The 288,358-nt window shown below is 35.5% G+C and overlaps 5 protein-coding genes and 1 long non-coding RNA gene across 12 annotated transcripts; 2 read left to right on the forward strand and 4 right to left on the reverse strand.

The window, feature by feature from the left end:
* Positions 1–10,467: 10,467 nt before the first annotated feature.
* LOC100377818 (protein unc-13 homolog B-like) lies at positions 10,468–172,064 on the reverse strand. The gene is made up of 33 exons (XM_085507221.1): positions 171,893–172,064; positions 171,730–171,759; positions 171,202–171,301; positions 113,734–113,851; positions 113,503–113,626; positions 111,440–111,556; positions 105,562–105,743; positions 103,496–104,340; positions 101,941–102,130; positions 52,552–52,634; positions 50,459–50,534; positions 47,855–47,932; positions 47,183–47,402; positions 35,844–35,964; positions 35,357–35,647; positions 34,994–35,240; positions 34,685–34,845; positions 34,309–34,459; positions 34,099–34,167; positions 31,125–31,489; positions 30,887–30,972; positions 27,985–28,111; positions 26,810–27,050; positions 26,582–26,659; positions 25,532–25,698; positions 25,005–25,166; positions 24,690–24,813; positions 19,222–19,365; positions 18,588–18,665; positions 17,975–18,122; positions 17,671–17,766; positions 16,728–16,887; positions 10,468–16,142 (listed from the first exon to the last, which is right to left on the reverse strand). The coding sequence occupies exons 1-33, from the start codon at positions 171,912–171,914 to the stop codon at positions 15,857–15,859; spliced, it is 5,487 nt and encodes a 1,828-aa protein (XP_085363347.1). The 5' UTR covers positions 171,915–172,064; the 3' UTR covers positions 10,468–15,856.
* LOC144348208 (uncharacterized) lies at positions 47,714–49,959 on the forward strand. Its single transcript, XR_013419801.1, has 2 exons — positions 47,714–47,809; positions 49,694–49,959. It is a non-coding gene; the product is annotated as an uncharacterized LOC144348208 (long non-coding RNA).
* Positions 172,065–189,982: 17,918 nt separating the features above from the next.
* On the reverse strand, positions 189,983–208,063 carry LOC100374633 (E3 ubiquitin-protein ligase RNF115-like). Of its 2 annotated transcripts, XM_006818809.2 has the most exons (10): positions 207,960–208,063; positions 205,489–205,538; positions 204,960–205,020; positions 203,178–203,443; positions 202,854–202,925; positions 202,489–202,503; positions 202,106–202,181; positions 192,976–193,069; positions 190,502–190,617; positions 189,983–190,157 (listed from the first exon to the last, which is right to left on the reverse strand). In XM_006818809.2, the coding sequence occupies exons 1-10, from the start codon at positions 208,038–208,040 to the stop codon at positions 189,999–190,001; spliced, it is 990 nt and encodes a 329-aa protein (XP_006818872.1). In that variant the 5' UTR covers positions 208,041–208,063; the 3' UTR covers positions 189,983–189,998. The 2 variants fall into 2 exon arrangements, with proteins under 2 accessions (XP_006818872.1, XP_085363348.1); XM_085507222.1 differs by lacking the exon at positions 202,489–202,503.
* A 262-nt stretch (positions 208,064–208,325) lies between these two features.
* On the forward strand, positions 208,326–217,008 carry LOC100373724 (ADP-ribosylation factor-like protein 15). Its single transcript, XM_002736633.3, has 5 exons — positions 208,326–208,476; positions 214,175–214,319; positions 214,605–214,664; positions 215,753–215,961; positions 216,538–217,008. Exons 1-5 carry the CDS (start codon positions 208,414–208,416, stop codon positions 216,694–216,696), a joined length of 636 nt encoding a protein of 211 aa, XP_002736679.1. The 5' UTR covers positions 208,326–208,413; the 3' UTR covers positions 216,697–217,008.
* A 4,679-nt stretch (positions 217,009–221,687) lies between these two features.
* Positions 221,688–225,843, reverse strand: LOC100374479 (NADH dehydrogenase [ubiquinone] iron-sulfur protein 4, mitochondrial-like). Its single transcript, XM_002736638.4, has 5 exons — positions 225,760–225,843; positions 224,253–224,334; positions 223,557–223,741; positions 222,808–222,881; positions 221,688–222,058 (listed from the first exon to the last, which is right to left on the reverse strand). Exons 1-5 carry the CDS (start codon positions 225,825–225,827, stop codon positions 221,955–221,957), a joined length of 513 nt encoding a protein of 170 aa, XP_002736684.2. The 5' UTR covers positions 225,828–225,843; the 3' UTR covers positions 221,688–221,954.
* Positions 225,844–233,720: 7,877 nt separating this feature from the next.
* On the reverse strand, positions 233,721–285,731 carry LOC100374325 (follistatin-A-like). 6 transcript variants are annotated; one of them, XM_085506794.1, is made up of 8 exons: positions 285,687–285,729; positions 246,842–246,947; positions 238,138–238,344; positions 237,113–237,331; positions 236,594–236,815; positions 236,071–236,319; positions 235,653–235,740; positions 235,051–235,190 (listed from the first exon to the last, which is right to left on the reverse strand). In XM_085506794.1, the coding sequence occupies exons 2-7, from the start codon at positions 246,918–246,920 to the stop codon at positions 235,670–235,672; spliced, it is 1,047 nt and encodes a 348-aa protein (XP_085362920.1). In that variant the 5' UTR covers positions 246,921–246,947; positions 285,687–285,729; the 3' UTR covers positions 235,051–235,190; positions 235,653–235,669. The 6 variants fall into 6 exon arrangements, with proteins under 6 accessions (XP_085362917.1, XP_085362915.1, XP_085362916.1 ...); XM_085506791.1 differs by lacking the exon at positions 235,653–235,740 and having other exon boundaries at positions 233,721–235,190; positions 238,153–238,344; XM_085506789.1 differs by lacking the exon at positions 235,653–235,740 and having other exon boundaries at positions 233,721–235,190.
* Positions 285,732–288,358: the final 2,627 nt, after the last annotated feature.

The following is a 288,358-nucleotide window of genomic DNA, read 5'->3' on the forward strand; positions in this document are numbered from 1 at the left end:
TACATCTAGTCAATAATGGAACAATCAGAAAGCACTCACAGAAAGGCAAAGATGGGTCTGTCAGAAGGCAGTTACATGTAGTCAATGATGGACCAATCAGAAGGCACTTACAGGAAGGCAAATATGAGTCTGTCTGAAAGCAGTTACATGTAGTCAATGATGAACCAATCAGAAGGCATTTACAGTAAGGCAAAGATGGGTCTGTTAGAAGGCAGATACATGTAGTCAATGATGGACCAATCAGAAGGCACTTACAGGAAGGCAAATATGAGTCTGTCTGAAAGCAGTTACATGTAGTCAATGATGAACCAATCAGAAGGCATTTACACGAAAGCAAAGATGGGTCTGTCTGAAGGCAGTTACATGTAGTCAATGATGGATCAATCAGAAGGCACTTACACGAAAGCAAAGATGGGTCTGTCTGAAAGCATTTACATGTAGTCAATGATGGACCAATCAGAAGGCACTTACACGAAAGCAAAGATGGGCCTGTCTGAAGGCAGTAACATGTAGTCAATGATGGACCAATGAAAAGGCACTTACAGGAAAGCAAAGATGGGTCTGTCTGAAAGCACTTACATGTAGTCAATGATGGACCAATCAGAAGGCACTTACAGGAAGGCAAAGATGGGTCTGTCTGAAGGCAGTTACATGTAGTCAATGATGGACCAATCAGAAGGCACTTACAGGAAAGCAAAGATGGGTCTGTCTTAAGGCAGTTACATGTAGTCAATGATGAACCAATGAAAAGGCACTTACTGGAAGGCAAATATGAGTCTGTCTGAGAGCAGTTACATGTAGTCAATGATGGGCCAATCAGAGGGCACTTACAGGAAGGCAAAGATGGATATGTCAGAAGGCAGTTACATCTAGTCAATAATGGAACAATCAGAAAGCACTCACAGAAAGGCAAAGATGGGTCTGTCAGAAGGCAGTTACATGTAGTCAATGATGGACCAATCAGAAGGCACTTGGAAGGCAAAGATGGGTCAGTGTAAAGGCAGTTACATTTAGTCAATGATGGACCAATCAGAAGACATTTGGAAGGCAAAGATGGGCATGTCTGAAAGCAGTTACATGTAGTCAATGATGGACCAATCAGAAGGCACTTACATGAAAGCAAAGATGGGTCTGTCTGAAAGCAGTTACATGTAGTCAATGGTGGACCAATCAGAAGGCACTTACACGAAAGCAAAGATGGATCTGTCTGAAAGCAGTTACATCTAGTCAATGATGGACCAATCAGAAGGCACTTACAGGAAGGTAAAGATGGGTCTGTCTGAAAGCACTTACATGTAGTCAATGATGGACCAATCAGAATGCACTTACACGAAAGCAAAGATGGGTCTGTCAGAAGGCAGTTACATGTAGTCAATGATGGACCAATCAGAAGGCACTTGCAAGGCAAAGATGGGTATGTCTTAGGGCAGTTACATGTAGTCAATGATTGGCCAATCAGAAGGCACTTACAGGAAGGCAAAGATGAGTCTGTCTGAAAGCAGTTACATGTAGTCAATGATGAACCAATCAGAAGGCATTTACACGAAAGCAAAGATGGGTCTGTCTGAAAGCATTTACATGTAGTCAATGGTGGACCAATCAGAAGGCACTTACACGAAAGCAAAGATGGATCTGTCTGAAAGCACTTACATGTAGTCAATGATGGACCAATCAGAAGGCACTTACAGGAAGGCAAAGATGGGTCTGTCTGAAGGCAGTTACATGTAGTCAATGATGAACCAATCAGAAGGCACTTACAGGAAGGCAAAGATGGGTCTGTTAGAAGGCAGATACATGTAGTCAATGATGGACCAATCAGAAGGCACTTGGAATGCAAAGATGGGTCTGTTTGAAGGCAGTTACATCTAGTCAATGATGGACCAATCAAAAGGCACTTACAGGAAAGCAAAGATGGCTCTGTCAGAAGGCAGTTACATGTAGTCAATGATAAACCAATCAGAAGGCACTTACAGGAAGGCAAAGATGGGTCTGTTAGAAGGCAGATACATGTAGTCAATGATGGCCCAATCAAAAGGCACTTACAGGAAAGCAAAGATGGCTTTGTCAGAAGGCAGTTACATGTAGTCAATGATGAACCAATCAGAAGGCACTTACAGGAAATCAAAGATGGGTCTGTTAGAAGGCAGATACATGTAGTCAATGATGGACCAATCAGAAGGCACTTGGAATGCAAAGATGGGTCTGTTTGAAGGCAGTTACATCTAGTCAATGATGGACCAATCAAAAGGCACTTACAGGAAAGCAAAGATGGCTCTGTCAGAAGGCAGTTACATGTAGTCAATGATAAACCAATCAGAAGGCACTTACAGGAAGGCAAAGATGGGTCTGTTAGAAGGCAGATACATGTAGTCAATGATGGCCCAATCAAAAGGCACTTACAGGAAAGCAAAGATGGCTTTGTCAGAAGGCAGTTACATGTAGTCAATGATGAACCAATCAGAAGGCACTTACAGGAAATCAAAGATGGGTCTGTTAGAAGGCAGATACATGTAGTCAATGATGGACCAATCAGAAGGCACTTACAGGAAGGCAAATATGAGTCTGTCTGAAAGCAGTTACATGTAGTCAATGATGAACCAATCAGAAGGCATTTACAGGAAGGCAAAGATGGGTCTGTTAGAAGGCAGATACATGTAGTCAATGATGGACCAATCAGAAGGCACTTACAGGAAGGCAAATATGAGTCTGTCTGAAAGCAGTTACATGTAGTCAATGATGAACCAATCAGAAGGCATTTACACGAAAGCAAAGATGGGTCTGTCTGAAGGCAGTTACATGTAGTCAATGATGGATCAATCAGAAGGCACTTACACGAAAGCAAAGATGGGTCTGTCTGAAAGCATTTACATGTAGTCAATGAAGGACCAATCAGAAGGCACTTACACGAAAGCAAAGTTGGGCCTGTCTGAAGGCAGTAACATGTAGTCAATGATGGACCAATGAGAAGGCACTTACAGGAAAGCAAAGATGGGTCTGTCTGAAAGCACTTACATGTAGTCAATGATGGACCAATCAGAAGGCACTTACAGGAAGGCAAAGATGGGTCTGTCTGAAGGCAGTTACATGTAGTCAATGATGGACCAATCAGAAGGCACTTACAGGAAAGCAAAGATGGGTCTGTCTTAAGGCAGTTACATGTAGTCAATGATGAACCAATGAAAAGGCACTTACAGGAAAGCAAAGATGGGTCTGTCTGAAAGCACTTACATGTAGTCAATGATGGACCAATCAGAAGGCACTTACAGGAAGGCAAAGATGGGTCTGTCTGAAGGCAGTTACATGTAGTCAATGATGGACCAATCAGAAGGCACTTACAGGAAAGCAAAGATGGGTCTGTCTTAAGGCAGTTACATGTAGTCAATGATGAACCAATGAAAAGGCACTTACTGGAAGGCAAATATGAGTCTGTCTGAGAGGAGTTACATGTAGTCAATGATGGGCCAATCAGAGGGCACTTACAGGAAGGCAAAGATGGATATGTCAGAAGGCAGTTACATCTAGTCAATAATGGAACAATCAGAAAGCACTCACAGAAAGGCAAAGATGGGTCTGTCAGAAGGCAGTTACATGTAGTCAATGATGGACCAATCAGAAGGCACTTGGAAGGCAAAGATGGGTCAGTGTAAAGGCAGTTACATTTAGTCAATGATGGACCAATCAGAAGACATTTGGAAGGCAAAGATGGGTCTGTCTGAAAGCATTTACATGTAGTCAATGGTGGACCAATCAGAAGGCACTTACACGAAAGCAAAGATGGATCTGTCTGAAAGCACTTACATGTAGTCAATGATGGACCAATCAGAAGGCACTTACAGGAAGGCAAAGATGGGTCTGTCTGAAGGCAGTTACATGTAGTCAATGATGAACCAATCAGAAGGCACTTACAGGAAGGCAAAGATGGGTCTGTTAGAAGGCAGATACATGTAGTCAATGATGGACCAATCAGAAGGCACTTGGAATGCAAAGATGGGTCTGTTTGAAGGCAGTTACATCTAGTCAATGATGGACCAATCAAAAGGCACTTACAGGAAAGCAAAGATGGCTCTGTCAGAAGGCAGTTACATGTAGTCAATGATAAACCAATCAGAAGGCACTTACAGGAAGGCAAAGATGGGTCTGTTAGAAGGCAGATACATGTAGTCAATGATGGCCCAATCAAAAGGCACTTACAGGAAAGCAAAGATGGCTTTGTCAGAAGGCAGTTACATGTAGTCAATGATGAACCAATCAGAAGGCACTTACAGGAAATCAAAGATGGGTCTGTTAGAAGGCAGATACATGTAGTCAATGATGGACCAATCAGAAGGCACTTACAGGAAGGCAAATATGAGTCTGTCTGAAAGCAGTTACATGTAGTCAATGATGAACCAATCAGAAGGCATTTACAGGAAGGCAAAGATGGGTCTGTTAGAAGGCAGATACATGTAGTCAATGATGGACCAATCAGAAGGCACTTACAGGAAGGCAAATATGAGTCTGTCTGAAAGCAGTTACATGTAGTCAGTGATGAACCAATCAGAAGGCATTTACACGAAAGCAAAGATGGGTCTGTCTGAAGGCAGTTACATGTAGTCAATGATGGATCAATCAGAAGGCACTTACACGAAAGCAAAGATGGGTCTGTCTGAAAGCATTTACATGTAGTCAATGAAGGACCAATCAGAAGGCACTTACACGAAAGCAAAGTTGGGCCTGTCTGAAGGCAGTAACATGTAGTCAATGATGGACCAATGAGAAGGCACTTACAGGAAAGCAAAGATGGGTCTGTCTGAAAGCACTTACATGTAGTCAATGATGGACCAATCAGAAGGCACTTACAGGAAGGCAAAGATGGGTCTGTCTGAAGGCAGTTACATGTAGTCAATGATGGACCAATCAGAAGGCACTTACAGGAAAGCAAAGATGGGTCTGTCTTAAGGCAGTTACATGTAGTCAATGATGAACCAATGAAAAGGCACTTACAGGAAAGCAAAGATGGGTCTGTCTGAAAGCACTTACATGTAGTCAATGATGGACCAATCAGAAGGCACTTACAGGAAGGCAAAGATGGGTCTGTCTGAAGGCAGTTACATGTAGTCAATGATGGACCAATCAGAAGGCACTTACAGGAAAGCAAAGATGGGTCTGTCTTAAGGCAGTTACATGTAGTCAATGATGAACCAATGAAAAGGCACTTACTGGAAGGCAAATATGAGTCTGTCTTAAGGCAGTTACATGTAGTCAATGATGGGCCAATCAGAGGGCACTTACAGGAAGGCAAAGATGGATATGTCAGAAGGCAGTTACATCTAGTCAATAATGGAACAATCAGAAAGCACTCACAGAAAGGCAAAGATGGGTCTGTCAGAAGGCAGTTACATCTAGTCAATAATGGAACAATCAGAAGGCACTTGGAAGGCAAAGATGGGTTAGTGTAAAGGCAGTTACATTTAGTCAATGATGGACCAATCAGAAGGCACTTGGAAGGCAAAGATGGGTTAGTGTAAAGGCAGTTACATTTAGTCAATGATGGACCAATCAGAAGGCACTTACATGAAAGCAAAGATGGGTCTGTCTGAAAGCAGTTACATGTAGTCAATGGTGGACCAATCAGAAGGCACTTACACGAAAGCAAAGATGGATCTGTCTGAAAGCAGTTACATCTAGTCAATGATGGACCAATCAGAAGGCACTTACAGGAAGGTAAAGATGGGTCTGTCTGAAAGCACTTACATGTAGTCAATGATGGACCAATCAGAATGCACTTACACGAAAGCAAAGATGGGTCTGTCAGAAGGCAGTTACATGTAGTCAATGATGGACCAATCAGAAGGCACTTGCAAGGCAAAGATGGGTATGTCTTAGGGCAGTTACATGTAGTCAATGATTGGCCAATCAGAAGGCACTTACAGGAAGGCAAAGATGAGTCTGTCTGAAAGCAGTTACATGTAGTCAATGATGAACCAATCAGAAGGCATTTACACGAAAGCAAAGATGGGTCTGTCTGAAAGCATTTACATGTAGTCAATGGTAGACCAATCAGAAGGCACTTACACGAAAGCAAAGATGGATCTGTCTGAAAGCACTTACATGTAGTCAATGATGGACCAATCAGAAGGCACTTACAGGAAGGCAAAGATGGGTCTGTCTGAAGGCAGTTACATGTAGTCAATGATGAACCAATCAGAAGGCACTTACAGGAAGGCAAAGATGGGTGTGTTAGAAGGCAGATACATGTAGTCAATGATGGACCAATCAGAAGGCACTTGGAATGCAAAGATGGGTCTGTTTGAAGGCAGTTACATCTAGTCAATGATGGACCAATCAAAAGGCACTTACAGGAAAGCAAAGATGGCTCTGTCAGAAGGCAGTTACATGTAGTCAATGATAAACCAATCAGAAGGCACTTACAGGAAGGCAAAGATGGGTCTGTTAGAAGGCAGATACATGTAGTCAATGATGGCCCAATCTAAAGGCACTTACAGGAAAGCAAAGATGGCTTTGTCAGAAGGCAGTTACATGTAGTCAATGATGAACCAATCAGAAGGCATTTACAGGAAGGCAAACATGGGTCTGTTAGAAGGCAGATACATGTAGTCAATGATGGACCAATCAGAAGGCACTTACAGGAAGGCAAATATGAGTCTGTCTGAAAGCAGTTACATGTAGTCAATGATGAACCAATCAGAAGGCATTTACACGAAAGCAAAGATGGGTCTGTCTGAAGGCAGTTACATGTAGTCAATGATGGATCAATCAGAAGGCACTTACACGAAAGCAAAGTTGGGCCTGTCTGAAGGCAGTAACATGTAGTCAATGATGGACCAATGAGAAGGCACTTACAGGAAAGCAAAGATGGGTCTGTCTGAAAGCACTTACATGTAGTCAATGATGGACCAATCAGAAGGCACTTACAGGAAGGCAAAGATGGGTCTGTCTGAAGGCAGTTACATGTAGTCAATGATGGACCAATCAGAAGGCACTTACAGGAATGCAAAGATGGGTCTGTCTTAAGGCAGTTACATGTAGTCAATGATGAACCAATGAAAAGGCACTTACTGGAAGGCAAATATAAGTCTGTCTGAGAGCAGTTACATGTAGTCAATGATGGGCTAATCAGAGGGCACTTACAGGAAGGCAAAGATGGATATGTCTGAAAGCATTTACATGTAGTCAATGGTGGACCAATCAGAAGGCACTTACACGAAAGCAAAGATGGATCTGTCTGAAAGCAGTTACATCTAGTCAATGATGGACCAATCAGAAGGCACTTACAGGAAGGTAAAGATGGGTCTGTCTGAAAGCACTTACATGTAGTCAATGATGGACCAATCAGAAGGCATTTACACGAAAGCAAAGATGGGTCTGTCTGAAAGCATTTACATGTAGTCATTGATGGACCAATCAGAAGGCACTTACACGAAAGCAAAGATGGGCCTGTCTGAAGGCAGTAACATGTAGTCAATGATGGACCAATCAGAAGGCACTTACAGGAAGGCAAAGATGGGTCTGTCTGAAGGCAGTTACATGTAGTCAATGATGGACCAATCAGAAGGCACTTACAGGAAGGCAAAGATGAGTCTGTCTGAAAGCAGTTACATGTAGTCAATGATGAACCAATCAGAAGGCATTTACACGAAAGCAAAGATGGGTCTGTCTGAAAGCATTTACATGTAGTCATTGATGGACCAATCAGAAGGCACTTACACGAAAGCAAAGATGGGCCTGTCTGAAGGCAGTAACATGTAGTCAATGATGGACCAATCAGAAGGCACTTACAGGAAGGCAAAGATGGGTCTGTCTGAAGGCAGTTACATGTAGTCAATGATGGACCAATCAGAAGGCACTTGGAATGCAAAGATGGGTCTGTTTGAAGGCAGTTACATGTAGTCAATGATGGACCAATCAGAAGGCACTTACAGAAAGGCAAAGATGGGTCTGTCAGAAGGCAATCAGAAAGCACTTACAGGAAGGCAAAGATGGGTCTGTTAGAAGGCAGTTACATCTAGTCAATGATGGGCCAATCAGAAGGCACTTACAGGAACGCAAAGATGGGTCTGTCAGTGGGCAGTTACATCTAGTCAATGATGAACCAATCAGAAGGCACTTACAGGAAGGCAAAGATGGGTCTGTTAGAAGGCAGTTACATCTAGTCAATGATGGACCAATCAAAAGGCACTTACAGGAAAGCAAAGATGGCTTTGTCAGAAGGCAGTTACATGTAGTCAATGATGAACCAATCAGAAGGCACTTACAGGAAGGCAAAGATGGGTCTGTTAGAAGGCAGATACATGTAGTCAATGATGGACCAATCAGAAGGCACTTACAGGAAGGCAAATATGAGTCTGTCTGAAAGCAGTTACATGTAGTCAATGATGAACCAATCAGAAGGCATTTACACGAAAGCAAAGATGGGTCTGTCTGAAGGCAGTGACATGTAGTCAATGATGGATCAATCAGAAGGCACTTACACGAAAGCAAAGATGGGTCTGTCTGAAAGCATTTACATGTAGTCAATGATGGACCAATCAGAAGGCACTTACACGAAAGCAAAGATGGGCCTGTCTGAAGGCAGTAACATGTAGTCAATGATGGACCAATGAGAAGGCACTTACAGGAAAGCAAAGATGGGTCTGTCTGAAAGCACTTACATGTAGTCAATGATGGACCAATCAGAAGGCACTTACAGGAAGGCAAAGATGGGTCTGTCTGAAGGCAATTACATGTAGTCAATGATGGACCAATCAGAAGGCACTTACAGGAAAGCAAAGATGGGTCTGTCTTAAGGCAGTTACATGTAGTCAATGATGAACCAATGAAAAGGCACTTACTGGAAGGCAAATATGAGTCTGTCTGAGAGCAGTTACATGTAGTCAATGATGGACCAATCAGAGGACACTTACAGGAAGGCAAAGATGGATATGTCAGAAGGCAGTTACATCTAGTCAATGATGGACCAATCAGAAGGCACTTACAGGAAGGTAAAGATGGGTCTGTCTGAAAGCACTTACATGTAGTCAATGATGGACCAATCAGAATGCACTTACACGAAAGCAAAGATGGGTCTGTCTGAAGGCAGTTATATGTAGTCAATGATGGACCAATCAGAAGGCACTTACAGGAAAGCAAAGATGGGTCTGTCTGAAAGCAGTTACATGTAGTCAATGATGGACCAATCAGAATGCACGTACAGGAAAGCAAAGATGGGTCAGTCAGATGAAAGTTATGTGTAGTCAATGACGAGTCTATCAGTAGGTAGATACATGCAAAGGTAATAGCGGGTTTGTCAGAAGACAATGATAGTTTTCTTAGACATGCACAACAACACATACACCAGAAATGGACATATCTGAAATGTTATGCCCCCTAGAATTAAAAAACTAGCAACCTTGTGGTCGGCAGAGCTCCGCTGTGATTGACAAGTGCAGAGAGGCACCAGTTACTATGTGGATAAGAGAAGTGGAATCTATGACAGTTTGGTAATTGTGGCAATGGTCACTGGAAGGGCAAATCCCATAAGGGGAAACGTATTTGTGTTTGTACCCAGGTAATGCATAAATATGTATAATCGATGAAATTGAAACCGAAACATGAAGTTGTTGTCACTATTACCAAATATATTTTTGCATTATTTTGTTACTGTACATGTGACTGAATTGAACATGACAAAGTGACATGTGATCTTGAGATGACCTTGATCTTTCCTTGAGAGATCTTGATGGAGGGGTGACCTTCTGACCCTCAATACACATGCAATTAACATTTGTATTCGACCTTGACTGGCCTTGAAGATTTCAGGGAGGTATTTTTATGTTCAGTATCACCCATATAAAAGCAGCAAACTTATAAACCTTGAAATGACCTTGAGCATTTCTGGCAACATTGGCACATTCAGTTCATTTTCCGAGACAATGTGTACTGAGAAAGCCTAGCTTCCAAATGATACGTACATGTACTGGAGTGAAAAAAATGGAGATATATTCACCAAATGAACAAACTTGTCTACATAATGAATTTCAAAGCAATGTGTTAAGCAGTTTCGAAGTCAAAAATGCGCAGGAAAAAAAAAACACATCAAAAATAGGCACTTGTCTTAGTGTAATCCATGTCAACAACATTCATGCAAAATTTCAATGCAATCTGACCATAAATGACAAAAATATTACCAAAAAATAGAGTTTTACATGTGATATAATAAAATGAACAAATCTGACAGAGGACCATTCCAGGTAGATTTGGTATGAATAGCAAGGCAATCCAGCTGACGGTTTTGGAGAAAAGGTCGTTTGAATGAAAAAAGTACAACATACAACTAATGGACAACGACAGGTGTGGTCAACCCATGAGCTCTGCTCAGTCATCTTTGATGACAGCGGAACCAATAAAGTGGAACCGGATATTTATTTACTACTTTTATAGCAAGGTGGCATCCATTTGACGGTTGAATAACAAATGCAAAATTATAGGTTTTGTTGCAGTGTTATGATATTTATTAGATTTCGTATAAATGGAAAATAAAATAAAATCATTCAGTGTGAAAAAATGAAACCCTCTCCATAAATATCCCCTGAATTTTACAAGAGTATAAAGTAATGATATAAGTACATCTACACTTAATTGATAATAAACTATCCTTAAATTAATACTACTTCTAATAATAGGAAAAATTCAATCATTTCAATAAATTACCATAACTTGTTATATACAAAATATTTGTTATTCTCTTGTTGGAGAATTGATTGAAACATGTTCTCAAGCCAGTGCATAAAGGTTGCGCTAAGCATCTAGAGGAAGTAAATTTAAAGATTGTAATTTGAAAATTGGTGTATTTATGGTGCATAAAGACAAAAACAACCAATATGAAAGTGACTTCTTTCATTAAAAATTGCTGTATCACAATTCTTTCTTTGAATTGTCCCAGCATATTCAGCATGATCTCAACATCAGCAGTGTTCTTAGTCAACATGATGGGTATCTTTGTCTACTATAATAATTGTTGAACTTGCAGCAAATGTTATCTACAATGATGACTAGCAACAAGTGTTATCAATGGTAATGAATAGGATGAAGTGTTAGCTCTGTGGTGATGACTAGGAGCAAGTGTTATTTATAGTGATGACTAGCAGAAAATGCATTATGTGGTGTTTACTAGCAACAAGTGTTAGATATGCGACGATGACTAGAAACTAGTGCTATCTATGGACAGGACTAGGAGCAAGTGTTATCTATGTTGTGCTAACTAGCAACAAGTGTTACCTATGCGATGGTGACTAGCAGCAGCTGGTGGTGATGATGGGTTTGAATGATGCATAAGTGGGGAAATATATTGGTACATTCTCATAAAATTTGTCATAGAAATTATCACAAAAAGGTAAAGATGAAAAATTAGTTAAATTCAGGGAATTATTGAAAAAAGGCACATGTAAAAAAAGTCCCTGGTAAAACTATCACTGGCTACAAATATTGCCATGAAAATAACCTTTGTTCTGTCTTAAAGGTCACCAGTGATTACAATTCTGATTGGATAAGCCAAACTGTGGTGGTTGTCATGATGCTAATCATCGAACTGCATAGTGGTGAACTTTGACACAAAAAGTCAAAGGTCATCAATTTGCTATTTTCCCCTCACCCATGAAATTACTGAACAGTTATATATCATACATTTATAAAGCAACGAAATCAAGTTAATATTGCTCTGTAAGTTATAAGTATCAAATGATTCAACTTTATTTACAATAAGGTCCTTTCTGATTTTGAAATTACCGAGTAATCACAATGATATTTAGTTTTACTTTTGTGAGAGTTTGCTGATTGACTACATCAATTTCATACATTGAGAATAAATTACTAAATTTGGGTTAAAACCCAAGTCACAAAAATGCACTGAGAGAACATAGTAGTATAACAAGATTATATGTTGCTGATTCTCCATCACCCAAAAACATTTTTTTAACATAGCTATATTTGGTAACAGACATCAGTTAGTCCTTGACTTGCATATAGTCCCTTGTTTATTTTTGATGTTTTTTTCAATAAAATCATGGGAGCGTGTAAATGACCAAACCTGTGTTACTGCGATAACCTGGCTTTCACCATTTATACACTCCCATATTTTATTTTATTAAAAAAAAAAAAAAAAATAATAATCAAGTCTATGGGTTGTCCTCGTTACAAAGAATTCACCCAAGACATACCTTTACACATATGTACAAACAAGACACATATATACAAACAAATTCAACATTTTCAACTGTTGTATTTGCTGTAAGATGTATTCATCTAAACAATATAACCTGCAAATATAGACTATACATTTGGAAGATGTAGTCTTCACCAATAAATAGGGGAATACATAAGTTCAGTATACCATGTTATATCACAAAGTACCCTATAAGACGGTCTTGCCGAGTTGTTACACTTTGAGAAAAACAGTACACCATTTTTTATTTGAAGGATGAATCAATTTGAGAAACTTTAAAATAGTCTGGGTCCAAAGTAATCTTTTCAAAAAGCCTGTAAATATGGTACTCACAGCTTTATAAAAAGCATGAAAATATAATGTTTATTCTCTATGCAAACGTATGTCACATATCACAGCATGACCCAACAATACTTTGGATTTATACATACATTCATACAAATCAAGTGATTTATTGCACTGTATTCTGCCAATTTGGTCTTTGTAAATTATCAAGTTGAAAACGAAAAACATAAATTAACTTATTATGTAAAATAATTATTAAACAGAAAAATGACCAACCATTATGCCTTTATACAAACCCCTCCTTAATTTGATAAGTACAATATATCATGAAAAAATAATGTTTTAACAAAAGAACTGTTGACATACCAGATGTCAGTCACTCTTATCTACGGTACATATGTTTTAAAGGTTCTTTTAGATGGGAGTATTTTATATCTGTGACTCAATTATTGTGACCTTTCGCCTTCCTCGTTATGTACATGAATTAAAAGTCCTGGTCCTTTTTAAGATTCAGTCCAGGTTTTCAGATTCAATTTTCAATCTATGATTTTCAATCTATCAACAACTACTGTCATATTGTAAAAGAATGAATAGAGTTCAGAGACATTTTTACAAACATAATGAATAAAATAATACATGCTATATATAAGTACACTTACTATCAAAATGAAACAGGAATTACTGGCATGCTATAAATGTTCTGCTAATATGGATGAAATAGAAACCCTTGCCCTTGACAATGGAATGATGTAATAAAACCCTAAACACGGTGGATATTAAAGCTAAAGGAGATAAATTACATTTAATCCCTTATACAATAAATATGTCTCAGAAATTTGTTCAATTTAATGTTTGAATGAAGAAATCTTACAGATTTCATATTTGTTAAACTTCTTTGTTGAACACATGATTATATACACATGCCAATCCCTGAATGCATGTCTGTCCTCTGATTATCCTGGATAATCCTCTCACTGCAATAGCTGTGTCCTTTGATAATCCTGGATAATCCTCTCACTGCAATAGCTGTGTCCTTTGATAATCCTGGATAATCCTCTCACTGCAATAGGCGTGTCCTTTGATAATCCTGGATAATCCTCTCACTGCAATAGACGTGTCCTTTGATAATCCTGGATAATCCTCTCACTGCAATAGGTTTAATTCTTGCCCTACCTCTCAGTATATTGACTCCCTATCTCTCTGTATATTGACTCCCTATCTCTCTGTATATTGGCCCCTATAGGACTTTGAAATCAGACATAATTGTGACATTATCAAAACGTCACATTACTTGCATAAATGAAAAAGAAAAAAATAACCTTTTATTGCAATTTCTCTGTTTGAAGTTCACACACTTTACATCATATAATAATGTAATAATGAAGGTACTTTAAAGTTCTCACTCCAGTAATGTTGTGTAATGATTGAGAGACTGTACTTTGGTTGTAAAAATGTGTGAAAACAGTCAACGGAATGTACAAGAGCTAAACACACAAAAAAGCTAATATACTAGTCTGAAGTCAAACATTTCTAGTACTTACATTCATCTGCTGCCACTGGCTGCTAAGGAAATAGTTGTCAAACTGATTTGCTATCAGTGGAAAGCTCATTACATAGTCACAAACACATGAATTACTTTCAACAATCATTACTTCCAAATAAGACAAATTCTACATATTCCGAGGCGGTTCAACTTAAAACTAAATCAGTAATATACTATTAGTAGCTATATGCTCAGCATAGAAACCATTCTTGATTCAGTCTGAAGTGTAACAATTCCCAGAAGCAAAGCAATTCACTGTTAAACTTGAATTTAAATTTAAGTAAATATGGTATAACGTAACATGACCTAGTTAGATTTATAAATAAATATGATATAATGTAACATGACCTAGTTAGATCTATAAATAAATATGATATAATGTAACATGACCTAGTTAGATCTAAAAATAAACATGGTATAATGTAACACGACCTAGTTAGATCTATAAATAAACATGGTATAATGTAACATGACGTAGTTAGATCTATAAATAAATATGGTATAATGTAACATGACCTAGTTAGATCTATAAATAAATATGGTATAATGTAACATAACCTAGTTAGATGTACAAGTAAATAAAATGACTGATTTAAATTGATAAATAAATATGGTATAACGTAACATGACTGATTTAAATCTATAAATAAATATGGTATGACATAATAAACATGACCTAGTTAGATGTATAAGTAAATATGGCTTAACGTAAAATGACCTATAATTAAATACGATTTAACATGACATGACCTATTTAGATATATAAGTATATATAATTTAATTTAACATGACCCATTTGACCCATAACTGATTATGGTATAACAGAACATAACTCATTTACACCTGTAAGTAGATATGGTATAACAAAACATGATTCAGACCAATATAATTATCGTATAAAAAATTAACTAGTGACAATTACTGATGACCCATCAACAACAGCGGTCACTTATAAATACTGATGCCTGATCCACCAAATATTAGAATAAGGCAAAAGCCTAGAGATTCTTTTTTTTGCTTTCTTTTTCAAAAAATGGAAAACAGCAGCGAAGGAATTATAAAAAGTAACATTGAAAGCATATTTATGTTGCCGTATTTACATTTATTTTATGTTACATTTATGTGGTCAACATTTTAGGCAAAGACACAAAGAGGTGATTTTAAGTTATTTAAAGTATCAATTTAAAAAAAGCAAAACAAGAAACAATGTCACCTTTCCCAATAAATTTTGAATAATTTCCTAATATTTACAATATACAAAGTCTTCCACCAGGGTGATAATCTGGTACACCAGGGCGATAATCTGGTACACCAGGGCGATAATCTGGTACACCAGGGCGATAATCTGGTATAGTAGGGCGATAATCTGGTATAGTAGGGCAATAATCTGGTACACCAGGGCGATAATCTGGTATAGTAGGGCAATAATCTGGTACACCAGGGCAATAATCTGGTTCACTCAGGGGTGATAATCTGGCACACTAGAACAATAAACTGGTACACCAGGGCAATAATCTGGTACACAAGGTTGATAATCTGGTACACTAGGGTGATAATCTGGTACACCAGGGTGATAATCTGGTAATCCCAGTGGCGGTGACAAAGATACATCTTTCTGTAAATCATCAGCTACATAATTTGATTTAGTATTAAACACAGTTGGCAATTTGAAAAGAATGGTCACCTTGTGAATATCACAGAGGTAATCATGTTCTTGACATTCAGTGGCAAGTCCATCCCTCATGTAGGGTAACGTGATAATACTGGCTACTGGCTATTACTGACATTCGCACCAAGGTCAAAGCAACCTCGTTGATATTAGTAATCTTCTACGCATCTCCACTCTCAGTCCTACTTTCAGATTTCAACCGAACGAATTCACTGGCAACTGCATCATTGGTACGCTGAGACAAAATACGCAGAATAGTCCAACCAGTATCATCAAGATTAACAGTTCGTCCCAAGGCACACCAGCATGCACAACTGCCACATTCCACAATGTCACGTAACTGCATGACTGCTACACCAATCAAATGATCGTCCCTTGCAAAACAATAGTCTTTAACACATATATGCAATTCATAGGCATCGGGATCATCTTCATTACCCAGAATACTGCAATAAAAATATTCATTACTCAAAAACAATTCAAATATTTCTACAAAACATATTACATGAACTTGCAGTAGACTACAACAAACAAACAAACAAATGAACAAACCAGCCAAGGCAATAGTAAACAAAACTCAGCCATTTTGTATCAGAACTTTAAACAAAGAGATGTTAATCTGTTAACATGATGTAAATGTAGGTAGTTGTAAAGTTTGATTGCAATCAGTCAATGCATGTCAGAGATTATGTCTCTGGAACAGAATCCATTAATACAAAATGCATGTTTTTAAATTTGATCTGAAAAACAAACTGATAAGCATCAAGATTGGTTCCATAATGTCCAATGTATGTACTAACGAAATTCATCTATACACAACCAAGATCAAGTTCTGGAATAGCAGAAATGCTTGACTTCGGTGAATTTTGAACATTAAAATGGCCACCATTCATTCATCCTGCATCCTATTATGTATGATGTATGTATAAAGTTTCAAAGCATGATATAAATATGTCTAAATGACCACCAGTTGGTTGAGCTGTGACTCAAGAGGTGATCATCAGTAGTCAGGAAGCAAATAATGTACTTACAAATGAAAAGTTTCGTTATATTTTGGTGACCAGTTGTTGCTTTTAGATTTGGTGGAATGTTTTCGTCGTTTATCGCTAAGGTGTGGACCAATGAGATTTACTTCTACAAAAGGTCTAAACATGCTAGTTGTATTCCATTTAAGATCATTGGCTGCTACAACTGAAAAAAAGAACAAAAAAATAATTTAAGCCAAACTTAAACTGTGCTGTTGTCTTTCAAAATAAATCAGAGAATAATAAAAAACAAGTTAGTTTTCTACCAGAATGTGAAATGTAAAATTAACATCACTGTGATGAAATTAGTACTTAAAGGCCGACATTTACCACCCATGGGTTGGGCGGATCTTAGTGATTATTCAACAACGCAATCATTTATTAAATGCAGATAGTCAACGTCTGCGCTAATCTTTTGTTTATGTTTATAGTTACTGATCTGAGAACAAGGAGCCCAGGAACTATAATCAACTGTACGCACTCCCTATGAGCGAGGGGGGGGGGGGGTATCGGCTAGTATCTAGTGTAAGAAATAGACAAGGAATGAAGGCTCCAGCCAACTCATATATTTTAAACAGGAAAAAACAGAGAAACAGAATGAAAAATAAAATCTATATAAAAAACCCAGTTTGAAGAATATTAGTTGTTCTTTCAAATTTCGCCAAAACCTTACCTATATTTTACCTACTGGTATATCTGCAGATTAAATCAAAAAAACTACACAAATTGACTCCATTTATGAATATATAACGAACGACACAGTTGGAGGCATGGCCTGTTTGTCAACAACCAATCATAAGACTGGTTACGAACCACACGTAACCAGTCTTGAGATTGGTTCTTGACAAATTCTGTTTATATACCAAGTTGGTCTTTAAGGCCAGTTAAATCTATTTTTAAGTCTAGATGGAACCAGTTTATACCAGATCAAATCAGAAAGTGTAGATACCTTTAACTGTTACTTTGTGCTCGCCTGTACCAGGATGTGTAAATAAATCAACCTGTATTGAAACTTCACCTACAGCATCATCTACACTAGGTTGATCTACAAAGCATAACATTAAACAAGTCAGTCAACTATGGCATACAATTGCAATAAAGAAACCAATAATTGCCTATGAACAAACATTGTAAAACTATTAAAAATTTGCCACACTAAGAAAATATAACAATGCTGAAGTTTGCCCCAGAATGCAAATCATGATGACAATGCAATATATATTTGACTCTTAAAGCTTCATTAAACATCTTACCTTGTGAAGTCTGTGTTTGTACAAAAGTTTTGATCAGTGTGTCTGTTGTTTGTGTATACAAAGATAAAGCATAACGTAAGGACTGTAAATCAGGACTTTTCTCTAAGAATGTCTTCTTTAACCCACTACCTGATGCATGGAAATATTGCTGCACAGGAAAAGAAATACAAATCGATTTGAATTCAGTGAAAAGTAGATACACAATAATAACATGATAATGTTTATAGGCAGTTTACAGGTCCGGACGCACACACGCACGCACACATGGAAGCACGGACACACAGAGGTCAAAACATAAGTTCCCGTTTTCGGACTGCGTTTGAACGGGGACTAATAATAGTAAGGCAATCCAGGTGACGGTTTTGGAGAAGAAGTCGCTTGAGTGAAAAAAGTTGATGGACAACGCTTGACATGCAGAGGACGACAGATGTGGTCAACACAGGAGCTCCGCTTGGTCATCCTCGATGACAGTGGAGCTAATAAAGGTGTGCAACTTGGTGTGATCTTAGTTGTGTCAGTGTTCATATGATCTTCCAGTGTGTGCAGTTATTTGTATGTTCATGAAGGTAGTTGCAGTAAATAGAATAGACAAAAATTTACTATTATATCTCACCTTGATTAAATCAAGTGCCATATCTAAAACAGCACATTGCTTTGGTGTCAAATTTTTACTGCTCTCCTGTCCAACATCCTGTCAGTAAAAGACACATAGAAAGTTTACATTTTCCATATTAAGCAATATATTGGTATGTACAGAAATTTGCAATTCCATCTGCAATCATTTACCAGTAAGTGTTAATTGGTGTTTGCTGTAGATATTAAAATATTGCTTTCTGGTGATCGAGAGTTGTTACTAGTGCAACTCAATAAGTTGATTTTATTCCTACCATGTGTGCCTGTAACAAAGACTGTTGTGAGTACTTATGAATTACATAGATGGTCAGAAGGTAGTACAGGGATAGCGTACACAACAACACACGTTGTACTACCAAATAACACACAATAACTATATTTTAGCATGCAAAGTTATTGATAAAATAAAAGGATTTCAACACAAACTATAGAGGGTGATGTTTACACCATAAACACTTGGGATTTACAAACAGCAAAATAGAGGGAAATGTTTAAACTACAAGCACTTGGGAACTACCAAGAAGCATGCATTTCTATTGTACACTACACACTGATGAACACACTTATGCAGGGAAATTTCAAACAGCCATCTATTTTAGGTGTTAACATTTTACCTTATCTGAAGTGACGAAACTCATAAGGCCACCACCAGCACTGACCTGACTTGCCACCCCTTGCACTGCACCTTGCAAAGATGCTGGGAAAGACATGGGCATCTTGACCAAGGCAGGATTCAGGTTGGCCAAGATAGAATTTTTCTACATTGACAGACACCGGACAATGACAGAAAGACGCAAGGTAAAAAAACAAGAATACAGAATCCTATAAGTTACACAAAGATGGAATGAGATAAACTGATTTCACAATGAAATGATTTGAATTTGTTGTGGTATGTTGTGGAATAGTTGTGAGAGATGAACACCTCTATCAAAGTCAATCCTAGGGCTGAACTGAAACTTACTCAGCCAGTCTGCAATATGATACTATATATTAACACAATGAATTGTTACCATTATCATCACAACAACATAAGACTGAATAACACAATGCATTGTTACCATTATCATCACAGCAACATAAGACTGGATAACACAATGCATAGTTACTATTATCATCACAACAACATAAGACTGGATAACACAATGCATTGTTACTATTATCATCACAGCAACATAAGACTGGATAACACAATGTATTGTTACTATTATCATCACAGCAACATAAGACTGGATAACACAATGCATTGTTACCATTATCATCACAGCAACATAAGACTGGATAACACAATGCATTGTTACTATTATCATCACAGCAACATAAGACTGGATAACACAATGCATTGTTACTATTATCATCACAGCAACATAAGACTGGATAACACAATGCATTGTTACCATTATCATCACAGCAACATAAGACTGGATAACACAATGCATTGTTACTATTATCATCACAGCAACATAAGACTGGACAACACAATGCATTGTTACTATTATCATCACAGCAACATAAGACTGGATAACACAATGCATTGTTACCATTATCATCACAGCAACATGAGACTGGATAACACAATGCATTGTTACTATTATCATCACAGCAACATAAGACTGGATAACACAATGCATTGTTACTATTATCATCACAGCAACATAAGACTGGATAACACAATGCATTGTTACTATTATCATCACAACAACATAAGACTGGATAACACAATGCATTGTTACTATTATCATCACAGCAACATAAGACTGGATAACACAATGCATTGTTACTATTATCATCACAGCAACATAAGACTGGATAACACAATGCATTGTTACTATTATCATCACAACAACATAAGACTGGATAACACAATGCATTGTTACCATTATCATCACAGCAACATAAGACTGGATAACACAATGCATTGTTACTATTATCATCACAGCAACATAAGACTGGATAACACAATGCATTGTTACCATTATCATCACAACAACATAAGACTGGATAACACAATGCATTGTTACTATTATCATCACAGCAACATAAGACTGGATAACACAATGCATTGTTACTATTATCATCACAGCAACATGAGACTGGATAACACAATGCATTGTTACTATTATCATCACAGCAACATGAGACTGGATAACACAATGCATTGTTACTATTATCATCACAGCAACATAAGACTGGATAACACAATGCATTGTTACTATTATCATCACAGCAACATGAGACTGGATAACACAATGCATTGTTACTATTATCATCACAGCAACATAAGACTGGATAACACAATGCATTGTTACTATTATCATCACAGCAACATGAGACTGGATAACACAATGCATTGTTACTATTATCATCACAGCAACATAAGACTGGTTAACACAATGCATTGTTACTATTATCATCACAGCAACATGAGACTGGATAACACAATGCATTGTTACTATTATCATCACAGCAACATAAGACTGGTTAACACAATGCATTGTTACCATTATCATCACAGCAACATGAGACTGGATAACACAATGCACTGTTACTATTATCATCACAGCAACATAAGACTGGATAACACAATGCATTGTTACTATTATCATCACAGCAACATAAGACTGGATAACACAATGCATTGTTACTATTATCATCACAGCAACATAAGACTGGTTAACACAATGCATTGTTACTATTATCATCACAGCAACATGAGACTGGATAACACAATGCATTGTTACTATTATCATCACAGCAACATGAGACTGGATAACACAATGCATTGTTACTATTATCATCACAGCAACATGAGACTGGATAACACAATGCATTGTTACTATTATCATCACAGCAACATAAGACTGGATAACACAATGCATTGTTACTATTATCATCACAGCAACATGAGACTGGATAACACAATGCATTGTTACCATTATCAAATTATGTAAATTTGTAAATAGTACAAAACAAACAGAATTCTGGGTATAGTGGTATGAAATGACATAATAAATAGCAATGAATCACTTATATTTCAATAACAAACTAATGTGTGAATTAAACACCCAGCAACAAGTATGTTAACAACCCAGTAGGCTGATTGGCAATCAGCTTTACTCAAAAATTTGTTTTGGTGTTGCTATGTTCCTGGTAGGACAGACTCAAAAGTTTAGACACACAGTCAAGCAAATTAGAATGAGATATCTCCAAGATTTTTACTCAAAGATTTGTACAGAGATTTTTACATATTTGGTGCAAAGGTATTATGTGAAAACACCACAGACAGACAGACAGACAGACAGACAGACAGACAGACAGACAGACAGACAGACAGACAGACAGACAGACAGACAGACAGACACACACACACACACACACACACACACACACACACACACACACAAGATTATAAAAGCATTCATAGTAGAGCGGATCACCAATAAACATACTATGGTTATGTATAAGCAAGCCAATGACATCAATAGTTTGACTACCCCCCCCCCCCCTCCCCAGTGTCTGTTAACCTGAAAGTACACTGGAATTACATATTTATCACATATATCCTACTACTTGACTGAATGAGGTATATACCCAATAAAACAAGTCTCTGTTGCTTAATAGTAAAACATAGCATAATTATAACAACCTTGCCCATTGAGAATATAGATATTAAATAATGAAAAAGAAATTAGAATGAATACATTTTTCAAAACAATTGGACTACTATGGAAATTTACAAAAAAACAATACAATTTGATTTTACATAAACCCTTGTCTTTAAATCTAAGGGTGTCTTCCACAAAATGAGATAAACAACATTCATTCGTTTATTTATACATTAAACAAATGTTTTATTGTAACTCAAATTTTTACCAAAATCTGGAAAACCAGAAATGCTAGTCGTGGCAAAATTGAACTTGGTTTATAGTGAATGATAAGTTTGAAAATGTAACCTATTGTAACCTCAAAAAGAACATTTTGAAAAATATCTTTAAAAATTAATAAGCAAATCATATCACGACTGAGCTTGGGCAAGATTGCATACTGATTAATATAATATCCAAGTTTGAAGACGATCGAATAAAAATTTCTTTTATTGCAATGACAAGAAACAGAGGTAACAATGATAAAAGCTATGATGATGATGCTAACATGCAACTACAATGACGATAGCGACAACAAAACACATACCCCCCCCCTTACATGTACATGTACTTTTCACTTCATTAACATTATGGACTACAGACTAACAAAAGTGACATGATGTATAATGTAGGTATAAAATCTGATATGGATTCATTAGGTTCACCAGTCACCATTAAATCCAGTTCTGGAATGGCAGAAATGTTTGATGTTTAAGCATTTTAAACACTAATATGGCCATCATTCAACCTTCTTGAATAGGATTGTGAAACAAATGAACATCTAATCCATAGATCTCCCAAGATGTATGATGTACGTGTGAAATTTGAAGTGATCCGCACTGGCATGTCAGAGATATAGGTGGAGACGGGTAGAAAGAGGTTAATACAATTAGTCCCTGTTGTCAAACTGCGTCTGCACAAGACTAAAAATGTCTTCAATTTCGTATTAAAATCCAGTGCCATTTACTTCATCCATTCACATATTTGCGGCAATTCATACATGTAGTGATTAAACTGAACAGGTGATCAACTACGTCTGACATCACAATACACAAGAGCAATGAATTACAAAATGAAAACTTCAACTCAAAATATGTTTTTTATATTAAAGATCAATGTACAAAAATCTCTTTGAAACAAATTACCCGGTAGTTTTTTAAAGAGATTCAAATCAGAGAACATACATAGCTTGTCAACATTGATACCCTGGATAACACCATAGTAACAGTGACATGGCAACCAATCAAGAATTTCACACAAAATAGTAAACTATCAACACCAATAGTTATATTATTTAATATATTTTTTTCAAAAATATGCATTATTATAATACAAAAATTACAATTGCTTGTAATTTGCATGTTTTTGTTTAAAGTTTGAAATGGAACACCTATGCTAAAATTTCATCTTTCTGGTTTACCATTGGTCAAAACGTTATATACCATTATTGGTCAATGTAGTTACTACTTTATGAAAATTCCATGATTGTTTAAAACTTCAAGAGGGAGGTAAAACTGACCATGTTTGGGACTACCTCTCTGAATGGACCATGCTAAAAATCAGGATCGGGAAAAAAAGAATAATCCAGAAAAGGCCATGAGGACTACGTTAGAATATGTGATACTGAGCTGGGGTGACAAACAAGCATTAAAATGAAATGATCCCTAAGTCCACAATATAAAGACCAAACAAATTCAACTTTAAAGCGAGGGAGTCGTCACCTGCGCAAGCGTCAGATAGCCATAGCGTGTCATTGTTTACAAAGTGTCTTTGTGTTGTTATCACTGCTTGGGACATGCGCAGGTGACGACCCCCCCGATTTAATATCAATTATATTAAAATGTCACAGTCATCACAGTGCATTGAGGGGTACCACTTGGGTAAAATACAATCATTTTATACAAAACTGATCCGCATAATGGAGGACGACTGCGGCACTTTAAGTGCTAGGATCTAAGAACATAGATTAATTCACAAATTTTTTCTTCAAGTTCTAAATTTTAAATTGGTGAAAATTGGTTTTCTGTGGCTTGACTGCCATCTTGTTTGTTTTTTATATGCATGAATACTTTTCCCAATATAAATGGTTCAAGAACTGTCAAAATGAAAAAGGGGAAAGTTGAAACCTTATGTTCTAGGATCAGCTGGATTCCATTAAAGAGTAACCTGTGTGTTCCTGAGATAACATCATTCAGGAATGTACACAAGTTCCTCATTATATGATTGAGACACACACACACACACACATACATAAAAACACAGTAAAACCAACATTCCAAAAAGTTACATAATGATAAAAAGTCTGAAGTTTTTAATGAAGCAAAATGTCTGCAATGCTCAAGCAGCATTCAAATGGAAAAAAGTTTGCCAGCCAGGAGTCTATTAAACACCATATGGATTAATGGCGGAGCTAGGTGAGCTATTATGGATGATATTCTTACCGATATGTCTGTCATAGGTGGGAGCACTACAGTCTTCTCCATCGTGTTAACAACTATCTTCCATAATTCTTTTAATAATCTTTTTAAAACTGTCTTTTCACATGTTTGTGCAAACATTGTTAAACTATAGAGAGAATAGCAACATATGTGATGAGAACATAGCTACATGTATACCTTGATATTAGTACTTAGAATGTCCATATATCAACACTGTACTGGTTCAAATCCTAGACTCAATATTGACACCTTTCATCATGATCTTCAAAGACAACTTCATACTTTATCACCATGTGATATGGAATACGAGTACCTTACCTGCCATCAAGAAGATCCATCAATGGTCGAAGTACTACATCAGATTCTGCTTGAACACTGTTACGTTGACTAGGTTGACTCAACGCCACGTTACCAGCACCCTTCACTTTACTTAATAAGCCACTTAGTTGTTGTACACTCTCTTGTATTCGTGGCTCCAAACTTGCAAGAAAAAATAGATATTTATTTTGAAAAAAAATTTCTAAAACTTTGTGAAATTATTTTTTTTGATTGACTTTTAAAAATTCTGAAGAAATAACTGAACTAGTTCTAGAAATATGAACCTGTTGTATACATATCGTTTATTTTCCAATTCAAAAAGCCAGATAAAATAATTATATACCCGGTACCAATAAGTCATCATTTACAAGAATAACAGATTTTTTTTTGCTTTTTTCGTCACTTATTAGAAGGAACCTTCAACGTGCATTTAAAATTTCAACATTCAGCCTTAATGCGAGGTGGCAATAACAAAATGCAGACTGTACAAGTGTACATTGCTTAGTGATTGATGTAAGTGAACATACCTGGTTGCAAATACCTGGCTAAGCTGATCTAATACTGTATTTAGTTTAGCTTGTAATTCCTTCAGTATATCAGCTGCATCAGGATCGAGTTTGTCTCCTCCCATGGCTTCAAACATTTTCTCTAACTGAACCCTTAATTGCTGTATATTATTCATTAATGTGCATGACTGAAAACATGAAGACATGCATGTCAATTTTAGTGTTCACACTTTGCTTATATTAATCTGACTACGATGAATAGAATCTATCATATTTTATTGAAACTGTAAAGAAAATGTTGCATTTCTTTTTTGTAATAAAAACAACAAATATAGTAATAAACAAAAGACATGGAATAGCTGATTCACTTTTGAACTGTATATTGTTTACTGTTTCAATAATATACTTAAACTGTTCCTTCTTATTTGTGTTTTGAAAGTCTTGGTTGATTTGGAGAGGCTCTGTTTGTTTGTAATTTCCCTTTCCACAATCATCCTTTTTTTTCTTTATGTAGAATGGTAGTTCATAATTGTGTGCTGTACTGCAAACTGTTTTTTGTTTTAAAAACTGCATATTTGACTTATTAAATGATATAAATTGACAATTGACACGTTATTACAGTAAAAACATTAAATAAACCCCTTTAATTTCGTGAGAGACAAAATTTCACAAATTTGTGAGTCAGTAAAAGTTGTGAAATATTGTTGCAGTTAAAATTCTTCTTGGGTCCTTTGACACAATGCTTCAGTTACTTTCACAAAAATCAGACAGCTTTTCTGAAAAATTGGCAGCTAATTAGGACATGCCTCATAAAGTACCCTGTAAAACAAGTTCTGACTAATGCCAATTGACACAAAACACATGGTGACAGATACATGTAGTAGTGTATGGACTGTAAAATGTAATAGTACACTAAATGTATCCAGACACCCACAAAACATAGACAAATTATTGAAGACTTACCTTCATTCAAGAACACAGAAAATTTCTCTACACAAGCAATCAATGACGAGTGTTAAATATAGAAGATATTAAATGTAAAATTAGTGATTTCAAAATTTAAGTACTTACTATTTTTTCTCTGCTACAGTATTTATCAAAATCTCTAGACACTATACCAGCGTAAGCCAACAGCACCTTATTTATTGTCTGAAATGTAACATATCAGAATAATTAGGGGCATGGTCAAATCAATGATTGGTTAAAAATAACCATGTGACCTTAGCAATATTTATGTAAATCAATAAGACATGGACAAATATAATTATGCATTTTAAACAAAAATGTTAGGTAGCATACCTTGGCAAATCGTTTCATATAGCGCCTCATAATATCAGGATCGGGACATTCTAATTTCTTGATAATTTCAAAACTTTGATTAAGTTGAGTAAAAACATCTACTACGGAACATGAAAATAATGTGTGTTCTGAGCTCTTTTGAAACCCGTCTTTTTTGTCTCGATCCAAAGCACCATGGAGAAATTCTATTGACACTTCTTCGTTTTCATTTAACCATTGCATTACAAATGGCTCAAACCAGCTGCAATGAAAATTAGATGAGTTATCATCAGTATTTGCTATGAAACCCTACTTTATATTAACATATTCTACGTGTACAGTTTGTGTGTTGACCAGAATATGTTACTGCATAGTATTTTATTGAGTTTTGTTTTCATTACTTACTAGTAATGTTCTATAATCCAATGAATATTTAAATTTAACCACAGAATGTATTGTTTCCTTGTTTGAATTTAATATCTAGTAAATATACCTGAAACATCAAATATGTTAAAACATACACTGGGATAAAATAAAAGAACCAACAAATACACTTTAAATTTAAAAATAAATCATAAAACTATTTAAAACTGGCAAATTCTAAAAACATATTAAAAAATGTTCAAACAAATTGCAGTTACAGATCATATTAAGTGAGCAGAGCAACAGTGTGTAAACTAATTCCAAAAAACCCACTCAAATAAGTAGTTTATTATATTATTTAAATGGCCAATACCAATGGTACGTAAAAGTTTCTGAACATAATTGGGCAACAAAATGTCTCCAATTCGCTGTTTCACACAAATTTTGTTTTCGTCAAAATTTTCATCCAATTTAATTTTTTACAAAAATTGTTTTTAGCAACAAACCCAAATGCAATGAGCATACCTTTATGTACTTTTTTTTATATTTTATTTTATTTTTACATTAATCACATATATAAATACATAAAATCCCATCAAAAGAATACATTTTTTACACAAAACCATGGTAACAAAATAATTATAACAATACGAAAATAAAGTAAAGTAAAAAGAAAATAAAAGAAAAGAGGATATGTCAACATCACAGCATATTTAATGATTCAATTTTTCAGTGTGCTTCACTAATTTGCCTCCCCCTATCGCTATCTCTATCACTATGTTACCTTTATGTACTTTATATATTTCCAAATATCAATAGAAATAAAGACTTACGCAGGATATTCTGCAACAGTTCCTTTATATGGTGATATTTCACCAATATATTCATTATATAACCACTTGACTTTAAAATGAAGATTCATATATTCTGCACTGGTACATAGTCTTTGCTGTTCATGCTCTAGAGATAAAATAACAAGTTATTACAACATCTGACTACTGCCTGTTATCAACAGATTGACATGTGCACACTGTTCCCACATGCTGATATTGTGGAACCTTGTTATGCAAGCTACGACTAGGAGTGATACCTTCTGATACAAAGATGTGCATTTTGATAAACATTTTATCACATATCTTTAAAACATGGATGCTACCAAAACACAATGGCTGATTTTCTTAATAGGAATCACTAAATCCATTTTACATTTAAGATCTAGTTTTCTAATGGCAGTATTGGAAAATGACCAAACTGTTGTTTCCATGGATACTAGCATGAGTACTCTCTCTTTCTATTTGCATTTCATAATTTTTTTATTGTAGCCTGTGAGTCAGCATTACCACTGTTTAGACTACTGTACATGAGACAGCCAATGAGCAATGCAAATAGAATAGTTAGAACATCTCTTTGTGATGGCCTGCCTAGCTCTACAGAAGCAGTGTGCAATCACGTATCACAGGGTCAAGGGTCAAACACATCACCATAGCAACTCAACCACAAGGACCTGGAAAACAATTCTTGCTCAATGGAAATATTAATTTTCTTCAACTACTTTTTTGTGATTACTCATACATTAAGACAACTTTTTATCTTGATACCAACTAATTTGTTCTGAGCAAGGCGTGTGGAAGGGCAGCTGGCAGTTGTCACCTCTATATTCTCCACAAACCAATGAGTATCTCCATGTATAACTGAGCAGACATTCAAAAACATATTTGAACTACGAGTGTGTACTGATATTATCTATAAAATGCTTCACCATAAAATATTGCTGTAATATGCTACTGAACTACTAGAGATTAAATAAAATTATAACAAAAATAACATCCATGGAACAAGAATTTTCTTCTTTGTGTGGGCAGAGAACAACAACATTCAATATGATGACATCGTGTGAGACAAAACACTTATGTGAAGACAGGTGAAAAATGTTATGAAGCAACTGCTAAGTTAGAAAACAAATGAATAGACAAAGAAAACTGACATGCAAATAGTGAGGCACTGCACTTGAGAACTGGAAATACAGAAACTACATAACTAATAATAAACATCTGGTTCCCAGCAAGTCAAAATGTATATTTTTCGAACCTTCTTTTTTGTACTAATTGGTTTTGCCCCCAAATTTGGTCTTAATCTATGACATACACACTGTACATGGATACATCAATGATTGGCGATGCAAGCCCAATAACTTACTCTCCAAATCTTTTGCTAAATCTTGAGAAAGAGGGAAATAGGATATAAAGGTAAAATATGAGTTGACAAGTCCAGAAAAAGAGAAAAATAAACATCAAAAAGGCGGATTTTCAGAAAAAGATGACTAACAGTAAGAAGGAAGAACAACTGGGTAGAGAATAGTGTAAAGGGAAGTCTATTTGAAACTAGTATTCATCATTCAATGGAATTAATTATAATAGTTCAAATTCTTTTCATTTTATCTTGCCAAAAAATATCATTTGACTAAAATATATTAGCTAACAATGCAATGGAAACACAAAAATGAAATGGGAATTTTAAAGAAATCAGATACTCAACCACAAAAAGCTAGGCAGCCTCATCGCTCATTCAAAACAAGCTAGACAGCCTTTAGCTTGCTACTCATTCACAGCAAACTAAGCAGCCTTGTTTTAATCACATGCTGCCATGCAAATTATATGAAGTACATGATTGCTATCATTGAGGGCCCACATTCAGTAGAATCACATGTCTGACAACACAAAATACAGGGATAAGACAGAACTGTCATGAAAATAACAAAATACCATTTTTGTGTTTGTAATGATAAACAAGATAAATAATATACTTAATACGGGAAAGACCTTAATCGACTGTAACTATGTCCAAACTCACAATCTATGCATATCAAAAACAAACCCAATAAATCCCCCCCTCTATATTTAGCAAGTATGGTTTAAACAAAGTAACCTAGAAACCTGGTTTTTATCTGGATGCTATTTTGTAAATCCAAGTGTCAAAGATTAAATCTGTATAAAGGTAAGAATTCTAACTCGTATCAAAAAACGGGTCAAGCAATGGGTTTAAATCAACACAGGAAGTACATGTACAGCTCATTACTGTAACATCAACTCTACTGTAAATTTGGCAGAATGCATAGTACAATAAACACATTCAAACAATTATTTCATTTTCATTTGACTTTGATTAAATTATTAATTCAAATTTTTGTTGTAAACTAACAACAGTTCCACTCATGCCAAAATGAAGAAAGCAGTTTCTATAATTTTTTGTCAGAAATTACTAGTACTGGTAATTGTCACATGTTAACAATCTTTTGAAATGGCCTTGAGATACCCACTCAAAGTTATGCATGTACTGCAAGGATATTTACTCATTTAACAAATTACTACTAAACAATCAGAAACATAATGACAGGGAAAAACAATGCTAAAAATAATACAGATGATAAGTGTGATTCTGAGATTATTTTCATCTGTCACAGGATTACAGTTGTATTTTAAAATACTGTTATACATATACTGGTATAAATACTTCCATTTGATTGTGTTCAAATTTTCTCCAACACACACAGAGTTGCTTCTGTTACAAACTAATGTGGGTTACAGAAATACAAAACAAGTCTGAATTCTAATTATTTACCCACAATACATTGCATTACATAATAATTCGATAGCTCTTAACTAAGTAAGTAAAACCCAGACTGTCCACTTGACATCAAAATAATCAATAGCAAGAATCAAGAAAATAAAGACATACCTTCAAGAGCATACTTCATATCCTGAGCAAACATGCTCCACATGGAAACAGCACTCAGCTGCCCGACATTAAGCTCATTTGGAAATCTAGAAAACCAATTGACAGTTAATATTAATTCATGATAAATGTCAGCTCCATGTTTCACCTTAAACCTGATCACCCTGTAATTTAATATAATCTCAAACAGTTCATGTATCAACACTAGAATGAGGTAAACAGATAGAAATTGTATACTTACTGGTTTAACACAGGTGTGTAACTATTCTTATCCTCTTCAATAACGGAAACAATTAAGGAAATCAACTTGGGCCAGAAATCCAGACTCTTGGCACTTGGACCATTAGCTGCATCAGCTTCACTTACTTCGGGCTGATCACTTTGATCGGTTTGAAATTCTCGCTGGTAAAGTTCATAGCAGTTATCAAAGATATATTGATACGTAGATTTTAAACAGGCTTTGACACAGTCTTTAACAACAGTGGCAGCACGCGGTGGGCTGGACAATTCTAGCACCTTCATTCTGAAGAATGTGATGCTGGTTAGCAGGTCTACGGTGGATTTTAAATCAGCTAATTTCTCCGGGCTGGATGCAGGAAAATTATTCTGTATATGAAGAGATGAACAATTACAATGTATGTGTACAGGCTGGTATAAATATGATCAGTACATAAGTTATATGGATATTCTAAAAACATTATTATGATCAATAGTATCTGTCAGAATTATCTGGGGTATTTAGGATCTAGCCTGTATGTTCAATATCACTCATGATGTTTAAACAATAATGAACGAGCTACAGGTCGTTCATTATTTGTTATTATTTGTCAGTGTTGTCAATACAGGTGAATTTGCTGACACTAAAAAACAGAAAATATAAAAGTCTACAGTGAACAGAAGAGTTTTATAGTCCCTTGAATCTGCATAATTTAAAATGTTATTCTTGAAGCAAAATGACAAAATAAAATAAAAAGTTTTAAACCATCGAATATTATAATTGTATTTTAATTACTTTACATTGTCATGTGTGGTGTGGAGTAAAGTGTACATAGTGACTATCCATAACCTTGCACTATGTTATGCTGGCGTGTGTGTGCATAAGTCTCTGACAGATCCTAGCTGCAGATCAACTTTCTATCATAATGCGTAGGTACATGTAATAATAATTGATGAAGTCTTTACAAAACTTATATCTTATTTTAATATTAAAAATCTGTTGTTATTGCTGACAATGGACCATTTTATTTGATGCCAAATTTCATTATTAAATACTTGCTATTAAAGTCATAATTTCATTCTTTTTAAATAACTTCTCCTTTATTCATTTTCAAAAACAACATTGAAGACACTGGTTGTGCCAATCTGTGCAATGGAAGAGACTGGTTACTTTAAATTGACACTGGTTGGGCCAATCTGTGCCATAAGAAGAGACTGGTTACTTCAAATTGACACTGGTTGGGCCACTCTGTGCCATAAGAAAAGACTGGTTACTTTAAATTGACACTGGTTGGGCCAATCTGTGCCATAAGAAAAGACTGGTTACTTCAAATTGACAATGGTTGGGCCAATCTGTGCCATATGAAACAACTGGTTACTTTAAATTGACTCTGGCTGGGGCAATCCGTGCCATAAGAAGAGATTAGTTACTTTAAATTGACACTGGTTGGGCCACTCTGTGCCATAAGAAGAGACTGGTTACTTCAAATTGACTCTGGTTGGGCCAATCTGTGCCATAAGAAGAGACTAGTTACTACAAATTGACACTGGTTGGGCCACTCTGTGCCATAAGAAGAGACTGGTTACTTCAAATTGACTCTGGTTGGGCCAATCTGTGCCATAAGAAGAGACTGGTTACTTCAAATTGACACTGGTTGGGCCACTCTGTGCCATAAGAAGAGACTGGTTACTTCAAATTGACTCTGGTTGGGCCAATCTGTGCCATAAGAAGAGACTGGCTACTTCAAATTGACACTGGTTGGGCCACTCTGTGCCATAAGAAAAGACTGGTTACTTTAAATTGACACTGGTTGGGCCAATCTGTGCCATATGAAAAGACTGGTTACTTTAAATTGACACTGGTTGGGCCAATCTGTGCCATATGAAACAACTGGTTACTTTAAATTGACTCTGGCTGGGGCAATCCGTGCCATAAGAAGAGATTAGTTACTTTAAATTGACACTGGTTGGGCCACTCTGTGCCATAAGAAAAGACTGGTTACTTTAAATTGACACTGGTTGGGCCACTCTGTGCCATAAGAAAAGACTGGTTACTTCAAATTGACAATGGTTGGGCCAATCTGTGCCATATGAAACGACTGGTTACTTTAAATTGACTCTGGCTGGGGCAATCTGTGCCATAAGAAGAGATTAGTTACTTTAAATTGACACTGGTTGGGCCACTCTGTGCCATATGAAACGACTGGTTACTTTAAATTGACTCTGGCTGGGGCAATCCGTGCCATAAGAAGAGACTGGTTACTTTAAATTGACTCTGGCTGGGGCAATCCGTGCCATAAGAAGAGATTAGTTACTTTAAATTGACACTGGTTGGGCCACTCTGTGCCATAAGAAAAGACTGGTTACTTTAAATTGACACTGGTTGGGCCACTCTGTGCCATAAGAAAAGACTGGTTACTTCAAATTGACAATGGTTGGGCCAATCTGTGCCATATGAAACGACTGGTTACTTTAAATTGACTCTGGCTGGGCCAATCTGTGCCATAAGAAGAGATTAGTTACTTTAAATTGACACTGGTTGGGCCACTCTGTGCCATATGAAACGACTGATTACTTTAAATTGACTCTGGCTGGGGCAATCCGTGCCATAAGAAGAGACTGGTTACTTTAAATTGACACTGGTTGTGCCAATCTGTGCCATAAGAAGAGACTGGTTACTTCAAATTGACACTGGTTGGGCCAATCTGTGCCATATGAAACGACTGGTTACTTTAAATTGACTCTGGCTGGGGCAATCCGTGCCATAAGAAGAGACTGGTTACTTTAAATTGACACTGGTTGTGCCAATCTGTGCCATAAGAAGAGATTGGTTACTTCAAATTGACACTGGTTGGACCAATCTGTGCTATAAGAAGAGACTGGTTACTTTAAATTGACACTGGTTGGGCCACTCTGTGCCATATGAAACGACTGGTTACTTTAAATTGACACTGGTTGGACCAATCTGTGCCATAAGAAGAGATAAAATGTTTACTTACTCTGTACATTGATAAGTCTATTCTCAGAGAGTTGTGAAGTTGATCAAGCAGTTTTACAAATTTCTCTTTCTGTTATAACAAATAAGATTAACAAAGTTATAATGAGTAATTTTAGTGTGAAGTTTATATCATAGCATTGCATTCAGGTTCCATATTGCAAGCAAAAAAGTCAACCTCATAAAGCATATATAGAATGTAGACTTTACTCACCCCAAAGTTAGTTGCTGCAAATCGATCACTTGCAGATACGGCACTTGAGGCTGTTGTATGGGCATAGAAAGCATTAATATTGGCCAGCAGAGTACTCATAACAGCAGGAACACCAGGACTCATGTACTTAGATGACAAACATGAAAAATGTCTATAATATATAAGCAAAAGAATAACCCTAGTTAAGGTAAAATGTCAATTTGCAGAATATTTTAACGAAGCGAAGCTTCTACTGAGCAATTTGTTTACACCCAGGAACTGTTAAACATGTAGATGTCAAACATTCAAATTTTTTTTTTTATTGTACTGTGTAGAGTCTTTCTTTCTTCTTCTTGGATGACATATAACAGACTTATTTATTTGTCTGATTGCTTACGTCATAGCTTGGTATATTGATTCAATTCCAAATCTCATTGCAAATTCATCTACTATTTCTTGTGATGGTTCATCAAAGTAGACTTTCCATGCATCATCTCCTCGTGCTGTTGGAATTTTTACCATCCCATTCTGCGTCTCACAAAGATGGTGAAAAAGATTCTGAGAATAAAAACAGAATGTACATGGTAAGAGACGATGACTCTGTCTCAGTTTGTGTGAATAGGTGTACTGTACGTGGTATTAAATGATGGCTCTGTCTCAGTTTGTATAAATAGGTGTACTGTACATAGTGACGGTTATGTCTCACCTCATGCAAGCAGGTGTACTGTACATGGTATGGAGCAACTGCTTTCTCTTCACCTTTAACCTCTATGCTTATATGTAAACGAATTGCACCAGAAACAGCTGATTTGTCTGTACGTTTTTCTAAATTATACCAGACATCCATTTCACCACTGAGTGTCCTAACTTCTATAATAGTCTGCCCCAGAAAGTCATCAGATTCCCTAGTTAACTTCTGCATTAATTTGGATTTTAAATCATCATCTTCATCCCTAAAAATAAATGAACAAAATAATGAATGAAAATAATCTCAGAGAAGAATGTTTTGAAAAATTGGAAATCACATCTCAATTACTTGTATACCTCAAAATAAATCACTGGTACATACCATACTCTAACTTTGATTCTGTCTGAAGAATTGTGACATTCAAAATAAAATTTTTCATTCCACTCTGGATTCAAGTCCTGTTGCACTGTGCGTGTTCGTTTTTTCACTTTTCCAACTTGAACTGTTACATAAGGATCACTGGTGCCAGACTTGTCTTTGGCTATCAGTCCCTGGGCACAGACCACTGTGATCGCTAACTTGGCTGACCATTTTGACGTACCATCCAATACACTCTGCTTAACTGCTTTCATATGCCCTGAATGTGCAGTACTAGGCACGCTAAACACCTCTCTAAAAATGAAAATGACAGTTTATGTTAATTGAAAGGCAGTAATGCCGACATTTAAGAAATTTCAAAACTACGCTCAGAATAGATATGCAGGTTATATCTAATTATGCCTGCTAGTATTTTTAATATCTGTACATCAATTTTGAAAGAAAGAATGAGACAAAAATCACAAAAAAAAAAAATTAATTCTTCACCCACCTAATAAGATCAAAAATTTCAGGTTTATTCCTTTCCCTTATTTTCATTCTATCTTTCATGGCCATTATAATGTTTTGTGTTTTATCTTCTGCTCCATGTTTAGAACTCTTCTCGGCAGCCCCTATGTACAGAGAATAGACAGTTATTTGACGTGCATATCATTAAAGCAACATATCTGTTTCACTAACTGATTCATGGGTAATATTTCATAGAGGTTTTTCAAATACATCCATGGAAATACTCCAACATAAAACCAATATGTATTGTAGCAAAAACTGCATTTAACAGGATTGACTATGTTTTCACTTTCAATATTACCCAGAACAGGGGGCTTAAAGCAATTATGTATTATTGATGAGACCATGGTACACTGCCGTGGTGCCATTTGGTTGCAGTTTGAGCCATTACATGTACATGTCCAGTGGTACCACCTGGTTGCAGTCAGAATCATCCCATGTACATATCCAGTGGTACCACCTGGTTGCAGTCTGAACCAACCCATGTACATATCCAGTGGTACCACCTGGTTGCAGTCAGAATCATCCCATGTACATATCCAGTGGTACCACCTGGTTGCAGTCAGAATCATCCCATGTACATATCCAGTGGTACTACCTGGTTGCAGTCAGAATCATCCCATGTGCATATCCAGTGGTACCACCTGGTTGCAGTCAGAATCATCCCATGTACATATCCAGTGGTACCACCTGGTTTCAGTCAGAATCATCCCATGTGCATATCTAGTGGTACCACCTGGTTGCAGTCTGAATCATTCCATGTGCATATCCAGTGGTACCACCTGGTTGCAGTCTGAACCAACCCATGTACATATCCAGTGGTACCACCTGGTTGCAGTCTGAACCAACCCATGTACATATCCAGTGGTACCACCTGGTTGCAGTCTGAACCAACCCATGTACATATCCAGTGGTACCACCTGGTTGCAGTCAGAATCATCCCATGTACATATCCAGTGGTACCACCTGGTTGCAGTCTGAATCATCCCATGTACATATCCAGTGGTACCACCTGGTTGCAGTCTGAATCATCCCATGTGCATATCCAGTGGTACCACCTGGTTGCAGTCTGAACCAACCCATGTGCATATCCAGTGGTATCACTTGGTTGCAGTCAGAATCATCCATGTACATATCCAGTGATACCACCTGGTTGCAGTCTGAATCATCCCATGTACATATCCAGTGGTACCACTTGGTTGCAGTCAGAATCATCCCATGTACATATCCAGTGGTACCACCTGGTTGCAGTCTGAACCAACCCATGTGCATATCCAGTGGTACCACCTGGTTGCAGTCTGAATCATCCCATGTACATATCCAGTGGTACCACCTGGTTGCAGTCTGAATCATCCCACGTACATATCCAGGGGTACCACCTGGTTGCAGTCAGAATCATCCCATGTGCATATCCAGTGGTACCACCTGGTTTCAGTCATAATCATCCATGTACATATCCAGTGGTACCACCTGGTTGCAGTCCGAATCATCCCATGTACATATCCAGTGGTACTACCTGGTTGCAGTCAGAATCATCGCATGTACATATCCAGTGGTACCACCTGGTTGCAGTCTGAATCATCCCATGTGCATATCCAGTGGCACCACCTGGTTGCAGTCTGAATCATCCCATGTACATATCCAGTGGTACCACCTGGTTGCAGTCTGAATCATCCCATGTACATATCCAGGGGTACCACCTGGTTGCAGTCAGAATCATCCCATGTGCATATCCAGTGGTACCACCTGGTTTCAGTCAGAATCATCCATGTACATATCCAGTGGTACCACCTGGTTGCAGTCAGAATCATCCCATGTACATATCCAGTGGTACTACCTGGTTGCAGTCAGAATCATCCCATGTACATATCCAGTGGTACCATCTGGTTGCAGTCTGAATCATCCATGTACATATCCAGTGGTACTACCTGGTTGCAGTCAGAATCATCCCATGTGCATATCCAGTGGTACCACCTGGTTGAAGTCAGAATCATCCCACGTACATATCCAGGGGTACCACCTGGTTTCAGTCAGAATCATCCCATGTACATATCCAGTGGTACAACCTGGTTGCAGTCAGAATCATCCCACGTACATATCCAGGGGTACCACCTGGTTGCAGTCTGAATCATCCCATGTGCATATCCAGTGGTACCACCTGGTTGCAGTCAGAATCATCCCATGTGCATATCCAGTGGTACCACCTGGTTGCAGTCCGAATCATCCATGTACATATCCAGTGGTACAACCTGGTTGCAGTCCGAATCATCCCATGTACATATCCAGTGGTACCACCTGGTTTCAGTCAGAATCATCCCATGTACATATCCAGTGGTACCACCTGGTTGCAGTCAGAATCATCCCATGTACATATCCAGTGGTACCACCTGGTTGCAGTCTGAATCATCCCATGTGCATATCCAGTGGTACCACCTGGTTTCAGTCAGAATCATCCCATGTGCATATCCAGTGGTACCACCTGGTTGCAGTCTGAATCATCCCATGTACATATCCAGTGGTACCACCTGGTTGCAGTCTGAATTATCCCATGTACATATCCAGTGGTACCACCTGGTTGCAGTCTGAATCATCCCATGTGCATATCCAGTGGTACCACCTGGTTTCAGTCAGAATCATCCCATGTGCATACCCAGTGGTACCACCTGGTTGCAGTCTGAATCATCCCATGTACATATCCAGTGGTACCACCTGGTTGCAGTCTGAATCATCCCATGTGCATATCCAGTGGTACCACCTGGTTGAAGTCAGAATCATCCCATGTACATATCCAGGGGTACCACCTGGTTTCAGTCAGAATCATCCCATGTACATATCCAGTGGTACAACCTGGTTGCAGTCAGAATCATCCCATGTACATATCCAGGGGTACCACCTGGTTGCAGTCTGAATCATCCCATGTGCATATCCAGTGGTACCACCTGGTTGCAGTCAGAATCATCCCATGTGCATATCCAGTGGTACCACCTGGTTGCAGTCCGAATCATCCATGTACATATCCAGTGGTACAACCTGGTTGCAGTCCGAATCATCCCATGTACATATCCAGTGGTACCACCTGGTTTCAGTCAGAATCATCCCATGTACATATCCAGTGGTACCACCTGGTTGCAGTCAGAATCATCCCATGTACATATCCAGTGGTACCACCTGGTTGCAGTCAGAATCATCCCATGTACATATCCAGTGGTACCACCTGGTTGCAGTCTGAATCATCCCATGTGCATATCCAGTGGTACCACCTGGTTGCAGTCAGAATCATCCATGTACATATCCAGTGGTACCACCTGGTTGCAGTCTGAATCATCCCATGTGCATATCCAGTGGTACCACCTGGTTTCAGTCAGAATCATCCCATGTGCATATCCAGTGGTACCACCTGGTTGCAGTCTGAATCATCCCATGTACATATCCAGTGGTACCACCTGGTTGCAGTCTGAATCATCCCATGTGCATATCCAGTGGTACCACCTGGTTGCAGTCAGAATCATCCATGTACATATCCAGTGGTACCACCTGGTTGCAGTCTGAATCATCCCATGTGCATATCCAGTGGTACCACCTGGTTTCAGTCAGAATCATCCCATGTGCATATCCAGTGGTACCACCTGGTTGCAGTCAGAATCATCCCATGTACATATCCAGTGGTACCACCTGGTTGCAGTCTGAATCATCCCATGTGCATATCCAGTGGTACCACCTGGTTGCAGTCAGAATCATCCATGTACATATCCAGTGGTACCATCTGGTTGCAGTCTGAATCATCCCATGTGCATATCCAGTGGTACCACCTGGTTTCAGTCAGAATCATCCCATGTGCATATCCAGTGGTACCACCTGGTTGCAGTCTGAATCATCCCATGTACATATCCAGTGGTACCACCTGGTTGCAGTCTGAATCATCCCATGTACATATCCAGTGGTACCACCTGGTTGCAGTCTGAATCATCCCATGTACATATCCAGTGGTACGCACCACCTGGTTGCAGTCTGAATCATCCCATGTGCATATCCAGTGGTACCACCTGGTTGCAGTCAGAATCATCCATGTACATATCCAGTGGTACCACCTGGTTGCAGTCTGAATCATCCCATGTGCATATCCAGTGGTACCACCTGGTTTCAGTCAGAATCATCCCATGTGCATATCCAGTGGTACCACCTGGTTGCAGTCAGAATCATCCCATGTACATATCCAGTGGTACCACCTGGTTGCAGTCTGAATCATCCCATGTGCATATCCAGTGGTACCACCTGGTTGCAGTCAGAATCATCCATGTACATATCCAGTGGTACCATCTGGTTGCAGTCTGAATCATCCCATGTGCATATCCAGTGGTACCACCTGGTTTCAGTCAGAATCATCCCATGTGCATATCCAGTGGTACCACCTGGTTGCAGTCTGAATCATCCCATGCCATGTACATATCCAGTGGTACCACCTGGTTGCAGTCTGAATCATCCCATGTACATATCCAGTGGTACCACCTGGTTGCAGTCTGAATCATCCCATGTACATATCCAGTGGTACGTACCACCTGGTTGCAGTCTGAATCATCCCATGTACAATTTCAGTAGTACCACCTATAAACTTTTAGTATAGTTGAGCAAATGATGGAGATAAATGCTTCCCAACTGGTTCGCAGTGAGATAATTTGACCTCCTGTGAGGTATACTGAGAATGTGTGGACAAAACCAGTACATGATAATAAAGAACTGTAGTTCTCAAAGTGAGTATTTTCCTAATAGTGTGACGCATGCAACTAAACTAAATTATGTATAAATTCAATAATCATCTTTTTCTTAACTTTTTTCTGGTATGACCACATATACCTACCTGTATGCCAAGTCACAATCACTGGCATATTTGTGCCATGGTACACTGAGAATATATTGCTGCTCACATGTCAAAGTCTCCCAATGTTTTATGTATATTTAGGATACTATGGACGGCAATGAAACATACACCTGAATGGCCCCCTTAGGCTAATGATTCATAAAACAAGTCAGAACATTGAATGGCCCCCTTAGGCTAATGATTCATAAAACAAGTCAGAACATTGAATGCAAATAAGTGCAAGAAATTGATTATACCAAGTTCATATGTGAGAATTTTAGCATTTTAAAGAAAAGGTAATCTAATAACTACTGGAGCATTAATTTTACTGATTAAGAGATATTCTGGAAAGTTGTCACCCTGGTTATGAATTCTTATCTTGGACCACAGTACCGGTACATGTAGGAAAAGATATATAGTGCTTCTGAAGACAAATACAGAAATCGTAGACCTGAGTACCAAGAAAATTATCTGAAGGTCAAGTGACACTGGGATTATTTCAATGAATTAAAGAAGTCGTGACACTGTGGGATTATTTCAACCAGTCTAGGGATTTAAGTGACACTGTGGGGTTATTTCAATGAGTTTTAAGGAGTCATAATATTGGGATTATTTCAACCAGTCTAGGGATTCATGTGACACTGTGGGATTATTTCAACCAATCTAGGGATTTATGTGACACTGTGGGATTATTTCAACCAGTCTAGGGATTTAAGTGACACTGTGGGATCATTTCAACCAGTCTAGGGATTTAAGTGACACTGTGGGATCATTTCAACCAGTCTAGGGATTCATGTGACACTGTGGGATTATTTCAACCAGTCTAGGGATTTAAGTGACACTGTGGGATTATTTCAACCAGTCTAGGGAAATATTTGACACTGTGGGATTATTTCAACCAGTCTAGGGATTCATGTGACACTGTGGGATTATTTCAACCAGTCTAGGGATTTAAGTGACACTGTGGGATTATTTCAACCAGTCTAGGGATTCATTTGACACTGTGGGATTATATCAGTGAGTTTTAAGGAGTCATCAAACTGGAAATATTTATAATTTTAGACAATGTTTGATTAAGTCAAAAGAAAAATGCATTTTGCCATACCACAATTGGTGCAATACAGTAAGTGAATGTTTGTTGAATGCAAATCATTAATGTTGAATGTATTATAATTTCAGACAATATTTACTATTATTATTGTACATGTATTTACAATTTAGTTCTGACCACATTCTAATAAGATGTTTTTCTTTTGTGTTTAGGAATGAGGCAAACTTTATATTATCAAAATTCAATAATATGTGCAAATGCTGCAATTCTCCTGACAATTTGTACCAATGTTAATCGGAAGGGGTTTTCCCAACAATATAATGAACAAAGGCTACAAGGCTCTTGATATACCCACCAGAAGGAGGAGGGGAGTCTTAATACTATAATAAACCAAGGCTGTATATCTCCTGCATGGTGATACACAGCAAGAAATTAGATGGGGGAGGGGGCTTATCAACACAACGAGTCAAGGCTGTATATCTTCTGGCAATATGCACCGAGGAAGACGGGAGAGGGGTTTATATTATATCAATATAATGAAACACAAAGATCATTACCAAAGCCTTTGATGCAGTTAAATGCTGGCGGAGATTTATGTGTATGATCTGAAATCAAGGCAAAAAAAAAACAGCAACAAGGTGCAAACATGTGTTAAATAAAACATGAAATGAGAATAGAAACTAGAGGCATAATACAAGGTGTAGCATGCTGGGAAGGTTGAATTTTGGTGGTGAATTGTCATTACCCAGTGGCTGTGTGTCAGCTGAGCCATTAGACCGAAATACGTTCTGTAACTCCTGGAAGAAGATGGCTATGTTGTCTTTCCAGTTGACGGAGTCTCCGTTGTCACATAATTATAAGAAAGAGACGAACACAACAATAATAAACACCCACATGTACCCCAGAATGAATCACGATTTGAACCTTCAATCTACCATTTAGATTATTTTTAATTTGTCATTTTTTATTAATACAGATTTGCACTCTATAGTGACTAATTTTTTCTACATCATTTTCGTAAATCAGTAAAATATAGGTGACTCAAATGCATTTATAAATCATCTGTATTTGTTATTGTATCATCTTTTAACAATTAACCCAGAGTTTTAAGTTCTAACGTATATGTATATCTATAATGAACCAGCACTATATTTAACTTTCTGATCTGTGAAAACTATTGGTACACTCAAAGGTTCAAATAGTGATTCTCACACACACACACACACTCACTCACACTCACACACAGCAGCACTCAATCAATCAATGCTCAAGATAATACAATAATATAAAGACAAAACAGCTACTAAAAACTAAAAGTCTAAAAATAGCGATTCCCCAAATGAAAGTTGTGATGGCACAACTTGTGCACAATATTTGATGCATATGTAATATCTAGCATTTTAAAATGATTGGATAATTGAGACATTGATAACAAATTGGTGATTGAAGCATGATCAAATGGAGAAGATGAAAAAAAAGATGAATATTCAAAAGTTAAAGATGTAAATGTCCGCTACATCATGTAATGTACCATCACATCTCTTCCTTTCATTGGGCATATACAGCTACACTTCATTGTAAGCATATCCACTACTTATAAAGCAATAAGCCTTTGCTTGGCATGTGATTTGGCATAGAAGCACAAAATACACGAACAAGTTATGCAAGCCTGTTTGTATACCAGTACTTCTATACAAAATCAAGTTTATCGCTATTATATTATACCAGTATTATATTTCTCTGTGACAAATCAAATAACATCATACATACAATTATATTCATATATTCACACAGACACAAAGAGTAAGTTGAGGGCAGTACAACATGCAGAAGCCAAAATAGTAAACAGTTATATTTCCATTTTACTCAGGTCTGTCTAAATAATATTATGTCCCTGATTTTTAGTTGGTTTTCTCATCTGAAAACAAAATTTAAGAGTGTTTTTGGAATGCTGTTATTTTAGGTTCATATAACATAAATTTGAACCCAATATCTATAGATTTGTAAATAGGTTATGTTAATAGCACGGCTGAAGTACATCAAATGGGGGGGAGGGGGTCAACATACTGGTAAAATATAAAACATAATAAATAGGTAATTAAAAGAATTTAAATACTATCATGCAAATTTGATAGCCAGAAGAGTTTTTTTTATGTATAGTATTATCATAAATTTAAGATATAAGCAATATTATTTCATCTGAAATCAATAAACTAATTTAAGCTTAGGATGTAGTTATTATTTTGATGTAAAATTCGAATGAACCTGTTAAAATAAATACTCGTGTTATTCAAATGGTAACTAACTGCTTTCAGCGAAACAAGGGTATATATTTGAAAATTTAAATATAAATATTATTTACAATACTTTATGAAGAAAGCATTAAACAATTCCATTTGAAAAGGTGAGTCAGTTTCTCCTTTAAGTTTTTTATTTACCACATCAATGTCCATGACCTACACACTGTACATGTATATACACTGACTCTACATGCCATTCTGTTAATACACCGTATTTCTAGAGAAAATTACATTCCTCTCAAGAAACAAGATTTGGATACCAGCAAGTATTACTTAAGAATTGATATCACACATCATGAAATATCTGAATGTGTTGACAATGTCACAAAAGCAATTCAATTGCATCAGATGAATGTCTAGATTCCTGTGTATTTTACATGCAGTATCGCTATGACTGCCGTACTGTGTACTTTCCTATGAAAGGAATGATTGATTTTCTGGAACAATCTCTGCTTGTATTGATTCACATCTTCTGTCAACTGAATCATAATCAGATTTGTATGTGCTATAGTGATATCTCTAAGACTGCATACAGCCCAATATTGAACTCAAGTGAAGAGATAATCGAAAGAACAAACCTATATCAAACGTTTTAGTGGTTGCCAAGATCATTCTCAATTCATTTTACTAAAAATGAAACTTGCGTAACCAAAGAACATTTTTCAGTGCATAAAACAGATAAAATGTGGACAACATGTGTTGAGGATAATGACATTGTTTTGTAACTGCGTAACTGCACTGTGGCTTTCAGTGTGGGACGTTTATTACCTGAACAAACCCCTGCTAAAATATTTTAACATCATCGCAGTATAAATGTCACTGTTGTATTCGTTACTTTGTTTGTCAATCTGAATGTGGCACTTTCCCAGACCAATGTACAAGTGTTAGCAAACCTAGCAAATTTTACAGCAAACTCAACACGGCAGGACAATTCAGAGCAGGCACAGAGACACGTCTTCACTCTATAGAACCACATGCAGAACTGAAGACAATAGCCTGCCTGGCCCAGAGTTCACCACAGGTCAAACAGGTGAAACAAAGGAATCCAACTATGTAGTCAATAACCAATCAGAGGGGAGGTTTGCACAACTTACAGTGCATATGAAAAACAAGTGGAAACAATGTTGTAAACAGGTCAATATTCAAATGTGTATTCATCAATCAATCAATCGAATAATTATTCAATCAATCAATACAATGCAGTCAGTACTTTCATGGATATTAATGTGGTAAAACAAGTTATAACCCAAATAATGGATAAAGCAGCCCTGCTTTTAGTCTTATTTATAGGATGTTTAGGTGACTTGATGAAAAGGCTGGACTATACATTGACATCACCCAATCTATTCAATAAAACATTCACTCATGCCAGAAACTCCAGTTATACATTGCTACATGGGAAAGCAGAAAGAAAAGTTTCAGCAATGAACATGCTATGATTTATCCACCACCACCAAGAAAGATTTTTCTATGAGGATGCTTAGGGCATTTAACCACCAAAAAACGTTGTTGACTGACTTACTGTTGGTTTTAGTCATAGACACTGTGAAAAACAGAAAAGCAAAGTGCATGATTAGGAATGCCAGACAAATAAAGATAAGGATGAATGGATGAAGCAAAATAATAGTGACAAGAATGCCATGATATGTGATATGATATGATATGATAGAAATCAGTGCTAATACATGTATGTATCGGTATACAGCCCAATACAGTAAAAAAAAAATGAAAACTATCGAACAAAGTCAAATGTCATGTGAATATACACTCAATTTCACTTTTTATAAATTAAAGATTTTTTATAAATTTCAAATGATGTTAGAAAACAATTTGATTAATCACAGTGCATTTAATAGCTAATGAATACTTCCTGTATAGAATTCCACAATGATTAGTATAGCCTTTGATTCATCGTGACTATTTCCCTGCTATCTGTGATGATTATGTTTGAAATTTTGAAAATTTGATATCTAAATGTAGTGTTGATACTAATGTAATATTGAAAATATATATCTGCACAAAAGTTTTTTTTTACTTAATTTTCCACACGAGACTCACAGCAATAGGTATTACTAAATGCAAGGATTGTCTGAAATAAATGTTTTATAAATTTCCATAAAAAAACGATCAAGATAAAGTGATATTCAGTGTACTGCATAACACACTATTACTTTTAATCAGACTCTAGAACTGAACATTACTTTTAAATATAAACGGGAACTTAACATAATTCGTTGTTTATAGACTGTAAATTCCTTAGAATTAGTTGGAATATTTACTTGGTATGATGTCATTTTTACTTTAAAATACGCTATGGATAAAAGGATGAAAGGGCAGCGGACCAGGTGCTGATTAAGTATTTTAATTTCCTGTTCATGAACAGAACTTGCTGTGTACCTTCACCCTGAAACACACACTGTTGAAGGAATGAGCCGAGACATCCTCAGTGTAAGACACTATGGGTATCATACTAGAATAGCTCAGCACAAGAAGACCCACTGCATCTATGCTGCAGTATGTGTATTTATATATGGATGGTAAGAATATACAGAAATTACATGCTGGTATTCACCCTGAAACTTGAATCACTGATAGCTTCAGTAAATTACAATCAATATTGCATCCATATGCTGGTATTGTCAAACTTTGACAATTGATCAAAAACTGTCATTGATATCCCATAATACTCCTCCTTACTGTGCAACATTCAAACTGGCTAAAATCTCCCTTTAGGTGCATTTTTTGCTTTTGTATTTATAACTGATATTTCTTGTATATTAGATTGAGAAAAGGCTGTTCAGGGGAAGGTCATAAAAGAAGAAATTAATGCATGAAGAGTATTCCAATCATACTGCATCATGATGCATATAAACTCTACATCAGTGATAGCTAACCTGGAGATCTGAATGGCAGCTAGACACATGATGTGTACATTTGCTGGTATGATTACCTTGGTAACAGTACACCAACCTAAATTACAAAATTACTTTACAAAAGTTGATGCTGCTTATCATGGAAAAAGTTTACTGCATTACCATGGCAACACAACATTGGCAAATTATTATGGAGATACAGGAGATCAATCAGCACAAATTACCATGAAATGGTGTACTTACGTTGTAAACAATCTGCATTTAAAAGATCTTTGCACTTCTCATGACATTTGACACCACATTCTGAGCACCTGACACCCTGGCGTGCGATACCCCAAAGTAAGCCTTCACATTCATAGCAGTAGGTAGGGGTTGTTGCTGACCACACTTCAAAGTTATGTGGAGTGGTACTTGATATGGGGTAAATTAAGGCCTGTAGAGTCTTCTTATAAACATGCATTTTCTGTTAGAAGTAAATATTTGTTTAGTTACTGGTGTACATTGATCTCTTTTCATCAATGGCCATTGTTATTTTGGCCTATTTCTCATTAGAAAGAAGTGAGATAATTGAATTATCTTTAGGAAGGCACAGTAAGGTAAGAAAGTGAACACAAAGAAAGGAAAACACCTGTACCAGTCCCTTGGCTACAACTATGAACAAGTCATAAATATTCATTATAAAACACACCTGTGTTCATTTAAATAACAACAGTTTCAATGCCTGAATAGTACAAGCTTCTTAAAAACAGCAAGGAAGAAAGATACATCATTGCAGTCAGTAATACAGAAATGGTATTTCTAAGTGAAAGCATTGAAGCACATTGAAGTCTAGTGTCATTGGTTTTGAATTGATTGAATTAGAGGTGTAAGGTATGTGCATAATGTTCTCATCATATGGTTACCATAGCAACTTACCAGTTCTTCATCATTCAGTGATTGTCTGGTCACAATGGCTGAACTGAGACCAGCTTGTCTTTTCATCGCAGCCAAAGACTAAAGAAAGAACGACACATAACACACAATATACAATTAGTCTCATCTAATATGAAGGGTTTCATGAAAGAAAACTTAACAGTCAGAATGTTCATGAGTAGATGCAATGTTATGGCTGAACATGGAACATGTTGTCATAACGACGACAATAGAAGTGATAAATCTGAGTCAAGTACATGATAATGAACATAGGTTTGATCTAAAAATTGTTTTTGCCAAGAATTATTGTGATTTGGTACCAACTCTTTTCATCATCACTGTCTATTGGTGCTAAACAGAATTGGGAGTGGTGAGTATTATAGCCTTGTTGGGGTGATAGGAAGGAATAGCATAAAGTCATATCAAAAATTTAATTACAATTCTATAAAACAACTATGATGTTTCCAAAAAGAAACAAATAAAAAAAAATATATACAAAAATAAAAATTCTCAAAATCATTATATATTAAAAAGGTGAAAAACATATCTTAAAAAAATATAAAAACCAACCACAAAATTAGTTATGACCTACTACAGTACAACTACAAGAAATTTACAAAAGAATAAAAAAATTCTATATCAACAAATATTAATATTAATTAAAAATGTTGACTACTCTGAATAATCTGAGATTAAATTATGCAAATGAAGTGTATCCAGCATGCCCATATATGGATTTGATGATACGTACTCGAGGGAGCAGACTTATTCCCTTTATAAGCAGAGAAAAGAAATAAAAAGAACGTGCAATGTAGATTGTTACATGAATTAAACATTCAAAACACAAATGATCTTTATTTCATATTTTCAAATATGTTTTATTCCAATGATATTTCCACACATATATGTAATATTCAGATTTGCATAGATTTTCATAATTATTTAAGCAATCTCTGTAAATAATGCACTTTAGAAACAAATTTAGAATTTTGTTTTTAATTAAATCACAGTTAAACTTAATTGTTCATGATAATCCTGAAAAAAAGATTTCAAGTGTAGAACATGTGTTATCTGAGTAGAAATAAGTTGTCCAACTTCCAAAGGACCAACATAATTCAACTGAATACTGTTAGTGCTTCACATGATTTGTGTCAATAGTATATTTATTTTCATTTGTTGTTTTTGTTTTGTTTCTTAGAATAGTATTTGACTATGTTCTATTCAAAATGAATGATGTTGATAAAGTTATTATTATTATTATTATGAAAAACATAGATTATACTTCCATTGTTGCACAATACAAAAACTATCACTGTCGCATGTAAGAGGCGAGGTTTAGCATGAAAATAGAACATCAGTATGGATACAGTTTTCTACAAAGTGGGCAGATAGAGCTAAAATATTATATTTCATGATAATGCAATTTGCTTCGCTATTTACATAATATTTACAAATGAATAATTTAAAAATAAACTACACTATCTAATTAAATCAGATTCAAGTTATTTAGTTTAAATGACAGCACAGTGAAACATTTAAAACACAAGTGAAACATGGCCGAAAGTTTCTATGCCACATGTTGTCCTATCCACATGCATCTTTACTAAATCAACAGAATGCATCTTATTTTAACAATCATGAAAATATATTGAACATATCAGATCATGAAGGTGATCACCCGTCATTTTTACCAGTGTTCCCCTACATAATGCATGTTTCCCTCTTACACAAGCAACCCACCCCCATCCCTAATCGGATAATCCATTTACTATTGACCAATCACAGTTAAACCTTACCCATAGACTCCTTATTCCCACTTCCTGATATATGCATGTTTGGCAGGCAGAGGAAGAAAGACAGATGTGAATACTTATGGAAACCACACCACTCACACAGAGAAAGATGAAAAGGGAAAGAAGGCAAGCAAGCAATTGATGAATGATTCACAGCCATTGGTTAATAGATGTCATGTGATGAATGCTGAGGCAAAGCAAGCAAAGCATAAAAGACAAAGCATGCAGTTTTTAGTCCTAAACTATGTGACTACATCTATTGTCTCATTTCTACTATAGTTAATAAATAAAAATAAGTCTAATATTCCGGAATAAGTTGCAAAATCTAAGATATTTGTTTTCAAGAATGTGTGTGGAATATGGTGTCAATTGTACAGCACATACAAATAAAGTTCAAAAATGAACACAGTTCTAAGAATCATGTAGTAAAGACCTGCTCCTGTTGAACAGTTAGTAAGTGTGAAGAAGTAAATGACTACACTACACTACACTACACTACACTACACTACACTACACTACACTACACTACACTACACTACACTACACTACACATATTTTCTGAATCAATACATACAGCTAAATTGAAGCTCTTTCTAGTGGTGTCAGAAAAGGTTTCAAAACTCAATTTCTAAGTTTATAAATACAGTAAGAACTGAGTAATATGAATATTCATATCTCTTTTTTGAACATTCTGACATTGTGATAAAAACTTTTGTGGAACCACTTATTCAAGTTAGTACATAAAGAGCAAAAAATAGCATTTCAAACATGCAAGGTTAGTAATGGTAGATTCACAAGTTACCAGGTCGCTAACCAGGGGTATAGATTTCTTCCTCGGTCGAATTTGAGGCATTGAATCAATATCACTGTAGAAGGTCTCATGCCTTGGTCTGGTGAAGAGAAAGCGAAAATTGTTAATGCTGTGACATTCATTCATGCAACTACTATTTGTGATAATTTGTGATAATTACCAATGAGTGTCCTTCATTGGAGAACAAGTATTATTCAGCTTGTGACCAATGAGGCACACTCACATTCAAGTTAGTCCACATATTGATACCAATTTATTTGTAAAGCGATAATCTATGAGCAAATTAAACAGTACATACTCAATAGTAGCAGTGGGCAATGCTACCCAGAACAAGCCCTCATTGGCAATGCTACCCAGACCCACCCTTCATTGGCAATGCTACCCAGACCCACCCTTCATTGGCAATTATACCCTGGCGCACCCTTCATTGACAATGACACCCAGACCCACTCTTTATTGGCAATGCCACCCAATTCTACGCTTCATTGGTACTGTCACCCAGATTCACTTTCCATTGGCAATACCACCCAGCAGACCCACTCAACAATGCAACCCAACCCACAGACCCAGCCTACACTGCCACCCAACCCACAGACCAACCCTCCATTGGCAATACCACCCAACAGACCCATCCTACCAATACATTGCCACCCAACCCACAGACTTACCCTCCATTGGCAATACCACCCAACAGACCCATCCTACCGATACATTGCCACCCAACCCACAGACTTACCCTCCATTGGCAATACCACCCAAGAGACCCATCCTACCGATACACTGCCACCCAACCCACAGACCAACCCTCCATTGGCAATACCACCCAACAGACCCATCCTACCGATACATTGCCACCCAACCCACAGACCAACCCTCCATTGGCAATACCACCCAACAGACCCATCCTACCGATACATTGCCACCCAACCCACAGACTTACCCTCCATTGGCAATACCACCCAACAGACCCATCCTACCGATACATTGCCACCCAACCCACAGACCAACCCTCCATTGGCAATACCACCCAACAGACCCATCCTACCGATACATTGCCACCCAACCCACAGACCAACCCTCCATTGGCAATACCACCCAACAGACCCATCCTACCGATACATTGCCACCCAACCCACAGACTTACCCTCCATCGGCAATACCATCCAACAGACCCATCCTACCGATACATTGCCACCCAACCCACAGACTTACCCTCCATTGGCAATACCACCCAAGAGACCCATCCTACCGATACATTGCCACCCAACCCACAGACCAACCCTCCATTGGCAATACCACCCCAACAGACCCATCCTACCGATACATTGCTACCCAACCCACAAACTTACCCTCCATTCGCAATACCACCCAACAGACCCATCCTACCGATACACTGCCACCCAACCCACAGACCAACCCTCCATTGGCAATACCACCCAACAGACCCATCCTACCGATACATTGCCACCCAATCCACAAACTTACCCTCCATTCGCAATACCACCCAACAGACCCATCCTACTGATACACTGCCACCCAACCCACAGACCAACCCTCCATTGGCAATACCACCCAACAGACCCATCCTACCGATACATTGCCACCCAACCCACAGACTTACCCTCCATTGGCAATACCACCCAACAGACCCATCCTACCGATACATTGCCACCCAACCCACAGACTTACCCTCCATTGGCAATACCACCCAACAGACCCATCCTACCGATACATTGCCACCCAACCCACAAACTTACCCTCCATTGGCAATACCACCCAACAGACCCATTCTACCGATACATTGCCAGCCAACCCCAGACTTACCCTCCATTGGCAATACCACCCAACAGACCCATCCTACCGATACATTGCCACCCAACCCACAGACTTACCCTCCATTGGCAATACCACCCAACAGACCCATCCTACCGATACACTGCCACCCAACCCACAGACTTACCCTCCATTGGCAATACCACCCAACAGACCCATCCTACCGATACATTGCCACCCAACCCACAGACTTACCCTCCATCGGCAATACCACCCAACAGACCTATCCTACCGATACATTGCCACCCAACCCACAGACTTACCCTCCATTGGCAATACCACACCAAGGATATTTTCCATTTCGAGAGCCATGAATATCAGGCAGATCTCCAGCAATGTCCCCATTCTACAGAGAGAAACAGAGTTTTATGTGAGACTAATAAAAATAAAAACAACATCATTACTATAAGACAAGACAAGATTTTATGTCTTTCAAAATATAATTGTAAAAACTATAAAACTATCATGTGTATTGTTTAAAAACAAACTGAATTAGCATAAATTTAATTTCAACAAATAACAGTGAAATAATACCAGTAAACAATACAAAGCAAGTAACAAAGGTACCGTTTTGGTATAAATACACACAAACTATTATACAACTCATGTGAAATTCACAATGTATATACTGCATAATACATCTCTCATATTCACACCCAATACAGAAGGTCATATTCACTTTATATATAAATTACTTATATTCAAAAATCACACAAAACACACACAATTAAATAAATGCAATGTACGCACACTCACAGAAGCCCCCTCCAATGTTCAACTGTCTGATAGCTGTTGTAACTGCCCTCTTGTGGGGTAATAAATAAATCTTTTGTTTTTATCACCTAAAAGTGTCAGTACAGGCTGCAACACAGATATATAGCAGTAGTTCATAAATAATAGGATCGGTGGTTGATTACATATCAAATCATTTTGCAACACTTGGAATTCAATTTAAAATCACAGTTTGTTGCAAAGCCTTACCTTAACAGCTGTGCTCGGATTCCTCACTTAGTACTTTACAATGCATATTAACATTATATTAAATAAATCATAAAACTTACCTTGCCTTGACTAGTGGATTTAAGCATGTATTTCTTAGGTGTCCAATGAAGTTGCAAATGGTGGCAAAATTAAAATATGTTCAACAGAAGCAGAAAGTGTATTCCTTTTTTGGTGTATGATTTTATTATTTTTCCCCCCTAATTTTAATTTCTTGTAATTTTCATGAAATCCAAAGATCTGAACAATCTCCATAGAAGAACTTGTAAAACGTTCACAAACTTGAATAACTAATAAGAGAAGGTTTTATATAAAGCTATGGTTAGAGTCAGACACATACTTGCCCATAAATGACATAGTCACAATGTATACAAAACATTCTCTGATTGGCTGACTAATCTGGTTATTTGAAATATTATTATTATTTGATCAGATCTGTGGGCTTTCGCAGTAAACTCAAAGAATAAAAAAGAAAATATAGCTAAATAAGATCTGATTTTATTCAGTTTGAAACACAGAATGAAACACACAAACATAGACATTCAAAAGATCCATTGCTGGCAATCAACTTTGACAGCAGCACCAAATCTTGAGTTAACTCTGAGAATAGGATATAAACAACAGTGATGTGTCTACAAAATGCTAAAAAAAATGATTCAAATAAAAAAAAGACGAAGAAAAATTACTTATTTCCATATTGGGTTAATGACTAACTATGATTAATACTATGATTTACCATTTAAGAAATCATATGATTATGTTCACCAAATCACAATATTTTTACACATTGAATGATCACATGTTCATGTTCATCCAATCAAAAGTATTTTTACACATTGAGTGATCACATGGTTATGTTCATCCAATCAAAAGTATTTTTACACATTGAGTGATCACATTGTTATGTTCATCCAATCAAAAGTATTTTTACACATTGAGTGATCACATGGTTATGTTCATCCAATCAAAAGTATTTTTACACATTGAGTGATCACATGGTTATGTTCATCCAATCAAAAGTATTTTTACACATTGAGTGATCACATGGTTATGTTCATCCAATCAAAAGTATTTTTACACATTGAGTGATCACATGGTTATGTTCATCCAATCAAAAGTCGTTTTACACATTGAGTGATCACATGGTTATGTTCATCCAATCAAAAGTATCAAGGTTATTTTTCTTATGAATATTAAATGATTTATGCAATCATATTAGATCTGCTGAAAAGAGCTAACAATAATTGCTTTAAGGTTAAACATAGACAAACTTTAACATTTTGTTATGAAATGGTTCAGCACTGATTTATGTCATATCAGATTCGGCCTAATGCCATAATTAGGAGAACTAATATTACCATGGTAACTGATGAATGGAAAACAAATATTGACCTAATTAGAACCAAACGTCACATTTTCCTGCAAATGGTTGTCATGCTATAGAAAGATGAAAATCTCCCATAAATCTCTGTTCAATATTACACACACAGACATACAAATGTGTCTATTGAAGTATGTTGCATAATTATCCCACAATGCATCATGTTCATTAAAACGATCAAGAAGAATCCAATGCATATATATACCAGGGAATTATGAAACCAATTTGTTCTACTGCGAAATTTTCGCTTGGAATTAATTTTCGCTATTTTCACTTATAGAATGATTTAGTGAAAATAAAATCCAGCAAATATACCTTTTTTCCAATATTTTACATTCAACTTGTCAAAAATTAGTGAAAAAAATTCCATACAAAAGTATTTTCAGCAAAAATTATTTCCGGCTAAGATAAAGTATTTGACTGTACTAGAAGCACATCTCTAAGAGCAGTGCACATAAACCAAACATCTCATTTATTGTATACTCAACAATTAAAATACGACTTATTTTGACATCTGTAATGTCTCTGTTTGTAAGCGTATGCTCTACTTACACAGCAGACACAGTAGCTGGTTTGTGAGAAGCAAAAGTGACCAATGTCACACTATAAAGAGGTTTGAGATTGGCAAATTATTAAAAAGCATTCTTTGGCAGCAGTAAAAATAATAAATCATAACTATACCAAATTACAAAGGTGAGAATATGCAATAAACAGATCAGTATTTTATACTGATAGTTAAAAATGCATACAAAGCTGCCATAGAGTTTAACAACTATATTGTTTTTATGTATAATATATTAAATTTGTACCATATTTACAGTATAAGTCACACAATGTTATACATATACTACACCCAATTAAATAACAGTTTGTAGGAAAATAATTTTCAATTCATCATACTAATTAGGGTTCATATGTCATTACTTGGCATTACAACTTGCATGTGAATACAGTCGTAATTAGTACCGTAAAATCTGTATTAGAAGCCGCATCCCTAATAGAAGTCGCACCCATTTTTTTTGAATAATTGAGAACCAAAAATTCATCATTTCTCATATGTGTAGATGCTCTATTAGAAGCCGCATCCCCTCTGTTGCATTGTACCATTTTAATAGAAGCCGCGGTTTCTAATACAGATTTTACAGTAGTATGTGTTCGTTTTTTTCTCTGTAAAAACACCTCTACCATTGTATTTCTAAATATTGTACGATGGGTAGAGGCCCAGCGCTGAATAACGATTGATTGACAGTATAATTTATATAATTTAATATATTAATATAATTTTCAATGGATTTTTTGCTACAATAATGTTGCTATATGCAATAGATATGATCAATTCATTCTGATGTTTCACTTCATTGATGAGTAATAAAACCATTTACACATACTACATTCCATGTTTAACAATTTTTTAGACACCTTTAATTCTACAATTATGTGACTACATCTCACTGATGATTCAATCGCTCAAAAATATATAATGTACCTGCCTAGTTACATCAATTAATATACTCTCTTCCTATAATGCTGTGTAAAATGCCTAGTTACATCAATTTAATTAATCATTACTTATTACTTTCATTGCTATACCAACAGGAATGTTTCACATTTTCCTGGATATCTAAACTCATTGGCTCGATCTTATGCAGCTTTTAAATAAAAGAGAATACTAACGTTACAACGACTTGATTCCAGGAAATTAATTAAAAAGCCTGCCAAGATTGTTGACAGAATCATAAATGGAGTTGTATAACAGATCAATTGCACATCATCTCCTAGAACAGCTGCATGGATTCCTTTCAGTCACCAAGCTGATTTAAAGATGCAGAATAAAGAAAAAACCCACCAGGGACTCCTCACAGATTAGTAAAGTTCCTCAAAAAGAACAATATTATTGATTTCTTTATTCTTGCACCTGCTATACACATATCCAAGTCACTTTGGGGATGAATATTTACAGATATTGTGATTATGTAACAGCACAAGGTCTGAATAAACCAAGTACTTATACAGCAGGCTTACAGTAATTAACATTGTGTAGCTCCAAATACTCATCCTGCAGTTCTCGCATACTACACATTTAGACCAAACACAATTAATGTTACAAACAGGTTCCAACTGAAGTCTCAACAAAATCCATACAATTTCATGGTTCCAGAATGGAAGAAACACATGATTTTAGGCCTATACCTGGCCTGGCTGTACTGCAGCAAAGCCAATAAGTGGCAATGTTTGCATCTAATTGGCTCATATAGGAGCCACTAGAAGATGACTTCCTAACTGTGGCTATACTGCAGTGAAACCAATGAGCAGCAATGTTTGCATCTAATTGGCTCATGTAGGAGCCACCAGAAGATGACTTCCTAACTGTGGCTATACTGCAGTGAAACCAATGAGCAGCAATGTTTGCATCTAATTGGCTCATGTAGGAGCCACTAGAAGATGACTTCCTAACTGTGGCTATACTGCAGTGAAACCAATGAGCAGCAATGTTTGCATCTAATTGGCTCATGTAGGAGCCACTAGAAGATGACTTCCTAACTGTGGCTATACTGCAGTGAAACCAATGAGCAGCAATGTTTGCATCTAATTGGCTCATGTAGGAGCCATTAAAAGATGACTTCCTAACTGTGGCTATACTGCAGTGAAACCAATGAGCAGCAATGTTTGCATCTAATTGGCTCATGTAGGAGCCACTAGAAGATGACTTCCTAACTGTGGCTATACTGCAGTGAAACCAATGAGCAGCAATGTTTGCATCTAAATGGCTCACATAAGGAGCCGCAGGTACAAGATTCCTAATGCAGATCACTTTACATTATTAAGGGGGTAGATAATTGGTGAAAGATTTCTAGATTATTGTTCTACTTATACTGTCTTAGCTGGCTTACACAGCTAGAATCACCAACATTCAGTAAAAGTAAAGAGAAACTTTAAGTATCCAGGAAAATTTCTACTCATTATAAAAAGCATTAATTAAAAGCAAATATGATGGAAAATATGTGGTCAACAGTTGGGGAGAAAGTTTAAAATATACCGGTAGTTTTGTTAGCTGCTTTCGAGAGAAAATCAGTTCCAGCTAAAATGAAGTATTTTACAGTAACTCATGAATCTGTGAAAATTAAAATTCCATTTCAACTTTGTAGCAACTACTAGTATCTTATATTGGTTAAGATATTACATTATACATGTAGTGACTGTAAAATTGAATTAGAGGACAATGTTCAGCAGGTGTTATTCACTCCATAACAACTTGAAATTAATCTACATTATTAAATCTACATTTAATAGTTGAAAAACAAATCAATATATTACGGTGGTAAAAACACCATAACATTATCATTGTGACCATTTGTGATGACACAGTACTATGCAGGTGTTAGTCACACTAATAGGGAAAGAGGTCATGCACAAGACATTAGTACATGTAAAGGCGCACAGCCATGGGCAATTTAGATACATGTATGTATTCAGCTGTGAATTCAACTTGAATTTCCGTTCTAAGAATGAGAATCTGACAGCTGCAGGGAGATCCCTTGAGAAGCATGGATAATGATGGGATCACAAGTTAATAATGGATGTTCACAGGATAGTTAGTATCCTAACTATCTTTATCTTGAATCATTTTACACATCATTTCTAGGTCATAACACTGATTTTCAATGTTGTCAGAAATCAATAAATAAATAACAGTGGGTAATCAGATTAAAGTCACAGATTTTGAGACTTAGCTGTGAAAACATAACTACAGTCATCGCTGAGTCATAATAATGAAGTTTGTCCTCAATAACATTTTTGCAAACATGCAAATTATCTCTTTGTGGATTGAAAATTTCCATTTCAATGTTTATAAGATTGATAAATATACTCACAATGAAATTACAGTTCTAATAATATATTTATCATCTTTGACTAATCAGTATAAATAAAATTAAATTAAAATACTTGTTTTCCATGGTTTACATATCACTTATGAATACATGTATGACAAAACAATGCAAATAGTGTGAAAATCCAAAACAGTAATAAAAATACTTTTAAATTATTTTAGCTGGAATCAATTTTTGTACGTTTTATATGAAGTTTATTTTCACTTCAGGAAAAATATTGAAAATAAATTCCAAGTATAAATAAAATAGTTTACAGCATAATATTTTGGGTTATAAAAGAAACCCACTCAACAAAATCTACCTATGTGATCAATATGATGTGGAAAAACTGTGCTACATGGCGGATATATGTGAAGTGAAATTACATGTTTTCTCACGAGTAAATTCCAGTTAAAATTCAGAGCACCCATCATAACATTGAGTACTAGAGTACTCTAGTGTTTCTGTTTCTTATGACTCACTTGTAATAGAGCTGCCAGTGGTCTGAAAGGCATAGCATAAAATGACAGCATTGATTTATCCACGTACACTGTAGCATAAACTCTTGTTGTCATGAATTCGTAATTTTAAAATAAAAACGCATGTACCAGTAGGGATTAATTTTGAAGTTTTTTTTAATGACAAGTAAATCCAATTTCCTGGAAAAATAAAAAAAATTATAGAAGTTTTATAAAGAATTCCAGTGTCTAGAGGGTATTTAAATCATAACATGGATATAGGAAATATTTAAAATTCATTAAAAATGTATAATGTCCGATTAAAGAAGAAGCCTTTTGGCTAATATAGCTTTCTTACTTGAAAAGCACTATGTGAAAGCAAGCTGATCCACAGAATTAAAATTGGTAATTAACTAGATACACTATATACACAAGTAATTGCATTACATAGCTCCCATGAGTTATTAGTAGCTGTATAACAAATTTCTTCTACTTTTACTGGTGTGATCTCAAATGAAACGAGCTTCAAAGCATGGTTAATATGGAAGCTTACATTAGTTATAAATAAAGACAAGAACTGCTTGACATTTATACTGCAGGTGATACAGCACATTTATTTAGCTGTGCTGAAAAAGGCAATGCTTTCTCTTGGGGGGATTTTATTCATAAGGTGCACTACTGTCATACTGTTGCATACTAAAACTTGGATAAGAGCAGAGCTTAAAAAAAATCATGCTTAACATGTTGCTATGGGTGTGGTCATACAAGTAACTAGCACCAAACATCACTAATGTTAACATTAATATTTTGATTTGTTATTACGTGTATAACTATATGTTAGCTTGTACCACCACTATCACATGTGCACACACACTCCAAGCAAAACAGTATGGCAAACTGTTGTGGACTAGAACAAATATTTTATGATAGGAGAGTTAATAAATGTTGCTATGGGTGTGGTTATATATATATATACTATCTGTACTTGCTTACATTTCTGTATATTAATAAGGATACATAGTAAGTTTTATAGTACCCCGGTAACAATCAATGTGCGCTAATTATGCCAAGTTTCTTAATATTCATTTCTCTAGCGCCTGTTTTGGGCTCGCTCAACAACAGAAAGACTGCAAAACTCCTCAAAACACAAAATTGTTTTCACTCAGATAGAAATTTAATTTTGTTATGAAATTACTACAAACTGATAAATTTATCAAGTCTATCAATAATACTTAAATCTTTCATAATTGAATTTTAAACTAAAAACATTTTTTCCTATAAAACTAATTATTATTGAGGTTATAAACAAATTGATCTATAATATAAAAAAGGTCTTTTTAGTGCATTAGAAGTGGTGATATATGCAAAGCAATAAATCACAAACTTTCATTAATAGTAGTGGTAATCTCAAATTCGTGATCACTCAAGTCTACAAAGCAGGTAAGAAAATAAATTGTCTGTGAAGCCTTATTGAAATCTGTTATGAGTAACACCACTTCTTGCCAATTGCATGACATAAAGGTTAAACTCCCACAAGACATTAAATAGATCCTTTAAATACCTTCAAATCCTCACTTTAATTACCTTTTTTAATTAGCAGGGCCAATTATTCATGTTCTTAACCTTTTGTGACAGGTTGTAAATGTTCATGTTGCCCCTCAACTTAAAATGTCAGCCATGTCATGCATGTACTGCTAGTGTACTGACAGTTGTCACAGTCACAACTCCCAAGACAAGGTGTACAATCTAAAATGCAGATTAGGGTAGATTACTGACAATTACTATCAACTAAGTCGTAATTTAATGAATATTATCTTCAGATAATGCATGAATAATTTTAATTCATCCTGCCCAGTCCACTCAGGGATGCCACTTGATTAACAAATTTATTACTTAAATTCTTATCATCCCTCCAATCTTTAACTTGCTAAATATCCCACAGTTATGTATGGTATTTTTGCATAGGCTAAGCACATAAAGATGAAATATTGCAGATTTATTCATTGTATCATATTTATTTAACAATTATTTGAGGCTCTGACATGCTATTTTGTCATTTTGGTCATATAATGTATAGTTGATTTCATATCATATAGCAGATATTTCCCATGATGGAAGCTTAGTAATCATCATTTGATTCCACAATGTTTGATTGGATAATTTCAATCAATCAGTGTTCATATACACTTTGAAAAGTATCTCAATTCAAACACTGTACTTTTAAAGTAACCTTCAAATACATGAATAAACATGGAAATGAATTTAAAAACACTTAAAAGAACTAGAAATAGGAAATGACTTCCTGCTGATCAATCAATTTGCAATCTGTCAAAAATGACATGAGTGAATACAAACATCATATACTTAGCCTGAACATACCACTAAGTATGAATAATTATTCAATGAGCCACAGTGTAAATAAATCTGACAGCAATATTTAAGCTTTCATGCACACACAAAGTAGGTAATCTCATCTGAAATAGACAAGCAATTCTGCACCTTACACTGTAACAAGAATACATAAGCAGGCTAGCATAATAAGAGATCACATATTGTATATACATTTAATATTACTAGCACGTGCCACAGTATCCTTCAATTATTTCCAGTTTTTATTTTATTATAGTAATGTATATTTATACCATTATAGCTAGTACGTGCAGTTGGAAAGGCACTTACATTGTATGTTATTGCAAGCAGATCTGTACTAAAGTGCTGATTACCACAAAAAAAGTGGTGATTACTACAAATAATTTACAGGTAATTTACGGAGTTATAACATATGTTCTTCACTCAGTATTACTGTAAACAAAAAAGCAACCAAACCAGAAGCATTGCAAAATACCTCATTGTTTTGTAAACAAAATAAATATTGATAGTTTAAATATAACAGTTTATTATGCATGGTCACCTGATATCACTATTGATACTTTGTTAGCAAACACCATATTTTCCAATTAGAAGAGCATCTTTAATACAAGTAAACAAAAACTAATAATTTCATTTATATTGAACGTTGGATCTATTTTGACTATAGATCTATTACTAAGAGTATATAAAAGAAATACTTAGAATAACAATGAACATTTTTTAGAACAAAATTATTGGTATTTCACTTTTAATTTGGTTCAACAGGACATTGTTTGCTATACAAATCATTAAAAAGTTTGTGAATGCCATAAAGAATTTTTGAAATGCAACACAAGTTCAAGATAGTGATCACTATAGTCTACTTTATTGGCAACATATAAGCTTTGAAAATTAAAAATATACACCTGTTACTATTAGTAAGAAGGTGTCCTCAAAAGTAAATCATTGGTTCAATATGAGAGTTGTCCCTTTTGAATGAATTTGGTAGTTTATTTGTGTTTTCCAAAGTTACAACCATTAGTTCTCGCGTTAAACCATCCTTTCGTCATCATCATTATCAACTTCCCACCCTAAAAAAATTCATAGAAAATAATTACAGAACTATTTAATCAGAATTTTGGCATTAACAAAACGTGGTGGTGGTGGAGGGATATATTTAATTTTGTAAGATGTGAATAGGCTCCTCATATTTGATGATAGTGATGTATACATACACCCAGTATAATATATGCATTGAGGTCGCCAGTTGTGGCATTTGGCCAAAAAAAGTAATTTTTTATCTTGTCAGATTAAAAGCTGATTTACATGTAGGTATAAGTCTTGCTTAATCTTTCATTTCCAGTCATTGTAAATACTATTTGATTTAATTCTTAATAATATTCTCCTTGGATCAGTATCTTCATGTGGTAGCAATGAATACATAGTCAGTAACTCATCTCTCTGGAGTCTTTCCAATTCTATTACATAAAATAACCTTCATTATTTCCAGACCCTTAAATTCATGTGTGCTATTAAACAGCATGGGTTAGAGTTTTATAGGTGATACAACACTGTGTTTTCTCTACGTTATTTTTGAACCCTGACACTCCAGAATCAAGAGGATGCAATTCGTACATTCCGCATAGAAATTACAAATGACATTAACTCCTTAGATGCCATGATTTGAACAAGCAGCCTCTTGGCTGAGATAGCTCCGCTTTTACCAATGCACATTTCAATTAAGAGAATTGAAGATATCATTAGAAAATGAACAAATTTGAGAGGTCTACCTGAGTTACCTATATGTATAAAATATCAAATCAATCAGACTTGAGGTTTTTATTAACAAGAAGTCAAAAATATCACTTTTTACCAAAATTGACAAAATTATTCATCAAAATGAGAGAATTGAAGATATCATTACAAAATGAACAAATCTGAGAGAGGTCTACCTGAGGTACCTATATGTATAATATCATACCAATCAGATTTGCGTTTTTTAACAAGAAGTCGAAAATATAATTTTTTTATAAAAAAAGAAAGCAAAAACATTCATCCAAAATTAGAGAATTGAAGACATCATCACAAAATGAAGAAATGTAGTTTCTATATGTATTGTATCAAAGCAATCATACTTCTGATTTTCAACAAGAAGTTTAAAATATCATATCAGAAGATATCATTAGAAAATGAACAATATGTATAGTATCAAGCAATGAGACTTGCTGTTTTCAACAAGAATTCAAAAATATCATTTTTTACAAAAAATTACAAAAATATTCACCAAAATTAGAGAATTAAAGATATCATTACAAAATGAACTAGTCTGAGAGAAGTACACATGTAGTACCTATAAATGTAATATAAATGCAATCGGACTTGCGGTTTTTAACAAGAAGTCGAAAATATCACTTTTATCAAAAATTACAAAAATATTCACCAAAATTAGAGAATTAAAGATATCATTACAAAATGAACAAATCTAAGAGAGGTCCACATGTAGTACCTATATATGTAATATAAAAGCAATTGGACTTGTGGTTGTTAACAAGAAGTCGAAAATATCACTTTTTACCAAAAACGACAAAAATATTCACCAAAATTAGAGAATTGAAGATATCAACATGAAACGAACAAATCTAAGAGAGGTCAACCTAAGGTACATATACACCAAGTATCAAAGCATTCAGGCTTGTAGTTTTCAAGAAGAAGTCGAAAAAGTAAAACATTGACACGGACGACGGAAGACAATCATCATATGATAAGACCCGCTCGACAAAGTCGACAGCGGAGCTAAAAATGAAAAAAAAAATGAAAAATTGGAGAATTGAAGATACCACCATTAAATGAACAAATTTAAGAGTGGTTTACCCAAGGTACATATACATCAAGTATAAAAGAAAACAGACTTGTAGTTAAAAAGAAGTTGAAAAAATAAAAAGTTGACAACAGCAGGGCTGAGAAACTCTTTTGGTGGTCAATCAACTAATACACTTTGACCACCAAAAAAACAAACTTAGAGGCAGGTTGTCCTTCAAATTTAATTTGAACACACAGATGATGTCAATTATGAACAAAAAATATTATTTTGAATAATGTAGTAATTGCTTGTCTCATGAGAAAAAGGCGGAAATGTCTGTTTAAAATAATTCATTCATCATTTTATGAAGTTCACAATTTTATATATTATCACTAATAAGGTGACACTATCATAGTTAAATTATTCATTTACATATTAGTAATTTAAATAATATATATATTGAGCTTTTTTCAAAACTCCCATAATCAACGTTTAAAATACCGTTTTGAATAAATCAAGTTATATTTCCTTTCCATATAAAATATGTATACAATTAATTGACCATTTGCTCTTGTTGCTGAAAATACCCTTGACCTCAAACATGATTCTTTTCATAGATATTTGATGAGCTTTCATAATTGAAGCCATTCATCATGATGTTATGATAAAGATTAATAGATTACTATAGATGATAATTAGTTTACATATTGATAATGTACACGTGTAACAAGATACAAAGAATTGTTGCTGTTTACAGTGGGAGATGCTGTTGGCAACATTTACTCATTTTTATTAAGCACAATGACAGTTAGTAAAATAATTGGTGCATGAATTACCAGTTATTATCATAAATACATGTCATGTGACATGAGAGTATTACATGGACAAAGCTTAGATATCTATCAACTTTTGACTAGTCACACCACTGATAAGATATACCTACCGTACATTACGTCAATGTTTTTGTTTGGTACTACATTAATATAAAATTAACATGACTTACAGTTTTGGTGCTATGCACATCACCATCATTCTTCATTTTTGCCCATACAACACCTGAAAAACGAGATGTGGCTGTTGTATCTGGGATTGGAGTCACCATCCTCTCAGACTCAAACTTTTGTTCCTTTGAATGCGACTTAAGTGCCGTCCACCAATTTCTGCGTGCTTCTTTACGAGCCTGTGTCATAAATGAATCCTTGGTATTAGTCGTAGAATCACTTTTTACATCCTCTACCTTATCTTCAATATGTGATTGCTCAATTTCATCTGAAGGCACAATTTGGCTATGCTCACAGGACTCATCACTCGAATCTCTCAAGTCAGAATCAGAACTGTCAGAATCTTCTATCTTCCTTTCCATTTTTTTTGCCTTTTTCATCAGTGTAAAAAGTCCAGTTTCACTTTGATCTGTTGCCATGGAATCCTCAGTGGGTTCAGTGCTAGTATCACTATCTCCATCATCCTCAGTCATTGCAGTCTCCACAACAATTGCACCTAACTCCACAGGTTGGCTGTCAACATAATCCATCTCATCAGATTGCATAAGCTGATCCAGTTTACTATCACCTTCAAATAATACATGTTTTTCTTGTTCGCTATTATCAGGCACTTTTATCAGTTTTATATCTCCCTCAAGATGACTGCATTCCATTTTATGGGCTTTATCAGATATTTTATCCATTTCCATTTCAAGAATTTCACCTGTCTCTGCACCTGCCTCCTCCTCCTCCTCCTGCTGTTCCTCCTGTATACTCTGAGTGTCGCTCTTAACACTGATATCCAAGCTAGAGGAGTCAGCAATTGAAGCTGCTTCAGTTGGTACTGGCATCATTGCTGCTTGCAGGGGACATATCAAACCCTGTAAGGCACTGACAGTTGCCTCATCCTCGTCATCTTCACTATCTCTACTAGTAAAAAAATCCATTCTTCACAATGTAATTAAAAAGGCACTATGTCAATCAGCATGCAAAAATACTATTGACACAACAGACACAACTGTACATTTAAATTCAGCCATTTGCAGAATGAGCAGATAATGATGTGGACAGTACTTTGAACACATGACATCTAACCAAAGATGATACTCCTCCTACTCATATTTCATATGTAGAATTCTCCACCCTCATTAAATATGTTAATGAAAACACATCTCATTCAGCTATGCCAATGAACCTCTTTTCTAGATGTATTCATCTCCTATCAGAACAAGCACTGTAGAAAGAAGGAACATAATTAGTCGATAATTTTTAACACAGACCAACAAACTAGGTCAAGCAAGAATAATCAGCATATGCAAATAAAAAGCCTACTACAGGGAGCCATATGGAGGTCTCTCCTACTTCATTCTTAAAGCATTGATGTAATATAAAATATACCAGCTACACACAAAATAATAATTATATCTATATTATTCCTGAAAATCTTTTGATATTATTATAAGCTTTGGCAACAGAACAGAATTATCACAACACTGAGGAACGTAATCTATAGTACTATGCAGAATGTTTACAAAAGGGAAAGCTTACACAGGTATTAAATACAAGATTTCTGGAGAACAAAGAAGGGGAAAATCCATGAACAAATATGAAACGGAAGAGATATATATCAAAATACTGACAAGCTAATTTCCTGAGTGGGAAAATTATGGAAAATATAAATTAATTTTTATGAAGCTCTTCCCTTTAAAGTTTTTCGCTTAGATAAATACATAGTTTAGATAAAAATGATGAAGAATTCAATGATTTGAATTACTGTTGTTGATATCAATGGATAAAAACTTGAGTTCTGAGATCAAAAATTACACGTACATTGTGGTGGTTACACTGCTGATGTGAACAATAATCAACGTTAAACTGATCATGCTACTAATCAAATCAATTTGTAATCTGAAGGACGAACCTTAACAATAGTATTTTGCAAAGTCATACATGAATCTTCAGTAATACAGGCAGTTAAAAAGGGTTATTAACAGAACATATAGAAGGCATGTGATCAACTAGAGCTACCTCACACAAACCTCAATTACAAAAACATATTGATTGGCACAGACAAAATGTCAATAGCTTAGTGACAAATATTGGATAATAAGGCAGTAATAACATCGCACATTGTAAGTCTCCTTTTAGTTAAGTATAACTAAAGTCGTCATGGAAATACAAATTCATTTAGGGAAAATGATAATCAATTATTTTGCGCTCTATCAAATTTGATGGTCAATATCATCAATAGCTGAATATCCAAAGGACGGTCATGTTCATTTCATGACAAAATTTTTAAATGTTAGGTAGAGGGGGTGTAAGCTATGTTAGAGGACTAATCATTATATGTATTTTAATGAAAATAATTCAGAGACTAATATTAATTTTTAATAATGTTCCTTATTATAATTAATCATATAGTGATGGTTTTTTCTTCATAGCGATACACTGACAGGATAACATATTCATTGTGAGTAATTTCCCAAGTTGTTACAATTCAATCAACAGATTAGAAGTCAAAAACAATCCTTCAATCATATCATATCACAGTACCCTTAATTGTCACATTCTCAGACAAAAATTAGAGCAATCTAAGAATTTATTTAACCTTGTTATAAGGTGGTTCAAGCTGAATTTAAATTCTATGAACTTCAGAATATACTGCACATATATGCAATGCATTATGGGAGACAACTACCCTTTGTATATAACAGACAACTATTTGAAATGTTTTAATAACATTAGGGTTCAATATTAATATTATTATTAATAATAATAATAATAATAATAATAATAATAATAATAATAATAATAATAATAATAATAATAATAATAATAATACATGACTTTGTCTATCCCATGTCAAAATTAAAAACAAAACAATTTCTATGGTATGGGAGTACACAATGATAGTAACATGAATGTTCAACAGCAACTAATGCAATAACAGATACATGAAGGTTTACCTGCATCTAATGTGATGCAATGACAGATACATGAAGGTTTGCCTGCATCTAATGTGATGCAATGACAGATACATGAAGGTTTGCCTGCATCTAATGTGATGCAATGACAGATACATGAAGGTTTGCCTGCATCTAATGTGATGCAATGACAGACACATGAAGGTTTGCCTGCATCTAATGTGATGCAATGACAGACACATGAAGGTTTACCTGCATCTAATGTGATGCAATGACAGATACATGAAGGTTTGCCTGCATCTAATGTGATGCAATGACAGATACATGAAGGTTTGCCTGCATCTAATGTGATGCAATGACAGATACATGAAGGTTTGCCTGCATCTAATGTGATGCAATGACAGACACATGAAGGTTTGCCTGCATCTAATGTGATGCAATGACAGACACATGAAGGTTTACCTGCATCTAATGTGATGCAATGACAGATACATGAAGGTTTGCCTGCATCTAATGTGATGCAATGACAGACACATGAAGGTTTGCCTGCATCTAATGTGATGCAATGACAGACACATGAAGGTTTACCTGCATCTAATGTGATGCAATGACATATACATGAAGGTTTGCCTGCATGTAGGGTGATGCAATGACAGATACATGAAGGTTTACCTGCATCTAATGTGATGCAATGACATATACATGAAGGTTTACCTGCATCTAATGTGATGCAATGACGGATACATGAAGGTTTGCCTGCATGTGATGTGATGCAATGACATATACATGAAGGTTTGCCTGCATGTAATGTGATGCAATGACATATACATGAAGGTTTACCTGCATGTGATGCGATGCAATGACATATACATGAAGGTTTGCCTGCATCTAATGTGATGCAATGACATATACATGAAGGTTTGCCTGCGTCTAATGTGATGCAATGACATATACATGAAGGTTCGCCTGCATCTAATGTGATGCAATGACATATACATGAAGGTTTGCCTGCATCTAATGTGATGCAATGACATATACATGAAGGTTTACCTGCATCTAATGTGATGCAATGACAGACACACTGAGGTTCACCAACATGTGTTGCAATGATCGACACAGATCACTAGCATGTGATGCAATGGCAGATGCATGGTGGGTCGCCAGTAAATGATGCAATGACAAATGTAATATGTGCAAATTTAAATTTCAATTATGATATATTAATAATTTTAAACTTCATCTATTCATATAAATATTATAAACCAACAAATCTAATATAGCAGATTTTTACACACAATATTGAACAAGATGCAGTCTGTGGATTTAGGATAAGAACACCCAAGGCCACCAAAATATACATCAAGAATATCATCTCTTGCATTTTGGTTTGATTGATGTGCTTAGCTGAGGGAAGAGAGATGATTCAGTTTGTAGATATATACATTAGTTATTACAGGAAGCATCTCCCTAGAGAAGATATACTTATTCAAAATGTCAACACAGGATTCTTAAGTCGATAAGTGCATGATAAACGCTTGATTCATTTGCTGACAAAGACCCAGGCTGTACCATGACTCGAACTCTCATCTCTCTGATGCATGGTCACATCTCTGTGTTGTCATAGCACCAAATTATGCATATATTTTTAAATCATTTATGTCCTAAATTTTGGTAGAATGCCAAGCTGTAATACGTATATGTTTTATTGTAATTTGATGGGCTGTGTGTGTTATCTGATGAAACTATCAAATATAAATAACTCATTGTTGGAAATGCTGAAAATTGTTTTTAATATTGAATCTAAACTTGGTTGAGAAGGTCAACATGTACAATTGGGAAAGATTCAAACAGTTTACATGACTGTGTTTTATTATTATTATCATTAGGATGCCAATCTACCTGCCACTACTACAAAACGATTCTCACTGACTCAAAAAATGGGCAAAAAATTGTCTTAACAAAATCAAAATGAATTTATTGTTTTTATTGAAAGGACAACCCTAGGATATCACACAATATTAAGAAATACTAGTATGAACCACGATGAAGATGCACAAAAAAAGAAATTAACAGGACATCCCCCCTCTCCTGTTGAATTCCAAGAGAACCATGTGTGTCTGGCTGTCAGCATGAGATCAAACAGTTTTTATATCAAATGTTGTCATGTCTGAATGAAATGTTGGACATAGTGTTGACAATATACAAGTATCCGTTGTCATCTTCTTAAGGGGTCTTGAAGTCATGCTTATAGTTACCTTGTATATTAATTCACTGCTATGGTAAAAGAAGCAAGCACTTAAAGCTAAAAATATACACTATAAAAGTGTTCACACATGTATTGCAAGTACTCATACAAAGATCCAATCGATATGATTCTGTGTTCAACCAAATCTGGTTGACGCAGAGGTAGCATAAATTGCTTCGTCAAAAGAAAGCAGATGCTTTTTTATGACAAAGCTTTGGAATATGGTTTCTCTGAAAAAATGTACTGTATGTACTTAAAGTCCTTGCAATAACCTGGTATTATATCGAATTGCGATGTTGAGGAACCAAACTCAGTATATATCAATAAATAATGAAACAGACTTTAATAAATTATTTATATCCAGCCCATATATGTGTGTGAATGAATGGATGATAAATATAACATGCAGTCTAACTGTCTGGCAATATCCAGGAGTCTTCACAGGTGCAACTTTTTAAATCAACAACGGTTCATATATATGACAAAATGAATTATCTGTAGTGAATAACTCCCATATGGATATGACAATTGCACAACTTGGATTGTATATGTGTACAAAAATGAAATATCTGTAGTGAATAACTCCCATATGGATATGACAATTGCACAACTTAGTTTGTATATGTGTACAAAAATGAAATATCTGTAGTGGACAACTCCCATATGGACATGACAATTGCACAACTTGGTTTGTATATGTGTACAAAAATGAACTACATGCAGTAGACGAGTGTATTTTGATCACTGTTACTGTGTAAGACATATTAGTGTTTGAACATGACATAAATAATGTTGGACATTATTAATTTAAGTGTTTTTGGTGCTGGGTGCTGTACACTGGTAGTTATACCACTAGTTCATCTTATTTTTGTCGATGTTTTAATACAGTGAGGGTTATTTGCACCATGTACAAGCACTTACATTTAGCATTACCGGTATTGTCCAATGTGTGCACCAAGTTTGAGATCCAGTTCCAGATTGATGGAAATGCTTGAATTTCATGATATTTGAGCTTTGAAATTTATGTCATTTGGTTCTCTTGGATTGTGGAATAATTACATTTGAATATGTTTGCATGTGTGAAGTTTAAATATGATCAGCATTAAATAGAACAGCATTCATTAAAACAAAATGGCCACCAGTCTGCCATTTTAAATCTATTCTGCATAAAGGTTCTGATCAATAATATTCAATGTATCCATCAAACTTTATTATATATTCAAAATGGCCACCAAACAACGTCTTTTTTTTCTCCACACACACTTTGTAAACAACAAAAAAACAAACAAAAACATACTGACATGATAGATACACTTTATTGAAAAGTAAATTACCAGTAACACAAACAAAATAAACGTATTCATTGTGGTCAATATTTCAATGAAAATAAATTAATGAAGTCATACTGATATATTATTACGGAAATAAAACAAAAGGTCAATGTTGTGGATGTAACGGAGCAACAATACCCACTTTTTTAAATCCCTGTTGAATCAGTTTTGTATAATCTCGAATAGAATCCAATTAAACTTGACAGTTTTTCTTTGTTTTTATGGAGGAGATCCCTGCACATTGGTTTTGGTGTACGACAGACAAGTATTGTGAAAACAGGAAATCAACAATGACAAGAGAGATTCGCTAAATCAAAATTTCGCTATTACGTCATTTTACCACAATTCGCTAAAATTGCATGTGGCTTTTTCAACATGTTTTACAGTATATGTGCATGTGAGATGTACGTGTAGTATGAACATGATTGGTCCAGGCATGTCTAAGATGCAAGTGTGGACAGACTCAAGAATGCATGCGGAGGTGGAATTAATAAACGTAAATTTTGGTTTATGTGTGTTTCTAATAGTACAAATACAGTATACACGTATAACAAGCCATGCATGGCACAGTCCCCGTTAGTTATCAAATTTAAGATATATGGTTTTGTTTATAGTAATATAGCTGGAATATAACCATGTCAGGAATATGATTTTTTAACATTAAAATGATTGAAATTTGTATCTGATCATCAAAAAAGTACTTGTCCATATTGAGGGATATTGCTCTGGAACAGCATTCAAAATCAGCCATTTTAAATACATGTATATATACAACATGATGTATAACTAATATATAAAATTTGAATATAATCAGTCAAGGCATTTAAGAGATATACCTCTAGAAGCCCAATCATTAAAACAAAATGGCCACCAGACAGCCATTCGAATCCGATCTGAAAAATAAATGATGTGCATCAGGAACCTGTAATGTCTAACATATGTACCAAGTTTGAACGAAATCCATATATAAATGCTTGATATTTGATGATTTTTTAGCACAAAAATGGCCACCATTTGGCCATTTTGAATAGGATCATCAAACCAATATATGTCTATCTATGACATGATGTATAATGAATATTTAAAATTTGAACATAATCAGTGAAAGCAAGTCAGAGATATGGCACGAGAACCACATTCATTAAAACAAAATGGCCGCCAGTCGGCCATTTTGAATCTTATCTAAAAAACAAAATTATTTGCATCAAGGTCCCATAATGTCTAATGTATATACCAAGTTTGAACAAAATCCATCTGTAAACAGCCGAGAAATGCTTGATTTTGATGATTTTTTTAGCACAAAAATGGCCGCCATTCGGCCATCTTGAATCAGATCGTAAAACAAAATAATGTGCATCAAGGTCCTATAATGTCTAATGTATATATCAAGTTTGAACAAAATCCATCTGTTAACAGCTGAGAAATGCTTGAAATGCTTGCCGCCATTTGGCCATCTTGAATCAGATCGTGAAACAAATTGACCTGCATATGTATACTATCATGTATGATGTATGTGTGAAGTTTGATTGTGATTGGTCCAGGCATTTCTAAGATACAGGTCCGGACGCACACACAGACGCACGCACGCACGCATGCACGCACGCACTGACACACGGAGGTCAAAACATAAGTCCTCGTTTTCGGACTGCGTCCGAACGGGGACTAATAAACTGATCACATTTTTAGTGGAGAGTTGTTATGAATTGTATTGTCCAGCATCACTCAATAAATTTTCTCGCCAAAATTTGTTATGTATTTTTTTGTTAATTTTGGACAAAGAGTGGTTCTAGAGAGGAATGATAAATGTGTGTAACCATCATCAACAGAGACCACTGAGTGGTTTCAGATTAGAAAAACAAGAAATGTAAGTTGCTTCGATCCATCAAGAGAAGTACTGATCTGTTCTACACATGGGTTATGCAGACAACCATGAATAGTGGCAGTCAAGCAAACACTGCCAACATCAATAATTTACAATATAACATCAAGGTGAAAAAAATATTAACCATTTTATCTCATACTGACATAAATGAAAGCTCTACTTTCAAATTAAATTTCTTTACTGACCCATTACAATGATAGAGTCTGCAGGCAACACAAACACATTCAATACTTTCAAATTACCAGCCCTTTCAATTGTAAGCCGGCAAATTGATTTTTAACAATTTTGCTCAAAACTTGACACAGGAAGATGACGCTTATTTTTTTGAAATTTTCCAGACATTGAATGTCTCTCGACTATTTTTTTAATTATGTAATTTGCAAGTGCTGATATATTCATGTTTGTGACAACATGACAGGGCTGTGCATCTATCTGTCTATCAAATTTAATGCACTATCTTGGCATCAATCAAGCCTGGTCAACCACAAGCACCTGTGGACTTGTGGACTTGTGGATGAATCTCGGCCAGTGGAACTGGCCTTCCCATTTCCCTTCCCCATTTCACTGACAATTTACTGTGTGTTAACGTTTTAGATTTACTTATAAGACTGTCTTTGATTGGCTACATACATGTAGACCTATTTAACAACTGACTGGCAAGCCATGCAATCAGGAGCTAATTTGATATTTGATAACGTCATCAAATTTACAGAAATTTAACCCTTTTAACGCTAAAGCCAATTTTTCTCACTAGTCACACACAAATAACATGCATAATGTTTTTCAAAAAGACTGACAAAGACATTAAGGGAAAGTATGTCACTATTTTGTGCAATATTAACAATGAAATTGTACATAAAATGTGCAAAATGTTGATTACAATGTTCATAAAGAAAATGTTGGCATTAAAGAATTGTGTCCTGCTTCCATTGTTATTACAGGGATGTGAATATAAAGATGCACCATCTGAACATGTATTACATAAATTTGTGACACATGCAGACAAATATTTCAGTTATTGAGTAAAAAAGATAATCAATCTAGCAAATGATCCTGTTTTTTCAGAACCAAGCATGGATCTAAGTCATTAAATAGTCACGACTCAGAAGGTAAAATTGTTATTCATATATGTTATTTATAATGAGAATGCATTGACAAGCAATAATGATTAATTCTAGCCGAGTATCAAATAGAGAAGATTGGTAGTCAATTTTAATGAGCCATAACACACTGTTTATTTTATGTGAATTTGGTAATAAAATGTTTTGAAAGTCTCTTTGTAACAACACAAATTGAGATATTGATACAAACAGCGTAGGTTTACATGGCAGCACTTGAACAATTGCTCCTCCTACCAATTAACTATTCTGTGTTTATACAATTGCAGCAAAACATGGTCTGAAGTTTGACCAGGTTCATTTTGAGTATATATAACTGGAACAGCAGCTGAGAGTTCTATTGAAATTCAACCTAAAACTTTATTGGCTAAAATACTGTGGTAAAATGCGTCTTGTTTCATGAGAAAAAATAGTACACATAATATAAGACTAGTCAGATCAGCACAATAAATTATACCTTAATTGATTTATTAATCATTTAATTATTTATTGTAATCGGGCTGCTGAGACCGGAGCAAGTACATAGTTTACAATCAGTCATCCCAAAACTATTTTTCTTTGAGTCCCATTGGAACTTTTCTTTTAATTTGTTATAATTAATATGTTAGTAAATGATGTGAATACAGTATTGTAATTATACTGAACTATTACAAGATACCCTGAAACAGAGATGTATACAAATATGCATAATAATATTTATAAACCATGAGTTAAATGTTACAATGATTGGCAATGTATACAAGATTAAAAACAATGAAGCCATGCTTAACATAACTAAGAGGTTGACATAGTTATAACCTACAGCTTGGAAAAGGTGAGAACATTCACAGAATATGTCATACAAATATTGAGTATCAAATGAAGTGAAAGATGAGAAATGTTTTGCCAAAGCATGAAAGATAAATTTATAATAAAGTTGAGAGGTTATGCTGCAGTTTGAATACTTAGTTTATATTATAAACCACTGACAACACAAACTACTCTCTATAGACTGTTTCACAGCATATAAAGTCGGTATACTCAGTGGAGATGAAGCCAAGTAAAACTACATGTATGCGTGTCTGTTTGTATATTAACTGCAAAATAAAAATCAAATGTTTGAAAGTAAACTCATGCATGGCAATTATAATGAATGAATTATTTCATTTACACATTGCCTGGTGTTCAATTAAACACTCTAATATATTCAATTGGATATGCCGATTGAACATCACACTAGTTGTGTTCAATTAAACACATACTAGATATGCAGACTGAACATCACACTAGTTGTGTTCAATTAAACACGTACTAGATATGCAGACTGAACATCACACTAGTTGTGTTCAATTAAACACATACTAGATATGCAGACTGAACATCACACTAGTTGTGTTCAATTAAACACATACTAGATATGCAGACTGAACATCATACTAGTTGTGTTCAATTAAACACATACTAGATATGCAGATTGAACATCACACTAGTTGTGTTCAATTAAACACATACTAGATATGCAGATTGAACATCATACTAGTTGTGTTCAATTAAACACATACTAGATATGCAGACTGAACATCCCACTAGTTGTGTTCAATTAAACACATACTAGATATGCAGACTGAACATCACACTAGTTGTGTTCAATTAAACACATACTAGATATGCAGACTGAACATCACACTAGTTGTGTTCAATTAAACACATACTAGATATGCAGACTGAACATCCCACTAGTTGTGTTCAATTAAACACATACTAGATATGCAGATTGAACATCACACTAGTTGTGTTCAATTAAACACATACTAGATATGCAGACTGAACATCACACTAGTTGTGTTCAATTAAACACATACTAGATATGCAGACTGAACATCCCACTAGTTGTGTTTAATTAAACACATACTAAATATGCAGATTCAACATCCACCTAGCTGTGTTCAATTAAACACATACTAGATATGCAGATTGAACATCCCACTAGTTGTGTTCAATTAAACACATACTAGATATGCAGATTGAACATCCACCTAGCTGTGTTCAATTAAACACATACAAGATATGCAGACTGAACATCACACTAGTTGTGTTCAATTAAACACATACTAGATATGCAGATTGAACATCCACCTAGCTGTGTTCAATTAAACACATACAAGATATGCAGACTGAACATCACACTAGTTGTGTTCCATTAAACACATACTAGATATGCAGACTGAACATCACACTAGTTGTGTTCAATTAAACACATACTAGATATGCAGACTGAACATCACACTAGTTGTGTTCCATTAAACACATACTAGATATGCAGACTGAACATCACACTAGTTGTGTTCAATTAAACACATACTAGATATGCAGACTGAACATCACACTAGTTGTGTTCAATTAAACACATACTAGATATGCAGACTGAACATCACACTAGTTGTGTTCAATTAAACACATACTAGATATGCAGACTGAACATCATACTAGTTGTGTTCAATTAAACATATACTAGATATGCAGACTGAACATCATACTAGTTGTGTTCAATTAAACACATACTAGATATGCAGACTGAACATCACACTAGTTGTGTTCAATTAAACACATACTAGATATGCAGACTGAACATCACACTAGTTGTGTTCAATTAAACACATACTTGATATGCAGACTGAACATCATACTAGTTGTGTTCAATTAAACACATACTAGATATGCAGACTGAACATCATACTAGTTGTGTTCAATTAAACACATACTAGATATGCAGACTGAACATCACACTAGTTGTGTTCAATTAAACACATACTAGATATGCAGATTGAACATCCCACTAGTTGTGTTCAATTAAACACATACTAGATATGCAGACTGAACATCATACTAGTTGTGTTCAATTAAACACATACTAGATATGCAGATTGAACATCACTCTAGTTGTGTTCAATTAAACACATACTAGATATGCAGATTGAACATCCCACTAGTTGTGTTCAATTAAACACATACTAGATATGCAGACTGAACATGCCACGATATGCAGACTGAACATCACACTAGTTGTGTTCAATTAAACACATACTAGATATGCAGATTGAACATCCCACTAGTTGTGTTCAATTAAACACATACTAGATATGCAGACTGAACATGCCACTAGTTGTGTTCAATTAAACACATACTAGATATGCAGACTGAACATCACACTAGTTGTGTTTAATTAAACACATACTAGATATGCAGATTGAACATCCCACTAGTTGTGTTCAATTAAACACATAATAGATATGCAGACTGAACATCACACTAGTTGTGTTCAATTAAACACATACTAGATATGCAGACTGAACATCATACTAGTTGTGTTCAATTAAACACATACTAGACATGCAGACTGAACATCCCACTAGTTGTGTTCAATTAAACACATAATAGATATGCAGACTGAACATCACACTAGTTGTGTTCAATTAAACACATACTAGATATGCAGATTGAACATCCACCTAGTTGTGTTCAATTAAACACATACTAGATATGCAGACTGAACATCACACTAGTTGTGTTCAAATAAACACATACTTGATATGCAAACTGAACATCACACTAGTTGTGTTCAATTAAACACATACTAGATATGCAGATTGAACATCACTCTAGTTGTGTTCAATTAAACACATACTAGATATGCAGACTGAACATCACACTAGTTGTGTTCAAATAAACACATACTTGATATGCAGACTGAACATCACACTAGTTGTGTTCAATTAAACACATACTAGATATGCAGACTGAACATCACACTAGTTGTGTTCAATTAAACACACACTAGATAGGCAGACTGAACATCACACTAGTTGTGTTCAATTAAACACATACCGGATATGCAAAATGAACATTACACTAGTTGTGTTCAATTAAACACATACTAGATATGCAGACTGAACATCACACTAGTTGTGTTCAAATAAACACATACTTGATATGCAGACTGAACATCACACTAGTTGTGTTCAATTAAAGACATACTAGATATGCAGACTGAACATCACACTAGTTGTGTTCAATTAAACACACACTAGATAGGCAGACTGAACATCACACTAGTTGTGTTCAATTAAACACATACCGGATATGCAAAATGAACATTACACTAGTTGTGTTCAATTAAACACACACTAGATATGCAGACTGAACATCACACTAGTTGTGTTCAATTAAACACATACTTGATATGCAGACTGAACATCACACTAGTTGTGTTCAATTAAACACATACTGGATATGCAGACTGAACATCATACTAGGTGTTCAATTAAACAGATACTGGATATGCAAAATGAACATTACACTGGCTGTGTTCAATTAAACACACACTAAATATGCAGACTGAACATCACACTAGTTGTGTTCAATTAAACACATACTAGATATGCAGACTGAACATCACACTAGTTGTGTTCAATTAAACACATACAAGATATGCAGATTGAAAATCATACTAGTTGTGTTCAAATAAACACATACTTGATATGCAGACTGAACATCACACTAGTTGTGTTCAATTAAACACATACTAGATATGCAGACTGAACATCACACTAGTTGTGTTCAATTAAACACACACTAGATAGGCAGACTGAACATCACACTAGTTGTGTTCAATTAAACACATACCGGATATGCAAAATGAACATTACACTAGTTGTGTTCAATTAAACACACACTAGATATGCAGACTGAACATCACACTAGTTGTGTTCAATTAAACACATACTTGATATGCAGACTGAACATCACACTAGTTGTGTTCAATTAAACACATACTGGATATGCAGACTGAACATCATACTAGGTGTTCAATTAAACAGATACTGGATATGCAAAATGAACATTACACTGGCTGTGTTCAATTAAACACACACTAAATATGCAGACTGAACATCACACTAGTTGTGTTCAATTAAACACATACTAGATATGCAGACTGAACATCACACTAGTTGTGTTCAATTAAACACATACTTGATATGCAGACTGAACATCACACTAGTTGTGTTCAATTAAACACATACTTGATATGCAGACTGAACATCACACTAGTTGTGTTCAATTAAACACATACTGGATATGCAGACTGAACATCACACTAGGTATTCAATTAAACAGATACTGGATATGCAAAATGAACATTACACTGGCTGTGTTCAATTAAACACACACTAAATATGCAGACTGAACATCACACTAGTTGTGTTCAATTAAAGACATACTTGATATGCAGACTAAACATCACACTAGTTGTGTTCAATTAAACACATACTAGATATGCAGACTGAACATCACACTAGTTGTGTTCAATTAAACACATACTTGATACGCAGACTGAACATCACACTAGTTGTGTTCAATTAAACACATACTTCATATGCAGACTGAACATCATACTAGTTGTGTTCAAATAAACACATACTAGATATGCAGACTGAACATCACACTAGTTGTGTTCAATTAAACACATACTTGATATGCAGACTGAACATCACACTAGTTGTGTTCAATTAAACACATACTTGATATGCAGACTGAACATCACACTAGTTGTGTTCAATTAAACACATACTTGATATGCAGACTGAACATCACACTAGTTGTGTTCAATTAAACACATACTTGATATGCAGACTGAACATCACACTAGTTGTGTTCAATTAAACACATACTGGATATGCAGACTGAACAATACACTAGTTGTGTTCAATTTAACACACACTGAGTCTAATAATTAGAATTGAATCACAAATGTGCTTACAATAATTAAATTTTATGTGGCTTTGTAACAGAATATTCAGATTTGATTAAAATCCCAACAGGTGGGTACAACATGATCGTTTTAGCAGACGTCGTTTTCAATAATATCAGATCCCATTATGAGAGCAATGACAATTCTCATCATATGTTGCCATGGTAACATTTCTCCACCAGTTGAGCCTTTGTCAAATAAAATAGCTAGCCACTGAGTAGTATGATTGGAATGAAATTAGACAAAGCATGCAAATGAGTTCAGATTACACCACTATATTTAGCTAACATATGGTGGATAAAATGAGAAAAATATCGACTACAAACAAGGAGATTCAAATCACGAAAAAGGGATGTTTAAATCATGAAATACTAAGTTTTATTAAAATTAAAAATCATAAAATACTAAAATCAACATTAACAATCACATTTCCAGTTGGTAACTAAGCAACATATACTTTGAAATACAGTTGATAATACAACGATCACCAATATCAATATCCTTTAATACCAAGTTTCTTTATATCTGAAATCATGGTTGTTAGCTAGATATGAAAATATTTGTTTATTGTTTGAATGACAATAAAAGACAACAATATATATTACCGGTATAAGAATGAAAATCTATTACAGTCAAATTACAGAACGTGCTAATTATGAAAAATATGCATATGCAACATTGAGAGAAAAAAATTAAAAATAATATTCAAATTTCAGAATCATTTTTTTTCTTCAAAAAAAACAATATCAGAAATGGGAAGAATTATCGTCTTGTAAAGGGAAGGTTTCCGAATAGTTCACTAGTAGGAAGTAGTCTGATATACAATTCATTTAAAATATTAGAAAACTAGAACCACAGGCAGCTGTAGAGAGAATTGTAAGTTATTCTGCCGAGTACCTCATCTGTCATGAGTATCATTAAAATACATTAGCAAGTGATTCCATCTATCCCTTAACTGGTACATACAAATGAATATTCACATGACGTCAAACAAGATCCAGGCACCAGAAAATATAACCAAAATATAATGCACAAAGGAATATGTTGAACCATTTTTCAACTTTGACATTTGACTAGAAAAGATTGATGACCAGATGTTGGATCTAATGAAAAGGATGGAGTGAGCATCAGTTTGCCATGGGTAGTATTAGTAACATGTAGTGTCTCTTACTAATAATACAACAATAATTATTGACACAAGGCTTCTAGGAATATGTTATTAGAGGGGAAACACTTAGCAGATATTTGTATAGTAATTTAATATGATGACTAGTGTGGAATGAGTGCAATATATAAACACCAACATGTTCACATGTAAAAATAAGACATGAACTGATGTTAAGCACCAAACATAAAACCTGAACGTGTTCATATGTATAAACATTAAAGATGAACAGAACAGATGTATTAAACACCAGACATGAACTCTCGCTAGGTGTGCTGTAGAGATGAATGGGCGATGCAGACCAGGCTTCAATCAGGTTTTGTCATGACCATATACCAGCAACTTTAATTTCTGTATTAAACTTGATGATATGATCAATCATGACAGCACTTGGTGTCAATAAGTCAGATGTTTAGATGAGAATTAAACATGCTGGCTTTGCATGTGAATAGGTAAAAACACAGTGAACCAAGGTATTCCATATTCCATAGCATACACTACAATGTATATATAATAGTGAGTATTGTAATCTATTTGGACATATCTAACATAAAGATATGACAGTTACATTGGTTTCTTCAACACCAATTCTTTCAATCAGTAACCCTTGCTATATTAGAAGAAAATAAAACCAGTATGAACTTACAATCAATGAAATCAAGATATAATTTTGGTGTCAATTCTGACAAAATACTTAAAGACACTTACTAAACGTGTCTGTGGTATTGTCCTGTCTTCCCCTCTCTCTCTCTTTCTCTGACTGTTTTCATGTATTACAACTGTCAGTGTGTCCTCTAAGCTGATATGACGTGCTACTGATGCACACAGATGTGTTGTGATGCAACTATTTAAATATACTACTTATGGTAAATATGGTAATTCACTGGGGTGTCATTGATGCAACAGAAAATCATACATTGGTATAACAGTGACCTTAAAAAACATTTTATATAGTTACAGAATTTGTGATTTGGTAGAACATAATTCACATATAAGCAATGTGCCTCAAGTCACCTAAACTGGCACATACAATTTTATTTTTTTGTTCTTGAAGACCTACTTCCCAGCAGTCATCAAACTGACTCAACTTGATTTAGGGAATTCTTATTTTACTCAGGATTCCTACAAAACCCATATTATTAGAGGTGTAACACTGATAACTGCAATGTCTGCTTTTCACTGGCTATGCCTCATGACAAGGATAAATATGTTGGAATAACATATCCATGGTTAATTAAACTTGAACTTTTATGAACCACAATTATTATCACTAGTTATCTAATTACCTAATTACCGGGTGTATTAGGAATTAATATAGAGACAAGGTAAAAGATGGGTTAATGAGCCTGAAACGAACACAGGAACAATAGATTATCAACTCATCAACACGATACATGTAAATACTTGTAATTGGATCGAAATGAACATTAAATTTAATTTAGAGATAATTATGTATGAACAATTATATATGAAGGATTAGATATTTAATATTCAGAGTTGTAATATGATGAAGATAATAGCTGTGTTTTGGGTTTTTAATAAAATAATAATTAAAATTCCTGAACCTGAATGAGTCATTAATGGAGCTAGATTTCTGGAATCATAAAATGTAGGTTTTATCTTATCATCCTCTTCCTATGATTGCAAAGCACACTCAATGCTTTCTATGGTAAACCAGTTACTCTCTGGAGAAACTGTACTTTAATTAACAAGGCTATGCTAAATTATAAGCCCACAGAATATGTACAATAAGGTGAAAGCTAATGAAATTCAGAGAAAGTATATTATTAATTATCTTAACACTCTAAAATATTGTTTTCAATCAAGATGGAATTTCTTGCAAAAATGATTATTTATTAAGATTACATAATTTTAAATATTGTCAACACATTTGCTGGGTTTGGGGGCATAATCTATTTTGGTTCCATAAATATTAGTCTAAGGTTTCATAAAAAAATTAGGCAAGTTTCAACTGTACTTGCAGACAAAACAAAGATTGACATTGCCTCAAAGAAGATATCAAGACTTGTTCAACACCATCAAATATTGTCATCCCCATATCACTGAATAGATTGAAAAGTGGTACACAAATACTATGAACTCCATGAGAACTAATTATTTGTAAGACAAATCATGCAATAGTAATTAGGTTTGTTGCTAATAATTAAATAGATTTAGCATTATATATGTGTTGTTGTTTCTAATTAATCTGTAAAAATTAATTAGCTAACTTACATACAAGTTAACAATAGTTTGTTCAATGGATTTTAATTTTTTTTATAAATCTATTAAAACTTGGTAAAATCAGCAAAGTTAAAAATCTAACTCGTTTGGAATTTAGACATGCATATCAAATAACTACTTAGCATACTAAGGCCACACCAATTTAATTTTATGGATGACATCCGCATGCACATTAGTTTTTGCCTGTTTTTTCGCCTGTTTCACAGATCGGCTTTCTGTCCGGAACTTTCCGACTCATATTGTCGCAAAGTGCCGGCTTGTCGTAAAACTCGTTTTGGACTACCTCCAAACGTGCCAATTTTGTCGTAAATGATCGTCTGCACATGCGTATTGCGTTGCCGGGAATTCCAACATGGCGACTACGCCACCAAAATACGTGAGCATAAAAGTTCAGAGAAAAAACAGAGGGATTGTTGTTGACTGGTACGCAATTGACGTTGGCCAGGGAGAGTCCTGTGGATTTAGGAGGATTTTTTTTTTTTGGCAGGATTTTTTTTTTTTCGCCCTCTCGCATTAGTTTTGGGGTCTCCAGAGAATGTCATCCATAAAATTTAATCAGTGTGGCCTAAATAAATATTTTCAGCTCATCTATTTTGTCCAAATAGAATGAGACATAATTAATTATGTTTGCCTCTCACTTCATTTCCGCTGCAATTAATAATTTTGCAATTATTGACTCATATCTTATCATAGTCCATAGTTAATATAAATAATTGAGGGATATTTGATGAAAGAGATGACTAGTTTTATACAGTTAGTGTTCAATCAAACTTCACCACCATACTTTATTGCCCAATTTTTTCTTTAATATATCTGGAAATGAACTCTAATTTTGGAGCCAACAGACAATTGGGGCTGTCTTTCCAATGCTGAGTCAATAAACCAGGCAACAAACGTAACGCTGATAGTCACTAGGGATGTCTTTCCAATGACGAGTTAATACAATCATCCCAAGGCATTGTTTATAGTTTTTCAAACATGCAAATAGAATGTGCACACAACACGTAACCATTGGATTATTTCACATTATGGATATTTTCAGGGCCTTTTTCTTCTTTTATACATTTTGTTATTTTCCAACATTGTAAAACCCCAGCCTTTGTGTCATCAGCCAGTTACCACTGAAAAGTCATGGAAAAATATGCAGACATTGTAGGCCGTACAGAGTAAACCTTGATTGAGTACATGCCATTGCTGCACAAGGGCCGTACAGAGTAAACCTTGATTGAGTACATGCCATTGCTGCACAAGGGCCGTACAGAGTAAGCCTCGATTGAGTACATGCCATTGCTGCACAAGGGCCGTACAGAGTAAACCTTGATTGAGTACATGCCATTGCTGCACAAGGGCCGTACAGAGTAAACCTTGATTGAGTACATGCCATTGCTGCACAAGGGCCGTACAGAGTAAACCTTGATTGAGTACATGCCATTGCTGCACAAGGGCCGTACAGAGTAAACCTTGATTGAGTACATGCCATTGCTGCACAAGGGCCATACAGAGTAAACCTCAATTGAGTACATGCCATTGCTGCACAAGGGCCGTACCGAGTAAACCTCGATTGAGTACATGCCATTGCTGCACAAGGGCCGTACAGAGTAAACCTCGATTGAGTACATGCCATTGCTGCACAAAGGTCATACAGAGTAAACCTCGATTGAGTACAGGCCATTGCTGCACAAGGGCCGTACAGAGTAAACCTCGATTGAGTACATGCCATTGCTGCATAAAGGCCGTGCAGAGTAAGCCTCGATTGAGTACATGCCATTGTTGCACAAGGGCTGTACAGAGTAAACCTCGATTGAGTACATGCCATTGCTGCACAAGGGCCGTACAGAGTAAACCTCGATTGAGTACAGGCCATTGCTGCACAAGGGCCGTACAGAGTAAACCTCGATTGAGTACAGGCCATTGCTGCACAAGGGCCGTACAGAGTAAACCGCGATTGAGTACATACCATTGCTGCACAAGGGCCGTACAGAGTAAATCTCGATTGAGTACATGCCATTGCTGCACAAGGGTCGTACAGAGTAAACCTTGATTGAGTACAGGCCATTGCTGCACAAGGGCCGTACAGAGTAAACCGCGATTGAGTACATACCATTGCTGCACAAGGACCGTACAGAGTAAATCTCGATTGAGTACAGGCCATTGCTGCACAAGGGCCGTACAGAGTAAACCTTGATTGAGTACAGGCCATTGCTGCACAAGGCCGTACAGAGTAAAACCTTGATTGAGTACAGGCCATTGTTGCACAAGGGTCGTACAGAGTAAACCTCGATTGAATACATACCATTGCTGCACAAGGGCCGTACAGAGTAAACTTCGATTGAGTACAGGCCATTGCTGCACAAGGGCCGTACAGAGTAAACCGTGATTGAGTACATACCATTGCTGCACAAGGGCCGTACAGAGTAAACCTTGATTGAGTACAGGCCATTGCTGCACAAGGGCTGTACAGAGTAAACCTTGATTGAGTACATGCCATTGCTGCACAAGGACGTACAGAGTAAACCTTGATTGAGTACAGGCCATTGCTGCACAAGGGCCGTACAGAGTAAACCGTGATTGAGTACATACCATTGCTGCACAAGGCCGTACAGAGTAAAACCTTGATTGAGTACAGGCCATTGTTGCACAAGGGTCGTACAGAGTAAACCTCGATTGAGTACATACCATTGCTGCACAAGGGCCGTACAGAGTAAACTTCGATTGAGTACAGGCCATTGCTGCACAAGGGCTATATAGAGTAAACCTCGATTGAGTACAGGCCATTGCTGCACAAGCGCCATACAGAGTAAGCGTCCCTTGAGTACATACCATTGCTGCACAAGGGCCGTACAGAGTAAACTTCGATTGAGTACATACCATTGCTGCACAAGGGCTATATAGAGTAAACCTCGATTGAGTACAGGCCATTGCTGCACAAGGCCGTACAGAGTAAACTTCGATTGAGTACAGGCCATTGCTGCACAAGGGCTATATAGAGTAAACCTCGATTGAGTACAGGCCATTGCTGCACAAGGGCTATATAGAGTAAACCTCGATTGAGTACAGGCCATTGCTGCACAAGGGCTATATAGAGTAAACCTCGATTGAGTACAGGCCATTGCTGCACAAGCGCCATACAGAGTAAGCGTCCCTTGAGTACAGGCAAACATTTTATTGTGCCAAAGCACTGCACAGAAACACAGTACATGTATTGATAACAGAATTCAGCCATATGCAAAATGCTATATGGACATGTTCGAAAGTGTTCAAACACTTTGTTCAGATCAAATGCAGCAATAATCTAGTGTGTGACTGAAATAAAATTATGACACTGAACGCAAATGGCGAAATAGACACAAAAACATTTTGCTGGTATTTCAGGCTTTTATATTTCGCTAAAGTATTATTATAGGCCGTGCGTCAATTGATATGATCACTGTACTGTCTGTGCCATATTTGTGGTATTTTTGTCATAAATTCCTATGACAAACACAATATAAACGCACGGTAATATGCTAGAAATGAACAAATCAGACTCAACATATTAAAGCAATACAGCTTGTAGTTTTCGAGAAAAAGTTAAAAAGGGTTGACGAACGAAACAGACAATCACCTATATTTCGGCTTTGCTCTGTCATCTTCAATGACAGTGGAGCTAATAATGTTTGCACAATCTATACGCTGATTTGAACACACACAAATATATTAGGACAGGAAAAAAGTAACAAAGGTGGTGAGTTGATGTGACAGCTGAACATAAAGCCAGTTATTGGTAATAATATACCAATGAGTATACCTTGGTGCCCTTTTATATTCCATTTATTATTTCTATATGCTAAAGGCCATTTTATAATTTTTGTCCTTGAAAAAGGATGCCCCCTCAACTCCAAAGATCAAGCCCTGCTGTCAGATTATACCCGATGCTCGGGGCATTGAGTAAAAGAACTGTGATGTAATTAAATATTGTCAATACTGTCAGATCTTAATATTCTATATAACTTCAAATAATTACATATGCTTATTGTTAAAAAATCACAATATTACAACTTGTTTGATTAATCCATGACAAATATATCGGAAAGAATTAAGGAAGATGTAGTGTATTTCGTGGTAAACATACCTGAGAATACGAGTGACAAAACCTGTAGTATTTGACAGACAGCTATGGCATATGATGACAAACAGGTAGCTGCTTTACAGTGTTCACCTCGACTGTAACAGTACACTAGCATATAACAATAGCATACAGTGTTGATACAGCATATGTTCAACAATGTCATATGCACAACAAGCACCCTGTCACGTTACAAGGCTAATAAAACAAACTGAACAATATAATACAAATTCATATTTTGATGAAGTCTGTACAGCTGTCTATCACTAATAAACATAACCATTCTAGTAGAGATACTCTATTGGCTTATTTTACCAGTGCTAGGGATATACCTATTTGTTAATGCATACATGTGTCTGTGTCTCACCAGCCTGTATGACAACAGTGTCAATTAATCATATGTATCTAAGTGTAGGCATAAATTTATAATCGTTTTTTAATCATTAAAACCCAATAGCATGGAAGGGGTAGTGGTTACATAGCTAAAATGGAATTTAAAAAATGAATTTATTACAAACCTATAAAATTAATGTGTAATGTTTACTAATCTAGACATAAATCTGTCTCGGTCTTTCCATTCAAGATATTATCTTCACTCATTTTTGATTTTATTATTGACATATATGTGTACTTAAACTTTCACAATGTTATGTGATGCAGTGATGTGGACCAATATTTTATATTACACATGAAATTAAACTTATATGCACCTTCGACATGAGTGGTTATACACAAATCATATAATTAATATGCATGGATTTATACATAAATCATATAATTAATATGCATGGATTTATACACAAATTAGACAATATGATGATTATATAATTAATATGCATGGATTTATACACAAATTAGACAATATGATGATTATATAATTAATATGCATGGATTTATACACAAATTAAACAATATGATAATTATATAATTAATATGCATAATTTATACACAAATCATACAATTAATATGCATAATTTATACACAAATCATACAATTAATATGCATAATTTATACACAAATCATATATTAATTTTCTAATTAATGTGTGAGGATTTATACACAAATTAGACTGTGATTATTACAAAATCAGACAATATCTAATGAATATGCATGAGTTTTATATACAAATCAGATAATATAATAATTATTTAATTAATATTCAAGGATTTATACAAAAATCAGACTACATGATAATTATACAATTATTATGCATCAATTTTTATGTATACCTAAATACAATCAAGCCATGTAGTTTCTCTACCGAGAAAGTGTAGGTTTATAAAATAAGTGGAGCAACAATTGGCAAAAGCACACCATCAGACATGAATCCTTTCATCGACTGACCCATTTTTGACATCATACTATTATACAAGTCATTGTTAATGACATAGTTCCTGTTGGAATTAGGGGAAATGTTATTCATGCCAAAAATAAAGTAATATGCACCAACAGCATAGTTAGTAATTTAGAGTGAATAATTGGCTGATCTAGTATCAACAGAAATTCAATGTATTAAATGACTCTTCCAAAATCAAAATATATGGCCAGAAATTAAACATAATATGCTTTTCAAAAAACAAAATGGCTGCCAGTCAGCCATCTTGGATTGAATGTGCATGTGCATATGTCCCAGATAAAGTACTAGGCACATACAAAGAAGGAACAGATTTGGTGCACAGAGTTCTGAAATATGACTCCAGACAGGTGGACGGACAGATGGAAGAATGGACCGATTTATAAGTTCCAATTTCAAACTAATCAAATAAATCTTTAATTAGCAAAAATGTTTGTGCACAATGGTTATGACCAAGAGACAAAATGAAGTATTGTAATTCACATAAGTGTAGATATGATGGGGAATTCAAGCACAAAATAAGCTATTTGTACAATCATAACAAGCAGCCTATCGGCTGAGATAGCTCCGCTGTTAGCAATGCACATTTCAATTAAAGAACTGAAGACATCATTAGAAAATGAACAATATGAATAGTATCAAAGCAATCCGACTTACAGTTTTTAACAAGAAGTCGAAAATATCACTTTTTACCAAAAATTACAAAAATATTCACCAAAATAAATTAATTAGAGAATTGAAGATATCATCACAAAACGAACAAATCTGAGAGAGGTCCACATGTAGTACCTATATATGTAATATCAAAGCAATCGGACTTACAGTTTTCAACAAGAAGTCGAAAATATCACTTTTTACCAAAAATGACAAAAATATTCACCAAAATTAGAGAATTGAAGATATCATCACAAAATGAACAAATCTGAGAGAGGTCCACATGTAGTACCTATATATGTAATATCAAAGCAAACGGATTTGCGGTTTTTAACAAGAAGTCAAAAAGATCACTTTTTACCAAAAATGACAAAAATATTCACCAAAATTAGAGAATTGAAGATATCATCACGAAATAAACAAATCTGAGAGAGGTCCACATGTAGTACATATATATGTAGTATCAAAGCAATTGGACTTGCGGTTTTTAACAAGAAGTCGAAAATATCAGTTTTTACCAAAAATTACAAAAATATTCACCAAAATTAGAGAATTAAAGATATCATTACAAAATGAACAAATCTGAGAGAGGTCCACATGTAGTACCTATATATGTAATATCAAAGCATTTGCACTTGCGGTTTTTAACAAGAAGTCGAAAATATCAGTTTTTACCAAAAATGACAAAAATATTCACCAAAATTAGAGAATTAAAGATATCATTACAAAATGAACAAATCTGAGAGAGGTCCACATGTAGTACCTATATATGTAATATCAAAGCAATTGCACTTGCGGTTTTTAACAAGAAGTCGAAAATACCAGTTTTTACCAAAAATGACAAAAATATTCACCAAAATTAGAGAATTGAAGATATCATCACGAAATGAACAAATCTGAGAGAGGTCCACATGTAGTACCTATATATGTAGTATCAAAGCAATTGGACTTGCGTTTTTTAACAAGAAGTCGAAAATATCAGTTTTTACCAAAAATGACAAAAATAATCACCAAAATTAAAGAATTAAAGATATCATTACAAAATGAACAAATCTGAGAGAGGTCCACATGTAGTACCTATATATGTAATATCAAAGCAATTGCACTTGCGGTTTTTAACAAGAAGTCGAAAATATCAGTTTTTACCAAAAATGACAAAAATATTCACCAAAATTAGAGAATTGAAGATATCATCACGAAATGAACAAATCTGAGAGAGGTCCACATGTAGTACCTATATATGTAGTATCAAAGCAATTGGACTTGCGGTTTTTAACAAGAAGTCGAAAATATCAGTTTTTACCAAAAATGACAAAAATAATCACCAAAATTAAAGAATTAAAGATATCATTACAAAATTAACAAATCTGAGAGAGGTCCACATGTAGTACCTATAGATGTAATATCAAAGCAATTGCACTTGCGGTTTTTAACAAGAAGTCGAAAATATCAGTTTTTACCAAAAATGACAAAAATATTCACCAAAATTAGAGAATTAAAGATATCAACATGAAATAAACAAACCTAAGAGAGGTCTACCCAAGGTACATATACACCAAGTATCAAAGCATTTAGGCTTGTAGTTTTCAAGAAGAAGTCGAAAAAGTAAAACATTGACACGGACGACGGACGACGACGGACGACGACGACGGACAATCACTCATATGATAAGCTACGCTCGACAAAGTCGACAGCGGAGCTAAAAACAGAGATATATGAGCTTCATTTAAAACATTTGTAAGTTTAAATAAATATAGTTACATCTTATGGTTGGAGATCAGAAATGAGTTTGTTGAGCTGTTATTCTAATATTAATGAGAATGAATTGATGCAACATTAAAATTGTATGTAATAGAATAATAGATGTCAAATAGGAGTAAATCATGACAAATATCATCTTGTCACTGATGTAAAAATTCTCATGAAAAATGTGCTTCAGAGAGGTACAATTAATCATTCTGGATATAAATTTGTCCTAAGTCATTTCAAGATTCATGTTTTGTTATACTGTTCAACTGTAATGTACTTATAAAGCTAAATCCGATTTTGTAGCATATGCATTAGCTGACCCAATAACTAGACTAGCATTCAGTAACAGGTGACCTCAATTGACCTCAATAGCCATGCATGACCAGATTGGCATTCAATGACAGGTGAAATTAATTTACCTCAGTAGCCATGCATGACCAAATTGGCATTCAATAGCAGGTGACCTTAATTGACCTCAATAGCCATGTATGACCAAATTGGATTTCAGTACCAGGTGACCTTTAATGACCTCAGTAGCCACGAATCAACAAAGTGGCATTCAATAACAGATGACCTTAATTGACCTCAGTAGCCATGCATGACCAGATTGGCTTTCAGTAACAGGTGACCTTTAATGACCACAATAGCCATGCATGACCAAATTGGCATTCAGTAACAGGTGACCTTTAATGACCTCAATAGCCATGCATGATCAAATTGGCATTCGATAGCAGGTGACCTTAATTGACCTCAGTAGCCATGAATGAACAAAGTGGCATTTAATAACAGGTGACCTTAATTGACCTCAGTAGCCATGCATGACCAGATTGGCATTCAATAGCAGGTGACCTTAATTGACCTCAATAGCCATGCATGACCAAATTGGCTTTCAGTAACAGGTGACCTTTAATGACCTCAATAGCCATGCATGATCAAATTGGCATCGATAGCAGGTGACCTTAATTGACCTCAGTAGCCATGCATGACCAGATTGGCATTCAATAGCAGGTGACCTTAATTGACCTCAATAGCCATGCATGACCAAATTGGCTTTCAGTAACAGGTGACCTTTAATGACCTCAATAGCCATGCATGACCAAATTGGCTTTCAGTAACAGGTGACCTTTAATGACCTCAATAGCCATGCATGACCAAATTGGCTTTCAGTAACAGGTGACCTTTAATGACCTCAATAGCCATGCATGACCAAATTGGCTTTCAGTAACAGGTGACCTTTAATGACCTCAATGGCCATGCATGACCAAATTGGCTTTCAGTAACAGGTGACCTTTAATGACCTCAATAGCTATGCATGACCAAATTGGCATTCAGTAGCAGGTGACCTTAATTGACCTCAGTAGCCATGCATGACCAGATTGGCTTTCAGTAACAGGTTACCTTTAATGACCTCAATGGCCATGGATGACCAAATTGGCTTTCAGTAACAGGTGACCTTTAATGACCTCAATAGCCATGCATGACCAAATTGGCTTTCAGTAACAGGTGACCTTTAATGACCTCAATAGCCATGCATGACCAAATTGGCTTTCAGTAACAGGTGACCTTTAATGACCTCAATAGCCATGCATGACCAAATTGGCTTTCAGTAACAGGTGACCTTTAATGACCTCAATAGCTATGCATGACCAAATTGGCATTCAATAGCAGGTGACCTTAATTGACCTCAGTAGCCATGCATGACCAGATTGGCTTTCAGTAACAGGTGACCTTTAATGACCTGAATAGCCATGCATGACCAGATTGGCTTTCAGTAACAGGTGACCTTAATTGACCTCAATAGCCATGCATGACCAAATTGGTTTTCAGTAACAGGTGACCTTTGATGACCTCAGTAGCCATGCATGACCAGATTGGCATTCAATAACAGGTGACCTTAATTGACCTCAGTAGCCATGCATGACCAGATTGGCTTTCATTAACAGGTGACCTTTAATGACCTCAATAGCCATGCATGACCAAATTGGCATTCAATTACAGGTGACATTAATTGACCTCAGTAGCCATGCATGACCAGATTGGCTTTCAGTAACAGGTGACCTTTAATGACCTCAATAGCCATGCATGACCAAATTGGCATTCAATAACAGGTGACCTTAATTGACCTCAGTAGCCATGCATGACCAGATTGGCTTTCACTAACAGGTGACCTTTAATGACCTCAATAGCCATGCATGACCAAATTGGCATTCAATAACAGGTGACCTTAATTGACCTCAATAGCCATGCATGACCAAATTGGCTTTCAGTAACAGGTGACCTTTAATGACCTCAATAGCCATGCATGACCAAATTGGCTTTCAGTAACAGGTGACCTTTAATGACCTCAATAGCCATGCATGACCAAATTGGCTTTCAGTAACAGGTGGCCTTTAATGACCTCAATAGCCATGCATGACCAAATTGGCTTTCAGTAACAGGTGACCTTTAATGACCTCAATAGCTATGCATGACCAAATTGGCATTCAATAGCAGGTGACCTTAATTGACCTCAGTAGCCATGCATGACCAGATTGGCTTTCAGTAACAGGTGACCTTTAATGACCTGAATAGCCATGCATGACCAGATTGGCTTTCAGTAACAGGTGACCTTAATTGACCTCAATAGCCATGCATGACCAAATTGGCTTTCAGTAACAGGTGACCTTTGATGACCTCAGTAGCCATGCATGACCAGATTGGCATTCAATAACAGGTGACCTTAATTGACCTCAGTAGCCATGCATGACCAGATTGGCATTCAATAACAGGTGACATTAATTGACCTCAGTAGCCATGCATGACCAGATTGGCTTTCAGTAACAGGTGACCTTTAATGACCTCAATAGCCATGCATGACCAAATTGGCATTCAATAACAGGTGACCTTAATTGACCTCAGTAGCCATGCATGACCAGATTGGCTTTCAGTAACAGGTGACCTTTAATGACCTCAATAGCCATGCATGACCAAATTGGCATTCAATAACAGGTGACCTTAATTGACCTCAATAGCCATGCATGACCAAATTTGCTTTCAGTAACAGGTGACCTTTAATGACCTCAATAGCCATGCATGACCAAATTGGCTTTCAGTAACAGGTGACCTTTAATGACCTCAATAGCCATGCATGACCAAATTGGCTTTCAGTAACAGGTGACCTTTAATGACCTCAATAGCTATGCATGACCAAATTGGCATTCAGTAGCAGGTGACCTTAATTGACCTCAGTAGCCATGCATGACCAGATTGGCTTTCAGTAACAGGTTACCTTTAATGACCTCAATGGCCATGGATGACCAAATTGGCTTTCAGTAACAGGTGACCTTTAATGACCTCAATAGCCATGCATGACCAAATTGGCTTTCAGTAACAGGTGACCTTTAATGACCTCAGTAGCCATGCATGACCAGATTGGCTTTCATTAACAGGTGACCTTTAATGACCTCAATAGCCATGCATGACCAAATTGGCATTCAATAACAGGTGACATTAATTGACCTCAGTAGCCATGCATGACCAGATTGGCTTTCAGTAACAGGTGACCTTTAATGACCTCAATAGCCATGCATGACCAAATTGGCATTCAATAACAGGTGACCTTAATTGACCTCAATAGCCATGCATGACCAAATTGGCTTTCAGTAACAGGTGACCTTTAATGACCTCAATAGCCATGCATGACCAAATTGGCTTTCAGTAACAGGTGACCTTTAATGACCTCAATAGCCATGCATGACCAAATTGGCTTTCAGTAACAGGTGACCTTTAATGACCTCAATAGCCATGCATGACCAAATTGGCTTTCAGTAACAGGTGACCTTTAATGACCTCAATAGCTATGCATGACCAAATTGGCATTCAATAGCAGGTGACCTTAATTGACCTCAGTAGCCATGCATGACCAGATTGGCTTTCAGTAACAGGTGACCTTTAATGACCTGAATAGCCATGCATGACCAGATTGGCTTTCAGTAACAGGTGACCTTAATTGACCTCAATAGCCATGCATGACCAAATTGGCTTTCAGTAACAGGTGACCTTTGATGACCTCAGTAGCCATGCATGACCAGATTGGCATTCAATAACAGGTGACCTTAATTGACCTCAGTAGCCATGCATGACCAGATTGGCTTTCATTAACAGGTGACCTTTAATGACCTCAATAGCCATGCATGACCAAATTGGCATTCAATAACAGGTGACATTAATTGACCTCAGTAGCCATGCATGACCAGATTGGCTTTCAGTAACAGGTGACCTTTAATGACCTCAATAGCCATGCATGACCAAATTGGCATTCAATAACAGGTGACCTTAATTGACCTCAGTAGCCATGCATGACCAGATTGGCTTTCAGTAACAGGTGACCTTTAATGACCTCAATAGCCATGCATGACCAAATTGGCATTCAATAACAGGTGACCTTAATTGACCTCAATAGCCATGCATTACCAAATTGGCTTTCAGTAACAGGTGACCTTTAATGACCTCAATAGCCATGCATGACCAAATTGGCTTTCAGTAACAGGTGACCTTTAATGACCTCAATAGCCATGCATGACCAAATTGGCTTTCAGTAACAGGTGACCTTTAATGACCTCAATAGCTATGCATGACCAAATTGGCATTCAGTAGCAGGTGACCTTAATTGACCTCAGTAGCCATGCATGACCAGATTGGCTTTCAGTAACAGGTTACCTTTAATGACCTCAATGGCCATGGATGACCAAATTGGCTTTCAGTAACAGGTGACCTTTAATGACCTCAATAGCCATGCATGACCAAATTGGCTTTCAGTAACAGGTGACCTTTAATGACCTCAATAGCCATGCATGACCAAATTGGCTTTCAGTAACAGGTGACCTTTAATGACCTCAATAGCCATGCATGACCAAATTGGCTCTCAGTAACAGGTGACCTTTAATGACCTCAATAGCTATGCATGACCAAATTGGCATTCAATAGCAGGTGACCTTAATTGACCTCAGTAGCCATGCATGACCAGATTGGCTTTCAGTAACAGGTGACCTTTAATGACCTGAATAGCCATGCATGACCAGATTGGCTTTCAGTAACAGGTGACCTTAATTGACCTCAATAGCCATGCATGACCAAATTGGCTTCCAGTAACAGGTGACCTTAATTGACCTCAATAGCCATGCATGACCAAATTGGCATTCAATAGCAGGTGTCCTTAATTGACCTCAATAGCCATGCATGACCAAATTGGCATTCAATAACAGGTGACCTTAATTGACCTCAGTAGCCATGCATGACCAGATTGGCTTTCAGTAACAGGTGACCTTTGATGACCTCAGTAGCCATGCATGACCAGATTGGCATTCAATAACAGGTGACCTTAATTGACCTCAGTAGCCATGCATGACCAGATTGGCTTTCATTAACAGGTGACCTTTAATGACCTCAATAGCCATGCATGACCAAATTGGCATTCAATAACAGGTGACATTAATTGACCTCAGTAGCCATGCATGACCAGATTGGCTTTCAGTAACAGGTGACCTTTAATGACCTCAATAGCCATGCATGACCAAATTGGCATTCAATAACAGGTGACCTTAATTGACCTCAGTAGCCATGCATGACCAGATTGGCTTTCAGTAATAGGTGACCTTTAATGACTTCAATGGCCATGCATGACCAAATTGGCATTCAATAGCAGGTGACCTTAATTGACCTCAAGAGGCATGCACAACCAGATTGGCTTTCAGTAACAGGTGACCTTTAATGACCTCAATAGCCATGCATGACAAAATTGGCATTCAATAACAGGTGACCTTAATTGACCCCACAGCTAACACATTCAGTACTTGCACAGCTAACACATTCAGTACTTGCACAGCTAACACATGCAGTACTTGCACAGCTAACACATTCAGTACTTGCACAGCTAACACATTCAGTACTTGCACAGCTAACACATGCAGTACTTGCACAGCTAACACATTCAGTACTTGCACAGCTAACACATGCAGTACTTGCACAGCTAACACATTCAGTACTTGCACAGCTAACACATTCAGTACTTGCACAGCTAACACATTCAGTACTTGCACAGCTAACACATTCAGTACTTGCACAGCTAACACATGCAGTACTTGCACAGCTAACACATGCAGTACTTGCACAGCTAACACATTCAGTACTTGCACAGCTAACACATTCAGTACTTGCACAGCTAACACATGCAGTACTTGCACAGCTAACACATTCAGTACTTGCACAGCTAACACATGCAGTACTTGCACAGCTAACACATTCAGTACTTGCACAGCTAACACATGCAGTACTTGCACAGCTAACACATTCAGTACTTGCACAGCTAACACATTCAGTACTTGCACAGCTAACACATGCAGTACTTGCACAGCTAACACATTCAGTACTTGCACAGCTAACACATTCAGTACTTGCACAGCTAACACATGCAGTACTTGCACAGCTAACACATTCAGTACTTGCACAGCTAACATATTCAGTACAGATGTACTTGCACAGCTAACACATTCAGTACTTGCACAGCTAACACATGCAGTACTTGCACAGCTAACACATTCAGTACTTGCACAGCTAACACATTCAGTACTTGCACAGCTAACACATTCAGTACTTGCACAGCTAACACATTCAGTACTTGCATAGCTAACACATTCAGTACTTGCACAGCTAACACATTCAGTACTTGCACAGCTAACACATTCAGTACTTGCACAGCTAACACATTCAGTACTTGCACAGCTAACACATTCAGTACTTGCACAGCTAACACATGCAGTACTTGCACAGCTAACACATGCAGTACTTGCACAGCTAACACATTCAGTACTTGCACAGCTAACACATTCAGTACTTGCACAGCTAACACATTCAGTACTTGCACAGCTAACACATTCAGTACTTGCACAGCTAACACATTCAGTACTTGCATAGCTAACACATTCAGTACTTGCACAGCTAACACATTCAGTACTTGCACAGCTAACACATTCAGTACTTGCACAGCTAACACATTCAGTACTTGCACAGCTAACACATGCAGTACTTGCACAGCTAACACATTCAGTACTTGCACAGCTAACACATTCAGTACTTGCACAGCTAACACATTCAGTACTTGCACAGCTAACACATGCAGTACTTGCACAGCTAACACATTCAGTACTTGCACAGCTAACACATTCAGTACTTGCACAGCTAACACATGCAGTACTTGCACAGCTAACACATTCAGTACTTGCACAGCTAACACATGCAGTACTTGCACAGCTAACACATTCAGTACTTGCACAGCTAACACATTCAGTACTTGCACAGCTAACACATTCAGTACTTGCACAGCTAACACATTCAGTACTTGCACAGCTAACACATGCAGTACTTGCACAGCTAACACATTCAGTACTTGCACAGCTAACACATGCAGTACTTGCACAGCTAACACATTCAGTACTTGCACAGCTAACACATTCAGTACTTGCACAGCTAACACATTCAGTACTTGCACAGCTAACACATGCAGTACTTGCACAGCTAACACATGCAGTACTTGCACAGCTAACACATTCAGTACTTGCACAGCTAACACATTCAGTACTTGCACAGCTAACACATTCAGTACTTGCACAGCTAACACATTCAGTACTTGCACAGCTAACACATTCAGTACTTGCACAGCTAACACATTCAGTACTTGCACAGCTAACACATGCAGTACTTGCACAGCTAACACATTCAGTACTTGCACAGCTAACACATTCAGTACAGATGTACTTGCACAGCTAACACATTCAGTACTTGCACAGCTAACACATTCAGTACTTGCACAGCTAACACATGCAGTACTTGCACAGCTAACACATTCAGTACTTGCACAGCTAACACATGCAGTACTTGCACAGCTAACACATTCAGTACTTGCAGTCACTGATCAATACAATGTTTCATTATTCCTTACAAAACAGTAGTTATACAAATGTTGATGAAGATTTGCCAATCTCACAGATGAACTAATCAAAGACTATCAAATAAGGATGGTGACGTACATGGATGTCATCAACCAGAAGACACACCTATGAATATGACTTGTACAACTTTGAAATTATCCGCATTTTCATCCCCTCATTGACAATACTAGCTTCACAATGACAACAAAACATGGAATGTGAGTTGCTTTTAATTGAATAAAATCAATATTGGACATTCAGATTTTCAGGCAGCTGCTGCGTCAGCTTTCAACATAAACCCTGGACAATATGTTTGCATCCAATGCATCCCATGTTGTACATTCAAAATCTACGGGCAGAAGTTGTTTGCTTTGCTTAGATACACATTAAATAGTATCAATTCTTCATCAAATCTATTTTAAATAGTGAATCAGAGCTTTTAAAGTGAATAAAATGTTGTGATACAAAAGATGGATAAGACACTTTGTTGCTAGCGTTCAAAGAACTTCACACCTACACAGTTAAGCTAAGCGACAGTGGCCAAATAATTTCATCAGTGGCCAAGTAATTTCCATTAGAAATTCACTCATTGGTTTTATATGTCTCCACAGCTGATTTGAATACTTCAAATTACAAGTTTTACTAGGTATTGTATATGTATTCATAAGCTCTCACATGTCTATATAATGTATTCATTAAAGACGGTAAAAAAAGAACAACCATACTATTCAGTCTTAGTAACCCACAATGATCATTTTTAATAGCATTGCTCCCAGTATTTTCAGATTTCATATCAATTTTAGAATTCATATAAATTCTAAATTGACATCAAATATTAGAATTCATATCAATTTTGGCAATTTAAGACTTCATGCGAAACCAAATCCTAACAGTTAATATCTGGACAGACAATGGAATAACAAATTTGTTTTGATTAAAATTTCTATAAATATTGTCCGGTCTGCAGTAAAATAATTATGTGTATATTTAAGTACAGGTGCCATAGACTGCGATTAGTTATTGTTTTCCTATATTACCAGAACCATCTGTGATATACTATAATACAGATGTTTCACATAATCCTACTTAACATATAAAGCCACAAATGCAATATTTATTTTACGTTGCAATAGTAGTGCACTATTAAACATAAAAATGAATACATTTACAAAATCAACTCTAGATGGCAGTATTACAAAAAACCACTCCCGAGACAATATCATTGCATGAATTGCTTAATGATTAAAAATTCATAAAATAAAATAAGTGTTTAATCGTTAATAACATTAAAGCCAACCTAGTTTATAGAGTCATATCAATGGAAACTGAACACAAGACATGTGTAACAAACTATTTGAATATGTATATTTGGTAGAGTTACCCTGAAATGAATGACACAAGTCATTTGTTGGTGTTACAAAGCGTTACTGAAGGGACAATTACACATGATACAAATGTGCCCTCACTCCGGTATGATGGTACAATGATGACTAAGTAACGTGTTGTTTTTCGACCAATGCTTTATAAACAACATGTTTTCCTGACCTCTATGCATAGAAAGATGTTCTGATCAAGAATGAATCCACTTTACTTTGCTGATGATTTTGACATGAGTCTTTTTGCATCTACGCTTTGTTTATCATTTTGAAATAACTCAAGCACATCTTGTTTGATGTATTGTCACATTGCTGTTGTAAAATAATTATATTTTATAAACACTTGATTTTTATTGCAAACATGCCTGAGTGGCAATAAAGCAACAAGAAACAAAGAAGGATAAGCAAATCATACTATGATATTCATCAGTCATCAAAATGTATATTTTACCCCAAAATCTTTTCAATTCAATGCTAAACATGGTACAGTCTATATCTACAGTGGAATATTAAACAAATTCTAATCAATTGTGATAAATTTTTTTACAAGTAAATGTAACTTGGACGTACCTTGTTTGTTGTGATCTGCTGCAGGACTTCTTTTGTTCTGCGCTAGCTACACATGCATATGACTCTGCAATAGAACTGTCAGTACTGACCCACCCAGAATGCAATTCACCTACAGCTTGGACGCTATTATTGCATTGTAAAAACTTGTAAAGTGAGATTCTTAGACTCAAATGAAAGGGGGGAGTTGTCTCATCAACAACTGTGACACACTACAATAAACCTCTCATTCCACACGCACCAACATCAACATACAGTATGACGTTACTCAACAGCAACCCAGCAACCCATTCAACTACCAAAACGGTACCACAAACTGAACAACCAGAAACAAGAAATGTAGCTCCTACCTCATGTAAATGCATGCGAACTTTATTGAATGCGCTGATCCACCTGACTTTAGCAGGAGATGGTTGAGTGTCTTCTGGAAGGTAGTCATCGTCATCCAAATCATCCAAATCAGGGGGATCCAATCTCATATCTTCTATTGTACTCTGTCGACTCATGTCTAGTGATGATCCTAATCTACTGCTCTTTGGGCTGAAAAATATACAATCATTAAACGTCTTTTTTTCCTGACTGGATAAATGGATAAGAGTGATGAAAACCAGATATTAACAGAACTCAAATTGTAGTTTTTATCTCTCTGCAATTATACAGATATCTGTTTGATAACAACAACTAAGTTTGCATATTCTTCAAATCATTCATTATTAATATAATTTTATCTGACATTTTCACAACTCATGAGAATAACACAAGCTTATCTTTTATGTAATTGAAGTTGTTGGTTAGCAGTCTCTTGGCTAAGATAGCTCCACTGTTAGCAATGCACATTTAAATTAGACAATTGAAGATTTTATCACGAAATGAACAAATCTGGGAGAGATCCACCTGAAGAACCTATATATAATATCAAAGCAATCAGACTTGCGGTTTTCGAAAATATTACTTTTTACCAAAAATATTCATCAAAATCAGAGAATTGAAGATATCATCATGAAATGAACAAAGAGAGGTCCACCTAAGATACATATACACCAAGTATCAAAGCAATCAGATTTGTAGTTTTCAAGAAGTAATATGATAAGCTCCCCTTGAAAAAGTTGACAACGGAGCTAACATTTCAGACAATGGGGTCTCATGATTCTATGAAGCACCCTAAGGATTGACAGCGTCTTCTTTAAATACCAATTATATGGAGTGGCCTCTTTGTATGTAATCAACTGTCTTTGTATGCCCTCTAGAGGGCGCTATATATGACAAACAATATAAGAAAAAAACATTTGCAACAAATTTTCTCAAGATACATTGTGATTGCTGAATACACTGACACATGGTTAGAATATTCATGAATAAGATAGCTGATAGGAAGATACCAAGCAGAACCAGTAACACATTAATCTAATTAAGACAGACCTTTATCTTCATGGATGAGAGCATATCAGTCTTATCCACGCATCATTAATTATCATTTACTGCACAGACAGATAAAAATACTAGTATTGCAATTAATTTCAGAAACAATTTAGCATGATGCAGCCAAATTTTTCAGTTGAGTTGAAGAATATGCATACATGGCAGAATTTGATAGGTCCAAATAACCTGTTGATTAGTTAAATGACTAATCATGTACAATCTTCTAAGCAGCTTTGCATTGACAGCGACGATTAAATCACAAAATTAAATGGCTTAAAATCTTTCACTTGTAATGGAAATAACATTCATGCAATACTGAACTGTGTGTATGGAGATGCACAACTCAAACAATACTTCCTTAAATCTAAAAAAATTACCAAGATTTTTTTCTTGCATTATCATACATTATTATACATTCAATTTATGACAGAAATGACTACCTTTTACACAACAAGAAATGATTTTATACTTTGACATAATATATACCTGTCAGTCGGTAATGAATGTCCACTTCCAAGATGTCCTCCTTCAACAGCAAGCAATGACTGTCTGCTACCAACAGTACCACTACTGGATCCAGGTCCAATTTTTCTGAAATTAATTGGCTCCAGATCAATATCACTTTGGAGGGAGCCCTCTCTTAGTAGGCCATAGTCGTCTCGATGAAATGAACGTGGAGAGCTATGTCTGCTTCCTCTTGGAGAGTCTAAAAATTCACCTCTGTGCGGGAGAGGAGAGCTGGTACGACTACCTCGAGGAGAATCATACAAATAATCTTCTTGACGACTATTTCTCCGAGAACTTCGTCGACCAGTTCTTGGAGAATCTAAAAATTGCTCCTGAAAACTATGTTTTGGTGAATTATACAAACTATGACGTGGTGAGTCGGAAAAATCATCTCGCCGTCGAGGGGGTGATGGATAGTCCCTATCACTGTAGTAGTCTTCTTCTGGTCGATAATCTCCATCACGAGGGTAGCCCTCTCGTGGGTAGTCTTCCGGATAATCATTGTCATACCTGTCTTCTGGAAAATCTCGTGGATCAGAACCTTCTGGAAAATCACGTGGATCAGTGCCTTCTGGAAAATCACGTGGATCAATGCCTTCTGGAAAATCTCGTGGGTCAGTGCCTTCTGGAAAATCTCGCAGATCAGTGCCTTCAGGATAATCACGTGGATCAGCATAATCTGTATAATCCCTACCCGGAAACTCTTGATCTGGATACTCTCGATCTGAATAGTCTCTTTCGTATCTATCATATTCAGGGTCATAATCTCCATACATTCGGTCGGGATATTCAGAATAATAGTCCTCCCCATACTCATCATACATCTATGGAAAAAGTTTTAATTTATTGAGAAAAGTGCACACTTCTTAAATGATAACAAAGTGGTTTTGTACAATCATATCAATATACTCTATGATTTTTGGGATACACACCATATTTTTATTCATGTACATTGTCAAATTTGAAATTTATCCACCATTCTGCTTATATTTAGTAGTGATATAAGCACCAACAATCCTCCAAGTATACACAACAGCAAGTATTTACTTTCATATGCAATATTTGTTCTCAGAAATTTATATTCCATATTATCAAATTTCTAGCAGCGTATAGCATATAAGGAAAGTTACTGAGAAAACTGAAATTACAAGCTTGTGGACATTATGCGTCATTAACCAGCAAATGAACAAGCCTTGGGGATTGACAAGTTAAAACATGAATTTACCAGATAATGGTTTACAACAAGAGCCAAATTTGAAGATAATTGCAAAATTACAGGATATATGTACATTTCCAGAAGTAATGGTTTAGCAAGTCTGAGAAAGAATGGTTAATGTTTATCTTAAATTGTTTTTTCACAGTGACGTTGAAAATTTGCAAAGTGTATAAATCCCTTATATGTTACACATCACCATGCAGGGCATAAAAGTTGCATATCCTAATTTTATATTTGGTCAAACAAAATATAATGAGAACTACTGAATGAGGAACAGATAATACTAATTTTCAAGGATAAAGTTTCAATGCCATATTGTTCCAAACACCACAACAGCAAAAACTGCCAGCCAAGTTGCTGACAAGTTTCCTACACATGCTTGGAGATGAATACATAAATAGAACATTTCAGGTCAAACCAACCTTTCATTCATATAAATTTGTATTTGTTATCCAAACAAAGTTTATGTACTGATACAGTATGGTGTGTCCGGTATGTGTCACAAGGCACACCCTCATAAAACTAACCAATTCTGATCATGTAACAATCTCAAGACACACATTGCAAACCATTCAGCAACTCAGCTGGCAATGTTGCTGCTTGGAACAATATTGTGGTGACAATAATACTGCTAAATCCATATTTTTTTATTTTCCATCGATGGTTTAGAAAAGCAAGGTGTACGTGTTTTCTAGAAAGAACTGCAGGCCAAGACACACAATGAATTCAGCTGTTACCAGAAAACAAGCTGTGATGTTTCAACCTCACCAAAATAAAACATCCCCAGACTTTCAAAAAAATATAAAAAAAAATAATAAATAAAACTAACCTCAGGTTCTCTTTGATAATCATAATACATTGGATCTGGAAGTTGACTCCGATCGTGATATTCTTCGATATGTGGGAAACGCGCATCAATTTGATGCACACTAACGTTATGATGAGGACTATTATATAGATGTATTGGAGCATTGATATCACTGGTGTAGTCGCTATCTTCTGACATACCAGCTAAGTAAAAAAACAAACAATAACAATAGCTTCATACACAAAACAATAAATACAAAAAGTGTTCATTCTTCCCCTGCCAATGTCACCTTTTAAACAATTTTGAAACACATCGCGTGAGATATATGACTTGATGTGTGATGTGTGGTGAAGTTCAAATTTGATTGGTCCGCGCATGTATACAATATAGCTCTGTGGAAATGCATTCATTTAAACAAGATGACTGCCAATCAGCCATTTCGGATTTGATGGTGACAAAAATGCCAGTGTGTTTGTCTGATGTACGTGACAAGATTGAACTTGATCAGTCAGATATAGATCCGACATTTAATTTTTTTTTTTAAAAAAGCACCAGTTGAGTATTTTGAACCCAATCCGAAAAATGCAATAAGGTCCCATTATGATCAACATGTGCACAATGTATGAACAAAATCTGTCATCTTGAATCGGATCATCAGAATACATGTGCACATGTCCGTTATGATGTCTACTATATATAAAGTTTTAACTAGACCAGTCAAGGCATGTCCAATATATGAATGAAGACCTAAATTTTTTATAAAAAAGACTGCCAGTACAAAGCTTGAACAGAAACTAGACACTAGACTGTCAATTCTACCACGCTAGACAGTCACTAGACACTAGACTGTCAATTCTACCACACTAGTATTTCACTGGACAGCAATCCTATCACACTAGACTGTCACTGGACAGCAATCCTATCACACTAGACTGTCACTGGACAGCAATCTTACCACACTAGACTTTCACTGGACAGCAATCCTATCACACTAGACTGTCACTGGACAGCAATCCTATCACACTAGACTGTCACTGGACAGCAATCCTATCACACTAGACTTTCACTGGACAGCAATCCTATCACACTAGACTGTCACTGGACAGCAATCCTATCACACTAGACTTTCACTGGACAGCAATCCTATCACACTAGACTGTCACTGGACAGCAATCCTACCACACTAGACTGTCACTGGACAGCAATCCTATCACACTAGACTGTCACTGGACAGCAATCCTATCACACTAGACTGTCACTGGAAAGCAATCCTATCACACTAGACTGTCACTGGACAGCAATCCTACCACACCAGACAGTCACTAGACAGCGATTCTACCACACTAGACTGTCACTGGACAGCAATCCTACAACACTAGACTGTCACCGGAGAGCAATTCTACCACACTTGACTGTCACTGGACAGCAATCCTATCCCACTAGACTGTCACTGGACAGCAATCCTATCACACTAGACTTTCACTGGACAGCAATCCTATCACACTAGACTTTCACTGGACAGCAATCCTATCACACTAGACTTTCACTGGACAGCAATCCTATCACACTAGACTGTCACTGGACAGCAATCCTATCACACTTGACTGTCACTGGACAGCAATTCTACCACACTTGACTGTCACTGGACAGTAATTCTACCACACTAGACTGTCACTGGACAGCAATCCTATCACACTAGACTGTCACTGGACAGCAATCCTACCACACCAGACAGTCACTAGACAGCGATTCTACCACACTTGACTGTCACTGGACAGCAATCCTACAACACTAGACTATCACCGGACAGCAATTCTACCACACTTGACTGTCACTGGACAGCAATCCTACCACACTTGACTGTCACTGGACAACAATTCTACCACACCAGACAGTCACTAGACAGCGATTCTACCACACCAGACAGTCACTAGACAGCGATTCTACCACACTAAACTGTCACTGGACAGCAATCCTACAACACTAGACTGTCACTGGACAGCAATCCTACAACACTAGACTGTCACTGGACAGCAATACTACCACACTCGACAGTCACTGGACAGTAATTCTACCACACTAGACTGTCACTGGACAGCAATTCTACCACACCAGACAGTCACTAGACAGCGATTCTACCACACCAGACAGTCACTAGACAGCGATTCTACCACACTAAACTGTCACTGGACAGCAATCCTACAACACTAGACTGTCACTGGACAGCAATCCTACAACACTAGACTATCACCGGACAGCGATTCTACCACACTTGACTGTCACTGGACAGCAATCCTACAACACTAGACTATCACCGGACAGCAATTCTACCACACTTGACTGTCACTGGACAGCAATCCTACCACACTTGACTGTCACTGGACAGCAATTCTACCACACCAGACAGTCACTAGACAGCGATTCTACCACACCAGACAGTCACTAGACAGCGATTCTACCACACTAAACTGTCACTGGACAGCAATCCTACAACACTAGACTGTCACTGGACAGCAATCCTACAACACTAGACTATCACCGGACAGCGATTCTACCACACTTGACTGTCACTGGACAGCAATCCTACAACACTAGACTATCACCGGACAGCAATTCTACCACACTTGACTGTCACTGGACAGCAATCCTACCACACTTGACTGTCACTGGACAGCAATTCTACCACACCAGACAGTCACTAGACAGCGATTCTACCACACCAGACAGTCACTAGACAGCGATTCTACCACACTAAACTGTCACTGGACAGCAATCCTACAACACTAGACTGTCACTGGACAGCAATCCTACAACACTAGACTGTCACTGGACAGCAATACTACCACACTCGACAGTCACTGGACAGTAATTCTACCACACTAGACTGTCACTGGACAGCAATTCTACCACACCAGACAGTCACTAGACAGCGATTCTACCACACCAGACAGTCACTAGACAGCGATTCTACCACACTAAACTGTCACTGGACAGCAATCCTACAACACTAGACTGTCACTGGACAGCAATCCTACAACACTAGACTGTCACTGGACAGCAATACTACCACACTCGACAGTCACTGGACAGCAATCCTACCATACTAGACTGTCACTGGACAGCAATTCTACCACACCAGACAGTCACTAGACAGCGATTCTACCACACCAGACAGTCACTAGACAGCGATTCTACCACACTAGACTGTCACTGGACAGCAATCCTACAACACTAGACTGTCACTGGACAGCAATCCTACAACACTAGACTGTCACTGGACAGCAATACTACCACACTCGACTGTCACTGGACAGCAATACTACCACACTAGACTGTCACTGGACAGCAATCCTATCACACTAGACTTTCACTGGACAGCAATCCTATCACACTAGACTTTCACTGGACAGCAATCCTATCACACTAGACTGTCACTGGACAGCAATCCTATCACACTAGACTGTCACTGGACAGCAATCCTATCACACTAGACTTTCACTGGACAGCAATCCTATCACACTAGACCGTCACTGGACAGCAATCGTATCATACTAGACTGTCACTGGACAGCAATCCTACCACACCAGACAGTCACTGGACAGCAATCCTATCACACTAGACTGTCACTGGACAGCAATTCTACCACACTTGACTGTCACTGGACAGCAATTCTACCACACTTGACTGTCACTGGACAGTAATTCTACCACACTTGACTGTCACTGGACAGCAATCCTACCACACTTGACTGTCACTGGACAGCAATCCTATCACACTAGACTGTCACTGGACAGAAATCCTACCACACTGGACTGTCACTGGACAGCAATTCTATCACACTTGACTGTCACTGGACAGCAATTCTACCACACTTAACTGTCATTGGACAGCAATTCTACCACACTGGACTGTCACTGGACAGCAATTCTACCACACTTGACTGTCAATGGACGGTAATTCTACCACACTTGACTGTCACTGGACAGCAATCCTACCACACTAGACTGTCACTGGACAGCAATTTTACCACACTTGACTGTCACTGGACAGCAATTTTACCACACTTGACTGTCACTGGATAGCAATCCTACAACACTTGACTGTCACTGGATAGCAATCCTACAACACTTGACTGTCACTGGACAGCAATTCTACCACACTAGACAGTCACTAGACAGCAATTCTACCATAATAGACTGTCACTGGACAGCAATTCTATCACACTTGACTGTCACTGGACAGCAATTCTACCATAATAGACTGTCACTGTAGAAGTTAGTTAAATTCTATAAATCAGATTTACCTAAAAGTGAGAAGGATAATATATGTATAAGAGAACTTATTTAGACCCTGTAATAACTGTAGGTACATGTATATTGCTGCTGAACACAAATAATACAAAAATGTACACCAGATAACATTGTGATGCCTACAGCGGAAGTGATTTAGCTCAGATAAATGATGTAAATCTAAGAAATAAATTAACTCATTATATCTTCAATACCACAACTTGTCAATATCTATCCAAAGTTAAAATGAAAGTTAGTATGAAAGGGGTTTGTTAGGTAGAGAAGAATTGGAGAATAGAAAATAAATCTATAGTACTATATCTAAGTGAAGCACAAAGCACTCAGAATCCTCTGACTGGATTTGAAGAGATGAGTTTTGGTGTGGCTGCTAGTCCAACATCTTTTATTAAAGGATGAAAGAAATGTATGTGTAAGTATATGAAAAAATGTGTTATATGCATATAAAGATTGATCTAATCTATAATCAGGTATGTCCGAGATATGGACCAGGAAAAGACATACATCAAAGACCCATGAGAGATAAATCTTGTCATGTTTAAACAAAATCTCCACACATTTGCCAGAAAAGGTAAAATTTTACTTCAGCAACCAAAATGACCAGCAGGCAAAACATACACTCATATCTCTCATTGTGTTCTATGTGTGTCCCAAGTTTCCTGAAAATTAGAGCTGGAACTTGTAAGTTATCATTGCAGTAATGCACTTGTTCCTAGTACTTTACAGATGCTGCAGAGGTAAGGTGACTTTAAGTATTTGTAACTATTTTGTTTAAATGAACAATGCTTGCAATATTGACAAATGAAAGCAGATCATCACCCAGAACAAATCCAAAGTCATTTTCTCATCACTGAAAATAAAAACTGGTAAATGAAACTATTACTTAATTTTCTGTAACTATTTGTTTTTTGTTGTTGTGAAATTGATAAATGTTCAGATTATTTCTACTGTTATCAATGTATTGAGAAACTTTCTATAATGATCTTCAAGACATGATGTATCAGAATAGACCTCACTGAAACCAACATTAGCTATTAAAAGTAAATTTACAGCAGCACAATGTCTTGTTGGTGTACATATTTGTGTAACAGTGAAGACTAAAATCATATATATATATAAAATAATTTCTTTGTACATTGTATATACCAATTTATGATGAATGCACTGTTTGATTGTGTAGCATAGTGGTAATGTATTCATTACATTGGGGTGGGGCAAGGAGGGGGCAGGCTGCCAACATGTTTATAGTCTTGAATCAAACTCTAAATCTTACAACAAAAATAATGCATTACACAAACAATAATAGAAGATAGCATAAGAATAAGTATAGACAGATTTGATTTCAGAAGCCGAAGAGTGGTTCAGAAGTGAAAGAGCAAAAGCCAAGAATTACAGAATATTGCAGTGCATGATGGGAAAAATCAATCAATTTCACTCTTGATGCCATGCCATACAAACAAAAATAGCAAATTAAATCAGCAAGGAGATATGATTAAGAGCAGTGTGTTCAGAGATTACTCAAGATTATTATGGAAAATAATGCAAAAAATAAAGAGCTGTGGAGACTGATTTCAGGATGATATAGCACGTACAGTGTGATCCCGTGGTTCGTTTGTGTTGGTCTTTCAATGTCATCATTTCCTGATCCATAATGGTGTTCAGCACTTCCAATTTCTTCTGCAGTGCTGCTGCTTCTTGTTGTTGGAGATCTATGGGGGAAAAACAAGGTGCCGTGCTCAATCACAACTCAAAACAAAAATAAATGAAATATTTGCGGCAAGGACATGGTGTAGGCAGCCAGAAGCTATTGTTTTAGTGTGGTACTGTATTTGGATTAAGATGCATGTCTTTTGTATGACACCATGTGAGCAAGACAAAAAATGTGCATCATTGTTATCTTTACTTGTATAGTAAAAACTGTCTGACATGCAAGGGGCGTATGATCTAACATGTGAACAGGATTGCACATGTAGCAATTGTAACCTGTGTCTACCAAATACTGCATTTACTAACAGATGAGATCTCTATTACACTTTAAACCTGTATTCTGAGTAAAAAACACCTAAACTGATCAGTCTCCACAAGCAAGATAAAAGCAAGGATGGAGGTAGGAATTATTAAGGTACACTGGTATGATTTGCTGAGTGGAATGGGTTGCGGGGATGGTTAAAATCTAAACACATGACAGCACCAATTTTAAAAATATTTTTCAAAATTTATCAGAGAGTAATAGAAAATTCCTATATTTTTACGTAAAAAAATATATACATAACAATATTTAATATCAATGTGAGCGTGAGCAAGTATGTCCAATGTGACTTGGGTCTAACATTGTATGTAGTTACAAGAAAAAAGGATAAGTCAAGGATCATAAATACCCTTGCTGTAATTGGGAAGTTTTTTAATTGCTGAAATATGAAATTAAAAATTAATTTTTGTTTGAAAACTGTAAAATACATTGAAAGTCTATTTCATATTCAAAAACCTGAATACCACAAACGCTCAAACTTGTATGTGGATTACCTGAATAGCGCCCTCTACAGAAGTACAAATTTCATTGCAAGCAATACCCATAGACTCGCATTCTGACAGAACCACAAATTAGTCTAAAGGGTTTTTAAGTAGCATTGGTTATGTTCATGTGAATAAGCTATTCACCATATCAGTGAACCAGACACCAGGGCCGGTCTATCTAATTTCACCTGCCCAGCCGCCAGAAAGTTACTAGCAGTGCATTAAAGATTATTTTGAAATACGGTCATTAGAATTCCACAAAAACTCAATACTTTTTTGAAACACAAAATGAATTATTTTTGCCATTTCAATTTGTTGTGTTCGTTGTGTCTCATTTTTCTATAGGCGTTAGAAGAGTTTAACATTATTCAATAATATTATTTAGTAAAATCACATTTTCTAAACTATTATTGAAGCAGGCGTTTACCAGACCACCTGGCATGCAAGATTCAATTTTTACCAACCTGACTAGAAATGTCTCAGGTGTAGAGCGGGCAATAATCTCAAACACTGACCTTACATGTATGCACATGTTTTAAAAACCAAATATTGAATATTTAAATTCATCTGTGGCAGAGACTGATTTGTCAATTTTTTTTTAAAAAAGTAAAAATGATATATTACAAAAAGTAATCATTTTGGTATAAGCTGAGAACGATTCCAACGGCAACATTATAGACTTTTATCCCTACCCACAAAAAAAAAAAAAAAAAACAGTTCATAAATCCTGCCAACAAAATATTTTCAGTTTATTTTAAAATTAATATTGAAATGTGCAAAAGTTTTGAGTTCTGCAGTTATCTTAGAAACTTGCACATTCTGGTGTAAAAGAGTTCTAATTTTGTCACATAAAAATTTGATAGTTCATCAGAATGCAGGGAACCAGTGAAACCAATAAACAAAAACTAGAAATCAACCCCCATTCTCACACGAAACTCATCTATTAAATATAGGTTATTGTTTCTAGTTATAAACTCCTTAGCTATGTCACCATGTGAGTAACAATTCAGCGCATGGAAGAATGTCAAGCTCATTTCAACAGTTTCTTCATTTCCTTAAAATCAATTAAACATATTGTTAATAAAATCAAACTGAATTACCGGTACTCAGATTCTAAATTAGTAAATATATTTCATCTCACCGTAGGGTAGTTCAAATCGTGCATCAATGAGTGTGCTATGACCTGTTGGAAGCTTTGTACCGCATACCTCACCATTTTTCATCTCTACTTCCCTATCAAGGGAATACCATTGACCTTCCCCCTCCTACAATTGAAACATATTATTAGTCATAGTGCCCTCTTCAGTTCAATTGAAGATAATCTTTTGTTTATACAAAATTTGTTATAAATAATGTGCTTGCAGACGCTTACTTCATTGGAATGTTTTATATTCATGAGTGGCATCCACGCTGTCCCCAACAGCGTGTCCCATATTAGTCCTTTGTTCCATAACTCCACTATAAGACCACTTTCAAGACGATTTGTCTCACTGAAAAACACAAAGTATAAAATAAAATTATATTTATTTATGTAGAAACCATTGACACTAGTAATTCAATGTATTAGGCAAAGAAAAATTGACAAATGATTTTAGTCAATTTGTTTTCAAAAATTAATGCAAGTGCATGTTGTTCTAATTTATTTAAAAATTATTATATCATGAAATTTTTACAATGATCAGAAACATGACAATATTTTACAGACTATAAACATGGATTAAAGTAACATAGTAACTAGATAGTTAACCTTGTATTGTACACAGTTAAATGGCAGCTGCTAGTTCACAAAATGTGATGGTTGAAAGAATTTATGAAGCACTGTGATACTAATCAATACCAAAATATTCCCTTACTTTAAAAAACTCACAAAATTAAAGCATTTGAACAGAACATGATTGTGACCAGAATTTTTAAAAATGAAAAAAAAAACACTTGAAATACTGGGATTAATTTTTGAATTATAACCTCAAATGCAAAAGTATGGCTTTAACATTACAGGCAATTTACAAAAGTCATTGTTTCCATGGAAACAAGTTTGTATTATTTACTTTGCAATTATTGATGACAATTTCACTCATTAAAAAGGGAAGAATATGTAAAGCTTTTATCTTTTCCAGATATTTACTAGCAGATCCACCAATAATTTATAATACTTAGATGACTATGACAATATCACAGATAATAAACTGACACAGTATAACCTAATACTAAATGAGAATGGTATTTTCCAGTCTGAAACAAGATTCAAATGATAGCAGTCGAGTAAAGCAATCACCACTGCAGCACAGACAAGGTTAGGTAAGTTTAATAAAGCAACAAGATTACAGTGATAAGCCATAATGATGTACAATGATGATATAGATATGCAATTACTGACGGACTCCATCAGATTCTCCACCTACTCAGAATAGAATCTTAGACCTGAACATCTGAGTTTCATGCACATATTTTGTTTGCAACAATACACAATTTAAATATTAAGTCTTGAATCTTTCATTGAACCCACAACATATTGAATATTAGAATAAAATCTGATCACAAATCTAGTGCAGCAATGTCTTTTTATTTGTTTCTGTTATCAGACAATTCTTTCACATTTTTAAGAAACATTTTTATTATATTTGACAAATAGAGATATGATCATAACAATTTTGCAGAGTACCTTTCAGAAAGATGCACGACATTAAATAGGTTATTCATAAACCTCATACACACATATGATGAATGACTGCTGGACAAACCATATTAGGTGCAGCTAGACAGATCACTTTCCCAGGGGCCAACAATTAGGTAACGAAAATGCCTTATTATAAACCAATACTACAGTTTGTCTGCCTTTAAATTCTCTAATATGACTCAATAGGCTTAAAAATGAAATCTTTTGACAGAAAAAAATTGCATGGAATGCAGTACAAGTGTTGAATATCGAACATTAAATAATGTTTTATAATTGCAAGATTGCCTTATTCAGTTTTATCTATGTAGGTAAGCTTCTCCAAGTATAATTTACAACAGAATTTGTTCCATAGTGTACTGTACAATAAACTATTGCTGTAACTAGAATTTGTTCCTAGATGTGTAAATCTGGCATATTGCATAACCAGTTTTTGTTTAAAAAAAACAAACATCCGAAATGTGGAAATAATAATTTTAGCCTTGTTGAGTAACGCAACATGTGTTATAAAGCTGAGATATATAGGATTATGCCAATCAACATAACAGAGTTTGCAAGAATATGACTAAACCACTGAATGATATAATAACAAATATAATAGATGGATATGAGATTAACAAAACAGTCCAATAACAACATGTAGAATTAACCCTAGAACATAGTTGAACTCTGGTGACCTTGCCCTTTGTTATATAATATAATTCCCTTTATCATAGTTTGATTCAATATAAATATGCATTGTCATAATTAATTTTGAATACAAACAAGTTTTGGGGTTGAACCAACAGTGGGGAATCAGTCTACCGAATGTCCTTAAAAGATGTAAATATCTTACAAAAACATTGGTGCCTTATTTGTTTAATTATTGTAATTATTCTTCAAAGTAATTCAGATATTTTAGTATAAAAACAAATGTCTCATTGAAAAAAAAAAGTGCTGCATTTAGATGTGAATAGATTCATAAAACATGCAAGATAACAGAAAATTTTAGCTGGCTTTAGTCCAAGTATTTTGTACAGGTGTCTGTCAAAAATTAATGATTCACTGAGACAAATATGAACTGCCTCATTGTGTGACTACTGTATTACATGAAAAGTAAAAAAACACCCTTTATGAATAGCTATCATGTTGCAAGCTCTGCTTTGTATGCAAATCAACTTAAATAGTTAGTTGGTGTCCAGTGGAGGGAGAAGTCAACAGTACTGGTGCCTCCTGAGAATCTACATCTTCAAACACTGCAATCTTTGAAGTGCGTTTTTAAACTAGTATTATAAAAACTCTATCATTCTGTTCTAATAGCTGAAACATATTCCTGTGAGTTTTCATTTGTCGAATGAACTGTTTGTCAAATACAGAATACATATATTTTAGAATAATTTTCTTTTTAAAATGTGGATGAAATGTTTTGCTTTTAATGTATTTTTTATGTATTGATTTTCTGACATCTTGTTTTCTGTAAAGATTTTATTGGTAGGTTTGCAAATGTGTATCAGACTGTGCAATCTCTCCATGAGTTGGTTTTGAAACCCAGTATGGGATTCTGAGATACATTACCAAGGATATTATTACAAGATAAATCATTTGCTTCATTGAACACATACAACAATGCATATTTCCACTGAGATCAGTGACCTTTGATGTGTATCACCAGTGATCAGTCAAGACTTTATACTGATGAATAAGGTGACCAAGTTTGATAAAGTTTGGAATAGAATTAGTAAAGTTATTATGCACACAATAACAATTATTAACGACGACAACAACAACAACAACGACGACGACAACGCCGGACAAAATTTTTCCCTTAATATACCTTTCCCTTCCATCTTTGATGGTACGGGCAAGGTAAAAATGAAATATTTTCATTTTATAATTAAAACCATTCTTTAAACAGCATGAAGCTTGTAAAATACTTGCATAACAGAACAATACAGAACTAATAGAGGTTGGAGCATGTTCAGCAGGGTCATGTGACCTTTGGTTATAAGATTTATGCAGCAGTATACATACAAGCATTTTACATGAACTGAGCTAAATTAAAGATGTATTGGTGTGAAGTAATAATAATGAATATGTACAAATGATTTATAAAAATGGAAATTAACTACACAGGATATTCAATCACATGGGAAAAATGGTTGGACATCCATATGGAGTCATGGTAATATTCAGCCTATGTGAAGAATGGTGGGACATCCATGTGGAACCATGGTAATATGCTATGCTAACTAACTAGTTCCAACAATAATATTTACTGACTTCACAATTAATGCTAACTAGTTCCAACAATAATATTTACTGACTTCACAATTAATGCTAACTAGTTCCAACAATAATATTACCCGACTTCACAATTAATGCTAACTAGTTCTCACAATAATATTTCCTGACTTCACAATTAATGCTAACTAGATCTCACAATAATATTACCTGACTTCACAATTAATGCTAACTAGTTCCAACAATAATATTACCCGACTTCACAATTAATGCTAACTAGTTCTCACAATAACATTTACTGACTTCACAATTAATGCTAACTAGATCTCACAATAATATTAACTGACTTCACAATTAATGCTAACTAGATCTCACAATAATATTAACTGACTTCACAATTAATGCTAACTAGATCTCACAATAATATTACCTGACTTCACAATTAATGCTAACTAGATCTCACAATAATATTACCTGACTTCACAATTAATGCTAACTAGTTCCAACAATAATATTACCCGACTTCACAATTAATGCTAACTAGATCTCACAATAATATTACCTGACTTCATAATTAATGCTAACTAGATCTCACAATAATATTACCTGACTTCACAATTAATGCTAACTAGTTCCAACAATAATATTACTCGACTTCACAATTAATGCTAACTAGATCTCACAATAATATTTACTGACTTCACAATTAATGCTAACTAGATCTCACAATAATATTACCTGACTTCACAATTAATGCTAACTAGTTCCAACAATAATATTACCCGACTTCACAATTAATGCTAACTAGATCTCACAATAATATTACCTGACTTCACAATTAATGCTAACTAGATCTCACAATAATATTACCTGACTTCACAATTAATGCTAACTAGTTCCAACAATAATATTACCCGACTTCACAATTAATTCTAACTAGATCTCACAACAATATTTACTGACTTCACAATTAATGCTAACTAGATCTCACAATAATATTAACTGACTTCACAATTAATGTTAACTAGATCTCACAATAATATTACCTGCCTTCACAATTAATGCTAACTAGATCTCACAATAATATTACCTGACTTCACAATTAATGCTAACTAAATCTCACAATAATATTACCTGACTTCACAATTAATGCTAACTAGTTCCAACAATAATATTACCCGACTTCACAATTAATGCTAACTAGATCTCACAATAATATTAACTGACTTCACAATTAATGCTAACTAGATCTCACAATACAATTACCTGACTTCACAATTAATGCTAACTAGATCTCACAATAATATTACCTGACTTCACAATTAATGCTAACTAAATCTCACAATAATATTACCTGACTTCACAATTAATGCTAACTAGTTCCAACAATAATATTACCCGACTTCACAATTAATGCTAACTAGATCTCACAATAATATTACCTGACTTCACAATTAATGCTAACTAGATCTCACAATAATACATGTACTAACTGACTTCACAATTAATGCTAACTAGATCTCATAATAATATTACCTGACTTCACAATTAATGCTAACTAGATCTCACAATAATATTACCTGACTTCACCATTAATGCTAACTAGTTCCAACAATAATATTACCCGACTTCACAATTAATGCTAACTAGATCTCACAATAATATTAACTGACTTCACAATTAATGCTAACTAGATCTCACAATAATATTACCTGACTTCACCATTAATGCTAACTAGTTCCAACAATAATATTACCTGACTTCACAATTAATGCTAACTAGATCTCACAATAATATTAACTGACTTCACAATTAATGCTAACTAGATCTCACAATAATATTACCTGACTTCACAATTAATGCTAACTAAATCTCACAATAATATTACCTGACTTCACAATTAATGCTAACTAGTTCCAACAATAATATTACCCGACTTCACAATTAATGCTAACTAGATCTCACAATAATATTACCTGACTTCACAATTAATGCTAACTAGACCTCACAATAATATTAACTGACTTCACAATTAATGCTAACTAGATCTCACAATAATATTACCTGACTTCACAATTAATGCTAACTAGATCTCACAATAATATTACCTGACTTCACCATTAATGCTAACTAGTTCCAACAATAATATTACCCGACTTCACAATTAATGCTAACTAGATCTCACAATAATATTACCTGACTTCACAATTAATGCTAACTAGATCTCACAATAATATTACCTGACTTCACAATTAATGCTAACTAGATCTCACAATAATATTACCTGACTTCACAATTAATGCTAACTAGTTCCAACAATAATATTACCCGACTTCACAATTAATGCTAACTAGATCTCACAATAATATTACCTGACTTCACAATTAATGCTAACTAGATCTCACAATAATATTACCTGACTTCACAATTAATGCTAACTAGTTCCAACAATAATATTTACTGACTTCACAATTAATGCTAACTAGATCTCACAATAATATTAACTGACTTCACAATTAATGCTAACTAGATCTCACAATAATATTACCTGACTTCACAATTAATGCTAACTAGATCTCACAATAATATTACCTGCCTTCACAATTAATGCTAACTAGATCTCACAATAATATTACCTGACTTCACCATTAATGCTAACTAGTTCCAACAATAATATTACCCGACTTCACAATTAATGCTAACTAGATCTCACAATATTACCTGACTTCACAATTAATGCTAACTAGATCTCACAATAATATTACCTGACTTCACAATTAATGCTAACTAGTTCCAACAATAATATTACCCGACTTCACAATTAATGCTAACTAGATCTCACAATAATATTACCTGACTTCACAATTAATGCTAACTAGATCTCACAATAATATTACCTGACTTCACAATTAATGCTAACTAGTTCCAACAATAATATTACCCGACTTCACAATTAATGCTAACTAGATCTCACAATAATATTACCTGACTTCACAATTAATGCTAACTAGATCTCACAATAATACATGTACTAACTGACTTCACAATTAATGCTAACTAGATCTCATAATAATATTACCTGACTTCACAATTAATGCTAACTAGATCTCACAATAATATTACCTGACTTCACAATTAATGCTAACTAGATCTCACAATAATATTACCTGCCTTCACAATTAATGCTAACTAGTTCTCACAATAATATTACCTGCCTTCACAATTAATGCTAACTAGATCTCACAATAATATTACCTGACTTCACAATTAATGCTAACTTGCAGTTTCTCTGAATAATTTTATGAATAATTAATTTAAGCACATGATCTAATGGTATACAACATCCTTCAAATGCAATTACTAAGTACTGATGTAATAAAGATGAAGACAGAAAATAGCCAGCAGGGTATTTCACATCATATATTATAATTATTAATAATTACCTAATCTTAACATATAATTAAAATTAAGAGCAGCAGCCTGTAACTGAAGTTTAAAAAAAGTTTTACTTAGTTAAACTGAGGCATAATATTGGATAACATTGCTATTTTAGGACAATATCCAGTGGAAGTCCCAGGATGTGTGACCTTTTAGGGGTAGTGTAGAAGGTTTATTTGAAATTATGCTATATTGACATAGCAATGCACAATTTATAAAAGGATCAGTGAGTGTGTGACCCAATATTTTATCAGAACAGCTGTATTTTTATGCAGGCGACAGCTGCAATCAGACAATACTATATACTTCCTTTATTTCACACTTTATTCAAGGTTTGAAAACATAAGCTGAGTCATATTTTATTATAATAAGTACATTTGTGACATTCCCTAAAAAATAATATTTCAAAAACAAATTTGGTAGAAATTTTTTTTAGAGCTAAACACTAAATTATGGGATACCCTTGATAAAAATTAACTTCCTGTATTAAATCTAGTGTAACACAAGAAATGTTCGCAACTTCAATCACATCCAATGTTTGGAAATAATAACAAATAATTAATATAATGAAAAAAATTGATAAAAAAGTCCACCTGTTTTCACAGATTTTGGAATTTGTTTACAATTATAGTTAATATATATAAAATCAACTATAAAACAATTCTGATAACCAAATAAGGAGTTATTCACCTCTTGAAATAAAGTGCAGTTCCTCGTAAAAAATTGTATTTTCAGAATTTATGCATGATAGCAAGACCAATTACAAAGTTTTTCTAACAAAATTGACATTACCATAATTTCCTGTCTCGGCTATGATTTCTCAAGAACTGATATGTTCAAACTAATTTAAAAATGATCAATAAGAGAGATAATGAAGTTGTCACTTTAGATTCACAAAATAATATTAATATTACTCTTCATTATTTAAAAAGCAGCTTGTCTGATGATATAATTCTGCAGCTGTGGTTTATGAAAGCACCCATAGTTTTCAAGAAAATCAAAAACACAAGTCAGATATTATCTCATAATGCCAACAGACACATTCCCACATGCATGTATGTTTACATAATCATATTCGGGATTATAAACAACTCAGTATACTGAACACTGTGATAAACAATTCATGTAGTGAAGGGTTAACACATGATGTCTTTTAGTGAAATGAACAATTTCATCTGCTATTCATAAAATACAATTAAGTAAAGGACGGTGAATAAGTCATGATTCAGCAAAAGTTGATTATACTTTCACCTGTCGAAAACTTCTCCAATTTTTTTGTGCATAGAATTTTAATTTCTGATTAGGGAATTTTATGGATATTTTAAACAACCAGAAATGTACCTGAGACTGAATAGCAAACACTGGCTGTCATTGATGAGTCATATCAGTATTGCACATGAGTGATATAACCAGTGTTTCAATCTTACAATTACTCTGTGTGGCTGTTAATCAACTGACCTTTTTCAGACTCCTTGTAAATACTGGTTGATCCATATGTGACTTAAAAGTCAAATTATCTAATTGCAGTTTCGTGTATAAAAAGCATTTTTTTATACATTGAATACAATATCTCCTAAATCTTGAATAAACCAAACCTAATTTCCGAGAAGCAGTGGAGGAGGACACAATTCTGTTGTCATGACAATGGGACATAAGTACTTAAAGTGATGGTAAGATTGAGAGTACTTGATAGTCAAAAGTTTAGAGTTAAAAAATACATGTCACATAGCCAAATACAGAGTGCACTACACGTCTTTCACATCTGCAGCTGTAATGACATAAAATTGAGAACGAAGGCAAGTACATGCAGCACACAGTGGGATGATTGACAGGTGCAAAAATGAAGTTAGGATTAATTTAGATTTATTACCACATGATATCATTTTATGAATTAATTTTAATGTTATCTGTTCCAAATAACTGACCTTGGAAAGCATCTTGTATTAGCAAATGGATTTACTCTAGTTTAGCTCAAATTTCAGGTTGTTTGTAATATATTCACTTGCATGCATATTCTAAATTGACAGAGGTACTGTGTACATGTATATACTACTATATAACAGATTTAATGTGTACAAATGTAGTATTCCAAATGGACAGGGTTGTATACCACTATATAACAGATTTCACTTGTACAAATGTAGTATTCCAAATGGACAGGGGTGTATATCACTGTATAACAGATTTCACTTGTACAAATGTAGTATTCCAAATAGACAGGGGTGTATATCACTGTATAACAGATTTCACTTGTACAAATGTAGTATTCCAAATGGACAGAGGTGTATATCACTGTATAACAGATTTCACTTGTACAAATGTAGTATTCCAAATGGACAGAGGTGTATACCACTGTATAACAGATTTCACTTGTACAAATGTAGTATTCCAAATGGACAGGGTTGTATACCTCTGTCTAACAGATTTCACTTGTACAAATGTAGTATTCCAAATGGACAGAGGTGTATACCACTTTATAACAGATTTCATGTGTACACATGTAGTATTCCAAATGGACAGGGTTGTATACCTCTGTCTAACAGATTTCACTTGTACAAATGTAGTATTCCAAATGGACAGAGGTGTATACCACTTTATAACAGATTTCATGTGTACACATGTAGTATTCCAAATGGACAGAGGTGTATACCACTTTATAACAGATTTCATGTGTACACATGTAGTATTCCAAATGGACAGAGGTGTATACCACTGTATAACAGATTTCACTTGTACAAATGTAGTATTCCAAATGGACAGGGGTGTATACCACTGTATAACAGATTTCACTTGTACAAATGTAGTATTCCAAATGGACAGAGGTGCATACCACTTTATAACAGATTTCACGTGTACACATGTAGTATTCCAAATGGACAGAGGTGTATACCACTGTATAACAGATTTCACGTGTACAAATGTAGTATTCCAAATGGACAGAGGTGTATATCACTGTATAACAGATTTCACTTGTACAAATGTAGTATTCCAAATGGACAGGGGTGTATATCACTGTATAACAGATTTCACGTGTACACATGTAGTATTCTAAATGGACAGAGGTGTATACCACTGTATAACAAATTTCACTTGTACAAATGTAGTATTCCAAATGGACAGAGGTGTATACCACTTTATAACAGATTTCACGTGTACACATGTAGTATTCCAAATGGACAGGGGTGTATACCACTGTATAACAGATTTCACTTGTACAAATGTAGTATTCCAAATGGACAGACGTGTATACCACTTTATAACAGATTTCATGTGTACACATGTAGTATTCCAAATAGACAGAGGTGTATACCACTGTATAACAAATTTCACTTGTACAAATGTAGTATTCCAAATGGACAGAGGTGTATACCACTGTATAACAGATTTCACTTGTACAAATGTAGTATTCCAAATGGACAGGGGTGTATACCACTGTATAACAGATTTCACTTGTACAAATGTAGTATTCCAAATGGACAGGGGTGTATATCACTGTATAACAGATTTCACTTGTACAAATGTAGTATTCCAAATGGACAGAGGTGTATGCCACTGTATAACAGATTTCACTTGTACAAATGTAGTATTCCAAATGGACAGGGTTGTATACCTCTGTCTAACAGATTTCACTTGTACAAATGTAGTATTCCAAATGGACAGAGGTGTATACCACTTTATAACAGATTTCATGTGTACACATGTAGTATTCCAAATGGACAGAGGTGTATACCACTGTATAACAGATTTCACTTGCACAAATGTAGTATTCCAAATGGACAGAGGTGTATACCACTTTATAACAGATTTCATGTGTACACATGTAGTATTCCAAATGGACAGGGGTGTATACCACTGTATAACAGATTTCACTTGTACAAATGTAGTATTCCAAATGGACAGAGGTGCATACCACTTTATAACAGATTTCACGTGTACACATGTAGTATTCCAAATGGACAGAGGTGTATACCACTGTATAACAGATTTCACGTGTACAAATGTAGTATTCCAAATGGACAGAGGTGTATATCACTGTATAACAGATTTCACTTGTACAAATGTAGTATTCCAAATGGACAGGGGTGTATATCACTGTATAACAGATTTCACGTGTACACATGTAGTATTCTAAATGGACAGAGGTGTATACCACTGTATAACAAATTTCACTTGTACAAATGTAGTATTCCAAATGGACAGAGGTGTATACCACTTTATAACAGATTTCACGTGTACACATGTAGTATTCCAAATGGACAGGGGTGTATACCACTGTATAACAGATTTCACTTGTACAAATGTAGTATTCCAAATGGACAGACGTGTATACCACTTTATAACAGATTTCATGTGTACACATGTAGTATTCCAAATAGACAGAGGTGTATACCACTGTATAACAAATTTCACTTGTACAAATGTAGTATTCCAAATGGACAGAGGTGTATACCACTGTATAACAGATTTCACTTGTACAAATGTAGTATTCCAAATGGACAGGGGTGTATACCACTGTATAACAGATTTCACTTGTACAAATGTAGTATTCCAAATGGACAGGGGTGTATATCACTGTATAACAGATTTCACTTGTACAAATGTAGTATTCCAAATGGACAGACGTGTATACCACTTTATAACAGATTTCATGTGTACACATGTAGTATTCCAAATGGACAGGAGTGTATACCACTGTATAACAGATTTCACTTGTACAAATGTAGTATTTCAAATGGACAGACGTGTATACCACTTTATAACAGATTTCATGTGTACACATGTAGTATTCCAAATGGACAGTGGTGTATACCACTATATAACAGATTTCACTTGTACAAATGTAGTATTCCAAATGGACAGTGGTGTATACCACTATATAACAGATTTCACTTGTACAAATGTAGTATTCCAAATGGACAGGGGTGTATATCACTGTATAACAGATTTCACTTGTACAAATGTAGTATTCCAAATGGACAGACGTGTATACCACTTTATAACAGATTTCATGTGTACACATGTAGTATTCCAAATGGACAGGGGTGTATACCACTGTATAACAGATTTCACTTGTACAAATGTAGTATTCCAAATGGACAGACGTGTATACCACTTTATAACAGATTTCATGTGTACACATGTAGTATTCCAAATGGACAGGGGTGTATACCACTGTATAACAGATTTCACTTGTACAAATGTAGTATTCCAAATGAACAGAGGTGTATACCACTGTATAACAGATTTCATTTGTACAAATGTAATATTCCAAATGGACAGGGGTGTATATCACTGTATAACAGATTTCACTTGTACAAATGTAGTATTCCAAATGAACAGAGGTGTATACCACTGTATAACAGATTTCATTTGTACAAATGTAGTATTCCAAATGGACAGAGGTGTATGCCACTTTATAACAGATTTCACGTGTACACATGTAGTATTCCAAATGAACAGAGGTGTATACCACTGTATAACAGATTTCACATGTACACATGTAATATTCCAAATGGACAGGGGTGTATATCACTGTATAACAGATTTCACTTGTACAAATGTAGTATTCCAAATGAACAGAGGTGTATACCACTGTATAACAGATTTCACTTGTACAAATGTAGTATTCCAAATACTAAATGCTTGCCAGCTTGCTTTGGTTAGTTTGAATATCACCAACTTCATTAGCACAGAACTGTCACTGACCATTAATTCTTGCATTTCAATGTTAGCAGAAAATTCTACTTTGGTAAGTTATAAATCAATTACCATTTTAACAATAAATTAATGAAATGTGGTAAATGCATTATTTCTGTCAATAACACAACTTTGTTTCAGCTCCTTAACAACATAAACCACTATAAATTAAAATCCATCAACGCTTGATTCAATTTATTGGCTTTTTATACTTTTCAACAGCCATGCTAATTTCTACTTCAAATTTTAGTGCATTTGCATTCTGTGTTTTCTCGTCAGGTCTCCACAAAACACACCACAAGACATAACATTTAATGTCACATGATTATTACATTATACACACTGCACAAGAACAAAAATAATCTGAAATTTTAAAAAAATTAGTCTTTCTATCACTAACTATTGCTGTTCAGAAAAGCGACAAGGCCTCCCAAAAAATGTGATGCCATAACAGGAATACAGTCTTTAATATCTATTTTGCCATCTTATTACAATGTATATATGAAATGAATGTCAATTTAGAATTTTACATCACCCATATTATAGCGCATTTACTATGAAATGCTTTGATAAGCTGATGACATAAAATAATCAAACAGAGATTGATTTGAGCAAAGTACAAGTAACAGTAAATCCAACACTTCTATATTGTTTGGGGTGGCAAATATGCAGAATACTTCACAAAACACATCAATATCAGAGATCAGCAACCCAAAGAAACATATTTGAATCTTATAAAATAGATAAGAGTGGATCTATACCCATTTAATGTTTGTTGAATTTATTGATCACGTTCATGAATATTGATTCCAGTTCCATGAAATATACATGTATATTCATTCCCAGCTGCATAGCAACCAGGAGTAAAAGTCTTGACAACAACACCCCCCCCCCTCCACTGAAACCAGTTTCAGCTGAATAAACAAAATGAGTCATATAAATTCCACATATACGCTATTTAATCATGAATAATATCTACATATAATTTGGCTGAAACAAAATCGGTGCACAAACTTGACTAAATTGAATACACAAGTACATTTTTAATGTGTTCACACAGACAACAAAAGTAACATAAAATATTATCAGTTTAATAAAGCTTCCTTCATCTTGTACTCAATATTACACAGAAATAATTAAACATCTTGCTATTAAAAATCACCCAAACATGATTAAATAATGGGTTTTACTATTACCGTACTGTAAAACACTGTCATTAGTACTCAATATCAATGGTATAGAGCAAGGTTATGTAACAACCTTGGGGTATGTATACAGGAATTACTGAATGCATATATATATATATATATATATATAAAGCACATTCAAGACATTATTTTTAATATATTGGTATCCACATGTAGCAAGTATTTAAGACATCCCTTGTGATATCTCGGTATCCATATGTCTTTTTTTCATCCTATACGCATCTAATTAAAAGTGATAATAGGATCAATGTAGTGCTTTTATCATCTTTATATAATACACGCATCTATGTTCAAAGTTTTATGTTATGTACTGAAAACTTGTGTATACGCCACAGCTACTCTAGAGCATTGAACTTATAAGTCTTTTTATATATTTGTTTTTTTTTCTCTTAGTTTGTGTGTTTATAAATAAACTGTATTATACATTATACACCAAACAAAATCCAAAAATCCTACCTTGATGACAGAAAGTACAGGAAATGTAATAATGATGCGATAGAGGATGAGATGCATTTTATTCATTCATGAGAGAACCAATGTCCTTTCTCTGCAATGTCAGTTTTAGTATTTTATACATTGTTTTTCTATTTTGTCCTATTAATTTTTTACTTTTATTTATTTATTTATTTATTTATTTATTTATTTATTTATTTATTTATTTAGTTAGTTTTATTATTTTTAGTCTTTTGTTATTTACCATACTAAACCCTCTGATGGGTTTGGTTGTGTAATAAGGTTATTATTATTATTATTATTTTAATATGGGATGTACAAACTTTTCCACTTTATATCCTGCAATAAAGATTCAATAAATAAAACACATTCATAACATTACCTGTGATATATTGGAATCCATATATACCTACTACATTCTAAGACATTGGTAAAACACACAACAAATCCACTTTATATCAACAACAGGTTACTCACAGAATGGACACTGGTGGATGCTCAGTAACCTAGCAACCTGAGAAATCATCTATTATACACACACATGTTTTATGATATACAAGTTATTGGTTGCCATGGAAAATTCTCTGATTATCACAGATAAAAAGAATTGATTTTTCATTCCTAGCTTGTAGTAGATAACAGTGATAAATAATACAAGCATTGATAATGCTCAGTCCCTTTTTGAATTTACTGCCAAATTCCATTACTAGCAGTGATGCAGTAGTGTGGGTGTACATTTGGCTAAATAGTGCTGTGGTGCTATCAGTCATTGTTGGCAATGTACTGTAATGGGCTGAGCATGTTTGGTTGAATCTTCTAAGCAAGTGACCTAGCAGTCAAAATAGCTTCACTGTCTTTGTAGAGTATCTTGTTCAAATGTATCAACGTAGATAATGGTCTGTTCGATGAATTGTTCTTATCTTGTTACAAGTTTTATAGAAGTCTATCCAAGGTAGTATTCGAGAAGTAGATTGAAATATCATTTTCTACTCAAAATTACAAAAAAAATGACTCAAAATGAGAGTTTTCAAGAAGTCAAAAATATTCAATTTTGATGGATGACAACTGACAATCATTATATGAACAGCTCCATTCTGTCATCTACGATGATAATGAATTCGGCCATACTTGATCAAATGTAATGAAAATTGATCTGCATATGTCATCAAACATGGTCTGCATGAATGTGATTGGGCAAAGTATGTCTGAAAAAATGGTTCTAGATGGATGGACGGAACCCTAGTTGCATGTAATAGTCCTCAAATAAGGACTTCGTAAAAAGAAAAGACAAAATAATGGAAATCAAAACTTGGTAATTTTAGGAAAATATAAAGCTTTGAATTATTGTCTTATTACAAATTGTATTATGAATTAGCATATTATGAAAATGTGAGCAACTGTAACTGAATTAAACATAGCAAAAATATTATAACCTTGCCCGTGGCATATATAATCCTCATATACATGTACCTATGCATGCTATCCAATGCTAGAAATAAATTTGTACAAACAAATTTTGAATAACTATAACAGGAAAATCTTTTTAAATTTGGCCTGATTACCATTCACCTAAACTAATATGTAGTTTTATTTTTGTATATCATTTTCAACTTTGATTTTATGGTGGGGCTTTTCAAATAACATTAACAGCACAAGTAGTTTATATATAATATACTGTAAACAATAATTAATGATCCACAGTGCCACTCGATGAGGGGTCGGTTTTATGCGAGATTCAGAGTCACACACCTTTAGCATGTGTTCAAATAGAGTAAAACTCTATCGTCTGCAATAATGTAATGCAATGTCCAAATATAGGCAATGGTATGTTATAATACAAAGAATGTAAATTATCAATTAGTTACCATTTTAGCAGCCAAACAATTAAGCTAAGAGGAGAGAGTTTTCTGCCATGATATGGAAGTCATTTAAATTATAATAGAAAAGAAAGCTTGAAAGGAAATGCCATTGTTTAATTTATGAAATTATTGAAAAATAATTTTACATTTCTTATGTGTGAAAAATATTGATCCTGTACCAATAAATTCTAATAAATTGATATTATTATTCATAAATCTAAGAGTTGGAAGTTTATATTAAGTGTGAAGTTGATGCCACAGCTGATTCAACAGGTTTAGAACAGTTACACTCCCACAATGGGTACCTAAATATACACAACAAAACATTTGGTTTTGGAACAGTCACACTCCCACAAAGGGTAACTAAATACACACAACATCCAACCATCAAAACATTTGGTTTTAGAACAGTCACACTCCCACAATGGGTAACTAAATACACATAACATCCAACCATCAAAACACTTGGTTTTAGAACAGTCACACTCCCACAATGGGTAACTAAATATACACAACATCCAACCATCAAAACATTTGGTTTTAGAACAGTCACACTCCCACAATGGGTAACTAAATACACATAACATCCAACCATCAAAACACTTGGTTTTAGAACAGTCACACTCCCACAATGGGTAACTAAATATACACAACATCCAACCATCAAAACATTTGGTTTTAGAACAGTCACACTCCCACAATGGGTAACTAAATACACATAACATCCAACCATCAAAACACTTGGTTTTAGAACAGTCACACTCCCACAATGGGTAACTAAATATACACAACATCCAACCATCAAAACATTTGGTTTTAGAACAGTCACACTCCCACAATGGGTAACTAAATACACATAACATCCAACCATCAAAACATTTGGTTTTAGAACAGTCACACTCCCACAAAGGGTAACTAAATATACATAACATCCAACCATCAAAACATTTGGTTTTAGAACAGTCACACTCCCACAAAGGGTAACTAAATATACATAACATCCAACCATCAAAACACTTGGTTTTAGAACAGTCACACTCCCACAATGGGTAACTAAATATACACAACATCCAACCATCAAAACACTTGGTTTTAGAAAAGTCACACTCCCACAAAGGGTAACTAAATATACACAACGTCCAACCATCAAAACATTTGGTTTTAGAACAGTCACACTCCCACAATGGGTAACGAAATACACATAACATACAACCATCAAAACATTTGGTTTTAGAACAGTCACACTCCCACAAAGGGTAACTAAATATACACAACATCCAACCATCAAAACACTTGGTTTTAGAACAGTCACATTCCCACAATGGGTAACTAAATATACACAACATCCAACCATCAAAACACTTGGTTTTAGAACAGTCACACTCGCACAATGGGTAACTAAATATACACAACATCCAACCATCAAAACACTTGGTTTTAGAACAGTCACACTCCCACAATGGGTAACTAAATACACATAACATCCAACCATCAAAACATTTGGTTTTAGAACAGTCACACTCCCACAATGGGTAACTAAATACACATAACATCCAACCATCAAAACACTTGGTTTTAGAACAGTCACACTCCCACAAAGGGTAACTAAATATACACAACATCCAACCATCAAAACACTTGGTTTTAGAACAGTCACACTCCCACAATGGGTAACTAAATATACACAACATCCAACCATCAAAACATTTGGTTTTAGAACAGTCACACTCCCACAATGGGTAACTAAATACACATAACATCCAACCATCAAAACACTTGGTTTTAGAACAGTCACACTCCCACAATGGGTAACTAAATATACACAACATCCAACCATCAAAACATTTGGTTTTAGAACAGTCACACTCCCACAATGGGTAACTAAATACACATAACATCCAACCATCAAAACACTTGGTTTTAGAACAGTCACACTCCCACAATGGGTAACTAAATATACACAACATCCAACCATCAAAACATTTGGTTTTAGAACAGTCACACTCCCACAATGGGTAACTAAATACACATAACATCCAACCATCAAAACATTTGGTTTTAGAACAGTCACACTCCCACAAAGGGTAACTAAATATACATAACATCCAACCATCAAAACATTTGGTTTTAGAACAGTCACACTCCCACAAAGGGTAACTAAATATACATAACATCCAACCATCAAAACACTTGGTTTTAGAACAGTCACACTCCCACAATGGGTAACTAAATATACACAACATCCAACCATCAAAACACTTGGTTTTAGAAAAGTCACACTCCCACAAAGGGTAACTAAATATACACAACGTCCAACCATCAAAACATTTGGTTTTAGAACAGTCACACTCCCACAATGGGTAACGAAATACACATAACATACAACCATCAAAACATTTGGTTTTAGAACAGTCACACTCCCACAAAGGGTAACTAAATATACACAACATCCAACCATCAAAACACTTGGTTTTAGAACAGTCACATTCCCACAATGGGTAACTAAATATACACAACATCCAACCATCAAAACACTTGGTTTTAGAACAGTCACACTCGCACAATGGGTAACTAAATATACACAACATCCAACCATCAAAACACTTGGTTTTAGAACAGTCACACTCCCACAATGGGTAACTAAATACACATAACATCCAACCATCAAAACATTTGGTTTTAGAACAGTCACACTCCCACAATGGGTAACTAAATACACATAACATCCAACCATCAAAACACTTGGTTTTAGAACAGTCACACTCCCACAAAGGGTAACTAAATATACACAACATCCAACCATCAAAACACTTGGTTTTAGAACAGTTACACTCCCACAAAGGGTAACTAAATATACACAACATCCAACCATCAAAACACTTGGTTTTAGAAAAGTCACACTCCCACAAAGGGTAACTAAATATACACAACATCCAACCATCAAAACACTTGGTTTTAGAACAGTCACACTCCCACAATGGGTAACTAAATATACACAACACCCAACCATCAAAACATTTGGTTTTAGAACAGTCACACTCCCACACAGGATAACTAAATACACACAACATCCAACCATCAAAACCATCAAGATATAATCACATTTTAACAGAATTAATGTTTTGGCGCCTGAACAATAGATACAACATTTCCATGGTAATACTACAGTATTTGTATTTAATTTGAATTGTACACTCAATTTCAACTGAATCTACTGAAGGCAATGTAATGCACCTTTTGACTATTCAATATTTATAAGTAGCAAAATAATGAGATCAATACTGTGCAGTATCTGTAAGTAAATATTGTTATAAAGGAAATCATTATGTTCAGCGAGTTGAACTCAAAGTACATTGCAAACGTATGATGCTTCAAGAAAAACATGATATGTTAATTTTGTGAATGATAAATATAGATTACAAGCATGTTCGAATATTGTAAGGCCATATGAAATAAATCTTGTGTTTCTAGTATTCCTCAAAAAAAAATGAAAAGTATATATTAGTCAAATAAGCCTAACAATATTTTGTTATATGCAAATTAGATGTAGTTATTCCATGCATATCCTTCTACAATGTATGCAGACAATGACTGCCATTTAGTTGTATAAAATAAATATATCATAATAACAAACAGATGTAATTTTTGACGTCTATAGTTAAACCATAATTATGTTCTAGCAACAACCTAACTCATTGGGGGGAAAAAGCCTACCTACCAAATATTTGTTTGATTACCAGAAACTGCAAATTTGTTGTATTTGACCTAAATTGTAAACCACATGTCAATCTTGCATGTATCTCATGAAATACATGTGTCTGCCCAAATCAAATGTGGTTGAGATTCTAACTTAGATGTCATTGCAAGGTACCATGAAACAAACAACTATTGAGAGAAATGTTACGAGAGTTTGTCAAATTATTCAAAAAAAAAACTTTGCATAACAAAACTATAGTTTTTGAATTATAAACCTCACAATACAATTCAAATAGAGCAATCAGAATAAAGCTTAATTCAAGTCAGAGAAACCAAGCTTGGGTACTCCAGCCCCCTTTTTATTTACTTGTTTCCATTTATTTGGTATTTGATTGAGCCTTTCACTCATTGAAACATTTCCGTATTTTTTACTTGCTATATCCATCCCTGAATAATGTTGTTGTGAACTTTATTATCATCAAAGATATGTTGGATAGAAAATATTCAGCATTATCAATTATTAAACAAGGTAATAATCACAATAGCTGCAAATAATAGGTTTACTGCAAATGAAATGTTCTCATGTTACACACTGTAGGTAAGACAGTACCAATATGAGTACTAATGATCATGAATGAGAAATAAAGCACTTATTTGTAAATTGATCGAGTATACAAGAAATCAGCATCGAAAATTTGTCATAGCACAGTAGCAGATGAAATATGGTCTCTATATCAAACAATTAGAAATATGAAGTCTTTCCTGTTTTAAGAGGAAATTGAAAGTATCTAATGAGCTTAAATCGCATTACTTTCACCCATATTGGTTTTAATTTCCTCAAGTCACATCTTGCTATATTGTGAGATACTATACTTTATAGCCATTCTAGCATACCTCAGGTAGTGTATATAGTACATATGGTGTTTTTGGACTTCCTGGTTATAGGATACATGACACAAACAGCCTCTCTGAGATAGCTCCGCTGTTAGCAATGCACATTTCAATTAGAGAATTGAAGATATCATCACAAAATGAATAAATCTGAGAGAGCTTCACCTGTAGTACCTATATGTTTAATATCAAATCAATCAGAATTGCAATTTTCAACAATAATTTGTAAATATCACTTTTTACCAAAATTATTCACCAAAATTAGAAAATTAAAGATATCATCACAAAATGAATAAATCTAAGAGAAGTCTGCCCAAGGTACATATACACCAGAGATCTAAGAAATCAGACTTGTAGTTTTCAAGAAGAAGTCGAAAAAGTAAAAAGTTGACGCAGACACGGACGGCGATGGACAGCAGAGCTAACAAGTGGCCAAAAATACAAGGTGTTTATGAACTGAATACAGCCCTTCCAGTCAAAGTGTAAATGGAAAATGTGACCAAGGTTATAAGGTGGATATGGATTGGATATTAAGAGATTATCACATGAGATCATTTATTTCATAGAGGAGCTAATTGATCAAAACAACAGAGAAATCATGATTTTATGAGCTTAATAGCAGCAGATGGTTTTTGATATCGACAGAAATTTTACTTTTTTTGTCAATATTTTATTCAAATAAACTTTCAGTCTTTGTAATGGGTAACTGCATCATGTGAGCAATTGTTGTTATCCTGTATACAATTTCAGTTGATATTTCTCATTAAACATATCAGTGAATGATACATGTATGCACCCCCTGTTTAAAATGTTGGCCACCACAAGTGATATGGGAACTGATATTTTAACAATATTGATTATGTCAATAAATAATGCATCATAATACATCATTCTTTTATGTCTTTATTGTCAGTTATCTCAAATAATTCACCTTTGATAGACTCGGTATCTTTAAAATATACCAAAGATTACACTTCTATAAAAACAAGCTGTGTATGAGTCATTTTAATCTATCATAGACAAACAACATTACATTAAGAGTGTATGAAACATATCCATTATTTGTACATTAATCTGAATTCTACACTATAAGAGTTTTCAACAAGCCATCTCCCTAATCACTTTGTCAGTGAAAATATGAATAATTGAATCAGAGCCTCAATTGTCAAATTATGATAAAGAAAAAATAATTATTTTCTTGTTTATTTTACTCATTATATATAATATATTAATACATAAGTGGCATGGTTGCATTTCTAATACAAAATTTATCAAAACTATGTTTATTCACTTACATGTGGTTTAAAAAAACCTAAGCACACATGTCCTAATAAAGATACAATTAATTATTACAATTTATATGTACATTTAGTGTTTAGAACATAAAGTAATTCAGTGCTTTCAGTAAAGCTGTTTTACTATTTATGGTTTATACGTATAAAATATTTATAAATTTGAAAACTGCAGTTGACCAATCAGATGATTGTTGTGACGGCACCACGGATGAGCCAGTCTGCATGTGTGCAACAGAAGCCAAAATGTCAATATACAAATTTTTTTAAACAGTTAATATGTTTAAGATGTTTTTCTAAGATTTGTTCAAAAACAAAGAAATATTTTAAACAAAATATAGCTACATATTAATATTCATCAACTGTCATTGAGAGAATTTGATACATTATCTCATGACTCAAAGACTCCTGTCCAGAAGAATGACTCCACTTGAAATATTTGTGTTGTTATGTTAATTTCTTAGTCACTACAACAAGTGACAACGCAAAATGTTTCTGCTAAATCTTTGACCCATTTTGACCACAGTTTGGCCCAATTTTTAGCATTTTGTTTCTGCAACGACTTTGACCTTCATTTCCTCATGAATTTTACACGTTCATACTTGCATGCACTAATGAGTATTAATCGATAATATGGCCCATATCAAATACATATTATAAATTATAAAGAAATTATTTTGTTTTTGAATTTATAGAATGGAATTTTAATCAATCAAATTAGGATTAATCATCATTAATAATCACAGGATTCATTACAATAGTTAATACTAGCTATCATACCCACTGATGGTTTCAACATTTATCGTTAATGATCATAGGATTCATTGTAATATAAAATACTAGCATTAACTGTTGCCATTGATTTTAAATATTTGATAATTTATGCAAGTTTGTAATGACATCACGAATGATTTACTTTGATTCACATATACTGTGAAATTCATCCTACATTTAAGCGACACTTGTCACTATTGAAAAACCAGTTTCCATGGAAACATGTAGCAAAAAGCTGCAGTTATTTTATATGACCTATTATTCCATAATATTAATAATTGTACTGTTCTTTTCCAGACAGTAGTCTACTCCTTAGTGACACTGATAAATGGCACCATGAAATATGTAAACCATATGCCAACATGCTATTAATATTCTACCCACTGCAATAGTCCTGCATAAATGTAAGCAGCGTAATTTATCATCTAGGAGGAAAACAAATAGGAACTAAATAAATAAGTCACAATAGGAAAAATTTGTCGGAATATAGATTCTGAAGAAAAATAATGTTAATAACTACATTTGTGATAAATGTGTAGCTAAATATTGTGGACGCTGTCATCTACATTAATATAAGATATTCAGCATACTTTCAGTGTGTGCAATCAGCTGTATACTAATCTCCAATCAGGTGAGGCTTAAGTACAAATAATAATACCGATTTGGGTAATGTACAACCATTGTGTGACAGACGGCTCAATTGAAGTCACTTAAAGGAGTTGCTATAAATACACACCAGAGGAAGTTTTAATACAGGCATAATATTGTAGATTAAGCTGTTGCTGCCGATGAATAAATGGAGTTCTAAAAAATGAGTGTGTATAGTGGTAACCAGGCAACTGTCATTCAAAATATCAATTGTATAAATATAAATATGTTTAATATCATAATTTATCTGCAATGTAAAACAATTGTGACGAAATTATAGAGATTCTACATGTATCTATTTTTATACTACATGTACCTTAAGGTAGAGAACAGATGATTTACATTTCAAGGGCTTTCTCTATAACTTAATGTTTTTATACATTTTTAGAAGATGAAAGATAGTGTATATGTGTACATTATTATTTGTTGAAAAGATTAAATTATGGACATTATTGTGAACTATCAAAAAAAGTTTTTTATGGAGTGAGCCACTTCCGGTCATTCATAGAGTGAGCCACTTCTAGTCATTCATGGAGTGAGCCTCTTCTAGTCATTCATGGAGTGAGCCTCTTCCAGTCATTCATGGAGTGAGCCACTTCCAGTCATTCATGGAGTGAGCCACTTCCAGTCATTCATGGAGTGAGTCACTTCCAGTCATTCATGGAGTGAGCCACTTCTGGTTATTCATACAGTGAGACACTTCTGGTCATTCATGGAGTGAGCCACTTCCAGTCATTCATGGAGTGAGCCACTTCTGGTCATTCACGGAGTAGGCCACTTCCGGTCATTGAAGGAGTGAGCCACTTCCGGTCATTCATTGAGTGAGCTATTTCCGGTCATTCATGGAGTGAGCCACTTCTGGTCATTCATGCAGTGAGCCATTTCTAGTCATTCATGGAGTGAGCCATTTCTAGTCATTCATGGAGTGAGCCACTTCCAGTTATTCATGGAGTGAGCCACTTCCAGTCATTCATGAAGTGAGCCAGTTCCAGTCATTCATGGAGTGATCCAGTTCCGGTCATTCATGGAGTGAGCCACTTCCAGTCATTCATGGAGTGAGCCAGTTCTGGTCATTCATGGAGTGAGCCATTTCAATTATTCACGTACAGAATGAGCCATAACAAATCATAACTGTATGTGGGCAGAATGACAACTGAAACACAATTACAACTGTATTTGGGTAAAATGAAACTGCAGCACAATTACAACTCCAGTTGGCAGGACGAAAACTGCAACACAACTGTATTTGGACAGAATGAAAAATGAAGTACAATCACAGCTGTATTCGGGTAGGATGGAACCAGCAACACAATCACAGCAGTATTTGGGCAGCATAGGATGATACACTGAACACTCAACCACCACCATCTTAACCCATTTTAAGATACATGTATATGTAATGTCAATAACTTGTAATTGGGTATCAGGGTAATTTTTGTTGCATTTTACAACATTTTTAAACTCACAAGATAACTATAAACCTAATAAATCATTAAGCAATGAGCAGTTTCAATTCGCACAAAATGGCCAGATTGATAAATAAAAACAACAAGCGGATACCAAATATATGGAAAACTTTTGTTCATAGTATGGTGTGGATGGTTTTAGTTTAATATATGACTCACAAATCTTAAGATCAATGAACCGACTGTGGTTCAGTGACTTATCATGACTTATTTCCATAACTACTTCATCTTAAAAGCACTTCACCAATCACTTAGAAGTATCAAAATCAAATTAATGAACCAAAAAAAATAAATTTAACACTATATTCTAGGCTGTATTAGTCAGAATGCATCCTGCTAAATTAACTCCATTATTGGAAAAACAACCCAAAATGATCTCAGAATCACTATGTATGAAAATCACCTGCCCCAAACATAGCATATGATTTACTGTAATAAATTTCGCTGATTTACCATTTCAGGCATATTCAGTGGGTTTTAAATTCACGGTTTTATCATTTATATAATATACAGTATATATTATTATCAAAGAGTGCTGTTTGAAGTTTTTTATGAAAAGTGTATTTTGAAAATAATCATTTTAAGTATGTAATATGAATATTATAATCCAGGTTATAATATATATGTGACTATTACGGTATGCCAACACATCATTTATATAATATTCTATAATGAATTAGATGAATATTAATGTCAACTACAATAGTTAAAAAGATAATAGTCCCATCGACAAGTAACATGTAGGTAAGGCCACATAATTTCTAGTCAAATAAAACAAATTTGGTATTCTAGTAATGAACTGAACAAGTAATACAGTACATATTCCCCATGAGTTCTCACGTTGATGAATTTTTAACATAACAGCATTTTGGTCATTATGAATCGGATAACCAGATGAATGTGACATGATGATAATGTATATTATGTAAAGTTCAAACATGATTTGTCAGGACTCAGAGATATACAATGTAGCTCAGGAACTGCATTGTTAAAACAAAATGACCACCAGTCAGCCATCTTGAATTTCATCTATATCAAGTTTGGCTCTGGAACAGCATTTATTTAAATGGCTACCAGTCGGCCATTTTGAAACTGATCTGAAAAACAAAATAACATGCATCATAGCTGCAGAAATACAGAATTTATGTTTTCATCAGTCAGCTGTCTTGAACTGTGACAGATGTGTAGGTGGTTCATTTTGAACTATTCATGAACAAAATAGTCCATGCAATTTTCATTTATTCATCAAGGTACAATAATGTACTACATGTGTTCTAAGTTTTAATTGAAATCCATGTATACACATGCTCAAGAATGTACAATCTTTAATTGAATCGCAAAATAAAATGGTGTTCATTTATAAGCAATGATGTTCATGGCAAGTTTTAAAAAATCTGTCCAGATTAGAAATAAGTTTAAACGAATGGAAGGGTCATGTACTGTACATGTTTACTGTAAAGCTCTATATTTTCATACAGTTTAAATAATGAATCTACGTAGAACTACAGGTAACAGGAAATCAAATCAAGTACTGACAATTTTCAAATACTGTATTCACACTAAGCTGATGTACCACCCCCATCATTAATGGTTCGATCTATTAAATGCAAATTGCAAATCACATGAATCAGTGAAATGGTGAATATTTCAAGTCTGTGCCTCCAAGGCAATTCAAACTATCAATGAGAACTATTTTCCCAACTGTCAGGTCAGACAAAGTCCACAGATTATTTTAATATCTGGCTTCTCCAATGTAATCACAGTGTAGATCTCCTGCATTTCAAATATTAAAAACACTACAAACATTAATAATACAATCTGTTGAGTACGTAAATTAAATCATTATTTGTCTTGCCTGTAAACAATATGACTTTATTATATATAATTATATACTTTTGGTTCACTGGCAGAAATTAATAAACTGTTTTTAATAGTTCTCATACAATATACTTTTTTGTTCAAAAAGTAAAAAACGTGGCAGCAAAAGGCAAGGAATGGTTGGTACTCAGATTTACTCTACCTAGCATTTTTTTAAATCGGATTGAAATATTATTTAGGTAAAAACGTTCGGCTTCACTTCAACTGAAAATCCATTTGACATTTGCCCATTAAAAGGTGAAGATCACTTGTCATCTGTGAAGGTACATTATCAAAAATAAAGCGATCATATCATTGTTATCAAGCATAATCTTGTACATTACTTAAATGCAAGTTCATCATAATCACTGTAATCAAAGAAAGCTATTAACTATTCCACTTAAAGTGAAAGATTCAGAATTAAGTTAATATAGTAACAGAATAATAAATAAAAGTTATAATAGAAATATTTGTAATTTTGCATTTTCCCAATAAAAGCATAGTTAATGAGATGACAGGTATACCTGTCCCTTCTGATGCAGGCAGTTCTAATGACGAATACTTGAATTAATCTCTACAAAACCATTATCAGCAATTATAAGACACACAGTTCATTGCATCAATCGTCTACAAGTCAGAACATACATGTATTCATGAGATAATCAAGACTACAAAGCAGTAGCAGGTAGATCATTTCCTTTGTACATTCCTCGTCAACTAGGGCATGAAATCCCTCATCCTTGTGAACTTTGAAAACAATTCAGGGCACTCAGTATTAACTATTGTGTGAATCATAGAATGTGGTGAAGACTTACAATGTTGTTTTCTTTATAACAAACTAACATTTAAGTATTACTTTCAAAATCCTATCAAGAACTCACCTTACTGGTTACATGTACTGTTAATTAAAACATGACTGAGTGATCAGGTGACACTGCAAACATAGATATTGTATTGCCAGATAATGGTTCTATTACAGGGTGAAAGCCTAACTTGTTGTGTGGCATGATCAAGTTTCTCTTTTTACGTAACTAAGGTGTTTTTCAGTATTAATGGAAGTTTTGAAGAATTGAAAAGTGATGACCAGATATTTAAATATATAACGAGTTCAAGAGAAGATGTAATAATAAGACAAGTTGGTGAATACTTATACCAAATATTTGGAATCAGAAATAACAATAACTGACATTTTACTTTTACTTTAGTTTTATATGTATTGTACTTTATTACTAACATTTTATTGCTGTCAACCAATGGAAACTATTTCTAAGGACGCAATAAATTCATTATTATTATTATTATTATTATTATTTACTAGAGTTGATACAAAAGTCAAACTCCATAACAATGACTTGATGAGAAAACAGAAAATACCAACTTTATGCACATTTGGCAAATTGTATAATACGTAAGTTTAAAACTTTTGCATGCTGTTTAAGCTGAGAAAAATAAGATGGCGTTGATGCATTGTCACAATTACCGGATTCTGCCATAGATTCTGATGTTACACACAAATAGAACAAAACAAGGAACATATGTTCAATTACCGGTAGTGAATATACTGCATATGATATTAGTAGATGTGTTTACTTAAATTTCAGAGGTGTTTGTATGGTCAGATTACATAATATTTTAATGATTGAGTAACAACACGATTTGATTGTACTGGAGGAAAGATATGCAAATATGCAAATTTAGCTCAATGTTGTAACGAACACCACATATAATTATTACATTATATAATTATGTACATCAACATGCCATGTGACAACCTTGGAAACCAAGACTGAATCAGCAGCCTGAGTTCACATCTTAGCTATTTGTAATCAAATTAATGGCAAATGCATTACTGTTATTTAATCTCAATGGCAGACTGTGTCAATGTTTTCCCGTAGAGCGTGTGAACTATAGACACCCCCCAACCTAAATCTTACCCACCTTATAATTATTTTAACCTAGATTTAGGTGTCAGAATTCTTTAAATTTATATCCATCCATGTTCTTGCAATCAAAAAGATTTGGTAAAATTATTCTTTCAGAAATTAGAAGATAATACTCATATTATATAGTGATTAGCCCAAACAACTTGTTTCCCAATATTCCAGACAAGATAAGGACAAGTTTCTATTAGCTCGTTCACCATTTTATCAGACCCAACAGCTTGAGCCAGCAAAAATGATTGTGTATTAAATGCATTCAACGCAAGCAAATTATTTGTCTTTATTAAATGAGTAGTGGCCATTTGACAACTTTTTTTGATGAACAAACTTGAACTAGAGATTAATAACACTCATCACTAGAAGGATGACAGGTATAAGCCATTATCATTTCCTACTTTTTTCCTCTTAGAAAATAGTGTCAAATGTTGTAACAACAACTTAGGAAGCACCATCTCCTACATGTATATTGTACCTCAAGTAATAGTTCACAGTACCTTGCCAATCAATCAATTAAATAAACTGATATGACAGATTAGTCTTGTTTGCATGGTACTAGTGGATGCAAACACGCACCTTGTAAGAAAATAAATTCACTTCAAATCCAACATTGCCTAATTAAATGCAAGACCAAGAAAAAAAATATGTGTGGTTTTGATAACCCTTTTCTGCCTAATTAATTGCCTACCCCAAAACATTTTTTGGCAAAACATGAAAAAATGGTGCAAAATTACACAAGATTTTTATGAGCCTTTAATGAAATTGAATTTATTTTCTAGAATTTTGCTTAAATTGGGGATACTTTACTGTAAATATAATCAATCGTAGGTTTTGTATTCAGCAAGTTGGTGCAAAGTAAATTATCTCTGATGAAGGAAAAAAACAAACTTGAAAATTAAAATCAGAACCACCCCACCTGTTTTTGAAGAGTATATCATTGACACCACACATTACACTGTAGTTTTTACTTTTTTAGCCTTAGTGCTGAAGAGTGTATGGATACACCTGTACAATAATGGAATGTCATTTTCAATAAGTACCTGGATAAGAATCATTATGAACTCAGCTTCTATAAAGACATCATTTCAAGTCAGAAAAGGTTTTTTAGAATGTAAGAAATTCAAGCATGATGTCACAATACATTACTGATGACTGACTCTTTTAAAAATCAAGGTAGTATGTAAAAAAAAATGATGCACAATAACTATATAAATGAACAAATCTATTATTTATGACTAAAAGCTGTTGAAAATAAGTAAAGAAAGACAGACATTTATGGAAATAATAAAACACTGCATGCATTTATAGTCAACCATTTTCACAATCAGTATTTTTTGTCAGATTTCAATGCAATAATTTTTATTTTATTTTTCTACTTTAATTTCAATTTGAATTTAAATATCCTTCATGGTATTGTTATTTTAATTTCATTCAAAACTGTTGATTGTAACAAACATAGAGAAGAAAGTCAGCAATGGTTATAGAACACTTGGTGGGTTTTGAAGCAGAACTCAGTGGGTGTAGGTAGATAATACTAGAACTATTAAAGGAATAGGCATACAGGCATAAAGCATTTGTGACATTTATCCTTGAATCTGTCAGCTATTTTAACTGTTTTCCATAACAGTAAATGACAAACAAGTGATGATATATACAAAAAATGTAGTGAAAATTCAATGAAATAAACCTATTTTCTTACTGAAAGTCATTTTTAGGGTATGAAATCCATCATCCTTCATGAAATATGTCTAAATAAACTAAAAAATAATAAAGAAATTTTAAAGACATGATTTTGCAAGTGAATTTTTTGAGCTCAGGTTAATTAACTAGATTATTTGAATGTATTTGTAGATTGGTATTTACACCTAATTGTAGGCTGGATAGGATGAGTTATTTTACAACCATGTGATAATACCAATGAGATTCAGGCCCTTTTATTCTTTTAATCAACTCCATAGCAATCCCCAGTGTACAATCTAAATGTCAAACATGCACAGCATACACTAGCACTTGAGTCACACGGTGCTATCTATCACAGCATGTACCAAACTACAAATTACAACAGGAATACCGCACAGGTAAATTGCAAACAAGATTACTGCCGATTGCCTACGATTAAGTCTAATTATTGGGACAGCGGTACGAGAAAGATTAATGTCTGCATCAGCGCACAGCTTTGCAGCCATTTATCCATTTAAGAAAAACGTCAGATATTAAAAAAATAAATTAGTTCATTATCAATGCAATTCATATTTTTTTTAATAATGGTACATTTATAATTCAGATAAACGAGCGTTGATGAAAATTACTTTTAATGATATCAATAATTATGCCTGATGAAAATGGCTCACTAATTGTCAAATTGGACATAGCTAGGTACAATGACAAATATTCTGACTAATGTGGTATTACGCAACATTACAAAACTGGGTAAAATTCTGTCGTGACGTCCGACCATGACGCCCTGCAGTCAAAATAATTCTGAATATATATCGCTATTTGTTAGGACACAATCCTACTTTCTGTAAAGACCACAACATTCACATTTCCACAGGCTTACAAGAAAATTGCAAATTGACCATTCAGTGTCACCTGAATTGATGAATCATATCGATGCATAAGCACACAACGAGTCACGATTTGGAAATGGCAAATTTATAAAATTGATTGAGCTTTCCTGAAATTTAACAAGTCATTAAAATAATATAGCTATGATAATTTGACGGTAATTGAAGTATAATCATTTCATATCGAATATCAAGAAGATTGGCATTAATGCATATTTCAGAGAAATGGTAATAGAATGACAGCAGGCTATACCATATGTTCAAAACGACACAGTATGATCTCATTTTATTGACTCTAACATAAGCCAATTCTATTCAAAGAAAACAATATTGTTCTATAAATCACAAAGCAGTTAGAATTCTAAATATGCTGGTAGAATGACGAACATGCTATACTGTTTCCATGGCAGCAATATGGTTGCACAAATATAAATTTTATTGTAAATTTAAATTTGCACTTTCTTTTGTATTTAATGTTGAACATTCATGAATATTTCATTTCACACTTACACTCATCTACACTGATACTGACATGCTCTGTAACTTTGAAAGCATTATGAACTTCTTCTTATTTATTTTCTTAATAAATGTGCGTCATATTTACGTCACATTCAAACGCTTTCCATTTCCAACAACTATAAAGTGCGAAATAGAATAGAATCACACCACTAAATGCTGACAACCGTGAAGGCATGATTTATATCAAATATTTTTCACTGGTATTTTGACATCTTAAATTATGACTAACGGAAAAGATGTATAATAATAGAATTATCACAAGAATACCGATAAATATGCAAATAATTAAAATATTAAAATGTGGTCAGGTTTGCATACATGTTGTATTTGAGAGTTATCTGTTAAAATATTACATTATCCATATCCCACAGACATCACAAAAAGTCAATATCTTCAAACTGCCCAGCTAATTATAACCTTGTACATTTACTACAGGAATATAATTGGTCTTTTTGTTTACAATTCAAATTTGTTAACCTTTATTGCTTGACTGAAAAAGCACAAAAAAGAAATATATAATATAAAATCAACCGATTCTTACGTATCTGCGCGTCAGCAAGCACCACTGTGTATATTATTGAGTGCTCGCTATATCTGCATCTCTTGTAAGAAATGCTGGTGTGAAAGCAAGACTATGAAATCCTTATTTTTTATTTAACAGGAGAAACTTATACCAGCCTAAATTTTTCTGGTGAGATGGTATACATTAGACATTTTAAATTTGAAGTTGTAATTTGTAAAAATTACAAGAATTTGTTTATCATTATTGATTGAAACTACATGTAACCGGTCAATTGCACTTTTAGGTGAAATGGTTGTAAAAGTTCCTGATTCACATTAGAAATGGTCAAAAGAGTCTATCGATGTGAACTTGTTATTGAATCAATTGAAATAAACTTCACCAATGGACAATTATATATTCAGAATCTATATTGGTATACACTATACACTTTATAGGATTATTGATTTCTTTGCAGTGAAAAACCAATCCATCATTCATTCATTCATTCATTCATTCATATCATTCAGTCATTCACCTTCTGCTCAGTGTAACCCAAATTACAAAAATACATGCAGCTCAAATGTACATGTTATAGATGATACAAGTCAAAATGAAACAAAGTTTAAAAACATTGTACTATATAATGAAAGTAATCTTAACCAGCTACCATTACAGTATTAAGACAGAATAATCTACAATTTGATTATATAAATTAAAAAGCATCCAATGTAGAAATGAGTCCAGACTCTTGAACAGATGACAAGACCAGAATTAAATAATGTTGCTTTTGAACTTGGAAATAAATATCGGCAATATTCAATGTAGAAATGAGTCCAGATGTACAGACTTGTGAACTGTTGACAAGACCAAAATTAAAAAATGCCGCTTTTGAGATAAGAAATAAATATCAGCAAAATGCCATTAATTCTGACTGCAGCCATAAAAGCAAGTCAGAAATTATTGAGTTGACATTTAAAATATCCTATAAATGTATACTCTCTAATTATATTATTCTGCGGGCAGTGTTTTGAATTTTCGTAACAGATAATATTGTATGAGTGGGAGGAGCACCGAGTGAACCCCTCAATAAGAGAAATTAAAATAAATATTCTAACAGCAGGCAGTAAATATTGAATTCCCTAGTCACAAAGCCAGCCAGACACTCAGTAAGATGTGATGTCACTATTATAAAGTACCCTCAAAATAATTTGTAAATCATTAACATGACTTGAACTTCTTCAGTATTCTGAAGGCGAGAACAGGTAAGTACATATAAATGACTTGGCTAATATCCTTATTGATTAAGGGTGGGATATTTGTTCTTGCTATGAATTTTGAGAAAAGTACACATTATCAAGCAACAAGCACATATGGAAGTATTACACTCTCTGAAACATAAATGCCAGGTCAAAATACGGTCATTATTATAATACCATAGTAAGCTTGTTAAATGCTCAGTGTTTTTTCTACATTTGTATCTTTAGCAAATTAATTGTTGTTCACGTTGCATAAATTTGCTTAGAAGCAAGAATGACATGAATGGTTTGACTTATTAGCCTAGAACTTATGTGGTACTCCACTTGCTATAAAACATGTCACGCCTAGAACCTATGTGGTACTCCACTTGCTATAAAACATGTCACGCCTAGAACCTATGTGGTATTCCACTTGCTATAAAACATGTCACGCCTAGAACCTATGTGGTACTCCACTTGCTATAAAACATGTCACGCCTAGAACCTATGTGGTACTCCACTTGCTATAAAACATGTCATGCCTAGAACCTATGTCTCATTCCACTTACTATAAAACATGTCACGCCTAGAATCTATGTGGCATTCCACTTGCTACAGGACATGTCATACCTAGAATCTATGTCTCATTCCACTTACTATAAAACATGTCACGCCTAGAATCTTTGTGGCATTCCACTTGCTACAGGACATGTCATACCTAGAATCTATGTGGCATTCCACTTGCTACAGGACATGTCATACCTATAATCTATGTCTCATTCCACTTACTATAAAACATGTCACGCCTAGAATCTATGTGGCATTCCACTTGCTACAGGACATGTCATACCTAGAATCTATGTCTCATTCCACTTACTATAAAACATGTCACGCCTAGAATCTATGTGGCATTCCACTTGCTACAGGACATGTCATACCTAGAATCTATGTCTCATTCCACTTACTATAAAACATGTCACGCCTAGAATCTTTGTGGCATTCCACTTGCTACAGGACATGTCATACCTATAATCTATGTCTCATTCCACTTACTATAAAACATGTCACGCCTAGAATCTATGTGGCATTCTCTTGCTATAAAACATGTCATGCCTAGAATCTATGTGGCATTCCACTTACTATAAAACATGTCATGCTTAAAATCTATGTGGCATTTCACTTGCTATTGGGTACTACACTAATTGCTCAGAATCCATGTGGTATTCCACGCACTATATGGCATGTAACACCTAGAGTCTAAGCAACAATAAACTTGATTCAGTCATTCATTATACTTGAATGGTTGAATGAATGCAAATGTCGTCAATTTGCATTTCAACATTAGATGTCACAATTATAGGCAACTCCATGACTGACCAATGAACATAGTAAAAGTAATTCATCTTACTGCTCCATCTCATAGTTCATTGGATGAATGGGATATTACTAGCATTGTAACTAGGCACTAGTTGAGTGAAATGCTCTGTAGATTATATGCATTCTTGAAATGGTGTATAGCAAGTAGAAACCACATAGATTCTAAGCGATAGTGGAGTGGAAAGCCACATAGATTCTAAGCGTTAGTAAAGCGGATTGCAATATAGAATGTAGATTCTTGGTGTTAGTGGAGTTGTCTTTAGTGAGTGGAACACCATAAAGAATATAGATTCTAGGTGTTAGTGGAGTTGTCTATAGGGAGTGGAACACCATATAGAATATAGATTCTAGGTGTTAGTGGAGTTGTCTTTAGTGAGTGGAAAGCCATATAGAATATAGATTCTAGGTGTTAGTGGAGTTGTCTATAGTGAGTGGAACACCATATAGAATATAGATTCTAGGTGTTAGTGGAGTTGTCTATAGTGAGTGGAAAGCCATATAGAATATAGATTCTAGGTGTTAATGGAGTTGTCTATAGTGAGTGGAACACCATATAGAATATGGATTCTAGGTGTTAGTGGAGTTGTCTATAGTGAGTGGAAAGCCATATAGAATATAGATTCTAGGTGTTAGTGGAGTTGTCTTTAGTGAGTGGAACACCATATAGAATATAGATTCTAGGTGTTAGTGGAGTTGTCTTTAGTGAGTGGAACACCATATAGAATATAGATTCTAGGTGTTAGTGGAGTTGTCTATAGTGAGTGGAAAGCCATATAAAATATAGAATATAGATTCTAGGTGTTAGTGGAGTTGTCTTTAGTGAGTGGAACACCATATAGAATATAGATTCTAGGTGTTAGTGGAGTTGTCTTTAGTGAGTGGAACACCATATAGAATATAGATTCTAGGTGTTAGTGGAGTTGTCATTAGTGAGTGGAACACCATATAGAATATAGATTCTAGGTGTTAGTGGAGTTGTCTTTAGTGAGTGGAACACCATATAGAATATAGATTCTAGGTGTTAGTGGAGTTGTCATTAGTGAGTGGAACACCATATAGAATATGGATTCTAGGTGTTAGTGGAGTTGTCTATAGTGAGTGGAAAGCCATATAGAATATAGAATATAGATTCTAGGTGTTAGTGGAGTTGTCTATAGTGAGTGGAACACCATATAGAATATAGATTCTAGGTGTTAGTGGAGTTGTCTTTAGTGAGTGGAACACCAAACAGAATATAGATTCTAGGTGTTAGTGGAGTTGTCTATAGTGAGTGGAAAGCCATATAGAATATAGAATATAGATTCTAGGTGTTAGTGGAGTTGTCTATAGTGAGTGGAACACCATATAGAATATAGATTCTAGGTGTTAGTGGAGTTGTCTATAGTGAGTGGAACACCATATAGAATATAGAATTTAGATTCTAGGTGTTAGTGGAGTTGCCTATAGTGAGTGGAACACCATATAGAATATAGATTCTAGGTGTTAGTGGAGTTGTCTATAGGGAGTGGAACACCAAACAGAATATAGATTCTAGGTGTTAGTGGAACACCATATAGAATATAGATTCTAGGTGTCAGTGGAGTTGTCTATAGGGAGTGGAACACCAAACAGAATATAGATTCTAGGTGTCAGTGGAGTTGTCTTTAGTGAGTGGAACGCCATATAGAATATAGATTCTAGGTGTTAGTGGAGTTGTCTATAGGGAGTGGAACACCAAACAGAATATAGATTCTAGGTGTTAGTGGAGTTGTCTTTAGTGAGTGGAACACCATATAGAATTTAGATTCTAGGTGTTAGTGGAGTTGTCCTTAGTGAGTGGAACACCATATAGAATATAGATTCTAGGTGTTAGTGGAGTTGTCTTTAGTGAGTGGAACACCATATAGAATTTAGATTCTAGGTGTTAGTGGAGTTGTCTATAGTGAGTGGAACACCATATAGAATATAGATTCTAGGTGTTAGTGGAGTTGTCTTTAGTGAGTGGAAAGCCATATAGAATGTAGATTCTAGGTGTTAGTGGAGTGGCCTATAGTGAGTGGAACACCATATAGAATATAGATTCTAGGTGATAGTGGAGTTGTCTATAGTGAGTGGAACACCATATAGAATATAGATTCTAGGTGATAGTGGAGTTGTCTTTAGTGAGTGGAACACCATATAGAATATAGATTCTAGGTGTTAGTGGAGTTGTCTATAGTGAGTGGAACACCATATAGAATATAGATTCTAGGTGATAGTGGAGTTGTCTTTAGTGAGTGGAACACCATATAGAATATAGATTCTAGGTGTTAGTGGAGTTGTCTATAGTGAGTGGAACACCATATAGAATATAGATTCTAGGTGTTAGTGGAGTTGTCTTTAATGAGTGGAACACCATATAGAATTTAGATTCTAGGTGATAGTGGAGTTGTCTATAGTGAGTGGAAAGCCATATAGAATATAGATTCTAGGTGTTAGTGGAGTTGTCTTTAATGAGTGGAACACCATATAGAATTTAGATTCTAGGTGATAGTGGAGTTGTCTATAGTGAGTGGAACACCATATAGAATATAGATTCTAGGTGTTAGTGGAGTTGTCTTTAATGAGTGGAACACCATATAGAATTTAGATTCTAGGTGATAGTGGAGTTGTCTTTAGTGAGTGGAAAGCCATATAGAATATAGATTCTAGGTGTTAGTGGAGTTGTCTATAGTGAGTGGAACACCATATAGAATATAGATTCTAGGTGATAGTGGAGTTGTCTTTAGTGAGTGGAACACCATATAGAATATAGATTCTAGGTGATAGTGGAGTTGTCTTTAATGAGTGGAACACCATATAGAATATAGATTCTAGGTGATAGTGGAGTTGTCTTTAGTGAGTGGAACACCATATAGAATATAGATTCTAGGTGTTAGTGGAGTTGTCTATAGTGAGTGGAACACCATATAGAATATAGATTCTAGGTGATAGTGGAGTTGTCTTTAGTGAGTGGAACACCATATAGAATATAGATTCTAGGTGTTAGTGGAGTTGTCTATAGTGAGTGGAAAGCCATATAGAATATAGATTCTAGGTGTTAATGGAGTTGTCTATAGTGAGTGGAACACCATATAGAATATGGATTCTAGGTGTTAGTGGAGTTGTCTATAGTGAGTGGAAAGCCATATAGAATATAGATTCTAGGTGTTAGTGGAGTTGTCTTTAGTGAGTGGAACACCATATAGAATATAGATTCTAGGTGTTAGTGGAGTTGTCTTTAGTGAGTGGAACACCATATAGAATATAGATTCTAGGTGTTAGTGGAGTTGTCTATAGTGAGTGGAAAGCCATATAAAATATAGAATATAGATTCTAGGTGTTAGTGGAGTTGTCTTTAGTGAGTGGAACACCATATAGAATATAGATTCTAGGTGTTAGTGGAGTTGTCTTTAGTGAGTGGAACACCATATAGAATATAGATTCTAGGTGTTAGTGGAGTTGTCATTAGTGAGTGGAACACCATATAGAATATAGATTCTAGGTGTTAGTGGAGTTGTCTTTAGTGAGTGGAACACCATATAGAATATAGATTCTAGGTGTTAGTGGAGTTGTCATTAGTGAGTGGAACACCATATAGAATATGGATTCTAGGTGTTAGTGGAGTTGTCTATAGTGAGTGGAAAGCCATATAGAATATAGAATATAGATTCTAGGTGTTAGTGGAGTTGTCTATAGTGAGTGGAACACCATATAGAATATAGATTCTAGGTGTTAGTGGAGTTGTCTTTAGTGAGTGGAACACCAAACAGAATATAGATTCTAGGTGTTAGTGGAGTTGTCTATAGTGAGTGGAAAGCCATATAGAATATAGAATATAGATTCTAGGTGTTAGTGGAGTTGTCTATAGTGAGTGGAACACCATATAGAATATAGATTCTAGGTGTTAGTGGAGTTGTCTATAGTGAGTGGAACACCATATAGAATATAGAATTTAGATTCTAGGTGTTAGTGGAGTTGCCTATAGTGAGTGGAACACCATATAGAATATAGATTCTAGGTGTTAGTGGAGTTGTCTATAGGGAGTGGAACACCAAACAGAATATAGATTCTAGGTGTTAGTGGAACACCATATAGAATATAGATTCTAGGTGTCAGTGGAGTTGTCTATAGGGAGTGGAACACCAAACAGAATATAGATTCTAGGTGTCAGTGGAGTTGTCTTTAGTGAGTGGAACGCCATATAGAATATAGATTCTAGGTGTTAGTGGAGTTGTCTATAGGGAGTGGAACACCAAACAGAATATAGATTCTAGGTGTTAGTGGAGTTGTCTTTAGTGAGTGGAACACCATATAGAATTTAGATTCTAGGTGTTAGTGGAGTTGTCCTTAGTGAGTGGAACACCATATAGAATATAGATTCTAGGTGTTAGTGGAGTTGTCTTTAGTGAGTGGAACACCATATAGAATTTAGATTCTAGGTGTTAGTGGAGTTGTCTATAGTGAGTGGAACACCATATAGAATATAGATTCTAGGTGTTAGTGGAGTTGTCTTTAGTGAGTGGAAAGCCATATAGAATATAGATTCTAGGTGTTAGTGGAGTGGCCTATAGTGAGTGGAACACCATATAGAATATAGATTCTAGGTGATAGTGGAGTTGTCTATAGTGAGTGGAACACCATATAGAATATAGATTCTAGGTGATAGTGGAGTTGTCTTTAGTGAGTGGAACACCATATAGAATATAGATTCTAGGTGTTAGTGGAGTTGTCTATAGTGAGTGGAACACCATATAGAATATAGATTCTAGGTGATAGTGGAGTTGTCTTTAGTGAGTGGAACACCATATAGAATATAGATTCTAGGTGTTAGTGGAGTTGTCTATAGTGAGTGGAACACCATATAGAATATAGATTCTAGGTGTTAGTGGAGTTGTCTTTAATGAGTGGAACACCATATAGAATTTAGATTCTAGGTGATAGTGGAGTTGTCTATAGTGAGTGGAAAGCCATATAGAATATAGATTCTAGGTGTTAGTGGAGTTGTCTTTAATGAGTGGAACACCATATAGAATTTAGATTCTAGGTGATAGTGGAGTTGTCTATAGTGAGTGGAACACCATATAGAATATAGATTCTAGGTGTTAGTGGAGTTGTCTTTAATGAGTGGAACACCATATAGAATATAGATTCTAGGTGATAGTGGAGTTGTCTTTAGTGAGTGGAACACCATATAGAATATAGATTCTAGGTGATAGTGGAGTTGTCTTTAATGAGTGGAACACCATATAGAATTTAGATTCTAGGTGATAGTGGAGTTGTCTTTAGTGAGTGGAAAGCCATATAGAATATAGATTCTAGGTGTTAGTGGAGTTGTCTATAGTGAGTGGAACACCATATAGAATATAGATTCTAGGTGATAGTGGAGTTGTCTTTAGTGAGTGGAACACCATATAGAATATAGATTCTAGGTGATAGTGGAGTTGTCTATAGTGAGTGGAACACCATATAGAATATAGATTCTAGGTGATAGTGGAGTTGTCTTTAGTGAGTGGAACACCATATAGAATATAGATTCTAGGTGTTAGTGGAGTTGTCTATAGTGAGTGGAACACCATATAGAATATAGATTCTAGGTGATAGTGGAGTTGTCTTTAGTGAGTGGAACACCATATAGAATATAGATTCTAGGTGATAGTGGAGTTGTCTTTAGTGAGTGGAACACCATATAGAATATAGATTCTAGGTGTTAGTGGAGTTGTCTATAGTGAGTGGAACACCATATAGAATATAGATTCTAGGTGATAGTGGAGTTGTCTTTAATGAGTGGAACACCATATAGAATATAGATTCTAGGTGTTAGTGGAGTTGTCTTTAATGAGTGGAACACCATATAGAATATAGATTCTAGGTGATAGTGGAGTTGTCTATAGTGAGTGGAACACCATATAGAATATAGATTCTAGGTGTTAGTGGAGTTGTCTATAGTGAGTGGAACACCATATAGAATATAGATTCTAGGTGTTAGTGGAGTTGTCTTTAGTGAGTGGAACACCATATAGAATATAGATTCTAGGTGATAGTGGAGTTGTCTTTAGTGAGTGGAACACCATATAGAATATAGATTCTAGGTGTTAGTGGAGTTGTCTATAGTGAGTGGAACACCATATAGAATATAGATTCTAGGTGATAGTGGAGTTGTCTTTAGTGAGTGGAACACCATATAGAATATAGATTCTAGGTGATAGTGGAGTTGTCTTTAGTGAGTGGAACACCATATAGAATATAGATTCTAGGTGATAGTGGAGTTGTCTATAGTGAGTGGAAAGCCATATAGAATATAGATTCTAGGTGATAGTGGAGTTGTCTTTAGTGAGTGGAACACCATATAGAATATAGATTCTAGGTGATAGTGGAGTTGTCTTTAGTGAGTGGAACACCATATAGAATATAGATTCTAGGTGATAGTGGAGTTGTCTTTAGTGAGTGGAACACCATATAGAATATAGATTCTAGGTGTTAGTGGAGTTGTCTATAGTGAGTGGAACACCATATAGAATATAGATTCTAGGTGATAGTGGAGTTGTCTTTAGTGAGTGGAACACCATATAGAATATAGATTCTAGGTGTTAGTGGAGTTGTCTATAGTGAGTGGAACACCATATAGAATATAGATTCTAGGTGTTAGTGGAGTTGTCTTTAATGAGTGGAACACCATATAGAATTTAGATTCTAGGTGTTAGTGGAGTTGTCTATAGTGAGTGGAACACCATATAGAATATAGATTCTAGGTGTTAGTGGAGTTGTTTATAGTGAGTGGAACGCCATATAGAATATAGATTCTAGGCGTTAGTGGAGTGGCCTATAGTGAGTGGAATGCCATATAGAATATAGATTCTAGGCGTTAGTGGAGTGGTTTTAAAATTGCATTTATTCATATACAAATTATTTATTTATATACTCCTAAAAAAGTATTATAACTGAATAAAGTAAAACACAGATATGACACATATCTTAATGCACTAAGTGTATAAGTACAAAAATCAAAAGGTGAAATCTAGCAATAGGCTTTTTAACTTAAGATTATTATATAAGGTCTATTGCTTTTTCACCAAATTTTCACCATATCTCATTAACTGTGCATTGATTGTAACACTGAACATCATCAGATAAAAACTACTTCAGGTATCAAAGGATAATTGGTTCTAGTACTCAATATTTCACATTACACCATTCTTACTGAAATCACTTTCCTTCTAAACAAATAGATGAAGATAGCTGAGTAAACTAAGATTCCTTGTACATGTAGCATCTCCGGCACAAACCATTTATTCAATATGATTGTACAACACTTGAGCAGCCATTTTGACATTAATATTGGTAGAATGTTTATAGCGTTTATGCATTAGTGTCAAATAGTATATAAAGAATCTATTATTTTCTATCACAAACAATAGACAACTTAGTCTGTAGATAACATAATCATAACTACAAAACAAAGTAAAGACTGTTTTCAGTCAAAACCTATTTTAATCCACATTTTCATCAATATCACAAATGAGACTTTAGAATCAAGGACTCTACTTCAGACATATTTCACATATAGAAGCCATGAATAAAAAAACAAGCCATGCATGGCACAGTCCCCGTTAGTTATCGAATTTAAGATATATAGTTTTGTTTATAAAAATATAGATGGAATATAACCATGTCAGGATTATGATGATTTTTTAACATTAAAATGATTGACATTTGTATCTGATCATCAAACAAGTACTTGTTCATATTGAGAGATATTGTTCTGGAACAGCATTCAAAATCAGCCATTTTCAATACATGTATATATCTATAACATGATGTATAGTCAAAGCATGTCAGAGATATGGCTCTAGAAGCCCAATCATTAAAACAAAATGGTCGCGAGTCAGCCATTTTGAATCCAATCTGAAAAATAAAATGACGTGCATCAGGAACCCGTTATGTCTAATGTATGTACCATGTTTAAACAAAATCCTTCCATAAATGCCAGAAATGCTTGATATTTGATGATTTTTTAGCACAAAAATGGCCACCATTCAGCCTTTTTGAATAGGAACGTCAAACCAATATATCTGTCCATCTATGACATGATGTATAATGAATATTTAAAATTTGAACATAATCAGTGAAAGCAAGTCAGAGATACATGTATGGCACGAGAACCACATTCATTAAAACCAATGGCTGCCAGTCGGCCATTTTGAATCTTATCTGAGAAACAAAATTATTTGCATCAAGGTCCCATAATGTCTAATGTATATACCAAGTTTGAACAAAATCCATCTGTAAACTGCCAAGAAATGCTTGATTTTGATGATTTTTTAGCACAAAAATGGCCACCAAATTGATGTGCATATGTATAATATCATGTATGATGTATGTGTGAAGTTTGATTAAGATTGGTCCAGGCATTTCTAAGATACAGGTCCGGACGGACGGACGAACGGACAAACGGACGGACGGACGGACGGACGGACGGACGGACGGACGGACGGACGGACGGAGGCACGGACACACAAGGGTCAAAACACAAGTCCCCATTTTCGAACTGCGTCCGAACGGGGACTAATAAAATTTTATCGTCAATTTGTTTTTCAAAATCAATATGGGCATGCATTTTTTTTATTTTTATTTTACAATAATTTTGTTTTCATGAATCTGAATTTTCTTTTATTTCTTTGAAAAATTCCGACAAAATAAAAATTTGTGACACTCACATTTTTAGCTGAATGAGCATGATGGCCAGCAACATGAATATTTTTTAGCCCTTATCAATTCCCTTTAAGTTTCTAAATCTTCAAATGAAAATTACTCAATAGTATGAGGTTATTCAAGGATATTGCAAAGTATGGTTGAAGACATTATAGTGGGAGTATCAACCAATGTGTAGCAAAGGTTGGTGTGAACACGTTTGCGACCTGAGGGCATACTTTGTGGTATCTTTGCAATACCCTTATAGAAAATCTATTGAGAAATATAGCAAAAATTATTAGAACGTTATTGCTATGTGTTTTGTTTTCAAACAAATCTGCCATTTTGGAAATACCACATAATTATTCCATATTTGGAATTCATATTTCCTAATAAGATACTAAGTGGCAGATACAAATTAACCCTGTGTCTTGTGGCACAATGTATATTATGTAGATACAACAACAGATATATAATAATTAATTATAAAGAAAGTCTATATATAAAATCAAGTTGCAATATTGGAGGCATTTTTACCATCTCTGAAAATTTAGTCACACGAGACAAATTAATCTTGGCGGAGCTTTTAAGGTTATAAGGAAAGTTAATGTTAAAGAAGCATCAATGATAACAGACACTTCGTCTTCATTTGCAATCAGATCAATAATACTTTGTAAATCAAGCTGTCAATATGGGTTCAAAATTTTAAGGTCACAGCAGTATGTAAATTTCAAATGTCAGAGATAATAACAGAGATGACACTTCATTTTTAGTTCTTGTAAGAGCTAAGGTGACGTATGCAAAGTGAAGCCAGTACTAAACAACCTCTTGACAACTAACCAATCCACTCACTTACACAAGCACCCTTTTCTGTTTTTTCGTTTCCTTTCCTTCAAGTTCAGTGTCTCTGACAGCTGACGATAACAAACTGAGAGATAAAAGCCAAAATATTAAGTGCATCGTCAATTCTACTCCACAGTACATAGCTGTCAGACCATATGCTGCAAATTTATTTTTAATCTCTGAAACGTGTTAGATGAATTCCAAAAATAGAATTTTCATGCAATATGATTCAGGAATCACACACGCTAGTCATTCTGGGATCCCAAACGCGGGTCATTCAAGGATCCCAAACGCGGGTCATTCAGGAATCACACACGAGTCATCACACACGAGTCATTCAGGAATCACACACGAGTCATTCAGGAATCACACACGCGAGTCATTCAGGAATCACACACGCGAGTCAATCAGGAATCACACACGCGAGTCATTCAGGAATCACACACACAAGTCATTCAGGAATCACACACACAAGTCATTTAGGAATCACACACACGAGTCATTCAGGAATCGCACACGAGTAATTCAGGAATCAGACACAAGTCATTCAGGAATCATACAGTGACACACAAGTCATTCAGGAATCACACACGAGTCATTCAGGAATCAGACACAAGTCATTCAGGAATCACACAGTGACACACAAGTCATTCAGGAATCACACACGAGTCATTCAGGAATCACACACGAGTCATTCAGGAATCACACACGAGTCATTCAGGAATCACACACGAGTCATTCAGGAATCACACACGAGTCATTCAGGAATCACACACGAGTCATTCAGGAATCACACACGAGTCATTCAGGAATCACACACGAGTCATTCAGGAATCACACACGAATCATTACGAATCACACACGAGTCATTCAGGAATCACACACGAGTCATTACGAAATCACACACGAGTCATTCAGGAATCATACACGAGTCACTCAGGAATCACACACATGAGTTACTAATATTTTTCATCCTAGTCAAAGTTAAATCCATGTGTTTCAGAATTTTGAAATATGAGAAAATTAGGCCAAATCTTATTGAAGATCTGACAAGTCTTGACACACAATGACACTTTGATAATTTATTTTACAAGAGAAATTGTGTGAATAATGTTTCCATCATTAGCAGTAAAATAGGTACAGAAAATTTCACATAAAGATAAGAGATATTAATATCACATAACAAAGACATATATCTAGTTAACTGTAAATACAAGTTAATTATTTCAACTTTCTAGAAAAAGCATTGACATGTGATGAAGATAATCCATTACGAGGTGAAAACCAATCAGAAAGATAAACACTAATCCTTTTAACTAGAGTAGAACGATGACATTAAGATGTTGAACTTCATAGCAAATGCATTTGGACTGACCTAAGAACAGGGACATTTTAATTGAATTTCACATGCATAGAAATAATACATGTCAGCAATAAAGATCTGCTAAAAGTGTCCTATATTATTAGAGGGAAAGTAAAGAGTACTTCTTTAGGAAAATGTTGTAATTAGATTTTCTTTCTCGATAAAAAGGTTTTTACACAAAGGTGAGAGTGGGAAACAAAGCCTGGATTTAAAACAAGATTTATACACACACAAATGCATCTGGAAATATACAGAACCAGTATGAGAAATGTACAGAGCTAGTACAGTGTATGTGTATGAGAAATGTACAGAGCTAGTACAGCATATGAGTATGAGAAATGTACAAAGCTAGTACAGCATATGAGTATGAGAAATGTACAGAGCTAGTACAACATATGAGAAATGTACAGAGCTAGTACAGCATATGAGTATAAGAAATGTACAGAGCCAGTACAGTATATGAGTATGAGAAATGTACAGAGCTAGTACAGCATACGAGTATGAGAAATGTACAGAGCTACTACAGCATACGAGTATGAGAAATGTACAAAGCTAGTATAGCATATGAGTATGAGAAATGTACAAAGCTAGTACAGCATATGAGTATGAGAAATGTACAGAGCTACTACAGCATATGAGTATGAGAAATGTACAAAGCTAGTACAGCATATGAGTATGAGAAATGTACAGAGCTAGTACAGCATATGAGTATGAGAAATGTACAGAGCTAGTACAGCATATGAGTATGAGAAATGTACAGAGCTAGTACAGCATATGAGTATGAGAAATGTACAGAGCTAGTACAGCATATGAGTATGAGAAATGTACAGAGCTAGTACAGCATATGAGTATGAGAAATGTACAGAGCTAGTACAGCATATGAGTATGAGAAATGTACAGAGCCAGTACAGTATATGAGTATGAGAAATGTACAGAGCTAGTACAGCATACGAGTATGAGAAATGTACAGAGCTAGTACAGCATATGAGTATGAGAAATGTACAGAGCTAGTACAGCATACGAGTATGAGAAATGTACAGAGCTAGTACAGCATATGAGTATGAGAAATGTACAAAGCTAGTACAGCATATGAGTATGAGAAATGTACAGAGCTAGTACAGCATATGAGTATGAGAAATGTACAAAGCTAGTACAGCATATGAGTATGAGAAATGTACAGAGCTAGTACAGCATATGAGTATGAGAAATGTACAAAGCTAGTACAGCATATGAGTATGAGAAATGTACAGAGCCAGTACAGTATGAGTATGAGAAATGTACAGAGCTAGTACAGCATATGAGTATGAGAAATGTACAGAGCCAGTACAGTGTATGAGTATGAGAAATGTACAGAGCTAGTACAGCATATGAGTATGAGAAATGTAAAGAGCTAGTACAGCATATGCATATGAGAAATGTACAGAGCTAGTACAGTGTACGATTATGGAAATGTACAGAGCTAGTACAGTGTACGATTATGGAAATGTACAGAGCTAGTACAGCATATGAGTATGAGAAATGTACAGAGCTAGTACAGCATATGAGTATGGAAATGTACAGAGCTAGTACAGTGTATGTGTATGGAAATGTACAGAGCTAGTACAGTGTATGAGTATGAGAAATATACAGAGCTAGTACAGTGTATGAGTATGAGAAATGTACAGAGCTAGTACAGTGTATGTGTATGAGAAATGTACAGAGCTAGTACAGCATATGAGTATGAGAAATGTACAGAGCTAGCACAGTATATGAGTATGAGAAATGTACAGAGCTAGTAGTGTATGTCTATGAGTATGAGAAATGTACAGAGCTAGTACAGCATATGAGTATGAGAAATGTACAGAGCTAGTACAGCATATGAGTATGAGAAATGTACAGAGCTAGCAGTGTATGAGTATGAGAAATGTACAGAGCTAGTAGTGTATGTCTATGAGTATGAGAAATGTACAGAGCTAGTACAGTGTACGATTATGGAAATGTACAGAGCTTGTACAGCATATGAGTATGAAAAATGTACAGAGCTAGTACAGCATATGAGTATGAGTATGAGAAATGTACAGAGCTAGTACAGCATATGAGTATGAGAAATGTACAGAGCTAGTAGTGTATGTGTATGAGTATGAGAAATGTACAGAGCTAGTACAGTATATGAGTATGAGAAATGTACAGAGCTAGTAGTGCATGTGTATAAGTATGAGAAATGTACAGAGCTAGTACAGCATATGAGTATGAGAAATGTACATGACTAGTAGCGTATGTGTATGAGTATGAGGAATGTACAGAGCTAGTACAGTGTATGAGTATGAGGAATGTACAGAGCTAGTACAGCATACGAGTATGAAAAATGTACATGGCTAGAACTTCATATCACTGTCTCTATGGCCATCTTCAACTACATATACTGTTGCTATGGCCATCTTCAGCTCTATACACTGTTGCTATGGCCATATTCAACTCCATATACTGTTGCTATGGCCATCTTCAACTCCATACACTGTTGCTATGTTCATCTTCAGCTCTATACACAGTTGCTATGGCCATCTTCAGCTCTATACACTGTTGCTATGGCTATCTTCAACTCCATTATGACCAAACCTAATTGTCAGAGCTCCATGCATGTCCTGTGAGCGATCTATCAAACATATTTTTGTACAGAGCTAGTACAGCATATGAGTAGGAGAAATGTACAAAGCTAGTACAGCATATGAGTATGAGAAATGTACAGAGCAAGTACAGCGTATGAGTATGAGTATGGGTATGAGGAATGTACAGAGCTAGTACAGTGTATGAGTATGAGAAATGTACAGAGCTAGTACAGCATATGAGTATGAGAAATGTACAGAGCTAGTACAGCATATGAGTATGAGAAATGTACAGAGCTAGTACAGCATATGAGTATGGAAATGTACATGGCTAGAACTTCATATCACTGTCTCTATGGCCATCTTCAACTACATATACTGTTGCTATGGCCATCTTCAACTCCATACACTGTTGCTATGGCCATCTTCAACTCCATACACTGTTGCTATGTCCATCTTCAACTCCATATACTGTTGCTATGGCCATCTTCAGCTCTATACACTGTTGCTATGGCCATCTTCAGCTCTATACACTGTTGCTATGGCCATCTTCAACTCCATATACTGTTGCTATGGCCATCTTCAGCTCTATACATTGTTGCTATGGCCATCTTCAACTCCATACACTGTTGCTATAACCATCTTCAACTCCATAATGACCAAACCTAATTGTCAGAACTCCATACACTGTTTCTATGGCTATCTTCAACTCCATATACTGTTGCTATGGCCATCTTCAGCTCTATACACTGTTGCTATGGCCATATTCAACTCCATACACTGTTGCTATGACCATCTTCAGATCCATACACTGTTGTTATGGCCAGCTTTAACACCATAATGACCAATGCTAATTGTCAGAGCTCTATACACTGTTGATATGGCCATCTTCAGCTCCATACACTGTTGCTATGACCATCTTCAGATCCATACACTGTTGCTATGGCCATCTTCAACTCCATAATGACCAAAGCTAATTGTCAGAGCTCTATACACTGTTGCTATGGCCATCTTCAGCTCCATAACACTGTTGCTATGACCATCTTCAGCTCCATACACTGTTGCTATGGCCATCTTCAACTCCATTATGACCAAACCTAATTGTCAGAGCTCCATGCACTTCCAGTGAGCGATCTATCAAACATATTTTTTGAACAAATATGTACTTTGAATAGATGTAAGAAATAAGGACAACGATTCAGTTCAATACAATTGCAGCTATAATATATATTTAAAATATACTTAACAGTACAATTAGTCTTAAAACTGAAAAGACTGTCGTGACAACAATGCAGCAACCTGTCATCAATACTGAGAATAAAAATCTCATAAAAGAGATATATATTTTTTAATAATGGATGTTAAAACATTGATTAAGTTGCCATGCCAATACAAAGAGTAACAGAAACATAATATACACAATAAATTAAAATATCTGTGAACACAATTGAGGAAAAAATGTTTTTGTGTGTCAAGACTTAATGTGACAGTAAGTACAATGGGCTGGAAGCCACATTATTTATTAAAAATAGACACTGGTTGTGAAAATCTACATTTTACATTCTACAGAGCATTAAATATTTGTCTTAAAGCTCACAATTTGACAAAATAAACACTGGCACTAATGAAAAAAGTACAGTGCTATCAATATTTATGTTTGGGGTATTCAGAAAGATTGTCTTACAAGACAGATGAAGACGTCAAAGTTCGGAAAAACTAACACGAGAATTTGACCTCAAATGGTCATAATTTCACTTCCTCCCAATTTTGAATGAAATTTGCTGAGGCATGCCAGAGAAATTGTTGATGCCATATCAAAATATAGTTTTTGTGCGTTTTTTTGTTGCTGATAAAAATGATCACCAGCTAATCAAAGATCAATAAAATGAAAAACAAATAGATGTACACATGTAGACCATTGTGATTTGTCTTTGTAGCAACTTACAACCCAAAACAAATTGATGTGCATTGTGACTTGTAACAATTTAGATTGGTCCAGTACACGCACGAATAAACAGGCATATAGACGGAATCCAAAACATTAGTATTGATGAAACATGTTCATGTTTGTATGAAGTAGTGATCCTCAGAAACACTTGTCAATGATAACTATAAACCAGGCTTACTGACACCAGGTGGTTGACCCTCTATAACTCCTCTTCTCATAATATTGGAAACATTCCCTTTTTCTCAACCCAAAGCACATCCAGACTGTAACCTTTCATTTATTTTGGATTAATTTTAGTGGCAGATCAATTTTTTACAATTTGTAGTTTATCCTTCTTAGCAAAGGACCACAGAAAATTAAAAGAAGGGCGCGTAAAATGGAATTAAAAGATTGAAGAAAACACATAATTAATATAATAGTACTGGTAGCCATTTTGTATTAAGATACAATGTGAATTGTTATGAACATACATGAACTACCCCAGACCATTCGTTTTAATGTTATTGTTATCCTATTCCTATATAATCCAGTTTTAATATTCACATGACCTTTGTACTGATACAGATAGTCAATCGCATTTGAACACTGACATCACTCATTGCATACAACTGAATCGATTAATTTACCATATTTTGAATGAAAATGGTAAAATTCAACCTTGTTGATAATTTTATTTGAATTCAGACCTCACCCACTCATTAACTTTTGCAACTAATACTGGTAAACAAGTTAATATGTATACACATTAAACATGGGATATTTTTCTTACTTTACCCCTTAAATTATTCAGGAGTCGATATTTGCATTAAGAGCTTGTCATAACACTGCTTTTGCTTTTTTGTTTTCTGGCATGTTGCAAAACATAAGAATGATTGTGATGAAACATTGTGGGCATTCTTATCACATCTAGGTCTGGTTTGAAAAATAAAATAAAACAACTACTCACAATTACATTGCTAGTATTTTAGCATGGTGCCTTATAATTGCCTGCCTGATGTATAAGTACATTGATACCTTTCTTGCATTAAATTTGCAATGATGAGTTTACATATACTAAGTGACGCTACTAATTAATACTAGGATCAACATTTTTGGCGAAGAGAATTGTTGCAAATCATTTGGCCAAAAAATTGTGTTGGTACCATTCCCATTGATAGTGATAGTGACGCTGAAGAAACACCATTTCATGGTGCATTCATGAATCAGTACACTGAAAAAATACATAGATGTTATTGCTGACTACTATGTGAACAGAAGAAGTCATGCATAAATTGATTCAAGCCTGGGAATACAGGAGTGATAACTTTTGGATTTCATCTTCCCAGTGTGCTGAGGGAAGGAACGAACTCATGTCAATTGTGTCACATGACTACAGTTACTAATATAGTCTGGGCATTTGGTTGACACCATATTCATTGGTATTTTCAGAAATATTAACAATGATTTCACTGCTGTAATAATAATATCTTACTTTTAAATAAAGACAGTTGCATTGTGAATGAATGATCCTTATTTTCCCAACAAATATCCATCCCAAGTTCTACATGTAGCAACTTTATCTGAGCCATGTGTTATAGGTTCTCATCCTAAATGTCATCCAATTTCAGCATGTGACATGTGACCATTTTGGCACAATTGTGACATGTGCACACATATAGCATTTGAATAATGTGGTAGTGCTGGGGGCAGAGATCTGTTAAATTAAATGTACCTATTTGCCATCAAGAAGTGCTCGACCAATGACACATACATGTATTACAAGAACAACATTTGCCAGTACTCTCTGTGTTTTACTTCAAATTAACAACATGTATCTCTGCTTGTCTTAATTCAAAAACACAAAATTATCTACAGTAACACAAATCAGATTACCATGGCAAGAATTATTTTATCGTTGAAAGAGATATTTAAGCTGTGAAATGATATCTGACTTCAGTACACAGAGATAAAATGTCAAATCAATAATCTGGTCACAAGATAATCCTTGTTGTGCTACATGTCTCTGAAAATAACATGGATAACCTTTCCATAGGTTTTGTTTCCATTTGAGACACTTGGCAATCAGAATTCATCACAAAGAATGATATGGCCCTGTAATCAGCATTGATCACTCGGATCACACGATTCAGATGACATGGTCCTGCAATCAGCATTGATCACTAGGAGCACACAATTCAGATGATATGGCCCTGCAATCAGCATTGATCACTATGAGCACACAATTCAGATGACATGGCCTTGCAATCAGCATTGATCACTAGGAGCACACAATTCAGATGATATGGCCTTGCAATCAGCATTGATCACTAGGAGCACACAATTCAGATGATATGGCCCTGCAATCAGCATTGATCACTAGGAGCACACAATTCAGATGACATGGCCCTGCAATCAACATTGATCACTAGGAACACACAATTCAGATGACATGGCCCTGCTATCAACATTGATCACTCTGATCACACAATTCAGATGTTATGGCCCTGCAATCAGCATTGATCACTAGGAGCACACAATTCAGATATGGCCCTGTAATCAGCATTGATCATTAGAAACACACAATTCAGATGACATGGCCCTGCAATCAATATTGATCACTAAGAGCATACAATTCAGATGACATGGCCCTGCAATTAGCATTGATAACTAGGAGCACACAATTTAGGTGACATGGCCCTGTAATCAGGATTGAACATGAGGAGCACACAATTCAGATGACATGGCCCTGTAATCTGCATTGATCACTAGGAGCACATAATTCAGATATGGCCCTAAAATCAGCATTGATCATTAGAAACACACAATACAGATGACATGTCCCTGCAACCAACATTGATAACTAGGAACACACAATTCAGATGACATGGCCCTGAAATCAGCACTGATCACTAAGAGCACACAATTCAGATGACATGGCCCTGCAATCAGCATTCATAACTAGAAGCACACAATTCAGATGACATAGCCCTGCAATCAGCATTGATCACTAGGAGCACACACAGTTAAGATGACATGGCCCTGTGATCAACATTGATCACTAGGAGCAGACAATTCAGATGACATGGCCCTGCAATCAACATTGATCACTAGGAGCACACAATTCAGATGACATGGCCCTGAAATCAGCATTGATCACTAGGAACACACAATTCAGATGACATGGCCTTGCAATCAGCAATGATCACTAGGAACACACAATTCAGATGACATGGCCTTGAAATCAGCATTGATCACTAGGACCACAAAATTCAGCTGACACTGCCCTGCAATCAGCATTGATCACTAGGAACACACAATTCAGATGACATGGCCTTGCAATCAGCACAGATCACTAAGACCACACAATTCAGTTGACATGGCCCTGCAATCAGCATTGATCATTCAGATCACACAATTCAGATAGTGTGGCCCTGCACAAAAGGAAAATCTTGTTACAGTGCTTTGTAATCCGAGATTAAAGTGATCACTATTTAATTCCTGACTTTAGTATAGCCATTGGTTATACATGTCCCAATTGAGTAGAGAAAGCATTTTACAGGTAGAATTTCAAGCAATAAGACTACAAACAAGATGGCTGGTAATTTTCAGTTTCAGATAATAGGTGTGACTTGTAAGTTACTGTGCCAGCTGATGGGAATACGTAATCAGACAACACTAAAATATTTATCACACAAGAAAATGTCGAAACTGTCATGAGGATTGTTAGAGTATTGCTTGCTAGTCAATGAGCTAAATACTACAACACATGAATATCAATCAGTGAGAAAAGGGTCTATAGAGAGCTCTTCATACCCGAGGGACCATCTCAAAATTTCTCACGTCAAGTTGTTTAGCATGATGTAAACTCTATGAGCCATCCTGAATGACATCAAGTCAGAATTTGTTATTTTAGTTCTGTCAGAATATTTTCTACTACATGTATTATCAGTTGTGAAACTAAACATATTACTGAGAAGTCTATTATTGTATGGTTTATTATTTCATTCATATACTTATCATGAATGTGTAGTCTTCATCCAAACACAACTGAAATATAATAATATTGCAACTAATGTTCAAGACAGTGGTTGTGCGACATGTTGCCTTTAATATGGGACCCATGTTACGTATACAACACATTTAAATTTTTTATTTAAATTTATAACATGATACAAGATAGCCACCACCCATTTTCCAGCATGATTGAACAAAATACTGTCAAATTATTATTCTGCGTAAATACCTTATGATTATAATGAAATAATGAATTCCCAGTGCAGTTCATATAAATTATTAACTACATCAACATACTAGGCAACATGAAAGAGTATGCAAGTAGGACAAGGTGTTTACATTGTAGTGAACAGCCCTTGAACTTTAATCTCTACCAAATCATATACTATGTTCACATTAGAAAAAGTTGAACCTGGTAATTTAAGATACAAATTTTACTGATGTGTAAATATTGCGATCACTGGATAATGTCTTTTGTGTAATTTTTCAATTATAATTGTAGTTGACAATTCCTGGGCCACGTCATAATATATACGTATAAAATGCACTTTTTGAGTATATATTACAATATACAATAAAAAGAGCATATATTACAATATTACAACTACTTGAAAATTCAACAAATATTGCGAACACCTATTTTGAAATAAGACAGTTTGTTCAAGACACTCAAATTCAGTACAGAACACCACCAACTGCAACATCTGTTGCATCGGTGAAACCCGCTTCCAGAGAGCTTAAACTCCGCCTTAATCTCCTTTACGCTGACATAACATGTTCACATCTATATTTTTCTTACTCTGTCATAAGTTACATCAGAGCAAAGGGAGATAAAAAACAGATGTGAACATGATAATAATCATAAACTCAGCAGTGCATACACAAGGTATGCTACTGTAACAATATTGACTTTATCCCAGTAGTACACACAAGATAAGACTATCTGGTTGGTTTGTTGACAGTGGTTTATACCACACAGGAAACTATGAGTAATCATAATGCAAACTACAATGTACAATAAAACAGATGGTAAAATTACCTATACTCAAATAATTCAGGACTTGAATGATGTACTGCTACATGCACCAAAGACACTAGCGAAAGATGGTCTAAGCATGTACTCAATATAATTCCCTGAACTAATAAATAATATTATCTAATATAAAGAATAGTACAAACACTATACAATATATAATGTACTTGGTAATCTTGCATGTACTAATCAAATGTGATTTATTTGGTCCGAGATATTTCATGTTTCCCATAACTCTTTCAGCATGAGATGAACAATACAATGCAACATGGAAGAAAAAAATTCCCAACACAGCACTGCATTTTAAGCATGAGAATAATCAAATAAAAAAATAATAAATACACAGTAAATCTAACTTTTCAGTTAACTCTTATCAGTCAGCGTCAGAAATCATGCACATACAACACTCAAAACTGCAACCAGAGATTGTTATGGTTATTAAGAGGGACATGGAAATATTACACCAAATATTGGTGCAAGTAGATATGCACACATCAGTTAAAGATATGTATGACCCAAACATAATATAATTATTATGACCACAGAAATCTACATTCATCATATTTTAGCTGGATGAGGGAAAGATGTTGATCTATGCCCACCAAACTAAGAAGCTATATCACTTGAATAGACTATAGAGCTGATTTCCAAACATCAGAATTGTTGCCAACAAAAAGGACATAATAAAATATAAATAACATTACACATACTCACAATGAGGTTATTTTTTTTGTTTACCTTGGGATGCTAGCAATTAAAAAAATTGCTTATAAATAATAAATAGGTCCAGCAAATTAAACCCATTATATAGATTTGTTTAAAGATCACAGAAATTGAACTTGCTATCCACCAGTATAAATATTAATATCGCTAAGTATGAACTTGGACAGTAATATTCCATTAATTTCCTTAAATAATTTTCAGATTCAATATTAAATTAGACAATGTGTTGCACAAGCTGGTCCACCTGTACCTGAGCAGTCAAGGCTGTTCTGCCTATGTCTATATCATTTTAAATGGAACAGAAGAACTAATAAATGTCAACGTCTTTTCAACATCAGTTTTTCATACCTGTCAATTACTAAGAAAAAAACTAAAACCAATTTATCTACAGCATACACAATAAAGACTCCAAATTATAGAGAAACACAGTCTCTTCCAACTAGAGTTGACACATCATTTAGAAAAATACACTTATTAAAAATTGATGTGGGACAAGAAAATAGTGACTAAAGTATATGCACACGCCCAGGTCATTTCACCTGCAGACAATATAGGAAAGGAATAATCAATGGTTACTTATTAGATACTCTTAAACAAACTGTCAGTCAATCCATACTGTAATTTGTTATTTGGGTTAAAATTTGAAAGTCAATTATTATTACAAAGTAAATCAAATACACATAATAATCCGATGTCATAAGGTGTCTAGCACTGTTATCAGGTAGACCTTATATTCACAACATGTGACACACTATCAGGAAAAAATTAACACCAAGCACATATTTGACCAGTATGAACAGAAATATATGGTACATTTGTATATATATTCATATGAATAAACATTCAAAAATGGCAAAATAGCACTTTCCAATCAAATCATGTATGTAACTGAGTAAAAAAAAGGCACCAATCACATTATTAATGATATCAATATAAGATTACACATGGCAAACACACCTATATCACACACAATATAGTATAGAGTTCATCTCAAATATGATGATAATGTCATCATAAATGATTGTCCTCCTGAATATATAAAAAAAAAACAATTACCAACACATCACGTTTCAGGGACGGGCTAGAGAATATAAATTGCCAATAATTATATATGGTTATTATTATTTCACCGTAATTTATGTAGTAATATTCACAGTATTTGTATACAGCATTTGATGCATTACAACCAACATGAATTGTGGCAGTTACTTGCATAATAAAGAAACATCCGTATATTATGGAGTTCATGCAATGGGTTTCGTTTATTATTGGCCTTGGAAGGTATCCCCAGTCACAAAGGTGACAGTACGCATGTTTGGAACCCAACCCCTTTTGTTTTTTAAACGTAAACACTCACAACATAAAATCCTGCTCCCAGCTCGGGTTGTTTCCCTTCACGGCTATCGTCGTTGATTTCACACTTTGTAGCTTGAGCGTCACGTACGAGTTAAATTTATCTGTCGATGAAATATAAAATAAATATTAAATCTTACGGAAATAACTATTTTGCTGTATATGTGCATAACAAAAAGCCAGCGTTCTGCACTCTCGTACAACGGCGGACCATTGACGGCTGCGATCACCAGGGTATCTAGTTATTTTTAGATACAGGCTTTCGCAGCTAATCGTTGATCACCGTTATTCTAAAAGCTCGGATGATCACCGTACATGATCTGATTTCTTTCTTGTTTTTAATTAGGAAAATTGGATTCACTGGTTTATTTATGCGGGTCAGCGTAGTGGATTCCCAAGTGAGTATAGCAGATTTTCACCCAAGCGCGCCTCTTACAGTTATCGCTCTGCCAGGTCGTAACGTACAGTGAGAAATCACTGCCGTAACACTACCAGCAAATTATGTACAGATAATTTAGAAATATCAACCTACCTGCAGCTCCTGTTAATCTAGCTGACTTTACTGCAATTAAAAGAACATACAAGAAAATAAGTTGAAATATGAGGCCACGTTCAATGTGGAGTTTGATACGGATGAGATCAAATCACAGAGCAAAATACGAAACGATACCGGCGTGTGGTTGGTTGACACTCACCACAGACACATAGCAAAGACATATTTTCAGCCACATCAAATCTACACACTACAAACTACGCGTTCATGGCGTTGTTTCCGCGAAAACAGTAGCGGTGTTTCCAGTACGGTAGCTTCAAACAGATCACTGAGTTATCCATTGCGATGCGTCGCATCCGCCATCTTCGCTCGAGTCAATCAGAGCTTAGTCATGACGTCACGACACAGGGAGGACCGACTGAAAAAGAATCTTATGAATAATGTAGTAGCCCGAAAATACAACTGAACCAGGGACGTAACAGAACACAATAAATCACTCAGAATTGTCATGTTCTAGGAATATAAAACACACATTTTGTATTATTCGGATATTCCCTTCCGGCTTCGTGATAAATCTGAATACACCGAATTCCAAACAATAATAATAACTTTATCACACACTAACACCGTAAAACAATAGAAAGTGTATTTAATTTGTTTATCAGATAAACAATTTAAGGAAATCGACCTTATCGACGAAGTCCTGCATTTAAACGCTTTGTGTTTGTTTATATATCACGCGTTGTGTTTTGATTATATTTCAATTTTATATCGCACCCATCGCTCATAAATATGTGTATGCACAGCGCCCTCTCGCGCCCCTGGGAGCGCTCTGTCCCTGGCGCGGTTATTAAACTTCCAACAATACTATATAACGGATTCATTTTCTGTGACAGAAAATAATTATTTTTTGCTTATTTGACTTCGATATTAATTCTACGATGCACCTATTCCGCACTGCATCTTTGTAATTTTATGATATGATACGGCATGCCACACCGTGACTCCCGCACCCAAAGACTACTACTTGCCACGTTCGATTGATGCGTGTTCAGGATATTCAGTTTGATTGTAACTTGTGATTTCAATCATTGACACCACTGTTTGAGGGGTGGGATAACACATATTTGTATTATGGAAACCTTGCATGATCCATGCACTTATCATCAATAACAGAACAGAACAATTATTTGGATTTGCAGCTTGTTTGTTTTATTTCTTTATATTTTTATTAAAATGTACTTATAATAATAAATAATTAGAAAATGGAATTACAAAATATTATATGATCGTGAATTGTTTTTATGATCTGATCATATCACTTATAGATCTTGGAGCTGTGCCATGTAAGATATTCAATGTCATATAATTGCTAGTCGATGTTACAATTAACGTTAAATTGGTGTTCGATCCATATGAGTAGTGTACACTAAATTTTCGACGTCACTGTATGAAAATGATTAATGTACATATTTCTATGGACTATTAAATAAATTAATATTTAGCTGTCTTCCTGTTTACAAATCATATTTGGCAAGAATCCAATTGGTAATCCGATAGTTATGGTTAACATGAACAGTTGAAATCAGCATGGCACCATAGCAACACGCTCAATACAACTCCACTATATCCTTCCCCACTCCATAGCAACACACCACCCCACTCCATAGCAACATACTTCATGCCACCCCACAATATGCTTCCAACTCCAACAGGTTCTATATCCGCCCGCCATATCCCTCCCACTCCACAGCAAAACCTTACCACTCCACCACCCACTATATTCCTCCATAGCAACACATTCCATGCTACCGAAGTGTACCCTCCATAGCAACACTGCATATCTCCCTGCCATAGCACTTTCCTAATCCATGCCACTCCACCATACCACACTCTCTCCATAGCATCCCACTAAAATTCTCCTACCATACCCCCAGCCTATAGCATCACATTAAAAGTCACCCACTATAACCTTTCCCAGTCCATGACATCCCCACCATTAATCACTGCCATTTATACACACTACTCATGCACGTGATTATAAGTGAGTGTCCAGCACATGGTAAACACTGTGACTGTGAATTGATTACACATACGCATTTTTGGGGAAATGTTAAAGGTTACAGTTTGATAAATATTATCAATTGCTGAATCCTTGTATTTCAGGGTTTGTTTTACTGTCTTATTCCCATGTAGCTTTTCAAGCTGAACTGGTCGGAGGCGATAGGTGTATGTGGTAGCGCCTCGTAGAATCTTTCTGAGATGTGGTTACTGAAGGACAAAAGACCAAGACCATGACCGGTTTTGTCACAAAGCAAAATTGTTGCTTTTTAAAAACAGTTTTTAAATAAATTAATAGCTTAATATTGTGGACACGAATATTTAACGTTATCAGTAATATAAATAGATAACATATATTTTGTGATTTTACTTTTAAATGTGTTGCTTGGAGTTGTTATATTGTTGTTACAAGTTGCATAGTCGTGGCAACCGTAGCCAAGGTTGGGATTTTCCATTTTTTTTTTTTTTTTACTTTTATTGTTTCAATATCCACGGTATTCTAAGATATGGCAATGTTAAGCCCTAGTTCTTTATGCACTGTCATGTATTATTCACTGATGTGTTCCTCCTTTTTAGAAGGTGTTAATATACATATAAGGAGCAGTGAGCTACACGTATATTTACGCGGAGTGTCGCGTTTGACGTGGTCTTCAGGTCGAATCAAATGTTGCGTGGTTATTTGTTCATAATGTGTATGTAATGTATACAAGTTGGCTTTAGACAACCATTATAGAGAATAATTGACAGACACTTAATGCAATGTGATACGCATACGTATCATGAGATAAAGGTGACTGGTCTCGGCAATCAATTATCTTGGCATATGGTATTGATCCTCGTGGAATAAAATACTCCCCCCTGTGCACTGCACATACCGTAATACAGATCGCCTTTTCCTGAGATGTACAGTGTCCTCCAACTTATTATCTTGGGGTCAATGGGTTAAAAATGATATCATTGTAACAATAAATTTCCAAGTGTCAATGCTATTGTGGATTATATTTCGAAAATATAACTTTAGCTGACACAAATATTTCTTTTGATAAATAATGTACCTCCGTATCCAATAGGATATTACTCCCATAGACTGCTTGTGTATTACTATTAACATTTTCTCGGCAAAATACAATAATTATTCAAGTATGTAGCTATGAAACAATCAGAGCAGTATAATGACAAGAATGCGAATTTGAAGAGAAGAGATGACATATATAATACAACCGACATGTTTTATTTGCTGCACAGTGACATCACATGTACTCTGAACATAAAACAGCAACAATGCCCGGATATTCACGTATATTCAGGTAGAAAACTGTTTGTATTTCTTCCACAGGACTTCAATATTTCAAATCTGCGTGTCCCGGCAGCTATGATGTCTTTCAACATTCTTCACGCCTTCACGTCCCTTTTTTGTATATTATTTCTTGAGTCGTGAATTTCCATGGAAGGAAACAATCCTTACATAAGCGCTGACAGTATGCTAACTACTATTTTTGAATGTATTGCTCATTGGTGCAGAATGTCATCTTATCCACCAATCAGTGAATGCCACGCTGATTTCAATCTCGAAGGTGTATGCTTTCCCTGAGTTCTATGATTTAGCTATTAAAGGGGGGAGTCGTCACCTGTGCTTAAGACTGACGAATATACGACCTGTGCTTAAGACTGACGAATATACGACCTGTGCTTAAGACTGACGAATATACAAGTAACATATGGGCTTAATAACTCTATTTTTCAAAAGAATATTGTGTTTTTGTAACAGTTATAAGAATAATTAATAAATGTTTCTATCAACTAAAATTAAGTTGAAATAAAAATATCGTATTTATTGACACTTTGACATCATTTATAATCCACGATACTATTGCTTTGTGTTTGTATTTATATAATTTCCATTGATATCAAATACAATATACTTCCATGATTCTTAGCTTTAATTATGAAATCTTTTTTGATTTTTGGCACACTTCAAAACTTTTCCAAGAGAGTATCACAAATTCTGCATTACCTGTAATTCACCCATCTCTATATATTACAAGCTCTAAAACGAGACAACAGATGAAATAAAGTACTCTATATTAAGAGCTACAGTTAAACAACTTACTATTCCTGTATACATATTTATATGCTATACAGGACCACGAAATCATCGGAGAAATGTATTGAAATTTGTTGAACTCACGTATTTGCTTTTAATTAGTATTTCCACGAATGTTCATTTTAATTAGTCTCGTGGATAGTGTTCATCTCACGATTCACGTTATTTTATATCCTCGTCTTATAAATCATTGATTTTGTATATTGCGGGGTAAATGTACATTCACAACACCAGATGGACACGAGACAGATGTTCTAAATACTGTGTCGATCGCACGAGGGCGCAACTCGTGCTACTTTGTATCGCCGCCGAGGGCAGAATACAAAGACAGGAACAAACAATTTAGAAATGTTTGTAATTCTTATCTCTGCCTTTCTGACTCACCTATTGTCTCTTCTATGTTCTCACCTTAAGGTAGCGGGACTATTATTTTCATACTTGTTTTCATCTTCTAATTGTGACTAAATGACTATAAATAGACCCAGGAAAGTATATATTTTTAGAATCGCCAGACTTCCAGCTTTTCACAGGTGTATTTTGCATGCTCGTATCTGCATTCTACGACACGTTACTCAACCAAAGGTGAAAAATTACTTTTTCTGTAAAAAAAATAATTACGCATTTATGCTGGCGATAAGAAGTATTTTTTTCACTTTTCCTAGTTGTTCAATAGTCTGGTAAATTGAATGTGTCTAGTCAGTTTTTTTCAAGCAACGCGTTTAAAAAAATAGTGTGCTGAATTTCAATTACTGTTTTAGTCGCATTGCCTCCAACTCAAACCACAACTCGTTGGTAAATAATCGATGAAAGAATTTGTCTGGGCACATTCAAGTTCCTCTCACTGTCACCTTAAAGCTTAAATTTGGTGTTAATCCGACGATAATAAGTATACGTTATTTTTTGTTAAAGACCTTGTATTTTGAAAAACATAAACTCCTAGAAAACGTCCATGAAGGAACAGCAAAGATTTTCAAGCTTGTTCATTGGCACAATCAATTTGTTTTCCCATCAAGGTCTGTTTTAACATGTGTAGGGACATTCAATATGTATAAGGCTATTGGAAACCAAAAAAATAAAAGAATGGGATAGCTATAATTGGATAAATTCGGCATATGAAAACACCAAAATCAATGATTTTTTTTTCAGTGGCTGTGTGACCTTGTGTCTGACACATTCATATGCAAATGACTAATCTGTGAAACAAATAAGGGCGGAGACAAACCACTCAAATGTTTGGAAACAATAATTGTGTGTAAGTAAGCTACTGATAACACACCCTAACATTGCTTTGTCTTGAGTTTATCTTTGAAACTTATAGGCACACGGATTAAACCTGTGTTGTTGATTTTGGAAAACACTACTGAGGCTGCCTTGCTTCCCTTCAGAAAATCTACATTTTAACCAACTTACATGACATTGTATGTTATGTAGACTTTATCACATGAAAGTTTATAGTGCATTTCATCAATTAATAAATAAATGTGAAAATCGTAATTTTCAACACAAATAATAGTCTCGCTACCTTAACTTTCTAATATATATTCTATGTTCTAATGTTAGCTTCCAGATTCGCTCGTGGTATCTTCTTTCCTATCATTTTAGCTTAATGATTAGCTCCACGATGTCTTCTTGTACTCATGGTTGCGTACATGTATTAGCTTTTCAGACAAGATCGGTGTATTTTCTATTTGCTCATTTTAGTTTTCTCCCTCATCATCAGGACATTGTCAGCTTTCTGCCTCGCTCATTCTCTTCTATATTCAAATTTTAACATAGTTTCTAATTTACTCAATGTATCTTCTATATTCTCGTGTAAGCCATTTTATGTCTCGTTTCTTCTAAATTCTCATTTTACAATTCTACCTAGTTGCATTTTATTTTCTGCACAGCTTCATTCCCGTCAAACACTACGAAGACCAAACAGTCTTTACTCACTGACATACTATCTAAATCAATATGATTTCTTTGCAGGCACCCGGTCCGGGGGGGGGGGGGTGCTACTTCCATAGAAGTGCAATACGAGTATGTGCTGCCCGACTGGGGTGTCATTTCACGTTTTTTTGTTTAAAAGTGGGTGGTCATTTATCAATGTTTTGGTTTAGAAGTGTGTAACATTTATTTACTTTTTCACAGGTCCTTATATTCAAAGCCAGATACTGGAAAAGACTGAATAAAATGTGTCGCCCGGATGCGCTCACTGGTTGCGAAAGTTGTGTTTTTTTTTCGCTGAAAACAATTGTGTTTAGAAGTGGGTATATAAATAGAAATTAAAGTGGTTTAGAAGTGAGTATGGTTTGCGAGAGGTGGGCTGTACACCCTTATCCACTTAATGTGGAAGTAGCCCCCCCCCCCCCCCCAGGGCACCCGGTATGAGAAACACCCGAAGATTGGCATATAATTTGCCATGCCAAAAAAAAAAAGATTGAGATTAATATATAGCTTTCTAACTCGCTCATTGTTTTATCTAGATTCCCAGCTTTATAGCTTGTTTATTGTATCATCTAGATTCTCATTTTAGCTTTCTAACTCGCTCATTGTTTTATCTAGATTTCCAGCTTTATAGCTTGTTTATTGTATCATCTAGATACTCATTTTAGCTTTCTGACCCGCTTGTGTTTTCAAGATTTGCATCGTAGCTTTCTAACTCGCACATTGTATTTTATAGATTCTCACATGAGCTTTCTAACTCGCTCATTGTATCTTCTAGATTCTCATTTTATCTTTTTGACTCGCTTATTGTGTTTTCATCACTTTCATCTTAGCTACAACTCGCTCATTGTATCTTCTAGATTAATAGGGTTGTGCAAACCAGTTTGTTTACCTAATCATACCTACCAGAAAGTCCGTGGAAATAATAAATTTAATTTATTACTCATTAGGTTTAATTTCAGATTACAGGCCCGAACGGAAACTATTAGGGAATATACCTGGGTCCACAAAAAATACTCTAGGGTAGCATTCCCTATAGAAAAAAGCCTCGCCTAAGGGGTCATCCTCAGGACTTTCTGGTAGGTTTGATTAGGTAAACAAACGGGTTTGTACAACCCTATTAGTTTACTACTGACATCACCTACCAGAAGGTCCATGGAATTAATAAATTTCATTTATTACTCGTTAGGCAGAGTAGCACGCTCACCGGAGGTGGGGAAGCTCCGACGGCTGAAATGTACATTTTTCGACACAAAAGAAGAAAAGTCAAAAACTGAGATACATCCACTCAGACGACTCTTCAGGAACCGGGTGCCTCGAGAGTAGACCCCCAAATTTAGGGAGGCTTGCTAAAGCCATCTGAACAATAAAATAGGGCCAACAATTTTAATGCATAAAAAACAGTGTATTGCTGGGGTTCGATAGCGCAGCGTCAAGCAAAGAAGGCTGGTTTCGGCTGAAGACACTATCGTGCTAACGCTTTCGTGCATAAAGATCCTTGGTGGTGCAAGCTGGGTCAACGAACACTGTCTGACCCGTCACCACTGGTCCCAACTTGTAGTGACCCTCCTCCAGCGCTTGGATGTCTCTCAGGTACTAGTTAATGAAGACATTCTGAGATCTCCAGAATCCTGCTCAAAGCACCTGCTCGAGCGAGGCACCAGACATCAAACCCAACGAGTTGGCTCCATTACGCACTTTGTGTGCCTTCACCTGGTGACATTCCAAAACAAGCAGCCTCTCGGCTGAGATAGCTCCGCTGTTAGCAATGCACATTTCAATTAAAGAACAGAAGATATCATTAGAAAATGTACAATATGCATAGTATCAATGCAATGGGACTTGCTGTTTTCAACAAGAATTCAAAAATATCATTTTCACCATAAATAATTGTGGTTTTTAACAAGAAGAAAATATCACTTTTTACCAAAGATGACAAAAAAATTCACCAAAATTAGAGAATTGACGATATCATTACAAAATGAACAAATTTGAGAGTGGTCCACTTGTAGTACCTATATATGTAATATCAAAGCAATTGGACTTGTGGTTTTTAACAAGAAGTCGAAAATATCACTTTTTACCAAAAATGACAAAAATATTCACCAAAATTAGAGAATTAAAGATATCATTACAAAATGAACAAATCTGAGAGAGGTCCACATGTAGTACCTATATATGTAATATCAAAGCAATTGGACTTGCGGTTTTTAACAAGAAGTTGAAAATATCACTTTTTACCAAAAATGACAAAAATATTCATTAAAATTAGAGAACTAAAGATATCATTACAAAATGAACAAATCTGAGAGAGATCCACATGTAGTACCTATATATGTAATATCAAAGCAATTGGACTTGCGGTTTTTAACAAGAAGTCGAAAATATCACTTTTTACCAAAAATGACAAAAATATTCACCAAAATTAGAGAACTAAAGATATCATTACAAAATGAACAAATCTGAGAGAGGTCCACATGTAGTACCTATATATGTAATATCAAAGCAATTGGACTTGCGGTTTTTAACAAGAAGTCAAAAATATCACTTTTTACCAAAAATTACAAAAATATTCACCAAAATTAGAGAATTGAAGATATGATCATGAAATGAACAAATCTGAGAGAGGTCTACCCAAGGTACATATACACCAAGTATCAAAGCATTCAGGCTTGTAGTTTTCAAGAAGAAGTCGAAAAAGTAAAACATTGACGCCGGACGACAACGGACAATCACTCATATGATAAGCACATCCGTCACTAAAGGACAGTGCCCCTATCTCTTAGCGTCGCCTACCTGATGCCCCCCCCCCAAAAAACTATTTTCATAGGGACTTCATGTCCGCCTTGTCCATAGGCTTGAAGGGGGGGTGTCGTATCGCTGATAGAACCAATGAAAAGTCTCAGTCAGGAGGATTCGTTAGCCCCTTGGCGTGTGGCCACTTTGGACAGAAAGACTTAAACAGTTGTACAATAATAGAACTCAAAGCCAGTTTAAGTCCAGCAGATTTCCCCTGATCAATTAAATATAGGAAATAATCGACTACCTCGCTAATAGAGGGACAGAGATGATCAATCTCCCTTCCCTCACACCAATCATTGAACAGTCTCCATCTGGATTCGTACAAACGTCTAATGCCGTCCGACTGTGCCGAAAGTGAGGAACTAGGACAACTCTGCAGAAAAGCCTTGCGCTTGCACGAGTTTATTGACAGTCTCTACGGTGGAAGATGGAATAGCTTGGTGCACCAGTTGGGTGGAAAGGGTGAAAAGGCGTAATCATCGATGAGACTCCAAGACATCGATAGAGCATCCATGGCGAAAGCGCTCGTCTCCGGGAGGAGTGACACGTACATCGGGAGCTTGGCATTCCGGTGATTGGAAAACAGGTCTATCCAGAGCCTGTCCAAGAGACAAAAAAAGACAATCCACCTCCCACTGGGGGTCTGCCACCCGGTGTTTTGGAACTGAATATGTCTTGAGAGGGTGTTCGCATCGCTGTTGCTTATCCCTAGAAGGTGGTGAGCCAATAGCTCCACTTGGTTTTCCAGGCACCTAGCTTCAACAACGTGGGGGAATGCGCCCCCCTCCTTATTAATGTACGACACTACTGAAGTGTTGTCTTTCCAAAGCAGCACTCTTTGGTAGTGTGTGACTTCCTGAAAATGTTTCAGAAACAGTAGGACGGTCTGCAACTCCAACCAATTGATGTGGCGCCCTGAATATAAGGGAGGCCATGTCCCTTGGACCTGAATATCCATCTGATGACCGCCCAATCACTGGAGTGACGCATCTGTAATGAGAGTCAGCGAGGTAGTCATCGGATCTAGGGGTATTCCCGTTTCCAAGTTTCGTGCGTCCTTCCACAAAAGGAGGGCCAATATCGCTTGGTCCAACAATTGAACCCAACGTCAGGATCCGTATGTGGGCCGTGTAGTCCAGTAAGCTCCTCTGTCTTGGATGAGACCCGAGAGCTACTAACAGAACCAGACGATGAACTGAAGTCATTTTGCAAATAAGACACATCAGTTCTTGCATCAACGCCAATTACGTCAACAGGAGTTGGCTGGCGAGCTCTGTAAGGGAATCGCATCGCTCCTGAGAGGGGTGAACAAGCCTTGCTCCGCATACCCAGAAAAACCAGGCTGTGAGACAGTATTGGATTGAACTTGGCAATATTTATTAAAAAGCCCAACTCGTGGAGGAGCGTTTGTGTCAACCGCACATGCTCCACTAACACCTCGAGATATTGGTTCAGATAGACCAACGACCTGTGTAACAGCTGGGTCACATGTCTTACCACCCAGACCAAAAGTGAGAGCAGTAAACTCATAAAAATTGCCCTCTAATGGGAATCTGAGATACCGGCTGCAGGAGTGGTGAATGGGGATGCCAGCCAATCACCCAAGTGCACTGACAGAAGTACCGAAGCCTGTGTTTCCATCCAGAAGCAATTGAGTTCCACACACCCGTTCAGCCGACAGAGATCTAGGACTGGACACAACCCACTGAACTCTTGGGAATGAGGAAGATGTAGAAATAGAACCCTGGTAATAAATGATGGTTCTCCACTGGTGTATCGCCCTTTTCTCCAGAAGGTTCGCTACTTTCTGTTGGATCGTCTCTGCCTTGACCTCGTCCCTCGGCAAAAGTCCAGAGGGAGGATGAGGAGACAGAGGAGTCATAGATTGAAGAGGAATCTGATACCCAGGGGACACTACTGCGAGTGTCCAGGGATCGGAAATTCTCCTGCGCAAAGCTGGAATGTGCTGCATAAGGCGCGATCCCACTGGAAGGAGCTAGAGCTCCCCGAACTCCAGGCTCCAGTATGGGAGGACGAAGATGGGGAGCCTGAGTCCGAGGACTCCAGAGAGGGAGACCCAGAGACATACCACCATCCATGTCCAGGCAGCCGGCAAAACCTTCAAAGAGACTTTGCGACCACCTGGTCCCCAGAAGTGTCAGAATGCCCGACACCAAAGCCACGTTTCTTGGGCTTTTTCTGACTTTTCCCGCTACTTCTTCTGCCCCATGAAGACCATGAGCGCTTTGATCCTCGCTGGTTTTAGTCCCGAGCAGAGGACTTACTGCCTGAGTCGCCTTGCTGTTTTGATTTGAACTTTTGACTAGAAGGACTAGCCACCTTGGCCAACAGGAATGATTGCTTCAATTGGATATGCTGATCCTCAGCAACTGCCAAATCGTTCACTGCATCAGTTAACCGGCCACCAAATAGCCGGTCATGCCCCAAGGCCTTCTCCACAGGCGATCAAATTCGTCTCCCGCTGGCGTAGAATAGGCACACTGACTCAGAACTGCCTCCCACTCAACTGAAACCGCTCCTGCCAAGAGGGCAGTATGATATCGCACATAGCGACTCTCTGCGCAGCCAGGTACTGGCCCATCTGCCCGAGGATCATTGCTGAGCAAGAACTTAGCAAGGTGAGCTGACGCTCTAATGCCAAAGACCATTCTATAAATTGATGGGTCTAAGTTCTGCATGTAAAGCCAGATGCACTTGTAGGCACTGGTGCTGGTCAAATGTCCACACAACGTGGCCTTCCCGATCCACACAACCCACCTTAACAAAGGTATGAGTACCGGGATGAGGAGCCAATGGAGAAGGCTGTGGTACCACATGAGTATCCCACACCGGAGACCCATCAACAGTTTGCATAACCCCAATGGGCTATCGATTCACCCAACGGAAGGCATTGGACAGGGCCGCTCCAAAACCAGGATTAAGCTGCTTGTCCTTTTCTCCCAAATGGCCCCCCTCCATCGTCCTCTGAGACCCTCCATAGACTGGGCCAAACAAAGTGCCCAGGGGAGTTGGCCAGCGGGTGTAGTCTCCACACCGGCAGTGGGAGGGGAGAGTGTCGATGAGAGCGGGTCCAAAGGCGACTCCCCCATCTGGGGGGGGTTACCACCGGCCCGTACAAAACAAAAGTCTCACGCCAAGCACTGTCTGGTTCACAAGCTGCAACCTTAACTGCATATTAGTAAGGGTCAGCTGGGCTCCGGTTGGTTGGGTAGCCTGTGACTGTCCCGACAAAGTGGGGTCGAGCGCTTTGACGTCTCTCGTCTTATGTCCTGACTTTCCGTCGGAACATTCTTTGTCTTTTTTAGAGACTGCTGGGTAAGTGGTAGCTGCACCCCGCAAATGGGTTGTGTACCACCCTGTTCAGGGGTACTAACACTGGAGTCCCCTCCCCTCACAGAGTCACAAGTAGGGGCATCTGCTGCCGCCACCGGTGTTGTTTCCAGGTTATCGACGACGTCACCGTTACCCCAGAGATAATGGGTCTTAAAGGTCTAGCCTCGATCGTTGATTCCACTACATCGAGCAGTGAGTCAGATCGCGACAACTCTCGATCACTCTCGGTTCTCGATTGGAGGAGAGCCTCGTCTTGATTACCAAGTGGAGGGAGAGATTTTTCACTCATTGAATCAGACATTTCATCGCTAACTGTGGCTAGGGATTTCCCCTTATTATCTCGGGATTTACCAGCTTTGAATCGCTTGCCTTCAGCCTTACCTCGCAATGCTCCCACGTTTTTGGATCTCAAAGATCGCAGAGACCCTCAAGGCAATAACCCAAGTCCCTGACGCAACCCAAACATGAATGGCAACACATGTGCGGATCACCAACTCAGCATTTTTTTAAGGCAAGAGGAGCATGTCTTACGTCCTGACTTTTCCGTCAGAACATTCTTTGTCTTTTTTAGAGACTTGGGCATTATGAAGTCTAGAAAAAGATAAGAAAGATGATCATGAAAAAACAAGAAAATTCACCGTGCCAAAAATAGGAATAAGGGCAAATATAATGTTGTTGTCGAAGTCACCACTAGAATTTCATGATATGCTCAGACAGAAAACTTTTGTTCGGTAGCACCTTAGCTGAAAAATTATGCAACCGTTGGGTAGCGGAAACAAAAGCAAATGAATGGGTCAGGCCTCGATTGCGTGATCACCCCGAGGGTGACCCCTTAGACATGGCCATTTTTTATAGGGAATGTTACCCTAGGGTGTTCTTTGTGGACCCCGGTATATTCCCTAATAGTTTCCGTTCGGGCTGTAATCTGTAATTAAGTCTAAGTAGTAATAAATGAAATTTATTATTTCCACATTTCTGGTAGGTGATGTAGTAAACTCTCATTTTATCTTTCTAACTCACTTGTGTTTTCAAGATTTGCATCGTAGCTTTTTTAACTCGCTCATTGTATCTTTAGATTCTCATATTAGCTTTTTAACTCGCTTATTGTATCTTCTAGAATCTCATTTTAACTTTCTAACTCGCTCAATGATTTTAGATTATCATTTTAGCTTACCGTATTGTGTTTTCTAGATTCTCATCTTAGCTACAGCTCAGTCATGGTATCTTCTAGATTCTAATTTTATCTTTCTGAGTCGCTTATTGTGTTTTCAAGATTTTCATCGTACCTTTCTAACTCTCTCATTGCATCTTTAGATTCTCATTTTAGCTTTCTAACTTGCTCATTGTATCTTCTAGATTCTCATCTTGGCTAATTCTGTCTCAGATTCTTATTTTAGCTTTATGACTTGCTCAATGTTTCTCGATTCTAATCATAGCTTCTAACATGCTCATTGCATATTTTATATAATTTTAGCTAACTTGCTAGATTCTCATCTTAGCTACGACTTGCTCATTGTATCTCCTATATTTTCATTTAACTTTCTGACTTGCTCAATGTTTCTAGATTCTCATTTCAGCTTTCTAACTTGCTCATTCCGTCTTCTAGATTTTTTGACTGTGTTTTTTTTAGATTTAACATTCTGGTGACTGTGGCTAGGTATACAATGCGAATTCAACTAGTTTCCAACTTTACTTGACAAAAACTGATAAATTGTAAAACTACCCCTGATGAAACCTTCCTGGCCAACATTTAAAATTAACACTGCTATGGACACAACAGTTTAAAAGTTAACAGTCATATGATCTTTATTTACAAGTTTGCTTTTTAGGAGTATTCTGGGATAGAGATGATCATAAATATTACACATTTTCTGCGAAATATCATGTTTTGTTTTTTTACAAAAAAAAAAAGATATCAGTAAATTATCTTCAACTCACAAAACAAAAAGATTCTGGAAATTAGTAACTCCTTCCAGAGAAAAACATCAAATAAAATAATCAAGAAATTATAGAGATGTACCTTTTTGACAAAACTGTATAAATAGAATTATGAAAAGACGGGATCATAGTTTAAGATACATGTCTAAACAAATTATACAGACAATGTACCACAATAAAACCTTGATGTTGGGACAACACAACACCAAATCTAGCAAAGTTTACACTACAATTTTAACATTGTTGTTACACGAGTACCACACATGCATTTTGTGTATTCTTGGTGTGTGTTAAAGGTCAAGTTTAAAATTTGGAAATTCTTGACATTAAAGGATAATGTAATGAAACTACCACCCCCTACTATAAACCTGTCTCTAGAATTTGTTCATCTATAATAACCACCAGCACTGCTTTATCCTTGAAGAGTTTTGCATGTGTAAAAAGTACAATTGACATATTTGTAAATTTTAAAATGATAGAATATCTGGTAATGAAAATATCAAGATAAAATACCAAAAGTAATACTTCATGCACATTAGTGTTCATGAAAACAGAGCAGTCACTATCTAGCCTCAAGTTGGATAGATTCAATATGACACACATGCAGGAGCTCAATGTTCAAACGAGTTTCAAACTCCTCACCCATTGTAAATTCACTTTTCTTGCATAGATGTTACTAGCAAAGTCTGGGCACAAGAAATGCTACTGCGAGTTCCAGTTATGTTGACTTATTAGCTCTGGTTTTAAATTTTAACATACAGATATGTGGCAGGTGATGGTTTTAGCAAGACAAGTGCATCCACCTTGATATGATGACATTATTGGGGCAAATAGATATTTTATAAAACTAGCAGGTTACACAAAAACCACATCAAAGGTAACAGACTTCATTTACGGGAAAGGAAGTAAACGTTTCGTGCATATATAAAGTGTTTAACTTGTTGAATTATATTTGACAAATACAGATCCAGTAGTCCTGTTGAAGTTATTTATGAATAAAAAGTACTCACTGCGATGTATACGAATGATAAACGTTTTGCTGGCATTTTATAATAACCAGGTGTAAACAGGGTAGGTACAAAGATAATGTTTACTTTTGACCATTAAGGAGTTTTGAGCTAAATTGCAGATTATATGTCATGTTTGTCATACTTTTATTTTTACAAGTTCATGCCATCAGAATACCGAAAAACAAAATTGGGGTCAATAGACAATTTTTCAAGATACATGAATCCAAAACGTCATTACCACTTTTATTCACTGGTTTTATAGGAAAATTAATTTCTCATATCTCAAATTGTTGCTTTGCGACATGGAATGGTTTTTCATTATATACATAATACAATGCATGTATATGCAGTAATGCGCTCAAATTTACATTTGGCCCAAACAAACTTATGCAAGAAGAATACACCACATACTTGTGTGGTCAAGGGGGACAAATTTACAAATACACAAAGTTATAAACAATTGATATCAAACTAACTGCTCTTTCAGGTTCTAATTAAAACAATAATTACAGAAGTAAAACATGCATAGTTGTATCCATTTTAGAACCTGTCATTTTAGAAATAATTATGATGCCATTAGTTAAAGAGGTAATAGTTAGTCAACTTAGCAACTGTATATCCATGAGGATAAAGAAAGTTGTAACTTGCAGTACTTGACCACTCCTGAAATGTGAATTTGTGAGGATAACCAAGACACACTGCCTGGTGATCAAAATATATATCATGGGTACAATCTACAATTAACATAGCAAAAAATGCAACAGCAACTTTGTTTTAACTGTACTTAGCAAGCAGCAAACATAATGTCCTGCCCAGTGTTTTAAAAATGCTTGGCACAAAGCAACTGGATTGATATCACAAGATTGCATGAAATAAAGGCTTGGGGGAACATTGGTCCCACCAGCATGTGCACATGCTGTCAGCTGCACGTGGGTGGCAGTCAGTCAACAACATGCATCTGTTAGACAACAGTATGTGCCATTTACCAGTCAAAGTCACGTTTCTGTCAGCCATTGTCATTGCCAAGCATCTCCAGTTTAAATGTGCAAACAGACCATGTAAAGAATGATGGTAACAATATGACATTCATGTTAGTCTGAAATGACTTTGATGATATACTGTTATTTCAATTCTGGGCTTCCACTTAGCTAACATGTTCAGAAACTTAACATTATGAAAGATCATAATATTTTTAAAATTCATGTAGTACATTAAATGTACCATACTTTTCGTTTAAAGATTTACTTTTGTGAGGATGAATATTTCATGGTACATCTATGTATTTAGCTTTTGGTGGCAAGAATGACATACCTGTACATTTTTTTGCGGTCACACATCAACATTTAATTGACCATTGGCGAAAGAATAGTGGAAGCCCATGAATTCATATTATGTTATTATTATTTACAAATCTGGTACAAATCAGGTAACACTAACTAGGATACATTTAGTCAATTAAGTGTCCCAACTATGAAACAATGTGGTACAAAATGATAAAATTTCTCCTTACAATTGCATCTGGTACGGAAAAAAGTATTTTCGAAAATATATAAAGTCAGAAAAACACAGTATTTTGTTTATAACACTTCATTCACAGCTAATTATGTCAAGGGTTTGTTTGTGTGGTGATCTTACATGTTAAATCCTTACAATGAATTGATTACACATTGCTATGTACGGTATTTATTTTGCAGTAAAAATTTGGAAATCAGGTTAAAATTAAGAGAATATTGCATATGGGTAATGAGGGTGTCAATACTTGCCATTAGTATTCGCCGTCGCGAGAAAGTGACTCACATTGAATTGTATTGTTCAATTCATCTTATGGATACATGAATTTGAGTCAATTACATTAATCAGTAGATATATAAACCAACTGTTAATAACAGCAGATTCTAAACCAATGAATATGCAACACAAAAAAATTAAAGCTATAATCACTAAGAAAAGTTTGCAAATTTTCTCATGAATTTCTGTGAATCACATACATAGTGTAGTCAAATTTGGTGAATTAAGTTATGATGGGAAACAAACACAGCCAATGATGTCCAGTCCCAGAGATTGAAGAGTATTATTGTTATGCACAGAGAAATACACTGATGTCATTGGTTACAGTACTTTGGATAGGACAGGAGTTGAAGACTGGCAATTAAAACCAAGCAACAAACCAAAGACTAAAAGGACCACCAAGCACTAAACATATGTTAATCCATAAATGATATTATATTATTTTGTAATAACAAGGTGTATTAAATACTTATAAAGTAGCTTGCAAAATAAATCATTCAACCACCTTGCACTTACTGCAAGTGTGTTAAAGTCATCATGAGTAATGGGCTATACAGTGATAGTATAGAATGACCAAGAAATAATAAATTGGCCACAATACCAAGTCAACCACTTCAAAATGTTGAGAGATTAAAATCAATTAACAGGAGGACATACATAATAAAAAAAATTGTCAATGTCTTGGCACAACACCATGACGAGATCCACGTATTATGATGACAGCTACATTGTATGGGATAAAAACTCAGGTTTTTAGTACATTGTTGGTGCTATATGGCTGTCAACAATCTCAAGTCAAGTTCACAGGATGGAAAGAGTTTCTTCTATTTAGTGCAGATTTAAAAGCAACGTTGAGCCACGCAGCAGTTATTTTTCATTCCAGAGAACTATTTTGTGTAAAATAGAGAAACTCTGAGGCAATGTGTCACATATTAAAGGCTAATCAACCAGCTGCATTGATGGGATATTGTGTAACAAAATCTTGATGAGTGCTGTAAATTTAAATATTTTTCCAGTCCCATTGCAGCCAAAGTGCATATATAAACTTATAAACATTGTTCTGTAAATTTGGGTGGCCTTTAATACTGTGACACAAGGTGCATTGCTCCTATGACGAGTTACCAGATGAGCAAGCATACATTCCAACTGTTTCTGTTTATGTGATTTGTTGTCCTTCTTTCATCAGAGGGGTTTAGTCTATACTGTAGATTCTTGAGTCCAGTAAAACAAATTGGATACTTCTATAATAGTTATTTCATTTCGATCATCTCTTGAGACTGAGATTTTAAGAAAAGATATCTTCAAGTCCAGTAAAACAAATTTTAATCGTATTCATCTTGAAAGTCGTATACTGAAGGACCACTGCCGCCCCCACCCCCACCGCCTCCTCCTCTGCCACTTGCTCCCTCTGACCTGTGATTTGTTTTGGTATTATTATCCTCACCATCTATTCCTTTGCGGCACACTGGACATGTATTATGCTGTGAGGAAAGACAAAGAGAATAATAACATAAAACGATGACCTGCATTATTCAATATATGATGTTTATGAATCATCCAATGTGCGTGAAAAAACAAAATGTGGCTCCACTTGGTATATCACTAATAGCAGTAAGCTAAGTGGGTGTTTATGTCCATTGGATATTTTTTCAACAAAAGTGATTTTGTTTGTGAACCATTCATATTTCTCATACAAACTTGTTACATAAAGCATAGGTCTGAATATGGTCTGAATTATGTAACTAACAACACAAAGTCATATGTAGATAATATATTTTGAGCAAATTGTGGCAACATGGTTTTATAGTTAAGTGTAAACACTCACCAATTCTAGCCATGGAACAATACAATCATGATGAAATATATGGAGACATGGGAGTTTCCTAACTTCTTCCTCAATTTTGAAGTCCTCCTTACAAACTGAACAATCTAAATGGTGATCTGAAACAAAAATAAATAGGAAAATCTGATTAAATGATTGGCATCTGAATATTCCTGGTGACAAGTGAATGAACAACCTGAATTCCTGATGACAAGTGAATGAACAAACTAAATTCCTGGTGACAAGTGTATGACCAAACTGAATTCCTGGTGAGAAGTGTATGACCAAACTGAATTACTGGTGACAACTGTATGAACAAACTGAATTCCTGGTGACAAGTGTATGACCAAACTGAATTCCTGGTGACAAGTGTATGACCAAACTGAATTCCTGGTGACAAGTGTATAACCAAACTGAATTCCTGGTGACAAGTGTATGACCAAACTGAATTCCTGGTGACAAGTGTATGAACAAACTGAATTCCTGGTGACAAGTGTATGTATGACCAAACTGAATTCCTGGTGACAAGTGTATGACCAAACTGAATTCCTGGTGACAAGTGTATGAACAACCTGAATTCCTTGTGATAAGTGTATGACTAAACTGAATTCCTGGTGACAGGTGTATGACCAAACTGAATTCCTAGTGACAAGTGTATGACCAAACTGAATTCCTGATGACAAGTGACTGACCAAACTGAATTCATGGTGAAAAGTGAATGACCAAACTGAATTCATGGTGAAAAGTGAATGACCAAACTGAATTCATGGTGAGTGGTGAATGACCAAACTGAATTCATGGTGAAAAGTGAATGACCAAATTGAGTTCATGGTGAAAAGTGAATGACCAAACTGAATTAATGATGAAAAGTGAAATACCAAACTGAATTCATGGTAAAAAGTGAATGACCAAACTGAATTCATGGTAAAAAGTGAATGATTAAACTGAATTCATGGTGAAAAGTGAATGATTAAACTGAATTCATGGTGACAAGTGAATGATTAAACTGAATTCCTGGCAACAAGTGAATGAACCAACTGAATTCCTGGTGAAAAGTGAATGAACAAACTGAATTCCTGGTGAAAAGTGAATGAACAAACCAAATTCCTGGCAACAAGTGAATGAACCAACTGAATTCCTGGTGAAAAGTGAATGAACAAACCAAATTCCTGGCAACAAGTGAATGAACCAACTGAATTCCTGGTGACAGTAAATGAACAAACTGAATTCCTGGTGAAAAGTGAATGAACAAACTGAATTCCTGGTGAAAAGTGAATGAACAAACTGAATTCCTGGTGAAAAGTGAATGAACAAACTGAATTCCTGGTGACAAGTGAATGAACAAACTGAATTCCTGGTGACAAGTGAATGAAGAAACTGAATTCCTGGTGACAAGTAAATGAAGAAACTGAATTCCTGGCAACAAGTGAATGAACTACCTGGATTCCTGGCAACAAGTGAATGAACCAACTGAATTCCTGGTGAAAAGTGAATGAACAAACTGAATTCCTGGCAACAAGTGAATGAACCAACTGAATTCCTGGTGAAAAGTGAACGAACAACCTGGATTCCTGGCAACAAGTGAATGAACCAACTGAATTCCTGGTGAAAAAGTGAATGAACAAACTGAATTCCTGGCAACAAGTGAATGAACAAACTGAATTCCTGGCAACAAGTGAATGAACCAACTGAATTCCTGGTGAAAAGTGAATGAACAAACCAAATTCCTGGCAACAAGTGAATGAACCAACTGAATTCCTGGTGACAGTAAATGAACAAACTGAATTCATGGTGAAAAGTGAATGAACAAACTGAATTCCTGGTGAAAAGTGAATGAACAACTTGAATTCCTGGTGAAAAGTGAATGAACAACTTGAATTCCTGGTGAAAAGTGAATGAACAACTTGAATTCCTGGGGACAAATGAATGAACAACTTGAATTCCTGGTGACAAATGAATGAACAAACTGAATTCTTGGTGAAAAGTGAATGAACAAACTGAATTCTTGGTGAAAAGTGAATGAACAAACTGAATTCCTGGTGACAAGTGAATGAACAAACTGAATTCCTGGCAAGAAGTGAATGAACAAACCAAATTCCTGGCAACAAATGAATGAACCAACTGAATTCCTGGTGAAAAGTAAATGACCAAAATGAATTCCTGGTGACAAATGAATGAACTGAATTCCTGGTGAAAAGTGAATGAACAAACTGAATTCCTGGTGAAAAGTGAATGAACAAACTGAATTCCTGGTGAAAAGTGAATGAACAAACTGAATTCCTGGTGAAAAGTGAATGAACAAACTGAATTCCTGGTGAAAAGTGAATGACCAACCTGAATTCCTGGTGACAGTGTATGAACAAACTGAATTCCTGGCAACAAGTGAATGGACAAACTGAATTCCTGGTGAAAAGTGAATGAACAAATGCAATCGTGACAAGTGATTGACCATAGTTGTGAGAAGATATGGTTCTTACCTATGTCATCTTTTGTAATTTTTACTGTAGGAAGTGCCTGTATTTTGTCCTTTTCTGCAGGCGGTGGTCCTGTTCCTTCAAGATTGTTCAACAACTGGAAAACAGTATAATTACTAAATTAGGGTAATGTTATGCATCACTGAGCTAAAGTAATACCGTATTTATCCGGGTAAGCGCCTATTCCCCAATTTTGATACAACAAGTCATTGAAAATGACACAGTCCCCGTTAAATTTTTGAAAGTTCTCTTTGTGCTCATCATATTAAAGCGTAAGGGTTGTCGCGAGCATGTCCTTGAAACTTGAGGTTCAAGTGGCGTATACAACAGATTGTTTATTTACATCAAAACATGTGTTCCGTGTAGTAGTAAAATGGCAACAGCAAAAAACAGCATCTGATTATGAAACACACTGATATGTATGATGTATGTGCCAAATACAAATTAAAATGGTACATAAATTGTGGAAATATAGTAGTAAGGCCAAAAAGTCAGATGGCTGTCAATCGGCCATCCTTGTCCAGATTTTGAAACAAATTGTCATGGACATGCATCCTAACATGTCTAAAGTACATGTATGTGCCAAATTTGAATGAAAACTGACAGAGCACGTCCAAGATACTGCATAAAAAAACAAAAACAAGATGCCTGCCAGTAGACCATCTTTGATCCAATTGCGAAATAAATCGTCATGGACATGTATCCTAACATGTATAATCTATGTACCAAGTTTGAATGACAACTGACAAAGCATGTCCAAAATACAACATTTTTATCAAAAAACAAGATGGCTGCCAGTCGGCCATTTTGAATCGAATCGCTAAACCACTGCATGTGTATATGTCTCACATAAGGTACTAGGCACATGCAAAGAATGAACGGAATCGGTTCACAGGATTCTGAAAGATGACTCTGGACAGACTGACGCACGGACACACGGACGGACGGACGAACAGACTCAGGAACTCACAGACGGTCAGGGACATGTATCCTAACATGTATGATCTATCTACTAAATTTGAATGAAAACTGACAAAGCATGTCCAAAATACAACATTTTCAAAAAACAAGATGGCTGCCAGTCGGCCATCTTTGATCCAATTGTGAAATAAATCGTCATGGACATGTATCCTAACATGTATAATCTATGTACCAAGTTTGAATGAAAACTGACAAAGCATGTCCAAAATAACAACATTTTAAACAAGCAGCCTATCGGCTGAGATAGCTCCGCTGTTAGCAATGCACATTTCAATTAAAGAACTGAAGACATCATTAGAAAATGCACAATATGTATAGTATCAAAGCAATCGGACTTACAGTTTTTAACAAGAAGTCGAAAATATCACTTTCTACTAAAAATGACAAAAATATTCACCAAAATTAGAGAATTGAAGATATCATCACGAAATGAACAAATCTGAGAAAGATCTACATGTAGTATCAGTGTTCCCCCCAGGCCTCTGAAGCGACACGGTACCGTGACGCTTGGACACTCGGCCGTGATGCTTGCCCTTTGTCCGTGACGCTTGGTCACTCGCCTGTGATGCTTAGGTTTTTGTTAACAAGTGTCAGTCTCGTCTTGCACATATTTAAAACAATAACATGTATTGATCGAAAGGTAATCCCGCTTTTGTTAGCCATACAAAGACAGTGATAAAAACGGAAGTCTGCAATAAGTTGCGAAGTCTTTCAAAGGTGTAGAGCCTCCAAATCCCCAAAAAATACTAGAGTAGCAATAATTTGCCCATTGCACGCAATGACAACAATGTGACGAAACAAGTCACGGCGTACGTCGGGAAGATCAACCCCGATTTGCTGCACTCCGATTTTTTATCACTCATTCGCCGGTGACATTAATTACCCCAAAATTAAGAAAAACAAGCAGTCTGTCGGCTGAGATAGCTCCGCTGTTAGCAATGCACATGGCAATTAAAGAACAGAAGATATCATTAGAAAATGAACAAATCTGAGAGAGGTCCACATGTAGTACCTATATGTATAATATATCAAAGCAATTGGACTTGCGGTTTTCAACAAGAAGTCGAAAATATCACTTTTTAACAAAAATTACAAAAATATTCATCAAAATCAGAGAATTAAAGATATCATCATGAAATGAACAAATCTGAGAGAGGTCCACATGTAGTACCTATATATGTAATATCAAAGCAATTGGACTTGAGGTTTTCAACAAGAAGTCGAAAATATCACTTTTTACCAAAAATGACAAAAATATTCACCAAAATTAGAGAATTAAAGATATCATTACAAAATGAACAATCTGAGAGAGGGCCACATGTAGTAACTATATATGTAATATCAAAGCAATTGGACTTGCGGTTTTCAACAAGAAGTCGAAAATATCACTTTTTAACAAAAATTACAAAAATATTCATCAAAATCAGAGAATTAAAGATATCATCATGAAATGAACAAATCTGAGAGAGGTCCACATGTAGTACCTATACATGTAATATCAAAGCAATTGGACTTGCGGTTTTCAACAAGAAGTCGAAAATATCACTTTTTACCAAAAATGACAAAAATATTCACCAAAATTAGAGAATTGAATATATCATTATGAAATGAACAAATCTGAGAGAGGTCCACATGTAGTACCTATACATGTAATATCAAAGCAATTGGACTTGCGGTTTTCAACAAGAAGTCGAAAATATCACTTTTTACCAAAAATGACAAAAATATTCATCAAAATTAGAGAATTAAAGATATCATTACAAAATGAACAATCTGAGAGAGGGCCACATGTAGTAACTATATATGTAATATCAAAGCAATTGGACTTGCGGTTTTTAACAAGAAGTTGAAAATATCACTTTTTACCAAAAATGACAAAAATATTCACCAAAATTAGAGAATTGAAGATATCATCATGAAATGAACAAATCTGAGAGAGGTCTACCCAAGGTACATATACACCAAGTATCAAAGCATTCAGGCTTGTGGTTTTCAAGAAGAAGCCGAAAAAGTAAAACATTGACACGAACGACGAACAATCACTCATATGATAAGCTCCGCTCGACAAAGTCGACAGCGGAGCTAAAAACAAGTGAAATTAAGTCGCATTGGAAGAAAAGTATGAATAATTCAACAGCAGACGAGACTGGTTGAGAAAAAACGAACTCTGACCTCTGGAAATACCCCATTCATAGGGTGCCTTAGTACAGAAGAACGCCGCCCTAAGGCGACATAATGCACGTTGCAACATTGTGACGATGCATGCTGGGTTACAGGGGGGGTTCTGATCGAGGTAACAAAGATGGCGGCGCAGAGTGCATGATTTTCCGTGATGTTTAAAAACAACATCTCGTTGGCGATTTTGACGTAATGCCTATGATAATCGTCAATGAATCGTTTTAATAAACAATTTGTGTATTTCACACCAAAAAGTCAGATACTGATGATCGCAACAGCAGCGGTGAATTCTCGTCTAACGCAATGCCGTCAGCTGACAATGTTACGGTGATCGTAGCGTTACTCACAAGGTATATTGCAATGAAAAATCGCCGAACTGCCATTTTAGATTTTTTTTCTAATTATTGATTTATTAATTTCAACATATTTCGATATCTTGCCAACTTTATAAATTAACCAAAAAATGTTTTCCCCAACGTTTATATGAACTGACAGTGACATGGGCACTAAAACTTGTACACAATGATGAACCAGTTACATCCATGGATAACATTATATTCACTGACTGGCTGTAACCATGGAGCTAAAAAACTTTTTTAGCTCCATGCTATAACACAAGTCTTTCAATTTTTTTATGCTGTTCCATTTTAAATTTTATTTGACTTGATACAAAAACATAAAATACAATGCAGTAAAATTATATAAAATTTATCACAGATATAAAAATATCTTGTCTTTAATTAATTGTAGATTGACAATATTTGTTGTGAAAAACTGATTATTATGCAAATGAAATTATGCAAATTAGATGCATTGTTACGCAAATTGACCGTGATGCTTGACATGAAGTCTGGGGAGAACACTGTAGTATCTATATATGTAATATCAAAGCAATTGAACTTTTGGTTTTTAACAAGAAGTCGTAAATATCACTTTTTACCAAAAATATTCACCAAAATTAGAGAATTGAAGATATCATCACGAAATGAACAAATCTGAGAAAGATCTACATGTAGTATCAGTGTTCCCCCCAGGCCTCTGAAGCGACACGGTACCGTGACGCTTGGACACTCGGCCGTGATGCTTGCCCTTTGTCCGTGACGCTTGGTCACTCGCCTGTGATGCTTAGGTTTTTGTTAACAAGTGTCAGTCTCGTCTTGCACATATTTAAAACAATAACATGTATTGATCGAAAGGTAATCCCGCTTTTGTTAGCCATACAAAGACAGTGATAAAAACGGAAGTCTGCAATAAGTTGCGAAGTCTTTCAAAGGTGTAGAGCCTCCAAATCCCAAAAAAATACTAGAGTAGCAATAATTTGCCCATTGCACGCAATGACAACAATGTGACGAAACAAGTCACGGCGTACGTCGGGAAGATCAACCCCGATTTGCTGCACTCCGATTTTTTATCACTCATTCGCCGGTGACATTAATTACCCCAAAATTAAGAAAAACAAGCAGTCTGTCGGCTGAGATAGCTCCGCTGTTAGCAATGCACATGGCAATTAAAGAACAGAAGATATCATTAGAAAATGAACAAATCTGAGAGAGGTCCACATGTAGTACCTATATATGTAATATCAAAGCAATTGCACTTGGCCAAAAAACAAGATGGCTGCAAGTCTGTCATCTTTTATCTGATCAAAAATAAAAATTTTATGGACATGTATTGCTACATGATAATACATACAATCAAATTGGATATGCAAATCAATGGTCATGTAACCAGGTAAATTCTGTTTCTGAATGAATTTGTAGTGTATGGTTCGTATTGAAGAGTGAATAATACTCGTAGACAGGATTGAGTATCGACAAAAATCAGATTTATTAAATGACTTATTATATTTATGCAATTTGTGTATACAAACTAAGTGCATGTCTCCAAGTATAGCAAGTGTGTGCAAACTTATTAGCGTTAGCCAAAGACACTCTTTCAAACAAGGTTTATGACAGGCAATTAAAGCATTTTACAATTTAAGGTAGCAGAATAGTTTTTTGGGCACTTTTCACATTTTTTTTTGAAAATCACACGAATAGCTCCCTAAGGCATGCTACATACATTAGTGTTTTTATTTTATTGAAAAAAAAATATCTTGTACAAGTAAACTGATTTTTTTCTTGTGTGCAAACAAATGGCCAAGTTTTTGTTTATCCAGTGTACACCAAACTAGTGCATCTCATTAATATGCATGGTTTACAAACATAACTGAACTGAGGGTAAATAGTTTTAAGTTGGGCCACTTTCTTTATTTGCTATTTACAAACAACTGATAAGATATCTGTTTGTAGTTTACACACAGCTGATAAGACATGTGCACTGCTGCCTTTCTAGACAGGAAGTACAGCAAAGACAAAACAATCGCTTTTAAAACAACAAATTTTGAATAAACAAAAAAGTACATGAATGTACCACTTCAATGTAATTATATGTTAACAGAATAAAAACTAACAATAAATTTCTGTAATATTTTTTCTTGGCTTTGTCATTGAAAGGTGTCTGACCATAAGGTTAGTTTCTTAGTCCAGAAGTAATGCAGTTACATTGGAAGGGGGCTCCCTTTTACAAAATATGGTTGCATACAATAAAATACGGCCATCTGTGGTGGCTATGCATTGCATGAAAATTCTGATAACAGGCCACAAACTACATGTAAAGGTTGATCAATGATAATAATATGCTTGGACCTGGTTTATATAATCCATTTTTCAGAGAAGTTTTCACCAAGTAGGCATACTTGCATGCTTAGGTTTTTCTAAATTCGTAAATTATGTTACATGTAATAAATCTGTCTGATAAATACTTGGTTGTTTTATCTAATGTGCTCATGCGAACAAAACGCACGGCAACGAAATAGTAGCGTCCCCCCCCCCCCGGGCCGACGTCTTGACATCGGATAGTGGGCCAGTGTTTCACGCAAGGCAAGGGATATTTTCGTACGACTTCGGTAAAAAATAAAGGATCATCTAAAATCTAGGTAGTTTTTATAGATGATAACAATGAGTCCGGTTACAATTAAATGTTGAAGAGATTCATCTACAAGTATAAGACCCGAGGTTACTGTCAAGTGACGGTAAAACTCTGTTTTGCGGGATTTGATTTTAAAGCACAGGAAATGCTACATGCCGGCATACATCACTGGGTCACATTTTACAATTATTCTATTCACACCAATCAAAAAACAGGGCAGCTTCCTTCATTAATGTGCAAAATATGCAAAGAAGGAGAGGGTTATCAGTAATTCTTTAGTTTAGTTGTCATTCACTAATTATGGACGAGATAGTAAGCACGCGAAAATTTTCAAGAAAAAGAAAGCGAGGAAGAAAGAAGAAAAACGTCAAAAGAATGATCACTCTTGTCAAAAAAGATGTTGAAAGAGACGATGCTGGGTTCGTACAGAACGGATTTCCCCGTTGAAACCAGTGTCAGCCATGAAGTGGGCGAAGAAATTGTTACCGTGACACTGAGAGTCCGATGAATCAGACTTCGATATTGTGGGTGATACTCCTGTTCAAAACATTCGAGAGATGTCTGTATCTCGCAGGAAAATATTGTTACCTTCCGACGTAGAAGAAGAAAGTGAGAGTGAATGTCACGGCCGATCGTTTGAAAACGGCGAGATTCGACTCGTTGACATGTCACTGTTGAATGGCGCCCTAGAAAAAGAGATTTGTCAATTTTGCAAAGTAGGCAATATCTCAATAGTGGAGCGCAGGCGTCACGGTCTAGGCAGTCAGTTTGAATTTCTTTGCACGCAAGGAGATTGATTGTATTCGATCAAAACTGAGCCAGCCTAGCTTCCCGTCATCCCGAAAAAAGGGAACAGTTTTCGAAATAAATAGAAAAGCTGCCATTGGAATGCGAGCGATTGGAAAGGGGCGGCGCGCTCTGGTGAAACTGTCAAGCTATTAGGGGTTACCTCGGCGGTTACCTCAACCAGTAACGGGTCCACCCTATCGCCAGTATGTACGAGCTGCCTCCAGGAGACTCCGAAACTCGTGGCATGCTTGAACTAATAAGTTTACAAACACAACGGCCCAAAAATAAATACACTGTATTTGCAAACACTTCAACTGCCAAGTGTAGTGTCTGTATTGTTTGTTACTCGCAAACAGAACCGCCCACTTTGCATAATCCAAGCCTTAATGAATGACGTCACCGTTCGTTATCAGCACAGACCGTCACAAACTCCATAGCGTGAAAGAAAACGGCCAAAAAACAAAGTTTTTCACAGATATAAATGTCGGTTCATGATTTTTCTCGAAAACAACTTTCAAAGCATTTCATTTACAATTAGCCCATGTAAATTTTGCTGCTAAAACGGGAGTTAACGTTGATTGAAGTTTGAAATCATAAAAGTGCCGATTTCTCGGTGTTCGGTTTTTGCCAATTACCGTTGACCTAATTTTAAATGGCGTTTCAGTGAATAGCGCTACGATGTCCCCGTTTAGCTTTTCTTACTCTTGGATATGTTGGCTTCATATCTGTATTTACATATTTGCAAAATTCTATTGCGTTTTTTCACAAACCTCGCGCAAACCACCGGTATACTCTAACTTTAACATCAAAAAACGTGCTTGAAATTTGTGATTTTCGGAAAGAAAAAAAAACTTAATGCAAAAAATAGAAATACGGATTTAAACTTCATGACCTTTGCTTCAAAACAGTGTAAAGTTTTTGATCGCATGAATGACTGTAGAGATGACAATTAAAATTTAATTCACGTTAGTTAAATTATCAGCCCCGCTGATTTCCAGAATTACGTGACGCTAAAACAAACACAATGTTCACAAAATATTAATAATAAGAAAATACAAGTCAAGAGCTTTCCAAACATATATAGATTGTATGGTTTCTTGTAAAAATTATTCGGATTATAGGTGTTTACATTTTTCATGCAAAAAAACTATCCTGCTACCTTAATGAGAATGAAGCGTACATGTCAAATATGAACATGTACAAGTGAATAACATCAAGGGTTTCACAAATGCATTTAATAGCAGGCCATCTTCCTGTGACAACAGGCCCAAAAAATAAATAAAAAGACTCTCGGCATTGCAAAGCGCTGCAGCAAGGCCAGCGTAGGCAGTCGAGGGGGCAGAAAGTAGACGGCCAATTTGGGCTTGTAGCAGGCCATATGGCCAGCGGCCGGCTCTTAACGAAACCCCTGAACATACAATGTGTTTGAGAATATCCAACTTGGAGTATCAGTTAAAGTTTACTGACACCTAATCTGTTGCATGAGCAATCGTACTTGTCTGACTAAGCGTCCATGATCAACTAAGCACCCCACCCACTTTGGGGAATTTCTATCTTCGGGTTCAAGTTTGGCTAATCGCCACAAATTTGACTGACTAATCATAAAACCTGGTCTTTGAGCATTGTTTGACTTTTCCGAATACTGGTAATCAAATTTTTATAATACATCGTGGATATCGACTCCTGAGCATATCGCCACATTACGAATGCATAGAGCATGGTAAACAATGCGAGAACTGTTTTTTGCCGAAATAAAAAAAAAAACATCATACATATACGGTAACATAAATTACGTCCGCACAGTGTTACCAGAATGCCTTTGGAAATTCATAGAGAATTGTTCAGCAAGCACAACACTGTATTTTAATTGATTAATAACATTCAAAGGACAGTGTTGCAGGTCAAACATGGGAGAAAACACAATGGTGGAAATTGCTTTGCATCAAGAATTTGCTCAGAATTGAAAACATTCAATGAAGACAATGATAAATCTCTTGACTTCGCCAGTTTCCCCACAGACATTAATAATTTTACACTGTAAATTATGATGGTAAGTAAATAATACTGCAATAAAATGTGAATATTTTTTGTTAACATTTCTGTTTCGTCATTGTAAAGCGTGTTGTGGAAATCAATGACGATCCAATTCATTTTGCAATTTTAATTCCAACAAAAAAAAAAATTTGTATGGACATATAATCAAAAATATTAATACCTGTGTAATTATTGAGTCTAAGCCGCCTGCACCCCATGCATAGTCTGCTGGATTGCCGTGGAGATTAAACATTTGTCTGTGAAAAACAGATATCACTACAAATTAGAGCAGCATGTGAGCCAAGTGCAATACATATAATATGTACATAATTTACCAGGAAAGAACAGAAATAAACATGGACAGTATCCAGGAACCAATAAACATATCTCATTACATTATCTGATAAAAAGAAAAAAGAAAATTATTTACAAGTTTTTTTTTTTTTGATGAGGCCATGGGAACTAGAAAGAAAATACATGTTTACAGAGACTGGGGAAATGGTACATGTGATGTCATACCGTTTGGCACACTAACAACACAAGACGTTCAAGCAAGGTACTTACTGGATGTTCCCTGCTCTGCAAGAAAAAAATAGTAAAATAATTGGGTAGCAGTTGTACCAAACATCTAAGATATGGATGTGACTTAAAAAGTGACTAAACTTAAGAAAAATTAAATCTCAAGTTATCAATGACTTGATCTATATAAATATACTCAGAAGGCTATATGCTACACGTATCTCTTGATCTGTATCAAAAACAACATTTCTAGCTACAAGCTCAGACAACCAGATTTTAACCTATTGCTACAATCATGAATAATAAATGATCATCCACAGAAGTGAACATATTTTTATTGGTTTGGTTCTTTGATATGACAATGAGAGATGAACATAGGACAAAAATGTGTTAAAACTACCAAAACTTACATTGGAAAACCAGCTGGGCCAGCCTGAAATACTGCAGCACCACCTAAGCCACCTAATAATTGTTGGAGAATCCTAATAAAAGAACATAGTGTAACTATTACTACCTTGCTTGTTGAGAATCTAGATATACATAGATATAGAGTGTAGTTGAATGTGTGGTAAATAGTTAATTCTAAATAATTACAATTAATAATAAATATGTTTCTCCTCTCATAAGAGTCGTTTTTGTAAATACACTCCTTGAGCAGTGTGCAGCATAATGGTAAAACCATATGGTACCATCTCAAAAATGAAATGTGTAACCATGAAAAGATATGTACTTACACATCTATTGCTCTAGCTCGGTCATTTCTTGAACTGGATCTGCGAAATGATATCCTTGTACCAGGCCCTGGAAAAGCCCTTTGCCTTCTTTCCCTTTCTCTTTCCCTTTCCACCCTCTCTGTTTCTCTGTTATCTTGGTTTTCACCTGACGATGACGAGGAAGATGAGGAACTGCTGTCTTCAGCTGCAACATTATTACTACTACTACCACTTCCAGCAGTGGAACCAGGTGCTGCAAATGTTTCTAAGAAGGCTCGACTCCAAAGCTATATAACAAAGAGACAGAATTGCATAAGTTCTACGGATTATCATACACATATAATCATAATACAAGAACATAGTTGAACTCTGGTGACCTTGCCCTTTGTTATATAATATAATTCGCTTTATCATAGTTTGTTTCAATATGAATATGCATTGTCATAATTAATTTTGAATACAAACAAGTTTTGGGGTTGAACCAACAGTGGGGAATCAGTCTACCGAATGTCCTTTAAAGATGTAAATATCTTACAAAAACATTGGTGCCTTATTTGTTTAATTATTTTAAGGGACATAATTTCCAGCATTATTCAAAGTAATTCAGATATTTTAGTATAAAAACAAATGCCTCATCGCAAAAAAAAAGTGCTGCATTAAAACATGCAAGATAACAGAAAATCTTAGCTGGCTTTTGTCCAAGTATTTTTTTACAGGTGTCTGTCAAAAATTAATGATTCACTGTAACAAATATGAACTGCCTCATTGTGTGACTACTGTATTATATGAAAAGTAAAAAAAAAAACACCCTTTATGAATAGCTATCATGTTGCAAGCTCTGCTTTGTATGCAAATCAACTTAAATAGTTGGTGTCCAGTGGAGAAGGAAGTCAACAGTACTGTTGCCTCCTGAGAATCTACATCTTCAAACACTGCAATCTTTGAAGTGTGTTTTTAAACTAGTATTATAAAAACTATATCATTCTGTTCTAATAGCTGAAACATATTCCTGTGAGTTTTCATTTGTCGAATGAACTGTTTGTCAAATACAAAATGCATATATTTTAGAACAATTTTCTTTTTAAAATGTGGATGAAATGTTTTGCTTTTTATGTATTTTTTATGTATTGTTTTTGATTTGATAACTTTGAACTAAACAGATTTTCTATTAGCTTCAGATCTTGATCAAAGTTTGGCACCCAGTTCATAGGAGTGCTTATATTGATTTTCTGACATCTTGTTTTCTGTAAAGATTTTATTGGTAGGTTTGCAAATGTGTATCAGACTGTGCAATCTCTCCATGAGTTGGTTTTGAAACCCAGTATGGGATTCTGAGATACATTACCAAGGATATTATTACAAGATAAATCATTTGCTTCATTGAACACATACAACAATGCATATTTCCACTGAGATCAGTGACCTTTAATGTGTATCACTAGTGATCAGTCAAGTAGAAACAGTCAAAATATTTTATCAGATTTTCTCAATTTTTGCATGATATTTTCATACAGGACATCTGTTGTTCAAACTCAGGGAAGACTTTATACTGATGAATAAGGTGACCAAGTTTGATGAAGTTTGGAATAGAATTAGTAAAGTTATTATGCACGCAATAACAATTATTAACGACGACGACAACGACGACAACAACAACGACGGACGAAATTTTTCCCTTAATATACCTTTCCCTTCCATCTTTGATGGTACGGGCAAGGTAAAAATACAAATCCTATACCGATAATAACATAAAATATCCTTTACTTGTAGTTTTCATAATTAATTATTAATTAATTTACAAACCTCTGCAAACTGTGCTGCAGGATCTTGTTCTGAGTTATTAGGACTGTCTTCTGAGATGTCCCTGAAAAAAAGCATAAAAACATTAGGATTAATAAAACAGTCTTCTGGGTCTGACCAATGTAAGTATAAGTTCAAATTCAAGTTTTGTTGATTATTTGAACTAATTATTCAAACTACACTGGAAACAGCATTAGACTACACTGGAAACAGCATTAGACTACACTGGAAACATTAGATTACATTTAAATTGGCAACTGCATAGGACTACACTGGAAACAGCATTAGACTACACTGGAAACAGCATTAGACTACACTGGAAACAGCATTAGACTACACTGACATTGGATTTTTCAAAGCATGCACACCTTAGTTAGATGTCATGGTTCAAAGCATTTGTCCCTAAAAAGAAGAGTTGCATTGAAAATATGATTTGATAATAATGCTCAAGAAGCATTTCTAAAGAATGTCATGCATAACTTTGAAATAGAAACAAGTTTTCAGACTATACATAAATGTAGATGCCACTCACTCTGACAATTCTTCTATAAAACCAGAGTCGCATCTTGGACACACATAGTCCTTGAAAAAAAAAAAACATCATTATCACAAAAGTATTGGTCACAATTAGTAGCATGATCAGTAAACTTTCAGGGAATGTCTGAATCACAGTTCAATTATTAATTTCTTTTTTTCCTGTTGCTATCTTAGGAGAATGACACTTTTGTGAGTAAGTAGTACCGTAAAATCTGTATTAGAAGCCGCATCTCTAATATAAGTCACACCCATTCTTTTTGAACAATTGAGAACCAAACATTTACTATTTCTCACATGTGTAGATGCTCTAATAGAAGCCGCATCCTGTCTGTTACATTGTACCATTTTAATAGAAGCCGCAGCTTCTAATACAGATTTTACAGTACTCAATATAGTACACCCATTATAAATTATCAAAAGTTTGAATGTGAACATATTGAACAGGGAAAGTTTTAACAGTGATTTGGGGTTTGTTACAAATTTTTAATTTTGAAATGCTGTGACTATCATGCAAAGTCTGAACTATATGTGATTGTCAGTGGGGATGTGAATCCTGTTGTATGTCTGAATCACAAGGACATTGTCTCAGGTCAAATCATGTAGAAAAACGCATGGCGTTTGCGAGTTTACATAGGACTCAAGACACTAAAATTGACTCCAGTCAAACTATATATCAGATCATTCTTCCATTGGTGTCTACAATCACAAATGAGCAAAACATGTCATCACCAGTTACAAAATGACTTGCGTTACTCATGTCACAATTTTAATCATTAACGACCCCCTACTATAGCACAATCTTGGCGATGTTCACAATCCCATCAAAGGAGCTGCAAGTTGACCATGATGCATGCAGGAGGATTAAAAACACTTTTTTTATGATTACTTTGTCATATTTATTCATGTAGTTCTTTTGCGATTGAAAGCACATGGAAAATGATCATCATCTGACCAGAAACTCTGAGTATAGTTCTACTGGTCAATTCTCCCTCTAGTTTTACTAATCTGCTGATTTCACAGTCATATAACTTAAATTCAGATTATTTTGTATTCAAAATCTTTTGTGACTTCATGGTTTTTCAGATAATCTGATTTTTTATTCACTGTTGATTACAATAAAAATTCATCATTTTCACAAGAGCGAGGTCATAAAATAAAACCCACTTTGGTTATTTTCTAGCGTTAAAACACAAAATTATTATTTTATTTCAACAGTACCTTAAAATAGCAGATATGTAACAACCAGAGGTGTTTGTACAGTACCAATTAGTAGTGCATACGCTTACATAAATGAAAATGATGTGGCTATGGCCAAAAGTTATTTTTGCATGATACAGTACACGATAAATGTAACTGATGGTTTACATGCACTTCTATGGAGATGCGCTTGTACTAGAGCAAATGCAGTATACACATTTAGATACGAGTTGTTAAACAATCAGTGATTGGGATATGACCTGGGTCACAAGACTGTTTGTGTTATGTTCCCCATAATTCCCTGCACAACCCCCCCCCCTGCTCGATTACTACTTTTCCATGATTATAGTACAAAAATTGGCAGAAACATGTGAATTGTAGAGTTTTAAACAAAATACAGCTATTGATTGGAAAGAATAATTTTTAATTTCATATTTTAAAGTAGAAAATGAACCGCTAGTACTGAACGATTTATTTCGTTTATTGACCCTCAAGTGACTGTGGATTGACAGGCAATTCCCATGCACTGAATAGACACGATGCTTCCTGATGTATGTGTAAATTGAATATACACATTCATTATTTTAGGCATACAATTGTTGCTGAATTTTATACCAGCCCAATTTGTCAAGCCCTAGTGTATGAACAGACTGTATGATTTTGAATAGGGTAAGGCTAAATGAAGAATAAAAAATCAACGAATCAAGAATCAACGAATCAGCAATTCACGAATTAGCCTTACCCTTTTGAATACGTCACAAATGATATATTGCTTTCTTAGTTTAAAAAAAATGTGGATTATGCATGACTGTTATCAAAAATACATTCCACAAGGAAGTATACACAAACAGTTTCCAAGAATTTTCAAGTCGGTTGTTGGTAACGAGGCTGTTGGGAACAGATATGTGGCGATCACGAACGAAACTAATCGAAACTAAACAAATCGCAGTGTTTAGCAATACACTGAACGCCGGGTAATAAATAAACTAATCAGAACAGAACAGAACAGAAAGCTCGATAATACATTCGTACTATTGTAATGTAGCAATGATTGTTATTACCGATAAGACATTGGTAATTAGTGTGGCGAGGCGCAATAATTACGAGTCATAACTGATCATTTCTATGAAAAGCATATAGATTTGCACGAAAATACATCATGCACTTGATTTAGAATATGAAAATTTCAACTCGTTTAACTCTAGCTACGAGGACAGTTAACGGCCCGATGGAAACAGTGTGTACCGACCTAATATAGTATATACCTACCGGTAATTTTGGGCTTATTTCTCGGGTACACCGATGGCAAAAGAATCTAGAATTTGAGTTTTCTACCGAGGCTTCCGCCATCTTGTCTGTAAATTGTTATGACGTCATGAACATGCGCAGAGAAACATATAAAAACGGAGCGTGGTACGCAGTTCTCTTTGTAAAAGTATACATTTGCTGCCGTATTGTGCCTTTCAAGGTAAATGTAAGTATATATTCTTCAAAATCTTTGCGTGAATTATTAAATCACAATTACACTGTTTGCTTGAAAATAAACTTTATTTTCGTATCCCAGTAACCAGCAACATCTCATTGTTTCTCGAAGGTGGCGCTATTTCGCGAGACTTCGTTCGTGTTAGATTGTTTGTTTGTTGTTGAGCGTCTGGTCAAATATTTCTGAACTGTGATTTCTATTTATTTTCAACTGTTCACACCTCCATAAAATGTCGTGAAGATGCCTAGTATTGGTGAGATATTCGGCTTGTGCTGTGGTGCTTGTAGGATCGGCTGCTATACTGTAAGAGCATAGTATTATATTCAAAACTGTCATGTTATTCATTTAATTAGAAGTGACGGCGAACTGTCAAGATTTTTGTAGCGAAAGTAGGCTCCATCATTGTTGTAGTTTGTGTTTTAGAATTATTGAATTCTCAACTTGCAGACAAATTGAAAAATCCTGTTTAGTTCTCATAAAAATATATAAGCCTGCATGCTTATTTACTTCCATGCTCAAGGAGCCCCAAAAAGATGTTTAACAGTTTTTATATTTTTTTATTTATTAACATTCAACTGAAAATTGAAACAGGCCGGCATACAGGATTGGATTTTAAAGACAGAGTCTGCAATATGTGCGACAATGACCATGTTGAAGATGAACAACATTTTGTCACAAATTGTCCTCATTACAATGAAATAAGATTAAAACTTTACATTGTAGCTAATAAACGTATACCAAATTTTGACAAATTTAGTAATGAAAATAAATTCATATCATTACTAAGTGATGAGAAAATGTCTATTCCTTTAGCGCAATATTTAAAAAACTGTTTTAATACAAGACAGCAGCACCTACATAAACTAAGCCAGTAATACATTCCTTGTATTCAAATTATTATCTTTTTTTTTTATGCCTTTTTGTTCCCTTACTTTTTATGTGGTTATTTTTCTTTTACTACCGTAAAATCTGTATTAGAAGCCGCATCCCTAATAGAAGTCGCATCCATTCTATTTGAATAATTGAGAACCAAAAATTCATCATTTCTCATATGTGTAGATGCTCTAATAGAAGCCGCATCCCCTCTGTTGCATTGTACCATTTTAATAGAAGCCGCGGCTTCTAATACAGATTTTACAGTAATATCTGATTTGTAACCCTTTTCATCCCCTCCGGGGGATGTTGTGTGTTAATAAATAAATAAATAAATAAATAAATCCCCCGGAGGGGATGAAAAGAGTTACAAATCAGATACTAGTATTAGTAAAAGAAAAATAACCACATAAAAAGTAAAGAATGTAGAATGGACACTAATAAGAGATACAAAATGTATAACATGTCAACAAAACTTTGATTAGTCATAAAACTACAGCTGAATAAGCCTCTATATTCGTACGTACAACTATAGCTTGGGGTGGGTAAACGTAAACACTATATTTTTTGTTTTGTTTCGTACACGTGGAAGGAGTGCAACTTCACCTGAGGTAAAAAGAACTTCAAAAAAGAAATGGAAATGTTTTCAATTTTAAAAAAATGATTGTGGGATTATTACCCAATAGTATTCAGTATGTATGGTCACAATTAATCTTAAATTTAGTAAAATGGTAAAATTTATGCTTTTTGGATCCATACTATGTACATGCACAAGTACAATTTTGACTGTTGCATCTACAGTCAGCTGGCGTACTGACAAGTTATAATAAAATAAATGTGACTAATATACTGAGCCTAAAAAAACTAAAGTTGTAAAATGTTTTTATTTTTCTTCAAATTTCTACAATACAGAGTAAAAATAACAAATGGGGGTAATTTTAAGCTTTCCACAGTTCGCTAACGATATTCAAACACATTCAGTGTTTTTGGGTGGAAAAAGTCCCTGTATAGGCATGTAACCGAGAACACAGATAAAATAGAAAAGCTAATTGACCAAATAATACTGTATTTGTCATGCAATGTAAAAGTATGTCAGTGTTCTCCCTGGGGAAAATTGCTTACATGACAATTTGCACAACAATAGAATATGTTAATGACTTTTATTGTATTCATTGTTGTGCTAAATTGGTTCTATTGTTTATCCAAAATTTAACAGTTGAGTTTCCTTACTCTATAATGCCTTGGGGAGAATCTTGTACGTATACTAATCTTAAAGACGCAAACACAGCTTGTTTGGTAATTTAATTTATATTCCTTGAATAGTTGTTTTTATAATGAATCTGAATATCATTGGTAGTATCATCCAAAGTGTATTTTCACAGGGCAATACATGAATGTACATGTATGTGGCACAGGGCAATACATGAATGTACATGTATGTGGCACAGGGCAATATATGAATGTACATGTATGTGGCACAGGGCAATACATGAATGTACATGTATGTGGCACGGGGCAATATATGAATGTACATGTATGTGGCACAGGGCAATACATGAATGTACATGTATGTGGCACAGGGCAATATATGAATGTACATGTATGTAACACAAGGCAATACATGAATGTACATGTATGTGGCACAGGGCAATACATGAATGTACATGTATGTGGCACAGGGCAATATATGAATGTACATGTATGTCGCACAGGGCAATACATGAATGTACATGTATGTGATAATAATAGTAACTTTATTGAAATCGTATCCACAATGGGGATATTGATACATACAATAAAGGTAATGTGTATAAAAATAATGACAAAACAAAATTACAGATATAACTAAAACTACTAGAATACATAACAGTTAGAGAAAAAAAGATAAATTATAAAAAAAAAAGACATGTACAAAGTATGGTAAAAAAGAAAAAAAATGTTTATTTGTTATGAGGCAGCTGGTAATCCTTTTTTTAAACTGTCTTGGTAAAGCAATGGTAAATAAATTTACTTAACTCTTTTAATATTTGTTTATCTTTTAGTTTTAGTATGTTTAAAAAATTATCATAGTCAGAGTAATTGTCCTGGAGTATGTTGTGTTTGTTGAAGAGGTCATCTCTTTCTTTTTTGTAGTAATTGCATTGTATAAGGAAGTGTGTTTCATCTTCGATCAGACCACTGTTGCATATTAAGCATTTTCTTTTGTTCAGATCAATATTTTTATGTCTTCCTATTTCTATGTGCACTGATTCTTAGCTTGGTCATTGCCGACCTGTGTTTTGGATTAATAATTTCCATATAATTTTCAAAGGTGAAATCTTGTTTTATTTCTCTATAGGTTCGTAGTATATTTTTGTGGTTTCCGCCTTTGTTATCATCATGTAGTGATTCCTTGACATTTTTTTGATATAGCAGTTGCAATTTTTCTTTAAATCTAGAGATTAGATTGTCATGGTTATCACTGTTTTTATTCCATATATCACTCATGTTTAATAATTTGAGTAGACGTTTAATACTTGATACCCAGTTGTAGGTGCCTGTTTCATCAATTTTTATGCATAGTCTGTAACATTCATTGACCAGTGTATTTTCCGGTTTATTAGCAATTTTCAGCCAGTATTTAAACATTTGTGTCAGGCTTGCTAAGAGCAGTGGGTAGCGACCCAGTTCCATTAGACTACCAACATTTGTGGCTTTACTTTACAGCCAACTTTCAGAAGAAATTTACAGAATTTCAGGTGGAGTTTTTCTGCTGGTGTTGTGCAGTTTGATAGGTTTGACAATTGTTTGATGTTATCACCTGACCAAAACTCAGAGCAGTAAAGCAAAATTGGTTTGACCACTGCATCAAACATCTTTAGATATATTTTTACCGGGATATTTGTTTCTGAATATAATTGCTGTTTTAGACTGAATAGAGCTTTCATTGCTCTGTTTTTTAAGTCAATTTAGGCTTTGTGAAGTTTTCCTGTGGAATTAATTTTAATACCCAGATATGTATAAAAAGAAACTTTTTCAAGTTCTTTTTTATTTACATAAAATTTAAATTTATTTAGACTTTTCCCTGATTTATTGAAAATGATAGTTTTTGATTTTGAGATGTTTATCTCTAGTTGCCATTTTTTGCAATAAGTCTCAAGTGTGTTTAATGCATTTTGTAATCCAGTGTGTGACTTTGACAGCAAAAGAAGATCATCTGCGTATAAAAGACATGACAACTGACTGTCTAGTAGAGTTGGTGGGTCATTTTGTGATAGATCAATGTGTCTTTTGATGTCGTTTATGTATATATTGAATAGCAAAGGACTTAATCCATCACCTTGTCTAATACCTTTCTGGATTGGAAATTGCTTAGTTAGGCCTTCTTTTACTTTTACACATCCTGTGGAGTTTGAATACATTGATCTAATGATTTTGTAGAATTTCCCAGTAATGCCATTTTGGACAAGTTTAAACATGAGACCCTCATGCCATATGGAGTCGAAAGCTTTCTTTAGGTCAACGAAACAAACAAAAATATATTTTCCTTTGCATAAATATTTTGTAAGTAACTGGTTAAGAACAAAAATATGGTCATTTGTACTGAATTTAGGAAGGAAACCAATCTGTTCTTTAATTATAATTTTTTCCTTGTCAATGCGATCAAGGAGTCTCTGTTTTAGAACAAGTGTAAATAATTTACTCATGGTATTTATAAGGGTTATGCCTCTGTAATTGTTGGGGTCTGTTTTATCCCCTTTTTTATGGATTGGGGTTATTATTCCAATATTCCAACAACTAGGAAAATGGCCACTTTACAATATTAGATTAAACAGTGTTTGGATTTCATTTATCAGTATGTTTCTACTTGTTTTTATCATTTCATTGGTGATTTTATCTATTCCGAGTGATTTTCCATTTTTTAGGTTGCTTATTGCCTTTTGTATTTCTAACTGTGATATTGGTTGGTCAAGATTAGTTGATTTGAGAATATTAGTTTCTAAGTCTTTTTTGATATTTGGGTCTATTTCATTTGTGACCGTGTTTTTGCCCTTTCAACATAGTCACACTTGTTGTCGGCTTGGTTATTTTTGAGTTCTTTCATGAGATGCCAATATTCATTTGGTTTCACATTACTCAGATTCTCAAGTTTACTTAAAATATTACTTTTAAATTCTCTTTGTTTCTTTCTTACCAGGTTTTTATACTTTTTTTTTCAGGCTATAGCATTCAAGTCTCAGTTGTTTATTGTATGGCTCCTTATTTAGCTTGTTTGACAGTTTGTATACATCATTTTTTATGGTGAAAAGATCCTTTGTGTACCATTTAGAATTTTTATTTTTTTGTTTCTTTTTTGTATTAGTTTTATTTTTCCATTTTGTCTTTAAACTTTTACCAGCTGCCTAAATATATATTTGACAACATAGCACCAGCAGAATCAATTGACTGCTTTGTATGTCTGTCCCTGTGTGTGTGGCTGTTCCACTGATACAATGTATATCGAAAACCAATTATCAGATTCCAATGAAACTTGGTAAATGCTCTGGGATAATAATTAACAATGATTTTGCATGCAATAAATACAATTTTTGCTTTATGTGTATTGGAGATGTCTTTCAAATACAGTATTCCTTATTTGTACTTTATGCCTCCATTACCTAAGCTTTCATTTATCAGTTACATGTATGGGCTCCACATTTCTTATTCTCTTTAACTTGACGTATGTTTGGTCCCTCACATCTGACTGGAAATATTTTACAGAATCAGTTTATAAACTGTAACTTGTTTTTTTTACAAATTATTTTACAATCCAATCATTAGCAGCGTTGACACACAGCTCCTTAGCATGGGCAAAGAGGTCAAATACCTTAGCCTGTGCCAAGAAAACATGCATAAATGCTTAGCATGGGCAAGGAGGTCAAATACCTTAGCCTGTGCCAAGAAAACATGCATAAATGCTTAGCACGGGCTAAGAAACGCTAAGTACATGTACAGAAAATCCATGCTAACTACATTTCCTCTCGTGCATGAACGCAATTGGATCTATCCAATATGCAATCACATGAGATTGGCTTAAATCTTAGCCCGTACTTCGTGTAGCATGAACACTACTATTGACAATGACTTATTTGTACATTTTATTTCTTAGTTGTATGTAAAGCTATGTTGCAAGTCAGCACCATCACAAAGGCAGGAATACCAGTTAATATGCCTTGGACTATCAAAGGCTGGGAAAACAACCTTATTAACAATGTTGTGTGGGGAGAAAGCTGACGATATCCAGCCAACTCAGGGTAAGTACATACATGTATGTGAATTCCAAATATAACTACCTATTCTGGTTAAGAACATGATATGAATTCAAAATGTAGGTGCATCTATTGTTAATAGTTGTCAGAAATGGTTCTACTGGTACTGCTATATAACTAATTAGTTTCAGTATGGTTCATGCAAGTCCAGTAGATATATAGAAAATTGGTTGCATATAAATTCTAATTGAGGCTAGCATGAATGTTGCAAGTGGGTATGGTGCTGACTGGAAGCTGATTCACTCCTGATAACTAATGTGTTTATTGCAGGATTCAATATTAAAGCGATACCTTTTAAAGAGGCTATTTTGAATGTTAAAGAAATTGGAGGTGAGTTCTGAGTTTTTCCTGACATGCATGTAATAATTGTTTAATACCAGGTAAGACCACCTGTTAGTGAGTTATCAGTAATGTTATAATTATTTGATTCAGTAAAATATATCAGACTTTCTTGACCTTGACTTTCTATGTTTTATTTTATGATGTTGTTAATAAAACCAAGATAAAGTTTGTCATTGACTTTTACTTTTTGCACAAAACAAGTTAAACATCCTTGAAAATTGTCATTTACCATTGGTTTGTATGGTACATGTGGTGATTTCATAAAGTAAACAAAATGTGTGTAGTTACAAACATTGTCATTAATTATTAGAAAACAATAGTATAATTCCCTTGTTCGTATCATTATAGATGAAAAACAAGGTATATGAGGAGAAAATGTCTGTTCTCGTTGTTGTCATTGTTGAATTCGTCGTAAAACTTTTGTTTGTGGTTACAATAACTTGAACAATTTTTATTCAGTTTCTTTCAAACTTGGATATTATACATGTATTAACCAGTTTGGGATTTCAGCCAAGTTTGATTATGGCACATGTTCTATGTATGTTTTAGATCATATTCATTAAATTTCACTTAAAATTGTGTTTTTATTGTGGTTACAATAACTTGAACAATTTTTATTTATCAGTTTCTTTCAAACTTGGATATTATACATGTATTAACCAGTTTGGGATTTCAGCCAAGTTTGATTATGGCACATGTTCTATGTATGTTTTAGATCATATTCATTAAATTTCACTTAAAATTGTGTTTTTATTGTGGTTACAATAACTTGAACAATTTTTATTTATCAGTTTCTTTCAAACTTGGATATTATACATGTATTAACCAGTTTGGGATTTCAGCCAAGTTTGATTATGGCACATGTTCTATGTATGTTTTAGATCATATTCATTAAATTTCACTTATATTGTGTTTTTCTTGTGGTTACAATAACTTGAACAATTTTTATTCGATCATCTTCAAATTTGTGAATCTTATCAGTTTTTGTGATGTAACTAGCAAGTGCAATATGGGGTAAAATTTGACTGAAATAAAATTTCACATATCCTGATCACTCTTCTATATTTATTGTATAGGTCAAGAAAATGTGCGTCCATTTTGGAATCGTTACTATGACAACATTGAAGGCATAGTCTTTATTATAGATAGTTCATGTTCACCAGAAGAGTTCTTGACTGTTAAAGAAGAACTACACAAAGTACTTGGGCATGCTTCCTTAAAGGGCCTACCTATTTTAATTCTTGCCAATTATCAAGACCAGTCATCTGCTAGGAAAACTGATCAGGTAGGTCTTTCAGTTTATTTGTAAAGTGACTACTACTATCTTAAACTCAAGGGTCTTCAAAATTAGTTTTGGGGAATCTAAGGAGTTTGAATGAGAAAACTTTGAAGTTTGTACTTAGTGACTGTGTTTTTAGTTCCACTTTCATCATTAGCAGGACCTGTTCATATAGGTGATTGTCTGTCAACAATTACATTCTTATTTTCTATTAAATTTATCCTTATGAGTGATATACATATGTGCTAAGAAACCTATAAGGAGCTATTTCAACCATCATGTCGCTTGTTTTAATCTATTGACAAAAGTGTTGCAAACTCATTTTCAATAAAATTATGTAAATTACTGGTCAGACATTATATAACAGTATTCCTAGAACGAGTCAGTTGACATGAATAGTTTTCAGTTAAACTTTGTCATGATATACATTTTTAACTAAAAAAAAGCTGACATCCAATAAAGGCCAACAACTTACACATGTATATGTCAACATGAATGTGAAAATCTGATCAGTAACATATTACTTACTAACAGTGAGAGCAGTTGATTAGATACCTAATAAATGATACTTTTTAATTCCAGATCATTAAAGACTTTGATTTGGATGAGAGAGCAGCAGGTCGAAAATGGTTGGTACATCCATGTTCATATGCTGATGTGGAAAGTGCCAGAGATGGTCTTCAAAGACTGTTGTACTTTTTAAAAGGAATTGAAGTAAAAGAAGACTCGGCAAGGATCTAAGTACACATGAATCAGCTTGGCACACTCACATGTTTATCACAAGTATCCCACCAAATATGTCAATATTTTGGAACATAAAGTCAAGACATTCTGCATTTGTAAAACTCACTAATTATGGAACAGCTGCACTGAAGAAACAATCACATTCCTCCCAAATTTTAGGATTGAACACACGTTACTCCATAGGCTGAAATTTTTGTTCATTCAATCTTGCATTGCACCATTTCACACTATTGTCTTTCTTTGTACATTTTAACTATGTTTTTTCTCAATGTAATCGAAGAAATAAATCCAAGATTAGGATTAGTTAAACTGAGGTGAAATCATCCTCTTTATTGATATTTGGAACTAAACTATGCATCATTATAATGCAAATACCGGTATGAACAATCAGGGAATGTTACCATAACAAACATCTCGTCCATAATACCAACATAGTTATGTTGGTGCCATATTACAAAATATTGTTATGAAAAATAGCCAAAAAAACTAGCAACTATTTTCCATTATATTTGTCTTTCTCAGTGATGTTATGTATCATCTTCTATGGTTTGTATTCATGTATTTGTCTTTCTCAGTGATGTTATGTATCATCTTCTATGGTTTGTATTCATGTATTTTGACATTTTTTACCTTGCAGTCCTAATTTGTTTTGTAGGAATTCCTTCCATATGAATTGTGTTAACTATCACATGGTTCATACAATTGTCACAAAGTTCATGTTAAAATTACATAGTTGTTACAATTTACATTGTATAGTGAGCATTTTTATTTTGAACAATTTATCAAAATTATAGTATTTAAAATAAGTCAAATCTGCCAAATTGTGCAGAATTGAATTTAACAAAAGAATGCATAGGCTTGAAAAAACTTAGGAATCAAAATGTCCAGAAATGTACATATTTATATTTCCACTGACACAAAGGTCTTATTATGATTATCCATTTCTGATCAAACACAACTTAATATATAGCATTTTGAGTAAATTTTTATCCATGTGAGAAAATTGTATTGTTTTGTTAATCCAAGGTAGATTTTATTTTCCTATCCAATGGTCTTTTATACATGTATTGAACTGTAATGTAATTTGTCAAGATTTTGATTATTTATTAAGTGATGTAATTTCATCCTGATTCTCTAATTATTACTATTGCAAATCCTATTTTGAGCGTAAATAATGGCATCAGCAGGCAATATGTTTAACACAATTATTAATTGCCACTTTGATTAGAATACCAATTATAGTACTGTAAAGGGGTTAATTAGTCCCCGTTCGGACGCAGTCCGAAAACGAGGACTTATGTTTTGCCCTGTGTGCGTCCGTGCGTCCGTGATCACCTGTATCTCGAACATGCATGGACCGATTAAGTTCAAACTTCACTCATACATCACACATTATATGGGACATATGCACATGCATTTTTTTCATGATCCGATTAACGATAGCCGAATAGCGGCCATTTTTTTTTTTTTGGATCGGGTTCGAAATGGCCGACTGGCGGCCATTTTGTTTTAAAGAATTCAGTTCTGGATCCGTATCTGAGACATGCTTGGATTGATCGAGTTCAAACTTCACACACACAAGGTACATCATGTCACAAATATGTATGTGCATTTGTTTCATGATCTCATTAATGATAGCCAAATGGCGGCCGCTTTAAGGCCGAAAAAGCATTGAAATCGCACATTTTCACCATTCCGGACCCGGATCTCAGTTATGCATGGACGGATTTCATTCAAATTTGGTACATACATTAAACATAAATAGGACCTTGATGCACGTCATTTTTTTTTCCGGATCAAGTTCGAAATAGCCGACTGGCGGCCATTTTGTTTTAAAGAATTCAGTTCTGGATCCGTATCCGAGACATGTCTGGATTGATCAAGTTCAAACTTCACACACACAAGGTACATCATGTCACAAATAGATATGTGCATTTGTTTCATGATCTGCTTAACAATAGCGGAATGATGGCCATTTTAAGGCCGAAAATGCATCAAAATCACGTATTTTCACAATTCCAGAACCGGATCTCAGTCATGCATGGATGGATTTTGTTCAGATTTAGCACAATGTGTTGTACATATGCAGGTGCATTTCGGTCATGATCTGCTTTGAATGTATATGTCACTCAAATATGAACGAAACGGGGACGTGTCATTGACAATGACTTGTTATTCACTGGGTTTTTGCTTATTTCGCTGACTGGAAAATGCATTAAATTAAAACAGAGTAAATATGTAAAATTTAGCTTAGAACACATTATCTAAATGATATTTAAAACCCACCAAAATGGTAAATCATCAAAATTTAAACCCAGTGAAAATTAGTCGTTTTACAGTATTCAGCAGTTACCTACTGCCATAAAACAGCAGAAATGTAGAATGGGTATGATTGAACTTAAAAACATTTTTAAGGTCTGCGCAAATCACACGTCTTAATTAATCAATGAATGTATATTGAATCTAATTCTGTGATAGTTTTTATTTTTTAATTGTAATTTAACAGCACCGAACCAGATGAATTTAATAAATGTTTTTAAATATTGCATACAATTGTCAGTTCAAAATAGCTTGTATTCTTAGGAGCTAACAAATTACACACCAATATTGAGATATGGATAGCCGATAAAGAGCTGAATATTTCAACTGGTAAGAGTTTGCTTAAAATGTATATTTTTGACTTTACATTAATCTTATTCAATACTTTGGGCAAACCTTAGTTATGACTTGCAGGTTAAACTACGCATGGTTATGTTGATGAAGTAGCTTGTAGATACGAAATCTTATACCATTTTTGATGCAGTTATTCTAAAAGGTTTTACCATTTCCAGAAGCTTACTCTTTATGTGATCTAACTCCTTGTTTTCATGGGGATTCTCTAACTGGTTTCCCCATGTGGTGCATTATCTAGGTCAATGCTAGTACTAGATGCAACATCCCTTGAGTTTGAATTCACAACCTTTCAAAGACCAACATCTTGTCCTTTGATCTACTACAAATTTGATATCAGTGGTTTGTTTTCAACCTTGTCATATTCTAACTGTAGTTATAAATATTTTTAACATTGTCTACCTACAATTGAAACAAAGCCTGAAACTCATGTACACATTTATACATGTACCAACGTGACACAGACACAAAGGGCCGAAGACTACAAAATGTGCTTCACTCATGCATTATCCTATCCATAATGCTATGCATACCGCACCAGCTTACGTTATTCAGATCAATGATTTGTGGATTTAAATAGCAGTTGACAATCCCAGTAAGATAACTACTGGTAGGAAATGTGGAGTTGTTCGATTCTAGAAAAAAATCAAATAAAGGCCACGTACTTGGAGAGGTATGTAAGGGTGCCTCTAGAGGGGAGTTGCGCGTGAAAAAGGTGAGGCGCATTTTTGTCTATATGCTAGTTGTGCGTTAGCGCTCTAATCATAACCTGTGCGCAAACCAGACTTGCGCTTGTCAATAAAATAGAGTTGGAACAAATGAAATGCGCGTGGCATTTAAATACAGTTCAGATCAAATGAAATGTACAAGTTACTCAGCATTCAGCCATATTGGCACTGTATTGTGCGATAGATGAGTTCTATGTGTTTTTATAATGAAAAAACATTTATTTAAAAACAAATCAACATCAGACAATCACGTGGCATTGTAATCACAATCTCTCCCATTGACTTCCACTCACAAGCCGATACACAACTATAGACGATAAGTGTTTATTAGGTGTGAAAGGACGGTGTCTTCAGAAAATAGCTAGTGCGACTCCCGAACAACAAAGCGAAGCAACGCAGATTGGGTGTCCGATAGTATTGCCAGAATAAAAGTATTCCAGTTTGTGGTCTAAATAAAACAAACCAGACTTACGCGTGGCATTTTAATCATAACTTGTGCGCAAACCAGACTTGTGCGTGTCAATAAAATAGAGTAGGAACAAATGAAATATTCGTGCAAATTAGACTTGCGCATACGCGAGGCATTTAAATACAGTTCAGAACAAGAAGAAATTACATCTAAATCACACAACACAATCAAATCACAGATCCTTGTAAAATATATCTCAATTAAAAGTTCCAATGACCAAACAGGGTTCTAGAATAATATTTCACACACACCATATCATTGAAAAGTCAGTTTGCATGCAGTTTGTCATGAATAGACCAGAAACAAAATGGTAATACTATTGCGTAAAAAAAAAACCATTGCAATCGTTAACTTATCGGTCCATTTTAGACTTTTTAAATACTTTAGGAAACAGAACGTGTTTTTATTAGTTTTCAAGCTGAAACAATTTTACTTCAGAGACAGAGCAGCCTGTCGTCTACTCGCCCGGGAAAGCAACTAATAAGTATTTTATTTTCGCCAGAGGATCTTGCCAACCGTGTTGTGTATGTATACTGTGGCCTTTTTCTCATGTACATAGCAATTTGCGGTTAAGATTGTTTTAAGCGGAGGCGATAACGGGATGGAAGGTGAAGATTGAAACTAGTCTTCTCTCATCCTCCACTGCCATCCATGATATAATAAAATGGCACAAGACCGCTAAGCCTTTCAGACAATGAATAATCAAGAGCCAGTCACGGATGTGTCCCACGAAACGTGCAATGTAGAAAAGACGCCTACGTACAGCGTCAATGGCCAGAGCCCAGACAATGTTACGAAGTCGTTGAGTGGTGTTTGCCATGGCAACGCGCAACTGGCATATAGACAAAAATTCACCTCGCCTTTTTCACGCGCAACTACCCTCTAGAGGCACCCTTACATACATGACTTGGAGCAATAGTTATGAGACAGTAGAACAGCTCAGTCAAGACATGTATACAAGGCAGAATTTAATGTGTCAACAAATCCAGTCAACAAACAATTGATTGGTCTGTTAGATGTCCAATCAGACACAGTCTTGTAAGTAGTTTCACAATGACTCAAGCACATTGGTGTAACAGTGTAAACAGTGCCATGTTGTCCAATCAGAAATGCATACAAAATGCAACAACAACATTTCTTTTATTTACATAATATGTAAGCTGGTATTTCAACAACTTGGCCACATCTACTGAAACATGCATAAAGTAAATTAAAACAAAAGGTCAATAAGCGGTAAATCATTATAATAGTGGATATAGCAAGTGACATAGTTCACATAAAGTTCTGCTACCAGCAGCTGGCCAAGTGAGGAGCATTATCTATAAAAGCCATCACATCCAGTCAATCTAATTCTACACTCATCTAAGATAATAAATTTAAAGATAATGTTATTTTGAAGTAACTCTGGTTTTCTTATCCCATGAGAAGTTAGCACCATAGCTTTTGACTTTCGGTGTACGTTCATGTTTTTCTTCAACTTCATATCTCCAGCCTGAAAATTGGTACAAACAAGGAATAAATACCATTAACTAGTTCATGATGTTGGAATGGTACAAACAAGGAATAAATACCATTAACTAGTTCATGATGTTGGAATGGTACAAACAAGGAATAAATACCATTAACTAGTTCATGATGTTGGAATGGTACAAACAAGGAATAAATACCATTAACTAGTTCATGATGTTGGAATGGTACAAACAAGGAATAAATACCATTAACTAGTTCACGATGTTGGAATGGTACAAACAAGGAATAAATACCATTAACTAGTTCATGATGTTGGAATGGTACAAACAAGGAATAAATACCATCAACTAGTTCATGATGTTGGAATGGTACAAACAAGGAATAAATACCATTAACTAGTTCATGATGTTGGAATGGTACAAACAAGGAATAAATACCATTAACTAGTTCATGATGTTGGAATGGTACAAACAAGGAATAAATACCATTAACTAGTTCATGATGTTGGAATGGTACAAACAAGGAATAAATACCATTAACTAGTTCATGATGTTGGAATGGTAAAAACAAGGAATAAATACCATTAACTAGTTCATGATGTTGGAATGGTACAAACAAGGAATAAATACCATTAACTAGTTCATGATGTTGGAGTGTAGACATTAGGGCAACAAGTTGTTACCGGTATATAATTTTTGCGACACATACAAGTGAAATATTGTTGCATATCTCCTTAATTGACTTGACATATTTTATTACAAACATACACACCATTCTTTTCTGCAAACTTGATAGCAGCTTCTTTACTTTTAAATGGCACTGATAAATTGGACAATGGATCAGCACTGTTAAGAAAACATACCATAGATGTATGAAGCAATTTGAGGGTATGAATGATATGTCAATACATGACCGACATGGCCCGACTGTGTATATGCAGGGCTCAAATCACACCCTCAATCGTCTTCTTCATGTAACCTCTCATTTCAATTATGGTGGACACAACATCATTCGTAACTTCATGCAATTTCCGATTTGACGAAGAGGTACACGCCCTAATATTTATTTTGGCAGAGTAAAGAAATACTGTGATAGATTGACAGGTCAACAGGAAACAGAAAAAAGGCGTACGAAATTATGCGACAAAAACTTGAAAGAAGGACTGAACAGATCCAATGAAAATTGAAGAAACTTTTTAAATACACCAGAAATTAAAATCAGGGAAGTGGTCACGGCATGTTCCTAGTAGGTTTAAATTGACAACTGTCACACACATAGCAACAGTTGAACAATAACTTGAGCGAATAGGCTGTAACACATTTTAGCTGCCGTGTTTCCTGTTTATTCGAGATACCAGTACCTAAATCATAACACCAGTTTCTTGTTTTTTCTCCCTCCATGCTCAAACTCAATCGTGACTGTTTCTTTTCTTTTCCCCCAGCTAAAAAGCATTGAGTTGACTATTACAGAATGCCATTAAATCGTCAAATCATGTACCAGTAGTAATATAATACATTTACCTTGATGACCATCCAATAAGTGGATTTTCCCATCTTTCTCTGGTATCAAATTCTATTCTCCAGTTACGAGTATTATGGGTGCCTGATTGCATTGCATTTTTGGTGGGCACAAAAATTCGCACAAGTCTTGTCTTCACATGCTCCTCAGGGATGCCAGACACTGTTGCTACTGGTGTCAGATCAGTCTGCAAGTCAGACAGACATATACATATACTTGATTTGCTCTATTAATAGCTCATCTCTGCACACCAGTTAGCTATTGTATCTGGATCATTAAATTACAACCATAGACATACATGCACCTTTGTAATTTACGTAAGCTCGTGTGCTACTAAGACCAAATATCTAAACTTGTAAATGTTCTTAGATGTATGTGCTTGTTTTGGAGAGTATAAATTAAAACACAAGCCATAAATGCATGCGTGTTAACAGCAATCTAAACATAATGGTCTTTCAGAAATACTATGGTTATACATGGAAGATGAACTTTATAAGATTAGATTTGTTCACTCCCTGCAGTTTGTGATGTGAGCAAGGTTTTCAATTATTTTTTTTAAATATGCAAATTTGGGTAGCAATGACCCAACTGTAGAGTGACTTCTGATTTTTTCATGTGAAAATACATGACCAAAGCTGCAGTGGGACCATCAACCTCAGACATGCTGCTGTGGAGATCAAACATGAGTAATAACTTACTGGTTCAACTTCCTTGACTTCTTGTAGAGATTTCTGTCCGGGATTTGCTTGTATACATTTCACACTTGACACAGACACATTCCTATATGAGCAAAGACAACACAGTATTCAACAAATCTAAACTACAATATGACACAGAAAATCAAAACAAAATGTGTTACTTCCTTTGATGTTAGTCATCATCTGATAGCACAAGATTAAAGTTCACTAATGAAATATTGTCAAACTAGGATTTTCTTTTATCCACTTGCTCTGTCATTTTTTTAATGAGCTTGTTTAAAAAAAAACCACTTAACAGAATGGTTTCAAAATAGAGGCTAATGTGAACTGGTGCACCTAATTTCATAATTTAAGAATTTCAAAAAATAGTTCATTGATGTACAAGTTTGTGGTAACTATCAGCCAAGTGAATTTGATAAACTTATTATTGGACACATTGGAAGTGGGAAAGAAGTTATTAAGTCTTTCAGGCATGCAGCATCTCTAAATCTGAGAGTTACTGTGGAATATTTTATTTTCGCTGGAATTAATTTTCGCTGAAAAGGCTTTTTGGGCATTTTGTATGGAATTTATTTTCACTGATTTTTGACGAGTTTAATGTGAAATATAGGAAAAAAAGTATATTCGCTGGATTTTATTTTCACGGAATCATCCCTTCAGTGAAAATAGCGAAAATAAATTCCAAGCGAAAATAAAGTATTTTACAGTATGCAGTTTTGAAATGCATTGCTAACAAAAACGTTGTGTGAAAACATTTTTCACTATCATCCACAATGTGAAGAATCCAGAAAATCTATTATACATCAAGAGAACAAAAGAAATTGTTACATTGTTTCATATGAAAATAAAATCACGCTATCTGGCTCTTTATTCCTTATATGTAAAAATAAATTCGTGCACCTAGAAAGTTTTGTTAAAAATAAAGCACTGTAATGGATTACATTGGAATACTGTCACATAGTTTGGAACATGGGGCTAATCCCAAATAACAGTCACCATATTGATCATGGATAATGTAAAGTTATTAACAAAATACCAGAATTTAAGTCCAAGTACATCATACAGCAAAAGTATTGTTGAAAGCATGTAGTTTTGAGGACAATGCCGAAGAGTACAATGCATGAAGACATGAACTCCAATATTTTGTTAATAGCCTTATTATTATACAACTCTAAAACAGACGTGAGGAATAACCTCTAATTATTTTGTGTCAAATAGAATATGTGCGAATTTGAAAGAATTGTTACCAATGGATAAATGCACCTAAGATACGCCTGGGGGCATTATTACTTGTGACATTTTTAATTCCGTACATACATACACTCACAGTGCCTCTATATAGCCTAGGGTCTGAGAAACAGTGATAGTGTACGTGATTCCACACTGGTTTCAGTTTGCTGAATTGCACTGACAACGGTAATTGTTCTTTATCTATTTGAATGGCGACTGAAAGCACGCAATAATGAATATTAAACTGTCAGTTTGTTGTTAAGTTCAACACACTCACCTTATCGGGTTAACACAACGAAAAACACAGGAACAGTTTCGGACCGAAGCCGACAGTAACGACGCCATTTTCTTTTTTGATTGCGGGGTCACGTCTAGAGTCACGGAAGGATGCCATTGCGAGAGGGCGCTTTACACAGACGTAATTTGAATTTACTCCGCAATGTTCTCCAGTTTGGTGTCTTTTTCTACATTATTATTCTATATTCCTTGTAACTGCCGTAACGCCAAAGTGAATATAGAGAAGTAAATAAAGAAGATATGGCATTTCGTTTTAGGTTCAAAGTCAATATAGTTTTATAAAAACGTTAACATATAAAACAAAAATAAAATAATAAAGAAGTTTTAATTGATCTACTCTGGAAATTGTTCATTTGTGAATATATGGTTTCAATAATCTCAGATTAGTCTTTTCTTTTCATTATTTTTGTGAAAAAAATAAAAAGTTACGAAATCCAAAACAGCCTGTTTCAATTCTTTCAACAACGAAACAAACAATACGGTTACGAAAAAAATTCTGATGCACTAATTATTCACATTTAATTTAATTTAATTTAATTTAATTTAATTTAATTTAATTTAATTTAATTTAATTTAATTTAATTTAATTTAATTTAATTTAATTACATTGCGACAAATCCATATATATTCAGAACGGGTGGCTCTCTATTTAAGTCTTTTTTTCAAATAATTTAGGACGAATACAAATAAATTGTACTCAATATGTGATAGGCCTGACTTGTAATGAACTTACTAAATAAATACTGTAAATAACTGGTACATACTATTATCACATTTGTAGTGCAGATTACACAGTCATTTGTCATGAAATGACATCGACATTGTCTGTAACTGACATGCAAATAAGATAAAATAGCCCTTCAGAAGTTTGCTTGGCATTTGTTGCATCATTTGAATACTATTAAACGTACACTGTGTCGCCCCATAATTATCGTTGAATGTTATGGTTGTGAAATTTGAATAATAAGACGTCTAAAGTTACATTCTTGCACAAACAAGTGGATGCAAATTAGTCACGTGTGCATGTGGTAATATGAGGTTATAACCAGGAGCGTCTACGATTATCATTGTTATTTGTGGAACAACTGACGTTACTAGTAAGTGTAATGTAGTCACACACATGGGTAACTAAATATTCTCGGGGGCGGAGCTACGTCACAGAACGTACCACGTATTTCTATGGGCTCTGTGAAAGTTGTAGCCTGACATGTATGCGTGAGTGGCGCCCTGGTTAACTGGTACATACTGTAATCAACTAGTACATATTGTGACTAGTGACTGATACATACTGTCTCTAACTGATACATACTGTACCTAACACATAATACTGTACCTAACTGATATATACTGTAACTAACTGGTACATACTGTAATCAACTAGTACATATTGTGACTAGTGACTGATACATACTGTCTCTAACTGATACATACTGTACCTAACAGATAATACTGTACCTAACTGATATATACTGTAACTAACTGGTACATACTGTAATCAACTAGTACATATTGTGACTAGTGACTGATACATACTGTCTCTAACTGATACATACTGTACCTAACAGATAATACTGTACCTAACTGATATATACTGTAACTAACTGGTACATACTGTAATCAACTAGTACATATTGTGACTAGTGACTGATACATACTGTCTCTAACTGATACATACTGTACCTAACAGATAATACTGTACCTAACTGATATATACTGTAACTAACTGGTACATACTGTAATCAACTAGTACATATTGTGACTAGTGACTGATACATACTGTCTCTAACTGATACATACTGTACCTAACAGATAATACTGTACCTAACTGATATATACTGTAACTAACTGGTACATACTGTAATCAACTAGTACATATTGTGACTAGTGACTGATACATACTGTCTCTAACTGATACATACTGTACATAACAGATAATACTGTACCTAACTGATATATACTGTAACTAACTGATATATACTATAACTAATCTGTACATACTATAGTCAACTAGTACATATTGTGACGTTACATACAAATACCTCATAGCGGTTATGAACAAAATTCATCACCCGGACAAACTTGACACTTTGTGGCGTGACCTTCTGGCCTTGCCTTCAGATATCAAACCCAATTTCAATACTGCCCCCATCACAAAACGTGAGGGAGATTTGCAATGGCGTGTAATGCATGGTGCATATACTACTGCTGGTTTTCTTGTTGGGGCAAATTTTGCCGATTCTGAAAACTGTCCACTGTGTGGTGATCTGGATTCGCTCATTCACATTTTTATTGAATGTCTGGCGATTGGCACCCTCTGTCGCTTCATTTTGCGCATTTCTACTGAATTTTTACAACCTGATTTGACGGTTCCTCCTTGGTGGTTTGTTATTTTGCCACCTCACCACTCACATTGTTTTCTCTCTCGTCAGTGTGAGAGTATTTTACTTTTTATCCTTATCACTGCAAAAGTAGCTATCCATATCTCCCGACGGAATAAACGGGAGGGAAATGCTTTTGTGGATCCGTTGGAAATTTTCAAAACTCGCATCACCAGCAGAATTAAATCTGAGTACCAGTACTTCAAACTTGTGAAACAAGAGGACAGGTTCAAATACATTTGGACGACAAATGACGCTTTTTGTTCCTTGGAAAATGGAAAATTACAAATCCATTTGTGATAACTGTTATGGTTCAGAAGTCGTTTTCACACTTCTGTTGGTCAACTTGTCAAAGTCCTTGGGCAAGGTGTAGTACCTATAAGCCCTGGGTGCCAACTTCCCACATAATAAGTTTGGTTGACGTCAGTAAGGGCATACGGTCGTAAAATTCCTGCACAACCAGATCCGCATAGGTGAACAATTTTTCATGTAAATATATATACGTTTCAGTTTTCCTTAGCATTTGGCAGGGGGGATCGTAACCTCTTGTAGTGAGAACCAGTGTGACTGGCCTGCCTACGGGGTGCTAAGAATTCCATAGTAAAAGTTATCAGTCAAATCCGTTAATGTAATTTCGTTTTACTTATCCGTAAATCAAAAATCACTATAATCAAGTAGTACATATTGTGACTAGTGACTGATACATATTGTACCTAACTGATACATACGGTAACTAACTGATACATACGGTAACTAACTGACACATACGGTAACTAACTGATACATAATGTAATTAACTGGTACATACTGTAATTAACTGATACATACTGTAACTAACAGGTACATTATGTAATTAATTGATACATATTGTACCTAACTGATACATACGGTAACTAACTGATACATACGGTAACTAACTGACACATACGGTAACTAACTGATACATAATGTAATTAACTGGTACATACTGTAATTAACTGATACATACTGTAACTAACAGGTACATTATGTAATTAATTGATACATATTGTACCTAACTGATACATACGGTAACTAACTGATACATACGGTAACTAACTGACACATACGGTAACTAACTGATACATAATGTAATTAACTGGTACATACTGTAATTAACTGATACATACTGTAACTAACAGGTACATTATGTAATTAATTGATACATATTGTACCTAACTGATACATACGGTAACTAACTGATACATACGGTAACTAACTGACACATACGGTAACTAACTGATACATAATGTAATTAACTGGTACATAATGTAATTAACTGGTACATACTGTAATTAACTGATACATACTGTAACTAACAGGTACATTATGTAATTAATTGATACATATTGTACCTAACTGATACATACGGTAACTAACTGATACATACGGTAACTAAATGATACATACGGTACCTAACTGATATATACTGTACCTAACTGATACATAATGTAATTAACTGGTACATATTGTAATCAACTGATACATACTGTAACTAACTAACTAATACATATTGTACCTAACTGATACATAATGTAATTAACTGATACATACTGTAACCAACTAGTACATACTGTATTAAACTAGTACATATTGTGACTAGTGACTGATACATACTGTACCTAACTGATATATACTGTACCTAACTGATACATACTGTAACTAACTGGTACATACTGTAATCAACTAGTACATATTGTGACTAGTGACTGATACATACTGTTTCTAACTGATACATACTGTACCTAACTGATATATACTGTACCTAACTGATACATACGGTAAGTAACTGATATATACTGTAACTAACTGGTACATACTGTATTCAACTAGTACATATTGTGACTAGTGACTGATACATACTGTACCCAACCGATACATACTGTACCTAACTGATATATACTGTACCTAACTGATACATACTGTACCTAAATGATACATACTGTAACTAACTGGTACATACTGTAATCAACTAGTACATATTGTGACTAGTGACTGATACATACTGTCTCTAACTGATACATACTGTACCTAACTGATATATACTCTACCTAACTGATATATACTGTAACCAACTAGTACATACTGTATTAAACTAGTACATATTGTGACTAGTGACTGATACATGAGGTAATTCAATGATACATACGGTAACTAACTGATATATACTGTAACTAACTGGTACATACTGTAATCAACTAGTACATATTGTGACAAGTGACTGATATATAAAGTAATTAAATGATACATATATTGTATCTAACTTGTACATACTGTAACTAACTTGTATTTACTACTACAAGCAGTCACTGAGTTCTTTATAAACTTTCCCGTAATTCCAAATTATATTTTACGTTTTTTTTAAAATAAAAACACGATTTCTATTCTCGAGTGTTATTTTTCTGAACTCCGATTTTTTATCTTTCAGATAACATGAATTCATTGCGTTATTTTGTGTTTCACTTTCTCATTCAAAATCAGCATGGGACGTTTGCAAGACAGACTTAAACTGCTGTATACTGTTTATAAAAATTATAGTACACGGGAGATGTTTCTAAAGCACTTCGAAAATAATGCTCCCTCTTCGGCAACTTTCTGAGAACACAACAATCAGACTGTAAGTATATTGTGGGAAGGATATTTCGTAGACATATTCACAGTGTTTCATTTTAAAGAGTTTGATGTTGCAAGGATAGACACAATGTTTAATTTCAAAGGGTTTGATGTTGCAAGGATAGGCACAGTGTTTCATTTTAAAGGGTTTGATGTTGCAAGGATAGGCACAGTGTTTAATTTCAAAGGGTTTGATGTTGCAAGGATAAGCATAGTGTTTCATTTCAAAGGGTTTGATGTTGCAAGGATAGGCATAGTGTTTAATTTCAAAGGGTTTGATGTTGCAAGGATAGGCACAGTGTTTCATTTTAAAGGGTTTGATGTTGCAAGGATAAGCATAGTGTTTCATTTCAAAGGGTTTGATGTTGCAAGGATAGGCACAATGTTTAATTTCAAAGGGTTTGATGTTACAAGGATAGGCATAGTGTTTCATTTCAAAGGGTTTGATGTTGCAAGGATAGGCACAATGTTTAATTTCAAAGGGTTTGATGTTGCAAGGATAGGCACAGTGTTTCATTTTAAAGGGTTTGATGTTGCAAGGATAGGCACAGTGTTTAATTTCAAAGGGTTTGATGTTGCAAGGATAGGCACAGTGTTTAATTTCAAAGGGTTTGATGTTGCAAGGATAGGCACAATGTTTAATTTCAAAGGGTTTGATGTTGCAAGGATAGGCACAGTGTTTCATTTCAAAGGGATTGATGTTGCAAGGATGGGCACAGTGTTTCATTTCAAAGGGTTTGATGTTGCAAAAAAAGCAAGGATAGGCACATTGTTTAATTTCAAAGGGTTTGATGTTGCAAGGATGGGCACAGTGTTTCATTTCAAAGGGTTTGATGTTGCAAGGATAGGCACAGTGTTTAATTTCAAAGGGTTTGATGTTGCAAGGATAGGCACAGTGTTTAATTTCAAAGAGTTTGACGTTGCAAGGATAGGCACAGTGTTTAATTTCAAAGGGTTTGATGTTGCAAGGATAGGCATAGTGTTTCATTTCAAAGGGTTTGATGTTGCAAGGATAGGCACAGTGTTTAATTTCAAAGGGTTTGATGTTGCAAGGATAGGCACAATGTTTAATTTCAAAGGGTTTGATGTTGCAAGGATAGGCACAGTGTTTAATTTCAAAGGGTTTGATGTTGCAAGGATAGGCATAGTGTTTCATTTCAAAGGGTTTGATGTTGCAATGATAGGCACAGTGTTTAATTTCAAAGGGTTTGATGTTGCAAGGATAGGCACAGTGTTTAATTTCAAAGGGTTTGATGTTGCAAGGATAGGCACAGTGTTTCATTTCAAAGGGTTTGATGTTGCAAGGATGGGCACAGTGTTTCATTTCAAAGGGTTTGATGTTGCAAAAAAAGCAAGGATAGGCACATTGTTTAATTTCAAAGGGTTTGATGTTGCAAGGATAGGCACAGTGTTTCATTTCAAAGGGTTTGATGTTGCAAGGATAGGCACAGTGTTTAATTTCAAAGGGTTTGATGTTGCAAGGATAGGCACAATGTTTCATTTTAAAGGGTTTGATGTTGCAAGGATAGGCACAGTGTTTAATTTCAAAGGGTTTGATGTTGCAAGGATAGACACAATGTTTAATTTCAAAGGGTTTGATGTTGCAAGGATAGGCACAGTGTTTAATTTCAAAGGGTTTGATGTTGCAAGGATAGGCACAATGTTTCATCTCAAAGGGTTTGATGTTGCAAGGATAGGCACAGTGTTTAATTTCAAAGAGTTTGATGTTGCAAGGATAGGCACAGTGTTTCATTTCAAAGGGTTTGATGTTGCAAGGATGGGCACAGTGTTTAATTTCAAAGAGTTTGATGCTGCAAGGATAGGCACAGTGTTTAATTTTAAAGGGTTTGATGTTGCAAGGATAAGCACAGTGTTTAATTTCAAAGGGTTTGATGTTGCAAGGATAGGCACAATGTTTAATTTCAAAGGGTTTGATGTTGCAAGGATAGGCACAGTGTTTCATTTCAAAGGGATTGATGTTGCAAGGATAGGCACAGTGTTTAATTTCAAAGGGTTTGATGTTGCAAGGATAGGCACAGTGTTTCATTTCAAAGGGTTTGATGTTGCAAGGATGGGCACAGTGTTTCGTTTCAAAGGGTTTGATGTTGCAAAAAAAGCAAGGATAGGCACATTGTTTAATTTCAAAGAGTTTGATGTTGCAAGGATAGGCACAGTGTTTAATTTCAAAGGGTTTGATGTTGCAAGGATAGGCACAGTGTTTCATTTCAAAGGGTTTGATGTTGCAAGGATGGGCACAGTGTTTAATTTCAAAGAGTTTGATGCTGCAAGGATAGGCACAGTGTTTAATTTCAAAGGGTTTGATGTTGCAAGGATAGGCACAGTGTTTCATTTCAAAGGGTTTGATGTTGTAAAGATCGTCACATGATTTTTACTTCACTGGTTTGTAAAGGAAACAATATATTGTATTGTTAAATTTGAATGTTCACTTGTATTTAATTTTAGCACATTTAGTTGTCAGCCAAAAAGTGATATTTAACCCAATAAATAATTAAGCCTGATGAAACATTAAGAGAAGATTGGATCCAGTCAGGATGACAAGTTTTTATTTTACAAAATCTAAATAAGTGAAAAAGTGAGTTTGTCAAAATTGGTCACATAATTGCGAAATGATGGCTTGAAAATTTCGCTATCAAATTATCGAATTAACTGTAAAAGATGTTATTACTAGATTGCAGTAATAAAGACTAATCACAGAGTACCGGAACATTACACGGCACTAACACGTGCTTCCAACCATTCCCCCGTCTACTAGATTCATAACGATGAGTGTGCTGGGAAGTTGGTCAAATGTATTCTATGTTGTTTCACTGATGGGCCATATTTTTCCTGCTGCTGGACGAGCACAGACCACCATGGGAAAAATAAACCAAGAAAATTGGATTGAGTTCTTCATAGTAGATAGCTACATATATACCAAGTGATCAGTATTTTTTTATTAATATAAAAGTACAAAATACAATATAAAGAATATTACACGATATGTTATTATGATGTTCAATAATATATATAATATAAATATAAATAAAAAAACACCTCTAACCTTGTTACTAGAACTATCTCACGACTGCGCCTTTACGCGGTATCATTAGTGCAGTTATGGCAACGTCATCAACAACCTTCACATTATGAATTCACGGTTCCTCTACGTATACTAGTTGAGGTCAAGAATCCATTATATTACACATTTTATCAGTTTATTTTGCTAGGTTAAGTGTTTTCTCTAATGGCGCATGGTAGCAATTTATGTTCACCACAAATGAAATGTAACCATATTACAAAACAAAGGTAATTACTTAATTTGAAATGTGTGATTAGAGTTCCTATATATATATTATTTGTTCTAAAATAAAACACCATTTTACCGGTATAACATATTAAAAAGAAATGTTTTACAACCTTTAATAAATATTTTGAAACCGGCATAAATCTTCTTTTTAATAAGTGACGAAACGCTTCTGTGACGTCAAAATGACGTCTGTGTGTAGTTCAATCTCTGAGTGGTTAGGAAGTAGATACGACATAAATAAGACTCCCTTTTATCAACAATCGATAAACTTACATGTTTGTGTTTTCTGCCGTGACAAAGCAGGCGTATTTCAGCACTCCAGTCTCGCTACTTCCGGGAAAGTGGTCAGTGTGAACGGCGCTACAAGCGCTTTGTCACTAGAGGGCGCAACTAATAGGAACGTTGTATGACGCATCATTATAACTAACACATAAAAGATGTAAACTATGAATATGAAACAGCATGGTATGTTTCATATCAACACCTGATATTGTTATTGTAAAATTTTCAACATTATGAGATGGACACCTCAACTCAATTACAAATAGCATCTCGTCTGCCAGCCTCAATTAAAAACGTCTTATTCACCGTTACTTTTCGGAGTTCAAGTTCAGTAAATGAGTTATGCACTCATTCACAATTCTGAACAGCAGCTTCAGACAACAACTCTTATCAAATTGGTCAGTAATCAAATGAAAAGAAAAGAACAATAAATTAAGTTTAAAAAAAATGGATAAAACATATATATATCAAACTATTGCATACGAAAAGATGAATTCCGAATGAACTGTTCAAGGTCATCAAGCGTCATGATTGGCCTACCATCAGGAAAGCCATCTATTGTGTCAATATATTCTATAGCGCCCTCATGCACAGAGTCACTGTCGTCTGACGTCACATAGTCGTCAGAGTAGTTGACTGAATGGTGACTCTCTTCCCAAATGTCTTCGCTCGATAAAGCATTCCCTAAAACGGTACTTTCGCTTTCCAGAGGTGCTTCTTCTCTTGTCCAGTCGACTAGCGTACTATTCTCGACTCGGGCATGGTAAGTTGTCATCAGTTTGGGCGAAACTTGCGTTGGAGTAAGCGTAGTGTCTGCAAATAAAACAAAATATTTACATTAAATGTGGGACCAAACTTGCAAACACATTCGTTCACATGTTGGCTTACTTGTACCATTGGATTTTTCATGCTTGGCCATGTGACTATACTCGAAACAGGGTGACACTCAGAAGTCGCGCGACGATAAATCATGCTATGGTAGTAGATTTTGAAAACAAAGCTGCAAAATAGCATAGTGCTTATCTGACGCCGATGTATTTTAGAATTATTATTAGCAAAAAATGGCATCACACAGTGAGCAAAACACACACACATGGCGAAGGCGAACTTGTGACGGACTATTTGCTAAACACACTTTTAAAAAGTTTGCCGAAGTTGAGAAGATAGAAGGCCATGCTTAAAAAAAAGAGTGAAAGGGGAAAACTTAGTTGCATTTAGTGTGATTGTATGCTCTAAGCTGTCAGCGGAAGCGAGGTTACAGGCCGTTATTCTTACCACGAAGTAGGACATAACTACTCGTCAGTCATTGGCTGGCCTACGTGCTGTAATGGCAGGCTAATTCGCCTGGTTCGCTTGATTTGTCCTACAGATAGGCAAAGAACATTTGCATATTCTGATATTCATAACACCTTGAAATACAAGGAGTTAAGACAGTTCATGATCACACGGCCAAATAAAAAAATCGAGGACTCGAAACAAACATGACAAACACACGCATAGAATTTAACCGGAACGTTAAGTTTGGATCGAATGTATAAAGTATATTCAATTTACTAAAACGTATACGTGAGTGAAATTGAAAAATGGTCTAATTCAAACTATTTAATTATGTATGCGACATATATGCGGCGAATAAAAAACAATACGAAACATCAGACTTTTTCAGTGCCGTAGAGGACGCTATTATACTCACTTTCACATTGTCCAAAATGCTTGATCTCTATAGAAATGCCCTTATTGCAAGATGATTTTCTCATTTCGCAGCAACTTTGATAGGTTTGATTATCAGATCCGCAAATTCGATTATCAACCACTCCGTCTGGGTCTGTCTCTTTGTTGCAGTCTGTCTGGTTACATGTAACACACTGCGGTATCCCCGAATCCGCCGTGACAAGACATTTCTTACCCTGTATGCAACTAAACTTGTCACAAGATTGGGGGCCTACAATAGAATGCAAAACAATCCATATCAGTTAATCAGTGCATGGATCAGTGAGGTCAAGGGTGTTGAATGGTAGGGTGTAGTGCGAGTTCTAGTTAGGCTTCTGTGAATCAGGCAGGTGTGGGTGTCACTGTTGAGTTGCCTGAGGATCCTGCGAATGGGAGCGGGATGTATGTGCGCCGACACTCTACGTATCGCTAATTGTTTACTTTAGGAAGATCATATTCCCTGTACCTGGTAATAGTTGATATGCAGCATAGTTGTCAATACCTACCTCTACATCGCCCACTATATGCAACACCTATGCTACTTCCCAATAAACACGTGGCCGCCATTAATTGACAGGAGCTCTCGTACGTGACACCATCGAGACCGCATAACATGTCATACGGAGCAGGCGATGGGCATTCCGTTTGACACGACACGCAGTGGGGTCGGTTATGCTGGTCAACGATACAACTTAAGTTTCCGGGACACACAACGCCGTTGCATGTCGCTGTAATAAAGATATAAATAACATTACATTAACGTGGAATGTGGACCAACCACACTGTTGGACTATTGTTTCCGACACTTGTCGTCTTACAAATTACGTGTATTTTATTCGTCAAGCCAAGTCAAGCCGACAAGCCATGTTCCTTATCAGAAAAAAGGCACAATTAAGTGCTGAATTATCTTATCCTTAAGTTTTTATTTTGTTTTGGTTATTGATAATTATTTCGTTGTACATTATATTTTTGTCAGTCTTGAATTTCTTTTTCTCCCATAATTTTGGAAACATTGATTGACTTACTTTGGCACTCTCCGTGATACGCTACTTCGATGTCGCGTCTTTGCTTACAGCGGTATTTTCTCATTGCACACTTATTTGCGTATGTACGACTATCAGTGCCACAGATGGCCCCACGACGCTCGTCTCGAGAACACTTTAGGGAACATACACATCGCGGTTTGTTTTTTCTGTTCATTTTACATCGCCTATCTCGCCCACATTGCGCATGCTCACAGCTGTCTGCAATGGGAAAAAGAACCAATCAGTCCAGAATCATTGTCACACCAAAATATATGAAGACTTGTATCATAATGAGGAGACGTACTACGCTACATGCTGACATTACTAGAAAGTAAGAGGATTTTGATAAAACTGAAGTTATTCTTGATTATTCTCCAGTGTATTCTCTTTCAAATGTAACTGTTATTTACTTTGACGTTGAAGTAATGACCATAGCAGGCACGTATATCAGACCAGTGTTAAAGCGGCGGAGTCAACACCTGTGCATGCGGCAGATAGCCATAGCGTAACGTTGTTTACAAACAATCTCCTACCCATTAGTTGTTACTGTTTTACCGTCCGTTGTTATCGCCACTTAGGACTTAATTCTCGCGCATTAAGACTCTTCCGCGTTAAATAGAACACTATTCTATCGTCGTCGCGGTCTGGTGCCATGGCAAAGCGCGGCAGATGCACTATGTATACGATAATCAATACGAACCAATGAAATGTTGATATAACATTTATAAATAACCAATCACGACGAAGCTATGAAAGATGTAGCCAATGTTAGATGCGTGTCAGATGTATTAAAAAACATGCAAATACTGATGTCACCATTTTATATAATTCATAAATCCTAACGTGCCTATGTAGTATTCGATTTAAACTACGTGCAAACAAAAAATACAACGGCCAATTTGTGAACATTCAAAACAGTCTAAAATGTATATAAAAAGCAGTAGAAGTAAAATCACGACTGCGAGTCATGGAAAACCTGACATGGTTACTATGGTTACTAAACTCTCTATCATCCGACTACTTACCAACTGCCAACTCACCTTGGCAGAGGATGCAGCTTAGAGGACCAGTCTTTGCCACTTTCCATTTAAACAGCGTGCCGAAGGAAACGTCATCCGCAGACCAAGCCATTCTCAGTGCCCCTGACGCACAACAGTCTTTTTTCGTCATTTTGGCGCTGACAAGACCGTCACATCGTCCATCTTCGGTTATGTGCGACCAACATACCCCAGCTAATGATAAATTAGAGCAACGCGTGAGGCAACATAGAAACTGTCACCATGACAACAAGCAACTCCAACTCTGTCTCTCGATCTGCCATTTACACATGTGTTCTCATAAAAAAAGAACAACGGTTACCCCATCATAGATGAAAGCACTCGACTGGTTGAGAAATTGTGATGTTATCGATGATTTTGCAGTCACTCTCCCACATTTGCGAAAGTGTTCTTTTCACCTATTTACATCACGCAAAATACAACCATTTTATTTTTATTTTATTATAGTGAGCACTTGTTTCTCAAAAAAATACATTTTCAGGTTTTTGGTGACTACCAATATCATCATGCTTGTGAAGACACATGTCTTTTCATTCAAGTTCAATTTTTTAATATTTTGTTTCTTTATTGTAGATGGCAACACTATTTGAACCACATTCACCACATAACTCATACAATAAAATATTACATGACCAAAACGTATCACATATCTTGTATAAGAAATAAACGGCCGATTGAATTTGTTGAATGTAAGTTGAAGCCGGTTAAATCATAGACCCTCTGTTAGAGGGTCTATGGTTAAATCTAGTAACTGTATTAGTCGAATAAGGTCTAACGCGTTTTAAAAATAGCGATGTTTACGTGTGTGGCCGGTAACTAAAGTTGTACTATTTCAGCGGGCTATGTAATGTAATACATTGACGTGGAATGTGACGACCATCCTTGGGAAACATACAGGGCAAGTGTGGCCAATAGTTCTCACAGCGTTCAGTTTACTCGCGTTGTGGTAAGAAAATAAAGTTATGCGGAGTGTTTGAAGCGACTGCACATCCAGGTTACAAAAAGAGATACAATTTAAATTGTTTTGAATGCCACGAATATTTAAGTCAAGTGGGTTACGCCTCGCACGTGTTAAGTTAGTGAGACGAAATTAGAATTAAGAGGTCATGTTGGAGTTTGTTTCAGGTAGTTATCTACAAACACTTCAAAGTTATTTCAAGATTATGCCACCAAACAGATCGATGTTTGTAGACGGTGTTGTTTTCAAAAAAGTACACATTGGTGGAGTACCGTATCGATATCCCCCTCTTTGAACTGCCAAGAAAACTGAATTCAAACTATTGACAATATACGCACTAATACTTGTGATGTTTACCGCCACAGAAGCTGATACATTACATTGAGAATACCACATTGTTTATTTATGCGAATAATCAACTAATTTTAGTAAAACGTAAAATATATGCAATATATATATAGAAATAGTTCTGATGCTTAAATTTTAAATCAGAATCACTTATTCCAATGAAAAAATGACAAACCGTTGGTAAATTGTAATAGTGGTTAACCATGTTCACTTGTCTTATTTCAATAATTGAACTTCAGATTAACGTATTTTACAGCAATACACTGTAATATCTACGGTGACCTTGAATCTTCAGATTGCCCAAGTTTCAGTTACTCGCGTCATTTTAGTGAAACATTGACGTAACCACAGTCTCGCCTAAGACGACGCGACGCCCGCCACATATCTCATTCGTCACAATCAGACTAAACTAAGATGCTTTAATCGACTCCCTGCCTAGACTAATGACCTACAAAATACATAACTATGGAATACTTCCGATACACATAAATCTGTTTTCATTTGTCTCAGTCGACTGGTGAGACGACAGATAAACTCTCACCAAGTCATCAGGCTATATATCGCACAAAGCGTTTATAAACCCAGTCCGATATCTAATCTTGTGTAACTCCACAATTCTCAAAATAAAAACAATCAACTGCAGTCAGATGCGGTTCAACTTATTTGAGCATGTTGAAATAATTGTTTTTCGATATTGCATCTTGATACAAACATTAGAATATAAAATATAAACTTTGCAGTAGTCATTCGTTTGAGAAAATGCTGATAAACTATGTACAGATAATAAAACAGTATTTTATCGAGCGACTTCTGCTATGTTTGCAGACAAAACGTTATTTTATTTTACGATAGATTGTGGGTTTTTTCATAAAAATGTATTATAAAATAAATATAACGTAAATTATATTCACATTGCCTCTGTAGCACCGTATCACAACTAACAATTGACGAGCTACGTTGTATTCAATATAGGTCACATGCGAAGTATTCAACGCATGTATGAATTGTGTTTACAGGAAGTTTGAACGCGTACTACATATGACGCTTAAGGTAGACGATATTTAATGTACCTTGTATTCGGGTAGCAGTCAACAATGAACAAAATTCGTTTAGTACAAACATATATTTTATATGGACAGTTTTCATAGAACACAATAACAGTAGTATATTGTCACATATATAAATGTTGCACACTACGAATCAATATGAGATATGAGGGGCTTTACTTACCATACATACAAATGATAGAAAATGTTTCAAAAGGTCAGTAGACGGGATATTTTCCCGAAAAAATAAAATAATACCCCTCTACCAATTTGTATTCTATATTTGCCCAAACCTCGACATAATGAAACTTCGATATGAATGATGCCGTTTTTTTTAAACTAAATAGAGTAGAGTGTGTTTTCATCGAGAATAACTAAGACGCGTAAGCAGATTTGTCGGCTATTGATTGACAAACGCATCTGTCAAAGGCGTCGAATCGTAATTCTAAACACGTGACTTATTCGAGATATTAGCAACGCATGTAATACCGAGCAATGGCACACTTATGTTATAATACGCAAACGACGAGGCAACATTTCTACTAAAAACTATCAAAAACGAGGTTTTTCACGGCACCAGTTCAGTACTTATTTCATCGATATACTTCACATTGATGTGTGTGTAAATATCGATATTTTAGGAATCTTTAGTCGCATATAACGTAGTAATAAATAAGTTTAGCGAAATACACAACATACCTTGAACAATCGTGATTCTCACCGAAAACAAGAACAGAGTGCGTAACACGGTATACATTATCTGTGAGTGATCAATGTAACAATGTACTGGTACGCTACAATAAATCGATATCTATTTGGAGTCAAACGCGAACATATGCCTTTGTATATGCGTACGTAGAATGAGGCGAGACGTCCAATGCGCCCTTTTATAGATATGAGTTGATTAATGGCACTGTCAACGTGTGCTATGATAGGAAAATCAATATCCCCCAAAAGTGGACTTAACACAAACATTGCCGATCGTCTTACCCCGAAATGATTGCGACCACGGGTGGCGTGCACCGGAATTCTACAACTCTTTCAAAGCTACCGGGAATTGAATGACGCACTAGGACCCCGAAGGCAGAGTATGTTTAAAATTATTTCCGTTACCAACGTGTATCAGGCGAACATTTTTGTGTAAATAAATAATAAAACGGCCTTCGTCACGCCAGGGATTTCCCCGATAACGGAACGGATGTGAACACAAATTGAATCGTATGTGACCTTCACTTGGCACGAACTCAATACGTTTTAAATTCAACGACAACAAACCGTACATGAGAATATCTTAATGGTCAATATCTACTCCGGTTGTATAATTCCCGTTATATCTATTCTGATTGTATAATGCCCGTTATATCTATTTTGATTGTATAATGCCCGTTGTATCTATTCTGGTTTTATAGTGCCCATTAGATCTATTCTGGTTGTATAATGCCCTTTATATCTATTCTGGTTGTATAATGCCCTTTATATCTATTCTGATTGTATAATGCCCGTTATATCTATTTTGATTGCATAATGCCCGTTGTATCTATTCTGGTTTTATAATGTCCATTATATCTATTCTGGTTGTATAATGCCCCTTATATCTATTCTGATTGTATAATGCCCGTTATATCTATTATGGTTGTATAATGCCCTTTATATCTATTCTGGTTGTATAATGCCCATTATATCTATTCTGATTGTATAATGCCCGTTATATCTTTTTTGATTGTATAATGCCCGTTGTATCTATTCTGGTTTTATAATGCCCATTATATCTATTCTGGTTGTATAATGCCTTATATATCTATTCTGATTGTATAATGCCCATTATATCTATTCTGATTGTATAATGCCCGTTATATCTATTTTGATTGTATAATGCCCGTTGTATCTATTCTGGTTCTATAATGCCCATTATATCTATTATGGTTGTATAATGCCCTTTATATCTATTCTGGTTGTATAATGCCCATTATATCTATTCTGATTGTATAATGCCCGTTATATCTATTTTGATTGTATAATGCCCGTTGTATCTATTCTGGTTTTATAGTGCCCATTAGATCTATTCTGGTTGTATAATGCCATTTATATCTATTCTGGTTGTATAATGCCCTTTATATCTATTCTGATTGTATAATGCCCGTTATACCTATTTTGATTGTATGATGCCCGTTGTATCTATTCTGGTTTTATAATGTCCATTATATCTATTCTGGTTGTATAATGCCCTTTATATCTATTCTGATTGTATAATGCCCGTTATATCTATTATGGTTGTATAATGCCCTTTATATCTATTCTGGTTGTATAATGCCCATTATATATATTCTGATTGTATAATGCCCGTTATATCTATTTTGATTGTATAATGCCCGTTGTATCTATTCTGGTTTTATAATGCCCATTATATCTATTCTGGTTGTATAATGCCTTTTATATTTATTCTGATTGTATAATGCCCTTTATATCTATTCTGGTTGTATAATGTCTTTATATCTATTCTGGTTGTATAATGCCCTTTATATCTATTCTGATTGTATAATGCCCTTTATATCTATTCTGGTTGTATAATGTCTTTATACCTATTCTGATTGTATAATGCCCTTTACATCTATTCTGGTTGTATAATGCCCTTTATATCTATTCTGATTGTATAATGCCCTTTATATATCTATTCTGGTTGTATAATGTCTTTATATCTATTCTGGTTGTATAATGCCCATTATATCTATTCTGGTATAATGCCCGTTATATTTATTATGGTTGTATAATACCCGTTATATCTATTCTGGTATAATGCCCGTTATATCTATTCTGGTTGTATAATGCCCGTTATATCTTTTCTGGTATAATGCCCGTTATATTTATTCTGGTTGTATAATACCCGTTATACCTATTCTGGATGTATAATGTCCGTTATATCTATTCTGGTATAATACCCGTTATATCTATTCTGGTATAATGCCCGTTATATCTATTCTGGTTGTATATTGCCCGTTATATCTATTCTGATTGTATAATGCCCGTTATATCTATTATGGTTGTATAATGCCCGTTATATTTATTATGGTTGTATAATGCCCGTTATATTTATTATGGTTGTATAATGCCCGTTATATCTATTCTGGTATAATGTCCGTTATATTTATTATGGTTGTATAATGCCCGTTGTATCTATTCTGGTATAATGCCCGTTATATTTATTATGGTTGTATAATGCCCGTTATATTTATTATGGTTGTATAATGCCCGTTATATTTATTATGGTTGTATAATGCCCGTTATATTTATTATGGTTGTATAATGCCTGCTGTGTGGCAAAATGGTAAATGTGTCCGCCCGTCACCAGGAAAATTGTGGGCTCGACAAGGACAACTGTGTATGTGTGTGCGGGGGGGGGGTACTCCGAGAAAAGGAGGGAAAGAACTACTAGCAGTGAACGGAGTTTACTCGATGCAGGGTATTCTGGGTAGTTGGGATGGAATTTTCTTAATTTTCACAAAGCATTTTGACCATGTAAAGAGGCAATGTGAGCAAAATTGAATATTATTTGCTATTCATGTTCGATAGGATACGGTCATATCATATGTATCAACATATTTTAACCTAAATTAATTGTTGTTACGTAACATAATATTGGTTTAACGCGTAGTTCAAGTTCATATTGATAATGTCTGAGTGATATTTATTTAAATTGTGAACGTGCGATAAAGAAACACAAGACGTAGAAATAGTAAAGTACCCGTGCTAGCTGTACACACGTCTTGGACTCATGCCAAAAGCTATAACGACCATACACACTCAGAAATAAGGACGAACATATTAGTATAAGTTTACATGTCATTTTATAATTACGCGCATTTGTATACATTCGGATGTCACTGATCAGGGCGCAGCGACCGTGTCGCTTTATAGTTCGCACGATACGACACACTGAGGTTACGAGACGCGGACACACTGTGTGACCAGCTGACACATGCTCGATAGATTGGTCGTTCCCAGAATTACACACTGTTATGTTGTTCTTGAGAACACTTCTCTACGAGTTTTGGTTAAGAATTTCTTGTATGTGTTTTGACTGGAATAATTGGCAAATTTCCAAATTATGTTCATATATGAGCCAATTTTTTTGAAGTAGTTCGGTCAGTTTTAGTTCAACGACCATAATGCTCTACTTGTCAACACCCCTTTGGCAATGGAAATTACTAGTAATAGTTTTGATAAACACAACTATTCCATTTCCAGGTCAATCAGTTGAACTGTTTATATGGGTATTTTAGTTCAATGTACTTGGTATGACTCTTTGATTATTAAATCAATAATAAAGTAACAATTTTGACGGAGCAAATGAGAACGTAGTCGATTGATCAAGAAAGATGGTATCAAAACAATATCATTGTCTCAGGGTAGTTGGAAGGAAGTAACGTAACTACACGTAATTGCTCTGTTATTTGGTCACTGAACTTCTACCGATTGAACTAGATAATCAAGTGAATGCAGTCAGATCATGGGTATGTTCATTTTCCCAAATGTATAATATTTTATGTGCACGTGATTTATCATTTTAGCTTTGTGGCGACATGATCTTATATTCAGCAAGACATACCAATATCGGGGCTAATATCGCAAAGTCTATTTGGAATTTAGAAAGCGTCGCCTCCTGAATATTCATGACGTTCGATTGTCTTGATTTTTTTTTCTTTCTGCTTTGTATTTATTTCGACATAATAATAGTGTTCAGTGTTGTTTTACTGTGATGTTCTGCATTGTGCCATTTTCATTCATTTTAACGGATATTTAATGCGTACTAAACAACGGATACCAATGTGGTGTATGGTCTTGAAATCGCTCACCTGTTTAGCTATTTGATCAACTAATTATGATGTTTACTCATTTAATAGCACATGGTAATTTTGGTTCGTTATTTCATGGTTTGAAAAATACGAAAGAGTAAAAAATAGTGAAAGACAATTCTCACCCCCCCTATTTCACTCATGTACAGTTCTGCATGCGTAACTTGAATTATTATAAATGAATAACATCGATGAGGGCGCTACTATATATATTCAGATATATAGCAAACAATAGCCGCCTGTTTTCGGAACCCCGGTGAGTTGGAACCAGGTCCATGCGTTCAGGACTGTAGCTATGAATTTATAGATACAATGTCGACTGAGGACATACTTCAACATGCTTAAAAAGATTCAGACGTCGCGCGCTGTGTCGTGTTCGGTATGGTTCAATGCGATATGTATTTATCAGTTTCACAAAATGAAACGAGAGGTTTCTATTGGCCGACTGAACAACGTTGGACAGTTTTCAAATGACGTTGATGCGCACTATGCTTGAGTGGCTTGATTGGACTGCCATTAAAATCAAATATTCATAAAGATAAAAAGAATGGCTTTGTTGCGCCAAGAGTAAAATTGGAAATAACACCGAATACATGGCGCGGTAAATACTATGTTAAATAAAAGAAACATGCTATGCGTGCGTGGCTCGACTCGACGCTCGCGTATGACAACAAATCGACTTGCTTCACGCCACGACACGTCTTCCGCTCGGCCACCGGGTGTGTAAAGCTAAACTGTTTGTTTACATGAAATTCGAACACACCGCGAAACGATTGTGGGGCCCGGTTACTCGGTGATAGATCTATTTTATGACTGTCAGAGAATACCCGACGGGATTTCCATATACAAATATTATTACGGGCAGCGATGATGGAATAGTAAAAGTGTATGTCATTCTATACGTCTGCTGTATAACCGGCAAAATTGATTTCTGTTAACACCTCTAAGTCACCGAGCCCATTCCAGACTAAATTCAGGCTTTGTCCCACCTTTGTCATTAGCCCGTGTAATGTAAACTTCGCGCAAACGCAAATCACGTGTTTACGGCGGGCAAGTAAAAACAAAGTTACTCAAGGGTAGAGTATCGCTGAAATTTACATTAGTTCAGATGTCGACTAATTAGTGTATACCGTGACACCGAGTGAACAATCGAGACTCTTTGTGTTAATTAACATATAGTCATACGTTATGTGAACAATCGGGACTATTTACCTTAATTAACCTATGGTGTTACGCGAAGTGAACAATCGGGACTATTTACCTTAATTAACCTATGGTATTACGCGAAGTGAACAATCGGGACTATTTACCTTAATTAACCTATGGTGTTACGCGAAGTGAACAATCGTGAATATGTACGTTATTATTATCATGTTGTTGACACTGTGCACACCAGGAGCACCAGAATTTATGAATATACCAATGTGTTAACAAAATATGGATGAGATGAACGTTTGGTTTCAACCTACCTTGTGTTAACGTGGAATTAGCTATAAATACAGCAATGAACGTTGATATGAAACAATATACATGTGACATAACTCCCATCTTAGTAGTTTGTGTACTGTGTCGACTCTGCCAAATAGAATCAACGAAAAAAATAATATAATTACAAAGACATCTGCTTGACTGGCACCATTAATATAATATGGACAGACTTACAAGTAGTTACTGAATGGCTTTTACTGTGTTGAATGTTAGATGTGTGAATTTTCACCGTTAACTTGTCATCGTATCATGCCGGTTCAGCCAATCACATTGACTCATTCATAATTTTACATATTGATTAATATTACAGAATTACAAGAATTCATGTGATAGATAGACATCAGGTGCATATAGATATTATTATACGTATTGACAGCGTGATTATGCTATATCAATTTGTACATCTATACAAAGAACGGCTGCTGTCTGTATCCACCGATGTCTGTCACCTTCGTATCTGATCACGTGGGGGAAATTATACTATGACCGAGTCAGTTGTAATGCCATTCCAGTATTTGGGAACGTTGAATACCGAAATGTTTACGAACAGAACCAAAACTCAACATATAACGCTGTGACTTCATCATCATGATGATATTATAGTCGCGCCATTTCATTTCTATCTGGCGTCACAATCGACGCCACAGTCATCTATTTGTGTATGTAACCAACGCCAAAGACAATAAATTAAACTACCGATGAACGCCTACATGAGAGTGGAAAAGTACAAATGGTCTACTGATCCGTGACCCGTGACACCGTCTTCTTACTTCATTACTCTTACGCGTCGTAAGTGTATCCATACGAATAGCAGTATTATCTTATGGTTGCACTACAATTTAACAACAATGTAAATATCACTATTCTATTTTATACTCAGTAACCAGCATGGAAAAAGTTATCGTCTTTAGTATAAAACGACACATCTCACACTTCAGTGTGTTGAAGCCTATCCACATTGATCAGTCTTACCGTTGTAATAACGTAATGTCAGCACATAGTTGCGACAACATAATGGTAGCACATAGTTGTGACAACATAATGTCAGCACATAGTTGTGACAGGATAATGGCAGCACATAGTTGTGACAACGTACTGCCAGCACATAGTTGTGACGATCTAATGCCAGCACATAGTTGTGACAACGTAATGCCAGTACATAGTTGTGACGATCTAATGCCAGCACATAGTTGTGACAACGTAATGCCAGCACATAGTTGCGACAACGTAATGCCAGCACATAGTTGTGACAACGTAATGCCAGCACATAGCTGTGACAGGATAATGGCAGCACATAGTTGTGACAACGTAATGCGAGCACATAGTTGCGACAGCATAATGTCAGCACATAGTTGTGACAACGTAATGCCAGCACATAGTTGCGACAGCATAATGTCAGCACATAGTTGTGACAACATAATGCCAGTGCATAGTTGTGACGACCTACTGTCAAGCGCCACTGTGGACAGAATGTCAGGACAGAGTTGTGACAATCGACATAGTGCCTTACTGGGCAGTTCTAGCTCTATATAGAGCAATTTGTCTATGGACATAGCAGATCATAAGAAAAATGGGATAAAATATAGTCACACCAGGTACACTTGATTACCGCTGAATATATACTCATAACAGTCTGTATTTCACATTGTCTGTTTAGTATGTACATCACGTACGTTTTGGTGTGTAGTTGAAACGACGATGGAAGTCTGAAAGAATTTTTGTAATGACAACTGACACTCGTAATGTTTATTGCAAACGCGTTTATTTATTTCTATTCATAGTCTCAATCATAAATAAGTTACGACGGAACACCAGGCTACCAACTTGTACAACACGACCAAGCGAGAATAAACTACAACTGTCGTCTTGATGAGTAAGTTTTCTAATATACCATACGGTATTTGACATCATTTTCAATCTACTTAATGTTAACGTCAGCTTGCTGTAAAAGGCAGTTTCAACGTTCCAGTAAATCATATTGTTAGCGTTATCCACGCTGTAAGTGCTACGTCATTTGATGGAATCATGATTGCGGGTCTGATCACAATATTATATACACTTATTCTTTCAAAGCGTGCAACCCAACCCGCAATTCATTCGTCATGTGGATCGCCACATGTCGTAGCGACCTAGATCGCAGCATACGCTGGGACATGGGACTGACGGTATATACGTTATTACATTCACTGTACCGTGCGTAAGAACTGTACGTACGCTGGGACTTGAATCACGACACTGTCCGCACCATCCCGGGCACATTATGAAGTGTAAAAATTGACAATGTACATTCAGTTAGCACTCACTATTTTACATTTCGATATACAATGATTACTACACATGGAATAGAAGGGATAATCAGCTAAATAACACATAAATACCCCAAACCAATTAATTAATTAATCAATTGATTGAATAATTTACATCATTGTAATATAATCAATAAGTCATCATAATTTTTTTCTCTGAAACATAGTGTCATTATGAAGTAACTGACTCAATTGAATATCAAATGTTCTAAATGTTGTTAAAGTTTCCATCTACGACAAATTATATATTATAAAAAGTCACTACACTCACCAAATTATTAGTAAGACGTAAAAGAAAACGTTTCTCCAAAAACGTGTTGTAGTAATAATATCTCTTCACTTTTCAGCAATATGAACCAGAACTAGAAGCCGATGGTTTTCTGATTTTGTCCCAAATGAAAGTCTTTATATCACCCACAAAACATAAAAGAGTTTACATTCCTGTCTGTGAACAACAAAGACAGATGACCCTCAAATGATTACCCTTTTCTGCTGACATAGTTCCCATCATTTAGTGCGTGAAGTTCCTTTGATATGACGTTCACCCGGACTTTTATTACAAATATTTTGAATTGAAATGAGCATTCGAAGAAAAGACGGCTGTGAAATATAGGTAATAAATATGTATATCAATTACGCTTCATACTATGTTTCACTTCATAGTTATTGCACTCATGTTAAAAATCAAATGCAATCTCACGAGAAATGCTATCTTTTGATAATAGAATCACATTTTGCTATGATTTTAGCATAGCAATTACATTTTGAAATCTGATCATGTTGTTACCAAAAAAAAGAACTATTTAAATGAACGTCGCCACGCTGTCGGTTTGTGTTACAAACAATGACATTGTTAGGCGAACTATCCACGCCAACACAAGTGATGGATTGCTCTTTGGGGAGCATGTCCAATAGGACAAGTTGGAAAAAATAAAGACAAATCGGACTTGCTATTTTTGGGCGGAGAATTCAGTACTGACCACCTTGGTGGCGTAGAACGTCGCTACCTTTGAAGAATTTCGGCACTTTATTTTATCAGGAATGTCTTTGTATGACGCGCCCCTGTGTCCCACCAAGAGACTGGAAATTTGAGTATGTTGTTATCCACGTGCAAGGGTGGACGCGACTCACCTCCATGCAATGACGCCTAGCGCTCATTTCCAGAGCCTATTACGTATTAACGATTCATACCATAACTTTAATTAATCTCTTTTCATTTTTTTGGTTCTTTATGACCTTTTGCTAGTTCTATTAAACCCTCCCAAATAAGACACGTACCATGAATGCCGAGTACTTACACGTGCGAGTGTAAACATTTGTCTTTTAACTAAGCCGACACACACGGGTGTGGTCGGTAATGCAACACTGCAATGAAAACAACAACACTTCCGCCCTGTCGCTGTCCGTACTAAACGGGGTCAATAATATGAACGCCACTTTGCAATGAAAGCAGCTATACTCTCTGTCGCTGTCCGTACTCCGGCCAGTAAGCGTACGTGATAAAGTGTCCTCCTTCTTCCTGTGTGGTATTTGGCATTTGACATGGAGCGGACTACTCCCCGATACGTCCAGCCATTTCTCTATCTCATCACGGAGTCGTGACATATCTCAACCCGCGGCGTGAAGTTATACTTTTTATATATGACATAGTTCTCGTGTCTTTTAATTTTAGTGCATTCCATTCATTCTAGTACTACGCCACTTATACTACGACGGAATGGTGCACAATCACACAATCAGACAATAGCAATACGTATACGTATTCGAGCAATGCACTATGTTAAATTAATAAATATAATAATAGTAATATGTTATTGTAACTCAAAGTAAAAATTGCTGACAATGAAACAATAAATCATATTTATAAAATAAATCAACTTAGATTTGACCTGAAATAATAAACTTCACAAAAAAATAATACAAATTGTATTGCGAGTTGAGCGAATCTCGTCCGACCGTCAACTGCATGTACGATTGGTGAAACGAATGTACCCAATGAGTGAGGTAACCTTAACAAATGTTCTAGGTCTAAAAAGTTGGAAAGTTGCCGTGTGGATAGAAAATTTCTCAGCTCCCATCCCGTTTTGTTTGCCAAACTCCATGTATATGTTTGCCAAAGTCTAGTCCCCTCCCATGTTATGGCAAAGTTTCCCCTGCACGCGAAATATTGCTGTAACTTTTAACCTCTGCCAGAAATGTATACGTAGATATAGATATACATACATAACCCCCCTCTTCCCAAGTAATGCTGTATTTTCTGACACATCCGACCACAAATAAACTAATAACTAAAACGCGTGATGCAACAAAATCTACGAAGATACTTCACCTTCACTTAAGTTTTACAATGCCGAATCCCCTCAACCAAATCGCAAAATTATTTGTCTCCTATCAAGAAATTGCATGCAATTTCCCCGTGTTTTTAACACAATTACAGTGACTGAAGATAACTTGCGTAATGAGTACAGTCCAACCGTTAACTGCCTGTGTGATAGATGAAAACAGTAACTGACTGAATAGTATAACGTTGATTCACTACCGACAATTATTATAACTATTATGAGATCTATAGGTAACTCACCACACAATTCGTTTGAATATAACCTGCTACGTCATCTCTTGGAGCATGCAACACTTAGTATCTCGTGGGCAAACCAGTGCCAATAACACGGAGTAAACAAGAACTGGCTTTACGCCAGACATTAATACATTTAGGTCAAACGTTACACCAGATATAGAACGCATTGCCATGTTTAATATGGTGTATTTAATATACACAGAACGTTGCAACGTTCCCGCAAGGTAAATATATCCCGGAGTAGCTGAACAATTATCGGTGAAATACAAGGCTTTACTTACTTTACTTACTTACTTTTTACTATTTACGCTGTAGTGAGGTTGGAGGCATAATTTTTCTACGGTTTCTACGGCCATTAGCCATTTTCTTTCCCTCTGGGGATTGTGTAAGAGTCAATAAGTAAATAAGATAGGCTCCCGATGGATCTAACAATCGTATTCAGAAATGCTATGTTTTTGACAACTTATATGTACAATTGATCGTTCCTAATTTAAACACCGAAAGTAGGTATCATTGTCAGAAACACTCGGTCAATTAGTCAAGGGAAACATTTGCCTGTTTTTCTTCAGAAAAGTGTGGCTATCTGGAAATGGCTGATGGGACGTCCATATTGATATCACTATACACTATTATAGATAGGTGCAATAAATTGGCCTAAAGATTGTTTTTATGACACCGTTATACAGCAATTGTTGCCATGGAGAAGTTGTAATCGACACCATTTTCGAATTTACTAGTTGTTGACATGCTGTCATACGCCGCGACACATGTTTAGTGATACTATATATGTTTAGATGTCAACAAATCAGTGATCTACACGTGTTGCGGCAAAGTAACTGCTAGGAAAATGTCAATATGATATATACTATAAGACCCATGTATATATCAGGCTATCTAAGACCCATATATATCAGGCTATGTGGGACCCATATATACCAGGCTATGTGGGACCCATATATATCAGGCTATGTAAGACCCATATATATCAGGTTATGTAAGACCCATATATACCAGGCTATGTGGGACCCATATATATCAGGCTATGTAAGACCCATATATACCAGGTTATGTAAGACCCATATATACCTGGCTATGTAAGACCCATATATATCAGGTTATGTAAGATCCACGTATATCAGGTTATGTAAGATCCATATATAACAGGCTATGTGAGACCCATATATATCAGGCTATGTAAGATCCATATATACCAGGCTATGTGAGACCCATATATATCAGGTTATGTAAGACTCATATATACCTGGCTATGTAAGACCCATATATACCAGGCTATGTGAGACCCATATATATATCAGGTTATGTAAGACCCATATATACCTGGCTATGTAAGACCCATATATTTCAGGTTATGTAAGATCCACGTATATCAGGTTATGTAAGACCCACATATATCAGGTTATGTATGACCCATATATATCAGGTTATGTATGACCCATATATATCAGGCTATGTAAGACCCATGTATACCTGGCTATGTAAGACCCATATATATCAGGTTATGTAAGACCCATATATATCAGGTTATGTAAGATCCATGTATATCAGGTTATGTAAGACCCATATATACCAGGCTATGTAAGATCCACGTATATCAGGTTATGTAAGATCCATATATACCAGGCTATGTGAGACCCATATATATATCAGGCTATCTAAGACCCATATATATCAGGCTATGTAAGATCCATATATACCAGGCTATGTGAGACCCATATATATATCAGGTTATGTAAGACCCATATATACCTGGCTATGTAAGACCCATATATTTCAGGTTATGTAAGATCCACGTATATCAGGTTATGTAAGACCCACATATATCAGGTTATGTATGACCCATATATATCAGGTTATGTATGACCCATATATATCAGGCTATGTAAGACCCATGTATACCTGGCTATGTAAGACCCATATATATCAGGTTATGTAAGACCCATATATATCAGGTTATGTAAGATCCATGTATATCAGGTTATGTAAGACCCATATATATCAGGTTATGTAACACCCAAATATATCAGGTTATGTAAGACCCATATATATCAGGTTATGTAAGACCCATATATATCAGGCTATGTAAGACCCATATATATCAGGTTATGTAAGACCCATATATACCAGGCTATGTGGGACCCATATATATCAGGTTATGCAAGACCTATATATATCAGGCTATGTAAGATCCATATATATCAGGCTATGTAAGACCCATATATATCAGGCTATGTAAGACCCATATATATCAGGCTATGTAAGACCCATGTATACCTGGCTATGTAAGACCTATATATATCAGGTTATGCAAGACCTATATATATCAGGCTATGTAAGATCCATATATATCAGGCTATGTAAGATCCATGTATACCAGGCTATGTAAGACCCATATATATCAGGCTATGTAAGACCCATATATATCAGGCTATGTAAGACCCATATATATCAGGCTATGTAAGACCCATGTATACCTGGCTATGTAAGACCCATATATATCAGGTTATGCAAGACCTATATATATCAGGCTATGTAAGATCCATATATATCAGGCTATGTAAGACCAATATATATCAGGTTATGCAAGACCCATATATATCAGGCTATGTAAGACCCATATATATCAGGCTATGTAAGATCCATGTATACCAGGCTATGTAAGACCCATATATATCAGGTTATGTAAGACCCATATATATCAGGTTATGTATGACCCATATATATCAGGCTATGTAAGACCCATGTATACCTACCTGGCTATGTAAGACCCATATATATCAGGTTTCGTAAGACCCATATATACCAGGTTATGTAAGACCCATATATATCAGGTTATGTAAGACCCATATATATCAGGCTATGTAAGACCCATATATATCAGGTTATGTAAGACCCATATATACCAGGCTATGTGGGACCCATATATATCAGGCTATGTAAGACCCATATATATCAGGTTATGTAAGACCCATATATATCAGGTTATGTAAGATCCATGTATACCAGGTTATGTAAGACCCATATATATCAGGTTATGTAACACCCATATATATCAGGTTATGTAAGACCCATATATATCAGGTTATGTAAGACCCATATATACCAGGCTATGTGAGACCCATATATATCAGGCTATGTAAGATCCATGTATATCAGGCTATGTAAGATCCATGTATATCAGGCTATGTAAGATCCATGTATATCAGGTTATGTAAGACCCATATATATCAGGTTATGTAAGACCCATATATATCAGGTTATGTATGACCCATATATATCAGGCTGTGTATGACCCATATATATCAGGCTATGTAAGATCCATTTATATCAGGCTATGTAAGATCCATGTATATCAGGTTATGTAAGACCCATAAATATATCAGGTTATGTAAGACCCATATATATCAGGCTATGTAAGATCCATGTATATCAGGTTATGTAAGATCCATATATATCAGGCAATGTAAGATCCATATATATCAGGTTAAGTAAGACCCATATATACCAGGCTATGTGAGACCCATATATATCAGGCTATGTAAGAACAACATATATCAGGTTATGTAAGACCCATATATATCAGGCTATGTAAGATCCACCTATATCAGGCTATGTAAGATCCATATATATGAGGCTCTGTAAGACCCATATATATCAGGCTATGTAAGATCCATATATATCAGGTTATGTAAGACCCATATATATCAGGCTATGTATGACCCATATATATCAGGCTATGTAAGATCCATGTATATCAGGTTATGTAAGACCCATATGTATATCAGGTTATGTAAGACCCATATATATCAGGCTATGTAAGATCCATGTATATCAGGTTATGTAAGACCCATATATATCAGGCTATGTAAGATCCATATATATCAGGTTAAGTAAGACCCATATATACCAGGCTATGTGAGACCCATATATATCAGGCTATGTAAGAACAACATATATCAGGTTATGTAAGACCCATATATATCAGGTTATGTAAGACCCATATATATCAGGTTATGTAAGACCAATATATATCAGGTTATGTAAGACCCATATATATCAGGCTATGTAAGACCCATATATATCAGGTTATGTAAGACCCATATATACCAGGCTATGTGAGACCCATATATATCAGGCTATGTAAGATCCATTTATATCAGGCTATGTAAGATCCATGTATATCAGGTTATGTGAGACCCATATATATCAGGCTATGTAAGACCCATATATATCAGGTTATTTAAGACCCGTATATATCAGGCTATGTAAGATCCATATATATCAGGCTATGTAAGATCCATATATATCAGGCTATGTAAGATCCATATATATCAGGCTATGTAAGACCCATATATATCAGGCTATGTAAGATCCATATATATCAGGTTATGTAAGACCCATATATATCAGGCTATGTATGACCCATATATATCAGGCTATGTAAGATCCATGTATATCAGGCTATGTAAGATCCATGTATATCAGGTTATGTAAGATCCATATATATCAGGCTATGTAAGATCCATATATATCAGGCTATGTAAGATCCATATATATCAGGCTATGTAAGATCCATATATATCAGGTTAAGTAAGACCCATATATACCAGGCTATGTGAGACCCATGTATATCAGGCTATGTAAGAACAACATATATCAGGTTATGTAAGACCCATATATATCAGGCTATGTATGACCCATATATATCAGGTTATGTAAGACCCATATATATCAGGTTATGTATGACCCATATATATATCAGGCTATGTAAGATCCATGTATATCAGGCTATGTAAGATCCATATATATCAGGCTATGTAAGATCCATATATATCAGGCTATGTAAGATCCATATATACCAGACTATGTAAGACCCATATATATATCAGGCTATGTAAGACCCATATATATCTAGCTATGTAAGACCTATATATTACAGGCTATGTAAGACCCATGGATATTGGGCTATGTAAGACCCATATATATCAGGCTATGTAAGACCCATATATATCAGGCTATGTAAGACCCATATATATCTAGCTATGTAAGACCAATATATTACAGGCTATGTAAGACCCATAGATAGCAGGCTATGTAAGACCCATATATACCAGGCTATGCAAGACCCATATATATCAAGCTATGTAAGATCCATGTATATCTAGCTATGTAAGACCCATATATACCAGGCTATGCAAGACCCATATATATCAAGCTATGTAAGATCCATGTATATCTAGCTATGTAAGACCCATATATACCAGGCTATGCAAGACCCATATATATCAAGCTATGTAAGATCCATGTATATCTAGCTATGTAAGACCCATATATACCAGGCTATGCAAGACCCATATATATATCAAGCTATGTAAGATCCATGTATATCAGGCTATGTAAGACCCATATATACCAGGCTATGCAAGACCCATATATATCAAGCTATGTAAGATCCATGTATATCTAGCTATGTAAGACCCATATATACCAGGCTATGCAAGACCCATATATATCAAGCTATGTAAGATCCACGTATATCAGGCTATGTAAGACTCATATATACCAGGCTATGCAAGACCCATATATATCAAGCTATGTAAGACCCATATATATCAGGCTATGTAAGACCCATATATACCAGGCTGTGCAAGACCCATATATATCAAGCTATGTAAGATCCATGTATATCAGGCTATGTAAGACCCATATATACTAGGCTATGTAAGACCCATATATACCAGGCTATGCAAGACCCATATATATCAAGCTATGTAAGATCCATGTATATCTAGCTGTGTAAGACCCATATATACCAGGCTATGCAAGACCCATATATATCAAGCTATGTAAGATCCATGTATATCAGGCTATGTAAGACCCATATATACCAGGCTATGTAAGACCCATATATATCAGGTTATGTAAGACCCATATATATCAGGCTATGTGAGACCCAAATATATCAGGCTATGTAAGACCCACATATATATCAAGCTATGTAAGACCCATATATATATCAAGCTATGTAAGACCCATATATATCAGGTTATGCTAGACCCATATATATATCAAGCTATGTAAGACCTATATATATCAGGCTATGTATGACCCATATATATCAGGCTATGTAAGATCCATGTATATCAGGTTATGTAAGATCCATATATATCAGGCTATGTAAGATCCATATATATCAGGTTAAGTAAGACCCATATATACCAGGCTATGTGAGACCCATGTATATCAGGCTATGTAAGAACAACATATATCAGGTTATGTAAGACCCGTATATATCAGGCTATGTAAGACCCATATATATCAGGTTATGTATGACCCATATATATCAGGCTATGTCAAATCCATGTATATCAGGTTATGTAAGACCCATATATATCAGGTTATGTATGACCCATATATATCAGGCTATGTAAGATCCATGTATATCAGGCTATGTAAGATCCATATATATCAGGCTATGTAAGATCCATGTATACCAGGCTATGTATGACCCATATATATCAGGTTATGTAAGATCCATGTATATCAGGCTATGTAAGATCCATATATATCAGGCTATGTAAGATCCATATATATCAGGCTATGTAAGATCCATATATACCAGACTATGTAAGACCCATATATATCAGGCTATGTAAGACCCATATATATCTAGCTATGTGAGACCTATATATTACAGGCTATGTAAGACCCATAGATATTAGGCTATGTAAGACCCATATATATCAGGCTATGTAAGACCCATATATATCAGGCTATGTAAGACCCATATATATCTAGCTATGTAAGACCTATATTTTACAGGCTATGTAAGACCCATATTTATCAAGCTATGTAAGATCCATGTATATCTAGCTATGTAAGACCCATATATATCAGGCTATGTAAGACCCATATATACCAGGCTATGCAAGACCCATATATATCAAGCTATGTAAGATCCATGTATATCTAGCTATGTAAGACCCATATATACCAGGCTATGCAAGACCCATATATATCAAGCTATGTAAGATCCATGTATATCTAGCTATGTAAGACCCATATATACCAGGCTATGCAAGACCCATATATATCAAGCTATGTAAGATCCATGTATATCTAGCTATGTAAGACCCATATATACCAGGCTATGCTAGACCCATATATATCAAGCTATGTAAGATCCATGTATATCAGGCTATGTAAGACCCATATATACCAGGCTATGCAAGACCCATATATATCAAGCTATATAAGATCCATGTATATCAGGCTATGTAAGACCCATATATACCAGGCTATGCAAGACCCATATATATCAAGCTATGTAAGACCCATATATATCAGGCTATGTAAGACCCATATATACCAGGCTGTGCAAGACCCATATATATCAAGCTATGTAAGATCCATGTATATCAGGCTATGTAAGACCCATATATACCAGGCTATGTAAGACCCATATATACCAGGCTATGCAAGACCCATATATATCAAGCTATGTAAGATCCATGTATATCTAGCTATGTAAGACCCATATATACCAGGCTATGCAAGACCCATATATATCAAGCTATGTAAGATCCATGTATAACAGGCTATGTAAGACCCATATATACCAGGCTATGCAAGACCCATATATATCAAGCTATGTAAGACCCATATATATCAGGCTATGTAAGACCCATATATACCAGGCTATGTAAGACCCATATATATCAGGTTATGTAAGACCCATATATATCAGGCTATGTGAGACCCATATATATCAGGCTATGTAAGACCCATATATACCAGGTTATGCTAGACCCATATATATCAAGCTATGTAAGATCCATGTATATCAGGATACGCAAGACCCATAAATATCAAGTTATGTAAGACCCATATATATCAGGCTATGTAAGACCCATATATACCAGGTTATGCTAGACCCATATATATCAAGCTATGTAAGATCCATGTATATCAGGATACGCAAGACCCATAAATATCAAGCTGTGTAAGACCCATATATATCAAGCTATATAAGACCCATATATATCAGGTTATGCTAGACCCATATATATCAAGCTATGTAAGATCCATGTATATCAGGATATGCAAGACCCATAAATATCAAGCTGTGTAAGACCCATATATATCAGGCTATTCGAGACCCATATATACCAGGATATGTATGACCCATATATATCATGCTATGTAAGATCCATGTATATCAGGCTATGTAAGATCCATATATATCAGGATATGTAAGACCCATATATACCAGGCTATGTAAGACCCATATATATCAGGCTATGTAAGACCCACATATACCAGGCTATGTAAGACCCATATATATCAGGCTATGTAAGATCCATGTATATCAGGGTATGTAAGATCCATGTATATCAGGCTATGTAAGATCCATATATATCAGGATATGTAAGACCCATATATACCAGGCTATGTAAGACCCATATATATCAGGCTATGTAAGACCCATATATACCAGGCTATGTAAGACCCATATATATCAGGTTATGTAAGACCCATATATATCAGGCTATGTGAGACCCATATATATCAGGCTATGTAAGACCCATATATATCAAGCTATGTAAGACCCATATATATCAGGTTATGCTAGACCCATATATATCAAGCTATGTAAGACCCATATATACCAGGCTATGTAAGAACCATGTATATCAGGTTATGTAAGACCCATATATATCAGGTTATGCAAGACCCATATATATCAAGCTATGTAAGACCCATATATATCAGGTTATGTGAGACCCATATATACCAGGCTATGTAAGACCCATATATATCAGGTTATGTAAGACCCATATATATCAATCTATGTAAGACCCATATATACCAGACTATGTAAGATCCATATATATCAGGTTATGTAAGACCGATATATACCAGGCTATGTAAGACCCATATATACCAGGCTATGTAAGACCCATATATACCAGGCTATGCAAGACCCATATATATCAAGCTATGTAAGACCCATATATACCAGGCTATGTAAGACCCATATATATCACGCTATGTAAGACCCATATATATCAGGCTATGTAAGACCCATATATATATCAGGTTATGCAAGAGCCATATATATCAGGTTATGCAAGAGCCATATATATCAGGTTATGCAAGACCCATATATACCAGGCTATGTAAGACCCATATATATCAGGCTATGTAAGACCCATATATATCAGGTTATGTAAGACCCATATATATCAGCTTAGGTAAGACCCACATATATCAGCTTAGGTAAGACACATGTATATCTGGCTATGTAAGACCCATATATACCAGGCTATGTAAGACCCATATATACCAGGCTATGGAAGACCTATATATATCAAGCTATGTAAGACCCATATATATCGGGCTATGTAAGACCCATATACACCAGGCTATGTAAGACCCATATATATCAAGCTATGTAAGACCCATATATACCAGGGTATGTAAGACCCATATATATCAGGCTATGTAAGACCCATATATACCAGGCTATGTAAGACCCATATATATCAGGTTATGTAAGACCTATATATATCAGGCTATGTAAGACCCATATATATATCAGGCTATGTAAGACCCATATATACCAGGCTATGTAAGATCCATGTATATCAGGCTATGTAAGACCCGTATATACCAGGCTATGTAAGACCCATATATACCAGGCTATGCAAGACCCATATATATCAAGCTATGTAAGACCCATATATACCAGGCTATGTAAGACCCATATATATCACGCTATGTAAGACCCATATATATCAGGCTATGTAAGACCCATATATATCAGGTTATGCAAGAGTCATATATATAAGGTTATGCAAGAGCCATATATATCAGGTTATGCAAGACCCATATATACCAGGCTATGTAAGACCCATATATATCAGGCTATGTAAGACCCATATATATCAGGTTATGTAAGACCCATATATATCAGCTTAGGTAAGACCCATATATATCAGCTTAGGTAAGACACATGTATATCAGGCTATGTAAGACCCACATATACCAGGCTATGTAAGACCCATATATACCAGGCTATGGAAGACCTATATATATCAAGTTATGTAAGACCCATATATATCAAGCTATGTAAGACCCATATATATCAGGTTATGTGAGACCCATATATACCAGGCTATGTAAGACCCATATATATCAGGTTATGTAAGACCCATATATATCAATCTATGTAAGACCCATATATACCAGACTATGTAAGATCCATATATATCAGGTTATGTAAGACCCATATATACCAGGCTATGTAAGACCCATATATATCAAGCTATGTAAGACCCATATATACCAGGCTATGTAAGACCCATGTATATCAGGCTATGTAAGACCCATATATACCAGGCTATGTAAGACCCATATATACCAGGCTATGCAAGACCCATATATATCAAGCTATGTAAGACCCATATATATCAGGTTATGCAAGAGCCATATATATCAGGTTATGCAAGAGCCATATGTATCAGGTTATGCAAGACCCATATATACCAGGCTATGTAAGACCCATATATATCAGGCTATGTAAGACCCATATATATCAGGTTATGTAAGACCCATATATACCAGGCTATGTAAGACCCGTATATATCAGGTTATGTAAGACCTATATATATATCAGGCTATGTAAGATCCATGTATATCAGGCTATGTAAGACCCATATATACCAGGCTATGTAAGACCCATAGATATCAGGCTATGTAAGACCCATATATATCAGGTTATGTAAGACCCATATATACCAGGCTATGTAAGACCCATATATACCAGGCTATGTAAGACCCATATATACCAGACTATGTAAGACCCATAGATACCAGGCTATGTAAGACCCATATATATCAGGTTATGTAAGACCCATATATACCAGGCTATGTAAGACCCATATATACCAGGCTATGTAAGACCCATATATACCAGACTATGTAAGACCCATAGATACCAGGCTATGTAAGACCCATATATACCAGACTATGCAAGACCCATAGATACCAGGCTATGTAAGACCCATATATACCAGACTATGTAAGACCCATATATATCAGGTTATGTAAGACCCATATATATCAAGCTATGTAAGACCCATATATATCAGGATATGTAAGACCCATATATACCAGGCTATGTAAGACCCATATATACCAGGCTATGTAAGACCCATATATACCAGGCTATGTAAGACCCATATATATCAGGTTATGTAAGACCCATATATACCAGGCTATGTAAGACCCATATATACCAGGCTATGGAAGACCCATATATACCAGGCTATGGAAGACCTATATATATCAAGTTATGTAAGACCCATATATATCAAGCTATGTAAGACCCATATATATCAGGTTATGTGAGACCCATATATACCAGGCTATGTAAGACCCATATATATCAGGTTATGTAAGACCCATATATATCAATCTATGTAAGACCCATATATACCAGACTATGTAAGATCCATATATATCAGGTTATGTAAGACCCATATATACCAGGCTATGTAAGACCCATATATACTAGACTATGTAAGACCCATATATATCAAGCTATGTAAGACCCATATATACCAGGGTATGTAAGACCCATATATACCAGGCTATGTAAGACCCATGTATATCAGGCTATGTAAGACCCATATATACCAGGCTATGTAAGACCCATATATACCAGGCTATGCAAGACCCATATATATCAAGCTATGTAAGACCCATATATACCAGGCTATGTAAGACCCATATATATCACGCTATGTAAGACCCATATATATCAGGCTATGTAAGACCCATATATACCAGGTTATGCTAGACCCATATATATCAAGCTATGTAAGATCCATGTATATCAGGATACGCAAGACCCATAAATATCAAGTTATGTAAGACCCATATATATCAGGCTATGTAAGACCCATATATACCAGGTTATGCTAGACCCATATATATCAAGCTATGTAAGATCCATGTATATCAGGATACGCAAGACCCATAAATATCAAGCTGTGTAAGACCCATATATATCAAGCTATATAAGACCCATATATATCAGGTTATGCTAGACCCATATATATCAAGCTATGTAAGATCCATGTATATCAGGCTATGTAAGATCCATATATATCAGGATATGTAAGACCCATATATACCAGGCTATGTAAGACCCATATATATCAGGCTATGTAAGACCCACATATACCAGGCTATGTAAGACCCATATATATCAGGCTATGTAAGATCCATGTATATCAGGCTATGTAAGATCCATATATATCAGGATATGTAAGACCCATATATACCAGGCTATGTAAGACCCATATATATCAGGCTATGTAAGACCCACATATACCAGGCTATGTAAGACCCATATATATCAGGCTATGTAAGATCCATGTATATCAGGGTATGTAAGATCCATGTATATCAGGCTATGTAAGATCCATATATATCAGGATATGTAAGACCCATATATACCAGGCTATGTAAGACCCATATATATCAGGCTATGTAAGACCCATATATACCAGGCTATGTAAGACCCATATATATCAGGTTATGTAAGACCCATATATATCAGGCTATGTGAGACCCATATATATCAGGCTATGTAAGACCCATATATATCAAGCTATGTAAGACCCATATATATCAGGTTATGCTAGACCCATATATATCAAGCTATGTAAGACCCATATATACCAGGCTATGTAAGAACCATGTATATCAGGTTATGTAAGACCCATATATATCAGGTTATGCAAGACCCATATATATCAAGCTATGTAAGACCCATATATATCAGGTTATGTGAGACCCATATATACCAGGCTATGTAAGACCCATATATATCAGGTTATGTAAGACCCATATATATCAATCTATGTAAGACCCATATATACCAGACTATGTAAGATCCATATATATCAGGTTATGTAAGACCGATATATACCAGGCTATGTAAGACCCATATATACCAGGCTATGTAAGACCCATATATACCAGGCTATGCAAGACCCATATATATCAAGCTATGTAAGACCCATATATACCAGGCTATGTAAGACCCATATATATCACGCTATGTAAGACCCATATATATCAGGCTATGTAAGACCCATATATATATCAGGTTATGCAAGAGCCATATATATCAGGTTATGCAAGAGCCATATATATCAGGTTATGCAAGACCCATATATACCAGGCTATGTAAGACCCATATATATCAGGCTATGTAAGACCCATATATATCAGGTTATGTAAGACCCATATATATCAGCTTAGGTAAGACCCACATATATCAGCTTAGGTAAGACACATGTATATCTGGCTATGTAAGACCCATATATACCAGGCTATGTAAGACCCATATATACCAGGCTATGGAAGACCTATATATATCAAGCTATGTAAGACCCATATATATCGGGCTATGTAAGACCCATATACACCAGGCTATGTAAGACCCATATATATCAAGCTATGTAAGACCCATATATACCAGGGTATGTAAGACCCATATATATCAGGCTATGTAAGACCCATATATACCAGGCTATGTAAGACCCATATATATCAGGTTATGTAAGACCTATATATATCAGGCTATGTAAGACCCATATATATATCAGGCTATGTAAGACCCATATATACCAGGCTATGTAAGATCCATGTATATCAGGCTATGTAAGACCCGTATATACCAGGCTATGTAAGACCCATATATACCAGGCTATGCAAGACCCATATATATCAAGCTATGTAAGACCCATATATACCAGGCTATGTAAGACCCATATATATCACGCTATGTAAGACCCATATATATCAGGCTATGTAAGACCCATATATATCAGGTTATGCAAGAGTCATATATATAAGGTTATGCAAGAGCCATATATATCAGGTTATGCAAGACCCATATATACCAGGCTATGTAAGACCCATATATATCAGGCTATGTAAGACCCATATATATCAGGTTATGTAAGACCCATATATATCAGCTTAGGTAAGACCCATATATATCAGCTTAGGTAAGACACATGTATATCAGGCTATGTAAGACCCACATATACCAGGCTATGGAAGACCTATATATATCAAGTTATGTAAGACCCATATATATCAAGCTATGTAAGACCCATATATATCAGGTTATGTGAGACCCATATATACCAGGCTATGTAAGACCCATATATATCAGGTTATGTAAGACCCATATATATCAATCTATGTAAGACCCATATATACCAGACTATGTAAGATCCATATATATCAGGTTATGTAAGACCCATATATACCAGGCTATGTAAGACCCATATATATCAAGCTATGTAAGACCCATATATACCAGGCTATGTAAGACCCATGTATATCAGGCTATGTAAGACCCATATATACCAGGCTATGTAAGACCCATATATACCAGACTATGCAAGACCCATATATATCAAGCTATGTAAGACCCATATATACCAGGCTATGTAAGACCCATATATATCACGCTATGTAAGACCCATATATATCAGGCTATGTAAGACCCATATATATCAGGTTATGCAAGAGCCATATATATCAGGTTATGCAAGAGCCATATGTATCAGGTTATGCAAGACCCATATATACCAGGCTATGTAAGACCCATATATATCAGGCTATGTAAGACCCATATATATCAGGTTATGTAAGACCCATATATACCAGGCTATGTAAGACCCGTATATATCAGGTTATGTAAGACCTATATATATATCAGGCTATGTAAGATCCATGTATATCAGGCTATGTAAGACCCATATATACCAGGCTATGTAAGACCCATAGATATCAGGCTATGTAAGACCCATATATATCAGGTTATGTAAGACCCATATATACCAGGCTATGTAAGACCCATATATACCAGGCTATGTAAGACCCATATATACCAGACTATGTAAGACCCATAGATACCAGGCTATGTAAGACCCATATATATCAGGTTATGTAAGACCCATATATACCAGGCTATGTAAGACCCATATATACCAGGCTATGTAAGACCCATATATACCAGACTATGTAAGACCCATAGATACCAGGCTATGTAAGACCCATATATACCAGACTATGCAAGACCCATATATACCAGGCTATGTAAGACCCATATATATCAGGCTATGTAAGACCCATATATATCAGGTTATGTAAGACCCATATATATCAGCTTAGGTAAGACCCACATATATCAGCTTAGGTAAGACACATGTATATCTGGCTATGTAAGACCCATATATACCAGGCTATGTAAGACCCATATATACCAGGCTATGGAAGACCTATATATATCAAGCTATGTAAGACCCATATATATCGGGCTATGTAAGACCCATATACACCAGGCTATGTAAGACCCATATATATCAAGCTATGTAAGACCCATATATACCAGGGTATGTAAGACCCATATATATCAGGCTATGTAAGACCCATATATACCAGGCTATGTAAGACCCATATATATCAGGTTATGTAAGACCTATATATATCAGGCTATGTAAGACCCATATATATATCAGGCTATGTAAGACCCATATATACCAGGCTATGTAAGATCCATGTATATCAGGCTATGTAAGACCCGTATATACCAGGCTATGTAAGACCCATATATACCAGGCTATGCAAGACCCATATATATCAAGCTATGTAAGACCCATATATACCAGGCTATGTAAGACCCATATATATCACGCTATGTAAGACCCATATATATCAGGCTATGTAAGACCCATATATATCAGGTTATGCAAGAGTCATATATATAAGGTTATGCAAGAGCCATACATATCAGGTTATGCAAGACCCATATATACCAGGCTATGTAAGACCCATATATATCAGGCTATGTAAGACCCATATATATCAGGTTATGTAAGACCCATATATATCAGCTTAGGTAAGACCCATATATATCAGCTTAGGTAAGACACATGTATATCAGGCTATGTAAGACCCACATATACCAGGCTATGTAAGACCCATATATACCAGGCTATGGAAGACCTATATATATCAAGTTATGTAAGACCCATATATATCAAGCTATGTAAGACCCATATATATCAGGTTATGTGAGACCCATATATACCAGGCTATGTAAGACCCATATATATCAGGTTATGTAAGACCCATATATATCAATCTATGTAAGACCCATATATACCAGACTATGTAAGATCCATATATATCAGGTTATGTAAGACCCATATATACCAGGCTATGTAAGACCCATATATATCAAGCTATGTAAGACCCATATATACCAGGCTATGTAAGACCCATGTATATCAGGCTATGTAAGACCCATATATACCAGGCTATGTAAGACCCATATATACCAGGCTATGCAAGACCCATATATATCAAGCTATGTAAGACCCATATATATCAGGTTATGCAAGAGCCATATATATCAGGTTATGCAAGAGCCATATGTATCAGGTTATGCAAGACCCATATATACCAGGCTATGTAAGACCCATATATATCAGGCTATGTAAGACCCATATATATCAGGTTATGTAAGACCCATATATACCAGGCTATGTAAGACCCGTATATATCAGGTTATGTAAGACCTATATATATATCAGGCTATGTAAGATCCATGTATATCAGGCTATGTAAGACCCATATATACCAGGCTATGTAAGACCCATAGATATCAGGCTATGTAAGACCCATATATATCAGGTTATGTAAGACCCATATATACCAGGCTATGTAAGACCCATATATACCAGGCTATGTAAGACCCATATATACCAGACTATGTAAGACCCATAGATAGCAGGCTATGTAAGACCCATATATATCAGGTTATGTAAGACCCATATATACCAGGCTATGTAAGACCCATATATACCAGGCTATGTAAGACCCATATATACCAGACTATGTAAGACCCATAGATACCAGGCTATGTAAGACCCATATATACCAGACTATGCAAGACCCATAGATACCAGGCTATGTAAGACCCATATATACCAGACTATGTAAGACCCATATATATCAGGTTATGTAAGACCCATATATATCAAGCTATGTAAGACCCATATATATCAGGATATGTAAGACCCATATATACCAGGCTATGTAAGACCCATATATACCAGGCTATGTAAGACCCATATATACCAGGCTATGTAAGACCCATATATATCAGGTTATGTAAGACCCATATATACCAGGCTATGGAAGACCTATATATATCAAGTTATGTAAGACCCATATATATCAAGCTATGTAAGACCCATATATATCAGGTTATGTGAGACCCATATATACCAGGCTATGTAAGACCCATATATATCAGGTTATGTAAGACCCATATATATCAATCTATGTAAGACCCATATATACCAGACTATGTAAGATCCATATATATCAGGTTATGTAAGACCCATATATACCAGGCTATGTAAGACCCATATATACTAGACTATGTAAGACCCATATATATCAAGCTATGTAAGACCCATATATATCAGGTTATGCAAGAGCCATATATATCAGGTTATGCAAGAGCCATATGTATCAGGTTATGCAAGACCCATATATACCAGGCTATGTAAGACCCATATATATCAGGCTATGTAAGACCCATATATATCAGGTTATGTAAGACCCATATATACCAGGCTATGTAAGACCCGTATATATCAGGTTATGTAAGACCTATATATATATCAGGCTATGTAAGATCCATGTATATCAGGCTATGTAAGACCCATATATACCAGGCTATGTAAGACCCATAGATATCAGGCTATGTAAGACCCATATATATCAGGTTATGTAAGACCCATATATACCAGGCTATGTAAGACCCATATATACCAGGCTATGTAAGACCCATATATACCAGACTATGTAAGACCCATAGATACCAGGCTATGTAAGACCCATATATATCAGGTTATGTAAGACCCATATATACCAGGCTATGTAAGACCCATATATACCAGGCTATGTAAGACCCATATATACCAGACTATGTAAGACCCATAGATACCAGGCTATGTAAGACCCATATATACCAGACTATGCAAGACCCATAGATACCAGGCTATGTAAGACCCATATATACCAGACTATGTAAGACCCATATATATCAGGTTATGTAAGACCCATATATATCAAGCTATGTAAGACCCATATATATCAGGATATGTAAGACCCATATATACCAGGCTATGTAAGACCCATATATACCAGGCTATGTAAGACCCATATATACCAGGCTATGTAAGATCCATATATACCAGACTATGTAAGATCCATATATATCAGGTTATGTAAGACCGATATATACCAGGCTATGTAAGACCCATATATACCAGGCTATGTAAGACCCATATATACCAGGTTATGTGAGACCCATATATACCAGGCTATGTAAGACCCATATATATCAGGTTATGTAAGACCCATATATATCAATCTATGTAAGACCCATATATACCAGACTATGTAAGATCCATATATATCAGGTTATGTAAGACCCATATATACCAGGCTATGTAAGACCCATATATACTAGACTATGTAAGACCCATATATATCAAGCTATGTAAGACCCATATATACCAGGGTATGTAAGACCCATATATACCAGGCTATGTAAGACCCATGTATATCAGGCTATGTAAGACCCATATATACCAGGCTATGTAAGACCCATATATACCAGGCTATGCAAGACCCATATATATCAAGCTATGTAAGACCCATATATACCAGGCTATGTAAGACCCATATATATCACGCTATGTAAGACCCATATATATCAGGCTATGTAAGACCCATATATACCAGGTTATGCTAGACCCATATATATCAAGCTATGTAAGATCCATGTATATCAGGATACGCAAGACCCATAAATATCAAGTTATGTAAGACCCATATATATCAGGCTATGTAAGACCCATATATACCAGGTTATGCTAGACCCATATATATCAAGCTATGTAAGATCCATGTATATCAGGATACGCAAGACCCATAAATATCAAGCTGTGTAAGACCCATATATATCAAGCTATATAAGACCCATATATATCAGGTTATGCTAGACCCATATATATCAAGCTATGTAAGATCCATGTATATCAGGATATGCAAGACCCATAAATATCAAGCTGTGTAAGACCCATATATATCAGGCTATTCGAGACCCATATATACCAGGATATGTATGACCCATATATATCATGCTATGTAAGATCCATGTATATCAGGCTATGTAAGATCCATATATATCAGGATATGTAAGACCCATATATACCAGGCTATGTAAGACCCATATATATCAGGCTATGTAAGACCCACATATACCAGGCTATGTAAGACCCATATATATCAGGCTATGTAAGATCCATGTATATCAGGGTATGTAAGATCCATGTATATCAGGCTATGTAAGATCCATATATATCAGGATATGTAAGACCCATATATACCAGGCTATGTAAGACCCATATATATCAGGCTATGTAAGACCCATATATACCAGGCTATGTAAGACCCATATATATCAGGTTATGTAAGACCCATATATATCAGGCTATGTGAGACCCATATATATCAGGCTATGTAAGACCCATATATATCAAGCTATGTAAGACCCATATATATCAGGTTATGCTAGACCCATATATATCAAGCTATGTAAGACCCATATATACCAGGCTATGTAAGAACCATGTATATCAGGTTATGTAAGACCCATATATATCAGGTTATGCAAGACCCATATATATCAAGCTATGTAAGACCCATATATATCAGGTTATGTGAGACCCATATATACCAGGCTATGTAAGACCCATATATATCAGGTTATGTAAGACCCATATATATCAATCTATGTAAGACCCATATATACCAGACTATGTAAGATCCATATATATCAGGTTATGTAAGACCGATATATACCAGGCTATGTAAGACCCATATATACCAGGCTATGTAAGACCCATATATACCAGGCTATGCAAGACCCATATATATCAAGCTATGTAAGACCCATATATACCAGGCTATGTAAGACCCATATATATCACGCTATGTAAGACCCATATATATCAGGCTATGTAAGACCCATATATATATCAGGTTATGCAAGAGCCATATATATCAGGTTATGCAAGAGCCATATATATCAGGTTATGCAAGACCCATATATACCAGGCTATGTAAGACCCATATATATCAGGCTATGTAAGACCCATATATATCAGGTTATGTAAGACCCATATATATCAGCTTAGGTAAGACCCACATATATCAGCTTAGGTAAGACACATGTATATCTGGCTATGTAAGACCCATATATACCAGGCTATGTAAGACCCATATATACCAGGCTATGGAAGACCTATATATATCAAGCTATGTAAGACCCATATATATCGGGCTATGTAAGACCCATATACACCAGGCTATGTAAGACCCATATATATCAAGCTATGTAAGACCCATATATACCAGGGTATGTAAGACCCATATATATCAGGCTATGTAAGACCCATATATACCAGGCTATGTAAGACCCATATATATCAGGTTATGTAAGACCTATATATATCAGGCTATGTAAGACCCATATATATATCAGGCTATGTAAGACCCATATATACCAGGCTATGTAAGATCCATGTATATCAGGCTATGTAAGACCCGTATATACCAGGCTATGTAAGACCCATATATACCAGGCTATGCAAGACCCATATATATCAAGCTATGTAAGACCCATATATACCAGGCTATGTAAGACCCATATATATCACGCTATGTAAGACCCATATATATCAGGCTATGTAAGACCCATATATATCAGGTTATGCAAGAGTCATATATATAAGGTTATGCAAGAGCCATATATATCAGGTTATGCAAGACCCATATATACCAGGCTATGTAAGACCCATATATATCAGGCTATGTAAGACCCATATATATCAGGTTATGTAAGACCCATATATATCAGCTTAGGTAAGACCCATATATATCAGCTTAGGTAAGACACATGTATATCAGGCTATGTAAGACCCACATATACCAGGCTATGGAAGACCTATATATATCAAGTTATGTAAGACCCATATATATCAAGCTATGTAAGACCCATATATATCAGGTTATGTGAGACCCATATATACCAGGCTATGTAAGACCCATATATATCAGGTTATGTAAGACCCATATATATCAATCTATGTAAGACCCATATATACCAGACTATGTAAGATCCATATATATCAGGTTATGTAAGACCCATATATACCAGGCTATGTAAGACCCATATATATCAAGCTATGTAAGACCCATATATACCAGGCTATGTAAGACCCATGTATATCAGGCTATGTAAGACCCATATATACCAGGCTATGTAAGACCCATATATACCAGGCTATGCAAGACCCATATATATCAAGCTATGTAAGACCCATATATACCAGGCTATGTAAGACCCATATATATCACGCTATGTAAGACCCATATATATCAGGCTATGTAAGACCCATATATATCAGGTTATGCAAGAGCCATATATATCAGGTTATGCAAGAGCCATATGTATCAGGTTATGCAAGACCCATATATACCAGGCTATGTAAGACCCATATATATCAGGCTATGTAAGACCCATATATATCAGGTTATGTAAGACCCATATATACCAGGCTATGTAAGACCCGTATATATCAGGTTATGTAAGACCTATATATATATCAGGCTATGTAAGATCCATGTATATCAGGCTATGTAAGACCCATATATACCAGGCTATGTAAGACCCATAGATATCAGGCTATGTAAGACCCATATATATCAGGTTATGTAAGACCCATATATACCAGGCTATGTAAGACCCATATATACCAGGCTATGTAAGACCCATATATACCAGACTATGTAAGACCCATAGATACCAGGCTATGTAAGACCCATATATATATCAGGTTATGTAAGACCCATATATACCAGGCTATGTAAGACCCATATATACCAGGCTATGTAAGACCCATATATACCAGACTATGTAAGACCCATAGATACCAGGCTATGTAAGACCCATATATACCAGACTATGCAAGACCCATATATACCAGGCTATGTAAGACCCATATATACCAGACTATGTAAGAACCATATATATCAGGTTATGTAAGACCCATATATATCAAGCTATGTAAGACCCATATATATCAGGATATGTAAGACCCATATATACCAGGCTATGTAAGACCCATATATACCAGGCTATGTAAGACCCATATATACCAGGCTATGTAAGACCCATATATATCAGGTTATGTAAGACCCATATATACCAGGCTATGTAAGACCCATATATACCAGGCTATGGAAGACCCATATATACCAGGCTATGGAAGACCTATATATATCAAGTTATGTAAGACCCATATATATCAAGCTATGTAAGACCCATATATATCAGGTTATGTGAGACCCATATATACCAGGCTATGTAAGACCCATATATATCAGGTTATGTAAGACCCATATATATCAATCTATGTAAGACCCATATATACCAGACTATGTAAGATCCATATATATCAGGTTATGTAAGACCCATATATACCAGGCTATGTAAGACCCATATATATCAAGCTATGTAAGACCCATATATACCAGGCTATGTAAGACCCATGTATATCAGGCTATGTAAGACCCATATATACCAGGCTATGTAAGACCCATATATACCAGGCTATGCAAGACCCATATATATCAAGCTATGTAAGACCCATATATACCAGGCTATGTAAGACCCATATATATCACGCTATGTAAGACCCATATATATTAGGCTATGTAAGACCCATATATATCAGGTTATGCAAGAGCCATATATATCAGGTTATGCAAGAGCCATATGTATCAGGTTATGCAAGACCCATATATACCAGGCTATGTAAGACCCATATATATCAGGCTATGTAAGACCCATATATATCAGGTTATGTAAGACCCATATATACCAGGCTATGTAAGACCCGTATATATCAGGTTATGTAAGACCTATATATATATCAGGCTATGTAAGATCCATGTATATCAGGCTATGTAAGACCCATATATACCAGGCTATGTAAGACCCATAGATATCAGGCTATGTAAGACCCATATATATCAGGTTATGTAAGACCCATATATACCAGGCTATGTAAGACCCATATATACCAGGCTATGTAAGACCCATATATACCAGACTATGTAAGACCCATAGATACCAGGCTATGTAAGACCCATATATATCAGGTTATGTAAGACCCATATATACCAGGCTATGTAAGACCCATATATACCAGGCTATGTAAGACCCATATATACCAGACTATGTAAGACCCATAGATACCAGGCTATGTAAGACCCATATATACCAGACTATGCAAGACCCATAGATACCAGGCTATGTAAGACCCATATATACCAGACTATGTAAGACCCATATATATCAGGTTATGTAAGACCCATATACATCAAGCTATGTAAGACCCATATATATCAGGATATGTAAGACCCATATATACCAGGCTATGTAAGACCCATATATACCAGGCTATGTAAGACCCATATATACCAGGCTATGTAAGACCCATATATATCAGGTTATGTAAGACCCATATATACCAGGCTATGTAAGACCCATATATACCAGGCTATGTAAGACCCATATATACCAGACTATGTAAGACCCATAGATACCAGGCTATGTAAGACCCATATATACCAGACTATGCAAGACCCATAGATACCAGGCTATGTAAGACCCATATATACCAGACTATGTAAGACCCATATATATCAGGTTATGTAAGACCCATATACATCAAGCTATGTAAGACCCATATATATCAGGATATGTAAGACCCATATATACCAGGCTATGTAAGACCCATATATACCAGGCTATGTAAGACCCATATATACCAGGCTATGTAAGACCCATATATATCAGGTTATGTAAGACCCATATATACCAGGCTATGTAAGACCCATATATACCAGGCTATGTAAGACCCATATATACCAGACTATGTAAGACCCATAGATACCAGGCTATGTAAGACCCATATATACCAGACTATGTAAGACCCATAGATACCAGGCTATGTAAGACCCATATATACCAGACTATGTAAGACCCATAGATACCAGGCTATGTAAGACCCATCTATACCAGACTATGTAAGACCCATATATACCAGGCTATGTAAGACCCATATATACCAGGCTATGTAAGACCCATATATACCAGGCTATGTAAGACCCATATATACCAGACTATGTAAGACCCATAGATACCAGGCTATGTAAGACCCATATATACCAGACTATGTAAGACCCATAGATACCAGGCTATGTAAGACCCATATATACCAGGCTATGTAAGACCCATATATACCAGGCTATGTAAGACCCATAGATACCAGGCTATGTAAGACCCATATATACCAGACTATGTAAGACCCATAGATAACAGGCTATGTAAGACCCATATATATCAGGTTATGTAAGACCCATATATACCAGGCTATGTAAGACCCATATATACCAGGCTATGTAAGACCCATATATACCAGACTATGTAAGACCCATAGATACCAGGCTATGTAAGACCCATATATACCAGGCTATGTAAGACCCATATATACCAGGCTATGCAAGACCCATATATATCAAGCTATGTAAGACCCATATATACCAGGCTATGTAAGACCCATATATATCACGCTATGTACGACCCATATATATCAGGCTATGTAAGACCCATATATACCAGGCTATGTAAGATCCATGTATATCAGGCTATGTAAGACCCATATATACCAGGCTATGTAAGACCCATAGATATCAGGCTATGTAAGACCCATATATACCAGGCTATGTAAGACCCATATATACCAGACTATGTAAGACCCATAGATACCAGGCTATGTAAGACCCATATATACCAAGCTATGTAAGACCCATATATACCAGGCTATGTAAGACCCATATATACTAGACTATGTAAGACCCATATATACCAGGCTATGTAAGACCCATATATATCAAGCTATGTAAGACCCATATATACCAGGGTATGTAAGACCCATATATATCAGGCTATGTAAGACCCATATATACCAGGCTATGTAAGACCCATATATATCAGGTTATGTAAGACCTATATATATCAGGCTATGTAAGACCCATATATATATCAGGCTAAGTAAGACCCATATATACCAGGCTATGTAAGATCCATGTATATCAGGCTATGTAAGACCCATATATACCAGGCTATGTAAGACCCATAGATATCAGGCTATGTAAGACCCATATATATCAGGTTATGTAAGACCCATATATACCAGGCTATGTAAGACCCATATATATCAAGCTATGTAAGACCCATAGATACCAGGCTATGTAAGACCCATATATACCAAGCTATGTAAGACCCATATATACCAGGCTATGTAAGACCCATATATACCAGGCTATGTAAGACCCATAGATATCAGGCTATGTAAGACCCATATATACCAAGCTATGTAAGACCCATATATACTAGACTATGTAAGACCCATATATACCAGGCTATGTAAGACCCATATATATCAGGTTATGCAAGACCCATATATATCAGGTTATGCAAGACCCATATATATCAGGTTATGCAAGACCTATATATATCAGGTTATGCAAGACCCATATATACCAGGCTATGTAAGACCCATATATATCAGGCTATGTAAGACCCATATATACCAGGTTATGTAAGACCCATATATATCAGCTTAGGTAAGACCCATATATATCAGGTTGTGTAAGACCCATATATATCAGCTTAGGTAAGACCCATATATATCAGGCTATGTAAGATCCATATATATCAGGCTATGTAAGACCCATATATATCAGGCTATGTAAGACCCATATATATCAGGCTATGTAAGACCCATATATATCAGGCTATGTAAGACCCATATATATCAGGTTATGTAAGACCCATATATATCAGGCTATGTAAGATCCATATATACCAGGCTATGTAAGACCCATATATATCAGGTTATGCAAGACCCATATATATCAGGTTATGCAAGACCTATATATATCAGGTTATGCAAGACCCATATATACCAGGCTATGTAAGACCCATATATATCAGGCTATGTAAGACCCATATATATCAGGTTATGTAAGACCCATATATATCAGCTTAGGTAAGACACATTTATATCAGGCTATGTAAGACCCATATATACCAGGTTATGTAAGACCCATATATATCAGGCTATGTAAGACCCATATATATCAGGTTATGTAAGACCCATATATATCAGGCTATGTAAGATCCATATATACCAGGCTATGTAAGACCCATATATATCAGGTTATGCAAGACCCATATATATCAGGTTATGCAAGACCTATATATATCAGGTTATGCAAGACCCATATATACCAGGCTATGTAAGACCCATATATATCAGGCTATGTAAGACCCATATATATCAGGTTATGTAAGACCCATATATATCAGGCTATGTAAGACCCATATATACCAGGTTATGTAAGACCCATATATATATCAAGCTATGTAAGACCCATATATACCAGGTTATGTAAGACCCATATATATCAGGCTATGTAAGACCCATATATATCAGGTTATGTAAGACCCATATATACCAGGTTATGTAAGACCCATATATACCAGGCTATGTAAGACCCATATATACCAGGTTATGTAAGACCCATATATACCAGGTTATGTAAGACCCATATATACCAGGTTATGTAAGACCCATATATACCAGGTTATGTAAGACCCATATATATCAGGCTATGTAAGACCCATATATATCAGGCTATGTAAGACCCATATATATCAGGCTATGTAAGACCCATATATATCAGGTTATGTAAGACCCATATATACCAGGCTATGTAAGACCCGTATATATCAGGTTATGTAAGACCTATATATATATCAGGCTATGTAAGATCCATGTATATCAGGCTATGTAAGACCCATATATACCAGGCTATGTAAGACCCATAGATATCAGGCTATGTAAGACCCATATATATCAGGTTATGTAAGACCCATATATACCAGGCTATGTAAGACCCATATATACCAGGCTATGTAAGACCCATATATACCAGACTATGTAAGACCCATAGATACCAGGCTATGTAAGACCCATATATATCAGGTTATGTAAGACCCATATATACCAGGCTATGTAAGACCCATATATACCAGGCTATGTAAGACCCATATATACCAGACTATGTAAGACCCATAGATACCAGGCTATGTAAGACCCATATATACCAGACTATGCAAGACCCATAGATACCAGGCTATGTAAGACCCATATATACCAGACTATGTAAGACCCATATATATCAGGTTATGTAAGACCCATATACATCAAGCTATGTAAGACCCATATATATCAGGATATGTAAGACCCATATATACCAGGCTATGTAAGACCCATATATACCAGGCTATGTAAGACCCATATATACCAGGCTATGTAAGACCCATATATATCAGGTTATGTAAGACCCATATATACCAGGCTATGTAAGACCCATATATACCAGGCTATGTAAGACCCATATATACCAGACTATGTAAGACCCATAGATACCAGGCTATGTAAGACCCATATATACCAGACTATGCAAGACCCATAGATACCAGGCTATGTAAGACCCATATATACCAGACTATGTAAGACCCATATATATCAGGTTATGTAAGACCCATATACATCAAGCTATGTAAGACCCATATATATCAGGATATGTAAGACCCATATATACCAGGCTATGTAAGACCCATATATACCAGGCTATGTAAGACCCATATATACCAGGCTATGTAAGACCCATATATATCAGGTTATGTAAGACCCATATATACCAGGCTATGTAAGACCCATATATACCAGGCTATGTAAGACCCATATATACCAGACTATGTAAGACCCATAGATACCAGGCTATGTAAGACCCATATATACCAGACTATGTAAGACCCATAGATACCAGGCTATGTAAGACCCATATATACCAGACTATGTAAGACCCATAGATACCAGGCTATGTAAGACCCATCTATACCAGACTATGTAAGACCCATATATACCAGGCTATGTAAGACCCATATATACCAGGCTATGTAAGACCCATATATACCAGGCTATGTAAGACCCATATATACCAGACTATGTAAGACCCATAGATACCAGGCTATGTAAGACCCATATATACCAGACTATGTAAGACCCATAGATACCAGGCTATGTAAGACCCATATATACCAGGCTATGTAAGACCCATATATACCAGGCTATGTAAGACCCATAGATACCAGGCTATGTAAGACCCATATATACCAGACTATGTAAGACCCATAGATAACAGGCTATGTAAGACCCATATATATCAGGTTATGTAAGACCCATATATACCAGGCTATGTAAGACCCATATATACCAGGCTATGTAAGACCCATATATACCAGACTATGTAAGACCCATAGATACCAGGCTATGTAAGACCCATATATACCAGGCTATGTAAGACCCATATATACCAGGCTATGCAAGACCCATATATATCAAGCTATGTAAGACCCATATATACCAGGCTATGTAAGACCCATATATATCACGCTATGTACGACCCATATATATCAGGCTATGTAAGACCCATATATACCAGGCTATGTAAGATCCATGTATATCAGGCTATGTAAGACCCATATATACCAGGCTATGTAAGACCCATAGATATCAGGCTATGTAAGACCCATATATACCAGGCTATGTAAGACCCATATATACCAGACTATGTAAGACCCATAGATACCAGGCTATGTAAGACCCATATATACCAAGCTATGTAAGACCCATATATACCAGGCTATGTAAGACCCATATATACTAGACTATGTAAGACCCATATATACCAGGCTATGTAAGACCCATATATATCAAGCTATGTAAGACCCATATATACCAGGGTATGTAAGACCCATATATATCAGGCTATGTAAGACCCATATATACCAGGCTATGTAAGACCCATATATATCAGGTTATGTAAGACCTATATATATCAGGCTATGTAAGACCCATATATATATCAGGCTAAGTAAGACCCATATATACCAGGCTATGTAAGATCCATGTATATCAGGCTATGTAAGACCCATATATACCAGGCTATGTAAGACCCATAGATATCAGGCTATGTAAGACCCATATATATCAGGTTATGTAAGACCCATATATACCAGGCTATGTAAGACCCATATATATCAAGCTATGTAAGACCCATAGATACCAGGCTATGTAAGACCCATATATACCAAGCTATGTAAGACCCATATATACCAGGCTATGTAAGACCCATATATACCAGGCTATGTAAGACCCATAGATATCAGGCTATGTAAGACCCATATATACCAAGCTATGTAAGACCCATATATACTAGACTATGTAAGACCCATATATACCAGGCTATGTAAGACCCATATATATCAGGTTATGCAAGACCCATATATATCAGGTTATGCAAGACCCATATATATCAGGTTATGCAAGACCTATATATATCAGGTTATGCAAGACCCATATATACCAGGCTATGTAAGACCCATATATATCAGGCTATGTAAGACCCATATATACCAGGTTATGTAAGACCCATATATATCAGCTTAGGTAAGACCCATATATATCAGGTTGTGTAAGACCCATATATATTAGCTTAGGTAAGACCCATATATATCAGGCTATGTAAGATCCATATATATCAGGCTATGTAAGACCCATATATATCAGGCTATGTAAGACCCATATATATCAGGCTATGTAAGACCCATATATATCAGGCTATGTAAGACCCATATATATCAGGTTATGTAAGACCCATATATATCAGGCTATGTAAGATCCATATATACCAGGCTATGTAAGACCCATATATATCAGGTTATGCAAGACCCATATATATCAGGTTATGCAAGACCTATATATATCAGGTTATGCAAGACCCATATATACCAGGCTATGTAAGACCCATATATATCAGGCTATGTAAGACCCATATATATCAGGTTATGTAAGACCCATATATATCAGCTTAGGTAAGACACATTTATATCAGGCTATGTAAGACCCATATATACCAGGTTATGTAAGACCCATATATATCAGGCTATGTAAGACCCATATATATCAGGTTATGTAAGACCCATATATATCAGGCTATGTAAGATCCATATATACCAGGCTATGTAAGACCCATATATATCAGGTTATGCAAGACCCATATATATCAGGTTATGCAAGACCTATATATATCAGGTTATGCAAGACCCATATATACCAGGCTATGTAAGACCCATATATATCAGGCTATGTAAGACCCATATATATCAGGTTATGTAAGACCCATATATATCAGGCTATGTAAGACCCATATATACCAGGTTATGTAAGACCCATATATATATCAAGCTATGTAAGACCCATATATACCAGGTTATGTAAGACCCATATATATCAGGCTATGTAAGACCCATATATATCAGGTTATGTAAGACCCATATATACCAGGTTATGTAAGACCCATATATACCAGGCTATGTAAGACCCATATATACCAGGTTATGTAAGACCCATATATACCAGGTTATGTAAGACCCATATATACCAGGTTATGTAAGACCCATATATACCAGGTTATGTAAGACCCATATATATCAGGCTATGTAAGACCCATATATATCAGGCTATGTAAGACCCATATATATCAGGCTATGTAAGACCCATATATATCAGGTTATGTAAGACCCATATATATCAGGCTATGTAAGATCCATATATACCAGGCTATGTAAGACCCATATATATCAGGTTATGCAAGACCCATATATATCAGGTTATGCAAGACCTATATATATCAGGTTATGCAAGACCCATATATACCAGGCTATGTAAGACCCATATATATCAGGCTATGTAAGACCCATATATATCAGGTTATGTAAGACCCATATATATCAGCTTAGGTAAGACACATTTATATCAGGCTATGTAAGACCCATATATACCAGGTTATGTAAGACCCATATATATCAGGCTATGTAAGACCCATATATATCAGGTTATGTAAGACCCATATATATCAGGCTATGTAAGATCCATATATACCAGGCTATGTAAGACCCATATATATCAGGTTATGCAAGACCCATATATATCAGGTTATGCAAGACCTATATATATCAGGTTATGCAAGACCCATATATACCAGGCTATGTAAGACCCATATATATCAGGCTATGTAAGACCCATATATACCAGGTTATGTAAGACCCATATATATCAGGTTATGTAAGACCCATATATACCAGGCTATGTAAGACCCATATATATCAGGCTATGTAAGACCCATATATATCAAGCTATGTAAGACCCATATATATCAGGCTATGTAAGACCCATATATATCAGGTTATGTAAGACCCATATATACCAGGCTATGTAAGACCCACATATACCAGGCTATGTAAGACCCATATATATCAGGTTATGTAAGACCCATATATACCAGGCTATGTAAGACCCACATATACCAGGCTATGTAAGACCCATATATACCAGGTTATGTAAGACCCATATATATCAGGTTATGTAAGACCCATATATACCAGGCTATGTAAGACCCATATATATCAGGCTATGTAAGACCCATATATATCAGGTTATGTAAGACCCATATATATCAGGCTATGTAAGACCCACATATACCAGGCTATGTAAGACCCATATATATCAGGCTATGTAAGACCCATATATATCAGGCTATGTAAGACCCATATATACCAGGCTATGTAAGACCCATATATATCAGGTTATGTAAGACCCATATATACCAGGCTATGTAAGACCCACATATACCAGGCTATGTAAGACCCATATATTTCAGGTTATGTAAGACCCATATATACCAGGCTGTGTAAGACCCACATATACCAGGCTATGTAAGACCCATATATACCAGGTTATGTAAGACCCATATATATCAGGTTATGTAAGACCCATATATACCAGGCTATGTAAGACCCATATATATCAGGCTATGTAAGACCCATATATATCAGGTTATGTAAGACCCATATATATCAGGCTATGTAAGACCCACATATACCAGGCTATGTAAGACCCATATATATCAGGTTATGTAAGACCCATATATACCAGGCTATGTAAGACCCACATATACCAGGCTATGTAAGACCCATATATACCAGGTTATGTAAGACCCATATATATCAGGTTATGTAAGACCCATATATATCAGGCTATGTAAGACCCATATATATCAGGTTATGTAAGACCCATATATATCAGGTTATGTAAGACCCATATATATCAGGCTATGTAAGACCCATATATATCAGGTTATGTAAGACCCATATATACCAGGTTATGTAAGACCCATATATATCAGGTTATGTAAGACCCATATATATCAGGTTATGTAAGACCCATATATATCAGGTTATGTAAGACCCATATATATCAGGTTATGTAAGACCCATATATATCAGGTTATGTAAGACCCATATATATCAGGTTATGTAAGACCCATATATACCAGGTTATGTAAGACCCATATATATCAGGCTATGTAAGACCCATATATATCAGGCTATGTAAGACCTATTTAGTCTACCTAAAAGAAACCTGAGTTTCAAAGATTTATTAATATTTTAAAAGAACTATTATGAGAAATCAACACTTGATTTGCCATTAAAAAGAATACTTTCTATTCCAATTGACTGAATAGTAACCTTTGGAGCTTTAAGAGGGGGGGTCGTCGTACTACACAATCGCACCGCCATTGATGTGTGTTATTCAGGATTATTTGTATAGTCAATTATTACCTAGTTTGCCGCAAAAAAAAACTAGACAGGCGTTATATTTTTATTGTACATTTTAAGGTTAGAAAAATGTAACAAAGTTAGCACATACTGGGCAATATGCTCCTGAAACCAACATTTCCATATTTTCGTAATTTTCACAATCTGGAAAATTGCACGCAACCACACATTTATACACTGAATTATAATTTATAACTAAATACAATAATAAATTTTGAATTACTGATACGTACCACCAAAATACAACACATGCGCATTGAAATACTATGTAAATACGTGCTATCAATTCAGGCGCAATTGTGTAGTTTATCGAGCCTTATGGATGTGTTAACTCCATATTATATTTTGCAAAGGATTATGGGATAGAAAACTTTGGGACGTCTTTTGGGGAGGGGTGGGGACAAACTTGTTTTCCATACAACCTTGTGCTAACTGTAAACCACTCCAAACGCGTTAGTTTTTTTTTATAGTTTTTGTCTGCAAGCTGTTTAACTGTGGGAACCATAGAAACAGGTAATTGTATCCGATTTCTACTCACTCATTTATTCTAATTTATGTTTTATTATTCTTCCTATAGAAATATTGAACGAATACTACTGCGTGTGCTGAATAAATCATACTAAAATATTGATTCTTTAACGAATTCCTATTTTAGTCATATATGACAAATTATTCAGATACGAAAGACATATAACCCCTCGCTGTCTTACAGTAGGAAAATGTTCCTGTATTACTCGGTCAGTTCTTTCCTAAGCGTAATGGCAAAATAATTTAAAGAAAACAATATGCTAACAAATTCGACTTACCTCCAACGAGGATGAAACAAAAGTTGTTGTTCAGTTATGTGTCCAAGCACAACATACGAGTGGTATCATGACGTCATCAAACACGTGGGCTATGTAGCTAGGATACGCCTGCCAGCACTTTGGTCAATAGGCTGGCGTAACAACTCGTATCGATGACGTCACATTTCATACCGGACAGTCCACGATAAGATTGCTATCTGTTAATATTACTCACCGTAAAAACATGTTATCACGGTTGAACGCATAGAATATAGTTGGTAACACGGTGCATATTTGCTCGTACAAAAGTCGGCGATTGGACGAATATTTAAACACACAATGAAACGTATTACTAGATAAGGTTTACCGTGTCGGACAGTAAAATTGACTAAAATAAAAACCTCTAAAATAAAAATTTAACGTAAAGACAAACACGGCAATAATAAAATCTTACGTGTTAGTCGGAAAATTAAGAGAAAGGAAAACAGTGAAAGATGAACAGAAAATAAAAGATATTGTAAATGGTCGCATGCTACTTAGAGAAGGCGTTTTAATTAACTAAGAGTGGTTCTCGCAAAATATTGGAGCGGAATGTGAGCCATCTCATGCCAAAGCGGTTACATAGCATGTGACTGAGGAATTATCATCATTGTGATTTTCCGCTAACACATTACATGCATCAGTGTTCTCTTAGCATACCACCCGAGGTATGTAATAGCCACCGTTAGGTCATAGTTGATTCTCAAATAAGTAATGGAAACAGGTACATAATAAGGTACAATTATATGGTGCAATTAAATGTTGGATAAGAGCCAGGGGACTTGCCTGGCATTCGACGCATTTAAGGTATTTTAGTAGATAATTCATTTCACGTAGTGGTCGTTACGGATCACAGAGTATGGTGGATATATATAGTTATCACTTGAACCCATTCTAACCAATTGTAATAATTGCATCACACACACACGCAGTGCCGAAACCACACACCCTTTCAAAACTGATATTTCCTTTCAGTTCTAAAGTGATTATGTACCTTATAGTACAATCTTTTGTGTTACAGTTACAAATTTACAGTTATTGTCTTTATCGCATTATAACAATTGCTAGAAATGAAAGATGGCAAACCGATATTAACAGACACTTGATACGCCATATAAGTTGTCCCCTGCAACTAACGCAACCATGTGACTAGACTGGATGAATAACTCAAGTAATTAATGTTCCAAAATACATCCTTTGACCGCATCCCACAATTAGCAACATCACACACAATTTCATTTGAAGATTTCAAGAAGACCGAATTATAAGTTTGGGCCAAAATAATATTATTAACTACTAATTTCTTCAGAAATCCTGAAAATAAATTGTAAAAGAGAACTACAACTTAGAGGGTATAACACCGATATAATTAAATTTAATTACATTCCTCTGAAAGATAATATAAAATGAAAAAAAAAAAAACACTTGAAGAAAAAAAAGTACTGTTTATAAATTTTAAAGCTAGATTTTGAAAGTTGAATTTTTCAAATTGCCCAGTGTCTAACAGTAGTTGGATAAACAATTAAACAAAAAAGATTGCCATCATCAGTCTTTTTAAAAGGAATTCATTGCACGGTGTTGTATTTGCTAGTACCTCGTCATCCTTTCTATAGAGAATGTTAAAAAATGTCGTAAGAATCAACCCCCATTAAAACAGATTATGAGATTTTCTTGACTATTACAATTTTGTTTTATTATTTTATCTTGTTGTTCATAAAACGAAGATAAAAAATACAGGCAGTGAACTAATTCTCGTCCAATTAGGACAATTATTGGTAACATATGGTGAATATGACGTCACAAGATATGAATTTATGAACACAAATTATTGGAAAATTATAATGAATAATATTGTTATATAATAAATATTTTTTTTATAACCTATTCCAAAGTCATATTTTTTTTCAAAAATGTTTGAATGCCTGCGAAGGACGTTGAACCGTCTGAATGGTTCACCTCGCAAATGGTATGCCTCTTTTTTCACATACTTTCCTTGCCCTTAAAATAACCATTGTCATTGTCGTGAAAAAAACATGTTTTTGTACCAAATAAAATAAATAAAATAAAATTAATTAAACAATGTCTGAGAAATTGTATCGACACCTCAGAAATAAACCAACATGACAGCTAGATGGAAATTTGGAATAAAAAAATAAAAATATTGGTAAAATATCGTCAACAAGCAATTTTTAATCAATTCGCGACACAAATATATGTGCTCCAGCTACCCAGCACAGCAGATTTTATCAAGTTTTAATGAAATCTACCCATTGTTTTCTAAGCAACAATAGTTGAATATTGGAATGTTGTTCATGGGTAGAAAATAGCCGCCAGTTGGTAATATGTCAACGAAACGAATAACACATTGCCATATCTTGTCTTTGTACAGCTTCATACCAACTAACAAAATTGACCCAGGAATGCCCTGGAAATGACGTCAGACAATGTAGTTAGCAACGTGTTACTGTGAATTCCGCACAGTGTCACTTAAAATGGTCTTTTGTGCAGAAAGAAAAAAATGTTTTCACGACTTCTAATAAAAGTAAACTATATCTACTGGAAAGAGGTCATTCTCCAGGTGACCTGGTACTATCACCCTAAATGAGCTCAAAAATGTGATATAAAAGGTCCTATATTTGAATATGTAGTGCAGT

Source organism: Saccoglossus kowalevskii, chromosome 13, assembly GCF_978046115.1.
Source record: "Saccoglossus kowalevskii chromosome 13, keSacKowa6.1, whole genome shotgun sequence".
NCBI lineage: Eukaryota > Metazoa > Hemichordata > Enteropneusta > Harrimaniidae > Saccoglossus > Saccoglossus kowalevskii.

Bases quoted from the DNA above. Each gene is read 5' to 3' on its own strand.
- LOC100377818 (XM_085507221.1), bottom strand. From the start codon at position 171,914: ATGTCTTTGCTATGTGTCTGTG. The intron at 111,557-113,502 runs GTGAGATGAAAT...TTTCCCCCATAG, and splicing joins ACGATTTGAACTACCCTACG to ATCTCCAACAACAAGAAGCA. The intron at 30,973-31,124 runs GTAAGTATACAA...TTGGTTTTCTAG, and splicing joins TACACACCTGTGTTAAACCA to ATTTCCAAATGAGCTTAATG.
- LOC100374633 (XM_006818809.2), bottom strand. From the start codon at position 208,040: ATGGCGGAAGCCTCGGTAGAAAACTCAAATTCTAGATTCTTTTGCCAT. The intron at 205,539-207,959 runs GTAGGTATATAC...TTTTTTTTCAAG, and splicing joins AAATAAGCCCAAAATTACCG to GACTATGTGTGTCCAAGATG. The intron at 205,021-205,488 runs GTGAGTGGCATC...GCTTTTTTTCAG, and splicing joins TTTATAGAAGAATTGTCAGA to GGACATCTCAGAAGACAGTC.
- LOC100373724 (XM_002736633.3), top strand. From the start codon at position 208,414: ATGCCTAGTATTGGTGAGATATTCGGCTTGTGCTGTGGTGCTTGTAGG. The intron at 208,477-214,174 runs GTAAGAGCATAG...TTTATTTCTTAG, and splicing joins GTAGGATCGGCTGCTATACT to TTGTATGTAAAGCTATGTTG. The intron at 215,962-216,537 runs GTAGGTCTTTCA...TTTTAATTCCAG, and splicing joins CTGCTAGGAAAACTGATCAG to ATCATTAAAGACTTTGATTT.
- LOC100374479 (XM_002736638.4), bottom strand. From the start codon at position 225,827: ATGGCGTCGTTACTGTCGGCTTCGGTCCGAAACTGTTCCTGTGTTTTT. The intron at 224,335-225,759 runs GTGAGTGTGTTG...TTGCTCATATAG, and splicing joins CGTTGTGTTAACCCGATAAG to GAATGTGTCTGTGTCAAGTG. The intron at 223,742-224,252 runs GTAAGTTATTAC...TCTGACTTGCAG, and splicing joins AAGTCAAGGAAGTTGAACCA to ACTGATCTGACACCAGTAGC.
- LOC100374325 (XM_085506789.1), bottom strand. From the start codon at position 246,920: ATGGGAGTTATGTCACATGTATATTGTTTCATATCAACGTTCATTGCT. The intron at 236,320-236,593 runs GTAGGTATTGAC...ATTCTATTGTAG, and splicing joins ATATAGTGGGCGATGTAGAG to GCCCCCAATCTTGTGACAAG. The intron at 235,191-236,070 runs GTGAGTATAATA...TTTTATTTGCAG, and splicing joins GCATTTTGGACAATGTGAAA to ACACTACGCTTACTCCAACG.